General features: G+C 39.6%; 2 protein-coding genes across 6 annotated transcripts; one reads left to right on the top strand and one right to left on the bottom strand.

Moving 5' to 3' along the window:
* The first annotated feature begins 14,584 nt into the window (after window positions 1–14,584).
* Window positions 14,585–56,675, top strand: ptn (pleiotrophin). Of its 3 annotated transcripts, none has more exons than XM_067581638.1 (5): window positions 14,585–14,720; window positions 43,467–43,561; window positions 44,711–44,884; window positions 48,505–48,666; window positions 55,985–56,675. In XM_067581638.1, exons 2-5 carry the CDS (start codon window positions 43,468–43,470, stop codon window positions 56,038–56,040), a joined length of 486 nt encoding a protein of 161 aa, XP_067437739.1. In that variant the 5' UTR covers window positions 14,585–14,720; window position 43,467; the 3' UTR covers window positions 56,041–56,675. The 3 variants fall into 3 exon arrangements, with proteins under 3 accessions (XP_067437739.1, XP_067437741.1, XP_067437740.1); XM_067581640.1 differs by lacking the exon at window positions 14,585–14,720 and adding an exon at window positions 39,425–39,443; XM_067581639.1 differs by lacking the exon at window positions 14,585–14,720 and adding an exon at window positions 41,060–41,172.
* A 232-nt stretch (window positions 56,676–56,907) lies between these two features.
* chrm2a (cholinergic receptor, muscarinic 2a) lies at window positions 56,908–135,410 on the bottom strand. 3 transcript variants are annotated; one of them, XM_067581634.1, is made up of 3 exons: window positions 135,258–135,410; window positions 104,579–104,729; window positions 56,908–65,992 (listed from the first exon to the last, which is right to left on the bottom strand). In XM_067581634.1, exon 3 carries the CDS (start codon window positions 65,949–65,951, stop codon window positions 64,443–64,445), a length of 1,509 nt encoding a protein of 502 aa, XP_067437735.1. In that variant the 5' UTR covers window positions 65,952–65,992; window positions 104,579–104,729; window positions 135,258–135,410; the 3' UTR covers window positions 56,908–64,442. The 3 variants fall into 3 exon arrangements, with proteins under 3 accessions (XP_067437735.1, XP_067437737.1, XP_067437738.1); XM_067581636.1 differs by lacking the exon at window positions 135,258–135,410 and adding an exon at window positions 133,477–133,600; XM_067581637.1 differs by lacking the exons at window positions 104,579–104,729; window positions 135,258–135,410 and adding an exon at window positions 75,296–75,395.
* Window positions 135,411–240,042: the final 104,632 nt, after the last annotated feature.

Genomic DNA, 240,042 nt, shown 5'->3' with positions numbered 1-240,042 from the left:
GGGGACGTATCAGCATCTCTCCAGGTCTATACTTATATTCTGGGGCTCCACTGGAATATCTTTGTATGATTTTTATCTTATGTTATACCGGTTCTTTATGCAGCCCCTCAGTTCAGCCTCTGTCTGTTTTAGCTCCTGTCTCTTTAAGGCCCCCCTCCCAATGAGCCTGCTCTGTTCTGATTGGTTAGCTCCTGGAAGCTGCCACTCGGTGGTTCTGGCAGCTACAACAGTAGCGAACAATAGTTGTTAGATTTCATTTCTTTTTCTCGTTCATTACTCGAAATGGAAGCTTCTCAAATATATTATCTGTGCATGTTCAAGCCAGAGTCTGATCCAAAATATGCGAGTGGACAACGTGAACAACCCATAGAACAACCTCAGCAACATCCTTAGCAACAAAGACTATGCAACGGACAGCTGTTTGTGGGCATGTGAGAACAATCTGATGTCATGATGAGGAGGAAATAGAGGTAACATTGCAAATGAAGAGGAGGCTGAAGCCCTGGCTTTTGACTTGCAGGGGACGTTTTTTCATACATTCATACATACGTTTTAGAACTTTGACCATGTTTAACATAGATATCTGACATCATAACAGTATATAAATAACAGAAAATCACAAAAAGCATGATATGTGCCCTTTAATTTTTGTTTTGCCTTTTTTATACATTTGTAAAAAAAAAAAAAAAAGAAAATGGACTTTTGGTCTTGTTTGTATTTTGTATCTGTCACTGTATCAATCTATATGGTGGATTTGAAATAGGAAAAGTAAACCACACCACATGATGTGATAGTTCAAAGAAGTAATTAATTAATGTTTAAAGGTTTAAAAGACCAATAAACATCCAGGATAAATGGGCAGCATAATTAAATCATGGAATACGTTACAATATTATGCTTTATCATAGCTGCGTTAATACTGTTACTAGCGTGACCTATTTAAATGACCTGAGTTTCATAAGTGTTCTAAATCTTTCAACATCAACACCTTGTTTGCAAAAGCTGCTGGCCAGAAATGAACACGCGTATCTGCCAGTAACCAGGCTGCTCTCTCTCCTACTCCCTAGGTTAGCAGGAACAATTTAACATTAGAGGGTTGGAAAGAGACACAGAGATGTTGCCGGGATACCAGAGGGCTGAATACACTGATTGCATCTTATGCTTTAAGTTGTACACTGAATTGGATTACGGTGGCTGTTTGTACCTTATTAGTCTGACATTTCTACAAGAGGAGCACGGTGTCCTCAAATGACTCAGAGAATTGGCTGCATTTAAATGTCAGACTACAAGGGCTAATGATTTTTATGTCTTGACATGTTTTAATATGCTTATGGAAGTGGAATAAAAGCCAGTCTAGAAAATGGGAGATTGTGGAACGAGCGGAGAAACTGATAAGAGACCTTCTTTTTATCTCTCCGGTTCCTTTCAAGAAGAGGAGACACAGCAAACTCTTCAAGTGAAGCCCTGACTGGGTGCATTTGATGATAGCAATTGCATAATGAGACTATCCTGAAGCTTGGCTGAGTTCTCGACTTGACAAATCACAGGTTTAGCGCGGGCGAGACAGAACAACGCCATGTTTGAAGTCTTTGTTGTGGTCCTTCTTTTTTTATATTAAAATATTAATAACTGCAATGGCCTAAATCTAATGAATGTCACATCCGGTTGAATGAGGCTCATCATCTCTGAGCTCTGTGCGCTTCCTCAAAGTACCAGCGCTCACAACAGAAAAAAAAAAACAACTTTATCAGCCCAAGTTAATGAAACAGTAACATTTCTTTTACGCCTTTTAAATACGCTCACATGGAGAAGAGAGACAATGACACAAACTTAAATCTCCCTGCATTAATTTAATGGCTGTAATGTGGCCTGTAATATGGCAACTATCTTTATTGACTCATGCTGCTGTAAGACTGTACTTGGCTTGAGATGAGAGGTGCTTTAACCACAGCAGGAGCTATAATCAGCCATCGATCGACGGACAGAGAAGTTCTCGGGATCTGTATTCAGTCAAGCCTTTTCGATTTTGATAAAACAATGATGTATGGTGGGTTGCCAGTAGGGGAAATGAGCTGAGATAATTGTTTTGTTGGTGTTCCCTCCCTGACCACAACGTGCCCTCGGTGAAGGTCGTGCCTTATTGAGTGTTTGGCAGTACTTGTGACCATATAACCATGCAGTTACGTGGAAAAGTGTTATCGATCACAACTCTTTGTGGCTTTCGAATAGTATATTGTACAACATTCAGAAGCGAGTCATAAACATAAAGAGAAAAAGAATCTTTTAAGAGCTTGAGGTGGCATAAAAAGTAATCTATCAGCTATGGGGAATGATTTTTTTTTATGTTTTCTAGTGCTCATTCAGGAGGTCTGTTGTAAATATGGCAAGTAAAATGTCTCATTGTCATGCTGCTGGCGGACAGGATGCTGGGGATTCGATCGAGAAGTGGTAATTGTAAGAGAGACACAACGACCATATATATGGAGGTAGATAGATAAGTTTGGTGATGGCAAACATGTCTGCACATTAAATCTTTTTCATATCAGCTGACATTGATATATATCATTCAGTGTTTATTTTGATCCTCAAGAGCTTAAAAAATAACCCATCCTTCCTCTTATAAATGAAAAGTTGAATTCATAAGCAATAAAACACACGGTTGCTCAGTTTACATAATACATAACCTCTGGTGTAACTCGGTCTGGTATGACAAGTAGCTTATGGTGGCTAATGATAGCTAATGTTAACTAATTTTACATTGATATTCCTGCAAAACTGACTTATTACTAAGTCATTTCATTGTCTTCTACTTGTGCCACTTTTACTCTACCATTTACGTAACATTATCCTCTCAATGCCTCTTGTGGCCAAAGCAGCGGCTGTTGAGCAAAGTTACATGGGCTCGCTTTTAAACTTTAAACTTTTCTTTGATTCGAAACTAGAAGGAAGATTTCATGCTTGCTATTAAACGGTGACAGTGGAGAGATGACACCAGTTGGAGGACGTTACGGTTCACGGTCAGCGCTTAATCCCTTAGACCACTGGGCACTACCCAAATCTGCTAAATCACACGTTGGGTCAAATGCCCTAATAAGCATGAATTCCTCATTTTTGACTCTGTGTTGGCACCATGTCTTTTGCATTTAAAATATAAATATATATATTCTTTTTCCTAACTCACTTTTTAATCATACATCTCTAATCTGTTTAGTGCCGGGTTTTAAACCTGCATTAACTGATTTTTTTGTCCACATTGTCATTTGATATATTGTGATTATAAAAAAAATCAATTATAGTATAAAAGTAATGAAAGTACCACCATATCCCTGTCAATATATATATATTTTTAATTGAAATAATTATATATATATATTGTTTCTATCTATCTAGACAGATAAATAGCTATATAGATTGATGGTGAGATAGATAGAGATTAACTCAAAATTGACTTCTTTCGAACGTCCTCACTGCCATACTGACAGATTCAAGCCTCTTCACATTGAGTGATATGCATGATTTGGTCAGCGCCTCGGTCAGTTGTTTGCAATCTGTCCGGCTCTTGTGACTGATGGTTATGGGGTGTTAAAGGTCAACACAGTCTGGCCTTACCTGCTCAGACTGGGGCTATTCTCAACCTCATTAAATGGAAATCACAGAGCTCCTCTCAGACCAGACGTATTCTCATCTGTATGCCAGGAGACACTAATACAGACATCAATGTGGCTGGCGCTCTGCTTCGTCTGCTGGGCTAAAACTGACCCAAATAAAACACAAATGAGACGCGTATCATGGGAGCTGCTTTGTCTGGGTGATTTTCCACATGGTGTCAGTCATAAAATATAACGTTTGAGTGCAAATAGCTTCAAATGGTACATTTTTAATGCCGCAATCAATATTCGTATGCCTGATGCAAGCCTGAGTTAAGCTGAGGGCTTATCTTTAAAAATACATTCATAGAAGTTTTGGGGGAAATTAAAAGTACATAAAAGATTTTGTTGTAAAAGATTTTGCAGTTAAACTTACAAACCCACTCATCCAATTACAATAATGGAGACCTTCGGGGAAGCTGCGTTGCAATGCATCACATTTAATACTTACTAATGAGAATACAGTTTTAGTATACCTTGGTGATAGATGAAAACTCATCAGCAAGCATTAAACATGGGGCACTGCAATGCAGTGGCTAATTCCTACACTTTATCTCTGCAAGAATGTCCATTTCCATCAATGACACATTGTTCACTACTAAAGCACATTTCCTCTGAGGCTGCTGCAAGTGGCTTCATTAAAAATGGATGTTAATCAAAATGAGTTGAGACTATTGTGATCAAAGTTAAGTCCCAATTTAAACAGAGTTCACTTTGTCTTGTCTATAATTTGAGCTGGACATCCATGTTTCTTCGTTACAGCCGCCGTAGCTTCCTCTCAGCATCACGATCAAGGTCTATAACTTGATAAATGTGCCTCTTATTTACAAACAAGTGAGTCACGTTTAATCGAGATTGATTCAATTTTCTCAACCAAAGGGAATAAATTGGCTTTTGCTAACTCTGCGAATCAAATTCTGCAGGTAGTCTGGAACAAATCCTCAAGTTTTAATTAAAGCCTGATAGCTTGCTACAAGTCCCTGCTGTTTTTGTTTTCAATAATGTACTTCATTTGATGAGTATGAGTGCTGTAGTGTGAGTAACCAAAGCCGAACATAAATCCTGATTGCAGATGGTCCGAGCTGTGTTGTCAGATGGATTTTTATTTACTTTACCACCTCCTGGATTGACAGTGAGCACCTGCAAAGGGCAGGACCAGCGCCCGCTAAGCTGATGTGTGTTTACACGCTTGGCTGACTCAGAGAGAAGCCCGCAACTGGAGAAATGAGGCCGAGGGGCCCGGTGCCAATCACAGACACTTTAGCTGTCTTGCTAAATCCCTTGAAGAAGAGAGAGTCAAAAATGGAGACAAATCCATCACTTTTGCATACGGTCCCTATCACCCAGGTGCTATCTCATTACTGCAAGTATTTCTCAATCTTCTTTTAGAAGGGGAAGAGGAAGGGGGGGGGGACTGTGGTTGAATTGCAGTTGTGGCTCAACCTCTCTCCTCAGCCCTCTGGCGAGGTTGCCAGTGGTAATTTATTTTCTCATCGATTGGGACTGCAAACCCTCCCAAACACTGACAACTAGTGATCAGCCGGATTGAGACAGAGGTGTTTTATTATGAGGATATTGACTTCTATCTAAATTCACTTAAGTACCACAGGTAGGTCATCTTTACAAAGCGCGCAGAGAGGCAAAGCGACGGTCGGAGCAAGTCGTATCACACGGTATCAGACGCTCGCATCTGCGCGGCGTCGACACAAAGAACTCCCGTCATCCACACAGACGTCAGGAGGCATCAGGTATGTGGGTCAATGCCACTTTCCTTCGGCGCTCCCTCGCAGGAGGTGGAGGAGGAGGGTTCAGCGTTTGGTCACAGAGCTATTTCCCCTCCTTCTTTCTCTCAATCGGGAGGGGGGGGATAAAAGGGCTACGCCGTGCCAAGCAAACAGCCCCCAGCCCACTGGCTACAGACTAGATGACAGAGAACAAATCAAACAGAAAGACGAGTGCTCCCTTGGGGGTTCAGGCTCCATCAGTGATAGCAGTGATCCCAGGCAGTTTTTATCATCCCCTTCCTCTGCCTTTTCTGTTACCCAGCTTGGCACTAATCCTATTGTTAAAGGTGACTGCCGGGAACACTGAGGCGCTCCGAGCTGAAGCATCAGAGCTCTGTGTTTTTTGGATGATGACACAAATTTACTTTTACATAACAGGGCAGATGATATGTCATTGGAGTTTTTCTCACTCCTCTCACTCTGGTCCTCATTCTGTCTCTGTGTTGTTGTTGTTTTTTTTTCATAGCAATTCCCTCACTCATTGGCCTCAAAGCTATTGTGCACCAGGCGGAAGAGATACACTCAAGTGTTCTTTCTTTTTGAGGCTTTGGGTTTTTTTTAGCAAGAGAAAGTTCAAATTGTTGACTCGTCTTTGAGATCCCGGAAATCAGGAGAAATGTATTTTTCTTCTCAGAAAAGGAGTGGAATAAAAAATGAAAGGCTGTTTATTTTACCACAGCGCAAATACCCAAAGGGGAAAGAGAGAGAATATATAATCCCAACAACAGTTAAGAACAAAACAGCAGCGAGCAGCAAGTTTTTTAAAGGCAGACTGGACGATGGACGATGCTTTTTTTTTGGCGTTTCCATCACTCGTTCATCAAATATGAAACGTTAATGTCTTTTCGTGACATGAGTCGAAGAGATTCACCATCACGTAGATATGACAAAACTTTTTTTTTTTCCTTCTAGTCGCGGATATTTATACAGTTTGACATTACCGCATTGAAAAGTCCCTTGCCCTCTATAAATTAGTCCATCCTGTGTCTTTCAGTGTCTTTCACAAGTTCTTCATTTTTGTTTGAACTATGACTTGCTCGAAGCTTTTATACATTTTCATTTTCTGTCATCATCCCTCCTTCCTAGATCTCATAGTTGATTATCCGCAGCATTCAACATCAAATAACTACAAGAAGGATCACGTACGCTTTCTATTTCCAATCTAATCCTTTTTTCTTTTTTTTTTTTTTAAACAGAAAAAAGACATTTTATAATCTTGCTTCTGCTCTACGTATAGGATGAGATTGAAAAGCCATTAATGAGAACATACACGGGCCATACTGGGAACACAGAATTAAGCCATTAGAGATTAATGAGTTTTTTGGGGGAAGCGTATGGTGGCAGATAAAAGCCGGGCGACAGGGCCAGACTGTCGGCTGGGAGACGAATCGGGCGAGAGCTGTTTTCGCCAACGCTGTCACGCTCCACCGGCCACGTTGGAGTGTTTTGGCTGCTTCAGATTAATTGTCAGTCATAAATTAAGTTCTGCAGTATTGAAACAGGACGGCCGGGATGGGGGCTTTCACTGACATGCTTATACATGAGTATAGGAGAGGACATGTTTGATTTATCTAGCTTGAGTCGCACCCAAGAGTAACTGAAAACTTGACATCCTCTGTGATCCCCGGAGAGAAACGCATTATCATACAGAAGTAGCAGGCCAATAAATCAGCATTCATTCATTTTCAGTCTGATTATCTGGCTAATCAATAGATTTTCAGCATTATACTGCTGATGCTAAAAGTGTATTATGACTAATTAGCATCAAATGGATTTTAAATGGAGATTAAATACTGCATTACGGCCTGAATAACAAATGCAGCTGCAGAAGTTGGAAGCATTAGAGGTATACCTTTGTGTCTTACATTTTTTTCACATTTTCACTGTAAATAAAACAAAGTCTTGCCTCGAGTCGCAGGCTGCTCAACAACAGAAAAAGAAAACATGACAATCATATTCCACAGGGAATGCCGGGGACGGTCTTTGGAAAGTAAAAATCTCTTTACTTTTATTAGCTAGGGCACAGGCATATAAATATTAATATTCAACCATGAGCTTATGCTTTATTAATGAAACTGAGCTTCTTGTGAAATTAAATGGACATAATGGGATACCGTTCATTACCTCATGCTGAATAGATGAAAGCCATAAACTTCATCGGGAGATAAAGGTTGCGCTTTCATAAAGATCGTGACAGGAATCGATTTTACTGAGGTGTTTGTGTTTTGACTGTATTTAGTCGGAGTTAGTGTACGAGAGTGATCAGGTCCGCTGAAAAATGATCAGAATCAAAGGACTTGCAATTTCTTAAAGCTGCACTAATCAATATTTTACATTAACTATAGATCAAGTGACTGTGTGTCATGTGATATGGGTCGTTTGTAGTGAGGAAGCCTCAGAGAATTATCGACTTTACAGTTCCCCTCAGCTCTACAGAGTGTTTTTAGCATCTTTCAGTTCATTGTTTTGGTTTGACTCTTTTGGTTTGGTCTCACCGCTCTCATCAACTATCTCCCCAGCTGCGGCAGATAAACACACTATACGCTACCTGTCTAACACCAAACATCAAACACATAAAGCTAGCGACTAGCGGGTGAACCTAACAGAGCCTTTATCACGGTAAAGAGCCTGATTTATTCATCAGGAGTCTGTGGTGACAAAGAAATGATTGATTGAAATTATTTATTGACAATATAAAAGATATACAACATAGATAAATAAATAAATAATGCATGCACAGCCTCAACCGGGAGGCATCATATCTTTGTACGGTAATTGGCAAAAAGATAAAACACTATAAAGCTCAAGAGCTTATTTCCATTGTGGTCCTTTGGGTGCAGGTGTGTGTTTGAAAGTCAGTGTTTTAAGTGAGTATATGAGCACATATAGCAAGTATAAGTTAATGTGTGTTTGTGTGTGTGTGTGTGTGTGTGTGTGTGTGTTGTTCTCCTAACCCAGACACAATTACTCTAGCAATGCATGAACAAAACAAACAAAATGGGTATTTAGGAACTACTGCAGCTCAACTTAATTAGTAATAATATAATAAAAATAGTAATATTTAGGACCTTTAAGGAGGACTTAAAGTTTCCAATAGAGCTAATAGACTTAAGGCTTGCAGGTAACCCATTCCACGTAACAGCTGCTGAATATAAAAAGGAGTCCTTTCCCATACAGCTTTTAAATCTGCATGACAAAAGTCAGTGGAGCTGCCTCAAGTGGGATAACTGTGAATGTCGCTGACCCAAGAAAAATAATTACAATAACAGTGCTAAAAGGAGAGCAAATATTGGACTCAGGTTCGTCAGACGGACAGAAACATGACATGAATTCAACTGTTTGTTGCTTGTTGCGCTGCACCCATGTGGCCAATATTTTAACATATGTAATTCAGGTGAATGCTGACTGCAAACATCTCATTTTTGGTGCAGACAATATTCCAGCAGTGCAGGATTACAAACAACTGGATAGAGCAACACTATTTGATAGCTTCTTCCATTGTCTTCATTCCCTCAAAGGTGATGCTGAGGACGGTTTACATATGATCAACACCGGAAATTTGCTTATCATAGTTAACCAGAGTTAACCAGAGTTTAACTCTATGTGAAAGCCAAGAGTGAATCCAATGGTTTCAATGGTTTTGCCTATTGAAATAAATAGATTTCACCCAATTTATTCTTTTCCCTGCAATTCTATATATCAGCCAGACCTTTAAAGCGGACATATCATGCTTTTTGTGATTTTCTGTTATTTGTATACTGTTATAATGTCAGATGTCTATGTTAAACATGATCAAAGATCCAAAACTTGAGGTGAACATATGTAAAAATTCTCTTGCAAGACAAAAGCCAGGACTTCAGGCTGCTCTGAACGCTTCGTTTGCTATGTTACCTCTACTTCCTCCTTGCGGTGACATCAGAATGTGCGCGCGTGCAAACAAACGGCCATCCGATCAATAGCCTTTGTTGCTAAGATTGTTCCATGTGTTGTATGCATTGTCCACTAGGATCAAACATGTACGGATGTATGTGAGAAGTTTCCATTTTGAGTAAAAAAGGAGGTTTTTGCAAGTTATTGGTTGTATACTATATTTCTATTTCTCTACATTATAAATCTACCAATGTTATTTCTGTATATGCAGTACAAGGGGTACCTATATATATGCATCACCTATATCCTGAGATATCTCTCTCCCCTTGCAATGATATAGTTTTGTGTTTGGTAAGTGTTTCCTTATCCAAATCAAGGGTGTAAGGACAGATTGTAAAGACTTTTGAGACAAAGTTGTGATTAAGGTTGCTATAAATAAACTCGGCTTGACTTGTTTCATTGGGTGCACTGTTGACAGCTGGATACAGTAGTTAGCTGGATACAGATTTAAATGGCGGTCATGGCCCCACAGATGTTCAATGTGTGTATGTGAGTGTCTGTGTGTGTGTGTGTGTTTGTGTGCGCTTTGTCCTATGTCTGATATGACTTGCAGCCTAGCAGGGTACATTCTGTGAATCACGCTGTCGAGACATTTTGTTCTTGCACTTTGTCCTCGTGCACTATCTCTGTGATGAATGAAATGCATGGACAGTGAAGAAAGTACATATCTGCCCTTGACTCTGGCATATGTTATTATGGGAGGGTTCCTATATGTTGTGTATGATTATCTCATATCTAAACAGTTTTTTTGAGTGATTTCAGAGGATGTTTTGAGACACAGCTATTTTCTCTCTCCTTCTCTTACAGCCATAAATTCAATCTCCATCTCCTCCCAGACATGTTGCAGAAATTGAATACTTGCTTTTAAGAAAAAAAAAAAAAGGTGCGGAAAAATGATTTTTCTGCCATTTCTTGCTTCTCTCATCTGTGCGGATACTTTGTGGTTTTCGTGTCAGAGAACGATATGATGGAGAGGCAGAGCCAATGGAGCTGTGGTTAACCAAAAAAAAAAAAGAAAAAGAAAAAAAGAAGAAGAAGAAATAAAGAAAGAAATGCTGAGGCTTACTTCGACAGCCTGATTTCATTTAGTTTCATCAGACTCTCACTGCAGACAGGCCCAGTCACTGCCGCCTTCTTATTGGGCTGCCGGTGGACATGTACTCAACGAACAGGGTTAGTGGGGCTTAACAGCGACTTCATCCCTGGCTCTGCAGGCTCACAATGACAGCAGCCAGTTTAAATTGAGTAAAAAAAAAAAAAAAGGAAGCTGTTGGATGTAATATAAAGATCATATTTTACTCCTGTATATCTGGCTAAACTGTTTCCTGGAGCTCCCTTTGTGCTTTCAACACAACAGAAAATCAACACCTGGAACAGGCCATCGAGTGTCGCTACGATCTTTTTTTCATCATTTTTTCATGGTTTGTCATATCTCATTTAATCAAATGAGGGAAATGATATCATTGGAGAAGCTCCTTGCGGACGGCGCTAGAGCATATCTCACACTTAGAGGAGGGCTGAGGGGGGTGCAAATGGATGAAATGTATTATTAATGAGTGGAATATGAGACAGCAGCAGTGGAATGGTATATTGTTATCAGCGGGGGGTATGAGTCATACTAATTACTGGCCATCACTGGGGCTGATGGTGAAATCCCCAACAGTGCAACATGATGCTAAACATGTGGAAATGCAGTGATAGCTGAGCTCTGTCACACAGGGAGCTCTATCACAGCATTTCAAGGGTTGGGCAGCATGAAAGAACAATGAGCTTAAGTGCTGGGTAATTATTAAAACAATAAGACAGTTATGCATTCAGTGGTTGGAAAAACTGAATCAGGGAAGACTTCCATCCCCTTTTTTGAAGAAGTTCTGAATGCCTATTTTATTTTTTGATGCCGTTTAGCCATGTGTGCACTGAAACGATCCTTCTAAAAATGCCTTCACTTTGTTCATCTGCTTGTTCTCATCCCGAAATCAATTCCTTAATTTTTTAGTGCCTGCCTTAATTTAGAGTTTCGATGAGGACATATCTTTCCGAGGCAGATGCACCAAACAGCCTAAAGGCACCTTACTTACTAACTAATCTATTATTTTGCTGCCGGCCTATGTGCTGAGTAAAAGGTGTAATTACTCTCCAATTTCAACATTTTTTTCCAACTTAGCACCTCTTTGATGACTTGTTCAAGGTGCACGGCTCATCCTCCATTTTTGAATTTGAAGTTTTAATGTGTGTGATTGAGGGGTTGGTTTCTTGAAACTCTAACATCAATTCTCATTCATCCCTCTGGCGTTTTTTTCTTTCAGAAGTTGTACTGTGTGTGTTACCGAAAAAGCAGATTTTTTTAGACTGGAGACTTGGACTCGGAGTCAGCCTTGCATCAGAAAAATTAAATATTGAGACTTGAGAGAGAACTTCACTGCTGTTGGTCTTCCTGAGGCGTTGACCCAAAAGCAAAAAAACAATGCCGGTACAATCTCCAAACAATAAAAATGCAACAGGCAGCCCTTGCATAGCCACAATTCTTGAATATTTAATCATTAGGTGTGTGCATTGAGAGTACTTAGTCTCAATAGTATATGAAAAAATCAATTTTAATCTAGCTGAGACAAACCCCATCTTCTGATGAACAGCATGTGATGTGATTGAAAGCTCCTTGTGGTGAGATTGTTTTCTCACCTGCTGTTTCCAGGGTCAAGAATGAACTTTTAACTTTTTTTTTTTAGCCGATATGGAGGAGAAATCCTTAAAATGCTGAGACAAAATGAAAAATCTTAACAATTTCATGACCACCGGACAGACTCAATCTGCTGGTGACACTTGTGTGATATGATGGAAAGCTCCAGAAGAAGCTACTAAAGTGACCTTGTGGTGAGATTGATTTCTTAACTTTTAATCCAGTTTTGAGAGTGAAATGTTCAAACATCATTTTAAAAGCTATCAGTTACTTTGAATGTGTCTTAATATGAAATATAAAATGTCTTAGTTTTCCCAACAAAGTTTACCACCGATGACTGATGCTATTTTTGTCCCTCTCTTTGAATTAATAATGTTCCATCGCACTAATAGTTCTTGAATGTGCTTCCACCTATAAATGACTATTAAATTACTGAAATGGGGCTTTATAATCACTTTGTAAATGGCTCTGAATAGCACCTGAACAGCAGTTTCTGGCTCTAAAATGGCTTACAATTATGAGATAAAGAGCTGCTTTTTGGCACTATGAGACTTTTTTTTTTTTCCAGTGCAGAATGAATCTGTGCCAGGCACTCAATCAATAACCCAAGCAAGGAAAGACAGCCTTATAAGGTGAAATATAAGGCCATTTCTCAGTGTGTGGACTGCAGAGAGTTTACAGAGGCGGTATGACATCAGTATTGTGCGCAGGGCTTTGTGGACAGAACTAATGGTACTCTTTATTGATTGTGTGTGCTGTAATCTGTCAATCCAGGCTTGTCCAGCTGCGGCAGAGGACCGGGGCTGCTCTACTGGGTCATCTCCAGCCATCTGCCGTTCAAAAACACCCTGAGTGTATCCGCAGCGTATTACTACACTCCCTCTGAAAGGATATCTGGCCACAAATGAGCTATAATGGAGCGAACCAGAAACATGAGAGGAAGAGAGACACATAGGTACAAACAATTCTGAGGTTTATTAAAAAAAAAAATCAAGTTTGATTATTTAAACTGGCTTCATTTTAACTTTACAACTTGATAAATGAGCCACTTAGATCTGTAATCAAATAGGACTGTGTGTGTTTGTTTAGTGCTGAATTTCAATCAATTAGTCAAAGAGAAAATCACTGGCCAACAAAACTTTGGCATTTTTGTCTAATGAATTGATAATCAAACACTTGCTGATGACAGTCTCTCAGATGGAAGTATTTGCTGCTTCGTTTCATGTTACTGTGGGTTTAACATCTTCGGGGCTGTTGCTCAGACAAAGCAAACGATTTGAAGACGTCACTTTGGTCTGTGATGGGCATTTGACACCATTTCCTTAAATTTTATGGAACTAAATGATTTACCAAATAAGCAAAAAACAGATTAATCAATAGTAAAAATAATAAGTAGTCTGCGCCCTAATAATATTGTAAACTGGGTTTGATATGCGGTGGTTGGATGACTCTTTATGAGAAGAAAGAGCAAGATGGAGACTTTCTTCAGCAGCGCTTCACTGTTCCCTGCACTTCACAACAACAACATCTCCTGTTTCCACCTACCATGTGACCGAACTAACCAATCAGAAGCGCGGAGGAGTTAGACTAAATGCGAGAAAACTAAAGAGTCTGATTCAACAAAATACTGTGACAGTTCTAAAGTGGCTGATAAAATATTTAAATGAGGAAATACATCAATAATTTACTGTGTAAACATAAATCTGTGAATAGTTTACTGTGTAAACACTGTAAATATGGTTTAAGTAATAAAGAAACAAATAAAAAAATCGAATATATGAATTAGCTTCACTTTTAAACAATTCAATCTTACCGACTAACGTCTGTATTTCATTTTAACAAGAAACATTTACAGTCACACAACCAGAACACCAAAAAACAACACTGATTTAAAAATAATAAAACATCCAGATAATCATGATCAGATGTCATTCACATCATTATTATTATTAATTTTTTTTTTTTTTTTTTTTTTGCAGTGCTCGCCCATGTAAAAAACTGAAAAACAAATCCAGAGCCCAGCTGGTGTTTGTCAATACTCTATTGATTGCTGTGGTTGGACTCACTTTTCCATGGATCAACAAGATATTTTATATAACTCCATGTGGTTTGAATGGGCTGCAGCTGCCAGCTTGTTCACTCTGTGTGCTCATCCAAAGCACATACAGCCACATTTTGTTTTTATTTTGGCATTTGGATCACTGTCTCCCATCTCTTTCTGTTTATTTGTATCTTCCCGTCTCTTCTCTCTCTCTCTATATATCTCTCTCTCAGCTCTTTCTCCTTGTCCCCACGGATGTCCCAGGCACTTTGGCTCTTAACTGCTCGCTCTCTTTCTTTTTTCTCTCATCCTCCATCTCACATCTTCTCTCTGGTGTCTCGGTGAGTGCCAGGCAGGGTTTCCCTGGAGTGACCTTGAGAGTAATGAGCTCCTGATCACGAGTCAGGAAACCCGGCATTCAACACCCACCCAACCAGCCCACCTCCTCCACCCCCTCATCCCATGCAACACACACACACACACACACACACACTAAAAAAAAAACTACACAGCTATCGTATGCTCAGCCCACAAAGAGAAATAGTATTGGAGAGGCAGGGCAGCGGGGCAGAGGTGCAGATGAAAAGAGCCTAGAGAAACTACTTCTTCAAGCTCTGATATACAACTACCAGACCTCCAAAGTAAGTGGATTTTTTTTTCTTTTCTGGGTGCACACTTACTGATGCATGGGCTTCCGTGGGATAGGTGTGATGTGATGGTGAGGTGAGCAGCCAGGAAAGCAGAAAAGTTTGGAGCCTGAAGTTGGGTAGTATTCTGGGGCGGAAAGACTCGGTAGTACAGATGGTGTGAAGGCCATTTTTGGTGTGTGTTTTTCTCAGTGTGTACTGTATCTGAGTGTATATTAGAGGGGTGGGATTTATGTGATTTCCAGAACTGGCGACATCAACCCCTGTTGAGTTCACATTGCTTTTAAATCTCACAGCATGAAAACTTTGGGTAAAGTTGCTCAAGAAACTCAGTTAAAGTTTCTCTGGTGATTAAAACAATGTTTTACATTTGTGTATTTTTCCTGATATTTCGCCTTATTGTAAAATATGAAACAGTAAAACTAAAATGCTTCTGTAGACATGGTCCTAATCACTTCTTTGTTGCTCTTCCCATTTTAAGCAGATTTGTCCCTGAGGCTGTTGATAATAAACATATGAAAACATAAGACTATTAAGCTTAAAATGCTGAGAATTATAGCCACAGATGGGAGAGTGGCTTGTAGACATACTGGGTAAACAATCGAAAAGTCCCAATAATCCAGCACCCATAGGCTATGGACTGTGGTGTTAAATCATGAACAGAACCGTTTCCTCAGTGATTAGACTTGAAACATCCATATGTTTTGTTTATTATCGCTATCAGCTAAATATATGCAAGCTCAATTAAGTATGTCTCTGCATGCGTGCTGGTTTAAGTGGGACAGTTTTTCCCAGGATGTTGTAATTTGGGTCAGGCCTGACTGGAATGACAAACCCAGAGTTGCCGTATTGTATCAGCGCTATGTGGTCCTGCAGACCTTCTGCTTGCGTTGCCATGGCTTTCTTCAGCCCTGGTATAGCAACCCGAGTCAGACCAAACAGTGTTCCTCTCTGTCTTATGGGCATTCCTGCTGCAGACAAAAGCTTTCCCCGGCTCATTCTTGCTCGAAATGAGGTGTCCGCTTCATTTCTTTAGAATCAACACATGGTGTGGTCCTAATGAAAGGGCTGGGGGAGATTAAACATGAGGTGGAGATGAGCTTGAGAAACCAGCTTTGGTCCGTAGGAAGTCAGAACACAATGTGGATTAAGCTGGATGACAGCCAGCAGGGCCACACTCATAAAACTGCTTCATTTCTAAATAGGTTCTGGCATTTTCCTTCCAAGATGGCCACTTGGAGGCCTTTAAGAGACATTTTACACATTCTGCCCTTTTCTCTTGTTAAACGCTTGCCCCACAGACTTCACCACGTGATCTTGCCTATATGTCAAGACTAAGCACAAAGCCAGTTCATTTCCTTCTGTGTCCTCACAAATGCTTTGACGAGACTGTTCTCCATGGAGGAGCCGGAGCAATAAGGCATAGAATTGCGCTGTTAGGGCCCTGAGAAGTCCGCTCCAGGGGGAAGGGAAGCGCGGTGAATGGAGCCAATTCTGGTCTATAGGGCACAAGTAAGTGAGAGAGAGGGAGACAGAGAGGGTAGGGGGATGAGGACATACACAAAGATCCTCACATTGAGTGGCTGGTTTATTCTTGTGGGGTACGCACTGACCCCTCACATGTGGGATGAACAGAATGAGCCTTGATGGGGTCCAGAGGGCCTCCAAAGAAAGGGAGGACAGGATAAAGAGAGGAATAGAAGAAAAGAGGAGGGGAAGGATGCCAGTAGAGAGGCCTGTCAAGGAACGATCCTTCATTGCATCTAGTTCTAGATGTCATAGTGCAGACGTAGCAGGAAAGTAGAGCTGGAAAACCTAATTATATTTTTCACAACAAGGGACTTATTTTCATCGTGTTCATCCATCTTTCTTATTGTTACTGGCAATGTTGTACTCACAGTGATATCATTAAGATTACGAAACATGAGGTTTCCCCAGGTTAAGGTTGGGGCATGCTTGGAATAAAGTTTGTACCAAGTTTTGTCCCACTATGTCTAATGGCAAAAGTGTTCTGCATGGTCACACTCATAGACGAGTGAAAAGTGATGGAACTGGGAAGGAAAACTGTAAAATACTTTCCCAAACTGTCCATAAAAATCCAGCACAGTTTGTTAACCAACTTCATGATTGAACTTTGACCAACTGCATTTGATGTGCGCACGGTTTTCCAGTCCAGTGAGGGATTATTACTTCATCATTTTGGATGCCCTCAATCTCTGAAAAGAGTGGTTTATCTAATCTGACTAAACTGTTGATTCAGTATAACATAAAAATAATGCCCCGAACTTCCAAAATGGTTGTGAGAAAGTGGAATTATCCTTTAACCACAATCCTTCAGGAGATGCAGAGGTGTTCACAATCATATTGCCTGAGCTTGCCGCTGAAATTTGGCAATGAGCAGGGGTCTGCAAGGGGCCCAGCTCCTGAGGCTGTTGGGTTAATAGTCATGTGTGGAGCAGACGTTCTCATGGAGACGTCAAGCTAAGCAGCTATCTCATTACAGGCAAGGCCGAAACAATCAAAAGCTGTCCGGAAAACCTCTAAGCCGGAGATGTAACAATGTTCCTCTTGTGTGGTGTTCGTCCCCATTGTCTGAGGGAGCCCATTGACGGTGCTACTAATGCCTTTTGTGGTGGAAAATACATGAGTCAGTGTATGTGTTGGTGTGTAAGTGTTGTGGCATGTTGCAAATCTCTTAATTTGTTTTTGATCAGTGAGACTTCTACTGTGTAGCTTTGCATTAAAAAAAAGGTGTATATTTTTTACAGCAATTCTACTTTTCCAGTGGAAAAACAAATATCTAATTGTGACCTGCAACTCACCGCCCTGCTGTCGGCTTGATCTGGTGATTGAACTTCAGAGAGCTAATGATAACCCGAGGCTTTGCACTGTAATCACTCAGCTCATTAGTGTCCCACTCTGTCACACAGCCACCTACACACACAAACTGTCCCCAGGCCTGATGGTATATGAAAGAGAAGAGGGTAAAGGTCACAGTTTGGTACTGTACCTACTGAGAAGGTAAACAGATGTAATGTTAGACTATGATTAATTGGATGTGTTTGATTGTATTTCAGTGCTGGTCTGTGGGATATTAAGATTTAAATGATCTTAGCAGAGGTTTTGCAAGTTTTAGCCCATTTAGTACAAATCACCCTATTACAACTGATCATTTGGCAAACCATATTAATGTGTTTTGGACATTTTGAATTATTTTGTCTACTGTTTCAAGCATCCATTTAGAGATATGGAAATCTTTATGTGTTTTCTTTAAACTTGTGTGCTCCATCACAGTGAACTTTAGATCTACATTATTTGTTTGCACAAATTACATTGTTGTTGTGGGGAATTTTTTTGCACTCAATCAATTAACTCATTTAATGACAATGATAATGTAGTGCACAACAAGTCTCAAGAGTGTGCTAATCCATTTTCATACCGCACAGAAATGATTGGAAATCAGTGGCTGTCTGGAATAGCAGTAAACATACAATGACAAATCAAACATTTTATTGCATTGATTGAATAATGGTCAGCAAAAATGTTAACCTGCAGTCATAGATTTTTTTTTGGCCACCTAGGGGCTGCACAGAAAGCTATAAAACACAATATTGACATATAATCACCTTGTAAAGTTTCCGGCTAAAATGTTAGCAAACAGTTAGCTATTTGCACATTGAGCAGACAGAAAGTAACATTAACATTCATTTGGAGTCTTGTTTGTGTCCACCAGACAAAGTCCATTATTCAATCTCTTTGTTCTCCTTTAGTACAATATTCACCAGTTAGTTGATAACTTTTTCTGTTAGGTAGGTAGTGTAAGGTGGGTTTTTTAAAAACTTTTTCACCGAAAACAGCTGTGGCTAAAAACAACACTGATGAGAGTGGTGAGAGTGAACCAAACAGTGATGTTGCGAGGTGTAAAACCAAAACAATGAGTATAAACATGCTAAAAAGCTCCATATATATGAAGGGAATTGCAAAGTCTCCGTGGGTTAGTCATTATAGCTAATCTTTTTTGCTAATATAAAAATACAGAATAGAGCAGCTTTACATTATTTGTAAATAAGGAGATAAAACTTGCATATTTGCTTTAATGCTATTTAGTTATCACACAAGCAGCTTAAACAGTTCCTGCAGTGTATGAGAGAGAAGCTTCGGATAGAGAATTGTTGTAGTTGTGTATCTTTAGCAATGTCATACAGGGAATACAAGTCCTCAGGGTGCTCCCCTACACCTAGTTTGTGTGTGTACAGCTTTCAGAGTGTGAAGCACAGGGGAGTGTGTAGTGTTTGTATTCCTCTAATGAACTGAGGGACGAGCTTGTCTCTCTCACGTACCATGTCATCGGAGAAAAGCTCAAACCTCAGGCGGACGAAGAAGAGAGCTGGACAAATAATGCCACTGAGTTTTATTTACCGTTTAAAAAAAAAAAGAGAGCATATCGGAAACATCTGGATATTTGCATTATATGACGGCAGCGGTAGTTATTTATAGAAATTGTCATGATAATGAGCATCTGGTCATTCTTCTTCAGTGAATGCTCCTCTTGATGATGATAACAACAAGTGCAGCAGAAATAAAAGTAAGCCATGTCCTATCAACTTGGAAAACTTTCTTCCCAATGCAGAACCTTATTAAATGGCTCAGAGGTAAACCCTGAGGGGACTATTAAATAACATACAGCCAATACGCTGCTAAAGCTCCACCTAAATGCTGTAATCTATTGGCTCAATCAATGCAATCTCATTTTATTTAGAGCTACTCTTTGGGTGCTTTGTAGCCAGGAGGAGTGGATTCGACCTGACCAATGGAGTTATTAACGATATTATAATCATTTCTACAGACAGAATTTGACTCTCGCAAGGCATTAACAGTGTTATAAAAGAAAAGAGGGGGGGAGAAAGCATTCAGAGACACGTGGTAGCAGGTCGCTCTTATTCACAGCGATGCAAGGATTTGTTGTGATGTAGCCACTGATGTTGAATGGAAAGTTAAATTGATCGTGAGCATCACTGTGGAACACGGTCAGCCACTTAGTGTCTCTATTCCAATCCCACTGCTAATTGGATTGCTAATGGTTATGTTGCACAGGGGTGACAAACTCCTCTGATTAGAAGGGTTTGCACAGTTTATCACGAAATTCAATCAAGTGCACGAAAAAAGCTCCAATTTCTTTAACATTACTCTCTTCAACTTGCTGCTCTTTTTTTTTATCAGGCCGAACAGTGGTTACTAGGCTGCTTAAAGGGCCGCATCTTCAATACTTAATACCAAAATAATTTTAAACAGTTTATACAGCCTCCTAATGCCAAAGGGGGTGTCTAATCCTTGGTTAAATCTCAGCAGGTTTTAATCTGGCTCAGTGGAGAGTTTCTGCAGCTCTGGGATGTCTTCATGTTCCTCCCTCAAGGCACTGCATTCTGGAGAAAGTATGATTTGGAAAGTTAAACACCTAAGATGGTTGGGGAGAATTAGATAGGCCCACTCTATGGTTGCAAACACCAAGGATTGTTTTATGCCCACCCACCAATAAGTGATTAAAAACCCGCATCAGTAAAGGTGGGGGTGCTTTCAACAAAGCCAAAGGGGAAAAAATGTTCTGTCAGTCTCTTGCAACTTGCCCTAAATACTCTAAAACATGTGTGCATGTCACAGCTGTCCCTTTAGTTGTAACTGAATTATGCATTTTGAATCTCTCACTTGAGAGTTAAAAGTTTCATCCTCATGGAGGCAAAAGGAGAGGGAGGAGTGAAAGAGGAGAGTTGAGTGGGAGAAAGGCGAGAGAGAATCATTAGTCATATCCATTAGTATTCCATCCACAGATTGTGCTGTGAGACAGCCGGTCTGTCCAAACAAACAACCAGCAGAGGGGGGATGCCTCATTATAACTTCCTCTCTTTTTTCTCACTTGGAGTTCACATTCCATCTGACCATAAACACCAGGCCAGGGCTTTGGCCTTGCCCTCTGTCTCAGCTGGAGTTTAGAGATGTTAGCGGGGCTAGTAAAGCAACAGTTCACATGCTGTTCAGTACATGAAGGGGACAGCACAGTACAAGGCGGCGTCCTGGGAGAGGAAGACAAAAACACAATGTGAATTCATGTTTAGTCCTGTGGGCATTTCAGATTGACGCCCTCTACAGCTTGATGCATTGTCTGATCAAAGAAGTGTCTTTCCACCTTGAGACGTCCACTCTACAGACCTCTGCCACCTTCCAGCCCCAACAGTTTAACAATGAAAGATTCAAGTGATCCCAGAAGGAGGTAATTGCATTCAGCTGGCGCACAAAGCTGAACTGTTATCCGCCAAGAAGTGCGAAAACTGTCTCTGAATTATTGACACATAAGCCATGTTTTTATTACAGCGGTGACCAAGTTTAAGAAATTAATGGAAAATAAAATGTTTATTCTTCCATTAAAAAATGTTTGGATAGGAGCGTTTCCTGGACTCAAATTGAGTTTTATTTGAGGTGCTCTTTGGATAGGGATACATGTAGATATAAACATACAAGAAAATTCCAAGGAAAACAATGAAAATGCCTTTGGCATGGCATGGTCATATTAGACCTTTAAACAAGCTCCGATGTGTTTTGGCATCGAGCCTTCCGAAGGGAGACAAACATCCCATGGAACATCTGGCCATTGTTAGGTTGCTCTTCAATTCAGCTTTGATAAATATTGTGGGCCAAAACAACGCCATCTGCTGGAGTATGTATGTCTATACCCTCTCTAGGCCACAAAACCATGTCCAAGTGGAAGATTCCTATTGGTGGAACACCACTAGACAAGGGCCAGATGTTCCATGATATCTGTTTGACTCCCTGATGAAGGCTTGATACCAAAATGTGTCAGAGTTTGTTTAAAGGTCAAATATGACCAGGCCATGACAATAAAAGCATTTTAATTGTTTTAAAATAGAGTGCCTTGGAGTTTGTCAGTGCATGTTTGCATCAACTATGTGAAAATATTCATGAGGACACGACATGATTATATAATTAAGGAAGCACGAGTGACTCTGATACGTTAAGGCATTTCACCACTGCTTCCCACCTAAGATGGCATTTGTGTTTTTTAATGAATTAAATGTTCTCTTCTGATATGGTGTTTTGCACCTATGGTGGACCCCTGTTTGGAATTGAACTGGCATATGTAATTAGATACACCCCAGACTACCCTTACTGTTTGCTTTATAGTGGAGTGAATGTATGTAACATGTTCTCTTTTTTGATATCCACTCAGGTTTTTTAAGGCACAAACTGAAAATTGGCATAAAAATAGGGAGATGAAAACTTATCAGGAGATGTCCCTGGATGCCAGATGACCACCTCTGTGCTTTCAGTAAAAGGGTAGAGCAATATCTTAAAGCTTGTCCCAGGGGCAGCAGCCTAACACGTACATTCAAGTACTCTTTTCTGGCAAGTCAGATTTTGAACACCTGCCCAGGTGACCTTTAAACATAATCATTTGGGGATACTTAGAAAATCTAATTTGTATGGCCAATTCGTCCTCCATTGAAGCCTTTAATCATTAGCATCTTGCACTCTTGAGAATCAGAAGAGCATGACAGTGCCGCAATAATGATACAATCCCTCACTGGCTTCCCACCCATTCAGTGTTCCATGAGGTCAAGTTGAAAGCAGTGGAGAACAAATGTTTTGTTTTTTTCCCCTGGACCACCAAGTGCCCCATTCTGTGCCCTGCCTGAACTGACTTTAATAACATGACATTTAATAACCCTTTTACCTTTACTTCAGACTACATGGGCACAGATTTGTAGACCAAAAGTATCAGAAACTGCTCTGTACTTTTTATGGTAGATCAAAAGGTACAAAAGGCAGATCAAGAGGGCCCATTAATTCAAAATCTAGAATGCGGCATGGATTTTTTTGTCATTCAAAGGAAAAGAGGATCAAAATTGATATGAGTGTCTGTCTTTGCTGTGCATTTGTAATGTTTCTCCACTCATTTATTCAGGTGTTCCTTTAAACTGTCATCCAACTTCATGTATGCATGATGTATTAACTGTCAAAAACAAACCAATTATGTGCCAGGAGAAGTATATTTTTATCTGCCAGGAGAAGTACATTTTTCCCACACTAAAAAATACTCGATATGTCTTTTGACTGTGCATGCTCTGCAGAGACAGCCAGCTCTGCACTTAATATAAAGAGTCAACTGTATGTCAGTTTTGCATATTTGCTTTCTCTTCTCACACAGGGAGAAAACTACCTTGACTGCAGCGGCTTGTGTGACACAAATTAAAGTAAAAGAGGGTGTCAGCGGAGGCAGAAGCCCCGCCGCACTCTGCAGTGTTGGTACATAAGGACTCGATGTCTCCTCTGACTCTTCTAATGCTCAGTGGCAAGTTGAAAGGTCATGTTCAATGCCCTGGGCCGTAACTGCGGGCAAGAGCCACTTCCCCCCACCGTTCACACTCCTCCTGCCTCCTCCACCCTTTAACCCTGCACCCAGCCCACAGCTGAGCACAGCCAGTGTCATAGAAGGGCTTGTGGCATTCGCACAGCAGCTCTCTGAGTTGTTTTTTTTTTCATTATTTTGAATGGGAGTGACTGAATCTTTCCACAGAGCAAAATAGGCTTCCTTATTTATTTGTAAATTGTGCAACATATAGTATGCCCACATTCATGGTGTGGTGTATAAAGCTGGGGCAAATAGTGTTTTGTGCAGATAAATGTAGACAATGACAGCAGCGGGCACATAGAAAATGTGGTGGGCTGCGTTCCTGATGGATAGAAATAGCTTACTGCAGAGGCTGGGTGATGGTGAATAGGATAAATATGTGAGGTGGACTTTAGTAAATACTGCATTGTGTGTCTGAGCAATAAGACTAAATGAGTTTGGTTGGGGCTATATTTTGAAAGAAGGGAAAATCTGGGACATTTTTGTTCCTGATTATCATATTGTGCCTACCTTGAAAACACTCTTTAGCATATTTGTCAGTGTCCTATATTTTAACACCACTGCAGCAGATAACGCAGTAAATTAACTAGCCGTACTGTGTTTCAAATTCATTGTAGCTTATAAAGGGTATTTTGTCAGACTGCACTTGTTTTAGCAGCTAAACAAATAAGCTAGAAAAGACTCCAAGAGTTTCTCCTCTGTGGCTGAAGAATCTGCGGTGAAGTTCGGTGACGTTCATCGGCCTGAGCCATCAATGCAAGTGCAGACAAACAAGCAGCAGCCAATTTTATTGTGGAATAAATTAGGCGGTGTGGATGCTGTGTATTGAATTCCCATCAGCCTCTCCAGCTGACGTCAAAGGACCTCAGGCGGTGAATCTCTGCGGCGCTGCACGTGCCCTCCTCGGTGACTGCTCTCCACTTAAAACTCCAACTCTCTCTCAAACACACACACACACACACATGCACACAAACAGACACACATACACACACCTCCCGGGACCTGGATGCCAATTACATGCCAATTACTATCATTTATTTTTTTTCTCTTTTTCTCTTTTCAAGTCAAGGACATCACATATAAAACGTTATTTATATGTTTATTAAGTTTGGTGTTAAGGCAAGATTTCTGAGGACTCTTTGGGAAAACAGGTGTTCAATTAACTTCCAGCCAGCTGGTATCAGCGATGTTTTAAAGCTGATCGCTTATCATCCATGCTGGTTGGTCTAATGAATTTTTGCCCCAGATCAGCAGTTTGCTCTGGAAAGCGAGGCTAGACTCTATGAGGAATCGATTGAGTGTTTCCAGACTCTACAGGTTATAGACTGGACTTTGTCTCTGTCCAGGAAACTTTGCAGTGGACGACAGTGCTAGATGAAGGCAAGGCGCCATGTTAGCCTCCAAATTCAATCTCCTCATGCCAAATGGCTCCAAAGACAATGCAATAAAAGTGAAGGATTTGCTTCGGCCAAAAGTCATGTCCTTGACAGATCAGGGATGTCCAATCTTCCTCTGTCCACCATTCTCAGTAAATAACTTTCCCCCTGCTTCCTCGATGGCTGGAAATAAGACTGTCACTGGGTCCAGGAATATAGTGCATCTAGTCTGTCGCAAGCTATGTTTGATTCATTGAGGGTCGCACAGAGCCCGGCAGAGTAGGAACTGAGTGACACTATCATTGCAAACTGGAGTAAACAAGTTAAAAATAGCAGTCTTTCTCTGTCGTGGAAAGGTGTCTCCAAGAAATGGCTGTTTCTCCTCACATTTTGCAAATAGATAGAAACAAACAAAATAGATTATATACTTACCACATAATGCACAACATTTTAGGACACCTTTCTGATCCTAATTATATCTAATTCTGATGTAAAGGAAAACATAAATAAAAGAAAATAAATGTCATCTTATATATCTTAGCTTATATAAATGATTGCAAATGCAATGTGCAAAACGTAAAAAAACTCAATATCAGAAAGTTAAATTTAAACTTTTTTGGCCTCTTGGTGGCAGCAGAACAAGCTGTAAAGACAACATTGACATGTCATGAGCTTATAAAATTGTAATGGCAAATATGTTAGAAAACATTTGCCTATTTACTAACTTAACTTAACTTAAGCATTAATTTGAATCATGTGTCTGGCCACTTGAAGAATGTAAGACCAATATTCACTCTCCTTTTAGCTCTGTTTTTAGTCTCCACCAGCTCCTGGCTCTTTAGCGGCTAAATGCTCCACTATTTTCAACAGCTTGTCGCTAACTTTTTCTGTATGCAATATGGTGCTGGGCTGGTGGCGTACGGCGGGTTTGTTGGAGCTTTAACTTAAACAGTAAAGTTGCGGGCTAAAAAACCCAAAACAATGGGCTTAGAAACGGTAACTGTAAAGCTAAAGGGCGACTGCAGAGTCAGGTGATAATTCATCACTGCAAGCGATATTTTTCATTTGACTTATTGCTAATATATTGATATTGATTAGTGCACCTTTAACTTTAGTTAAAGTTAAAGTTTAACAGTAGGTAGTAAGTAATCTCTCCTACAGTAAATGTTTGGTTTCCTTTCTACACAAAAATAAATCAGTTAAATAACTAAAATAACTAAATGTTTGTGAAATATTCACAGATAAAAGCATGGCTTTACAGAGACTGCAGTTAGTGATTTATGTTTGAGGAAGACAAAGAGCAAGTGAATTAATGTCTCATGTAGTATCTCCTTCTTCTGACGCCATGTTTTCTGAGAGACAGAAGTAGAGTTTTGACATGTTTGAGAGCTGCTTGCAGTCGGTGGATATTTCACGCCTGTTTCACTGAATGAATTTTGATGGGCTGCTGTGGTCCAGTCGTCTTTAACAGTCCCGACAAGCCTTTGTTCTTTCCCTGTTTTCATGTCTGATCCCCAACAGCCCGCAGGGGAAGCTCTGTCGGCCGCGCGCTCCGAAAGCCTTTCTGTTTGATCAACTTCTAACATATTTGAACAATTTAGGCAGGGATGAGTGCAGGTAATTCAAAGCCTGCCAAAAGAGTGTTTTGGGGAGATGAGAGGACATGCAGGTTCACAAGAAGTAGCGGAGAAACTCGGCTTTCTCATTACCGCGCTGCAGCATACTCCAAAACTACCCATCAACACGGATGATATTTTCAAATGAACCCTTAATGCTGCTGACATCTTCCATCTATGGACAGGTATTTGAAGTGATCCTATCTCCCCTCAAAACCATCTCTACCCTTTCTCTGCTTCCCTTTCCTCAGGCAATAACTTATTTCACCCAGTAGAGGCCAGTGTGTAGTTGATGAGGTCATCCACTCGATGTGACAGCTACACTGCAAAAAAGGGCTTTTGAACACCTTCACATGGAGATCACATTGAAGAGGTGGGGGGGCATGGGTATCATTTAGTTCAGTCTAAGCAGGACAATCACTGTGAGGAAATCAATGGGACATCGAGCAGAAGGAAACAAAGACGCTCATAGAGTTTACCAGTGAGGCGAAGTAAACGTTAAGGCCATCTCTGCCATTGTTTGAGGTAGAAAAACACACAGAAGAGAAAAGTCTTGTTCAATACTTCCATGAAAGGACATTGATGGTGAGTGTCATTAAGTACAGTCACTGCAGTAGAGTACAGATAAGAGGTCAGGGCCATTATGGATACAAGATCATGAGAGCCCTTTTCTGACACTTAAATCAAAAGAAACCGATATAATCATCAAAACAAAGTCTCCCCTGCTTCCAATATCTGCTGCACATTAAGAAGAAACACAGACTTTGCTGAATAACTGTGATTATTCTCTGAGTCATCAGGAATATGCTGCTTTTTTTCACCCCTCATGAGGAGAATTGAAGTGGGACTGGGAAATTCTAATCATCATTTGGCACTAAAATCTTATTTCAAACACCCACCTGCTGTTGTAAAAGAAATGAAGTTATGATTTAGTGAGCTGAGGGGAGGTGTGGAAGACATAAAGTTAACAGTGTGAATATGCTGAAATTGTTAACAGTGAGGAGTGACCAGTGAATTATATTCAGTTTTGATCCTTTATCGTTAAAGCTGTGAAATTTACTTTTTAGAGGTGTGAACCTGCAGAAAGCTCTTGAAATGTGAACAGATTTTGCCGCTAGGATTAAGTAGTATGAGGTTTTTTCTTCATTGTGTCAAAACAAGACAGTAAAACTATAAATAAGTTAGTCTGCATTGGAATCAATTGAGCTTTTTAAGAAAAATGAGGTTCAGACATTTAAAATAATGATTTAAACTTATTCAGTGTCTTGTCTTGCATAATATCACATCCCAGGCAATTTTCCAGCAGAGCAAGTGTCAATATGCATAATATTATTTCATAAGAAATATAGAATAATGCATCAGACATGAACCTTATTCAGCCGTAAACTTTGAGAAGTTTGCAAGGACATAAACAACAACACCACAACCCAGACCCCCGGTTCACCTCGACTCTTTCCGGCTATCTTTCAGTTTCAGACGGGATGCCGAGGGTATTTGAGGTGGAGAAACTGCAGGGAGGAACAAATCCCCGACCAAAGCGGCAGAGAAACACCGCTATTGAACGCTGCACCTAAAACTCCCGTCTCTCTGCGGGTTGTCCACCTGGGAGCGTAGGAGTGTGAGTGAATATTAATCAACCGAACGTTTCAAACTGGAGATGGGAATCGAACAGAGGGGTTTGGACGTGCGCGCACTAATTAAAAGCGATTCCACACCTGCCTCCAGAATATTGGACACATGTGGTGCAAACTGAAGGGTCACCGAGTGGTGTCCTTGTGAGAAAATAGTTGAAAATGACCACTGATGATTGCCTCCTACCAAATCATACAGGTTAGTGATTAAAAGGCGTAAACTCGCCCGGTTGCAGTCATCCCTGAAATTGGACGGATATCGAGGTAATGCTGCGACTCTGGGCTGTAGAGACCAACTATTATTGTCATTTTAAAATCAATAGGCTTTTTTTTTTCCCAGGCATGGCTTGTGGGGGGCTTGACTGGTTGAGGGTGTGTCACGTGCGTCTTGCGGATGCTGAACTGTATTTCTCTCCAATTGCTGCCGTGTGATCTGAGGTAAGCCTCAGCCTGGAGGGAAATTTACTACTGTTTGCCTTTGTGAGGCTTTCGTAATCTGCAGTCGAGCTTTGTTCCACTGCCACACAGGCTACAAGGGAACCGACGGGGCTCTGGTACTTCAGTAAAACAAAGAAGCCATCTTTGTTAGTCAACATCAGACACCTTGTAGACCTGTGCCCTCAACACCTATTTCAAGAAAGTACAAAGTAACAAACATAAAAGCACATCTGATTCACAGTGTGTGTGGGCTCAGGAGAGCATCAGTGTAAATGTGATAGGTAAATATATATAGCACATACTGTATTATATATATATTCTACAGTAGCCACGCCAGCTGTGTGACACTAATACTGTAAACACGGCGTTACATCTCCTCAAAATGGCGGGAAGAGCTGTCAAAACTGTCCACAACAATTTGTTTTGCTAAAGTGAATAAACACGACCCCGCCTACACTTTTTTTTTGTTTCAGTTGTTGTCTCGTGTCGATGTCAAGACAGTCAAAACTTCTCATCTCGTGCGTGTCTCGGTGACAGCACAGTTTAGCGTGCCGAGCGAGCTAATGTTGCCACCGCTGTCACCGCGGCATCCCTCAAGATGCCTGAGATCTGCAGGCTGAATGTGAGGAGGAGGAGGCGGGAGAAGAACACTAATGAATCCTTTGACAGTTTCACTCACATCTTCTCTCTCGACTCGAGCGAGCGGCACAATGCAATACTCCAGACGGGGAAAAACAGGAATGCCAAATGAAATCAAATGTATAAAAGTACATTGTTCTGTCTTTGACTCCGCTACAAACAACAACAAAGGCAGTGATAACAGAAAATAACCCCCTGCTGCTTCACATTATAGACACATCCAATACTATTTTCTTCAAAACCTGATGCATAAACCTGTTTCATCTGTCTGTCTAGTAGAATCTAGCACTGTAATGTGTTTTGGATGAAAATATCAACCACATGAGGTTATGTTATACTCTGACTGTAGAGAGCAGCACACACTGTATCCTGCATCCACAGCTCCTTGGCACTTGTAAATTTCCAACCACTGACCTTGACGCTCCATTGTGCTCTATTAAGTGAAGAGTGGTGGCTGGCTTTAATTGACATGGATCTCCAGACACGTGGGCTCACTCTGCTGAACACCTTTTGCCTTTGCCTACAGACACCACACTGACAGAAATGCCTGCTTTGTGAGGCTACTTTTTCTCTGTATGAACTGAAAATATTGAGTTATGTTCTGAATGGCATCTATATTATACTTGGAGTTTGATTTCATACTCGGCTTGTGTGCCATACAGTACAAAGGCTGTACATACTTACCTGTTCAGGGTTTTAGGGTGGTTTTGTGGGCTGGGTCACACCCTCATACAGTATGGAATTTTATATTTTCCTCGTGAACTTGGAGGTAAAGTATTAACTGCTGTCATTTTGCACCGCACCAAAATATATTTGCACGACGATGAAATAAACAAAACTCCTCGCAGAGTTTTTACAAAGTATTAATCTGTGAATTTCGCTTTTATCCCCGACTGATGAAAGCTTACATTTGCTGCTCTAAACACCAGCTTTCTCTTACAATAGGTGTTCCAAACAGGATTTCTGGTTTGTTTAAAATGAACGAAAGATGGTCTGAGCAGAAATGCGTCACACGCAGAAAGTCAAACTTCAGGAGAAAAACGAGAAAGAAATCCTCAGCACCTATGATAACGAAACAATCAAATTAATAGTCTTATTCCACTGCACGTGGCTCCTACAATACATGCTCTCAGTCTGGCGTTAATCCTGGTGCTATACTCTGCTCTCAAACATGTTGCTGCGACCATAATGCAGCGTGTGTGAGAAGCTGCGCGGGATTACAGGTAACCGGAGGCTTTATCTCTCCACCGGCAGCTGTAGTCGTGCTTCCTCTCAGCCTCGCAGTGTGACGCCCGGTTTGGGGGGGGAAGTGGGTGTGAAACGTCTGTAGGGAAATGTTGGCGTGTGTGTAGGTGATAGATGTAGGTTATCTGAAACTAGAATCACAGTTGAATCCGGAGGATGAGCAATATCTCCTCTCTAGTGTGTGGTATACAATATGTAGTACTGATTGTGAGGTCTTATATTGTAGTGGTGCAACAAGCCTTCAGCCTGCTGTCTTAAACGAGCACCAGAACCAGCCCAAATAAGCAAACTACATTTCTGCTTAGCAGCCCCTGGGCTCCCAAATCAGATTATCCCTCAGTTTATTTTGCCATAACTTAAATATTTAAAAGTACACTCCCTGATTTGTGCTCCATAAATGTCCCAGAATTCCTCTTTCTCAGCTTATTTGAAGCTGAGACAGAGAACATTTGGGAATTTGGGATTTGGTAGCACCTTGATAAATTTTAGAGCAAATTTTTGGGTTTCTTTGACAAAATTTGAGACCCAAATTTTGGGTTTAAAGGCACCATAACAAATTTTTCAGGTTGTAAAAAAACTGAGGGGAGCCTCACCATGAATTTTGAGATGACAGGAAATCATCTGAAAGGTAGTGCCGTATAATTTAATGCATTTTTATATTTGCACTTTCCACAAGAGTGAAATGTGTATGAACAGAGGTATCCTTTTTTTATGCAAAAACATTCTTTGTGCACAAAAAGTAAAAAACCTGGTTTTCCCTCCATGAAAGCATTGATGTGGCTCAGCGATCACATACAAACATTGAAGTCACACAGCTGTGCAGGTTGGGTGTGCAGAGGCAGAGGAAAGCACAGCACACAGAGCTAAAATTGTATTGATTCGGGTGGAAGTGCTTGCATTTTGATGGGACCACATCAGAGTCAAACTTCACTTCTCTGTCCTACTCTGACAGTATATATCCTCTCGTGTGTGAGGCTGTATGAGAGTGTGTGAGAAACCTTCATTTAGCCGAGACCTGAGTTCAATGCTAACTTCGTTTAAAAAAAATTTCTTCTGAAAGTTTCAGTGAGTTTTTCTTATTTCATCATGACCAAAAGTGAGACTAATCTCTAAGGTGTAAGTTTCTTATTTGCAAATTTAACAAAAGTTCTTTCACCTGCTAGAATGTAAAAGTAAAAGCACAAACTTGTCAGTAGATAATATTAAAAAAATTCTCCATAGTCTAAATATCTGATATGAAGAAGGTAATCTGCACACTATTCGTGTCAGTGATGCAGAATGGTTGGGACTGTGCTCATTCCAGTAAGTATTTGATTGCGTAGTGGTCCCTACCTTAAGTCTGTTTATTACACATAATGTCATAATATATAGAAACCAGATAGCTATGTTTTTTAGGCTATTGTGAATTGGTCTTTTATGGAATATGGTGGTCATCTTGAAATGGGAGAAAGAAGCAGTTTAACATATGCCTTTCTGCAAGTTTTAGAAAGTTGGGATTGAGTAAAGTATTTAACAGTATTTTGGCAAAACCAAAAGTTTTGAAGGACACTGAGCATATGGATGGACAGCAGGAAAGTGGGTTATGCCACAAGAGTTGTTTGAAAACTTTCCATGGACGCTATGATTCTCGTTCAAGCCATAAAAAAAACTTGTCACTATTGGAATCCATTGCAACTGCGGATCCAAACAGACCTCAGCTTCCTTTCCTCTGGTGCAGGGGTGTTTGCTTGTGGAACTGCTTTCCTAACCATCTGAGGGCAGCACAGACCCTAGTCTCTTTTTTAAAAAAGGCCTAAAACCTTTCTATTCAGGAGAGCTTTTTCATATTAACTCATTTCTTTATGTTGTGTGTTCTATGTTATTAACACTGCAACACTTTGAGTTTCACTGTGAATGAAAAGATGGGTATGTATTTATTTTATGAAGGGACAAATCTTAAGCACCGAATCCTTGAGCTGAACTGAGCACACTGAACCATGTGTCAACTGAAAGTGTCGTTGTCAGGGCAACTGTGATATAATGTAAGTAACCTCCTGGGTAAAAGCTTACTGACAGACCAGGAAATCCACAGAAACAATCATGATGTAATAACTGTCAATAGTAAAGTTAACCTTATATAATGTGTTTATATTAGGCCTAGCTTTGTTCTGAACTGAATGAAATAGTTGGAACCAGACACAGTTTCAGTCTTGGATTCGAACTATAAGATGCTACACTTTGACATCACTCACGGCATTATGAATAGTCATGCAATTGCTTAACTTAATACATAAAACTAATATGTGACAACAAATGTTTGCAATGAACTGAACAACATGATTTGAATCAGGAAAGTGGGAAATACAAATAAACTTCTTACAGCCATGTTCGAACCCACCGGAGATGAATGTTTGATATTCAGATGACAAATTTTGGTTTGAGTATCATTTCAGCATCCAGAGAGCAAGTGATGCATGAATTAATGTATGTCCACTGACTTAATTATGTGTGTTGATGAGATGAAATCAATGAAATATATGCAGTTGCAACAAACCTGTAGATTATGTTGATCTTCCAAAAATCAAACTGTTATTCATATTTAACATTTCACTGTGTTATTCATGATTGTGTCGTGACTGGCGGGAGTATCTGCTGCGGCATTATTTTTGCCTTAATCCACTGAACATTAAGTGCATTCTCACTTTCAAGAAGACTGTGATTTCTGGGCTCTTTAATAAGCTGTCACTGTGACTGCCTTTCCACTCTGAAATGTGAAATTCCACAGTCTGTTTACAAGCAAAATTAAATGAACAGAGATACGCTCAAGTAGACAGAAATACAAATTCTCTGTACAATTTCTCTGCTAAAAAGATTAAGGAGTGGAGAAAAGAACAGATAGATGGAGGGAGGCAGACAGGATGGGGAGAAAAAAAAAAAAAGAAAAGAGGAAGGATGGCTTAATCAAAAGGCGGACAAAACTACCCACGCATGTGTGCAAAGGCTTTCTCATCCAGCATACTTTAATGAACAAGTGACTCAAGGTGCTTTCAGTGGGTGCCTGAGAGGACCACACACACACACACACACACATAAAGATAAATGTTGCCTATTCAATTAGACAGACACCTCTAAATTGGCGCTTTTAGAGAGTAGGCGAGAGTAGAAGTGAGTGTCTGAGAGAGGAGAGAGAGAGAGAGAGAGAGGGAGGTGGTGACTGTTGATGCAAACAGTGTGGGGCTTGAGGGATGGAGTTCTGCTTCTGGGCTGTCAGCGGCTGCCGGGAGGGATCAGACTGCACAGGTTCAGTAGCCAGACAGCCGGGATCTGAAGGGAACAAACACAGCTATTTCTAGCAATCAAAAGGCACCCAAACAGAAAGAAAAGAGGACGAGGAGGTGGCGATAAGACATCCCCCCCCCCCGAAGCCACAGCCTGTACACAGCTAATCCAGCTGTATAACGTTCTTCACGGAGAGGAATGGAGATTAATGGTCAGGATGAAAACTTTATGGATGGAGCACACCCGTATCAGCACGATCAAACCCCGCTGACTCAAAATATTCACATTGCGTAGCCTTGTTCAGCATATTCTCTCAATGTGCGACATCTATCAGCGTTTGGCCGTTTTAGCTTTGACACTCAGTAAATGGAGAAATCTTATACTTTTGAATATTGTTGCAGCAAGAGTCATAATGTCAGCTTTTTGTGAGTACAAGACAGTCACTTCATGAATTTGTTATCTTGTGACTGCAAAAATGTGACCAAACCCTGGAATATTTTTGTAATCTTACAATTTTTCCTCCCTAAAACATGATCGAACTAGCAGAATGTTTGCCAATTTTATATAAACGATCAAGTTCAGATTCAAATTCTGTGAACAATTATGTTTTTTTAGAGATTACTTGCCATCTGTAAGTCGTACCAAAAGTCATTGCAAAATAACACAAAGGTTGTCACACTAAAAGCAGCTACAAATGAAATCATGCTGTGCTGCAATAATCACAAAAACGACCTACTTCATTTTGATAAAGCATAATAGAAATATAACGGATTAACCGGCTACATGCAGGGGCCAGAAATTAGAGTCACGTATAAGTGTCATGTGGCATTAATATCAACTGACATATTAAAAGGTATTAAAACTAGATTTGACATAAGGCCCTATAAGACAAGTTTTTAATTGTCCTTTAGTGGTGCATATTAGCAAAAAAAACATGCAACTAATCATATTAACCATGAAGTAATTGCCATTTACACAACTTGGGACCTTCGGGGCCCCTGAGGATCTTTTTTTTCTTCTTCAGATCTTTAAAATGTCAACTTTCCAGGAATCAAGAAAAGCAGCCTCATTTTTTTACACGTTATTCTTGATAGACATCTGTTTTTTTGTGTTTATCTATGTGAATCAAGTTTAAACATACATTTTAACATACAGTGGCGATGTGATGCATGCATGCAGCACACTGCAGTACGGAACTGAAAGCAGGTCTACTCATTAAAAGTGAAAGAAAACTTTAACAGTGGCAATCTTTCAAAGCTTCCTAAATTTAAACATTCTCTAGTATTTGTTTTAAATGTTTACCCCCTGAGCTATAACTAAAAAACACGTTGTTTTTTCCGTATTTCACCAACCTGTCTACACTAAAAAGAAGTCCTTATTGAAAGTTTAATGCACTTGTGCCCCCCCCGGCTCTCTTTGAAGAGCCTTTTTAACGTGTGAAAACATGGCTAAAATATTAGTGAGCTGTAGAGAAAAGAGAAAAAAAAAATCAAACGGAGTCAAATACAGTGTGTCGTTTGGGGAATTGCAGCTTCATAATCCTAAAAGAGGCTAATAGATAAGTGCTGGAGTTGTACTAGTGATAGTATGGGTGCTAATATGTGTGCTAATAATAAAGAAAAAGGGGGCAAAGAGATGAGTGGGAGGATAAGTGACTGAGTGGGTGTTTGGAGGCTTAGATATAATATGATCAGCGTAATGGAGGCGTTCACGCATAAACCGAGGTCTTCAATTTCAGCTGTTTCAGCTCTGATGCTCTCACTGAGCCATTGTTTGTCATCCTTATTATTGTGTTTTTATCATTAAACAAGGCCGTCATTCTGCACCGCTGTTCAAACTGAGCTCTGTTTTCAAGACTTGGCCTCGAACACGGCTCACACATACAGACACAAAAAGGCACACACACACATACACCCACACACACACACACACACACACACACACTTTGGAGTGCCACACATGCTGTTTTTGTTCCCGGAGCATGGCTCCCTGGGGGCTCCTCCAGGGCTGTTCTGAGAGATAGCGGGGACCCTCTGCATACACTCTCTCCCCCACTGTCTGACCTTTACAAAACACAAGTCAGAAAATGCGTGGCATTTTCCTCTAATCATCCGCACCTAAACACACAAGAAACGGCGGTGTGCGTCTCAATTAAGGCGTCCTCCGGTACGGCCCCATGAGAAACGATTCACCTCTCTTCAATGGCAGTTGTTATCAAACCCAGAGGTATTAATGCTCTGAGCAGCATTTTCCGTAGCTGTGTCTTATATGATTACCATATATTTATCTATTTTCTTCTCATAACGCTAAACACGCAACTTTAAGCCTTTTAGTCTCTAATTCTGCTGTTTCCTGTGAATGCATTTGATGAGCTATATGCTTGACTTAACCATGTTTGTTTGTCTTTTCCTGTGTCCTTTAGTCAATACGCTTCTCGTTTCATCTGTGCTGGAATCTCTCAAAAGCTCAGCTCAAGGAGCACACAGACCGAGAAGCTCCTAAATAAATCCTTTCAATATGTCCTGTGTCTTAGGTGAGGCGTTCTCTACTCTTCACAACTACTGAGATGGCAAAGCCACTCAGAAGTGGATTTTTCTGTCTGACTTTTTCCCAAGGACATAATGCTTTATTCTCTGTCTGCAACTAAAGATAAACAAACACTGAACCATACAAAAATCTGTCAATAAGTCTTCTGCTTTTGTTTTTCCTAAACATCCAAAACAAGTTAGTCGAAACAGACCATGATCTGTCTATGTGGGATGTTTTTAAATTAAGTTATTTTATTAATATTTACCTTTATTTATCCAGGTTAGGGGCAGGTTAAAACCAAGAAAGCATCATCAACATTAATACAACGAAAGGAGCGGACAAAAAACAACTGTCCATACCAAAAATAGTTAAAATACATCAAGATCAAACAAGAAAAATACATTCAAAATGAATTTAAGAGTGACTTAGACTGAAAAGTTGCACTTGTAACCACACCCAACAGTGATGTCATAGTGTACTGACACACCCCTGAGTACACATCTACATCACTATAGTGTGGTGATAACTTCAACCACTAGAGGTCAGCAAAAACAAGACTTTTAGCTACGTTAGGTCTCAAACATTAAAGTGAAATTGTTTGTGTGAGAGCTCAATCCAGGCAACCTTATTCTTAGAATTCCTTTTCCGTATTAAATCCTTTCATTCTGAGTAGATTTAAGGCGCTTTACCTGATTCAGTTTTGATGTCAGGGTCCGACAGCAAACAGTTTATATTGATCCAGGATGGAAGAAAAGTTTCCTTGTTTATGCTCCAAGCGTGCGCTGGCATGTGATGTGGAACATACAGGTACAGTGAGATGAACACAGGCTTATTTGATAAACTCCTGTCTAAGCACAGATTCACATACATTCCTATCACACTGCGAGCCTTTGTGTTTTTTGGCTCTACCTCGGCTTTGTGTGTGATTGTGTGCTCCTCCGGGTCTGTGCTTAGCACGAGGACGCAGACCTGTGACTGGAATGCTTAACTTCTGCAAAGAGAAAAGGTGAAGATGGTCATTTCTTTCTTTTCCAGGTTTTTTTTTTTTTTTTTGCACTTGAAACTGACCAGACCAGAGCGACTGTTTCATCTCCCCCTTCCGATTGCACACTCATGTGAAACGCACCTCCAAAACTGAAAGTGATTATGAAAAAAAACGGAAAGGCTAGGGGGGAGAATCGGGAAAAACAGCTTATTGCACAAGACAAAACATGCTTATTGCAGCATGTTTTGTCTTTTGCCATCCACAAGCTTCTGCTTATCAGGAGGTATACATGGGGAGTTGTTCTCGCTGGCTTGTTGTTCAGTGTTACAGTCGATCCTCCTTACGTCATGGAACATGGTTGGCTGCCGTCCCTGTTTTTACTTTGCAGATGAGATAGGTGGAGTGTGGCGGCTTGTTCCTGTCCGACCTGCTATCAGGCTTCCTCCCCTGTCACAGGCTGCATGAATTAGAACTGTAATGTGTTGTAAGTCTGGCTCAGTGCAGGACCCCTGCGGGTTTACTTGCCATTTCACAAATCACTAAAGATGTGTCAGATGAATAGGCTCATATTGATACTTAAACATAAGTGCCTAAAACTACAGAACCCCTTCAGGGGGCTCCATCTATAGTAAAAATAGAGTTAAAATGTGGCTACTGTTATCCCCAGATTTTACAGATCCCCTCCAGACATGTTTTAAGATGTATTTAAAAGACTCTACTTTGAATAATAATTTCTCTGATAGGTTTTCTTTTATTTTTGATGAGCACAGAGAAACTTTCCCCACTTCAGCAGATGAATGTGAAAACAGCCTTTTAGGTTCAAACTCTGCACATACATGATTCTGCACAGTGAAGCTCAAACATTAAACTGAAGTAACAAGAAGAAAAACACGTTTTTAATGGGGACTTTAAAATGAGCCCTGCTTTATTGGCCAGTATGAAAGTATGGGAGTTTCACAGTGCTTATCTACAGGAATTCTTTTAAAAATAATTTAAGAGATGGTTATAAATGACAACAAGTCAACCAAATTAAACCACATACCAGTAGGTCATTTGTACCATGCACTCCACAACAGTCCATAGGAGCGTTTTCTGATATGCCGCCTCTATCGGCAGTAAGCAGCAGGACAACAAAATTTATCTGTGCTTTCCAAAATCATTACAAATCACAGTTAAAAATAATGATGTTTTATGATGTGACAACTCTGTGGTTAAGGTCCGGTTAGGTTTAGATACAAAAATCACTTGATTAGGGTCAGGCAAAGATCATGGGTTAGGGTTAGGGTTCCTTAAAGCTAGGCAACCTTTGTCGTCATGGCAACTGTAAAGACCATGACAATCATAGTTACGGTTTTAAAAACTGTCCAAAATTCGCAGTTGGAAATGTGACGCTCGCGATTGGAAACGGGAAGTGAACATCGGTCTCCTGCAGCTAAATCCACTGAGTCCACTTTTTGCAAGTTAGGATCTATTCATCCACCCAACTCGCCACCTCCAAATATGTAAATTTGTCACCTTATATAGACATCATCTGAACTGCAACACTTCTCTGGGTCATAACTATTACAGCTGCTAGATGGTGTCTGTCACTCAAATAGTAAATATATGTCATTTTTGGTGACTGAATTGACAACTTTAGTGTCGTTTTTCTTGGGAGGACAGGCTCATAAGTGAATTTCTATGTTTTTATTTATTTCCTCTTTCATTTTTTATATTTCTTAAAGTTTGCTTTAATGCACTGCAGAACTAATGTGAAAGGCGCACTTCGAAGTTGAGAGAGCTGGAGGAAGATTTGCCTTTGCAAACTACATTCTTTGATTTGTTACCTCCAGGGGTAAAGACTTATTAAAAAATACATGTATAATTCATACGCAGCTAAGTGATATTAAAAGCATACATGTGTTCTATAATAATGTTTGTTTTCATCATAAACACAACAAAGAGGGGCTGTTGCTTAATTACAAGCTCCTCACTTGTATTTAGATAAGTTCTCTGATTAATGAATGGATTTTGAGAGGTTAATGGTTTAAATTAAAGAAATCAAAATCCATTCTTCACAGAATAATGATGGTGGAAATCTTTTTCGCTCAGCCAGTGCAGCTAATAACCAGAGTGGTTCCCCTTTTCTTTGGCCTTATAATTGACTCATTAAACCTGTCCTGTCCTTTATTCCTTCACTGTCGACTCCATCACCACCTGCCATCATATCAGACAAAGCAAAGGATCTGATAGTATAAATAGATTCTCCTTTATGTACTCAGCGGGGATTACGTCAGTCCTAATGAGAGAAAGCAGAAAGATGGAGAGCGTTTTGCATCTGGTGTTTGTCTTCACTCCAGAAAGCTGGAACGTCATGTGTGTGTATTTGCTGGAGCACACAAAGAGACACTGAAGGTGCATCGATTTGTGGCCAGTATTGGCTTTCCTCCTCCACTCTCCTTCACCGCGAACCCACCGCTGCGTCTGGATCAATGGGGCAAATGGAGGGTTTGATAGGACTAATTCTCACTGGCTCATGAGCCACACTGACCACTGGATGTTTCTGATGTTCCAGTTAAAGCAACCCCCACGGTGGAAGGTTTGCAAACATACTATTCTCCTCTTATTGCCTCACAGCTCAAGGGGGATCTTAACTAGATTTTAGGATTATCTCTTAATTCTAGACTTTACTTTACTGAATTTAATTGCAAGCAGTTGATAAATGTGATATTTAGCTTGCACTGTAATATATGTAGAGTATTTCTCTCTTCTGAAGACTTCAGGTATTTTTTTTGTCCGTCCTGTGTCTTTTGGAGGGGTTTGCCTTTGGCTCTATGGTTGTATTAATCATTTTCTGAACTTGTGTAATGTCTCTCTGGAAATTTACATAAAAAGAATGTTATTTTCTCACAGGAGAGCAACCACGCATTGCACCAAGCCACTTAGAGCTCTGTAACTAGAAAGGTGAAGAAAGGTGTTTTATGTAAGTGTGTGTGAGGAGGTTGCCAACGGAGAGCCGGCACAATGATAAGGAATCTGAACATGGGTGTTTAACTTATGTGTAATAAGAAAATAAATTGCTCAGCACACTGCTTTGCTTCGAGAAGCTTAGCTGATAATTGTTCTTCTTTGCAGTGATGGCACTAGCCAATCATTGTCCATAATGGCCTGACATACAATCTCTTTTTAAAATTCAGGTGAAATTTGGTGATAACTGAATGCTTTGAATAACAGTTTACAGTGCAATTCAACCACAAATGTCTGCACATATGGGATCATTTGTTGCAGTCAAAGCTGCTTAAGAGCACAAAGGCCCCAAAATAATTTCTGTTGTAGTGGCTTGAAAATTGGACCTAGTGGGTTAAATTGTGACTATACTGTATAAAAGAGCAGTTTTCAAATGTGAGGTACACTCAGAAATTTCTCATCCATTTAATATTTCTATGTATGTCAAAAAAAAAAAAAAGTCTAGTCTATCAAGTTTAACAATGAAAGAGCAGCTTACTTTTCTCCCTGAGAGATGAGAGATCCTGACCTCTCATCTTTATTTAACACTGACCACTGTCTCTTATGTCCCTACACTATCTGAGGCATTAAATGACTTTCATTCATCTGAAGAGTTTCACTTCACTAAATCTTGAGGTAATATGGCAGTATCAAACTTCCAATCTGGAGACAAATGACTGACGAAACTTCTCTTCTGACTCTTCTCTTCTGACTTTTCTCTTATATCCAGCTACTTGGGTATCAACTACAGCAGGACATTGAAATAATTTTGCAAAATGAATCAGTATCTCCCCTAAAAGAAACATGAAATACCACCCTCTTTGTTGGCTACAAGGAAGAATGATGTGATTCGACAGGTGGTGGTGAATTGAGCTGATAAACCCCCCGCTGGTTAGTCAAATTATGGGGGTCTGAGTCACGCCAATAAGTGACCGAGTAGTGGTCAGGTTGCCAGGGGCTGAGATTTGGATGAAAAAAAAAAATGCTCCCCTTCTAGCTGTCAGGAAATGTAGTGCTGTAGGTGTGTCTGACTGTCTGTGTATTGAAGAAAGAGAGGGGGAGAGTCTTTATGGAAAAAGCACAAGTGGACGTCCTTTAAGTTGGCAATCCCCAACGCTTCTTATCAAAGCATTACACAGGCAGCACACATGCCTGCCGAACGATAGCCAAATGCTCCGATCAACCCGGTCATCCATTATAGGTGCTGTCATGCTCTGGAAATAGGAGCTACATGGCCGGGGAGAGACTTCTGTTTAATTTATTGACCTCTGGAGGAGGAGAAACCTGTCGTCTCTCAGGATTCTCCGTCTACAGAGGAAACGGTGAAATAAGTTTAATTCTAAGACTTATTTCTTTCTTTAACCTTACTGTATAGAGTGCTCATTCAAAGCCATCAACCCTGTACCCTTTCTGCACCGCACCAAGAGCCCATCGCTCTATGTGTGACTAACTGAGGAAAAGGCTTTCTTATCTCATGAAAGGCCACAATGCCTTTTTCTTGGAAAATGATCTTTATCTGGGAGCTTTCACTGGGGTTTCTCTCTGAATCTCTTAGAACTTATTGTACATACTTCTTACTGTAGGGATTTGATGTTTTTCTTCCTTTTCGGGGTTATGGAGATGAATAGTTGAAATCTTTTAAAAAAGAGTCAACATAAAAAAATAAAAAAAAAAACTGGGAGATGGTATCTGAAGTATTTAATCAAAACAGGGTTTGTCTGTGAGCTGACACAGTCAGAAAAGTATAAAATGAACCATCTGAAGGATCCAGACGACGTTTCCTGGCAGGCTAGGCAGTCTACATTTGCAGCCATAACGCTTATTATAAGTTTCAAAAAAGTGCTGGAAGACATTCAATCCGAGATAAAAATGCATTACAATAACATTTAATAATTAAACGTAAGGTTACCTGATTTAAATATCAAAGGCTTTCGCTGTCCTCTAAACAGACTGAGACTTAACTTATGTGGAGTCTTAAGTAAGTAAAATGAAAAGTTGGGAATGTAAGTCCATTACACAATGGGATGAAGGCCTCAGAGCCGGCTCATGATTAATTAAAAACGACAAATGGATATTATTTTCCTGCCAGGCTCTACCTTTCTAGAGGAATTTGAACACAGGGGAGAGTTTTTGGCGTCAGACACTTGGTAATTGCTTCAGTTTCATGCTGTCTCAGAGTGCACCGTCCGCTGGAGGATTTCACTCAAAAAAAAAAGAAGAAGAGGGCAGGAAAGCTGAAGAGAATGGGTTTTCTGTAATAATTTCATTGCGGTGCATTAGGCTGATGATAGTGACAGTAATGGCTTTCTGCTGATCCAGTATCAGCTGCTGGATCCAATAATGAAATTCTGATTTTGATCAACAGTACTAGTTTGATTTGTTAAACTTAAAGCCACATTTGTTATCTGTAAAATCAGCAGCTCCGTGCAAATAATGGACTACACTGTAGAGACAGATGATCAACAATATTTTTCCCATGACAGTTTATATTGCGCAGTGGCAATATACTAGAGGCCGTCTTGTTTGTTTCTTGCTTTACTGCAGCAGGTGTAATTCTTTTCTTGAGAAACTATTGAAGAGTTCAGTAAGCCTTTTGGCACCTTCTGGCAGCAAAAAGTGAAGAATGACACCGGAGCAGCCATCATTTATTTTCTGAAATGCGACTTCAACATCAGTTGTGTCTATACTATCTTGTTCTTAAAAGCAAAATTCACAATAAAACACTTCTAATGCTCTACAAACATTTCTATTTCTTACGCCTATTAAATAAACCAAACAACTATTGAAGCTTTTATGGCACACAATAGCAGAAAACCTTTCTCCGTGACCCTTAAATCAATTCTAAGCCAACCATAGCACCGATAATTAACACGAGTCTGGGTGTCAGTCCCTTACAAATCAAAGAGTAAATGCTTCTTTGAAGACTAGGCATTTTGCCCTATTGTTCCACAAAAAGACATCCGTCAGGGAGGAGACAGAAGGACCAATTCCTTCGTTGATAGTACCCTTGATAAACAATGCAGCCTCAATGTCATGTTGTTTTGTGAGCAACTTTGCATGACTTCAACAGAAATACAAGGAAACTGTTTAACCTCTACTCCTGCAAAATAAAGAGAGAAGAGAAAACACAAGTTTTGATAAATCAAACTTGCATAGCGACTTTATCTACCCGTGTCATGATTTCACAGAGACTGGCAGCATATATATATATATATATATACCCATCTATGAGGGTGTAGTGGCACTGCTTACAATCAAAATGTTGATATTGCGATCCAGTGCAGTGGAAAAGACAAAAGATGAGATATGTAAATTCCCCAGGCTATTCCTCTCGTCTCATGAGACTTAGGACAACTATTGCTCTTCTCCTTCTGTTCCACCAAACAGCTAGTTCAGACACATTTTTTCGGCAAGTTCTCAAAACTCAAGAGTTCTCGAAATGAAGTGTTTTGTAACATAGGAAATCATTAATCGACACAGAGGTCGACAAGGCAGGCTGAGAAACACTTCACGTCTCTAAATAACTCCTTAATTGCAGAGAACGGTGCAGACTGACATTTAAACTGTGTAAAGTGAGAAGGACTCTCCTCTAACAACTGTCTGGTCTCTCTTTCAGAATGCATGGACAGAAGCAGTGGACACGGGTGGCCGTGATGGCGCTCCTGGTGCTAACAGTGATGGCAGCTGAAGGAGGCAAAGTAGAGAAACAAGGTGAGTTTTATAAACATCAGTATAGATTCTTCTACCATAGATGAGTCCATAGAAAATGAATGTATCTCTGCAGGTTTAGATTCCCACGTGGTATATTAACATTAAACAGGAGCAACATGATGTTCATTATTAAATCAAATCCATATGAATTGATTAAGTTTCTTGATTTTATCTAAAATATTCAGACGCAGCCAGAACACCTCAACTTACTGCTGCTCTTTTACTTGTAAAATACTTATATATATATGAAGAAAATGACTCTGCAGTTTCACAACAAACTCATTTCACCTCATAAACATAAAACTGACTTTTCCTAAATGGAGTAATATACAGAGCTATCACTCCTGTTAAAATGTTCCTCTTAACTAATCATTTAGTCGGACAGAACTCTTAAAAATATATGAAAATGAAAAAAAATGAAGCCTTTGGGTTTGAAGTAATTGTGTCTCCTGTGAGGATTTACCAGAAACAAATAGCAATATCTTGCAAAACAGCAAAATAAGTCAGATAAATCCCACTTGGGTAAAGACAATAACATTCTGCCTAATTTAAATTAAATAAAAACAGTTCATTTGCATTGGACCAATGGTCTTTTAAATTATTTTTTATGTTTTTATTTATTTATTTCTATTCTTTTATTACTTTAGTTTACTTCTTAATTATCTTTTTTTTTTATTTTCATTTCTATATAAATTTGAAATCGTGTTGTTTTAACATCACTTTAAATCTACCTCTGTGTATGAAACATGCTCTTTTAAATAAAACTGCCCTGACATGGAAATGAGCAAATGCACTTAAAACTTATTAAATTTACCTTGAATTAACATACAAAGTCGAGAGGGAGTGAATGCTTTTATAAACACTGCTAATAGCAGTTTTCATTTGTTTTAATAAAGCTAAAGATTTTAACACTTTTGAATTTATCTACATGACTTGCAGAAATAAGAGACTGAGACTTGAAACATGACTTAAGACAAAAATGTAGACTTTAGATGTGACTTGATTGTTGTGTAACTTGATTTACTTGAATTTTGACTCCTTACAAACCTGACTTGACTTGAAAAAAAGTTTTGACTTGCTTCTAACTATATAGGTAAGATGTTAGCTGGTTTCAACACTGGTCTTAAAGTGCCTGTTTGGTCCATACAGGAAAGAAGGAGCGCAAGTCAGACTGTGGGGATTGGCAGTGGAGTGTGTGTGTCGCCAATGAGGGGGACTGCGGACTCGGCACCAGGGAGGGAACACGCACCGGCACCGACTGCAAGCAGACCATCAAGACCCAACGCTGCAAGATCCCCTGCAACTGGAAGAAGAAGTTTGGAGGTGAGGTAGAAGTGCTAAGATTCAGATTTTGCTGTGTAGCAATACAGAAACTATAAGTTAAGAAAATTACCACATAATTTAGAATCTTTTCTTCTTCTATACAAGTGCAAGGCCCCCATTCCTCTCCCCTTCATTCACACAAACAATTGTCCCATTTTCACAATAGGTATGGGTAAGCCAGCTAATTAGAGTTACAACAGAAATGTCTGGTGAGGATGTGATACACCGCCAAGGAAAACACAGGAATCTTGCTTTTTCATTTGCTTTTTGGGCTTGAGAGTATTCAGCCTTCAGAGCTGAAATGTGACAAACCTTGGGGACTTTTGTTCCCCCAGTAAGGCCTGTCAGGCAGGAGCCTGCTACACCGCAATGAGCCTGTCACAAGTGATGAACACACCACAGGAAATAATGGTCCTGCTAAATGGCTATATAGATTATAGCAGAAAAAAGTTTGGTAGCTGTGGTAATAAGTTACATGCCTCTGGCCTTTAAATTGTGGAAACTTAGTTAAGGGGACAAAAAAAAAAAAGAAATGAAAAGAAAGTAAATGAAAACCCTCTTGTGTTATTAAAATCAAGGCCAGTGATATTTCTGCAAAGATAAGTACTGTAACATTAGGTGCACATGCCCCAGAAAATGCATCGAAATTGGTGTGAAAAGACCCCGCAATGTCACCCTGGCAGCTAAATGTGGATTCAGATATGGTGCTGCTCAGTAGAAATGTCTCTCTGCCTTGAATTTTAAAGCCTATTTTGTTAGTAAAATAGCAAGATAAGCACTGGCAGGTATCACTAAGCAACAACATTTTACTGTGCTCAGGTGCTATTATCAGACAAATCATAAACTTGGAATTATGAGTTTTTATCTGGGTACACTGGAAGATTTGACAACCCAATTGTAAAAACTATTACATCTGTCTAAAAAAGAAAATCAAACCCCCAAAGATCCTTAAAAAAAAACAAACACATGAGAACTACTGTAGGTTTACAGTAGTTTTGAGCCTGAAAGTACAACACAACAATACAGAGTGAGACAAGGAATATAAATGTTGTGCTTAAAAATAGGAAGTGCAAAATGCTGTAGAGCGAGGGTTTCCAGAGGCATGACCCAAAAACAGGAAAACTCTTCTCTGTGGGGCAGGTGATGTGGGTAACCAACACTAGAGCTAATGGGTTTCTATTCAATAGACCATAAAAATACTCACACAGTGCTGGTACAAAAAGCTGCACAAACATAAAACCTGAAACAGAAAAAGCAATGATGAGAAAGAAAGTGAGAATGAATAACTTGAATCTGCGAGGAAATACTCTTTTTCATGGCACTGAAGGACCACTTTTATACATCAAAGTCAGTTTACTTGTCATATGACTTGTCGTCTGTAGCGCTTGAAGGAGATTTCTAGTCTTATATTTATTACTAAAAGCTGTTACAAACTGGAGGTGTTGAGTTTAAACGCTGTCCACATTTACCAGGCACAGAGACACTGACAAAATATGCTACCAAACTGCATTATGGGGAATGTAGGATCCAGCAATTCTGGAGATTGATTCACACTAGTGACTAAAAGTCAGGATATCTCGGTCTCTGCTGTGTTCATTTTGACCATTCGTTTTAAATCTGTCTCCAAGTCTTAACACATCCAGTAAGTCTTTCAACTTTATGGAATTAGTAAAATATAACTAAATTGTAAGAGTAGCTCTTTAAATGTTAGCTGCTAAACCTCAAACTGCGGCCAAACATGTGTTGACCCATGACAATTTGCCCACCAAACATGAATAAAATGCATAAAATAAGAGCATATCACAGCATTCAAGAATTCATGAATATGTGGATAACTTAGTTTTTAAGAGTTATAGATTCTTTTTTTAGAATTTTCTTTTTATTTGGATATAATATGACAATATTAAGATTAGTCATTAAAACAAAATATGAATCCTATGATTATCCAAGCTATATTTGCATTAACAGAGACATTATTATTGTCATTATTGTCATTATTCTGAAAATGGAAGGGCATAATTTATGAACAATATACCATGATGATATTTAATTAATGAAAAATTCAATAACTCAAAAAATTATAGACATAAGTAAATTATACCTTACCGATCTTTCCCATCTCTTGCAGTCATGTACAGAAAGTTTTTCATTACATCCTCCAACATTTCATAAAGGCAGGGAAGGAACTCTGTCATTTTAAAGGAACAGATCTTTTTCAGCCAATAAGTAAGATATATAGAACTCTGTTTAGATATAGGATTGCTGGTTTGTGGGTGTGTGCACACAATTTTTTTTCGCCTACTTGTATGTGACATCTTAAAGAGGACATGACTGCCAGCTAAATTCCCAGGAGCAGGAAGGAATCTCTCTCAGAGACAAATTATACAGTAGGTATGGAGGCGCGGGGTTTTAAGTTGGATGCTCAGGAAGTCCCTGTGGGATTCTTGCAACAATGGCCCCGTCACCCCCTCTCCCTGCTCTCCGTCCCTCCTCTCCTCACCCCTTATCTCCCCTCTCCCCTCGTCTGATGAGCACCCTGGGATCTCAGAGGCAGTGACAAGGGGGCCCGACGCTTTCATGTGAGAGGAAGCTGACGAATGAGTGTCACAGCCTCAAGGGAACCCGGCTAGAGTGGCAACAAAATAATGGAGGGAGATATGAGAGACATGGACATACAGTACACAAACACACTTGCACACACACACACACGTTGTGCTATGTCACTTTTGGGGACATTACATAGATTTACCTTCATTTCCTGGTGATTTACCCTTATCCTAACCATCACCACTACTTGCCTAACCATAACCCTAACCCTAACCCTAACCCTAACCACTGACCCAAAAATCAGTTTTTTCCCAATTGGGGCTTTTGTCCTTCGTTGGACAAGCTGTTCCCAATCAACTGGTCTTAAGACTGAAATTTGTCCCTGAAAGTAGCCTATGACAGACCACACACACACATTTCTATGACATACTCTATAACCACTGCTGCCATTTTCTGGAGTAAGCTTGCATCCTCTGGGGCCGAGTTTAAGGTGGGTTACATTTAATATCAAATGAAAGCACATATGTGAAATTTATTTAAAGTGCTGTTGAAAGTACTTCCAATACTCGGCTGCCAAGATTACATCTGTCCATTATTTCCAGGCTGAGCAGCAGCCAGTTTTTTGATTGCATTCATCTGTTAGCGGGTGTCATCATATACAGTTGGAAATATAAGATCAAAACCGTGAAGCACCATCTGTTCCTGTAAGCAAAAAAGCTATAAGCATCTTTTATGCTGTTGTTAATAACCGCGTCTGGTGATGAGGTGTTAGCAGAACTCTCTCTGTGGATCTTGGACAGTTTCTATTGATAAGAAGGAGATAATAACCAAGTAGATTAAGACTGCTCATTAAACAACCATTCACAGTGTATGACTCACAACTCCTCTCAGACTCAATGGGCTTGTTTCATTGACTGATTGCAATTGGTTGCTTTTTTTAAAACAAAAATAGAGGCTGCAGTGTATCATCTTACTGTGTTTTCTGCTTGATCGCTTCTATACGATGCCTCCTCAGAGCTACTCTACCGAACAAAAGCGTCTAATTAAGTATCTGATTTCTCTCTTTGTCGTAGGGGAATGCAAGTACGACTTCCAGGCTTGGGGGGAGTGCGATCTGGCGACGGGAAAGAAGAACAGGACAGGTGTGCTGAAGCGAGCGCTCATGGATGCGACTTGCGCAACCACCGTCACAGCCACCAAGCCCTGTGGGAAAATCCCCAAGACCAAGCTGCAAGGTAAGCTGTGAGGAATAAATCATCACTAGATGAAATGTAACTCTCGCCGGACACACCGAGCCTGTCAGCAACGGCGGGACATGCCGAAGTCCGGTTGATGAATCACTGTGTCTTCAAAAAAATGTGGTTCGCTGCAGTCAAAGGATATGATGTTTTGCTGAAATAAAACTTGAGTGAATTTCATACAGGTGCTGGCACTTCAATCATAGAGGGCTTTCTTCAGACTGCTAAATAAGTTCTCAGTTCTTCTTTGGAAACATCACATTGATCTCATAATAAAGAAACTGAAACTAAGAAAGGACTGCCACTTGATTGGTGGGGCAACACATTTCGGAGAACTGTCTGCTTCCTTTGTGCTCTTTGGAAAAGGGCCTCCCAAACACACATTGGCACAATAAAATGCACTGATGAAATTGAGGTACAATCCCAAATAAAACCTGAATGAAATCAAAGTCACACAAGAAAAAAGCCAAGTATTTTATCACCAAGTGTTTACCCCGTCTGTCCACACTGGAACAGGGTTCAGACTTATGCAAACTGGACAGATTTGTTGAACTACCTATACTCTAGATACAATATAATAGGATTTTTGGATTAGTTTGAAAGCTTGAAATGTTTGTATATACATTCCAAAAATAAAAATCTAATTATGTTAGAGCAATTTGGATCAAAAGAAAGACAGTAACACACTCATGACTTGGAATAAGAATCTTTCCAGGATGTTATTACGCTGTCAAAACATTGTAAACAGTTGGTTTGTTTAGCTAATTATAGCTGAAGGAGTGTTTACAACTTTGCGTCTTTGTTTCTTTAGCTGAACTGCTGATCTTCCTTCAGACAAGCTTGTATATTTTGTGCCAATCATTGATTGCATGCAGGTTAAAATTAGAAATAAAAGAATTCAATTAGGATAAATTAGTATAAGCACATGTAACAAGGTGTATAAGAGAGCGAACTTCTTCTATCCTCTTTTTGATAATTACTGTGTTAGTTCAGTAGATATTTATCTTGTCCCCTGGTAGAACTCAGACTGATTGCATCCCTGCTAAATCCAGCAAAACCTTTCAAATTATTTCATGTCAGCCACTGTAAGCTGTGATTCACATTTATATTCAATTCACCATCGGCATGATGGAAATGGAAATCCACCTACTTAAGTGCTGAGCTGAAGCGATGCGTGGCAGTGTTAAAGCAAAGGTGAATAGGTTAACTCGCTGTTCAATTACATGCTTTTAGCTTTCTTCAGTCATGTCAAAAACACTGAAGTCAGAGAGCTTTTTTGCTCCTACTTCCCACATTTTCTGTAAAAGGGGCAGTTATCAGAAAACTTGAGTTGACACAAGATTAAAACTTATACGGGGGAATATTAGATAACCTTGTGGACGCATATTACTGTTTGGAGAGATTGGCATGAAACTAATGATAAGAAAGTCCTCGACTCATTCCAAGTAAGTCAATGCCCTTTGTTGATTTTGTAAACAAGGATGTAATTGACCTACTGCGAATGTCCCATTGTCCAAACAGGATTATAATGAATGCAGAATTGCTGCCAAATGTCATAAACTGCGCCCTTATCACGCTCAGCAGATGACAAGTAAGCACACAAGGTTTGCACATAGAGTTTGCTTAACCTTACTGTCACTTGATCAAACAACCACTGTTGGGTGAAGCCCTAATTTACAATGATAAGACAATGTGAGCACTTCCGAGGTAGTCTTTTAGTGCAGGATGTCTGGCTGCCCACTGTCTGTCTGCTCCACTATTTGCCTTAAGATTTTATGTCAAACTCTATTTGAATTTCAAACGAGGAATCTGCTAAATTTCTTTACTTGGTAGCACATCATTAATGTTTTGTGACAGGAGGTTAAAGGAGTTGTAATGTGCTCGCCGTCTGTGACTCTCCCATGTTTTTCAGCTGATATGAATTAAAGGTGCAGTGTGCAGAACTTAATGGCATCTAGCAGAACTGACACGGCACAAATGGAATATAATATTTAAAAGTATGTTTCAATTAGTGTTTAATCACCTGAAAATAAGAATCGTTGTGATTTTTTTAAACCTTAGAATGAGCCCTTTATATATAGATCTATATACATAGTCCATTGCAAAATTAATACAGATACATTTCTAACAATATGAAATTGCTGCAGATCAAAGCTGATTTGATATTTTTACTTTATAATAATGAAAGTATGGCTGAAATAATTCATTTAAAATAGTAAATTAGAAATATCTCAGATAATTATGTCCTCTGCAACACCAACAGTAGTAAACATGGGCAGTGATATGTTGAATAACTTTTTAGTCAGTGCCTTCATCAAACCTTTTCACTGAAATGTTGCTAGTTGGATATTGTTTCACAGTTCCTGGGTCAGTGCCATCCAGTAACACAGTGTGGTTGCATGTCCCTGTTAATAAAACACCTCATGGTCTTCAGTGAGAGTTAGAGTTAGAGTTTAAACTGAGAGAAGCAAGAAAGTAGCATTAGCTGCTAATGCTAGCGTTACTGGCCCTTTGTTGAGGGCTCCTTTAACTTTAATGTCAGTGCAAATGCCGCGTCCTTCAATTAGTAGCCAGGTGTGGTACAGTCTGCATATTTTTTTTTTAGCACTAATAGTGTATTATTTTAATACTTTAATACTTTTCTGCTAATGCAATGTAAATGTCAGGCACGATAGTTTCTTGGGGAAAGTTGTGGATGGCTGTGAAGAATTTGACCTTCTTGTTGCCACTGTATGGCATAATAATTGAAGAAAATTTTGCAAGGATGGTCAAATATAAGAAAAAAAAATCCCAATTAAAGTCCCTTTGAGTATGTATGACAGCAACCACATACACATTTTTTAATTCAAACTTCATTCCTCATCTTTTATTATGCAAGTGCATGTGCACAATATCGATGCAGATCATGAACTTTTCATGTTAATAAATGTAAATGAAAATTTATATATTCATGTAGGGTAGGTGTATGTGCATGCGGGTGAAAATGTGTTTGGTCATGTGTTTGGTTAGCAGTCATGTGTGCAGAGCTGCGTATACCTGTGCACATCAATTCTAATGAAGGCCAGATGTGTGGATTCAGAGTGACAGCCTAAGAGGTGTGAGAGCTGAGGGCAAAAGAGAAGCAGAGCGAGGATGACAGTGGCCGAGATGAAGGTAGGCAGTTGGGAAGAGAGACCCGCTATCTGAGCGAGGTGTGATTTCCCATATCTGCCAGTTGGAAGATAAGCCCTGGAAAGCAGAGGGGTTACTGGGAGAAAGAAAGAGGGGGTGCTGTGCACAATGAGGTGTGTACAGGAAGGGGAATTGTGTGTGCTTTTCTGTTTGTGTCAGGGGATGGCAGAGATACAGTGCACAGCAGCGGGATCAGAGGGCTTACGAAAAAAAAAACAGAAATGTTTGGCTATGGAGTGACTGAGGTGGAGAGAGGAGAGACTATCTAACCCCCCGGCGGGGGAGCAGAGATCTGTCCTGTCCGGCCAAATCTGCAATTCTGAACAGCCACCGTGGGTTTGGAAGATAGGTTTCCCATGACTGCAGCAGGTTGCTGTGATGGAGGTAGCATCTGTCATTTGCAGATTCTGTAGGAGACAATGCTAGGAGGCGCCCTGGGAGTGATCTGCGATTCAGAGTTGCGTGTCTTGGCTGTTTGGCCCAGGTGAAACACAGACCCTGCGGAGCGAAAGCGAGAACAAAGAGTGACAGAAATGAAACATCATGAATGCCTGTAGAAACCTCAAGGTCCCCGCCTTCTCTTTCAGCTGAACAGGAGTGAGTAACGCACGAGGGAATGTTTCGGATGCCAGACTTGATCTAAGTTTAAACAAAAGGCTTTGAAAAAAAAATAAATCTGGCATCTCTGAATTTGTTTGGGGCAAATTTGTGTGTGTGATTTTCACTGGACAGACATGTGGTGTTGTGATGCTTAAATCAAAGATATGCATTCAGACTCACACTTGGTATTATTATTATTATTATTAAATTCAATATTTCTGCCCCACAACGGCTGAGAGCAGTAATTACAGAAAGTGTGAAAATAAGAAAAGAAGGTTTTAAGTTTTGTGGCTGATAAGACAAACTGTGAAGCAGATAGTTAAGTTGTAATAGCTTCATTTTATGCCTTTTTGAGCAGGCAATATATAAATGACAGACCATCAGTCACCATGTGATGATGACCTCCTTTAACCAAAGGCACATAACGCACTCTGTCTTTGGATTATCTTAAATGAATGCACAAGAAAAATGTAGGGTTGTATCTACAAAGAAAATGTGTTGTTTGAGGTCCCTTGACCATTTTAATTTATTCATTAGCATCATAAATATTCTATGATTTAAATTAACTGTCTTTCTTTTCTCTATATAAAAAGAGGCTTGTGTCTTCCTGTGACAGAGAGTGTAATGAATGGGATGGTGCGTCCTATAGCTCAGAGACAAAGTGCAATAACTGCAGCCGGAGCAACAACACAATCTGAATTGATGGTCTTGAGATAGAGTGTTGGGATGTAAAGCCTTCTGAGATAAATTTTAGGCCTATATGAATAAAATGGACGTGACAATATAGAGATAAAAATGCATTAAAATGTCAGTATCTGTGCAGCTAGAGCACAGTAGTGCAGCTTGCTGACAATGTTATATGTTTTCTAGAAAATTAAGTGTTTTTAGGGAATATATTTTTATGTGGTAAAAAAAAGTGGTGCTGGAGGAAGTATTTCAATAGTAGTAGTAGTAGTAGTAGTAGTAGTAGTAGTAATACCACAATATAAAATAATTAAACACAGGTTAAAGTCCTGCATTCAAAATATTACTTACATAAAATTTTTTATCTGAAAAATGTACTTTATGTATCTAAAGGTAAAAAAAGTAAAAATGCTCAATATGCAGGCATAAATCAGGATCAGACATAAACGTTGATGTTGTTTCTATTGTAGATGGAGCTTATTTAATTTACTTTATATACTGTTTGGTAGTTTAATCTATAACAAATATAATCTGATCTTCATGTTTTGTAGGTAAAACCTAAAGCTGCAAAGTATAATAGGACAATTATGCTGTGTTAAAAACTACAATATTTGGCTATTTGGCTCAGAAATGTAGTGATGTATGAGTATAAAGTAGAATTAAATTCAAAATACAACAAGTACTGAAGTGAATGTACTTACAAATGTCAAAAAGTCTGATTCTGCTCTCAACCCAGTTTTGAGCAAATATGTAGTTACTGCGTTTTGGCTTTGGGCAGATTTGAGCTGGAGAAGGCAGCAGCGGCCTGATTATGAGTCTGTGTCAAAGTCAAAGAGGAGAGTGAGCAGTGCCATGTAATGTGCAAATGCAGCAGAAAGTACTCCAGCCTGGTATGAGTGTCCCCATCTCATATATATATATATATATATATATATATAGAGCAGATAGAACAAGAGCGAGAGCGAATCCTTTTTCACCATCTCGCTCCCCGGGGAACGGGATATGTTGTCAAAAACAACAAGGGAAGAAGAAGAAGAAGAAGAAAAAAGGAGAATACATTCAAACAAATACAAGCAAACAAATGGGATGGAAGAGCAATTTCCATATTTGCATGGGTGACGGCGATACACGTCAAAATGTTAATGCCTGTGGAAGTTTGCAAGTGAGGAGACAAGAAGAGATTTTTAAGAAGATTCCTTCATCCTGCACATTCAGAATGTTAAGAGGTTGAAACTCAATTGATCTCATTGACGAGGCATAACTTGTCGCTGTTCAGAGCTGCTTGCCAGCATGTCATTAGAGGATTTGTGAGTTGTGGAGGTGTCCTTTTCAAGATAATCCATTCATACAAAAAATTAATTCAGGATTTAAGTATTGACAGTCTTCTTATATATTATCTGTTTTAAAATACAGCAAGATGGGTTTTTCCATATATTACTGTCCTCTTATCGGATTTTTCAGACAATTTAATCAAGCCTTCACATTTTATTTGACTTCTATGACAAGTTCTAGCTCTGAATAAGCAACACACTGATTAACATTTTGACTCGTCTTCAAACTCGTGGGAGCATCTGAAATTAGAAGGTGTAAGTGCAGTAGGAACATGCTTCGGATTAGGTATGCGGTCTAAACAAACAGGGTGTGGATTAGCCAGGCTTACATCTCTGTCTGTGTTTAACATGTTGAAAACTGAAAAGCTTGCTAGAAAACACCACTCACAGTTAGAGATTAGGAGATGTACTATACATTTTTTCTGAAAAAAGATGATCAAATACACAGAGAAGTATAGAATTAGTGAGCACAAAATACATCTTTTTATTCACAAATTTTCTTAATAGGCCTTTTTCACAGCAGACATTTTGACTTGTCGTAGAAAACACAGGTGTTACAAACATTATTCAGCTATGACAGTGTGACAGACAGTTTGTTTCATTTCCAGTTTTGTCTCTTAACTTCCGGTTTCTGTTGCTGGCTTTAGCAAAAACAAGTCAAAAGTCTCGGCACTGATTGAGAAATGTAAAGCAGGCTGTGTGAACCAAAGTTGGAAACACATGTCTGCACTTTTGAGGAGGTCTTAAGGGCTCTGACACCACATCCTCTGCAGATATCTTATCAAAACGAATGCCCATATCTATACCTAGCTTAAAACTAGCTCAATTTACTTGCTTGTTGCTGAAACACACAGCTTCAAATAGCATAGTCTGTGCTTTTCCTACTGTGACATGTCATGAAAAAGGCCTATTTGGCAAGGTATTATCTAATTTCACCAAAAAACATTTAAAAAAAAAGTTAATTTAGGTGTGTAACCCATATCTGCACATACAGTTTTATGTATGTTCAGAGATTGCAAAAGCCAAAAAGACAAAGAGACTGAGACACAGACACAGTGGCATACACAAACAGCTCGGCAGATTGACAGTCCAGCAAACAGCTAGCCAGAAGCTAGCTAGCCAAACTGCTGCAGGTTGTGCTCTCTTCCTGTTCATCAGAGCGGAGAGACCGCAAAGCGGAAAGGGAAGCCATTGACTGTGGCTTCTGTCATGGCTGCCAGGTACCAGTGCACTGTTGCGGGAAGATCATAAAGTGGTTTTTCATGGGGCATACAGCAGGCCACTAAATCAATCCTCAGGAGACAGCGGAGGAGGGAACGCTCGCAGTGTCACAGCACTCAACCTGCGCTCTGGCAAAAAACAAAAAAAAACTAATTAAAACTCAAACGGTTGCTTATTACAAGTTGAAGCAGAGCATGGGTGCTCTTCATGCAGACAATGGGATTTTGTTTATTTCCAAACACACCACCTCTGGCAGAGAATTTGTCGAAGTAAACACTGTGGGTTGTCACTCTTTTCTGTCCTTGCAGATGCAAAGAAGCAAAAGAAAGACGGCAAGAAGCGAGAGCGCACCCAAATGGACTGATGCAGTTGTTTGTCCTAGGGAGGAAGAAGAGGGTGGAAAGACGTCCACTGCCCTATTTCAACATGGTTCCTCTGTGTATGTCCTGTAGGTTGACAGTAGGAGCCTAGAGCTTTGACAAAACCAGTGGAAATATGACTTATAGTGACGTGTTTTACTTTTTCTTCTTTCTAGCACCTGATAAGAAACTTGTATGTTGCGATAGGAGATAAAATACTCAGCGGCACGAATAGCTAATGACTATTTGTTTACTAGTGTTTTCACATAATGATGTTATTTCTAGGATTATTTTCTGAAAAACAAATTGGATAGGATTTGTCTTACAATTGCATAGCCTAACTCTAATTTGGAAAACTCTTTGGTCCATGCCCTGACTTAATGAAGCAGTTCGCTAAAAGTGAAGCTCTAAACATCTTTGCTTAATTAACTTGAGCAAAAAAAGTCATGCATTTGCAAATTTTGAAGTGGCTCAAGTTAATTGTAACTCTTTCCTCTGATCATTTTGTGGTTTATGATATTTTTTCTTTTATTTCCAATAACAATAAACATAAGTTAGTTCTGTCTGGAGGCTGCATGAAATAGCTACTGTACATGTGTGCAAAATGTAACTGTTAGTTTGTTTTCCTCCTGCTGCTCTTTTGTACCTCAATTTATACCCTCTGGTTTTTACTCTCCATGCAGCTCCTGGCTGTAAAAATATATAAAGTCCTCACTATTTAGTCCTCAGTTGGAGTTAACATTTTCCTATGTATCCTGTTACATTTGCAAAATCAAAAAAAAGAATAAAATTTTAAAAAACGAAAAAGGTAGAAAGCATTTCTCTTTCACCCTTGTGCATCCTCACAGTCAAAAAACTCCAAAAATGTCAAACACATTTCATATAGTTTTATTTGAATTTCATTCTGAAAGAATATGGCACAATGTAACCACTTAATGCAGTTCATCTTACAGAGTCATAGTTGGCCAGTGATATTAACACTCATTGTCCAGAACAAATAATCAATCAAGAATGCATCAAAAAGGAAATCAATACCATTGTTACTGTACAGGAAGTATCATAGTGGGGTAAAGGGGGAGGAGAATAGATGGGGGATTCTTGGGGGAGGAAACATTCAGATAGTAGCTATTAAACACGTGTATGTACATTTCAAATGTACCGCATCCGAATTACATATAATGTATATCATATAGATATATACAATGCAAACAATAGACTGTTAAATTCATTTTTCCTATTGCGAAGAGAAGCCACAAGCCACAGTGAGTGAATACACAATGAACATCTACATACATAAGCAAATGAAAAATGAACACTGTATGTACATTTAACACTTGCAGCAGGCTACTGATTTTTCTTTTTTTCATTTTTGTTTGCCATTTTTGTTTTAAATTGTTTATCGTGACCCCTTGAAGTTCAGATTGGGTCAAAGAATTCAACCCTCAACACTTTGGTTGCTCCACTAAAATAAAAACACCTCTTTTTTTTCCCCCCTAGGCTGTTAAAATTGCAAAAGTTATAAAGTGTCCAGTGATATAACAGGCAACCAGCTTCTTCCCAAGGTGAGTGTGAAGCCCGGTAAATTTACAGGTGAAATCCAAATGAAGCCCTTGCCTCTGGGCCTTCGGCTCACACTGAAACTCATTTTAGCTTTTGTCCTCCTCTGAGTTTCCAGGTTTGCACTTTTTTTTTATTTTTTTATTTTTTTTTTTTTAAACTTTCTGGGTGCAAAAAGTCACTCTTCAAATCCTCCAGAACTCTGCTCCAAGTTTGAATCCGGTCGCTCCTTTTTCAAGGCGAGAATCCATTTCTAAGCAAATCATGCCTCAAGAAATGCACATATATTTATACCTTATACTTTTATAACCATATTCTCTTTGAAATACTTCCATAACCTATTATACTTATATCTCTATAGATCTTAAATAAACATTTGTTTTATTTCAGAAAAAAAAAATTGTCTGTACACTTATCATATTCTAATTTGTAATACTACATTTGTACAATGATAAAAGAAACAGAGGTTTATAAAATGTGATAGAAAATGTACAATATAATGTATTTATATGTATTCCAGTGTCACACAAAGCTGTGTCTGAGTCTTTGGAAGCCTGTTGCTATTGAAAGACTGTTTAAAGAGGAAGGAGTGATGACAGAGAGATAGACAATCACACTGTGCGCATCTTCCCTGATGTGTGCCATGATATTTTGTCCAATCTGATGTCTTCATGCTGAGGATGCCATTTAGGGAAAAAAAAGAAAAAAGAAAAAGAAATAAATAAAACACCACAGCAAGCTGCATGCACACACACTCACACAAATGACAACACTGATCTCGATATTATGACAGACACACAGAGTTTGCAGGGGGAAGCATAATTTCCCTTATGACAAATGTGAATACACGCACATACACACACCAGATACACACACACACACATGTTGGATGGAAAATCAACCAAAACAGCCCGCTGTGCCTCCAGGATAGTATTGAAATATGTCACTGCTGTGACTGTATACTGTACAGTTTCTGATAAATTACTTCAAAGACATTGAGATGATGATTTTAGATTGTTCAGTCACCAAACTTGCATTGCCTCGATAATCTGGCAGCGGCTGTTAAAATGGAAATTTCAGTAATGGGAGCTCAGAGCTGAAAAACACAGTATCTTTAACAAAAAAAAAAAAAAAAGAAAAGATAATTTAGGAAGGCTGAATAACATGCTCTTTAACGCGCATCACACTGCGGCATTATCTACAACTTTCAGCACAGACACACTGAAGATACAACAGGGATTTTAGGATAAAAGAGCAATTTGTTTGTCACTCTGGGTAAGGCACTTCAAATTGCTCTGTACAATCTGGCGATATATATATTCCGTCTCGGATAATATTCTCACAGCACGTACAAGCTGCTGCGTTTTCACTTTCTGCGTGACTTCTGCAACTTCAAAGATTGTTCAGGTTATTCACGGCCTCCAGAGTGAAGCCAGAGAAACCTTCGAATTCGAAGTCGTCTCTGATAAACGTTACATGTCATATGTACTCCCGTAAAAGGAGATTAGCCCTTTGACATAAGCCGTATGAAGAGGAGCCCAGCTAGCTCTGACGGCACATTATGATCTGGTGATTACAGTAGTGACAATGTTTATTCTAGTCATTAGACAGATGAACATTATAATGTATGTCCTGCACATGAGGATATATGCATTAAATGCTTGTAAAATGCAAAGGTTATGATCATGATAACCATAAAGCAAGAAGCGGTGGATTCTGTTTGCACAAAATGAGGTTGAGAGCCATAAAAGCTCAGGAGGGACGGTAAACAGCGCCATATTACTTATTGTTTACACCAGGCAGCCAGTTTTGTCTGAGACGCTCAAATTCCTGCAGCAAAACCCTTGGCTGACCTGCCCAGAATGACTGCGACTTCTCCAAACATGGTCCACATGCAGTGTGATCCTCTAGCTTTGGATTTTGTCAGTGACAAACCATACCACCCCACCCCCCCTCCTCTGCTTCATTCCCCTTTCTCCCCCTCTCACAACCCCCCACGTAACCATGACTACAAAGCCAAGCTTATCTGTTACATACGTACAAAGTGTACACCTTGAGGCTATCAGCTGGCTCTCTCCCTCGCGTGCATGACAGCCGTTGTCTCTCACTGTCACCGAACGGCGCTCTCTCGTTCTATCATATAAGCCCCCGTTCTCTCACATCACCCACTTCCCCCCCACGTTTCACTTTCCAATGCAAAAGACAACGCCTTGTTCTCATCCGTTCGACAACTTGGCAACAGGAGCTGAAGGGGTTGAAACAGTTAGTAAGAACTTTTGCTCCTGATGTTGAAAGTGCACGGAGCAGAGATGATTGCAGTGAGAGCACTTGTTTTTTTTTTTTTTTAAAGTCCATCTCACCCCTTTTTTTCCCGCTCCAGGAGGTTATAAACTGCCATCACCTTCCATCAAACACCCAAGCAGCTGCTCAAACTGGGACCCTGGACCACCTGTGACTGTGAGCCACTTACTCTCCTGCTGGTATCACTCAAACGACAGCTTAGCAAAGATTAATCAGATATTCTGGAAAGCTCTTTACCCACTACCGAGATGTGTGACAGATGTCAGACAGACATGGCTCCACTTATCACCGTGACAGATAGTTGGATGTTGAACTCGGATGGATGCCTGAGCTCCTGCTGAAACTGCTGGGATTGATAAACATGGACCCCCCATGTATGTGCAACAGTGACGGGACAGAATCAAATACATTTTCCACAGTACATACACAAGTCTGAGGTTCCTCGATTTAAGGGTTTTCCATTTCATGCTACTTTTTAACTTTTACTCTGCTACATTTCAGAGGAAAATACTGTTTGTTTAATATAAAACATATAAGACATATGATCACCCTGTGAAAAGATGCAATATTATCTAGGCAAGATTAATGCTGCTTATGTATCAGTGAAACTAATCCAGTAATGTAACACTCTGAAATGGGCAATGGGCAAGTACACTTAACAAATAATACTTATGTATGTACATATTTTTACTTTAAAGAGTACTCTATGATCTATTATTGGGATTCAAAAAAGTTTGAGGACTTGTAGGAGACTCAGAAACTTCCCATGATACAACTCAATAGCTTTATTTCATTAGACCCTCCCTGCTTGGTAAACATTAACATTTTTCAAACTCCACATTGGACATGTGAAAAAAGTGAAGTGCACCTTTAAGAAAAAATTTGAAGGTATAACTTAGATTATTTTTACATTGTGGTATTGTGACTTATTCTTCAAGCTGCTGTGATTATACAATTAGTCAATCAAAAGAAAGTATATTGGAAACTGTTTTAATGATCAATTAATCATTTAAGTCAATTTGCAAGTTAAAGTGACAAACGTTTGATGGTTCCAAAATGTGAGAATTTGCGGTTTTTCATGGTCTTACATCTTAGTGATCGAATATTTTTCAGTTTTGAACTGTTGGTTAGACAAAACAAGACGTTTAACGACGTCACCTTGTGCTCTAATATATTGTGATGGTCATTTTTCACTGTTTTCTGATGATTTATAGACCTAACGATTAATCGAGAAAATGGCAGATTAATTGATAATGGCAATAATTGTAAGATGCAGCCCTTCTTATTCTCAAGTATAGGATCTGAATACATCTTCAACTATATGTATGTGTATAGCTAACATGCAAGAAATGTGTTTGCCATTTTGCTACAGATTGACAGCAAAAATAGCCGAAATGCAAATATTGACATACTGGCTTAATGTGAAATTGTGATTAATTCTGTCATTACTATTACAAAATTTAAATGCAAGTGCAAGGATGTTTATCCTGCACTAGCTCTGCACATAGGGGAGTACAGTATAATACAGCAGGAAGGAAGGCAATAATGGGTGCAGGAGAAAGAGAGAAAATGAGAATGAATAATAGAGGACGCTAATGAATCTACATGTGATATTTAGATTACATTCATGACTTCATATATGAGGTAGAGACTATAACAGGATCAGGACTGAGAGGAGCACTAAGTGGGGCATGGGCGCGAAGCATGCAAGCACAAGCTGAGCGTGTAATGGGCAATCTTTAATCTCAAATGTAGGTGTTCCACATCGTCCCATAATATGATCAGCCTCATGGTGAGTTTTCATTATAGGATCTGTCCCAGATCTCTCTTTAAGGAGACAGCCTTGAGGAGCTATTCAGTGCAGGCGTTTTTTTTTTTTTTGCAAAGCCCCCCTACCAACTACTCTGGCAACCTCCTGATGGCAAATGCTCCCGCATATTTATCACTCCAACTGGTGAGCATACATTAATGTAATAGAGAATTGTCGACTAGGTTGAGATGATGGATGACACGCATGGAGACACAGAACATGTCTTACAGTAAATTGATATTTTCTCATTTTTTCATTATCATTATAATAAGCACAGCTATTTATTACTTTTAATCTAAGAAAAGGATGATTTTTTTTTCATAGAATTAATTAACTCGCATGTTCATTTTCAAAGTGGAAAGGAGATGAGTTACAGAACAAATAAAGACGCGGAAATAGCCCTTATTTAAATCACAAGCTCGTGACCTGTGATCAGAAGTAAACTCCATTCTTGGAGCGCGCAAACACACATCAGCATGTATACCCACACATATACACACACACTTCACACAAGAGCACCCCCACATATACACACACACACACACACAGGTTTTCACAATCATCATCATCAGTACAGTGCAGTACAGCACACACTGTGACATCAATCCACTAATCAGCAGGATAAAATGACATCTCCCACACATCCACATACAAAAAACAAAAAAAAAACAATGACTTCCCGCAGATAATACGCCACAGCTCTGAGCTCCGATCACCTGTTTCACTCACTGTGTAGGAGGGTTCCTAGCAGTGGTGAAAAACTTGACAGCAAACATAAATATCTTAATAGCCGCTGTAAAATAAATATCAGAAATCCTGTCAGCAGTTGTGGAAGCTGAAGAGATGTGGTAAAAACGTCTGGTAAATCAGAAAAGTTTGACTGAACAATCTCATGCCAGATTTTTTTCCTATTTACTCATAACTTGTTGTTTGTTTGTTTGTTGTTCTTGCGGGTTTTTGTGTATTCTCTATAATATTTGGGAGGATGCATACAGTGAGTTTTCCTTTATAAAATTTAATCTGCTCTATATCAAAAATTTAAAAATGACAAGTTATGGTTTTTCATGGGATTATGTGTAGGACGTGTGATAACACTTAAGAAAGTTACTGACATAAAGCCCCCCATTAAAGCACAACATGTCATTTCAACACTTCTTTTTTTTATAGATTACACAAACAATATATAATATGTTAATCAGTCATTTTTAGAAGTGTTGTTGGACAGATTTTTACCTTCAGAGAGAACCAGGCTAAGCGTTTCCCCCTTGTGTCTAGTCTTCATGCTAAGCTAAGCTAACAGCCTCCCGGCTATTGCTTCATATTTAACAGATAGATATGAGAGTGGTATCAATATCTCATCTAACTCTTGATTAGCAAGGTCACAGATTAATCTGATTGGTCCAAATTAAGTTTTGCAGTTGAGTACATCTCCATCATTTGTATGAGCATGTTTCCATTTTATGAAACAATATGGGTCAACATCCTGTATGTACTTTGAATTCACATTTAAAGGGTAGGTCAGCTAAAATTACAAAAAGTATTTGATCACTAACTGACAGTTGTATTCATTTTATTGTAGTATTTTATTGTAGTATTTCTTTGTTAGAAAGTAGTTCCAATGAAGTTAACTGTGGTCTGTGTAACCAGGGCATTGTTTCTGGAAAGACATGTTTGCTACTGAATTTTTTAAAAGTTGTTTTCCACTGCTGTGAGCACAAACAAAAGTCCACTCATGAAAACTGTTTTTGTGTGGAGGCTTACATTTCAGACACAGATATAAAAACCTGTTCATATAAAATCATCCTAACCGTCCCGCATGGATAAACACCACCAGTAGAAATAAGTGAGAAATATGTTTCTTGGTAATTTGGATGAACCAAACTTTTAAGTTCAAAACTATTTCTGGCTACCATTTGGGCCCGTTGACATGCAAAGTTGACAAGTGTAGCTTTAATATATTTACATGTCTATTATATATTGATGACAACATATTCCGACAGGGGCTCGTTCATGGATGAGATAGCTTCAAGCCCTGATGTGACCATGTCACAGGCAATCTACACAGGCTGCCCCACTTTATTCTACATGTAGCTAGTTGAAAGTGCCGTAATAAGGATCACAGACACAAGGAAAGAAGGCAGGCGGAGGGGCACACATGGGTGTACACACATACTCCAACCCCACACACACACCCATATGTGTGCTCACACAAATACTGAGTATACACTGATATGTACAGTTATCTACAGGTATCTTCACTGAACTTCAAACTTCTGAGGTTTGTAAATTCAGTCAGCCCTATTTTCCCATTTTGAAGTTTTTCTTGTGTTTTCACACAGCGCAGATCTTCCTCCTCTCTTCTTTTTTCATTTTTTATCAGCCCAGTGTCACTCCCAAGTGCTCCCTGCTTTACACACCCTTGTTCTTTTTTTTTTTTCTTTGAGTTTACAACTCTGAATAACTCTGAATTTTTCACAACCTTCCTTTTCTGCACTGCTTCTGCATGACACATCTCAACGCAACTGGCATCAGTTGGATTTGTGTAAAATGCTACAACCGGTTATTGAGAGAGAAACTGGAAAACTAATGATGAAATGGTGGAAAGTAATTTCAAATGTACTCTTGCAGTATTTATCATGCTCACAAACCTCTTTCACAGACACACACCCACACACACACGGATGGCACACACATACAGTCAACTCATACTTAAAACTCTTCCTCCCAAGTGGCCCAAATTTATCTGGCTGACCTAATATTTTTATACTGGCAGAGGAGAAGATGTTTGAATGTCTTTTTGAATGTGACATTGCACAGAGCATAGCAGGCCGGATTGATGGTACTGTTGATGTAACACAGCCAGTAGCCAATAGTCCACACTGTGTTGGGGATGCAGCTGGAGCAGAAGGTGTTAATAAGCACCATCACATTATAAGGAGTCCAGGTGGCTACAAAAGCTACCAGGATGGCCATTATGGTGCGGGTCACTTTTTTCTCCCGTGATGATGCCGCTTTCTTCTTCTTGTTGGGTGGTTGCTTAGTCATCTTCACAATCTTCCGAGCCACGTGGTTCTGCCGCTCAGAAGCTGGGACGATCTCGACGGTGGTGTTGGATGGCGTGTAGCAGTCACCCTTGGGCGATTTAGTCTTGATCTTGATACAGGTCAGTTTGGAGCCCCCTGCTTTGGCTCGTTGACGCGGGAGCGGTTGGGTTGTCTCGGCGCTGGAATTGGCCGTGGAGGGTGCCGCTTCCTCTTCCTTCTGGTTGGATGCGGCCACACTACCAGATGTTGAGTCATTGGAGCTCTCTTTCTCTTCTCCAGGGGAGCAGTTCTCCCTCGCCAAATCGTCACCTTCGGTTTCCCCGTCAGCAGTGGCTGAGGAAGGTCCTTTACCATTCTGCAATTTTCCATCATGCTGGACAGCCCCATCATCAGCATGCTGGCTTTGAGAAGGCCCCGTATCTTCCCCTGGCACATTGTTATTGTTGGGTTTTGGTGTGTTATTCCTCCTCTGGACAGGGGAGATGGGCTCTGGGTTGGCTCCTGATGGCTTGCAGTTATCCTTCTTCACACGGCTCTTGCTCGCTCTGGAGATCTGCCAGTAGAGTTGAATCATGATAATGACAGGCAGGTAAAAGGCGGCGATGGCGGTGCCAAACGTGACAGCGGCATTAGAGAAGAACTGAATGTAGCACTCTTTCTCAGGCACTGTCCGCCCACCAACAATGAACTGCCAGAAGAGAATGGCTGGTGCCCAGAGGATAAAAGATAGGACCCAGGCTGCAGCAATCATCATTCCTGCCATCTTGGTGGTCCTTTTGACAGGGTAGCTGAGGGGCTTAGTGACACAGAAATATCTGTCAAAGCTTATGATGAGAAGATTCATGACAGACGCATTGCTGACAACATAGTCCAACGCTAACCACAAGTCACACACCACTGGCCCCAGGGGCCAGTACCCCATTACTATGTAGACTGTGTACAAGTTCATAGAGCAGAGGCCAATAATTAGGTCAGCACATGCAAGGCTGAATAAAAAATAGTTGTTGACAGTCTGTAAGTTTCTATTAACTTTGATGGAAAGCATGACCAGGATATTTCCAATGACTGTAACCAAACTGAGGGAACCGGCCACCAACACGATGAACACCACCTCCACAGTCTTGTAGGCGCTTTCGCTCTCTTCCACAACTTGTGTGTCGTTGCCTTCAGAGGCATTCCAGTAGGTGAAATTGAATACATCCATGGCATTTGGTCTTTTGTTGCCACCTCCTACTCAGATGGAACCTATAAAAAAAAGAGAGGACAATATTTGTAATGATGTGCAAAAAGACGATTGTCAGTTTCAGCTTTTTAGTCATTCTTTTGAATGGCAGTTGTAATAAGGTCTGGGGTAAAGTACAGTTATAATATATTATACTATTATGTTGAACTCATGAAGAGTACTTCACCTCTTTTCTCAGTGAGAAAGAAATATCAACCATTTACCTTCAACTTTCAGAGTATTTAGACAAATACATTTAAGAGAATGAATCTTTCAAAAATCTATAAAACAAACAAAAAAAAGGATATCAGCAGCAGTTTGAGTCATATTCAGTAAAACATATTCAATATGCTACAATAGGATACAATTTCCATCTTTCAACATGTTGAATAGTGATGATCCAGAGGTAGATTATAAAATATAAATATGTGCTGTATATCTCACTAAGCCATCAGTATGAGCAGTGTGACCTTTTCTGTGTTACTATCAGTTTTTAGCCCATCTGAAAGCAATTCATCAAACAACAGTGACAATTCTGGCTGTACACCAATTAGATTGGTAATTAGAAGCACAGATATCTGGCACAGATATTTTTCATAATCAATGCATAAATAAACATCTCCCCATTAGACACCTGCTACATTATAGAGAAATCACACACACACACACACACACACACACACACACACACACACACACACACACTAAAAAGGCACTGCGCAATCAAAATGCACATGAATGGTTGATGAAAAGTGAGATGGGTGGAAATGAGGCAACAAGTCAAATGAGGATATCCCAATGACAGCCTCAGCGTGATGGCACTAAGCTAATCTGTGGAAGAGAGAACAGTTTACTCTGGACAACTGTCTTTATTTAATGTCTAAGTTTGAATAAAAGTGTTTCCAAATACTGAATTTGAACCATATTAAACCAACAAATGCCCGACCTGCATATGACAAAATAAAACAGGCATTAGCGACAGATTTCTCTATGTAGAAATCCATGTGATGTATGAATAAATGCCTTTGCTATCTTTTCAAAGCCTAGGTTTCTGCTCTGTTATCAGCTTGATAATCATTTTTTCATGCAGAGTGCTCAAAGCCATTCTCTTTTTCTAGGCTTTTGTCTGCCCATCCACTTTGATGGATACATTTTCTGACCACATAATGCCTAATCACTAGCTTCTGGCTTGAAAAAACTGTCATTTCATTTCTTCTGTCTTCTGAATGTATTTCCAAACCCTTATATTTGCAGCTGATGGGCATTTTAAGATCAATCTTCCGTCTACCTTTTTAAACTATGCAATGCTAGCACGTACATTCTTAAAAAAGAGAGCGGGGTAGTGTAATTACATGCCACACACAGTCCATATTACCAAGGAATCCATATTAAAAAAGGAATTATTGACAAAATTGGAGCTGACATTTTATCTTCAAAAGGTTCATTTCCAACTCGCACTTAAAAATTCTCTTCATACAGCACTGTAAAATTCTTTTGATCCCCAAGTGACCCACTAGTTCTTGCTTTTAACCTTAAACATTCGCCTGTGTTGTAGACCTTGCTTTGATTTATACACCACTCACTTCTTCGCTTCATAGGCCTTTGATATTAGGAGTAATGTGATTTGTCTGCTCTCCGTCTTGAGCTGGGTCACAACTCTTGGAGCAGAATCAGGTGCTGTAGGTTAAATTTTATGTTCACCTCGGTGGCTTATCACTTCTCAGTTTGACATAAATATCATCAGAGTGGAGTACTACTTCAGCTTTTTCCTCAAGCCCTATTTTGTAAAATAACTAATCAAACTTCAATTAAGCCGTTTTATTCAGTCCAATACGTTTCCTAAATGCTAAATTTGTAGATGTAATATTAAAAAAAAATCTAGCATTGCAGGAATATTCTGCTTTTTCCTCTTTCTTCCCCCCTTTTCTGCTTTTTTTTCATTCTTGTAAACACAGATTACATTTAGACCATCTTTATCAACATCATCTGTGTAGTCACTCACTTGAACTTAATTGTGACATTAGATTGTTGACTTCATCAGATGGTCAATGACCAATGTGAAACTCGTGTACCGCTGTGTAGCCAAAGTTAATGAAGTGTTATGGGTGACACACAACTGCAGCTGGAGTGCTGCCTTGTCCAAGACTTTGCCATTTCGGCTTAAGGTCTTTAACAGTTGAGCACAGTTGCTGAGTAACTAGTGAACATTCACTTATCTGCTGTGCCAGAAATCCCTAATCATTGCATTAGGCATGGAGCTAAGCTGGCCTAATCCCCATAAAATGTTTAAGTCCACAGATTTATATTCAAAAACACCAACAATACAAATGGGACACACTTGTGGCTCGCTTGAGACAAGTGGATTAGAGAAATAAAGTGGATCAGTATAGATGGTCATAGCACAGTGGAGGCAGTTAACTCCCCTTGCTGCTCTTTGTCCACCTCCAGCTGCCATAAGCCTCATCCCACACCTGAAATCTTTGCCACAACACAGCGAGAGCTATGCCCTGGCTAGAGTCAACTAAAGATGCACAAATCCTTTTCAGCTGGATGTGGACAGCCATGGTTTTCTAAAAAGGTCTCAAGGGATCCAAGACTTGGTTTTAAAGCTTCCATCCACACACTGTGAGTCATCCTAGCATCAACCTACTTCATAAAATGACACTTCTGCTCCCAAGGGAAGCATATTTTTTTGCTTAATTTCACCCATAAGGCTGTAGTTTTACATTTTTCTTGTAGGAGTCCTGCTTAAATATAATATAAAGATACAGTAAGTCATAGTAGGGAAGTTGTGCTAAACAGAAGAAAGACGTCTGTACTTCTGTGTTGACTGCAAACACTGGCATCCCAGACCGCTGAGCATGAGTGCAGCTGCTATCACCTGGAGAGAACAGCAGCGGCACTCTTAGCATAGCTATCAATCACAGAGCTTACCTGCAAGTCTCAGCACTACTGCAGTCAGTGCCAGTGCATCTGTCAGAGCCTAATCAGAACCATGAATGACACCGTCATTATAATCATCCCAGGAGAGATGAATATTGAGATTTCCCATAATACTTTACTCACTAGAGGTAAAACATAAGTTAGACTTGTCATCATGGTTTATCTGAACCATCCTTTAAATTCTGCTGTGCAATACATTAAGTTCAACACATGTCATTGTATTCCTAAACTTGCTCTTTTTGTTTAGTGTAGTCTAAAAAAAATTTTTAAAAAATGAGACAAGTCAGTTGCTGCCATGGGAGGATGTGAATAAATGAGCTTGAATATTGTTCTGTGTTCAGATTTAGGTATTCCTGGGGCTGGCTCACTAGAGCTGAAAATTGCTTATGCCCTCTGGGAAGCAGAAAGGACCAACCTCACCCTTTCTCCACAACTTCTGCCCTCACTTTGTCTTTTGTACTTGAGGCTAGTCAGATGACCAATGAGTAAACTCGAATAACAGTTCTGAGGTAATAAACAATTGTTGCATTTTTGCTTAAATGGCAATGCATGCTTTGCCTTTTATTTGAATCTATATAACCACCTATACAGGTCAGGGACAGACAACAGGTGTTGGCTTTATGTTGATATAGCTTCAACCGTAAATACAAGAAACACTATTTATAAAAATGTGGCAGCTGTGTAGCTGCACTTAAACCGATACATTTGGCTGCCTCCCTGGTGTCCAGATTCCCATTCCCCATCTCTGAGCACTGATCCAAGGTAAAGCCCAGGGCACTTGCCCCTTGCTTTTGATGATTACATGCATTTTCATTGCTGGCCCTCTCCATGGGACCGTGCAGGGTTAGGCCTTTGTTTACTTGCTGTTTGCAGAGAAGCATGACCAGAATGCAAAACCTATCATTGCTGCAGTACAGCTGGTCCACAGGGGGTACAGATCCATTCAGCGGTCCTCTCATTGGTACTACAGTTCATGGGTATAAGCAAGTTTAAAAAAAGAAAGTCATTACTTCATTTGTTCATTCTAAGCATAAGGCTTTCTTATTATAGACAAAAATGAACAGATGTCGGCTTTTTGACAAATGTTAAAGAGGTGGTGTAACTGCAACTTTTTCAGTTTAATATGATAATGTGGGAAGGTTTCAACTGATTCATATCAATGACAGTTGGTAATTATTTCTTCACTGAGACAACCTTTTACATCTTCTTGGACTCTATTGTGAGGTTAAGTTCCTGCTTTGGTAAATATTGGCTCATTTTATCCAAATTGTGTGTTAAGTACTCTCCTGTGGGGCTGTCAGAAAGGGACACTGACAAGACACACAGACACACAACTGCATACAAATATTTGAAGAAATGTTTAGCAGGAAATGAAAAAGGTTCTGATAACCATCAAACAAACACTCCAGCTCAGCGTTCTGATGAAATAGGGCTACAAAATGATCCAAATCTTGAGCTGGTGAGGTACAGTATAATTACAGATTTGCATTCATTTCCTAGAGCCCTTTCCACTTTCTCAAGGGTATCAGACTGTGAGGGATAGATCTTGACAGATGCCTGTAGAGATTCAGTGTAAATATTTATACAGAAAATGATCAAAGCCATTTATCCATCCATTTTCAGCTACAGAAGGATGTCTGGGCAAAGGCGACCAGACATCTGTCTTCCCTATCCACAACCTACAGCTCTACCTGGTTTGATTCCTGTCCAGAAAGGATATGTATTCCCTCCAGCAAATTCTGTAAAAATATGATCTAGGATCTCAATCTCAACCCCCATAGGGAATTTCCCCACTGGGATGCATTCAGGTCAGAACAAGTGGCTCCTTTGAACTTAAAAGGCAGACATTTTTATTAAAGCTCCTTCTGGATGACTGAGTTTCTCACCCTGTCCCCGTTCCACCCTGGATGCCAGTTGTGGCTGTGTATCACCACTATTTCATTCTTTTGGTCACTACCCTAATGTTGTAACCATAGCTAAAGGTTGGAATGTAGATCAACAAGTTAGTTGAGAGCAAAACTGCCTATTAACCACAACAGTCCAGCACAATGCCTGCATCTTCCTGTCAATCTCATGCTCTGTCTTACCCTCAACTCATGAAGGAGATCTCCAACATACTTGAACTTCTTCACTTGGATCCCAAGTGACTCCTTCACTTGGATCACCCTCATCCAAAGTGCTTCATACTTGGCCACAATCCAGCCAAGTGTATGCTGAAGGTCATGAGCAGACAAAATCTGGAGACCTACGTCATCAGCAAAAGGTCACCGAACCAGACACTCTCCACTCCTCAGGAGTGCTTCTGTCCATGAAAATCAAACAATTGCAACAAGAGAGAGTCTAGGCAGAGAAAATTCTGGTTTAATAGCTAAGAATGTGTGCCTGTGTCTACTATGAGGGTCATAGCACCAGCCCACACATCATATTCTAAACAGTCACAATTAGCAACCAACACAGTGGAGTTCAGTCGTCTCCTCGTGACCATCACCACACTTGCTTTGTACTTTCCATGACTGGCAACTCCAAAAAGTCCAGTCCCTATCCAGGTATTGTTTCCAGAGCATGTGTTGTGTGTTAAGGTAGGCCCTACTGTTTCTACAGTACCAGTCAAAAGTTTGGATACACTTTCCCATTAATGAGAAAGTGTGTCCAAACTTTTGACTGTCTCCATGAGGGGTTTCCCAGTTTCACTATGTTATGCAAGGTCACTCTTCTTTTCTACTGAAGATGATTCAAAAGGGGTCTCGAAATTGCTCCAAATGTTGCCCCTCACCTGAGACCTGTTTGTCTTGGGAGACCCTACCATGAGCTATTGCCCCTGTCAACACATCTCGGGGACTCACCTCCAACTTGATGATTGTGAATCATGGAGGGAGAGAGAGTATCAAATCCCTTATGGAATAACTTGACAGCGGCCTCTCATTAAGAGTTAGACAGTAGCATTCTGCATGAGAGGATGTAATTACAGGGAGAGACTCTCCTTTGCAGGTGTGACCTCTCAGATCTAGACCTCGCTGGCAGTGCTTGTGTTAAGTGGACATGGAGCAAGAGATGTTAATGGAGAGTTAACGAGCAGGAAATAGCATTCAAGCGGGTGGAAAAACAAGCTGTGATAATCTGCAAAGAGTACCCAGAGATTCTCTAGAGAACCTGTAGGTGGCCATATGTCACTGAGCGCCAAGTGTGGGGAATGAGATCGAAATGTACATAAGAGAATTTGCATGTCTTTGTGTGTTCACAAATTTTGATAGAGTGAGTGAGTGTAAGAATAAACATCTTGGCCAGACTCTTCTCCATTTTCCATTTCAGTCATTAATGCGGTCAACCAAATCAAAACCAAGTGAATGATTCACTTCCTCTTTATTTCTGTTGATGAATAGTCTCGAGTCTTGACAGCAAGAGGCTCACAATTCTTTCACGGTGACCTTTAGATGCCACTTCATAGAAATTATATTCATCCTGATTTACCACAAATTATCCTGAGCATTGCAGGAATGTCATTTTAAGGTGCCCTCTACTCAGCTACTCCCCCCCTTTCCTCACCTCTTCAGTGAATGCTCAGAGATCAGCCTATTGATATTCCAGCTACTTGCTATTGCAGCCTCTACACCATCTGTGAAAAATGACAGTGTCACATACGACCTCTGCTGTTTTGCCAGGCAGCCCAGCCAACGACACTGATTCACTGTAAGCTGCCACATTCAGCCCAAAAATCTGTTAGATACACACATTTTGAAGATAACGTTACTGGAAGCATGTTTTAGCCTTCTGCTGAGCACAGATTAAAATAGCTGACGAGAGCCAAGTCAACTTATTTTGAACAGATGCAGGTCAATGGAAAGATCTTATACAGTTTTAACCGTAGTTGACAGTTCAGAAGCCACACTGTCTGGGAAATATCACTCGCCTTCTGGGATGCAAAAAACACTGGAGCTCAGCCAGTAATGAATGAACAAAGTCCCCAAGCAAGCTGGGAAGGTAAGGGAGATGAATCAATTTTCTCCCGTCATACGGAAAGACCCCACAGCAGCTATGACTTGACAAACACACTACCTACTCAAATGATTGCCATCTTGCCTCTCACTTCACATTAAACAATTCATTTCATACAAATAATTTACCCACGACTGAAAAACCCTGCACCATATACCCTCGGTTGATTTGGCTTTAATTAACAGATTTCCATATTTCTAATCATAATTGCTTCTCAAGAGTAGAAGCAGTGGTTTGAGCTGCTACCCCACCTTGTACAATTTCATTAGTCTCATTCATGAGTCTCAGTGGAGAGTTTTAGTGTCTTATTATACTTTAAGTAAGATCAGCTATCAGCAGAAATATTAGCTATTATCAGCAACCTTGATCTAGGAATACTATTAACAGTATCTGCCCTAAAAAAAAAAGTCTATGTTGGTTAAACCCTAATGCAGATCAGTAAACACATCACAGCTTGTAAGACATTGCCTGTTTTGCCTTTTCCTCATGGAAATGGTCTCAGGTGTTTCTGTTAGCTGATACATGACAAACATTTTTTACTGGGCATCAAGGACATTTGCATCAGCTCTGAAACAAGCTATAATCAACAGACAGACGTATTAACCAACATCTGGCAGGCGAGTCATTTCTCTAGTGAAATGCTGCAGGACTCTGCCAGCACTCAACAGACACTGTGTCATGTGTCTGTTGTGAGCATGCTTCAATTCTATTTATGTGCTGTTTTTTTGTTGTGTTTCTGCATGTGCATGTTTTATGGTTTGAATATGTGAATATGTGGGAAAGTGTGTTATGTGCAGGTGTTTTTATGACGGAATAAAACCAACTAACGTTCATGTTTTTGCACCACTACTGCCATAATGTAAGAGAAGAAATAATGTAAAGATGTATTGTCATAGCTCAGCTCATCAAGCCACGACAAATGAGGGGAGGCGGAAAACAAACGCGGGAGAAACAACAAAATTTTATTAAGGAATATAAAAAAGCAAAGAAAACATTGCGGGATGTGAAAAAGTCAGTATAGCCAGTGGTATAGGTGGTGCATGTGTGGTGGTGTGGTGTGCCTGTTGCAAGATGGTGTAGGGGATAAACCAAACATAATGCCAACCCAAACCCAAATGCTCAGATGGGGAGGATAAACTGGGAAACAGCCTGTTCCAAAGCCTGGGAGCGCTGGGCCGAGGTGCTCCCAGTTGGCACTCATGATCCCCTGCCCTGCCCACCAAGACAGATTGGCAGGGAAGGGGTCATCAGCCCCCCTCCCCCATAGAAAAAGGGGTCCCAAAAGGGATCCCACAAAACAACAATTCACACAATATATACAACAAAATTAATAGTCAACAACAGTTAACTACGCCCAGCACATGGAAATCTCCACATTGGTACTGTCCCACCACCCTTCTCACACCTCAGCCACTGGATCCTGGAAACAAATTAATAGCGAGAGAGAGAGAGCAAAACAGAAACAGGCATTGATGGAAACCCCAAAATTAGCATAGAAAATTAACCCAGGGGGCATGGGACAAAGCATCTGCCACAATATTAGCTTTGCCCCTCAAAACCTAAAATCAGAGCCAAAGCCTCCTTCTCAATCACTGAAAAGTTAAGCTGATAGGAGTTACCTTTCCTTGTGAAGTAGCAAACAGGTCTTTCAATGTCATCCTTGCCTTCCTGCAACAAAACCGCACCAGCACCCACATTACTGGTATCCACCTGGAGCTTGAAAGGATCATCCAGACGTGGTTCAGCCAGAACAGGAGCCAAACTCAACAAGTTTGACATTCCCAAATGCACTTTGACACTTGGGGGATCACACAGATTTTGTCACTTTTTGTCAGGTAACGGTGCAACCACGGTGGAAAAATTCTTACAAAAGCTACAGTAGTAGCCAACAAGGCCAAGAGAGGGGCATGCTTCTCCGCTGCCTGCACCTTTTCATGCACAGGACGCACACCTGACCCTGCCCAACCACTCTGCCAAGATATGTCACTATCGCCTTGGCAATCTCACACTTGGCCAGATTGACAGTGAGACGGCCCTCGGCCAGGCGATCAAACAGAGCTCTAATCCGCCGAACATGCACATCCCTCCAACCTCAAGATAACCAAATTATTCATCAGACGTTGGAATGTTGCCGGCGCATACCTGAGTCCGAAGCTCATGTATATTCGTACAGTCCAGAGTAATGAAAGCCAAGATTGCACGTGCACGCGCAGAGAGTGGAACCTGCCAATATCCCTTCAACTGACAAACTTAGCCAGACCCACGTGATGTATGCAGTCCTCCATGTGCAGCAGAAAAGGCTTAGTTATGTTGTTTACTTTGTCGTAGTCATTGCAAAAACATGGAGTTTTATCAGATTTTTCATAAAAACAGACTGGGAGATGCCCTACTAGAGGACGAAGGCACAGCAATGTACTGGGTAGCTGGGCCCAGGACTGGGCTCAGGTGCTCCCAGTTGGCACTGATGATCGATCCCCTACCCTACCCACCAGGTATCTAAAACACAGGTAAACAAAAGACAGAGGGAAGGACAGGGGTCATCAAACACTGTTCGGGAAGAAATCCTTTGAACTTGAATAAGCATATTGACATTTCCATTTCTTCTCCCATTAAAAATATGCTCACTTTTGATTATCTAATCTGTGTCTCATATGGGCAAAAATAGAATATCGATGATTGTTCTTGGCTTGTGTACAGGAGACCTGCTGTATTTTGTGCTCCGATTCCGGTAACTAGAAGGAAATGGAGCCACTGCTAAGCTTTGCTTAACCAGAAACACTATCATGTCCCACATTATATGTGGCAATCTGGTGTCTTATCCTACTGTTGTTATCAGCTAAGAGCATCTCTCAAGTAATGTACCCCCCATGAGAGTGACAATATACCCCGTTTCCTTTTCTATATTGCCTCTGGGACTCCCCTGCTGTCCCTGCTTCTTTATACTATGCATGGCAATGAGCTGGCCTGCTAGTCTCTCCTGGCACTTGCTGGCTCATTACTGATTTCACATAGAGCACAGACATGGACGCACTCTCCAATCGAGCCTCGGCATTTATGTAGCGGCTCAGTAATCGCCTCACGCTGGTGAGGCAGGGCCCTGATGGTGCTGCTCTGGGGTTTCCACTCCCAGGTTTTGTTCAATTAAACTCTGCTCTTAGCTGCCACATCTGAAATTTAAAGGAAAGGAATTGATAGGCTTTATAGAAATATAGATACTTCAACTTTGATCTAAGTCCGCACGACTAAAAGCAGTAAAATCAAATAAGAGGCAGCATCTGCTGCAAACAAATGGAAAGGTCACCTTCTGTTAATGTGCTGCAACATTGCCTTTGAATAATGAGATCATATTATGCAAGTGAGCTCTCAGACTTTGTACAGTGAGTATTTCTGATTACGCCACGGGCTCACAGTGTAGCCTGACTTTATGACCAGACATTTTAACTCAGACCGATGAGCAATTATAACTACCCCTTTCACTAGAGTGTGCTTAGCAGGGAGAACATAAGCCTGTTAATGTCATTCTCAATGTGACACTCTCAAAGATTTAACTGCTTCTCAAAAAGGTGTCAAGCACATGGTATTCAGTGGCTGAGGATGTGATATTACACAAATCCAGGCTGTAGGACTTGAGTCTCATTACAGTCCAGATTCCACCACTGGAAGCTGACTTCACTTTATCTTCCCTAGTTAATAACGTCAAAAATGGGTAGTTTTACTACTTAAAACAATGGAAGAATTTTCATCTGTAGAAACCCATCTAAAGCTATTATATGCAGATTTTTTATATGGTTGTATTTTTTTCCCAGTTAAAGTTTTTGCAGTCCATCTGTTGCTTTCAGCCCATTTATCTTTGTTTCCCTGGGTTGGATCTGGTGGGGGAAAGGAGGATGGCAGCATACATTTCTGTCTGTCACAGTGTCTCTTTTGGTACTGCCACTGGAGGTTGCCAAAATAGGAAAATTTCTAAAATTCTACACATTGTGCTTTTAAAAATGTATTCATTACCTTTAATGCACTGATTACAGGCAGATTTTAAACACTAATCATTATTTGTGCATTTAAAAAGACTATTTAGCTCTCAATGTTCAATACAACTGAATTTGTTCTGGTATTTGTGTTAACTTTAGCTGTCCCACTTTCAACCTCAACATTGACTACATGACTACAGTTCTGCATCTGCTCCACAAAAAAACACATTCTCAGTCTTATGCAATTTGAAGTCCTCCTAACATTTTCATCTTGAAGAGAGTATGACAGCCTCTGCCATTTCCCTGAGCATGATGGTGCTTTTTTTGCTCACACTCTGTGAATCAGCATGCCTCTCTAAGCACTCTTAATCGCTCTGCCAGCAACACTGTCACCCTGCTACTGTCCTGTCCTCGTTCCCCTGTATGTGTCCTGCCTGTGATGTATCACACTGGCACCATCCCTCGATAGAAAGCCGTGGTGCTCATTAAGATAGAGAAAGATAGCAAAAATGGAAAAAAGGTGGGGAAGGCGAAGGGAACGAGATAAAGCGGGTGCCTGTTGGATTTGTTCCACTTTATTGTTTGTGTTTCACCGCCCATCCCCCTACTCTTGTCTTTCTCCTGTGATTCAGAGTTTAGTGATAAAAAGAAAGCTATGTTGCCCTTGGACAGGTTGTTCTATTTACAGTACCTGTTCTACTTTTCTCATGTTACAGTAGGCCAGAAAATGATTTACATTACAATAAACATTAATCTAGAGCAGCATTCAGTGAGGATAATGTTAGGCTTGATGAAGTACTGTATATTCTTTAAAGTTTGCCCCAAACTCTAGTTCCCCATGTTCATTAAATGCAACAGTCGAACCAAAAAGCCAGGAGACTATAACAAACTGTCTGTTTCAGTGGAGCGTTATGGGACTTGCGGTCCAAGAATCACTGATGTATGAAGGCTCTCCGTGGTTGTTCACTTGCAGAGGGATCTGTCTCACACTTGTAAAGAGGCAACTTTAGCTATGTCAGATAAGACAAGAACGCAATGTGCCACAGTCAGTCACAAGTGGCCATCAGCATCTTTGGCAGTAATCTGCTCTCTGAAGCCTAGTGGTGTCGCTGAATATAAAGCTGACAGATGCTAATCCATGGAAGTCAACCTTGATCCAAATAACATATGCGCCATGACCAAAAACTCAAAGCATTAAAACCTGATGTCCTGTCAAGCCATGTTGTCACAGAGACAGGCGATTTCGACAGGACCCACTTATGTGGCTTTCCCGATTTGATTACCTCGTCACTGCCTCTCATTTATCCGCTGATGAAAAGAGATTAGTAGCGGAGTAATGTAATACCAGACTGGCAATTTTTCATCTATTATTTCACCTCACTACCCTTTCTTGAGGGGATCTACACTGTTTCTGACAGTTTTCACATAACTTCTAATCATGTTATTTCAAAGCCATAATTTGCACAATTTCTTAAAGAAACATTGTTGGAGGCCACTTTGCAGCTTCTTTCAAGATAAAAATTATAATAAGCTTCCACCCTCTGAATCTACACTATATTTCACAGCCGTTGTCATCAATTATACATGTTGTATATTAAATACTCTAGCTTCACTATCTGCCCTCCTCTTATTTGCATTGCCTCGAGAAGCTGTCCCACATGGAATAACCATCTATAATGGCGACTGCTTAGTTAAATTATGTTTGTTAAGTTTTAAAAGATAAATAATGATCATGGGGTATAATTTTTTTTTGAAAACAGGACCACACAGCAAGAGCTGCCACCATGCTATGAGAGGCATTTTGATTCTGCTGCTCGAGAATGCATAAAGCATTTTGAAAGACAAGAGGCATGCTCCTGCATCATATTTGATTTATTTAAGCCATCTGTCTTTCTAGTAGGTCTTGACACACAGGATTGATAGCATTGACAAGCAATGTTCTGTGTATAATATTGCAGTAGGAATAACACAGACTGCCAACATTGTGTTTTGCTCACTACATATGCCCAGTCTTTTCTGAATGTTTAATAAAAGCAATATCTTAAAAATAATGGGCATAAACACATATTAACACAGTGAAGCAAACCCAAACAAAGCCTCCATTTTGAAATTACCTTGGGAACTTGAAAAAAATGCTTTGCAAAAGGATGTTTGAAGGCAAGAAGTGTCAGCTATGTAATTAGCCCCACTTAGTCTGTCCTCCCCCAGCTTTCATTATCTCATTCCCTTGTGCTCTGACTGACAGTTTTATATTTCGGGAGAAGCAAACCACTGGACTTTTGTGCTCAAAAACCACTCTCTCTCCACTGTTAAAACACGACTAATTGATGTTTCAAATTTGCTGGAGCAACAATAGTGCACCTAACCGAACATCTCGTCAAAACACAGTGCCTAAAGCCAATCAAATCCTTCCCACTAAACATTCATTTGCAGACCTGACACTGATGACGGCTATTTTGTTGACATTAGAGCGTGCAAAAGGAAATCAGCCCAAGGAAATTTGCTGTCATTTCAATTCTGTTAATTGGTGAATTTTGACATCATGTCGCCTGTAGCCAAAATCCAATGAAAAGGCCAATCTTTGACCCATTTTCACCCATGAGAATGTCCTTCATTGACTGTTGTATTTCCTTTCTATAACAAATTTACAAGACTGAATATATATTAAAATTACAGTTAAGGTTGATGCACTATTTGGTCAAACATCATTTTGTATTCAGCCTTTTCTTTTACTGTGTATTGTAGTTAGTGTTCATTCAATGGTTTAATGTCATTTGCATTTTCCATTGAGGCATCCTCTCTGTAAAAACATAATTTTTTGTAATGTGACAGAACAAAAACTACAGTGTTAAAACCTTTCACCATAAGCTGTATATGTGATGGTAGAAATGATGGTAAGAGAACAGTGTTAGTCAACACAAGTTTCTCACACAAATAATACATTAAGAGTGGTGTACCTCAAGGGGCATGTGTCGGCCCTGGATTATTCTCATTATATTATTATATATTGATCTATTATAAGGCCTCAGTAATGTTTGCATGTGCGTTGATGGTTGTAATTTATACATGTCAAGATGTTTGGTCACTTGTCTCACTCACACACAGATCAGTGAATTATAAAAGTTAGTCAATTTGCAAAAATATATATTGGAACTCAACATACAAAAACAAAAAGTTTGGTGTCTTTCCTTTTTTCTTTTGTCTCAGTACATTTTATGAAGCAGATTCATAAAGCCCTGGAATAAGCTCAATTTTCAAATTGTGCAGATATGTCTTTGCATCAAGTCATGCCACCTTTGATTGTCTTCAGCAGCCGTACCAAGATGTACCCTGTTTCTGCTGAATGGATGAAGCTAAGGTGTGGGCTTCGTTAGTACTTGGATGGGAGACCTCCTGGGAAAAACGAAGTTGCTGCTGGAAGTGGAGTTGGTGGGCCAGCAGGAGGCAGTCTTCCCTCTAGTCCTAATAAATCCCAATGCCCAGTGATGGGGACACCGCTGCAGGAGATGCCGTCCTACGGATGAGACATTAATCCGAGGCCCTGGCATCCCATTGCACTTATTGCAAAGAGTAGGGGGTTCCCCGGTGTCCTGGCAAAATTCCCAACTTGGCTCTCTCCATCTGGCCACCTAATCATCCCCCTGTGTAATTGGCTCAATGATTCCCTCCCTGTGCACCTCAAGCTGATATGTGGTAAGTGTTCTGGTGCAAAATGGCTGCTGTGCATCATCCAGGTAGGTGCTACACATTGGTGATGGTTGAGGTGAGTTTCCCCTCTTCACTGTGAAGCGCTTTGGGTATGAAGATAAAGCACTATATAAATGCAATCCATTATTATTTGATGAATTCACATTTGTGTGTCTGCCCTTGCAAAAAAAAAATGAATGACGCCCGTTTCCACAGACTTATGTTGAATGAGGTCAAATGCAGTAAACAAGGACATAATAAACCTCAATGTAACCAAAATATACCAACTTGCCTTGCAGTACTCTTACAGGACAAACTACACTAGTACACTTCTTTTTTGCCTTTTGTGTTGGATTTGGTCAAACTTCAGGATTAGTTGCCACATGAATGCCCACGAAATGGGCAATGAATTATAAACCAGTGAAGACATGCATGTTAACACAGTGGTGCACGCACACACACTCGAAAATTATGCCCATATTCACCCAATTATGTTAATAGGCCAAGTTAATGTGTCAGTCACTGAGTATTTCAGTGAGGTTGAGCTCTCAGTGCCCATCAGCTCTCACTGAATTAATTTTTTGGCAGTTCTACTGCAAACAAGATTATGGCACATTACCAGACATGATATACTGTTAATACACACTGACAACTCAACAACATGCAGCACAAGTAGCTACACCAGGACTCCAGCAGGCCCGTGTGGTCGTTGCTCCTTTTCTGCAACACACAGCAGCCATCCTTTATTAAACCTCAACCCTGCAACAACCCCCAACGTCTATAACTCACCAGTGTGCGGAGCTTCAACATGATTATCGGCCAAGTTTCAAACTTTGAAACTTTCTGAGTGACTGTATGATATTACAGCCACAGTATGCGACTTTCCACCTCAACAAAAGAGAATTTGCTAGCCCAGCCCACTTTCCTCTTTATTGGGCAACTTCCTGCCCTGGCACCATCGATCATCTTGATAAACTGTCTTCCTTGAACACAGTGTCCACATGGTAATCAGCCTGTGTATGCGGTAACATCATCTGCGCCACAGGCAGTGAAGAAGCATACTGAGAATTCAGCCAGTCTGGAATAAAAATATATAATGGTGATGTTCAGAGTCTCTGCTGTCACATTTAGTTTTACTGCTCTTTAGATTTCACCATTGCTGTTACGGACATTGGGAAATTTAGCTATGTACACACAGTCACAGACAGTATAATAATACTGGATTCTTCTTTATTACTTGCAAAAGTAAGCAAACATATAATGGCATATTCCTGCATTCATTTAGACTCTAGACTGACATTTTCATTGATGCCAAAGCTGCCCATAGCCATAAAAATGCAATGGGTATACGATAACTTAACACACAGATAACTGGATTGCAAGAACATTGGCTTTGTTTGCAGTGTTCCTATGTTTGTTTATATTGTTTTGTTCCCTCAGTGTAATTCCCCTTATCTTGATTGGAAATGTGGAAGTTAATGAAGCTAGCGAGGATATATTGAGAGATTATTTGCAGGGAAATAAACATTGCTGTAATCAGCCAACAGGTAACAATCATTAAGTGATACAGAGCAAGACAGCGCAAGTAAATAGATAGACAATGACCGCACACACATACACAGTAAATGAGGCTTTGCAATAGATCAGCAAGGACACTTAGTTGTGCATGCCACAGTGGCTAGCAGCTGATCCATGACACACCAATCACAATCACGCACGCACTACAGATTTAATTTGATGTTGGTCCACCTCCATTGTTCTAATTTTGATTGTACTGATCAAGGTGCTCTTGATGCCGAATATCAATTTATTACCATTTACTATCATGAATTATTTAAGAGATAGGACAAATTGTTCCTTACTAAACCAGCGAACATTTCTTTGTAGCTTCAATGGAAAACATTTTAATCAAAGAAATTAAGGTAAAGCCTTGTGGACCCAGAAGAATGGCTGCATCGCAAATGGGAAACAGAAAAATCTGCATCAATTATAAATGTTAAAAAGGTGTTTAGTTTTAAGTGATGCTTTTTAGAAAGGGGATAAACCTTTTTTTTTTCCTATTCCCAGTTTAATGGTGTAAAATCTGACCTCGAAAATCTAAAAGCGAGCCTCTTCAAACTTTGCTTCTAGCAGACACTGAGCACAGCTTTTGAGTGTTTGAGTGCCTATGCAAGTGTGACAGTGACGATGATAAATTCCGATTAATTCCAATGAATTCATCCCACATTTCTGCTGAAACTTTGTCATAGTCTATAATTTACAAGAAAAAGAGTGATTTTGATCCCTTTTGTCGTAGGTTGATTCAGATGACTACCGGTTATACAAAAAAGGATAATTGACCGGAGTGAAAAGGCAAGAACCCCATTGTCTCTGGAGAATTGGAGATTCGAGTCTCAGCTCATCATTATGCAGCAATCATGGTGTCAGTCAAACAAAGAAGGTGAAAGTAGAAGAGCAGAGCAAAAGTCCTTGCTGAAAGTTGCTGTATAACAGTCTGTCATAAAAAACGGAACAAGTGATACATTGAGAAAGACACACTGAGAAATCTTGTTTCCTAAACTTGTTTACAAGAGTGTCGCATTTCCTGTAGCTGATCAAAAATGAATATATCTCCCATTTCAGTATGACTCGCTTTTAATCTGGTTTCATTTTCATTTACTGCATATTCACCCATACATTGTGTCAATAAATTGCATAATCTGATGGGACCCTGCAATGTAATTGTGTCAGTGTTGCAGGCTGTTTCATTCTAAAGGCTATTAGCATTTCTTTGTTTGGTTTAAAAAGAAAAAGGTTGTTTGCAGCAAAAGAAATGATGAAATTCTGGGAAAGTAGGATTGCACTGTGTTGAGTTTGGTGAAAATAGTTTGGCAACATTTGACCCCATTATAGCTTTCATAGCAATGGATTTTAATTATTTTAGCCTTGTTTTGCATGGAGTCATTTATTAATAGTAATGTTACTGTTCATACTTTAATGTTTTATGATCAGATGTTATGGTCAAGTGTAATGAAATGAAGTCTAAACAAATAAAATTTGACTTAACGTCATTTCGAGTCACGTTAGCCTCCGGTGCAATAGAGCCTGTTGATTTCATGAGTTCTATTATCTGCTTCCTACACCTAATTCTCAATTTCTATACACCATCCAGAGGGTTGAGGGATTTTCTTTTCTATTTTTAGACTGTAACCTTCACAATTTCTATAGCCATGTTCTATCCATTCAGTTGAAATGTCAACCTGGAACACTGTATCTACTACGCACCCAGAGAGATTCCCGATTGCGCCTCACAATGCACAGGCCTACGTCAACCTATGAGTTTCAGAGGAGCTTACGATAGGTGATTACGGCTCTTGTTCTGTTCTGTACACACAACATTTATTGCATGTCTGTCTGTACTGGGAGTGGGATCCCTTTTCTGTTGCTCTTCTTTAGGTTTCTTCCTTTATTTCCCCCCGTTGGAAGGTTTGTTGTTTTGTTTTTTTAGGGAGTTTTTCCTTATTCAAATTGAGGGTCTAACTGTGATTTGTGATATTGGGCTATACAAACAAATTGACTTGACTTCTCTAAGCAGGGGCAATGGCTCAATCTACATAGAGGAATCACAGGGATAAAAGGAACAACACCAAGTTAAAAAAACCAAAACAACCCTGTATTTCCTGTCGAGCACTTCCAACGGTCAGAAACACTGCATAAATGGTGTGCATTTCCTTAAACTATTTGGCATGCTTTCAAGACTTCAGTGTACAAAATATATCAACTCTGACCCCACCCACCATCTCACAGCTGCAGACACTCAGTCATTAGGTGATCCAATTAGATGAGCAAAGCTACAGAGATCAGAAAAGTAAAAATGTACTTCTAAATTATGGAGTTACTCAGACAAAGAAATACAAATTGTATCGCTTTTGCCAAGTAAAAGTATATTGGATCTTATTTAGTGATTATCGTTTTATAATTTTAGAAAGTAGTTTATTGTATTCAGAACACAAAAAATATTCCTCAATTAAATTTACTATAGAAAATAAAAAGTTTAGAATATGTAATAATAATAGTATTTTTTCTAAATCTGCTTTAACCAAAATTGATGGTTTAATACTAAAAGTACCAGTCCATCTACAGCCAGCTGTCATCCAACACACTTAAAATGTCAGTTGCGATGCTGTATAAAACCTGAATCACTTTTGCACAGATTTAGAAGTTGATGTTTTCCTAATTAGCTAATTTAAAAGGTCAGATCTAATGGCAGAAAAATATTTTTAGTTTTGAATAATTACAGGGAAAAACAGTTCTCTATAAATTACTAAGTGACCTTTGATCAGAGTATCAAAATCTTACATTCCATTACTTGAAAGCACTTGCATCCCACATCAGATAAATCTCTAAAAGCTATTACTCCTACTTAATATTTTGCTTACAGAATGATAGTTTAATTGACTGTTTAGGAGGGTAATCGCTCTAGTAAAGCCTAAAATGAAACATCAAAGGGGCACTTTAGCAATATAGTATTCCATAAATATAAAGTTGGTGGATTTGGAGGAAACAGTTTTAAAAATTCATAAAAATCAAGAGCAGAGGCTGAGTTAGCTAGCATTAGCATGTGTCAAGCTAAAAAAAAATGGTGGTTCCTAAAGGTGTCAGTATGCTTTAAGCCACCTCCTCTTACACCATTTGACGTTGGGATTGGGGGGAGGGGAGCTGCGTCTGACACTTTTTGCATGTACAACTGAGTGCAACACTAAATGCCTTTGAGCAAAGATTATCAAAAAGTGTGCACTGTTATCCCCATGTGAATGATTATCACATTCCATGACACGGGCTTTTCACCCTGCCTTTGGGACGGCTATTAACTACTAGAACTAGTTCATATCAAACATACTGATACCTTAACAGACTAATAGGCCTGTGGGATGTCGTAAAAGATGATTGTAAAACTTGCAAAAAGGCTGTTCCCTCTGTAGACAGCATAAAACTAAAATGATACTTTAATTTCCTGTGAAAATCAAATGTTTGCAAACTGCACAGTGTTAACTCATGCATAAGTTGCTTAAAAAAATGTTGATATTGGTGAAGCAGCACACCTCTTGAAACTTCCAACATCAATCCAGTATTTAAAAACTGAAATTATGACAAACTCAATCTCCACAGCAACGTATGGCAATGCCTGTATAACTTTCATATTTGTTGTATTTGGGCTTTTGCAATATTATCTCTTTGCTTTCTGCAAATTAATTCAACTGTCATGTGACTACTGTACTGGTAGAACTTGTAGATTTCCTTCTTCGAGCTCTATAGGTAGCTTGTATCTAATTCAGTCATCTAACGACTGAGTGCCTGCAGCTGTGAGATGGTGGGTGAGGTCATATAAATACAGACTGCAAGAGTTCAGACATAGTACACACACATTGAGACATATTTGCACACTGGAGGAAGCCTACAGTGGAAACATTTGTGCTCTTTCAATTCGTATTTGCCGGTAAAAATGTCACAAGCATTTAGAGGCTTAAAATAGATGAAGTCTTATTTTGGGGAAACTACAACGACACATTTAATCCAATCAGTATAAATATATGAGATGAGTTGTGGTGAGATAAAAATAAGACTATAGTTAATATCCAATTCGTCTGTTTTAAGCCACAGCTATCGGCAGTTAGTTTGTTTATTCTCTCCTACAACCTGTGCTTACCATGTTCATGCTCCCTAAAGAATTAAAGGAGTCTATCAAAGAGGACATTTAATTTGAGGTGGATAATGGAGGTTTAACGGTCCCTAAAAAAAGCCTCCTATGTTGTGTTTGCTTGATTTAATGCTTTTGATTTGTTTGTTTATTCTCTCTCTGTGTCTCTGTGTGATTTCCTTTTGCTCCCCTGTGGAGCAGTGCTAAATGAAGTGGAGTGTATACACACACACACACACACACACACACACACACACACACACACACCCAAAGTGGCAGTCTTTTTTTGCAGTGAGCTTGGGGGTGGTATCCATCACTGCAGGTTCCATCCCAGAGGAAATGATTGATTTTTGAGTTGTCTGGGATCACATAATAAATTTCACAGCTGAGGTGCATTATTTTTTTTCTTTTGGATTTTAAAGAGACAGAAAACATGACATCTTTTTGAAAAGTGTATCAACCCATTATCTATACAGCAAAATACAGAACTTTAACTCAAAGGGGAAATATTATGCACATTTTCAGGTCTATATATTCACTCTGGGGCTCTACTGGAATATCTTTGCATGATTTACAGTTCAAATAACCAACTTATTTAACTTATACTGGCCCTTCTATGCAGCCCCTCACTTCAGCCTCTGTCTGAAACAGGCTGTTTAAGCTCCTGTCTCTTTAAAGCTTCCCTCCTGTTCTGATTGGCCAGCTTCCGGCTCCAGAGGCTAATGTAAACAAACAGTAGTAGGATTTCACTTATTTTTCTTGTTGTTCTTTACTCAAAATGGCCACTTCTCAAACACATTAGTGTATATATCAAGCCTGAATCAGATCCAGAATATGAGAAGAGCATTTTCACATATGTTCACGTGTTATGTTCAAGTTTTGGAACTTTAACTATGTTTAACATTGACATCTGACATCATAATAGTATATAAATGACAGAAAATCACAAAGCATAATATGTTCCTTTAAAGTATTGTAGGCTCTCAAACCTGGGCATTAATGGGTTTGAACAATGTGCTATGTTTTTCAGTGCTCATCTCAGCTAAATTAAACAGGCTTGATTGTAAGCTGTTGCCAGATTTAGTGTGCTGTAGATAGCAAAATATTCTGTCTTGTCAATTTGTTGACTCTGATCTGAAAAATGAGCTAATGTGGACCGATACATAGCAGCTATTCTGTGTCTGCCAATTAACCTGATGGACAGATCCCCTAGCAAAGCCAAATAAAATGCTAAAGGTGTACTCCTGTGAATTTTTTAGTATTGCATAAAGTCGGGAGAATTGTAAGAGACAGAACCAACATGCTGTTTAGTCTCTACTGTGGCTAAAACTCCCAAAATGCTGTGTCATACAATTCCCATAATACAACTTGATAACATATTTGACATTACACTCATTGTAAATGCTTAAGACTTTGAAAGTCTGCAAGCTTTCTGTTGAAGTTTATCATCTCCAAACTCAGGTGGAGATAACCCTGATGACATCACTATATCACTATTCTCTTAGTCTCGACAAAGCTCCCTGTAGGGCTACATAACACTTTACAACTTTCACCTGCTGAATCATACTCCTCATGACTAGTAAACTGATTTTGATGTGTAAAATTTTCAAGAACAGAGCACTTGTCCGGTTTGTTTTGGTTTAGTTGTTCTACAGTATGTGTATGCACACAGGCTCCTGTCCGATGGACCTCAGAGAAGCTCTATAATGCAACTACAGACACGCTATAGGATTGCAGGCCTCTGGGCATCTGTGAACTACAGCCAGCACTTGTAGTACCCCTATCAGTTCCAGACAGCAGCCTGTCTGTGTCAGCAATGCACTCTGAAATGGCTTAATTTTCAACAACACTTCACATAACTGTAAACCTCTTATGGATGACATTTTCGCATAGATCAACATGAGGGGACTGCCAGTTTTTTGCAATTTGGCCTTTAGATTCATGAACACAAATCCCATCTCTATTAGTCTGCTCTCTCTCTCTCTCTCTCACTGTCTGTTCTTTCCCTCTTCTGCTCAGCTGTGTCCATCTCTTAATCAGATTAGGACATTATATTTGAGGTCGTTGGCCTAATCAGTGTAATAAAGGGTCTCTGAGAGCATTGCTGCCCATTAGCATCATTAGGCTGCAGCTGAAAGGAGAGCTTTGTAGAATCTGCTTGATCACCGCTGCTCGGACAAGATGAGCATCCATCTCTCAGGTGAGCCTATTGATCTGTTTACTCCCATATGAGCCGGCAGGACTTGTAGGAGTTAGCCACCACACAGGAGCTAAAAGGGCTGCTGTTCTGTTGCATAACAACTTCATCTCTGCTGCTTGCCTCTGGTTTACGAAAGTAATCCTGTGCTGGTGTGAAAATGCTGTTAACAATGATCCGTTGGTACATTTTAATGCAAAGAAAACACATGGTGAAGATATGGCTGTGGTTAACAATTGTGTGTGTGTGTGTGTCTTACAGTGATGTAAATGCATGCAAAGAAGTGAGCGGATCTCTGCTTTAGTATGTCATGAGTGGACGAGTGTCCTTGTTGAAACTGGGCATGCAAGATCAAACCACTGGGACCAAACTCAGCAAATTTTGATGAGCCACCAGTGTTTGGGGAGCGAATATTTGTCTTTCTGGTTCTCTTTTTTTTCCAGCAGAAGCAAATGGAATGGAAATGATAATTCCATCTGGCTGTGACCCAGAGCTATGACTTTTGTCAAATCTATTGTTATGGAGTGTTTTGCGTTTCTTCTTGCAACGACGGAGCGCTGAGTGGTTTTAATCTGCAGGCCTCACGCTGTCATGCTTTCATGGCACAGTGGGTTTGATAAACCACTGCTAAGCGCTGTGTGCCTGCGATGGCAGGAAGTGAGCAGAAGCACTGCCAGGCGTCAGTCCAGCTGGACAGACGCAGCTAGACTCCAGGGTCTGGCATCTGTATGCTACACTGAGCTATACGCCGCCTTCATGTGGCTGAGGCTGAGAAGGAGTGGCTTTGCCAATTTGATTTATAGCCCCAGATTAGCAGCTGCATCGTAGGCTGGAGGTTGTCATCTTCTTGTGCATAGAGATGCTCTTAGGGAATGAGGAAGGTTTTGAGCAAACGTAAATTTAAAGTAAGAGCCTGTGTGTGTGTGTGGAAACTCCATTATGCACATCAAATCTCTCCTCTTTGCGTGTCAATATATGCACGGAAATGAACAACCACAGATCTCAGAAACAGTCATGAAAGGACCATTATCAATGACCCCTGTAGTAATAAAGGTGCTGTCTTTGGGAGACTGGAGAGGCTATACCGAGCAGCCAGAGAGGCCAGACTTCAGTAACGGGTCACTGCACACTCTTAGCAGAAAGATCCTCAGAGACTTTTCCTCTGCCAGCTTCTGTCATCCGAGGATGGTTTTTCTCACTACAGATTTCACTAATGTAATTGCCAGAAGCTCAGAAGTGCATATTTTGTAAGTTACTGAGTATAGAGGCAAATTGGTATAGTTGAGTGGTATTTGATCATTCTGCTGGTGGTTTGAAATAGAGATTTGGGAAAGCGAAATTCTTGAAACTGTTAAATTTCTTATATAGTCAAATGTTAGGTTATTCTTAAAAGATGAATGCTGTTCATCTTAAAAACTTGTCAGATGATTTACATGTGGAGCCCTGGAGGGATGTGTAGGAAGGGACTTGGGATGGGAGGAGAAAGTGCTGTAAATTGAAAATCAGTGTTTAAAAACCTGAATGGACATTAGATCAAACTTGATAGGGAACTTAGAAACAGTGTTGCCTGTACTATTAAATGTAACATGTAAACCTGCGAATGGATTCTAGCAGTATACAGTACAGAGTATACTTGGTCAAGCCTTAGTTATATACTTGGACTCCAACTTTGCGGTGCATGTATTGCAAAACCAGTAGCAATACAGTACATGCAGAAAGACGATGAGCATCCATATTGAGCATTTGCCAATTTAGTTCCAGACTGCTGACTTTTCTTCCTGTTTTACCACAAATATCAACAGATCAGTGATTCAGAAACATGTCAACATGCTTAATAAACTCTGATTTTTCTTGTAATTCTAGTTTTTGTACTGAGGTGATTTGCAGAATCTTTAGCCAGGCCCTGTTGAAAGTTTCTATTTAAAACTTCTTTGCACCTCTACAGAGAATATTCCATTTCAACTACTATGTCAAAATATAAAAAATATTTAGTTAAAATGATGTATTACTTCTAATAATACTTTACTCCCTTTGGCACCGTTTTATCACAGACAGAAGGCAATTTTACAGTCCCATTCAGGACTATAATTTGTAATTATGCAGTGGTTATGATGTTATGATTCTGTCTGGGGCCTCTGATTCTCGTTTGACAGCCAAAGAATGATTAAAGTCACCCATCAGCCTGTCATTTGAATTATTCAACAGCAGACAGCTATAGTACGTCCAATGAGGGGAAAAAAGGGGGAAGATTTAAAGTTTTACCTCTGTGTTCAAACAGTCCAGGTGGTTGACAGTGAAATATAGAGTCCTGAACTATTGGTGACGAAAACGGATGAAAAACATGCTGTACTCTTGGCCTCCTGACAGGAGTACAACCAATCTATTAGACTGTATTTATAGTGGGTGTTATAAACTTAGCTGAAGTGAAGGCTTTAGGCGTAATGAGAGGAAGCAACATATTCTGGTTCACATCTGAAATCTCACAAAATATCACTCCCGAAGAAATCCACCAATGTTAAATTATTTAAATTCCTGAATAATTCATTCTAAAGCAAACAATAATTGATAGAGTGGTGGTCATGTGTAATTATCCCGAAAAACAACAGAACAAAACAGTGCAGGGGAAAATGAATGTTTCTAAACTGTATATTTGACTATACTTTATGTCCCTCTTGGAATATTGATTAGATAGAAGATTTTCCTGTCTGTTGGCCCTTGGATTGGCTGAGATGAATGGGACTGTGGGGTAATGGCTAGTGAAACAAGAGTGATTTTCCATTATACCAGAGTCGAAGTGAAGGGAGGAGGGCGTCTGAGAAATGACCAAAATGGGCAATGCTGATCACTTCCAATTAATTCAACTCGCTCTGCTCCTTCAGTCTGCATTGAACAAACCCAACTTCTTCTGCAGCGATATAATCATCCAGGACATGACGGCACCAAGTAATTCAACAACTCAACATAACTCAACAGCCCAAGAAATTCACCATTTGATACTTAGCCTTTCTTAATTTGTGATGTTGTTGCAGTGTGTGACGTCCAGAAGTTATACTGGAATAAAATGTTAAGACTAACTTTTTGGTGTACCCAGTTTAGCTCAGCATTCATCCATTTCCACATCAGGGGTTTCTAAATATAGTCTCAGGATCCAAATTTCCTTTACATTACATTCCACAGGCTACCTTGGCTACCTTGACATTTATTTGGTATTATTTCCATCCGACTCCCTTGACAAATTCTTATATTATATCCAGCCAAACATCCCTCTGCCCGCATTTATTGAACCAATTGGTTGATGCAGCAGTAACTACTATTGCGGAATCTCCACCTCCCCCATCGCCATGAACATCCTCTGATATTTTCCCAGGAGATTCAAGTGAGATTCCCACCAACACCAGCATATACAGTCTCAGGGGATCCTGTCCCCTCTCCTATCTCCATGGGCCTGCATATAGTAAAGACACTTCACATTGATGGTTTCAAGCCTTTCTCTGAGGCACTTTTAATAAATATAAATTGCCAATTACTCTTAACATCCAAATGCAACATGTGCCATTATTTCATTCTGTTGCATTAAATGTCTCTCCCCCTTCTCGGATTTTTGCTGTTGCTGCTATCAAGCTCCACTGAAAATAAGTTGTCATGATATAAGCCATTTAGCAAATTATTTGCAGGATTATGAATAATAGACTATCAAACTAGAGATGCACCAATCGATCGGGCCACCAATCGAAAACAGCTGGTTTTCAGCTGATTGGCCGTGACCAGCCGATCAATCTCATATATACGATTTTTTGCCGGTCAAATTTTCCTTACATAGCCGCACTATGATTCACGTCACGCACACAGTGGCAGCTGCTGCACAGACAGTGTAGCCACACACACACACACACAAACAAGCACATTGTGCACACAGCGGCAGCTGTAGCACAGAGAGTACAGCCACTCACACATCATATCATTGGTGTGGCAGTTCTTCAGCATGAGTGAAGAAGACACAAAGATCGCGATTTGTAATACCTTTTAAGTCCAAAATAAGCTGTGGAGGCACCTTGAAAACATTCAGAACAACGAACTTAATCAGACACTTAAAAAACCATCGTCCTGGTGAACATGCCCAATTTCAAGAAGAAAAATGTAAGTTATTTAAATAGTTAATAAACATACAATGTAATTTCAATATTCCATTGAAGAAAAGTTACAAAAATGTTTGTGTATGCTGTTAATTATAGTTAGATAGAAAGAAAATCAGAATCGACAGGTCAGACTTTTAAAAAATAGGAAATCGGAATCGGCAAGAAAACAAAAATATGCCCAGAAGTGCAGTGCAACAGCTATGATAATATTATGTGGACTTTCCCTTTTTTTACTACTCTGCACTAAGCTCATAAAGACGCTACAAGAGACCAGATCAAGGTGAACTGACATTCAGTAGCAAGAGAGAAAATTAGAGCAGTGGAATAAGTTCATGTCTGGCACGCCGCCAGCTTAAGCATCTTAGAAAAAGTTCTCGAACAATGTCCTGTTGCTACCATTCAGTAGTAGGATTACTTAATGCGATTACCAGGGCCGCCTAATCAACCATGGTGAATGTAGCCCATAATTACAGTGAGAAGATGAGGAAGGTGTATGACAGAGATTAGAAAAGGTGAACTCCAGTGAGCCTTACACAATATGCCCCCTCCCAGCTCAAAGCACACTCACAGGGTTCACAACTGGAGTACTGCTTAATGATTGTGTTCTTTAGTAACAGCAGGTTCTTGTTTTAAAGGGTCAGTTCATGCAAATTAGTTTTCATTAGGAGTATTCTAAATGTAAAAGATATCTAAAAGATACTAAAACGTGCCTCAGCTGAATGGGACTTCTTTCTGGGTTTGTCACTACGAGCGACACATGTTGCCATTTGATCCATTGTCAATATACAAATATGAACTACAAAACATTTATTATAATTTAGGTCTAGTCTCAAGATTTTACTTGAATGAGTGAAGCCCTGTCTCACTACACATGATAGTCAACTAAGCTGGACTCTCACTTTCTTCTCTTTCTTCTGTCTTTTCCCATGTGGGATACCATTCATTTTCATCACATGTGACATAGACGTTGACATTTCATTTGCTTGACTCCACTGGGAATTACCTCAAATCAATTGCAGGCACCTGGAAGCTATGGTAAATCTTCCTAACAGGCATACCCTTAGGGTAAATGGAAGTGAATGTTGTGTCCTCTTGAGATAAATTTGTAGTGACTATAATATGTACAGTGGGAACATGGAAATGAGGTCCATGTATTTTAATAGTAGGAACAGAGAATTCTCTAATGAAAACATGAAAATTCTCCCTGGTGCCGTGCGAGATTGCAAAGCCAGTGAAATAGGATGCGAGAGGTAATTTAGGACGTGTCTGTTTTCTGCGCACACATAATGGATCACCTGTCCATTTGCTCAAGCTGTCCTAATCATCATCCATCTGAAGTATTGATTAGGTTATATGCATACGATACAATCGACAGCTGATGATTTAGGTGAGATGTATGTCCAAGCTGTCAGTCTGGAGAAACTAGTTCTTCAGGGTAAAAATGTTTTACTAGTTTGTTAAATGCATTTTTTAAAACTTTGGGATCTTTATTGGTTCAGACTCTAGAATCAAGACACTACTGCTGCAACATCTTAACATCTAAATGTTAAGGGAGCAATGTTTTTATGTGACACAAAAAAAATGGATTAATCTTTAATGTGCCCATATGGCACTTTGAGGCCTCACTGCAGACTAGGTTGCCACTTAGATGAGCTATCACCTGTGCTGCAGTATCTGGCATTTTATCATTTGGCTTATTTGCAACGACTGCAATCTGTGTCTTGAACGCTGCACATGCCTGTCCCTCAACCAATGTCTAAACCATTTCATGAGAGAGCACACAAAGTCAAGGCCATTGTTGCAATGGACCAACAGCTGATACGATCCCCAATGTGATACACACAAGGTCTTTAATGTCAAAATAGAAATCTCTAGTTTCTGTATTGCCTATGTGCCAAGGAGAGAAATGAGCCTTATCTCAGAGGAAGGTGGCCATCCATCAGCAATTTCTCTCAGTTTATCAGCCTGCCCAAGTCGAATCGCACAATGATGTCAGGCATTAATCAAATACTGACACCTCACATTCAGGACTGAGACATGTACCCTTTTCTCCCTGCCCAAATCTGGGTACTGTCCTGCTGAGACACTCGCTGGCTGCAGATTTAAACCCTTTTGGTGCTGTGTGCCAATATTATACAGCTAGAGGATTGTACAGGAGCTATGTTGAAAGGAAAGACATATGGAAAGTGCATAAATCACACACTGAAAATTCAAAAAGCACCATGTTAAAAGTCTTGTACCGCGGCCACTTCATTACAGTTTTATTCACATGAATGTGTTTCAGAAGTTCACTTAGAGCCTGCCCCCTTGCAGAGAGCAAAGACGAAGAGACTGTTACATTTACTGTGTGTCACTGTGCCGGGAATAATCCTGTCACTAAAAATGCAGCACGACAAGGACAGAGAGCTTCTTGTGGCTGAGTCGGTCGTCTCTTCTTCTATACTCCCCACTGACCACTCATTCATTCTATTTAGAAATTACTGAGCGCTATTGATGTGCTGAATCGAAACCCTCACAGGAGTGAGAGATGTCATAAATTGAACATCTTGGACATGGTTGAAACTCACCATGGGGCTATATTCATGTCACAACATTGATCTAACTTGGGCAGCTGATGATTTGTCTATATAGAGCAAGAAAATGTTGTAAAAATTGCTTTATTCAACCTCAGAGAGTGTTCTAACTCCTGTGGTTGATCATAAAACCCTTTGGAGGATGTGAATTTTTCACATGGATGAATATCTGGATACAAAATTGAAGGGAGCCAGATGTGACCCTGGAACACATCTTTCCATTCCCTCTCTTACTGAGAGCGGATGTTTTGTTTCTTTTGGTTGAACTCGATTCCTCCCTGCATTATTTTGAGGAAGGAGCCATTGTGGGACATTTAAACTGGCATGACCTCTGAAACAGGGTATCTGAAATTTTAAGCGACATTAGTAATTCACTTGACAAGCCTGAAATTTCGAAATGACAAAGTTCAGTCATATTCTCCACGGAGAACAGAGCTCCCACCGACAGAAAAGAAAATGGAAATTCATAAAAATCCACTTCCACAACACAATCCAAATCTCATGTTTGGATGATAAGTATGTCCAAACATGCTGCAAGTAACTTACTTAAAATCCTCCTGATAAATAACTGAGAATGACATTATTTTGCCACCATTAAAACAGTTCTCCAGTTATCCTGATTATCTCTGAGGCTGCCCCCATTTTGAAGCCACATGCTTTTTTTTTTTACTATTGATGTGAGTACATTGTCCAGCACTCCAGGTTTCGGAATGACTGATAGAAAAAGTTTATGGCAAAGTATTTCTTTTACTGAGGTTAGACCCTGCTCAATAACAAACTTTAAACCTTTTGCACCAGCAGTAAAAAATCATAAAAAATGTCAGCAGCAATGCAATTCCAGGTGGCATGCTCGCTCCCTCTCTCTTGCTCTTGCACAGCTGCCATCTTGAAGAGTGGGAAGTCACCCAGAAAATTGCATTTTTCATGTTACCCACACACTGACTGGCTCTAACATGTATGCAAATTCTGGCACCTGAGTAACTTTCAGTCAAGGACTTGGTGGGAAGGAAAAAAGGCTTGTAATAGAAGATTATGTACAGTATATAATGTGTGTGTACTGAGAGGTAATGTGTGGCTTTTGTGAGAGTATCTATTCTACGTAATGATATTAGTCGTGATGAATGGTAATGAACTAAGAGAGCTGCCTTATCGTGCTCTCACTGCTAATGCTCAGACACGATCAGCCACCCATTACGAGTGCCCTTTACCCCCCCTGCAGACAAACAGCGTACACAGATAATTCAATACCTTTTTGTCATTACAGTACAACAAGAGTGCTGTTTAGACTGACACACTACTAATGTCCTTCTCTGGTTGCTTTAACATCAACCCCCCCACACACACACCCTCCAAAGACAATCAGCTGTAGTGTCTCTTTGTGCTGTTAAATTAGCATCTCTCAGGCGAGCCATGTTAGAGTCTCCTGCTGTGAATACAGGAAACTTCACTTAACAACTTAAGACAACTTGTAACTGGTAGCGTGCTTCAGTGTTACCAATGCGCTCTTGGGAAAATAATATAGCAAACAAGAACATATACTATATGCCCTTCAAATTTACCATTTACTTATATGATCATTTTTGGGTTTGGCACATCTATGGTTAAAGGGTGGTTATGTTCAGGCACTTGAAACTACTTTTTTTTTTGTCAAAGAAAAATATCCAACACCCTATTTCAGAAGTCACATGCTTTGTACACCAAATGATCCACCCTGACCTCCTCCAAAAGGTTTGCTGACACAAAAAGTGAATTTCAGAGCCGATGCAATGGCATCCAAAGTCAATGGAAAGAAATATGGTTATTGACAAAGACGTTTTTGTGAGAGTTGAAAATGATCTAGTGATTTAGTGAAAGTTTAATGCTTATCCCAAGGCTGTATGATTCAGTATTATGAACATACAGAGACAGGGGAATGGAGAAGGGTCTGAGTGAAAATTTCTCCTTCACAGGTGAAATCTTGAGGCTGTACAGCCCAGTATCTTAGGAGTTTCATCCATTTTGGATGATTTCGCACCTTACTATTTTATTTCTACTGCCAGCATTCAGTGCCAATAAGAGAAGTAGGCTAAAGGCTGTTTAGCGAGGTGGAAAGTAAGGCTGTGGAGGTTAAGGAGGCTGACATCTCCGTCACATACCTTCATTTATCTGGCTTTATTTTTATTAAACGTAGCCTGATCTTTCCCTGACATTAGGCTTTTTAGTTGCCTAACCTCAATCAGATCTTAACTATGGTTTATTTTTTATAACTACAAACCTTCCCTAGCCATTACCACACCATAGGGGCCATGTGCACATATACTGTACGTGCATATGTCATTGACGTTTCAGAAACATTGATATTGGATTTAACAAAAGGTTGTTATAATCTAGGTTTTTGCAGAATATTGATGCTTGTGTCTGGCAAATGGGTTAGGCTGTATTACTCAATTTCATGAACATACAGTACAGAGATGAAAAAAAAGGAGAGGGGTCTGAAGGAAAATGCGAGGAGAAAATTTGCTTTATATTTAATCTGAATGCACCAAGACATGAGTCTTTTTGTAGCTGTGTAACATCTTGCTTCTTCCACCTACAGTGTGCTATTGAGAGTCATTTGCATGACCCAGGAGGTTGCTGTCGAAAAGAATAACCACAGGTTATTCTAAGCAGTCTAACAAACCTCCAATTGAGGACAGTCTCATAGAACAAATAAACACTCAAAAGAACAAATTTCCTGTCTGTGCTGTTGACCCATATTGTTAACCCACTGTGATTGACCTCTCGCTCTTGGATTAGGGTTAAATTATGTCCCAGTTTGGAATAAATTCCACTAATCAGCTATTCTCAAGTCCACGCTGATCTCTCCATATAATGTGATGGCAGCTTGCATGCTCATGTCTTTCCCCACATCTTTATATAGAGGACAAATCTATATGACATGCATAATTCACACTGCCGATATGGGCACCATGAATAGATTTATCATCACACACTAAATAAATGGTGGAGTGTGAATATATGCTTAGTGGCGAGGAGTCATCATCAATCTCCATGCCTCAATACAACTGGATGTGGCAACATGTGTGCAGTTGAAAGCGGTATGAATAATACTTTACGCAAATTCAGCAAGGTAAATGGATTTTATTGCAAGCCACGAGGTCACATGTCGCTATCAAGCACATATTTGGAGATGTTCCCCTGCCTAGAAATTCCCATAGGGCCAGTCAGAGACAGAACTGTAATCAATGGCCTGGTTCCAGTAATTACTGTTTACTTTAGCTCATTATTCTCACAGCTTTGATTAAGCAATAGCCCTCATGTGAAGGATATGTGGCCTTAATTGGTGGTTGCCAGGACGCACATCTCCCGCTTCTGTTGTGATGCATGATGGGAGGAATGGAGGTCAGGAAGTGAGAGACGCCTCAGGCAGCTATTCTTGGCCCTGCCTTTGAGTCATTCACATTCTCTAATTGTCCGACGAGCCAACATGTGACAAAAGATGAACAGCAGCCCCTCGTCCGGCGAAGCAAACAGCAAACACTGCACACATGCTTCAGACAGCGGAAGAGAATGGTTCATATGTTGACATTTACAACCTAATTAAAACCAAGGAGGGAAATGATCCATGCAGGGTCAGATGCTCATTACACACAGGTGGTTACACACAAAACATACACAAGTGTACAAGCATTTGCACAGGATCCGTTTAGCTACTCTACACACATTTAGCAGAGCAGCGCTAATCCCACCAGGCTGCAAAACCTGCTCATTTGAATCACTGAAATCCTTAGATGATTAAAATATATTAGCATGTCAGAGAAATTCATACTCATAATATTAAAGATGTATATATGCACATAAATTCCCCAATGCCTCCTGCGTTTTGATTAGGAAGAGAAAAATGTAGGTAACAAATAAAATGTATCAAATACAGAATTTTAAACACTACAAAGTTATTAGAATATATTTGCACATCATTGCATTGTTCATTCGCTACAGTATTACATTTTTACAAGCACATACACACTTAGCTACCCAAGGCTGAGCAGAGTCGGCTGTCACATCTAACTCATCAAATAAGAACATGCCTCTCAGCCACGTCTTTCAATCTCACTGCAACAGTAAGCATTGAATACATTGTAGCATCCACTTGTTTGATGTTTTTTTTCTTTCGTTATACATCAAATTAGCTGGAAACCAAAATGATAAAAATCTGTACAAAGCTTGAAATAATTGTAATTAACCAAAGTGAGACAGTTGTTGCCATATTCACCAATAATTCAGAGTCTGCATCAGAAGCACAGCATTTCCCCCCTTCCGCTATGACAGCCTATCCCGCTGCATTCCCCAAGCTCCATTCATTAAAACGTCCTTTGAGTCCTTCCTTGGAAAGAACAATACCATCTAGACCTCACAATTCAGTTAATCCCCCTACTACCACATGCACGTACACACTTGCTATGATGTATTTGCTTGCACAGAGCCTCCTGTTATGACACTCACTGTATGTTAACTAAAGAAAAACAAAGCGTCCAATAAATTATTGTTGTTCTCATATTTTGTCGCTTAAGAAAATATTAGGTGAAAAAATAATGACATAACGCAGCTCTAATCCAACTCTAATACAGCTATAGCACTAAGCTCCATCATAGAAATCCTTTACTAAATATTGAGCTACATTTGCTTTTCTGTATGCATCCATGTTTCTGCATCTGAATCCAGAAGGTGCTTGTTGTTTGGTGTGTGTTAATCACTTGCAACTGGCCTTCCTCTCTTATTTTCATGGGTAATTGGCTATGCAGCACATGGAACCAGAGACCTTCAGGCGACATACAAGAAGGGAAACACTAGGTTGGAAGAAACTGAGATCACTGAAGCATGTCAAATTTTTTTCCTCTTCCCTCAATCAATTACTGTATCTTGTTGTTTACTTATTCATTTCGTACTTTCCCTTTCCTCAAAAACACCACGCTCTGGGCATTTGTCTCTATTCTTATATGTGCCAGATTTCAAAATATTCATCTTGAGCCGTGCAGGTCTTTCCTCCATCTGTCTTGCCTCTCCTTAATTTTCCTCCCCTTTCAAACTCCTACTCAGTCTGTGAGTGTGCCCATATCTCGATTAGACCTCTGGAAATGCCTCTGCAATTTCCTGGAAGATTATATTGATGGATTTACACAATATCAATCAGAGCAAATGCAGAGCTTGAAATAGCCCTTCACTATCGGTGCGAGATGTTTCTGAACAGTGGTCAAAGAGCCCACCAGAAATAAAGGTGATGAGGTAGACCTTCAATCTTGTACTCATGTGCTTTTGAACCTTTCCCTGAGCTCCCCTTCTCCAAGATTTCCCTTTTAAGAACATCATGCTCCAAATTATATATATTTAATTATATGAAACATGCACCTACAATGATTAAAAAACAGACAGCAATACTGACTGTAGCCACCTCAGATGAAGATGAGCCATTCCCTGGTGACTCTTCGTAACACGACCAGTATTTCACTTGCTCCTTTCAACAAGCCGCTCTGAATGAGGTCACATTCTTCTGACCTCGGGGCATTATTACCCTGTAATCATGTGTTGCTCTACATGGCTACATTTGTTATTTCTCGTTGACAGCCTAATGTTAGAAGAAAGCAATTTTACCTGATGGATGATCATAAAAGGGGGAGAGGCTATATCAGCTTCATGGCTTGCCAGTGAATTATGCACAACAAAATCCCATAGATGCCTGAACCGGCGGCCCGCAATACCTGCCTTCTCAAATATACTACCAGTCTACGTGCTTTACACGCTGGATTATTATTTCCAGAGCTGTGAGGACTTCTCAGCTTGTCACAATGTGCATGAGGCCTATTAATTACCATAGTATTTACTTGTCCTCTTCAATCAAATAGGCTGCCAGTCCTTACATTACCGCGGCGTTATGAAAAATTGTTGACTTATATTCAAGCAGCATAGCTTGGACGACTGATTCATAGGTCTCAGGCCATTCATGATCACAGAAATCAATCCGCACTCCTCCTCTGGCCCGCACTTTGTCTGTTGGCGGCAATAGGGATAACGTGTCAAAGTGGGCCTCCTCAATCTTGTCACTTTAAGTGCAATCAATAGTGCTTCCCCACCAACCGAACGCCTCTGAATACCAGCCCCCCTCTCCTCACACTAGGCTGAACATTTCAATCAATATCTGACTGGAGGCTAAAAACATCTGCAGAAGCAACAACAAAAACCGAGGCAGAATTAAATGCTTTACAATATACTGAAGACGACGACACGCTCTGCAAGAGCATTTCTGCAGGAACAGCAATGCAATGAAAACAGTTGGGCGTATGAAGAAAAAATTAGATTCTTTATGACAGTTAAGTCTACAAATACCATGTTTGTGTGGTGTGAAAGAGAAATGGTTCAAGTCACAACAGAAAGTTATCTCTCTGAAAACAGCAACACACTTGCAGGACTGAATGTGTATTATTATTGTGTTGATTGTCACCATCAAACAATTAACCCTCTACTTAACGAATCAAACATCACATCACTGTTCCATTAGAGCTGCAATACAATTAGCAGAGGAGAAAGCTTTCTATCTTTAAACACAGCCTTTCCAGAAGGGTTTTCCGTCTTGAATATGTTGTCCCCACAGCCTCATATATCACTGTGGACAATTCTCAATGTATGGCCTGCCGTCGGCTTCCAGACGGCTCCAATCCATAAAACCGAGCCTCTGGACAACGTACCTGTAAATTAGTCTACCTAAAAAATTCAACAAGCCCAGAGAAAGGTTTGATACGTGCATCTAGGTGCTTGGCCCTGGAAACGATTGTATTAATTGCCTCGAGGATTATGAGACACAGACCTCCACTCCCTCATGCATATTTGACACTTCCAGCAGTGCGCTCAGACCCCTGTTGCAGCTAATGGATGATGTTTGGTGCTGTGTTGCATATGTATTAGCTACCAAGTTGAATGGGTATGTGGCAATTGCATCCCCGTGTGTGCCTATCTGTCTGAGCATGTGTGTCAGCTCTGTTGTCTTGAGCCAGCCAGAGTGAGTGTAGAGCTGGGTGGTCAGGTTGCTAGTCCCTAATTGATGCAACTGCTCCCACTACTCTTGCCCTCAAAGGAATGGAGCTGCCCTCTACTGTTAATCTGTGCCAGGGATTTGGCTTGCTTGACACGAAACTGACCTAATAGTCCTTTGGGGGTGGTGTGTGCCCAAACACACGCTCAAAAAACAGTATGACAGATAAGAATACAGTCACTTGGACAGGGGAACACAAAGAGACAAACTCTCATGCAAAGGAGAGAAACAGATATGCACACAAACAAACATACATCTACACACAATCTCAGTTCAAAGAGCTGCAACTCCATTTGAAAAATGGTTCTGGACAGCATCGCTATGATGAAGAGGGAGAGCTCTTGACAGTGTGTTTGGTGGAACAGCATCAAACAGTGGCGTGTGTACGTGCAGATTCCATGTCTGCTGATAATGTCTGCACACACTCCCAGAGAGAGAAGTGGGGTTGTTGATATCAAGTGCTCGCACATTGCTATACATGATGTTCTTTTTGTCTCTAGAGATCGTCTGCCATGACAGAGTGACACCTGCTCTGATGGCCTTTGAAACTTCTGAACATGATCCACAGCTTCAGACATATACTCCTGTCTGATCAAATATGTTTAATTGAGAGGCTGATAGGGAGGATTTCCCACCAAATCACTGAATATTCAAGCAGAGTGTATCAAAACCCACCAAATCAGAGGCTTTTTGCATTGGCTCTCCAGTCTTTGGTGACTGAAAGCGCCATAGTCAGCTCAGCCTCGATATAAGGTTAAAAGACCGCTGAATCCGCAGAATTCATCATGATGTGATAACTCTGTTGCAGGTCAAACTGAACAAAGCATGTGAACCAACAATAGAGTTAACTAACTAATAGAGCAAACTAACTTATGATCCAAGTCTGAACTGAAGACAGTCAGAAGCAGCCCCTTTACATTGTAGCATTAAGATCAGAGATGCAATTGCTTATTCATGTGCACACGGATGCACATTTGAACGGCGATGCAATCACTTAGCTTAAAGTTGCATTCATAATTTTTTTTTGGCCACTTGGGGGCAGCAGAACCAGCTATGCATCCAACACTGATATACCGTATCACTGTACAAAGTTGTTACATGTTAACAAACAGTTACCTGTCTGTCTGCTGTTTACCAGAGATTTTTCGCTAAAAACAACTACCTGCCGGAAACGAGGCTGATGAGAACAGTGAGACTGAACCAAAACAGTGAAGTTGTGAGCCGTAAAACCAAAATGGCTGGAAGACACTAAAATGCTCCGTAGAGCTGAGGTGGACTGCAGAGGCTATAATTCTCAGTAGGTTTATACTGCAGGTGACTCCCTTCACTTGGCACATGGTGGTTATTTGATCCATTCTTAATATAAAATATTGATAAGTAAGTAAGTGCAGCTTTAAAATATTGAATCTTTGAACTGAACTGAATGAACTGATTAAAATCAGAAGTGATTCATAATTTCCATCTCTGAAAAGGACTACACTGTAACAGCAGCGCTATCATAGGACCACACTCTTCCCTCAGTTTGGTATGTGTTACTATGAATGACCACTTACCTGAAATTATCAGAATTTTCCTCATGCAATTAGCCTCACCCACCTTAGTACTCGAAAACCGTATGACTCAGAGTGAGTGCTATACTATCTCTACGTTCAAGGTCTCAGTGTGACTTCAGCATAATACATGTATGAGGGTTCACAAGTCTTTACGTCATAGTCCAGATTTGAGTCTACTGATGTACGACAAGCTCTTGTAACTCCAGTGGCAATTTAAAAAAATGTGTCATACTGTAAAAATGCTGCAAGAATAAAACCATTAGCATTAAGTCATCTTAGGACTTCAGTACACAAAATGCTAGGTGTACTGTACCTTCAAAAAATACCAGAAATTACTGTATGTGACTTTACTAAGCATTGGACATTTTACCTGTATGCATAATGAAGACATTATCTCCCATGTATGCTGAATACATTTATAATAATTAATATTACCTGCCAGGCCTGGTGAGGTGATTCTGCTTCAGAGGAGTTATGCATTATGTAAAGATGTCGTTTGTGTGTGCATAAATTTCAATCTGCCATTGGTAAATTAAAATTTATTGAGAGCGTCGACCCAGAGTAGAGCGAATTATATGTCAAGACAGACATAACACTTTTCAAATAGAATTAAAGAAATGTAATTGCATATTCCATACAGAGAGCAGCTGCTATAACTCACTACAATATTCATGCAAAGGGGCCAAAATTTGGAAATGACTCATTCATAAATCAGAGCTGAGGATGAGTTTATCTCTTTTGGGGGTTTGACTTGGTGTGAGTGTCCTGAGTAAACACTGAGAAGCTATCACTGCAGAGTCAGAGTGTGTTAGTACTTACAGCGGGTGTTAAGCAGTCCGTTGGGCTTTCTCACACTTGGATGGCATATTTGGAGAGTCTGTGTTCAATGTAGCACCAGAGAGGCTTTTTTTTGACAGAGGGAAGCGGCGGGTGTGTCTTGCTCCAGCTTCATGGTTAATAGCCATGGCCACTGTACAAGAGGAAAAAAATGGGATTAGCACTGGTCACAAGTGATATAGTGCATGTCATCCCAGCTCTTATCACCAGACAGAACCTTGATTTTGGACAACTTTGCAAAACCCTTTAATATGTAGAGTGACCATGCTACTGAACATTCAACGGCAAAGTTTTAAAATCATTTCTACAATATCTGCACATTGCAGCTGCTGTATGGTAAGAGGAATAGTTCAACATTTTGGAAAATACTTACTCGCATTCTGCCAGCATCTTTAAAGCTCATTAACACATTATATCTCTAACGTTTATCTGTACAACAACAATTACTTAGTTGGAGTAAATTGGTGTTTGTTTTAAAGAAAAGGAAAAAAAGGGCCAACATTTCTTGCAAGAATGTGACGGAGTATGAACTCGGCAATGAAAGTGGGATGCGCTCTCTAATGCGCGTCTAATCTACATCTTGTATTGCTGACATTTGACATAAATCGTGTGCAGTTGAATCATCGAATACGAATGTAATTCCTTGTGATACTGGGCTGGTTATCTATGGTCAGGAGTCAGTGACGCAGTTTCAGTGGTACAGCAGCAACATGGAGATTGCCTTTAAGTTTCAGTCTTCACTATATAAATTATACAGTCCTCAATCCCTATGGACCTGTAACACCCAATATGCATAATGTACACATCCCGCACGACAATCAAAGAAAATGATGGTGGCTCTGACCGCCTCCGATGTAAATTACTGTGGCCTAAGTTCACTATATGAGTGCACCCGGTATGGAAGCCACAAACCTCGGAGACCATTAACCCAGAGTGCTGCAGCACTCTCACTCATATTTCCAGATGAGCCACTAACAGGCACACCTCATGTTTAAATGCAAATTTCAGCAAGAAAACCTTGCAGGAACCAAAGCAGTTTAAAAATCTCTTTAACCAATCCATGCATTCTTATTATGCACAACTCTTAACAAGCCGCTGTTTATGTCTTTAGCATGTGAAGAGCAAGAGTAAAACAATGTCCCACCTGCTTTTGAACTGCAGGCAGAGAAATAACTTGAGCTGAGAAAGTTGAGGGAGAGACGGGAGAGGCTGATAAAAGGTATAAGCCCTGTGGCAACAGTGTTTAGTACACTAAGTCAGTCTGCGCCAGTGAAGAGATGTAGTGTCATGATAACAACTTGTGTTTATGGCATGTCACTGCACGGACACATTAACCATTACTGTCTGCAGCATGCCATCCACTGTTATGACTAATCACAGAGCCCGTGGACGCCAGAGAAATCATAGAGCCTCCACTTTTGAAACGAAACAGCTGCCTTGAAGAAATGAAGGTCGTTTCACCAGAATGCAAACAGCATCAGGGTTTTAGTGAATGAAGGATTTGGGAAAAGCTGGCAGTGAAACATGTCAAGGCTGTGTGACACATTGCTGTGTTGTCTCATGTTGTTAGACAATACATTGTCCAAATGATTTCCCCATGGTAAAAATCTGCCTAATGATCTTTGTTTCTGGTGCTCTAATTCATTTATTATGCTAATAGGAAAAGCTGTTAGTCTGATCAGACATTGCATAAACATAAGTGTACTTCAGTGTTCCCTAATCATGTAGGAAGAGGATTTGAAGGCTCCTAGCAATTCTGCTGCATTATAAGATGATGAAAATTATTCATAAAATTGTCAGATGATGATAAGGGTTTAAAATATCTAATAGGCAGCTTTGGACATGGATTGCAATCTTCTTTGCCGACAGGCAGTTAATTCCCCGTGAGGAAATCTGAAAAATCTGAATAAATGTGCTGTAAGGCTTAGCATATACAGATGAGATATACTGCACAGTGATTGGCTGTAGGGTTGCATGACCTAAGATAAGTTTCTCTGCTCCTCCAAGCAGTGGACCTACTGTGTGTGACAGTGAAAATGTCCATCAAGGTTATAAAGAACAGTGTATGTTCTCCCTGGGCACAGCCTGACCCAGGCGGCTGTCTTTATCCACACTCTATCACCTTAATCTCCCTGGAATTACCTCAGCGTCTTGGGAGGGGGAACTTTTATTAAATAAAGTGACCGACCCATACAGCAGACTGTCATCACTGTGGAGCACTGAACGTTTGGTAGAGAACATGCTTGCTGAACTGCTTGGCCATGGCGTGGACCATATAATCCTAAAATGTGTCTAAGCCCTGTAAAGATAAAGATATGAGCTTTATCACTTGCTGGAGGATGATTGTCAGTTGGTTAGTTTGCCAGGTTTAGCTCGAACAGCTTGGACTATAATTTCTGTGCAATTTTGGCTATTCAAAAACCTGCACAAATATCACAGATTTTACATCTTGTGCCTGGGTTAGCTGTATTCAGCTAATTTATCTCAATTATTGTATGGACAATCTGATTTAGTTCTTTATTCTTCTGTTTTCACACCCACAATCCGGTACCTTGAAGATACATATTAAATTAGATGCCTTAGAGCTGGCTTGGCTGCCAACTAAATCACATTTACATCTGATTACACTACTAAAAACACATTTTGTAGATATGTGTTGGTACACACCAGAATGGCCTGCCTAATCTTGAAACCTATCTCCCAGATTTATGCACCATGGAGCTCAAATAGAAAACCTCTGTTGTTATTTTATGTCTCACTGACAATAATTCTCAAATATTTTTTTTTTCATAACATATTTGTTGACTGCTGATGGTCAGTCTCAGTTTACGTTCAGAAGACTGGCAACAGGTTGGAGATAAAAGGTGTAAGAGATCTCTAAAGTGATTGTTCATCAGCATAAGTAAGTAATATTTGATATCCAGTGATGTCAGAAAAATATAAATAGACTTAGCATGTCTTAGCACCCCTATACTATACTTCTAATGGGAAGTTTTAGAGAGACACCTGTCATTTAGGACAAACACACTGCAAAACATGCTTCTCTTTAAACCTTGATATCTTCCTAATGCAACAATTTTAAAAACACCACCAATTGACACAAAACTTCCTGAGGAAAAAAATGATTATTATTATTAATTTTTTTTTTATTACTTTGTATTTCTCAAGAGAATGTGGAGGTGTACAGAGCAATCTGAGTGAGTCAACATTTATATGTGGTTTCTGATTGAAGATATTACTTAGTCAGCTTGTTATTTGCCTTTGATTAATTTTCTCTTCTGTATTTTTATTTTGTTTGTGTGTATTAGTGAATTATTATAGAACTGTAACTGCACTTAATCATTTTTGTCACATTTTATTCTATGCCACTTTAAAATATTGGCTTCTATTCATGTTTTAAATATTCTTACATATTTTCCTTTTGTTGTAAGATTAGTTGAGTAATTCATTTGACAGAAAATGAATCATCCACTAATGTGATAATCGATTAATTGTTTGGTTTTTTTTTTAGCAAAAATGCAGAAAAGTCTGTAGTTCCAGCATCCCAGTTGTGAGAATTTGCTGCTTTTCTTTGTCTCATGTGATAGTAACTGAATATCTTTGGGTTTTGCACTGTCAGTCAGAAAACAACAAGACATTTTAAGACATCACCTTGGGCTTCAGGAATTTTTGATGTAATTTTTCAATATTCTGACATTTTACAGATCAAATGATCGGTTAATTATTCAAGAAAATAATTAGTGAGATGATAACGAGGGCGGCCCTAAAACAAATGAATATGTCACGTCATGTCACAGAGGATCATCAACAGTAATCCCATGTTGAACTTGACACTGAGACCAGACTCAGTGCCTAAAGCTTCCACCATTTTACGATTCCTCAGATGGCTTTTAATATGAATATGGTTCACGGTGGGCCACCTTCGCATAGCAGTATAGTAAAATTCCATTAAGTAGAGAACTGTACTCCGAAGAAAGATGTGGCATGCAGGTTATGGAAAATGAGAAAAGGTGCATGCCAAGCTAGATTTGATATCCATATAGATTAAACCATTCATATCACATTTTCAATTATCACAACTTCACCTCAGAATACCTCTCTGTGAAATTGCTGTTTTATGTTTGATGACTCCTGCATCTCCACCACATTCCCCTAGGAGTGCAGTTTTAACTGTCTTATAACAAAAACATGTTCACACTGCTATGAACTGTCGGAAGCGCTTTGAAAAGACCTCATCGAAAGCATAAGCAATAAAACAAGCCTTCCAGTGTTTCCATTTTTAAATACTCTGAAGGGAACGTCTGTAATGCAGTTTCCTCATACTTGGTGTCCCCTGACTGTAACTGCCAGGCCCTGCAAGTGTGGGCTTCTGCTTTATTGCAACATTAGCATTATGATGGGGAGGAGAGAGGGGTTGCTCTCTTCTAGTCTGAACCTGGTCATAGATCTCAGTGGACATCTACACTGACTCTTCATTGTCTGCTATTACCCAACATCCCAGCAGGGGTGCATGTGTCTGGATGAAAAAGGCTTGATTATGTAACTGTCTGAGAGGCTTGCTGTCAACCTATTTAAAAGGCCAGTGCATCAATCTTCCACTGACTCTGCATCTCTTTAGAATATCTGGGACTTATGCTTTCAATATACATGATGGATCTATATGCATGGTCTGCTGGTGAATGTTTTCCGCTAAACTGCCTGTTTTGATCGATCAAGAAATCCTAATTACAAGGCACTGAACATGCAAAGACAAGTGTCGCCATTTATTAAATCTGCATCTAGACTAACATGAACATTGCTCCTATTTTCAGTGGTTGGATGTTTCTGCACCCACATGTTTAGCCACATTTTCAGTTTGAGAGATACAGAAACAGCAGAGCAGCGAAGGCACAGACGTCCATCTCTCTCGGTGCTGCCTGGATGAATGCAAAACCGAAACCAAACAAAGAGAGTGATTAGTGGATCTGTTTAACCTCAGGGCAGAGGGATCCCGTTATTAGACCAGAGAGTTTACTTAGCTATCTGCTTTGCCGTCTGCCTTCCTCCCGTCCTCTCCCACTGCAGTACATCCCAACACAGCAGCACTCAGAGCTAACAGCGCTAATTAGGGAAACCGCCAAAGGATTTTTGCAAGGTTATTTTGATAAAGTGCACAAGGGGTTTTGCAATCACAATGTCTGTCATTGCTCTCTTTTTTTTTCTCAAGCTGTGAAGGTTCATGTTGGTTCAAAGACAAGTCATCTGTGCCAATCACCGTTTCTTCATCTTAATCTCACATCTTAAGCATTGGTCCCAAAGTTCCATTCAAAATTACACATTATTCGAGCAGCTACTGTCTCAGAAATACAACAGAAAATTTGATGTCCTCTTTATCATTTATTATTGCTGTAGCTATACTTATACCAGAAATACCTGTGTTGGCTGTTCTGCTCTTCCAAATTATGTCATTATGTGACATATGCGCATGCGCACAAATTAAGTGCCATGTGCACATGCACTGGCTATTTTACTCCAAATTTTGATCCGTATATATGCATGCTTTGTTTCCTGTGAATCCCTTGGGCGTCTGCATGCTATTTGAATTCAGTGCGAGAAAGGCAGACTGCGCCGCTGATAATGCAAACTACAAAACAAAAAGCTAACTAATGAGTTTACATATCAGCCATAAACAGTATCAAAGATTGGGTCTGATATTCAAGAAAAGTGCAATTTTGATGTATTTGCACTTGAGTATTTCAATTAACTTTTCTACTCCACTACTGGCAAATTAAGATTGCATATTCAAAAGATAAGATCATCTTGTAAACTTCCCAATAGTATATAACCAACCAACTGCAACATTAAAATACTGTTAACGCTGATACTATTAATCAAACTATAATTTGGAATAATTTGTTGTCCAACATGTGGTTGGAGGTCCTTCAGATGTCCCATGTGAATATGAATCAGCTGTTCTGTATGGCTTCACATTCAATATAGTACCTATGATTATCATATTTGGGCTATTTTCATTGTGTTAGCATCATCGCCACATCTTTGTTAACCTCTCTAGATATTAATTGCCAGTGGACGGGGAGTCCAGCAGCAGTTCCGCTTCAGGTGCCATATTTCCACATCCAACAGCTGTTTATAGCGGTCAGCGGACGATCTCCTTCTGTACCTTTTTAGAGTACCTCCTTTGTACTTTCTTTCCTGTACTTTCTTTTCTTTCCTGTTGTTCCAGCCCTTTTCTTCAATTCTTGGAGTAGAGACATATCTTTTTACATACAATCTTTTTGACTATGTCTACATCTCACTGCTCAGAATTCAGATCTTCCATTTTTACGGCTATGACATGTCATCTCCATCGCCTAGTCTCTTATGTTACTCTTCGCCAGTGCTTAGTATGAACTGAGCTCTCTGTTGAAAGACTAAACCATCAGTACTGTCACATTCTGACACATTATAACACTGAGTGGTATCATTGGACATAACATACTTGTCACTTAAGCTGATGTTAAGCTGTATGATGACTCCAAGGGGTCTTTGAGGGTGTTCCAGGGGGTCCCCAGCAAAAAGGGGAATAATTTATTTTCACTATAATTTCATCCATAAGTAACACAATGGCAGCATGCATGACTATTTTGATCATGGATTTCATACATTTTAACATCTAAAAGTAAAAGATGAGTGACCTTGGTGATAAAAAATCTTATCAAATGGGAGTCTGTGGTCTAATTTATGTCAGTTTAGGGGTCTTTGATGTGAAAAAGTTTGAGAACCACTGAGACAAACTGTATTTGTACATTCACATATCAGAATTTTTACATTGTAGTAGTGTTACTTTAATTAACAAATGTATTCTTCCATCACTCGTAGTCATAATATTTCCTAATGCAGCATTTTTTCATGACTTATGCAATCGCACTGCTTGATACCATCGCCATGTTTATTAATTTATTTGAATGGCACAGCGTGATCTCTGCACAGATATCATCATAATACAATGATGTTATGGTAATGAGATTGAAGCTTCAGTGCACTTGAAGCTGTTGATGTTTTTTTACCAGGCTGTAACCAGACATTTCCTCTAACAGGAGAATCACTGAGAAGTCTCTTTGATGTTGCCGCCAAAAACATGAGAATAAGAGATTGGATTTTTTTTTTTTTTTCCAATCGTTGCACCTCCTTTTTTGAGTTGCACAAATGTTCATTGCGTTAGGCTGTTACTGAGGGAAAATCAACTTAAAATATATAGCAACTAACATGTAAGTGTTTGTTTCTGATTGCTGATATGAGATCAAAATCAAATCAACCATCAGAACAGCAATGCAAAATGTGATACATAAGTCATTGTAGTGTTTGTGTTGACCTTTCCAGGGACTGCAGCTGGAAAGTCTTTGCTTGAGATTAATGTTTTGTGTACATGGTCTCTGACAAATAGGTTTAACATTAAAAAAAACATTAAAGTACAGTGTCACAGACTTGAAACGGACCAGAAAAACGTTTAAACTTCAGACCTCTATCTGTTCATTAAACTTTCACGAAGCATAAATGATAAGCAGTCCAATTTAGTCTTCGCCCCTTGACAAACCCCTCAACTGCATATTTATAGAAAGTCATTCTATCAGATTATCAAATCCATGCTATTGAAAATGTGCTTTTTACACTGTTCATCCTCTCTTCAGTGGAAATCATTTTCTTGCTCGAGCTCAGAATTTCACAAAAGGATGAAAAAGATTTGGGCTAAAAGTTCAGCACGAAAGCTTCAGAGAGAATGAAGCAAAGGTTATGCAGCAACAGAGAAGATAAGATTTGAATAAACACTTGGTGAGGATCATACAAAGGGTAGCTTTGCACATTACAGCCAATCAGAAGCTCCAAAGAATCCTCCACAAGGATATTAGATAAAATTCCACTGTGCTTTGATTTAACAACAATCTTGATAGCAACTAGCTGGACCTTTTCTTATAATGCCATTTGGGTTTTTAATCATACATGTCTGGGGCAGTATCTGAAAGCTCCAGTCAAGAGATGTAGTTCAAAGCATCACATGGCAGCTTTGTTAGAGATGTTCCTTTTCGCTGTACTATAAAAGATAGAAGTGAATGGGAATGATATTCTCTGTTAGTTCATAGTAGAAGATTTTTTGGGTGAACTTAAATTACTTTTACGAGAAGTCAAAGAGCAGGAGATATTTCTCAAAGAATATCACAAAAAAATACAGGTTAAGCAGACATTAGTGTTAGTTATTTGCTCTCTGTCTAAAAATTCTGTTAGTGGCTCATGGAGAAGCAGGGATTTAATACGTCATTTCTTTTGCAAATCTGACATCCCTCTTATACATTCTGGCATTAATTTGTGGGACATCCCATGGGTTTTACGACAGGTGAAAAGTACATTATTACTCTTGATCGTCATAATCCCATTTTAGGATTACAAGTAACATTTTAAAACAAGTTGTACGAATTGGACTTTTCAAATCAAGCCAATAAATGTGTTATGAGATGTTGTGTTTTTCTTGTCTTTTCAAAATTTGCATGTAATGATAATTTGTATAAAGTCTAACCATTTTTTTTTTGAGGGAATTAGGACTCCACTGCATATGCAATGAAGCAAAGGGAGTCCCCGCAGACCCCATGCCCTGTAGTTTACTCTCCACAATTTACTACATTCCCCCATGGGGTAAAACAAGTGTGTGGTGTGTACAGTATGCCAAATTTAGACTACACAACATCAGCCTGATAATGGTCTGACCTGACAGAGCAGGGCGTCAGGATTGAAAATTTGGTGTGTCAAATCTGCACTAAAGATAGAGAGCAGTAATTACAGAAGCAGTTAAGTTGAGAAAATTAAGTAAAGTATTCAAGTATTTAAACCCAAAGAAATAATTGCCACAGAACCTATATAAAATGCAGATACTGCACTAATTTTGAAGGAATTAATACCTCTGTTTTCCTAGGTTTCGTCTGCTCGTTTTCTATTAGTATTTACAATATTTAATGGAATATAATAAAATCATCTACAATGTAATACATTTGTGGATTAAAGGTAGCTAAATCACACCAAACCACATAATTCCACAAGAGTCAAAAGCTTAAAAGCCAGTTACTGATATAAGCTAACGTTACTGTAGCTAAATGTAGCTCCATCATTTTCGGATTTAGCTATACTGCCTTATTTAGTTGTGTGCAGTAACAAATTAACTACCAAGATGTCATTTTGTCAAAATGTGTGTTTTTCAATTAACAAATATCTGGAGAAAAATCAAACAGCCTAGTAAAAGTAGCTTTAATTAAGGTTAGCAGTGGCTCACAAGCTAGCTTTCACTTGATAGCTCTCTTGCTTTAGCTGTGTATTTGTCTGTTTCTCTGTGACAGAAAGTGTTTGAAAGTGTTGACTGTTTATATATATATATATATATATATATATATATATATATATATATATATATAGGTAAAACAGATGTCAAAAAGTCAGATTCAGTCTTCATTCAGTTTTTACCAAGTGTATATAGACTTTTGGCTTTGTAGAGCATATTGCTCACTTTATGCCGTGGTGTGTCATAGGACGCAGCATCTGGGACACTTCATGGCGTCCCAAGAAGACGATTATGTCAGAATTCTCTAACTGAGTTTGACAATTTCTGTGATGTGTTTGTTATGTTGACCCACATAGGAGCACAAAGCGCATAACTGTCATAGCAAACTGAAAGAGTAATTGTCTCATTTCATTTCAGTGAACCTGTAACCATGACTATCACCCCCTCGCGGCTCAGGAGCATTATACCGAATTAAACACGCCACACAGTGATCATCTCAAAAGACAAAAATATGGTGTTGTCTGACTTTGGGTTTACAGTCTCTTTAAATTAGTCAAAATTTTCTAAACTGTCTGCCAAAACAAAATTGCATCCACAAATTGCAATAGCACAGTGATATTGACTGAGGTAGAGAGTAATTTCTCTCTATTTTACTTTATAATTATGAATGAAGCCTCAAGGTTGCACATATTCATTGTACAAATTTAACAAGGAATTAAAAACATGACAAAGTATTTGTATTTTAGAAAATATTGGTATATAACTTTTTCACAGGTTGCGAATCATCTCCTAAATCCCTTTGCAAATCATCTTGCAATCCTCTGGGAGGTACCATCCTTGCAGTCTGCTCTAGATTAATACTAAGGCATTTCTTTGGAATTGATTATTTAACTTTTTTTTAGTGTTATGTTTTATCTCAGCCCAGCAGAATGGCTCCTGCACTGTCATAGAGGGCTTTGCCAGTGAATTGAAATCCTTCAGTGCAGGTGTGGAAAGGAGAGTGGTGAAGAGGCTCCGTCACTTCTGCACTCCACTGATAACTTTAACATTTGACCATGTATTGTGCTCAGGCTGCTGGTCTTATGAAAGCATGCGGTGATGCTTTCCTCCAAACAGATTCACATTCTTGTTCTCACATGACTTTGAGTTTTAAAAAGGAACGTAAACTCTTGAAAGGAAAATAGATGCCGTGCGGATTCAATTGCTGCACAGACTTGATTAATGAGCATTTCTTATCAGCAATCTGCTTATTTTGTAGCGAAGTTGGGGGAGCCTCAGAAAAAATGAACATCTCATGCTAAGTGGGTAGTGGGTTGAGTGAATTCCTAACAAAATGCATTTTTGCATTTACCTCCACTGCGGTCAAGTTGGAAATTATCATTTCAAATATTCAGCAGTTTTTCTTTCTCATATTCCGGTTATAACAACAGAGAGTTCTGGCACTCAAATGGCTTTATAATGAATTAGTCAAGCTTGGAAATGAAAAACTTCTGCTGTCAGTTGGATGGCAGTCAGACCTGTTCTCACTGCTGCTACGAGAAGAAAAAGATGAAGTGCTTGCATGCTGATTTTGTAACTAGGTTATTGGTCACTCTTTCTCCCCTTCTGGCTCTTATGCTTTCTATTTTCTCTCTTCTCTGCCATAAGTCTTTTAGTCTTTGCTGGATGTTTATGAAGTGCTTCAAAATTTAAAATAAAACAAAACAAACTTGGATATGATAAGAATTTTCTTCATGGGAAAAACAAAGAAAAATGATATTTAAGTCTATCTCTAAGCTCTGACCCTGCTGTTGCTCTTAATGGTTACATACATAACCAATGGACCATTTCTATGCAACCAACTGTTCCCCCTCCACCCTCAAAAACCCCCCATCACCAATTCCTGTCTTCACACTGCAGCCATTTTCCGGAGCGATTTCAGAGGATAATGGCACTCACAAATCATCTGCTGGGCAGTGGAGCCCATGAAATTGATGTGCCTTCATTTCAAAACAATAGAGGTACCTTATGAGAGGCCTCATGATGTCATAATTTTAGTAGCTGACAGGCCAGGCAGGTGTGTTTTGGCCCCAGAATGGGCACCGGGCCAATGAAAACCCAGTAGAGACAGCTTAATCAATCGGCGTATTGAGGGAGATGGCAAGACTATGGTGTAAGCAGCCATCAGACGTGCTCAATCACATTTTCTGTACTGAACAAAGTGACAACTTTTACTTGGAAAAACAGGCCTCCTTATCTCCCTAGAGTTAAGTAATGCTTCACTGTCTATCTGAGGCTATCCCTCTTCCATTTCCAGTTCAACAAAACAGTCCAAACACATAAAAGGTAAACAACTCATAGACAATAAAAAGACAAAAAATGCCTGCAAAACCAGACACAAAAGTTAAATATACTAAGAAAGGTTTTTGGTTTTATGACTCTGACTCTCTATACAACAGAGGCTGATACTAGTAAGACTTGCTTGGGTTTTGTTAAAGAGATTGAGTAATAAATTATTAATGTGGGCAAGTGAAAGGACGCTATAAATCTCCTGAGTTTTTGAACTGTAAATGAGTGGTTTGGGTGTCAGTGGCACTGCCATCCTGATTTGAACGCACTGATTAAATTAAAATGAATTATCTATATTTTTTGCAGGGAAAATTTCAAATTATCCATCAGACACATTGCTTCTTTTAATTAATTCCTCCCGCACTCGTTGACATTTTTCATAGAGGGTGCATGGGTTAAGCACACCTCCTGTATGAAAAGATTAAAAAGCCACTTACATGCTAAAAAGAATTATGGATGACTGAGGAGCGTGGCTTAATTGGAAATTGATTGACTTGGCCGCGTTACACCTGGTCTCATAACATTTCACATCCCTCATGCATGAGGAGTTTGATGCATTTTTCAATAAGCAGCTCCACAGCAGCAACAGAACCTTTTCATACTGGTGTCTCTTGGTGGAGAAAATTGTGTGGATGAAGCCATGTTGCCTCACCAGATCCAAGCCATCACTTCAAAGAGGCAGGGTGGGGATGATCTTTGCATGACGGATGGAGCTTTCCTTGCTGTGAGTGCCGGGAAACGAGTCGCACCACATATCTGGGTGTCATGTGCCATTGCCCTGCAACTGCTACAAACAAAAACCACACTGATGTAAAAAAAACAAAAGCAACAAAAAAAAAAAAAAACAGAGCAAAATCAGCTCCTCCTTTTCCAAGATGGATGCCTGGTGTCAATTTGTGGAGACTTGTGTCTGCTGAACGCAGTACTGTGCAAGCTTGGTGATTTTCAAATTTTCACATTTCACATTTCATAGCACAAATGCACCAGCTTGGTCACCAGAATAAAACATTGGCATTGTACGTTTCTGCAAACCTACATACATTGAATATCTACTTTTCAATATGTGTAACACGTAGCATATTTCATTTCCAGAATACCTATCATATCAACATTTCTAAAGTCACATAATTCACATGACATCTATATGAGCTGACTTTTGTATTGGGAGGAGGAGGGGTCGGTGGATGGCTAGGAAGTTTGTTGACGGAAAGTTGGAAATCAGCAGAGAGTTTGGTTCAAGACCACCTCGAAACTAATGCCTGCTTCCCGTTTCAACTGACAAAACTGAGTGTTTTTTAGCAAGACCTTGGGACATTTGTAGCCATTTTTATTTTATTTTAGTTTTTTATTTTAATCCAAACTGTGATCTTTCCCTAACCCTTACCAAGTGGTTTTTGTTGTCACATCATAAAACGTCATTATTCAACTGATAATGGCTAAGATTGAAAGACATTCAACGTATCTGTGGTTTGCAGAAACGTACAATGGCAGCGTTTTATTCTGGCGATTGGGTTGAATGCACTTATCTCCAAAACTTCAATGTCATGTTCTGAACCCATGCATTAAAGAGAAACTTCAGTATTTTTCAACCTGAACCCTATTTTCCCATCTTTTTTATCTAAGTTACTAATGGAGACAACAGTTTTTGAAATTGGTGCAGTATTGTTGCAAGACATGAAATGGGCTGAAATGTCATCCAACGGGGCAATAGCACCCCGTCAATGTACATTCACTAAAAGTGCTTCTTTTTCCACTGACAGGCTCAGATTGTTATTATAAGTGTCCATTCTGGAAAGGGCCATACAGAGAAATAAAACAGCTTTCTTTACCTTTCACTTGATTGGTTTGTTTGTTATTGTGTCTAACCAAGTCTCGCTCAAGGAGAAGTCTCATTCTGAAATCTAGCAAGAGTTGAGTGGTCATCAAAATCAGCTAAATATTCAGCCATGACTTTGAAAATGTACTGTACTCTAACACAACACACTCCTCCCTGCACTCCTCTCTCAAACTCTGTCATGGCCCTGTACAACTCAAATTTATCAGCGAGCGACAATCATTTTGTGAAACATGACAGTGCCACCATTTGCTTGTTGAAAATCAGGTGATACAGGACGCATGAACCCAAACGACCTCTGTGGTTTTTTGCAGCCAATGAAAGGATCTAATTCTGGTGAAAACAGATTTGGAATTCAACTTTGGGTATAAACACTGTTTTGTCCGAAGTGGGAAATGTATTTTGAATTACTAGTGGAAATGGGATGCTTGTGTTAGTACATTTAGGCAGACAAGTTTATTTTTACATAAACATCATGGTGTAGGGTTTGCCTCAGGAGAAACATTTCAAACAGACCTAATATAGTTTGCAGGTGCTTAAATGCACATCAAGCTACAGGAGCATGAGTGAGCATAGCAGACAAAGACCATCTCTGTGATGGAGGGAAGGCATGCATGGCTGCTCTACAGGCTCCAGACAGGCCGAGAATGACAGGGAAACGTGGCAACAGCAGAGAGAGGAAACTCCTCGCGCCTGCCTATGTACGTCAGTCAGGGTCACTGCCACAGCAGTCCTCAGATGTAAATGCAGCTAAGCACAATGGAAGACAGACAGATGCACACACCTCTCCATGAACAGAGCACATCTCTGGCTGTCAAACCAGGCCGAGGAGGTTAAGGGAGGTCAGGGTGCCTGAGCAGGAGCAGGCAGACAGCTCGTCAATGCTGTTGACAACCAGATGGATGATCCAATACTTCAGTAAGCAACAGTTCTACTTTCCTGTTTATTAACAGATAGTACTACTGCACTTGGACATCCCCCAGCAGGCTTACTGGTTAGTTCTTTAGCACTATGAGCACATGTTAACAACTGAACATTGCCTCGTGAGCAACTTTGAATTTCTGTTTTCTCATATCCATAATCTGTCTGCAAGGTATCTCAGCTTCCAGTTCTCAGTTAAAGCATGGAAAGGGTCTTAAATCATACCCTTACCCAAAGATGAAAAAGCAGGTTTTACTGGCTCCAACTGTGGACCTATTAGTATACTCCCTGTGCTGAGTAAGATACTTGAGAAGATTTAATCAACTGTTAAATTATTTTAGTAGAAATGGATTACTTACAAAAGCAGAGCATGCTTATAGACATGGACACTTTACTCGTACTATATTAGTACATATGACTGATCAAAGGTTAACATATATGGATGACAGGAAAATAGTGGGGGCTGTGCTCTTGAGTTTTATTGCAGCTTTTGATGTCATTGGTCACAGTGTTCTTATTGCAAAGACCAAATGTAAGGGTTTTTCACCCTTAGCTTTTGCTTGAATGAAGAGTTACCTCTCGGGCAGAAAACAGCAAGTATTTTTCAATGGCAGTTTTTTCTAACAGCGAAAAAATATCTTGCGGTGTTCCACAAGATAGCTGCTTGGGTCCATTTTTATTTTCAATTTTCATAAATGATATGACATTTTCATAAATGACATGTTTCTAAAAATGCCAATGTAGTTATGTATGCTGATGACTCAACTTTGTTCTGCATGTCACCAACTTCAGTGGAGCTGAGAGAGAATCTACGTACATGATGAATTACACAGCATTACCGAATGGGTGAGAATGAACAAATTAGTACTAAACATTAACAAAACTAAATGTATTGCATTTGGTAGCAGGTATGTTCTAGTCAACACCACTGCACTTAATCTCTTTATAGATAGGATATCAGTTGAGCAGGTCACTAACACTGAATTACTGGGTGTCAGAGTAGATTATTTATCGTCTTGGTCTTATCAGATTGATCACGTTGTTTCCATGATGGGACAGGGCATTGCAATTCCAAGGAAATGTCCTGCATAAAGTATGTTCCATCCTCTGTGATGATTGATGTTGTTTAGTCACTTGTTCTGTCTCACCGGGAGTACTGCCCAGTTATTTGGTCAAGTGCTGCTATCAAACATCTAAAAAAAGCTTCAAATTACAGAGAACAGAGCAGCCAGATTAACTCTTCATTGCTCTTTCCATGGTAATGTGTGTGAGACGTATAAATGATTATTATGGCTGACTGTGAAGGCTAAATTAAAATCATGTCTCTGTTATCCATGCAAAATGTTATTTGGAATAATACATTGCAGTTTTTTTGTGAAAAACTAGTATATACTGGTTTTTGTCAGGGGTATAATATACGTCGAGTGAGCACTGGTCATCTGGTGGTGCCAAGTCCACAATCAAATTGTACGATAAAAATTGTTCTTTATAGAGCTTCTTCTGCTTGGAATATGTTCCCCATCAACTTCAGACAGATCAAAAGTAGATTTTCTTTTAAAAAGTTACTAAAACAAAAACTGATGAATCTCATATAGATGTTGTTGTGGTTTTTGCTGTTTTGAAACCTTTGTTTGTTTTTATTTTCTTTTTGTTTTTGTGTATTTGTGACAATTTTGTTTTTGTTTTCATTGTAGGTTACTATTGTTTATTGTGTCATACGTAAAGTTATTTAACTTATTTGGCTTATTTTGCCTTTTTATTTTATTGATACAGTGTTATTTTAATTATTGTTTGTCTTTATTGTTGTTGTTTTTGTGTAGATCCCAAAAAGACTAGCGACCACTTTGTGGAAGCTAATGGTGATCCAAATAAAGAATAAAGCCATGGATCTATATGTGCTGTTTATTGGGCTCTGATGGCTCAAGCTGGCACATTCATTTGTCATTGCTGTGTGTCTTGGAGCAGAATCTGATCCCAGAGTCAACATTAACATGGCTTTTCTAGGGCAGCAGCTTCATTATTGAGCCCCGGCATGGTGAACCAGACCATTACTGCTCTGGAGAGAGACTGAAAACGGAGAGAGGGGGGGGAGATGGAAAGATGAGAGAAACGAGGATATAGGATAAGCAGAATGATGAAGTGGGGAGAGGGAATGAGGGAGTGTGAATGAAGGATGCTAGCACGAGGACAGAAGGAGAAAAGAAGTGACCAAATAAATCACCAGCCAACAGATAATTGGACGAGCTGTACTCAAGGGACTGTTGCAGCACCATGAAAAGTGACACCGTGATTTGCAATTAACTCCAAGAGGACAAATGGGGATTTAGTTCCCTTTGGATTAATTCTAGGAATGTGATACCTGACAAGATGGTTGCCATAATGAATCTACTGGGCTGCAGGAATCATTATTATCATTTAACTTGTATGATGGCATCTCTCTCCAGGGAACAAATGTCCCAATCTGAGAAGCAGAAAACATATCAAATTAGACCTGGAGGTAGACCTGGATACCTAATGTACCAAAGCAATTAACATGTACAGCCATGACAGGACTGTATTTCACAGCTTGAGTAATTTTAATGTTTGTCTGGTAAGCTGTTTTCATACTTTACAGAGCTTGAAGTGTGGTTTTATCTTTCATTTTTATGAGTTAAGCTGCATGCTCACAGGCCAAGAGTGGATCTTGTCCTGTAGTATTAGAGAAAGTGGAGTGACCTCAAGGACAAGACGATTCAGCCAGGCTTAGTTTCAACATTCACAATCAACATCCAGTCACTTCTGAACAGAGATCTTTTTGACGAGGCCATAATTAAACCAAACACACACTTACTCGCTCACCCTTAAAGAAGTGTAATTTAAAGATAAGATCATGCTGATACAAGGTTTGTTTTAGTATATCTACAAAAAAAATAAATGTATTTCCTAATAAGGTTTGTCTGAAAGCGCAAAACTTTCTTGTTTCACTCAGTAGAGATACAAAGAAGAACTGATGAGAGGCTTTAAGTGCTTGAGTACTGCTCTGGAACAAAATGTCAAGGTCATATCACTTATCTAGTATATTATTCTTTTTTTCTTTCTTTAATTCATGGCATTTCCAGCTTGTAATGAGGAAGCTGACAATGGGGGAGGACAGGAAGTCTGGAGAGGGTGACATGCTATAAGAGACCTTGGTTGGATTCAAATGCAGAATGACATTGTGCCATAGAGTGCTGGGCCACCAAGGCACTCCATATGTTTAACTTTTTGATACGTAAATTTTCAAGTAAATCTCCAGCAATGAAACTGTAAAGTCAATGTAAATATTCTAAAATTGTAACTTTTAGTTGACCTCTGTTTGTATTTAATTGAAAATTACCTGGATCTAATTGAGAATGGACTACACCATAATGACTCTGATTAGGGACCTGTAGCAAACATGCTGTATTTTTCCTACAATGGATGTTATCCCAGTCTGTGTTTTAGCAAACTGGTTGACCTTTCCAGAGCACCTGACTTTAAGAAGGCACTAATTATTGTCTCGTTAGGTTCTGAGAGCTTGCCAATAAACAGGTCTTTAAATACAAAGTAGGACACTCACCGGTGATCACTCACAACATGAAAAGTTAACTTATTATTACTCTGAAGAGTAGAAAAAGAAGATTGTCTTGCAGAGAAATTTCTTTAAGTACCTCTTTTATTTACCTCTGAACACAGTGATTCATGTTGTGGAAAAAGTACAGAACATGTATTTGACTCATCAGGACACACTGACATTGGATCAAGGTGGGTAAACTGAATTGAACTGAACATTGAGTTGTACAAGTGCTCAGACAGACACGTGGACAGTGGACGTGTTTTCCGAGGAAGAGCTATGCGACGTGTCTATCTGTTGAGTAGTGCGAGTTGTCATAGCCAATCAGAATGTTGCTGAGTGTATAAAATCTTATCGCTGAAAGTAAAATCTTGCTCATCGCCGAAGACAGCTCCTCTAACTGTAGAAGGTTTTTGTGCCTACTTGCAAGGGTGAGAATAAAACTCAGAAAGACTCTTGTGAGTCTTTATTACAAAAGTGCTACCACAGCTCACACTATGCGGAGTCATCTGCAAACTGAGAACATTTCTGATCGAATAAGGTCTGTCAGAAGTAAAGTGTGAAAACTCAAAGAAAATGCTAGCAGTACAGAAAGTTATCTGCTACCGGTGCCTTGTTACAATAGATTGAGACCTAAGTCATCTCAACTTAGATTGTCATCATTTCCAATAAAATGAAAACTTATACATTTCTTGGTTCCTTTATACACACCTGGACCTTCTATGTTTAAGATTTGTACAGTGCAATGATTTTACTTTTAAATTACTTGAGATTTTGTTAAATATATTGTATATAATGCTCAAAAACACTGGACTAATAGTATCTTTGGCCTAATGTGAAATTAAATGTACATTTTTCATCCCTTAAGAGGAACTTTAGAGTAAATTTAATTCATGCATCTTGGCAAAGGCAACACAGTTACACTGCACTGAGCCTAGAGGCACCAAAGGCTTTAGTTTCTATGATTTTTTGGCCAAAGTTAAAAAATCTGTGACTAACTTAATTGGAGATAATAATGAACTTCAATTAACTTTTTTAACTTCAAACATCCAACACATGAGCGTTAGCTTTTAGCATAAAAGTGGTTTCATTACACAAAAAGCAAGAAGCTGAGCCACTTGGCACTCCTGTCCTGTCCTCTATGCTAACAGCTTCCAATTATCTGGTGACTGGGGAATGAGACCTCTCTGATTCAGCCATGTTGTGCAGTATTGATTGGACTGGAAAACTGTGTAAAATTGGAGAGGAGTGGGATGACCCTGTCTCTTGTACTCCTTTCCCGTTTGACAAACAAAGTAGAGACAGCTGTGGAAATGCACCTGCATAGCAATGCTCTCTGTTTGAGCTTTCAGATTGTCCACTTGAAAAGTGTGGTTTAAAACCACAGTGAGATGGTGGTTCAGTCTCTTCCATGTGATGTATTTCTGAGTGAAACAGAATACCCAGACAGGGTATAATTTTGAGGGGAATTTCATCAAATCCTTCAGGGATTTGATTTGGTCGCTCAAAAGCGAGCACGACTTTACAAACATGATGTTGATTTGAAGCTGTAGTGTAGGGAACTGTTAGCTTCCACCTGTATCTCCTGAACCTGGGTTGTTAGATTACAAGGAAAAGGAAGAGGGAGAAGTTAATAAATTAGCCCACAACTATGCTCTTTTGGGAACGTATACAAAGGTTTTGCCACACTATGACCTGTGCAGTTTTATATAATGGGAGTTAGCTTTTTGCAATAAATCATATTTGATTGGATTAATGTATGGGTGGATTTAATTTTGTCACAGGGACACATGGAAAGTAGGATGTATTTTTTACTGTGCCTTTAAGTTTTTGGTTGGACTGCAACAGCGGGGCCAGCCCTACACAACTCTGTCTGTCCGTGACTGACTGAATGAGTGATGAAGTTTCCCCATTGGCCGTCGCTCTTTCAAAATGAATCGGTGCAGACAGTTTTCTATTATGTCATCAGGGGGTGTTTAATAGCGCTTCCACTCATAGCCCTATTCACACGGGACTGGTATTACCTGGGGACCTCATGTGATTTAGAAATTATCTCCTCTACCCCCCACGTCTGTGTTTTGTGTGGCATGGGATAAGCAAAGTCTGTATTTTACTCAAATTTACTGACATTACTCCCCTGGATATGTGTGACAACATGACAGGCTGCAAACGTTTACAGTCTTGTCTCTAAATTATCTAAATACATAAAAAAAACTGTGATGGAAACAGAGGACAGAGCGACACAGAGCGCTTCCTGCTCTCAGCTCTGATGTTAAATGCAGGGAAGTTGGCTAAACTCCTGTTTAAACAGACATGTACCAGCGTCTCTGCCGTCTCCTCCACTACCGCCCAGCAGCTGGCAGGAGAGATGCTTTGCAGTGTGTTTGGCTTTCATAACTGAACTAAATACCAGGACGCAAACTTTTTATTTCTTTTGACATTTTCACATCACAAATGATGAACAACAGCATTGAGTCTTGCAGTAAAACATGAGACTCATGTAGGCTGTTGTATCAGTTTAGTGTAAGTGTGCTTGCTTTAACTGCAGTAACTGGGCAGATATGAGCTTCTTGAATTTGTAATGTAACAAATTGGCCACAATTTTGCACACCCATACGCAATCCAGCCATATACTAGGTTTTGACCTAGTCTGGTTTCATATTATCAGACATATCTTCTCTCCACTATGACTGCTTTGTTTGTGAGAGGGCTGTCAGAAAGGGCCATCAGAGAGTGTGAACATAGGGGCGGGGGGAGAGAGGGGGGCTCACACACAGTGAAGCTATCCCACAGTCTGTTTGTGCTCCACTGACACAGTGTAGTCTCTGGACTCTGTCGGCAGTCCTGTTCCTGTCAAGTCAAATAACAGCATTTCAGACGGGCTCTTTGCTCTGACACGGCAAGTGAGCTCAACAGGAGGGTAGAGAGGTTCAAAAAGTGTTTGGGATCTCTGAGAAATGGACAGAACTTGACCATGTCCCTGCTGCAGAATGCAAAGAAGAAGCCCAACAAGTTCCACAACACACATACACATACGAGCTTGGATAACTTAGAAGTGCCCACTTTCCCTCTTTTTGGCATTTCTTCCAAATGTCAAATCATTCACCTGGAACAAGTTACACAGACCTTGAGGGATCTTATTTGAGAATGTCAAACCAAACCATGAATCTGTACAAAGCTTTGGATAAAGTACAATGTCCACTGACTTCTCATAGTAAAGCCTGAGGGAAGGAAATGAGACATCCAGGTCTCAGACGACTCGGTCACGCTGCACTTATCAAGTGTACATGTAATCTCGGGCTATGTTTTGACTCTTAAATAACCCGGTCATGTTTATCCTGTGGAAGTATCTCATGACTGTGTTTCCTGTGCAACTTGGAATAATACTGTATGTCTGCACACTCCAGTGATTTCCTCTGCCGTCCCCTAAGGCACTGCAAAAACAGGACACTTGTCTCTTTTCTGAGGGGAAAAAAAAGACAGATATCCACCAAATGCCATCAAACCAGACAGTGGTATTTACTACCAATATCTGGACTTTGTCTCACGTTTACTTTTAAAAATGACAGCGTAGACAGAGTCAATAAATTAAACTGGCTGACCACATAAAAGGAAACTACAGTTTACAATGTCTCGGGATATTAAAAGAAACACAGGATGAACCCGGTTTTACCTGAGGCTATAAACAGGTCTTTACTTGTAAAAGCGTAGGAATAAACCCGAGAGCTGTCAATGAATCCAATAACAATAGCAGACAATGATTGTCACTGGACCTAATAATATCGGCTCAGGATGGGATGCACGACAGCCACCGGCCTTCCACCGGCTTTCTATTTCAGCTGGTCCTGCAGTGTCTCTTCAGGCATGGAATGAAGATTGTTTACCTTTTGATTTGATCCACAATATCTAGGGTCAGGACCCGTGTTTATCTGCTGAGTCTGTACACAGTATTGAGCTCCGTGTCAAGTCGTCCATCTGTGTGGCAGCTTTAATTGAGCTTTGATTTCACACATGATGTTTTTCTCGCTGGGAATGTGAAGAGGATAATTGTTTCATACAGTTCTGGACAATTCGTAGACTACCTGTACATATTTTCCTGTAATTGTCACTCGTGTGTAAAAAAGAAATCTGAACCTTAGAAAAACCTCTTCAGCTATTTCAGATTTTTTTTTCCTGAATTACTGATAATCAGAACTGTGGCAAAGTAGAAAGTCAGAGTTCTTGTGATTTTAAATGGACTTCTTTTTATTGGGGTGGAATGTAATTTGTTAATCCTGTCAATGCCCCCGTGGAGAGAAATCTGTCATTGTGACATAAACGGAGGGTGAATCTGGCCTTTCATTTTTTTGTTGGTCACAGAGGAGCAAATGTCTCAAATTCTTATGAAAGCCTGGGGACACATTTTGCTAACAAAGAATAATGATTAAGATTGTACATAAAGCAATGAAGCAAAGTTTCATCTTCTTTATGAGCACCTCTGACCTGATAGATGAATGGGATTCAGAATACACAGAAACTTTTCAGGTACATTTGCAAAATGTGAGTCGATGATAATCAAGTGCAGCCTTGAACTGAGAGAATGTATTTCTAAAAGGGATATTATACAACTGATTTTCTTTTGCAGCAACGATTATATCTACGGTCTTCAGGTCGTGGAATGCAGATGTTAATGTTGAATGATGTGATCTCCAATCTAATTCCAATTTGATATAAACAACCTCTACAACAAGGTTTCAAGTAAGCCTCTTTATATGGAAGATTACACAATAAAAATGACTTCATCACTGAAAAAGATCAAGGGTTTACAGCCTTGCTAGCGGCTCTGTGAGGGTGCTTTGAGCAAAATGATAACTTGCTGGTGTTTAGCAAGTATAATGCCATCTCAGTTTAGCATGCTAGCATGCAACATTTACTAAGTAGCACTAAACATGAAGTACGGCTGAGTTACCCAAGTATTTAAGCAAAGTGTTGGACAAATTAAAATTTTGACTTGATGACGTCTACAGAAAAAGTGAAGGGATCATCAAAGTTATAACCGTTCATCTTAAGAGGGACATTAAGGTCTGTACTAAATTTAATGGCAATCCATCCTACACTTGTCGAGACATGTTACTAAAAACCAAGAAAGTCAACCTAATGGTGGCGTTAGAGGTAAAGTCAGCGGATCACCAATGTCATTATGATTCATCCTCTGGAGAACATGAATGTCTGCACAAAATTTCATGACAATCTATCTAATAGGTGTTGAGATATTTCAGTTTATACCACAGTGGTGAACTGAATGACCGTCATAAACTGCATCCAGGCACAACAACAGAATGACAATGATAAGAGGGCAGTGATTCATTACATGTCAAGTACATGGTGTCACCAATTGACAATCATTCCTTCTTTATCAGCTTCAGGCAGGTCTGTAATTAGGACAGCAATAACTTCAGGAGTACAGTTGGACTTTTTGCTAGCAGCTCGTTGATTTGCAATTAAAAGCGGATGGATTAAGGCTCAGCTACTTCTGATGCATCACACATACTGTAGTGTAATCTGTTGTAAATCTACACAGCTCTCAATGGGTTATTCAAGGTCATGCATGTTAGGACATTTTCTGCTTTCTTTTTAAACATGTTCAGCTCTCCCTCGCGGTCCTGTATGTCTGTCTAAATGATTTTATCCGCTTTTGTGTTTGCAGTGGCTTTTTGCTTCCCGAACAAGCAAAACCTCCTTCCTGTCAAAAACCTCCAGAAAAAGAAAAAGGAAGTCTTGGACTCTGAAAGCTTGGATTTCGTCCCCTGAAATAAAAAGCGCTCTTCCTGTTGGCTAATTGCTTGTTAGGGCTCCTGGCCCATGAGAAGAAAAAGTCACACAGGGCTACTTCAAAAACACCCACACAAGCAGCATCTGCAGCGGCACAGTGTGATATTAAGGTGCCCTGTCATGTTGGTGCCGTACACAAGAACTTGTGACACTAGCCCAAACTGTCCCCCTGCTGCTCAAGTTGCAGCACAAAAATTAGAGAGCAAAAGTTTTCATCCTATGAATTCACACCACCAAACTCTGGTGATGAAATGTTTGCTTTTCTTTGGATTCACACACACGTCTGTGTGTGAATGTGTACGCTAGAGGTTAGAGCTCAACTCTGCCTTTTTTTAGGTCTCGTGTCTTACAATCTCCCATCGTAAAGGAATTAGGCCTGCCGGCAATTATAATAACCCCTTCCTGCCAAGGTCCAATGAGAGCAGACAGGCGCACTGAATGTTTTATGGAGCCAATGATAACGGCAGAGCCAGAGCTTGAAGTAGCGGGCTGAAATTATCTAGTATTGAGGCTTAGAGTAATTAAGAGCAGGGAATGGAGGCCGACATTATTGCTGGATGAGCGGCAAGACTGAAGAACACCTGAGGCTTTTTGGAAGCAGAGCACATTCAAAAGGATCTCCTGAGATTTTTCAGGTTGTACTACAATTTCTGCTGCCGCAACTGAACTGCTGTTCAGATTCTCACCATGACTGATGTGTTGATCTGTTGTATGCTGGCATGAAATGACAGACAAACAACGCTGAGGTGAAAGAAGTATCCTGCATTGTGAAGTTGCGCTACCAAGGACAATTTGCAACCAGGCTGATTGAAAAGAAAATGTTCTGTAACATGAATAATAAAGTGGATGAAGGAATAGAAGTGACTTTTTACATCCTGAATTTGTGTTCTTTGCTAATCAGCTCCTCTAAAATGTGAACAACTCTTAATTTCCTTATTCTGATTGCAATTCAGTATCACCATGGTGCCCTGTTTTGATTAAGGCCACTTTGACATGTATGCTGCTGTGAGTCATGTCTAGGTCTACAGTTTGCTGTTTAGTAAATAGTTAAGAGTATATTCAGTTAATTCTTTTACAAGACCAATCTATAATTAATTCATGTGCAATAAAGCAATTATAGATTGGTCTAAACATGTATGGTAAATACAAGGTATGCAACTATCATGGCCCAACATACTGTAAATATACATAAATGCACACAAAAATATGACAATACTGCATCTTGGAGCTAAAAAACAGACTGCAGTTTTAACTAAATGTGATCAGTTACGTCCCAAATGGTACTAATTGTTTTCATACTTAAGTAACAGAGACTGACTGCCATGTATTAACACGTGTTAACAAGCTTAGTATTTAAAAAAAATGTACTACATACCTACTCCAGAAATCTAATCTGTTTGTGTGAAGATGTTGTTTAAAACCAACTGAGGTGGAACATTTAGCAGCTACAGAGCCAGATATTTCCCTCGGGAGCTGATGGAGACCAAACCAGAGCAAAAAAGAGAGTGAATATCAGGCTTTTGTTCATCAGTTGGACACAAACATGACTCCAAGTGAATGCTAATGTTGCTCCGCATTTGCCAGATGTGTAAATAAGCATCTGTTTGCCAACAAGTTTAACATATAGACTTAAAAGGTGATAATGGGTCATTGCCGTGTTTACAGCTTGTTTCCACTGCCCCCAAGTGGCAGCAAAAATCAATTAACGCAGGTTTAAAATAACGTGAGTGTATTGAACCGTGAGCCCTGTAGGTGCTGAACCACGAGTGAGTGTATCATCACATTGCTACTACCGCCTTAGTTGGACTGAAAATATGTTCTTCCCACTCTGTGTTACTTGAGCTTTTGATCCTGAGAGTGTCAGTAAATCATAACTGAACACTGGAGCTGTAATGTCTGCAAACACCGGAATGAAACACATTTCTTTCATGTCTCATACATGTCAAAATCTTCAAACGTGCATTGTGCATATCAGCATTCAGGTTGATATGTGCTTCCACACAGACTACATACTTCAGGGAGCTGATTTCATAGAATGGATTTTATGAGCAATTACAGGGTCACTGAATCCATTTGTATGTTGATGAAATATGCTGACACAATGCTGTAAGTAGTGCTTAGTCCATTGATTCTGAGTCTTTTGTTACAAATGCAATTACACTGGTTTGTTTCGTCTAACTCTCTCTGTCTGCTAGATAATGACCTTAAGGAGGAATCTCCCTCCTCCCATCCTTTCCAATCAATGCCACTCCGTGTGGTGGTTTAGTGGCACTTCATATTGTAAAGCTCTGTAATCACTCAGCATCTGATAAGGAGCACAGCCACAGGGTACACCAGCCATTTGTCCCACTAGCTGAGGATACAGCATGAGCATGTGGAAATCTGCATGCAGATACAATATACTACATAGACAGTTACGCTTTTAAAACCAAAGTCAAATATATCCATTTCCAGTCTTTTCATTGACACAGCCGTCATCCACACACACTAATACACTGCATGCTCGCTGTTATGTAAAACCCCTTCATAGAATCTCTTTTCATCACGTCCACAAAATTTCCACACATTAGCGGAGCCATTCTTCTGTTTTTTTTTGCTAAATTAGACCTTTCTCCAGCACCCAGCCGACGTTGCATGGACTACACGGCTCATCCGCACAGAGCAAAAATAACATTTTAATTGCGTAAAAATAAAATAAATAAGTGTGTAATGATAGAAAAAGAAAGCGATTAGAGCAGGAGCTCAGTGCAAATAGAGGAGCCTACTGCGGTTGAAAGCGTGATAATTAGACATTCCTTTCTGTCTGTGCCAGCTACACAGATTCACTAATGTGCACTGTGCAGCCGCTCTACAACCAAGAAGCTTATGTCCATGGAATGAGACACCCCACTGGCTAAATTTAACTTTTTACAAAAGCAACCTCGCCTCTAACACTGTTTCCACTGCTGCCAACAACAGATTTAGCAATATGTGTGCAATGTGCATTCATGGCAGGTAGGAGCTTTGGCATGAGTCTCCTCCTTCAGTCTCTCTTTCCGTCTATGTGAGTGTGACCAAAAAGGAGTAATTTATCTTGTTTTGTGTGTGTGTGCATATATATTAAGTTATTATAAAGCACAGTTATGTTGTACATTCTCAAAAAGAAAGAAAACAGAAAACACTCAATGAGAATCATACCTGTCCATGTCTTGTTTAACCACAGGGGGCAATAAACATCACTCTGCATTAACCAACATGCCAATAGGCAATATTCATGCATAATGACTGGCTATTGGCCAAGCATGATGTAGGAATCAATGCATGTCATCATTTGCTATCATAATCAAGCACATTGACACATCTGGTGAAAATTATGCACACTCTATATAATATATGCATCTCTAATGTAATATCAATAGAGACGGGGAAGGACATTTAAAAAAGACGGAGCCGTCTGACCTTGGTAAACCCCAGCGGGCCGGCAGAAAATTAAAGAACCCATCAAGTAACTGTTCAGTCATGGTGCATCCAAACCTCATCCATCAACATCATGATGCCAAACAGGATGAACAGTGGAAATGGACAGCAACAAGTCTGAGAAACTTCTGCGAGCTTTGAAAAGAGCGGTGACACAACACATCAGTAGGACGGGTGGATCATCAAATTGTAATAGAAAATGTAGTGATTTGGTGAAGAGCCTAATAGTATCCAGCGTTATTCGTTTAAAATCTTAAATATTTTCAGTGGAAGTTAAAAGTTGTTAAAGTGCGTTCACAACTGTGCCACAGTTCTTATAACACTAATAAAAGTAAGTACGGGTATCAGTGCAGAGATATGTTTTGGCAGTTATAACATGATTATATTAAAAGAAATTGTATAAATTGTGCATGATAATCACATTTTACAATTAAAATATAATTATAATGTTTGCATGTAGATACTTGCCAAATGGTCTGCTGACCATTATTTATATTGTTGCTGGCTATTTGAAGGTAATATTTAATAGTTCTGCTATTGCTATAACTATTGCTGTGAGGTTTAAGAGGTTTTGTGATTTATGTAACCTAAAAGGTTTTTGTTTTTTTTTCTCGCCTTGCAAAATGTGTTTTCAATGGAAACATAATAAGCTGTCAAATATCTAGATCTTTATCTGCAGGTAAACAAATAGCCCCTCTGTAATGCCTTTGTTCAAGTCTTCTAGCAGATGACATTCAGTCATGATAAAAATTCACAAAAACAATTTCAGAAAAGCACAGAAATATTATATATTCTTTCTTTCTTGTTATTTCTCAGTTGTCAAGTACAGACGCTGTAATTGGTTTCATGTGGTTACCTTTTGATACCAAGTTTTGATCAAAAATTTTCGCCAGATGGATGAACACCACTCTGCTAAAAAATCTGGACTTGTAAGTATTCACTTGTTCCTCCTGCAGTGCTATTTCAAACACAACAATGTCAGGATGAAGTGATGGAAACTCTATAATGGATTCCAAACTGTAGCAAAATGCAAATCCTCTCTTCTTTTTGGCAAGACACCAAATGAAATTCCTAATTGGAGATCTGCACAAAATGTGCAAGAACAAAAACCGAGCATCGACCTACACACGCGGGAGCAGACCACGACAATAACCGATACTAAGGCGACATCTGTCCCTTTTGTTTACCTGCCATCTCTTCAAACAAAACCAATTACAGCCTGCGACTTAATCAAGGTCAAGCCACAGCACTCATTCACACACTGCATGAGACAATGTCAAATGACTATAAGTCCCTGCACAGAGGTTAGTGCTACAGGTGAACTGTATCTGCAGCATTATTTTACTACTCTGCTCCAAATTTCCACTTAGCAGTACTAGTCCAGCATCTATTTATCACAAACCAAATTCACTCTGTCTTATCTTTAAAGTCCTCAAATTCTTCTCTTTGTTTTAGAGCAAAAATAACCGTAATAACCTTTTTTTCAGTTGTAAAGCAGCTCCCGTGCCTCGGAGAAACGCGAGTAATCTGATTTCCCTCTCAGGTGACAAGTGATGAAACACTTTTTCAGCAGTTTTACCATCTCGAAGCCCTTATGCGGACTCTCACTCTCGTATTAATGTCAGAGTGAAGTTGAATGATCAAAAACTAGAACATACCTCCGTCCGTCCTAAGTAGACCTCGTCCCACTGCACTGATTTATCCAGCCAAATGACAAGAAGAGTATCTGCGTTACTTGGCTTCCCTGCTCATTCATACGCACAGGAAGCGACTCAACTGTCTCTGAAGGGGAGAATAAGCAGCCATAATGCAATAAATCACAGCTTTACCTTTTGATTATCGAGCACCGAGTCTTCCAGTGGATTTATAGGCAACGTGCTCATTGCACGTCACACAAAGCATGATTTGGTTTTGCTCTGCGTGTGAGATTCACTCTGTGCGTAAGACATTTCAGCTTTAAGACCCACAATCACACAATCCGACACAAACCTGCCCTCTCAAGTCTGTTCTCTTTCTTGCACTGCGCTTTTACGCACATAAGACTTGTGGCTACGAAGCCAAATCGCCTCTCATTCTTTGAGAGATTAGTAGATCTCAGCGCATATGTAATCTTATCACTTTATATTGCATTGTTTCTTTTAGCCACTTGAAAACACAGGGATCACGTTGGTGCCATATAAACATGCATTTCAGCATTATTTTTGTGACGATCAAGCACACTGAAATCAAGAATGGCTGATCGAATTGAGGAGACAAGAGAGTAAAGTGCTTCTGGGCAAACAGACTCGCACTAATCTGCATCTCTGCTACGTGTGCACGATTAGACAACAGGGGTTTAAGTGTAAAGAAAATGTCTAAAGAGAAAATTTGATTATGTAGCGATTTGTTTGGTTGTACTTATGATATAGACGTAGAGAAATCAAAACCAGCTGCCATATGACGCTTTTATCCAAAGCGCAGAAGAGTGCCAACGGCACACGAGCTACGGTTGATCCGTTTGTCAGTGATTTTGAAAAATAATCACAAATAAACCACAGTCGCTTAAAGGGGAAAAAAACAGAGAAAATCCTGAGAAGGAAAGGTTGTTTATTGCAGCGGATATTTGATGAGACAGCGCGCAATATGCGGAGTGGTTGGATGTACTCGGTTGATAAAAAAAATAAAGCTGGTGATGTCATTAAACGATACTACGTGATTATTTGATGAGACTATTTCAGATTTGGAGTATCATACTGTTATTTGAAATAAACGTACAGAACCACTCGTTAAGTTCTGCTCTGTTCGCTCAGTCTACGATGCGCCATTTGGCACAGGTAGCTGTGGACCAAGCGTAAAACATTTCATTCTCCTTCTGCTCATCATGCAAATCTCCCACAGCGGTAGATATTGGCTGGCCCGCTTGTGTGCGATATTTCAGCAGCGTACATGAGATCAAATCTTTTATACCAACCAACCTTTTTTTCTGTTGAGTTAAATCTCCCTGAAGATAAAGTTACACACTTTTTCTCTCACTGGTTGACGAAAAACTACTTATAAATGTTTGAAATTCTAAAGAAACCTCACTCAGAATAGTGCAGTCATAACTGATTTTTCCATATGTTTGCTTTTTACGCGCTGCAGGATTATGATTACAGGTCTCGACGTGGTTGTGCGAGCAACTCCGTGGATATAGAGAAGACAGTCCCGCATCTTAGAGGTCTCAGGTTCGATCCCTGACAACAACCAGTATCTCCTCTCGAAGTCCTCTTACGCAAGACAGCTTAATGAACCCTGCTGCCCGTTTTCTCAGTCACTGTGTGGACAAGTGCTCTTTCTTTTGATAAGAGAGCATCAGGTAAACCTGCTGAGAAATGTCGACTCCTTTGGTTTATCAAAGAAAGCACAGCCTGCAGTTCATAAAGCAAAAAAAAAAAAAAAGAGTATTCAGGTATCAGCTTACCTGCTTTCATGCTGTCATGCTGGTGGCGTCTTTTGGTCCGCTTCATCGCACCGTGGCTGCATGTCTGAGGACATGCTTCTGGAGACAGGCATTGGAGACGAAAAGCGCCTCGGCTGCACAGGAGAAAGTGGGGAGGTGGGGGGGGGGGGGGGAGTGTATGTGTGTGTGTGTGTGTGTGTGTGTGTGTGTGTGTGTGTGTGTGTGTGTAAGAGAGGAAGAGGAAGAGAGAGAGAGGAGCTATAAGAAGTAGGCTGGCATTTCCTTTGACAATAATGACAGTCGTTATTTGCCTTTTTAGATTCGGGAAAACCAGCCTGAGCGTTTACAAGTGCAGCAACACTTGATTTAAAATACAAAACCGCCCAAAGTCTGAAATTCCTTTATTCGTCAATACACCAATTAAACCTCACGAAGCAGAACCAGACATATAATTTATTTCCAAAGGAAACCATCGCTTATTAGGAGAGGTCTCAAGGCAGTGCATTTTTTTCATGCTACTCAATACCGATTTTATTTTATTTTTTTAACTTGCTGGAAGAAGAACAATAATTTGCATGTGGATCCGGATGAATCGGGGTGATAATACAGCTTCCATTCAGAAAAAAAATGCAGGAATCACCGGAGCTTTACGCACACTTTCTGGTTTCAGCACCGAGGAGAGCGCACATTTTAAGAGGGGGTGAGGGGGGAGCTTAGGGGACGCACAACGTACGCCCGTTGTTTGAGCATTTTACCTCCTGCAAGATCGGATTTAATGGCCAACATATCAGTGTGCATTTTAAAGAAAACATCACTCTCAGTGTAGCGCGATCCTCTCCTGTTATCCAAAAGTACACTGCAAAAACAACAAAATGTCATTTCCTGTAAGATTCACTCTCAAAATCCGGAAAAAAAGTCAGAATAAATCACCAAGCAGTTACACATAATTCAATACATTCTAAATAAAAACGCTTAAAAGTAGACAACAGACGATCTTTGCGTATCTTCTTACATTATCTATGCTTTGTTACTATTGTACGTGTCTCCACAGGGAGCCTGTTGAATATCTGAACACATGGCCAAGACCTGCTCTTCGTCACGTTGTGTACATTGTATGGCCCGAACACGCTCTCCCTCTCCTCTCTCTGAAGACAGCTCCTAAAGCCGAATGAGTCGTTTTATCATAACTGACTGGCCCTTATTGAGATTTACCCGCTTAACACTTGTTTGAAAGGAGAATTCCTGTCTGATTTATTACAACATTGCATTTGAAAATCGGGCTGCTGGTATTAAAGGCTTAGTGGGATTTGACATTATTTAGTATTCCTTTTTTTTTTTTTTTTTTTTTTTTTTTTTAAAACCTGCCACACAGCCAAGATTGTTAGGGGAAATAAATAGAAGATGGGAATGTTTTACTGACATCTACTGGGGGAAGTAGTCTCAAAAGTCTCTCTCTCTCTCTCTCTCTGTATGTGTGTGTGTGTGTGTGTGTGTGTGTTTGAGAGAGAGAGAGAGAGAGAGAGCCTCTTAACAGGTCAGCTGTCTGGAGGCAAAGTTGAAGCCAGTTTCATACGCCTAAAACAATCAGCCCTCTTCCTCCAGGTCTACTCAGCATACTGATGGACAGGTAACACCAACTTTATTTTAATGAATATGCTCATTTGCTCCCATAAGAAGGGGGGAAAAAAATCATTGCAGTTTCTCTTTCCTCGACTTCAAAATGCTATCACTCCAGATTTCATCACCGTTAGACTTTTATGTCTTTTCAAAATTCGTGAAGAAACCATTAAGCACAGTTTGAATAGTGCCACCCTGAACCTTGGCTGTCAATTAAAATGTATCAAGTGGCAGTGTTTTGGGTTTAGGGGACACATAAATACTCTACTTGAATTATTTAACAATGTGGCTCATGAAGGAACTGAAAAGTATAAATTGGAGTGCTGAAATGCAGAGAGGCTGCATATGAGAAAGAAAATAAGATACAGAAGAGTGACGGATGTTAGTTTTACATATCTAAACTTTGAGAGAATACATCAACGGCTCATGTAAATGCTCCAGGTAGGGCGATATGTTATTAGCACCAAAATAAGACTTGTCTGTTCTCATTACTAAATCCGTTCTGATGGCCAACGCCAACAAAGATGTTGGGTGACAGTCAAAACACCCACCGCATGCTATAGTTATTCCTATTCACAATACATCTGAAATACATGACTCACTGTATATGCTGCTCATTACTCATATGAATGTGTGTGTGTGTGTGTGTGTGTGTGTGTGTGTGTGTGTGTGTGTGTTCGCACTATAAACAGGCACCTAAATGGCCATGGGCGGATCATGTGTTGCATATGCACCTGTGTCATGCTGATGAACAGGAGAGCCTCAAAGACAGGCTTGAGTGCACTGCAATTAGTTGTGGAAAATACCAGTTTTTAATGGACTCACTGTTACTAAAGTAAGAGAGACACGGTGAACAAAGCGTCGTCTAATGCACCATCCTGTAAATGGCAAATACATCAAAGTGCATATATAAAATCGAGCGTTAATGTAGGTATCTGTCCTTTTAAAGCAGCGAAAAGCTGTCGAGGCTGTGGTCTGTTCCTGTTTCACCTGTCACCAACTGTAATGTTTTATGTTTTTAGTTGCTGTCCTCATCTCAGGATACTTGTCTTATCTGTCAGTGTATATGAGTTAATCTCTCATCATCCAGGATCCTGAGCCTCTATAGACCTGCTTGTTAAAGTATTTGTATATCCTTTTGCTGTCTGGAGTCTGGTATCTAATGTACATGTGGCTCCAATCCAGGCAATTACACAAGCTTTACATGACAAAAGCAAGTACATGTCAAACACAGAGGCAGATTTAAGTGCTTTACATATTTCCTTGAAATGCTTTAGAACAACTTTTAAAAACACAGTGAATTTGGATTATTCATTTTTATTAGATACATTTAAACTTTTTAAATATGTTATATATTTCCTCAGATACAGGTGTGTTGCTTTCTGATGTAGTCTAGAAAATGATCAAAAATATCATTCTTGTAATGTTTATGATGAGGATATTATATTAAATTTTGGTTTGTCCTCATGTTTCAGCATTTTGGTTGACCAGCTTTTTATTTTGTTTTTTTTTTATGTGTCCAAAAATGATCAAATTTGGCAGCTTAAGAAGTGGTTGTATCTAATATTGTTGTACTATTATACAAAATACAGTTCTGATGTTGAAGAAGAGAATCTGATATTTGTTGTCCAGCATTATTCTATTTAATAGGGAAAATGGTAAAATATCAAGCAATTACTCAATCTTAAAATGTTATTTATATGTTTATTTTTTCCTTTTTTGTGTTGGGTGAGTGGGCTGTGTTAGTTATGTATATAGCATAAAAATTGACAAAATGATAAACAAAGAATGCAGTTTCGGTGCAGTTATAATGCAGTAATAATAAACCCAAAATGTTATAAAAGAAATAAAAGTGTAACAATAAAAGTGGTGAGCCAGGTTGGTCCTCACTAAGTTACAGTTAAAATCCTGATTAACATCAATGTATTACCATTCAGTCTTTATGTACTTTAAGTGCTCTTCAACCTGCTGGAGTTTACAGACAGCTTATTGATCACGGGGCTGTCGATCAATGTGAACAGCTGCTGAGAGCCTTTAAGTCGCTGTTAAAAAAAAAAAAAAATCTGAAGTGCCACTTTTATTAAACAGAAGGGTGAAATGATCCCTTTAAAGCAACTCTCTGCGGATGCCTTTGTTAAGTCCTCCGCAACTCTCCAAGCTGGAGAGGATTGAACAGATGAAGGAAGGTTGATCCTTTGATCACTTCATAAAAAATAAGAAATAAGTAGGTGAAGGTGGCATTAAGGAGTTAGACAAATTTCATGGTGTTGTATTTGAATTGAAAAGAGTATAAAAAGTAATCGGATCCAAATTTAAAAAGTCTTGTTTAAACTTTAAATGTATTGTAGTAACAGTGAGTAAATTAACTTTCAAATTATTTTAAATTAGACTTCAGAGACGTTCAGCTTGGTTCTGATATTTCCAACTGATCGACTGAAGTACACCAGAGCTGCCATGCCATTTGACTGTAAGGGATCAAATTTATTGCAGAAAGTAACATGTCAGTTACTCTTCATTATCCCATCACATCAAGACACAGAACGAGTGAACCATTCTGTTATGTGCTATGTGGTGACTGCGTGACCCAAAATCTATAGGATCTGTCGTGATATGAAGTAAATGAGCCGAAGTATAGGACAAGTTTGTCTTTATCAGGTTTGGCAAGACACTGACAAGCTGGGCCTGCAACCCTCTCAGGGCCACTAGAACAAAAGAAAGGAGGAGAAGCCAGCAGAAGAAATACAATACGCACAAATCAATAGAGAGGAGGGGGAAGGCGATTCACCTGCAATCCAGGGAATAGACCAAACAACTGTCACAACAATTTGATGTGCAGGCTAATTAATCGCACACAAATCAGATTGAAAACATAATGTCTTCATTTTTTGTGTCATTAGTGTTAGTTTTCAGAAAGCAGATGTTGTTGCTGAGTCTCAGTCCTTTCCTCCCGTATGCTAATTTTCCTTGTACGCCTGTTTACAGTTTGTCACAGTAACGACTGAAGGGACTGTTCTGTATGCATCAGCGTTTTGAAGTATGTTTCACAAGAGTCTGGTGACCTGCCTGCTGCTCCCTACTATGTTTTGCTGAGCTATTAGTCTTTGTATTTGGCAGTGCCATTAGCATGGCAAATTCTCCGCTTCAGCATTATCCAGCCCGCTGATGGTCACACCCAGGAAACCCTGAGACATTTGCTTCTACATTCATCTGTCTTTTGTGTTTTTCTGTTCTTCACAGTGACATTTTACATTGTCTAACTTTTGACTACTTTAAAGCCTAAATAATGATATTTTAAAAATTGATCTACAAAACTTTTTGGCCTCATTTAGCTCATTGTTTGAGTTTTCTGGTCAGTAGAATCAATTTCGAGCCACATAAGGCAGCTGTTTTCAGAAAAAAAAAAACTCTGCCTAGCAACAAATGGCAAAGTTAGTGTTTAGCATGTCAAGAAAATCAAACAGCAAGCAGCTAAAAAGACAGATTTTTTCACCAAGAGATGGTGGAGACCAAAACAGAGCTAAAAAGAGATTGAACATTTCACTTACATTCATTAGGTGGAAAAAAACATGACATGAACTGAATTTTAATGTTGCTTTGTGTTCACTGAATGTAAATAGCAACTCTTTGCTAACACGCTAGCAAGAACAAGAACTTTATCATGCAATAATATGTTAGTCTGTGTAGTTTTTCATCCCCCAAAGTGACCAAAAATCCTGTAAAAACTCAAAAATAGGCAACTTTTTTGCTAACATGTTATATCTTCACGCAATATATCTTAAAATTAAACTGATACCATATCAATGTTTTGTTTACAGTCTCTTTTCACTATCTCTGTGCACAAAAAAATCAGTTATTATATGTACTTGAGCTCCACCTCGAGTCACATTATGTTTGATGTTGGTATACGGTTTAGCTTAGATTTGTGGCTATGCACACCGCTCTCAGTACGAGAGGTACAGTAAAATATCATATCATTGGAAAGTAATGGGCAATAGAATCTGTGGATGTAGTGAAGAGAATAAGGCAGGTTTTATTTGTTAGTGGACATATTTTCTGTGTGATACCTCTCAACGAAGCTATAGCAACAGGTGAAAGCATAAGCATTCTGAATCAACAAGGCTGTGCACCTATTCATGGTTAGTGGAGTAGATATTAATCCGCAAATATTGATTGAGCTCTCTAGTATTTTAGGGTGGATTTCCACTTTAAGCTCACATTTTCCCTCCGTATAAAGACAGGGTATAAGAGAGTGAAGTGGCTTATCTATCATGCCTGGGGATAATTGCCCTCAATCCAGGATCTCCTTTTGAATGTTTCCACGTCTCCAAATTAGTTCATTAGCAATTCTTTGCAATTCTTTTATAGTGTCTTAATTGAGGGTAATTAAGTGAAGTGATGGCATTAGTGGGTTGGTGGACAAAGCATCAAAACCTCTGCTAGGGGTGTAGCATACATGAATATGTCATTAATGGTGACACTCAAGAATAAACCCCACAACCTCTTTTTGTGCTAAAGCTTTAGATGAGCAATGTGTTCATTTGCCTGAAACGTTTTTTTGTTATTTAGATAAGTGGGATAATTGGAATAGAGATGAATGCTGCACCAGAGTGCAGATGTGCAATAGAGCTTTGTCAAAAACGTGTGGACCAGCAAAATTTTGCCCTCTGTGTCAGGCCTAAGGGACCCAGACCTCCCACAAGCGAATTGTCTCAATTCGCCAAGGAGTTCTACATCCATCTGCGGTCAGTGGTGGAGAGCAACGAAGTACATTTACTCAAGTATTGTACTTAAGTACAATTTTGAGGTACTTGGACTTTACCTGAGTATTTCCATTTGATGCTACTTTATACTTTTCAGATGAAGATTTGACAAAAAAATAACATACTAATAAGCTTATAAATCACACTGCATTATTAAAGGTTAAACCAGTGGTTCCAAAAGTTTTTGGCTTGTGGTCCTTTATGAAGAATCAATGTGTATTTGTGTCTCTTTGTCATGTTTCAGATGTCTCTGACTTGTTTGCAATTCCACCAAAGAGACATTCCCCCTCACATAACTATTATAATAACTGTTCGAGGCCAAAAGTTTTTAAAAAATGCAGAGACCAAAGAAAAGAGAACAATAACTAATCCAAATTGATGTAGCTGAACTTTGGTTTTTCTTCTTTCCTTCACCTATCATCTCAACACCCCTCACATTTATCTGGTGACCTTCACTGGTTCAAACTAGCTCCACATCTCATCAGTATTCATAATGTACTTTGTTTAATATATGTTAAATATTGCAGCTCGATTTTCTGCAAAACCAGTACTATACTTGAAGTATTAAAGTAATTAAGTAATTAAGTACATTTTGCTGCTAATACTTATGTGCTTTTACTTGTAATGGAGTATTTTTACATTGTGGTATTGCTACTTTTACTTAAGTATAAGATCTGAATACTTCTTCCACCACTGTCTGTGGTAAAATTTTTTAAAAAAAAAGGGTTGATTCACACAAATATTGTTTATTACCTTCACTGGTATCTAGCCATTTTGGTTAACACATAAACAAAACAAAGGAAAGGGCTCCATGTCTTTATATTAAAGGGGTGGTATCATGCACATTTCCAGGTCTATATTTATATTCTGGGGCTCTACTGGAATATCTTTGCATGGTTTACAGTTCAGAAAACTCCTTATTTATCTTATACTGGCCCTTTATGCAGCCCATCAGCTCAGCCTCTGTCTGAAACAGGCCATTTCAGTACCTGTCTCTTTAAACCTGACAGCCCACTCTGAGTCCACTTTTTTCTGATTGGTTAGCTTTGGGAAGCTGCCTCTCGGCAGACTTCCAGCAGCTCCGGAGGCTATATAAACTAATAGTAGTAGCAGGATTTCACTTCTTTTCCTTGTTCTTTACTTGAAATGGAAACTTCTCAAATACATCAGTACGCTTGAGCCTGAATCTGATCCGAAATACCAGCAAAAGTCATGCACTGAGGAGGGCAGAGCCTGAGATGTTAGTGTGTGTAGTGGACTGTTGCTAGTGATTTAACTGAAAAATAAAATATAAGAATACAATTTGTGAGTGCTTACCTTATACGTGTAGGTATGTGGATTATCTATAGTTACAGGCTATTCTTGGAAAAGGCGTTATTTGTTTTTTTTGCAAATTGGTTGAATCCTCCCTGTTACTGCTGAAATTAGAACCAAAACATGCATTCAAATATTATATCCACATGCACACATTGTCAATGCACAGAAAGAATAACTTCCACTATATCATTAACACTGTTTTGGTTGATTGGAAACTAGAGTTTTCTTAAAGAAAAACAACCAAAAACAGGGGCATTAATCATCAAAGTATGCATTACTATAACCTTTAAGCTCCTAACGCCCCACCATACCAATGGATGTGGTCATTCATCCTTCTCCTGGATGTCGTCCAACCCTCACCTTGTTATTTTCAATAAAGGGAAAAAGCTAACAATACTTGTCTTAGCCACACAGGCTGTTATTTTGGCTTTGCTCCGGGTCTGCCCTGTTGAAGATACTCAAGTCCTTTTTAAATGGTGCTTCCACCTGTGACTGCTCCGAGGGGAAAATGACGGGACTCAGGTTTTGTGTTTGTGCAGAGGTTAATGTAGCCTCTAAATAACTCACCTACAGCAAAAGCTCTGTGCCGCAGTGACTCACAGAGACAGTTGTTTTGATATAAAAATGCACCGTAAGAGACAACTTGGCCTTCTGCTACTGTGAGCTGAGAGACAAATACGATTACATGTTTAAAATCTGTCTGACTCTGGCAGGTGGTGTGCCTTTGCATGCAGACGGGGGGATATTTAAAAGTTAAATCGCTTTGTGTTTCCTCTGAGTTTTATTCTACCCCTATCCTCTTCTGTCTTTAACTTTTAAATTGTCCTCTACTCTGATAAGGCTGTTCTATTTCCTACGGAGACAACTGAAAATTACAACAACTACCCCCAAGAAGTGTAATTTGAAGAAAAAAGCAGGGCCCACTAGGAGCTGGGTATGAGATGTACTCATGGTGACAAGAACATTGTCTAATTATCAGTTAGAGATGATTAGAGCAAAAGCAAACTCTCTGTGACAGTTCTGTAAAGCCATTTGAATGCAAAATTACTCGAAAACTTTACGCACAGAGTTTGTGTCCATGCAAAATGTGTGCAAGTAGCAGCTGGGAAAAAAAAGTTTCTGTCAGTTCTGTCATAATGGAATAAAGATCTTGAGGACTTTTTTGAAAGAAAAAAAAACAAAAATGGATGTATTTCTGTCTGAGCAGTTGGGATAAACACTTGTATTTGCTCTTGGTGTGTCATTAAGTTACAAAGCCAAACTCAGAGTGATTTCATGGGAAATGACAGACAGATAGCGTGAGTCATAAAAATGCATTTTTATGGGATTTTTTTTTGTCTTGGTTTGCTTCTACACACTGCAGTCTCATATTGTGTGGACCACAACAAGCTGGAAATTGGAACTGCACAGAATATTGTCAAATAGCCGGTATATCTAGCTCCGCTCAGAAAACCACATTTCACTTGGCACAAATCTTCTCATTCTTGTAATCAAATCTGACCCGCGTTGAGCTCCATCAGCTGAGGTAAGAGCACAAAATGAAGAGAGTGAGAAAGGTTAGAGGAGGATGAGAAGACGGTTTACTTTATTGGTGCAAATTATCAAGGACTCTGGAGTAAACTGGTGTTAGATCAAAGATTCTCAGTCAAGCGTGGCTCTCTTTGTCTCTAAATAAAAAGAAATTGAAATTGATTATGCCAAGTGAAGCAAGACAGTGCAAAGAATATTGGAAATTATTGCTGGTGAATGTAGGAAAAACTCAGTTGAAAAGGAGGGATGTCTTGCTGAGATGACCTCACATCCAAATAATACAGATGCAGCATTAAAAGACCTGGTCTGACATATGTTATCTACAGTGCTAAAATGGTTAGTGGACTATCCAGTAGTCCAGAGGTTCCCAATCTTTTTTACTTGTGACCTTTTGAAATGAAGTGATATCTGTATGGTCTTAAGGCAGATATGAGTTGAAAGCCAAAGAGAGATTTGTTTGTTTTATTGTTTTATCAGGTGAAGTTAAAAGTGTCAATATTTCACAAGACAAAAGAGAAAATTGGAGAAAAGTAAAAAATAAACTTGATAAACACATTCACCTTTTCTTCTTTTCTTTCTTATCCTTTTATTCACCTTGTGATCCCTCAGATTTATCTTGGGAGATCTTGTTCCCCATGCTGGGAAGCATTGAACTGACAAGAAAATTTATCACCAACAACTTTGATAACTTAATAGTTGTTTCAGTCATTTATCAAGCAAAAATGCAAAACTTTCAATGTTCCCAGCTTATCAGATTTAGACATATGCTGCTTTTCTCTAGTAAATTGAGTCTATTTGGACTTTTTGGATATAGTTGGTGGGTTTACTGTGGCTTTCAGCCCTGTAAATGGACACATATCTACCTTACTGCCAGATGAGAACAGTGATATTGGACGATTCTGATAAACCCAGGAAGTCTTGCTTTTTACAATAGCTGTGCATGGCAACATTATGGCTTAGATAAGGAACCTCAAACACGTGATCGCTGTTAGGGAAAGATCATGGTTGTGGTTAATAAAACGAATGGTTCAATATGGATGTAATTACCAGGGATATTGAGCTGCACAAACCCATTCTTGCACTTGTGCATTACTAGTGCATGCATGATCAAAACTCAAATTTGATCCTTTTCAGTTCACTTTCAAGTACAATTTGGCAAAGGCTCATTTTCCACAAAATATTACCTAAGCCTTTTTCCATTTACAGGGAAGTTAGGAATTACTTTACATTCAAGGCATGTTCGGCTGCAGCCTTGTTTTGCAAGATGTACACAGGCTAATTTTAGGAGGTATACGGTAAATCCCCCTGCCCAGAGCGGGATATATTGTACTGCGTATACACACCACTGCACCTCCGGCCTGGGCAAATGCCCATAGACGAAATAATTCACCAAATAATTGAAAAAATAATTTACAGTGTAACCAATGCTGAAAATATCTGCAACCACATGGCTAGCAATCTAAAAACTGAAATAACTACCTTTCACTCTAGTAATTGTAGCAGTGGCTGAACCTTTTTCAGGTGGTGCTGGAAAAAAACAATGCATTAATCTGCGCAAATGTGTATCCTCATTATGTTTTGCTTCCAGTGTCAAGAACACTGTGGGTTTTATGGCCAGGGTGAAGTTTAGCAATATGGACAGTGGCATTGTAATTGAAAAATGGCTGCTGTGAAGTGCTGGTGCTTGGCATTGCGTTTAAATCACTTGCTGTGATGAGGGTAATAAGAAACCAACGGAGGAAGAATGAGAGATGAGAACACCTTTTATTTTACACTAATTACACTGTAAATTTGAGTGGTAACATGAAGTATCACTGACCAAATCAAAAGGGAAATTATGTAGCACAATTAATTAGCAATCAGGGAGATGGTCAAGCTTTCTATTTTATATTTATGGGTAGATTTTAATACTATTGGATTTACCACCAGAAGGGTTTAATAGTCCATTGGGTCAGCAGGCCAATATTCTCTTCTGCATCACTAACTCGATTACTAAGTGGGTTTATACAGTAGAATTAGTAATGAGGAGAACCTCACAGGATATATATATATATTCAATACTGTATATCTCTTACAGTGAGAGGACTAATTTGAGTAACTAACATGTTACAGCATGTATTGCTCTAAACAGCGACTACTAATCTTTAATGTTCCCCAGAATGTAGGGGAATTAAGAGGTTGAAAGTTTAACTCACACGGATGACTTCTGATTTCTCACTAGGCCACAGAAACCTGATCTTACGTGTTATGCCTATGAATAGATTTGAAAAAAAAAAAAAAGGGTACTGCCCATGATTACAATCTCCCTGAGATACGGAAGGTGCACTGTAGGAGTCCATCAATGCTCTCTCACAGCTCATCAGAAGTCCCTGGGAGAGGGGAAAAAAAGGAGAGGCAGAAGTGTGGAGTGCTGACTGGCAAACAGCCAAATACTGACTGTGGCTAGGAAAAAAAAAAACAACAACTTTTTGGCAGACAAGATGGATGTAGCAGTTGGATGACACTGTCAATGTCTGAAAGCTGGTAAAAGTGCTGTACATATTAAAGAGTAATGATGTTTAAATGTTAATTAGTAAGTGAGAAAGACAAAAATGCTTTACTAATTTCCCACTGGGAGTTTAGAGGTTTAGGGGTTTATTGGGTTTTATTAGGGTTTAAAAATATTTTAAATTACTTTGTTTATTTTCAAATGTTAAAATATTTTTTGAAGCCTTTGTGAAAATCATAAGAAACCCCCTTTATTGCTCTCTTCTGGCTCGATCCAGACGCTTCAAAACTCCACTTATCGCAATATACATAAGCAAAAGTAAATCACATCTTCGTAAACAAACCTCTTTAGCAGTTTAAAATGTGACGCTTTAGGCATCTGTTTTGTTAGACCAAAATTATGCATGCAGCTGTTTTTCCTAGTGGATTGGGGGAAAGGATTGGTGGAAACCAACAGCCCTGATGGGTTTTCTGTGGCAAAAAGAGTGGAGGGATGTTTTTTTTATGAGTGAACTCTGTGTGTCCTATGTGTTCCCAGGATGTTATTATCTCAAACGCTTCTAACATTTATCACTCTATAAATTTGGAAGGTAGAATACCAAGATGTAACCAAGTATCCACAGTGGATCTGGTGTGAGTAATCACACTTTGACAATGCACAATGTCACTTAAATTAGAAACTGCTAATGGAAAAGATACCTGTCATCTTCACAGGGAGTTGTTGTTGTTGATTTTGGAGAGGTCTATGTGGGTTTGTCTCAGACAGTTAAAGTGAGGATAATATCATGAAATGTGCAGAATTTGCAGTTTGATGTGTCGATGTGTGGCTTGCACACGCAGGCAGAAGGTTTGCGAACGTGGTGAACCTTGACAACGAAGCTGCAATTCCCTGCTGGATTGGCGATGACACTTCCCCTCCTGTGGCTCTCCAACCAGTGTGGCACATGGTGTTATGAAATGTGACACCCAGAGGATCAAGTGAAGGAACCTCCACGCCACACACTGGGTTTGGTTTTATTTTTGTTTTCTCTATATTTGAAAATGCATGCTTTTTTTATTCTTGATTAGGAGACCAGTCATGTGTGCACAAACCACACCCATGGGAGATGTGGGATTGGAGATCACCCTTCCTGCCCAGCTGCCAGCTGGGCTCAGTTATTGAAATTATCTCATTGGTGTGTTGCTTGATGTCCTTCTTTATAAAGGCAGCCCAGAACAACAGGTGAAAGAAAAACAAAACAAAAAAACAAGTGTCAACATGAAGTAGAGAGGAGCAATGGACCATCACTGAGGGAGCTGGCCTAGATCAAGAGCACCACATGTACAAAGGAAAGTAAGCCCTGGTGGTTGACAGTTGTAGCCTAGCCTAGCATGTTTTTTTTAAGTAATTTGACTTTTAATGGAAGTATTACTTTCTTTTAGCAAAAACTGAAAGGAATTAACCTGTGGATGAATAGACTGGGAATGTGCAACAGACTATTTATCTCTGATGAACAGACATTGTAGGAGGAAGACCAAAGAAGGAAGTCCAACTGCTTCAAGTCAGGAGGTGGCGAACCTGGCTGGAGCAGTCAGCAGCATGCACTATCAGAAGCTAGAGTGGAGGTTCTTCCACCATAACCCTAATACTAACCCTAACCCCTTACCCCTAACCCTATTCCAAGGCCTGTCGAGATGGATGGAAATTATTTTCAGAAATACAGACCATGACTGGACAAAAATGAACTTTGGGCCTGTTCTTTTGATTAACCCACCCCTCTGTGTCTAGAGCCAGTCCAATCCAGCCTGCAGTGTCCATGGGCCCTTGAGCACAAGCCTGAACTTCAACCCTCATTCTCTGTCGATAATTGTGTCCCCAAAAGAAAATAAACTGTTGTTCAGACCTGCCTTCAGAGTTGGTGAAGTGGTTTCTAACCTGGTCACTATTAGCACTCCTTTTTTTACACTGCACAGCAGCTATTTTTTGTAAAAATGGCAGGTCACCAAAATACCAAACAGGTGCAGGTGAGAAAAAAAGAACAGCACTCAATGGTAAACAGACACAGCTAGCAAATACATAGCTGGTGACTGTAGTGGAGAAGCAGTTAAAGAGCCAGATATTTTCCTCAGGAGTTGGTACAGAGAGAGCAAATATTGGACTTACATTCACCAAGAGTCCAGACACCTACTGCAAATGAATAATGTTCTCTGTAACTAATGGACATGTAAATAAGAAACTAGTCCCTTACTAGTTTGCCATATCAACTTAAAAGGTGGTAACATGTCAATGTTGTATTCACAACTTGTTTCTGCTGTTGCCAAGAGAACCTTATTTTTGTTTTTTGTTTTCCAAGATCTTTCTGAAGCTGTTTCACACCACCCACAATTTATTTAAAGATCCCCTCCAGACAGGGATGTATAAAAATACTCTGCAAAAACACATTTTTGAGTAGAGGAGGACTTTACATTTTTATCAGCTGAACAGCTCCTCCATTTCATTTGTGCATTGCATCTTGGAAGAACAGTGTCCATCGACAGCACGCTCAAGCCATATTTAGTAAGCATGATTTCTGGTTTGAGTATAATTTGTTTTGTCACTTTTCCAGTGGGAACAGATACTGAAAATCTGTTTATGATTAGTATGCAAGTGATATATATCAAAAATACTGAGAATACAGATGGACAGAGAAATGAACAGGCAGCGGGAGTGGTTTGAAATGTCTTGTGTATATTTGATGTTTTTTTTGTTCCCCACCACTGAAAACCTTTCAAGTGCATCATATCTGATAAGAATTCAAGCTGACTACAGCTGCTGTTTTGTATGAAGGAGTTAAACAACCACCTTTCAAGCCTACTGCAGATAAAAATTGGGTGGATTATTGCTGTAAGATCGCTGATACCCAATTTACTTCTGGAGACAAGCCAGGTGCTGAGAGTTATCTACCGGATTGATGTTGAAAGATAGAAAACAGCTGCACATCCTGCCTGCCGTTTTGAGGAAGTTACTGTTGATTGCGAAGAAGTCATGAATATTTAAGCAATTATAATGAGCGGCTTACTTTTGTGGGGCACTTACTGGCCTCTAAGTTATAGACGAGCAGTCGAAAGGTTGAAGCCAATGTGAGAGCTCAAGAGAAAGTCGTAACTCTTGCAGCAAGTTAATTGGTGGCGCCTGTTGTCTCTTGATATGTTTCCAGCACTTATGCTTCCATTGCTCCTTTTCTCCTTTCTGTCATCAATGTCTTCTTTTTCCTCATTTTACTTCACTGTTCCTCTCCCTCCCCCTTCTTGTGCATCTTTCTTGGCCTTTTCCTGTTTTCTTCTTCTTCTCTTTCATGCTCACCCATAACGCGCAAGCTGGGAAACAGTAACAACCTCTGCCGTCATAAAAACAGGAACATTGGCTCTTAATGAGCTTGTGTAGTGACTCTTAAAGCGGCAAGAGGAGGCTTCCCATATATCAATGTTTAAAATGGTTGTAAACTTATACAAGAGTTTTGTTTGCTCTGGAACCAGCGGGGGAGATAACAAGACACACACTGACATTGTGCTTACTCAGCAAACTGCTCACAGGAAAAAAAATCAAGTCAGTCAATACTTGTGACACTTGGAAGAGGTAACACAGATCGATGAAGTTCACACTTGTATTGGCACCACAAAACAGTAGACATCCCTGAAAGCATGCTTAGACGCCTTTTCTGAGCCAAACAAGCCTATATTATTCCTTGAATACATGTTTTCTGCAATGCCGGTCAGCATACATTATTCATTATATTTAAAGAAATAAACGTTTGAAGCTGTTTGCTAAGGTGCCGTCGCATTTTATCATTCATTATTTCCCATGTTTGTTTTGTTTTGTTTTGTTTTGTTTTGTATTGAATTCAGAAATGATTAAAAAAAAAAAGAATCCAACCTTTTACAGTCGAGCTGTCAAGAAATCTACAGCATCTGTATCCAACCAGGACACCAGCTCTCCTAATTAAATGCTACGTATTTACAGCTCAGTGTGTTGTGGTTTGTTGTCATAATATCATGTTTCCACCAACTCCTGAGGGAAGTATCTGGCTCTTTTGCTGCTAAATGTTCACCAGCTACTTGGGAGCGAGGTTGATAAGAGCAGTGAGACTAAACCAAAGAAGGCAAGCCATTAAACAAAAACACTGAGCAGCTGAAAGACGCTAAAATGCTCCATACAGCCGTGGGAAACTGCAACGTGGGATGATTTGTCATACTTTTTTGATATTATACACCAGCTGTTTTGTCCTCCCTTCAACACAGAACACACACATCATTAGATCATTAGATACAAAATGTGCCAATTTCCTTATCTACAGCTGATGATGTTTCTATGTATTACACAGATAATTGTGACATTTAGACGGTCCCAGTTGGCAGTTGATATTTGCAGAACATCTGCAGTGAGTTAGAGTAGCAGAACTATTAGCAGAACACACACACACTCTTTTAAGAAAGTCCTAAATGGAAGATTTACGAGGGGCTCCCCGGCAGGATGTTGCTTAATCATTTTCCAGATTCAAATATTGGTCTTTTTGTATTTGTGTGTGTATTGGAGTGTGGGAGAATGAAACTCTATAAAGCTCTTTAATTAAGTGAAGTAAGTAATGCAATTTTGGTCTGCGGTCAAGATGGTAAAACTAGGAAAATAAGACCCACAATAACTGGACATATTTGGTAAATTACTAAAATCATCTTAAGCATAATTGTCTGAAGCTTTATTTGCTCCCCAGTGTTGTGAAACAGTTTTACAGTAAATTGCTTTTATTTGTGACCTTCTGTCCTACTATTCACCAGAGTATTTTTGTAACCGTGTCAAAAAGAGGTAACGGGGTCATCGGTGTGTTTGTTTGCATGCTGGTTCTGTTTGCATGCTGTGTTGCTCTAAGTGTATGTGTTGTGTGTGCCCATGTTTGTTTACTGTAGATTGTCCAATTTCAAATTAGCCATTCAGTTTCTCAACACTTGATAACAAGCCAACTTAACTGGGGTTTTAAAAAATAGCCTTTCTTTTGTCAGAGATAATAAAATTAAATATGCAGCTGTTACCGCCATAAACCATCCACACTCGGTGATTTATTTAGTTTATGTGCAGCATGTCAATGCACAGACCCTCCACCCTCCATATTTTACCCTCCAGCTGACTCAGTGAGCAGCATGTTACCTCACACAATGTGTTATATTACACTGCTTTCATTTGAATTCAGTCCAGGGAGACTGTTAGCCTGCAGTGTTTCCACCTGAGAGTTATTAAAGGACCAGTTTGCTAATTTTCAACCTTATCTCTGTCTATCCAAATGAGGGATATAGTATGAAAAACAACAACCATTTCTTTTAATGTTCTCTGTGTCTCTGGGGCACAGCTGCAAAATCTGTTGTTCTTCATGCACCAGCACCATCATTTGACGTTTGTAACGTAGCTGGGTGTAAGGAAGAACTACAGCAGTGCTGCTTTCTATAGTGGTGCGTCAAGGATGGTCAAAGGTGTGTCTCCCAAAATTCTCCGCCTACCATGTTATGCTAGTGAATGAGAAAAGCAGACACTAAAATATCATACTACTAAATACTTTAAAATATCAATATATTTGGAAGTTTCATGATGCAAGGCTGAGACCAAAATTGCATTATGTAATTCAATTAACTAAAGAATGAATTTGTTTTCTGACAGAATACTATATTGGACTTTAACTCTGAACAACAGCAACTGTGTTACCTGTAATGCAGCTGCATAAAGCTTTGACCACAATCCAGTCCAGCTCCTCATCAGCCAAAATGATAAAAGAAACAGCATTTGGTTGCAGTTTTTCACCCCTTCACCCACAATTGTTTTCCAAAAAAAGCTGAGATTGAGACGGCAGACTCTGAGGCTGTCCGCTAACAGTTCTGGCAGCATTCAGGCTTGCGTAACGTTCAAGCTCTTGGTAAGTTTGCATTGGTTAACATAACTTACTCCAGCGTGCCGTTTGTTTTATGATCCTTGCACACTGGTATGATATATATCCAGACTGATGAGGAAATACGTTTTGTAAATGAAAGTAAGCCTCAGTAAAGAGATATAACTGCTCGCTAACTTTGTCTTTGCTAATGGCCGCTCTGCTGGCCTTTAACACATCATCAGTAGAGTCAGTCAGTCTGATTGGACTGGAAGCGTGTAATGCATTCTGTTTGTTGTAGGATTCTCCCTCAAGAGCAGTATGGGGAACCTACAGCCTTTATCTCAGTTTCCTCTAGTTATACGGCACCAATTTAAAAAATAATTGCACATTTCTACTGCATAGGTTACCTAGTCAGTCAGCTCGAAAAGGGGAAACCCTTCTCTTGTTCAATAACTAATATGCCTGATAACTGTCTTTCTCTCTCTCTCTCATATGAGACTAAATTTGTGTCATAATAATTGAACAAAAGCTCCCAAAAATCACACAAACAAAAAAAGATTGGGATATCTCTTTTGCGGTCACTGCTGAATTTTTCATTTTCTGTTCTGACACAAGCAAACAACAAATGTAACGTTATTGCATCACATTCTTTAAATTCATATATATTCATATACCTAAGAAAAGACTCTTACCTTCTATTACCAGTTGTGAGAAACAGAACAAGTTGGCTGGGGAAATAATTTAAGTCATACCACTTTACGCACCTGAACCATTGACCTGTCCCTCCAAGAGTACTTGACCAATGAGGACGCAGCCCTGTAACACCCACCCACATGAGAGCTTTGTGTCAGAACTGTACCTGAAGAATAAAGAACTGAAACTGAAAAATTCAGCGGCGAAACAGAAAAAAATGGTTGCAAAGCCCTATCAGTGAAAGAAAGTGATAATATTGTAATCAAATGTATTACTTTTGTATAGTTTTATTGTGAGTTTTTCCTTTGGGGTCAATTTTTTGTTTTCAATTTATTTTTATTCACTCTCAATGTATGTTTTTTGTTGGATTCTTGGGAGATTTTGTCCAGTTAGACACAAATTTAATGACATACTCTTGGTTGACACACAAAGCATTTCTGTACATCCCATTGTATAATTCTAATTGTTCTTCATCTCCCATGCTGCCTCTAGATCATGAAAAAGACGCGTATTATCATTAATATTACTATTTTACCACCACATAAAAAGACTGTGAGATAATTCAACACATTTTATCTGACTTGTGGATTGCTTCTGTACATTTCCCCTGTGAGATACAGTAAAACCCTGAAAGCTCATCTTGCTCATGGTTTCTTCAATAAATACTGATTTCCAGTAACAGGCTTCCAAATGCCAATTTTCTACTTCTCACACTTTGCTACTTTGGTGTTTTGATTTTTTTTTTTTCTGCCAAGCCATGAAAGCTGCAGAGAAGCAGTCAACAGCCAGTCTTATCTAATTTCAATGTGCAGAACTCTCACTTTCTTCTGCACACCCACTCATCATACCTCACAGGTCTCGTTTAACAAGTTTTAAAGGAAAATTGTTGTGATCCACAGAGACTATTAGCTTCTCAACAAAGCCTTCGGCAGTACGGTGGTCCCATCTGCAATCATGCATCTCTATACTTAGACATATCTTGCTTTCCAGAGCCAAGTCCTACACAGTAATTAAAAAATGTACAGTAGACTCATTTAAACATATCCATCAAAGGCATTTCCGGGAACACTGTACCTACACCTGCTGAAGTCGATCCTCTTACAAGAAACAACACCAGTTTACATTTAGAGTCTGTGACATTGGTCCAAATCCAGGTATGATTTGCATTAACCCAAAACCTCTTACTTATCATTGAGGAACTAAACCAACAGTTCTGGGTTGATGAGGACAGGTTGACACCATTGGTGACAGACCTGCTGTACTGTGATTGTAGAGGACAACATTTAAGCTCCACAACCACATACTTTTTACATTTTTTATTGAAAAGTTGAGGCAAGAGGCTTTCAACTGTTGAAGATAAAACTCTGACAGCCAACACTGTCATTCAGTATTCACATTTTGATAGTGGCACCAAATTATAATTTTGCAAAGAATGCAAAGCCTATGTCCTTTGTTTTCACAGATGTGCATCAACGCCCCGACCACTGACCAATGAGATCACTGGAAAAAAGGAGTAATCATTCCTACGGGATCCCGACAAGGACAAAAGTCCTGAATTTACAATAAAGTGACAAGTAAAAAAGAGCAATATATATTTTTATAGGTCAGTGGAAACATTTTATTGTTCCAGGCTTTCTATTTCCACTCTGGTTCGATCGTTGACGTCACTAAACACAAAACATGATGATGATTTTAGCGGCATTTTAATTGTGCAAAGTTGATTTTATCCCCAGAGTGATAGATGACAGTGTGGATCAATTTACTCTCTGATTCCATCACTGCAGCTCAGAATAACATGAGACAACTGTGTGATGATAACTGGAAATAAAAATGAAAGATTGTCTTTTATTAGAAAAATAATCCACACACTGTTAATTGGCTCCCATGATTATAAATGCAACATTTGGGTCAGATAGACCTCATCAGTCATTAACTATTGTTCCACTCTTTGCTTCAGTAGAAGAAACAGTCTGGTATTACTTTTAAGTTCTTTTATGTGACTTTATTCATGGTTCTGATGATGTTGCTCGTAATTAACAACCCCGCCTCTTCCATGTGAACACGCTCATAGCTGGATAGCAAAACACAGAGTTGACTGAGCTAGATGATAGCCAGCTTTGTAGTACTGGTTATCTTGGCGGCCAAAGTTACTCTCAGTGAAGCCAGCTAATGAAAAGATATCCCGGGTATGTTGAACTTTCTTTGTAGTACAGACCCCAGATGACACCCAAACATATCATAATTCAATTGTGAAGCCAAACCAATAATAAACAACAACAAAAAAAATAGCTTCATGCAAATCAGGTTGAAATTTCCCCTAAAGCTCTGTGATGATTTGATTGAATAAGACAAAGAAACAAGGATGCAGTGGAAGGCCAGGAGGCTTGGATTTCATCGAGTGTAGACACAAGTCTGTGGAGGAGAACATTATTACTGCAGTTCCTGAAATATGTATTTTGTATGGTCCATTGCCTCCAAGAAAACTAATACTAGCATATTTTTAGTAAACCAGCTTAACTTTTTCTAGATGAAAGATCCCAAGTTATGTGAGGAAAAGTCGACTGTAGTGCTGCTACAACTGACGGAGGGGATTGAGACTTGAGCCTGCTGAATCCGTTCCTCTTCCCCCACCTTGTTCTTTCCCTCCCTTATTCTCTCTTGTAGTTTGTATAGCAATAAGAATGCACAGAGTAATTATGAGCAAGATTCAGAGTTTTTACATCAATAGCGCTGCTGGGATGTATAAAAAGGTAAACAGCAGCATGTTTGCCTGATTAAAATTCCTTTGGTCTCCACTTTCCAGACTTCTAATGCATCAGTTCCAGAGGTTGTTGTTTCATATGAAAAAAAAAACAAGGCAACCACCCAAAGTCATTCCAGTAAAAAATGTCATTCTTGTAGTGAATGGCATGTAAACTGTGGGGAAATTAAATATTCAGTTTTGTTATTTGTGGTATCGAAGGAAAGTGTTCACAATTAGTTGTTAGGCAAACTGTTATAGTTTGCAATTCAGATTAACATAACTTCATCAAAGGTTAGTATGTTGTATTTAATTTTGGTGGCAGTTTTAGCTGTCATACTTTTAGTATACTACTAGTCATACTTTTTTTTTCTAACCAAGGAACATCAGTGATGAAATATCAAGAAAAATACAGGAGAGATGATCAAACACAAACCAAACTCCACATACAGAATCCGATCAAACATCCATGTCTTCAAAACAAAAAGAAGATAGAAGATAAAGAACATTAAATAGTTTTATCACACTGGGAGCCAATGAGCATTTGAATCTGTCTGAAATAATGAAACAGTGCCTGTGTTGGATCTTACAGTTGGGATTAAGGTGGTCTCAAATCTCAGTTTTTGTGATTACACCCAAAATTTCAGTATCCTTAAGGTTTTTTCCCAGTTTAGCATCCCCCGGTTTTGGTTTGGCTTCCTATTAAGTAAATAAAATCATAACTGAGAATCTTCTATCAGGACTGCATTGTTTCTGCATGTATCATGTTTGCTGCTATCCTGTCAAAAACAATATATATTGTTGGGAAACACATTACTGAACTGATCCGTTTTATTTTCATGTACAATACACACATACTGTAATGCACGTACACAAACACATGACATTTAGTAATTGCTGTTTAACCACTCGTACTGGCCTGGGACCATCACATTTCCAGCAAATCTCACCTCCTCTAACAGTAGCATCCTATGGGTCACCAGCCTTCTCATACCCAATGCTCTAAATGCATTAACATTGTTCCAAACCATTAAACGAATTTTCACACAGCACAGTACAGAAGCAGAGTACACAATGTAAGACATGATTCAATTACTTGGAGACATTCCGCGTGGGGCAATATTTTCATATCAGGCCAGAGTTTCCCTGTGGCTCACCGTCTGTCACGAGGGTGGATAATATCACATTAATGCATTTCAACATTTACCATGATGGCCTCATTGTGCTGCAGCTACTCAGCGTGAAGGACAATAAAAAATAAAAAAAAAAGCGAGGGAACACACATGTGCATATCAAGCAGCTGTGATTGAATCCCCAACAGCTGAAGCTCACTGGCGTCTGCGGCAGGGAATAAAAAAAAAAAAAAAGAGTAGAGGAGTCGATTTAAGTGCTTTAACTCTCACTTATTCTCCCTGAGCTCGGGGAAAAAACTGATCCCAGTCAATGTTTATAATTTATATTTCCACCTACCAGTGATTCTCTCAAAGGCCTGCAGTGAAACCCAGCCTCAGCACATCTAAATGAATTTTCATAAAAGACTAAATGAGGATCTGTTATTAAATTAAATGCTGTAAGAGTTGTTCTCCCTCGTGTTCGACACTAGTTTGGGTACATTTTTACATCGTATTTTAGCAGTTTTAGCACAACAAGCATCATTATACTTACTTTAGGAGTTTCCGTATCACACTGGGTAATTGCGAACGCAACTTTTGTCTATATCTTCCTTAAATGAAGTTCGGGATGGTGATGGTTGTTCTTCTCCTCTTCTCAGCAGCAGGGATGTACAAAGAGGGCTGATGGGAATCCACTCATGCATATTGTCCTGTTGTGACAGCTGCTATCACAGGCGCAGGCGAACAGCAGAAGCAGTGATTAAGGCACAAGGTTTGAGGTGATGATTAATAGTGTGTACTTTTTGTTCTGTGCATGAAAAATACAAATACATAGTTTTATTATTATTAAAGAATAATGAAAACAAAAGATAAAAAGTATTTCTTATTTCTAATAAAAGCAGACACAAGAAACTAATTTGTCTTTTTTTTTTATTAATTGGATTTTACTGGTTGTGTCTTAAAGCAGAAAAATGTGCCACCAAGCGTAGTACAGAACAGGTGTAGAAAGTACTGACACATGTTATTAATAAAAATTAGATTTCAGATGCTATTAGAGCAGACAAGTGTAAAGTAGTTCAGGTTTCTGATATATCACAAATATCTGTGGAATCAATTAGTCAGCTCATTTAAAACTAGTGATTAGTCTGAACATTGTTAACACGTTGTGACTTTGCACAATGATAAAGAGGTGATTTCCTCTAAAAACAAAATGCAGAAGGTAAAGAGAAGCACACTGGTTCGCTTAACAGATACCGCCCAAAAGAGCTTTATTATCGTTCCATATCTCTCTACTTTCTTTCTTTTCTATTCTACCCAAATTACCCAGTTCTGGATGATTTATGTGTCCTGTCAACTAAAATGTAACCAACAGTTAGCTTTATTTTGTTCTCTGTATAAACTTTCTTCTTCCACCTCATACCATAGCTGCAGTTCAAAGATTTTAGGCATCTCACCTTATATTTATAAGACTAGTGTCTGAAACAAAGAACTGGAAAGCAATGAAAGAATGAGCTTTAAGGTTTTATTGATTAGAGTGCTAAATCTCTGACAACCTGTGGCCCTCATCTTGTTGTGGCTCCTGAAATGCCACAGCGAATTTCTTTACAATGTGCCATAAATGAATTGCTCATGAGTGAATACAGGCTGCTGGCAGTTGAGATTATGTGTGTATGAGGGTGAGACAGGTTTAATGTATTTATTGTTTTTAATAAATTGAGTTGATTTGAAAGGGCAATCTATAATGCTGTAGATGTTCCCTTTTATATTATTTGTATGTCAATACATACCAACCATGTAGAGTTCCATTTAAAAGACTGATGTTACTGTGAAGCGTACATGTGGGGAATGTAAGGACCCTCGTGTACACATGTCCATACCAGACTGCCCTGTGCAAAGAATCGATATTGAGTTTCACTCAGCTAGACGTGAAAACGTGATAATGTTTTGGATCACTTCTCTTGATCACTTGGTTGGCAAATTATGAGGCCACAAGAATCGGAAGCAGCTTACATTGATCTGTGAAGTCTTGCCCCGGGGTTACTTGTAATCTCTCTGCCAGGAGCACCTAGGTCCGCTCAATAGGGCTTGCAGGCTCAGCAATCAAATTATACAGATGCTGCCTCAGTGGGATAAATACTGTAGCACAGTGGAGATGTGTGATACATGGAGTAGGTACTGTGTTAAAAGGGGAACATTCCCATCTGAAATAGAATTGTCATGATATCCATAACATGGGTTAATCTGTACCTACAAAGGCAAATAGTATCTAATCTTCACCAAGCAGCAAATTCAGTGTCTCTTCTATAGTAAATGGATTGACCTTGTGCACTAATAAAGTGTTTGTTTGAGCTTTTAAATCAAAATGACCTTCATTTTCATTATATGGGAACAGTTACGAATCATAAACTGCAACCATATCCTATAAAAAAGGTAGAGTCGGTGTGTCTGCAGTCACTGTCCTTTGCACAGTAAATGCTCAATGCATTTGTGTCTTTATTACATCTTTAGGAAATTCCCAGCTCTCTTGTACACAACATATGGAAAGACCAATCACGACCATCAGTGATCTTTGCAGACAAAATATTTCTTACAATCTTCAAACTGTAAGACTTAAATGTCCTTGTTGTGGTTCCAAAGTGCCAGGCTTAATATAAGCAAAGAATGATCTATAATGATGCAAGCACTGGGTACAGTGACATTTCAGACTACGCTTTTTGAGTTAAATTTAGAAATGTATTCATTCTGAAGGCAATCTCAGAACCCATCAGCTAATCATGCATGATTAGTCTCTGGGGGGAATGGGCAATGCAATGGGACTGCAGTGCAATGATGAAGAGTAATCACTTTTTACACCCACACATACAGTAAAAAAAACCAAATGAAGGGTAGAAACACATGTATAACTACATATTTGGTGTATCAGCTGCACATACTCTTGTGGGTTTGTTTGCTGAGAAATGAAAATCTGAATTTCTGAACATAAAAACGACATGAGTCTCCCATACTGTCACCAGACATTCTAATGTCACAGGCCATGAATTCTGCACACTGTGTTTTATGGTTATTGAGGTAGTTACACCACTGAGGAAGGGAGGAGACATGGATAAAAAGACTTGTGCAAAGAGATGCTCACTGGACACATCATTTACAAACTGAATATCCCAAGGGTTTGATAGAAGAGTATGCATTGCCATGCTTTACTGGTAATGTCTTTAATTTAAACATTGTGTTTTTAAGGATTGTATTTGTGTAAATAAATGTGTTTATTGTAGTTTTTGTTGCGCATACTTTAACATAGAACCTGGCTGACCTACACTGATGTGATTGTTCTGGAAGTCCAAGGACTGTTATGCATGTCAAGAATATATACTATGTCATTATAGAACTGAGCATTGCGCATGTTCATAATATAGCAACAGTCGAATTGTGATAACAGATTAAAGGTAAATGCAAGGTTAAAAGGGTGAGTTCATAGCAGGTGCATAAAACAACCTATTAATGACGCTGTCAGCAGATATAGACGGACACTTTTCCAGAGTCCAGAGACAAAAAACTGCAGAAGGCAGCTTAACCACAGATCTTTGTCACAACATAGTGAGGCTCAAGTCCCTGAATAGACTTATTGACATGTAAGACTAACTGTAATCCAGTGCAAAGACTTTGGAACAAGGCCAGTATGAGCTCTTTTCTTTGCTCCAGTTAAAACTCAGGGGCAGCATTATCTATGAGCTGTAACTGATTTAGCCAAATTTTTGGAGAGACCTGAGAGAGAGGCATTGTAGTAGTCGAACCATCTTACATAAAGGTATACACAAGCTTATTTTTGGGAGAAAGAAAGGATGCTGAATACTGCTCTTGATGTGTTCCTTATGTGAGGGGGGACCCAAAAATTCCTGGAAGTCATTGATAGCAAGGGAGAAGGGTGTGGATGTGCCGCTAGGTATTGTATGCCTCCAGCTTGGTGAAACTAAAACTATGACTGACAGGGAGAAGATCTGCCACCGTGGGAAAGGAAATCCAGGAAGAATTGAAGAAGAATTTGGATGCTGTGACAAAAGATGACTACAGGAAATGTTTCCAAGAATGGTAGAAGCACTGGGACAAGTGTATTGCATCTCAGAGAGAGTACTTTGAAGGGGATTGGAAAGGTACTACTGAAAGATTTATTATGACAGGTTTTTTTAATGTTTTTTTTTTACAATTCTGGGAATTTCTGGGTCCCCTTTCGTATAAAACTAGAATGTTAGATACGCCTTGGTTTAATGATAGTGTAGTAAATTGTAGTACAGTTTCTGTGGTAGATTATTAGAAGCAGTTTCTGCCTTGAAAGATATGTTCATTGTCCTAAAATGGGGATAAGATCATCAGGAGAGACAGCTCTATACAATTAGGTGTCGTCTGCATAACAATGAAAGTTAATATTGTAACATGTGAAGTTGAAAAATAGTGAAACTAGAATTGAGCATTGTGGCAGTCCATTGGGAATGTTCATCCTGTTGGTGAGAAGTTTTAGTTTGAGACAGAAATGTTATGATAAGTGATGTCATTGATTGAAATCTAAGGCTGCACGTCAGCCCAGAAGTACAAGAAAGGGGTTTACATGTATGTATAGTCTATGATCATTCACAACATTTACCAGAACAGTTTTGGTGCTGCATTGTTCTGAAACCACACTTTTTTTTAAAAAAGTTTTTTGTTTAAAGTAGTCTGTCAACGGTGAAGTTTGTAGCTTTTTTCACTGCATTTCATGTCCTCTCTTTGAAAAATAAGAGAGAAGAGAGAAGAGTTTCAATGCACACAAACAGATTCTGTTCCTGTCGTCAGGACTGTACACTCCATGGGAAATGTGTGAGCTACTATGTTGTTTCAGTTGTCAGCCACCAGCCTCACTCTACGTTAATGTAATTGATTTATTACAGCAGACACAGTCACACAGGATGCTGGGGACCCACATGAGTGTTAAACACCTTAGCTTTTCTCTCAACCAGCTGTTTCAAATTACTTGGATCTCCCTGTGTTCTTTAATGGAACAGCAATAAAATATTCATGAAAGTTAATAAAGCTTGCTCTGATTAAGTCATAATTAAATTCGCTGGCTTGTTTGTGTAAACTTGAGTGACTGCAAACTTAAAGGATACATTTATGACTTACAACTGATGTTTGGATTATTCATAGGTATGAGTTCAGTCAGAAAAGGCACTTGGGACTAGAAGTGACAGGAACAAGAAAATGTATTTAACAAGCATAAAAGGAAGCTGGCTGATAGAGGTTTAGTACTGGCCCCGTCTCCTGGATACCACAACAAATGAGGGCCTTTATGCTGGTGGTGTGGTGTAGGAGGGTCAAACAAGGACAAACTGCAACAGAAGTATATAATAGTGGCAATTACCGCAGCTTGACGTGGAAACCAATGTGGAAGTTCCTTAAAGGGTAATGCAACCGACGGCCGCTACATGCTGGCTCTAATTGATTCATATTCAAAAAGCATCAATTTCTCGCTAGAAAAACTAAGTCAATAATGATCTCAATTGCTAAATTCAGGCCCTCTGATATGTGTGCCAGTGGTCATTTTGGAAATTATTGCTCCATTAATAAAATTTTGAGACTTATATTAGCTTTGAGGTCTGCCGTGCTGGCGTTGATTGACAGCTGTGATTGACAGTTTGCTCACCTGCTTCTGTCCCTGTCACCAGGATTTGCAGTCAGACTATTGTCGTAATATTTCTGTAAGTTTAATGTTACTTGACTATAATACCTGTCCTTTAAGCACAATTTAGCTAGAGTAGCTAACATTAGCTACTGTAAGCTAGTGTTCCCTGTAAGCTAGCGTTCGCTTCGGTCCGAGGTAGCAAGGCGTGTTTCCAGAGCATGAAAGGCAACGCCGCGCACTCCTCATTTGGAAGGTCCTGGCCTCAAACAGAAAAGATGACATCGACCACAGGCTGAAACTCAGTGCTTCAAACCAGCTCCAATATAAACCGATAGTTGACGTCACACCTCACTATGTCCATCTTGGCTGATTGGCTAAGAGCGGGCCCACCGAGTTATACTAACATAATCACAAGACAGAGATATATGAGGAGAGTGTGCTGGTAGAGGCAGGTGAGGGAAGTATCTTCCTGCTTGAATTTATGTTAAGAGCTTAATTTATCCATGATTCCGGGCTGACTTGCTTGCACATCACAAATATACGACAATAGATTCATTAAGAAAGCTGTCTAGAGTAAAGATGACAAATAACATAATCTAAAATGACAAAGACAATGGAATTGAAGCAGAAAGACGTAGTCTGAAAGATGTTGCCACTCGCAGTTGACAAATGAATGCAATGCGAGAGAAATGTCAGAAATGATGACAAACAAAGCACAAGGCGCACAAGGCGCTTAGGGAAATTATGGCAACGGCAAAGAAAGGGAAAACAGTTCGGGTGTAATGGAATTGTCACAGGCTCACATCATTGATTTAATGCATGCAGTTTCATTCGTCTCATTCAAAGCTAATAAGCAATGAATAAAAGGCCCAGTCATGACTAAATATCAAGAGGGCAAAGAGGTGACGGGAATGAAGATGCGCTGGCCCACTGGTTGGAGGTGAAGGGGTGGAGAAGGGTCCGCCTTCTCACAAAGCAGTATTGTGTGTGTACTATTGTATACCTATCATATAATCTACTTTCCTTGCTTCACTCTCTTCTCTCCTTTTATGTCTTCATTTCAGAGTATATTTTAAAAGCATGCAAACACATTAGGCGATACGCTGGATTGGGTTTAATTTGTGTCCCATCTGTTCCTCTTTTGAATTCGAATATTTTTTGTCTTTGATTGAATATGCCGTTTTATCCCCAGTCTCTTACATTTTAATTATCCCCACCCTCTACTTTTTCCTCAGCACTATACCGGAATGTATCCTGTAAAGCTGCACTCGTTGAGGCCTTGAAAGTTCTTTAGTACTGTATTGGCTGTTGAAACAACTGCAGCCCAAAGGGAGCAGGCACTATCATTAGGCCATAAAACAGATTTTACACATCAACTGCTTCTGCCCTCTCAGAGTTAACTCTTGATTCTTCACATCAGTATTCTAGCAACGATTAGATTCTGCAGACTTCACTGAACAATATGGCTGTGTTTTTGCAGTAATCAGTCAGTCCCCTGTCACCTGAACTACAATGGCTGCAGCCACATTCCTTCTGAAGGCATCCAAGGAATGAAGTTCCAGTCGCTAATACTTCAGCCAGAGCACCATGCGTCCCTGAGATCAATGGCTTCTGAGTTATGACTTAAGAGCAGTGACAAACCGAGGAGCTGGATTTTTTTCTCCATGCTTGCCAGTCTCATCTACACTCCCTGCCAATACAGAAGTTCTTCTCTACAATGCCCTGGGCTCTGTTTTGTTTTCTTTTAAAACTGTGTGTGTGTGCAGGCAGAGAGGTTCAAGGGGGCGTTTGAGGATGCAATACAATTCTCTAAGCATACATCCACAGTTTTCTGTCTGCTCCTCTATTGTGCAAAAATGCTGGGAGGTTTTAGACTAAAAGCATGGTCGTTTTCTTGTTTTTGTCTTATTAGGGGACACAAGGTTAGATCACCCTCTCTCACTATTTTTTCAGCTGCTGACATTCCATTATTTTTGTAGGAGAATGGTGTGGCATTTCAGGGACTAAAATACTGTTACTGATCAGATCACTTCGTTTTAATGTCTTGAAAAAGCCCATTTTTTTTTATCTTGAAACGTTTTATCATCCAGTCCTGTGGCTATTTGTGGAAAACAAATGGCCATCTCTGCAAGCTGAGATGGCAGCAATCCATGTCTTCATTTCTGCAGTAGTCTTAGACTAATATTGCGTTAGCTGGATTGTGGCGATTAATCCAGGCTGAACTAAAAACTGAGTCACAACCTGCTCTTTCAGACCTTTGCTCTGAGTCATTGACTGCAGTACAAGATGAAGTAGAAGTCACCACTTGATTTAAATTCAAAACTTAAACAAATGCACATTTCTTTGCAATTAAAAATAGTAGTATAGACTTTTTAATTTCCAGTGAATCAAGAGAATACTGTATGTCTCTGCTTCTACATCTGGTGGTGTTATGTTTGGAAAAAATGCTGATTGGCCTGATTGATATGCTAATTTTAATTTTAAAGCACCCTTGCTGCAATGTTGATTTTGATGTACCTTGGAGGCATGATGCATCTTGTCTCTGATTTATCAAAGTGGTACATACTATTTATGCATTATTCGTGGAGGATGATATATGTTTCATGTTAACTTGTGTTTTGTCTTTGCACTGCCCTCATTTTTGCTTGTGTGACAATGTTTCTTTGTCTTTTTTATTTGTCCCAGTTGTCAAGATCTGAATACTCTTAAGACAACTGCCATGCAAATAAATCCATGCAAATAAAGTGGTTATGTATATAGCAGGGAATTCAAATTGCATTGCGAGAATGTAAGTGCTGGTGCTCTCTCCTCTGCAGCCATTGGAGTCCTCTCAGTCTAGTTATTTCTCACTGCTAAATGTGTTTCCGCTGATATGCACCCATTGCCTTATCTTGGTTTCTCAGCCAAAATGTCTATCATTGCTTTCCCTCTGCTGAATCTCCCGCTACATCTCCCCTACATCTTTTTGTATGCTTTTTAACTTCAGTGCCAGCCTTGGCATCCATCATTCAGTGTCACTAGCACTGAATAGCTCTCCACTGCATGCAGGCACCCCTGGTGTCTTCTGTGGACCAATTAGAAATGCATCTATATGTTCATCTCCAAACACAGTATGTACTTCCCTTTGTAAATACTGATAAAGCACCTCCCGTCCTTCCTCTTATCGCCTGCTGTACTGTAGCTTCAATATCGCCCTTCTGATGTAAGGAATGAGAAAGCTACTTGCTTTATCTAGAATGCTCTCTCAAATCCCCCAGTACAGTTTATCTGAAAGGGAAGTTAAGTAGATATATGATGCATTCTCAACGATCTTTTGGAGTGTCTTGCAGGTCTGAAAAATACCGGATATCTGCAATAAGAAAATAAGCTTTGCTGAGTGTCTCATAGGCAATGACATCACTAGAGAGAGGAGAGTAGAGGAGCTTTCATTTGCCATGAAATGAAATGAATGAATGATCTCATGGGATCATATGATTTGGTTTTAAAACTGTGTGATATTTAATAGATATTAAATAATGCACAAAGTGTCACAAGTGACATTAAATGAAAATGATGGGTTATTCTTACAAAAACTGTGATTAAAATTCCCGGGACAGGATATTAACAGAGGACTTTCTCTTTTTTTGCCGCTAGCATTCCTTCAGTTGTTACTGAGATCTTTATAACATATTTTGCTGAAATTATCACAATTTCTCATCTACTATTATTACTTTATTTGACACCGATAAGATGAGAGATCCTTACAAAATTAATAAGATAGAGCTTTAAGATGTTGGTTGATAAAAAGGGACTCATCAAAACATTTTTAGGTTTTCATTGAACAACAGTATCTGAGTCATAAATCAGCAGAGCCCATCTTAAAAGACATCAGACAGGCAGGTGGTATGATGTCCCACTAGCTGCTATGTTAATTAAAGGCTAAATAAAGCCACGCTATGATATTAAATTACATTTTGTTCATGAGCATGAGCAATTACTGGTTAATCAAATAAGTTACTTGGTGGTATACCCGATTGACTGGCTGATGAAGCTTGATATTGTCTGCCAAGGACAGCAGGTTACAGGTAGTCCCTCAGGGTTAACTTGTGTAGCTACATCACTAAAATGGCACTTTTGGGTTCTAACTTTATGATGCATTAAAGAAAGAAGTGGAGAGTAAGTCCAACTCAAAAATGTCTGCTTTTAAATTTTTAGCAAGATATGGCTGTTACGAATTTATGACATAAATTCGTAACAGCCAAATGTGGTAAGTACAGTATTGTCACCTCCAAGCAAGAAGGACTCATATTCCCAGCCCTCATTCTTTATGTGCTGAATTGACACGTTCTCCTCTTGTTCATGTGGGTTTACTCCCTTTCATGTTTTTTTTTTTTTTTTTTTTCCTGCTAGCAGCAGCGTCTAAGGATAGTGAGTCTGTCAGTTGTTCTGTCCATCACCTCTGGTCCAAAACTTGACAACTACTGGCCACATTTCAGACTTTCACAATCTACAGAGGAGGATTACTAATTCATAATTCCCAATAATGACCAGGTATCTGGATTTTCATCAGTAATTTTGTGGATACACTGAAGTTTTCAAATGTAATGTTACACTGAATGGAGTGATGAAATATTACTATCTTGTCAGAACCGCCATTAAATTTACAGAACATATTCCTGCTTCCCAGAGGATTAATCCTTTTCCATTTTTCACACTAAACCCTCAGGCCACAATGTCAAACTTTACTCACAACAGTGAGCACATTCAGATTGCCAAGGACATTTCTCTTGTGCTGCACTCAAGACAAAGTATATTTTTAACTCCACAACTGGTAACTCTAAGCATAAGAAAATCATCAGTATGTAATTTGTTCCAGCACTTTCAGATTGTGGTTTTCTATAAGTGAAATTATCTTCTTTCATGATTGTTATACCTTTTGATGTTCCTAAGCTAGAGGCCAGGGCTGCTTTACTTAAAGTGGACCTATTATGCTCATTTCCAGCTCTATATTTTTATTCTGGCATTCCACTAGGGTAGCTTTGCATGATTCACAATTCAAAAAACTCCTTATTTATCTTATACTGGCCCTTTATGCAGCCCCTCAGTTCAGCCTCTGTTAACAGGCAGTTTTAGCTCCTGTCTCTTTAAGGCCCCCCCTCCCAATGAGCCCACTCTGTTATGATTGGCCAGCTTCAGGAAGCCTGACAAGGGGCAGCCATATCAGAGTCATGTTAAGTTACTGTTGATGAAAACCCAACATTTCCTGCTTTTGCTGCCTCATATTAAACACTTTTAAATGACTAAATTACAGGAGATTTTTATTGTGAAGAATTTACAGGAGATAAAACATGTTCCTCACCGAATTAGGCAAGCTTTGTTAGCTGCACTAAAAACCAGTCAACACAACAACATATGGAGATATTTGGAGCTATTTGTTCAGCAGATCAGTTTGAAATAATGCAGGGAGGAAGAGAACAAGCAGAAACAGCCACAGTGATGATGATGTTTTATGAAGAGCTGCAGATGAACAGCACAACTCTAGCAGGTAAACAACTTATTTTACTTTGCTGTGCTGTGTAATGGAAAAACACTCACAGGGATTACGTCTACATATGTTTATCTCATTATTTGACACTTTGGCCATGTTTAATATGAACATCTGACATTGTAACATTATACATATACATATATATATATATATATAGGTATATAGGTATATATATATGAAAATAAGGAAAAGCATAATAGGCTCCCTTAAAATATACAATTTTTTATTGTTAAGCAAGTACACAGTGCTTAGGAATGCTTGTTATAGATGCCATATAGCCATGTTCACCTTTCAATAGGATCACCAGTGTCCCCAGGTGGAAGAAGATTATAATCAGGAAGGCACAATCTACTTCTGAAGAGTACAGTCAGACAGACAGGACTACACAAACATAGATAAACACAACTGGACTGTCCTACTGTGTTTCAGTGTGAGTCAAGAATGATTTTTAATGGATTTCTTTTTTTCATAGAAATTTGCTTTTAGTTTGTGGTTATTGCTGCATAATGATATTGCAACTGTTTAGATAAACATGCTTCTTTAATAAAGATTAGATTTTTAAAATATGCATGTGCATGACTGCACTCAGTGAGAAGGAAAATAATAGTTGACAGATACTTTCAGTGAGGCGAAATCCAATAATTGATTAATTGAATAAATAATTTTAGTGGGTTTCATAATGCAAAACAGCTAATATACTCAGTGTTCTTCAATATTGCTTATTGTGAATTCTGTGCACACTTATTTATTATTCACACTACCACTGGCATATGTAATACTTTTACTCAAGTGCAATTTAATGGCCTTGACTTTACTGTTACTTACTACTGTATAATGCCTCTCTAGTTATCATATTAGGCTATTAATAAATAATGATGTTTATCCTCCATAAGCTTATTCTGTTGTCTGCAGAGACAAGGCTCCCTGCCTCCTCATCTCAACAAGCTCCATCAGGCACCCTCCCCCACTTCTTACACCAGCCTTGATACTGTCCCACACTCCTGCACTGTAAACTGCCATACTGATACTTTGCACAGTTGCATGCACACTGAAAAATATTCCCACTGTTTTCTTATTATTGATTCTCTCATGTTTTGTCAAGTATATATGTGCAGAACCTAAAAGATTCATTGTACAATCGCTAAAATAATATAATATAATATATAACAGTATCTTGATAAATATCCAAAACTCTAAATGGAATTAATAGTGTTTTGATTATCTTTGTGAAACTTTCAAGGTCCCAAAGTGCTTTTCAGAGGCATATCAACATTAAACAAGGGATAAAACATGTTAAAGATAAAAAGACATTAAGGTTTACTCATAACATTTCATTTTAGGTCAGTTTTTGGATTCAAGGCATTGCAAACCACTAAATCAATCCCTCTAAATCACTTGACTTTGATGCTTGATGCATGCAAACATGCTATTCTACTTACAGTATGTGGAGGAAAAGCTTTTGGCTGTTCCATGGTCAATAAAGCATAACTTTGTTTGTGCCTTCACTGTTTTGGCCTCTAGATTTTAAAATAACCTTCCTTCTAACATTGGTGCCACCAAAACTGACACATTTTGTCACATCCAGCCTGGACTTTGTTTTTTCTGGACTTTTTGTGTTCTTTAGGGTTTTCCTGTGTTTCACTTCTGTTGTCAGTCCTTCTGGTCATATGGTTTAGCTTGTTATGATTTGGAGTTTATGTAATTATGTAATTCTGGGATGGTTTGATTTATGCTGGGTTGTGATTTAGAGTATTGTATTTTCTGGGTTTTGGTTTTCTGTTACTCTGTGTTTCCCATGTGTGTCCCTGCCCCGCATTTGGACTCGTTAGCCCAGCCCTGCTCTGTTTTCCCCACACCTGCCCTTTGTTAGCCTCATCAGCTCTTCCCTGCTCCCTGTGTGTCCCCAGCCAATCGGCACCCTGTCTGTTCGCTCCCCTCTCCTGAGTTCTTCACCCATCTCCCCACCTGCACCTCATCTCCTCGTTCATTCAGTTACTTTTTAAGTCCTGGTTTTCTGTTCAATCTTTGTTGGATCATTTGCTTTTCTTTGCTTGTTCTGTTCGGTTCTGTTTGCCCTGTTCTGTCCTGACCACCGCAAGATTAAAGATTTTCTGTCAACTGGGTCCATTCCTGCTGCTCCATGTTACACATTTAAATTTAGTCTTGAAACTCCTTTCTACCTTTACACTTTTGGGTCTTCACACAGAAATTAGCTTTTATTTTCCAGCATACTATATGATTGTGCTACATATGGTTTGCCAGATGTTTTGTGTGTTATATTTTACAAGCCTTCTTTGAAAATTCTGTACAGCACTTTCTAAATATATTGGATTAAAAGTGCTTTATATATAAAGTGACATAACTATATTAGTATGGTCACACCCCTTGTGCAACACAACAGGCCACCAATACGTATGCAACCTCTGTGAAGCTTATCATGTTCAGTTCATGACAAACCTGTGAACAGATGATGTCAGTTCAACTGAAGTGTAAATTGTGAGGTTGTAGTTGCATTAGACTGCATTTGTGAGCACTCCCTTTAGTTTACTTTTTAATGACACCAAAGACAAGTCAGACACTACTTATTCCATACATGTCATGTTTACACTATGTCTTTTTTCATTCTAATGGCTAAACCTGCTCTGTGAAAAGGATGTTGCACATCATCTTGCACAAGCACTGATGTGTGTCTCAAAGTTGTTGTCGCCAGTTGGAGGAGAGGAAGGCTGTTAGACTGAACAGTGTTTGGCAGATAGTTGAGAGTGAAGGAACAGTGGCATCCCTGACATTTCCACTTAATTAGCAGCCATATTCTCCAGCTGCCTAGATACCTGGTGCTGTTAAACTTTTCCTCTTCCTTTTTCACCATGCCCATTGACCATGCCCAAGATGCTCATGTAATGTTAAAATTTCAGGGTTGTTTTTTTTTTTTCTTTTTTTCTCTGCTGTGATTTGTTTTGAATTAGTGAGGTAGAAGAAGGGTTTTTTTTTTTTTTTTTTTTTAGCTAAGTCTGAGGTGAGCAGGCAGAGTTACTCTCTCAGATGGATGTGGCACAGCTTCTCAGCTCACAAGGGCGGCTGTGGCTCAGAAGTAGAGCGGGTCATCCACTAATCAGAAGATTGGCGGTTCGGTACTGAACCGATTTTGAAATTGCTCCCAAAGGCTGTGCCATCAGTGTGTGTGTGTGAATGAGCATTAGAAACTCCTCCTGATGAGCAGGTTGGCATCTTTTATGGCAGCATCTGCCAGCAGTGTATGAATGTGTGTAAATGGGTGAATGTTAGCATGTAGTGTAAAGCGCTTTGAGTGACTAAACTAGAAATGCAGTCCAACCCCTTACAAAATACATTTGTAACCAAAGAAGAGTAATTTGCACACTGCTGTGATTCTGTATAAAGTATCATTCAACAACTTCACACATTATTCATCACAGGATTTCATGTGATAAGTGTAAATAGTAAAATTTTCCAACATGATATCATTAACCAACTTGGCTGGTGAAGGGTGTGAAGTCATAGCCTACTTTAGGGTATTTGAGGATGTCAGTGATGACATGTTATTGACTATGCACATCCTTTTTTTAAGAGAGACAAATAGCCTTTATATTTTATGGTGGTGTATGTATTATGCTCTTAACAGACAGTATATATTGATGTGTTTGATGCTTTATGGCTTTATTTACATCAGGGCTATTCATGTTATGCTGTTGTGCTCGCTCTTTTCTTTTGTTTCCTGTTTTCAGGGTTACGAGAGCGCAAAAAATGTAATGTGTTGTTTGAGAGGAATTTCTACACCTGACACTAAAACTTAGTATAGGCAAATGGAGTGAAACTAAGGAGTATGGAAAGCTCAAGTCTGTTGTAGCTTCATTTTTAGCCATGTCTGACAATGTTCATATGTGCAGAGATAACACTGCCAGGAAAGCTTCTTCAGAGAGCTTCTTATTATGGTTGACTATAATAAGAAACCTTTTCTCTGAACTGTACTATCATAAGGCTGAAATATGCTTGGAACGTCTGTTATTGATGCATTAAAATCATTCTGTAACCGGAGAATATTTACTGCTGGTTAGTGACTTTCTCCTTGTTGCCTTCTAAGGCTCAAAGAGTCTGTCAGGTCTTTGTTTTGTTTTAGACCAACAGCTAAATCACTCCTGCAGAAAATCTTGTCATGTTTTTGTTTGGTTATGATATATAGAGCACCAAAGATAAGTGTGTTTCTTCTGTTTTCTCCCAGAATGTGAACCAGTCACTGTGTGACAAATGAGATGAGCGCTGCTGGAGAAAACCGTACACTTGCTGGTCGGCTGATGTTTAGACAGACGCTGAGGCTGCTTTTTAACAAACTTATTGTCTTGAATGTTTACAGTTTAGAGCAATGGTTCTCAAACTTTTTGATGTCAAGGACCCCTAAACTGACAAATTAGACCACAGACCCCCATTGATAAGATTTTGTCCAGAAAGTGTATGAAACCCATGACCAAAATAGTCATACATTCTGTCATGGTGTTACTTATAGATGAAATTATAGTGAAAACAAATTATTCCCCTTTTTGCTGGGGATCCCCTCAAGGACCCCTGGGGGTACCTGGACCCCACTTTGAGAACCACTGGTTTAGAGATCCTACTAATCTCAGATCCTAATAATCTCATTATTCCATTAATCTCTGTGTGTTTTTTAATTAAAAACCCAGAAAAATCTATCAATCTAATAAACAAACAACCAAGGAATCCCATCTCAGATAAATGATGTTTTTGTTAAAAGACAAACTGGCCAAGTTTTCTCATAGACAGTAAGTTATCTTCACCCAAGTATATCGGAGAAAAAAGATAGGGTAGAAACTCATTAAATGATTATGTGTGAGTTGTTTGGCAACACTGAATAATTCATGCTTATTTGATTGCCGTGTATGAAGGATTTATTGGGAGGTGGTGCATCAAGGGAGGAGATGCTTGTCTGGGTTGTTGAAGTTCAAATTCCAAAGGTAGAGTCCTATTTATGTGAAGCACAAAGGCACATTAAACAGCCACTGAGGTATTTGAATCTGCTTATTCTCCTCCTTATTTGTACTATTTTGCTTTAATACATTTTTTCCATCGCCGTGTCCCACATACTTTCCTTCCATCCAACAAATCTTTCTGTCGCTCCGTCACACTGCTGGTGATACTGGTGTGAAGTCAGTGCCAGAACTCATCACTTACTTCGCCTGCTTCCTATCTGTGGACCAGGACTGGTGTCTCCTAGCAACAGCATTTGATACCGTTTCAATTGCATCCCTCCAAAGAACAAAAGGAGAATTAGCTTTGAAACACTTGAATTAAGCTCCTCCTGTTTGAATGATTCATTTTCCGTTTTGAGGAACACATCCTCCACACACACAAACATTTATTCCTCACAGCGGGGCAGTGGGATTCTCCTCACTGCTGTTGATAGCCTTGCTAGCATTGTCACTGTAGTGAGACATCAAAAAAGGCACACAGTCTGCGTATAAATAGGAACCACCTCCTCTTAAAAAAAGTGCAATCCCTATTTTGGTCTCTGGAAGGGTTGAAGGCAAATGATCTGCAGTGGCGGTCTTAAGCATCTGGGGGCCCGTTTTAAGAGATAATTCCCCCCCACACAAAGAAAGAGGAAAAAAAAGGCAAGGATTCAAGTTGGTTTGTATCAATAATGGTATATTTTCGGACTTCAGCTTAAATGCATTATGTGCCCTTTCAGCATCATGGACAGCTCAACATAGGGATAATAAAAAATATTCCCTTAATTAAAAACTGAAACAATGATTTTTGCTTTGGAATGAGGAGAAGGAGGAGGAGAAGTAGCCCTTCTCAGCAACTACTAGTCTGCACTGAATAGTACTATGTCTTATGTATCAGCTGACATAAAACAGCATAAACAATTCCGTCAAACTAAATTAAAACCAAAAGCAATGATAATATTTTGCTTGGGACTGAAAAGTGCCTGAAACTACTGGTAGTTTACAATGAATTGTGCTTTGCACTCTTTCAGCTCCATGCACAGCTCACTTTTAGCTTGGAGAGCCAAAAGGAGAGCAAGACACAGTGGGGGAGCAGGCAGGAGAGAGAAATTACAATTGGTGGAAAAAGAATAAGTGGGTTTCCGGCTTTACACATTGAGTTATATAAGGTAAAGTGATGTCCAGTGTGTCATCTTTGAATGAAGTAACCACAACTTGCCACTATATATCTATATCTATATATCTATATATATATAGATATATAGATATATATTTAAAAAGTCAGTGAATTATTTGATTCTTGCATGTCAGTCAGGGGCCCTTCGGGAGGATGGGTTCCGTTTCAATTGAAACAGGTGAAACATAGCTAAGGCTGCCAATGATTATCTGTTACAAAAAACAAACACTGCAGCTCAGAAAACTGATTGATGCCACTCAGTGATGCAACAGGACTATGTAAAGCACAGCTCATCCTCTCCTGAGAAGCAGCTGAGGAGGGGAAGCGGAGTACACCTGTTGGTGGGGTGGTGGGGGTGAGGGGGGGGTCATTGGACATCTGGCAATTACGGCAAGTGGTGAGGAGATAATGGCCATTATCTTTATTTCACCAACCTGCTGGCTTAGTCCACCATGCAGCTCCTTTCGAGACAGCCCATCAGCTCCAGCAGAAAGACACAACGTCTCATCCATTAGTTTGTCAGCAGGCAGTTACAAACATAAACCTGAGATAAAATGTAGAAGTCAGACAGTAGCTCAGTTCAAAGACAATGGATGCCATTAGGTAAGAAGCTTTCCCATGGAGGTATATGCAATAAAAAAAAACAGCAACATGAAATCCAAGGGATACTGGAGCAGCAGGAATACATGCAGACATGTAAGGTAAATGTTTAGTAAGTGTGAAAAGGTAGATTTTCTAGATAATTGCTATTTCTTATGGAAGGAATCAACAAAGGCATACAAAGATCATTGGAACACGTCCAATATTGTCAACTTATTTAGAGCTGATGCTTTGAAAGATGTAGCGCCACTCCAAAGCTGTCGGCCCTCAAACTTGTTTATGACGTGCATAAAATCTTGTGGCAGTTGTTTGAGAGGCATCTTCCTAATTCAGATGGTTAAGTCATAACCTGCCTACTGCTCAACAAAAGTCACATCAGAAACCAGCTGCACTAGCTTTCTTCCAGTCAGCTGCGAGTAATTTTGAAATAAATCTTTCACAAAAAATGGAAATATGGCCGTTTCATCTCCCTGAGGCTTCTGCTTTGACTCACATTTGCTTAGTTTGGTAAAGGGATATGCAAATTGGTGAAGTGCAGTGACAGCTAAAAATTTGAATCTGCGCCCAAAAGATCTCAAAACAGTTTATATTAAGGAAATAAGTTACAGAGAATGGCCTTTAGACCCCATTAAAAAGAGAGCTCTACTTTCACACCTTCACAAGCCTGGAAAAATAAAGCTCCACTAAACCTTTAAACGCTCTTTTCCCCCCTTCTCTTTTCTGCAAAGCTTTCTGGTGCTTATCTTTTTATCCGGCCTTAAACTCTGATTCTTTGATGCAAGCTGTGGCTCACCTCTGTGGGTGCCTTGCATGCTGCTGTTATAGCTGTGTCAGCAAGTGTCACCTTAACTAGGAACAATACAAGACTGCAGCAGGAACACACTCTTCCTAGAAAAAGCTGCACCAGAGATAGAGAGACAGGGGATGTGCAGCATAAATATAACCCAGAGGTGTAGCTAAAATTCATATAACATTCATTTTTCTGACCTTGCAATTCAGGGCACAAGAGGGAGGAAAATATTTTGGAAAATTCGAATAATAACCCTAAATTTTCAACGTTCATCTACGCCTATATATATGCCTGCAATATGAATATGTGGGGAAACATGAATTACTGTAACTTGTTATTTCGAACTATGTGCCCACTGTTGGACTTACAAAAAAGCACAGTTGGGCAGTAACACAGTATTGAGAATATTTTGTAAGGATTACAATTTCTAATATTTAAATAATTACATTACAGTTACTAATGCCAGTAATGCCAGTGGTCCAGAGTATGTTAGCTTAGCGCAGGAACTGGGAGTGGGGGAAGGAAGCTAGCTTTCACAAAAAAGCTAGCTTCTTTCCCTCCACCTCCCCCAAGTCAGTAGTTTGCATGTTTCGTGCTCTTAGCTGGCTTGCTAACGTACATCCAGGAATCACCTTGTTCAGAGCTGGAGAGTGTGTGAACCCCACGTGGGCAAAGCTACCTGTTGACAGTCAGTAAATGCATCCAAACTACAGTGTGCCTGCTTGTTAAAGCACAATGTCTCATGTCATTCCTTAATATTGGTCGCACTGTTTCTTCTTGCGCTGCAGCTGCCAAATACTACACAAGTTTTGCAGAGAGATGACAGCATACAGATTTCATGTCTCAAAAGAGGATCAAAACAAGGGTTTTAGTTTTGAATTACCATGTCTGTCTCCCGGCACAGCCTTGAGCCAGATGCTTATTTGTCCTCCTTTTTAAATTCATCCCTATTTATACTTTATCTAATGGTATATAATAAATGATATAAATAAATGAATACTAATAAATACTTCATCACAAAGAGCAGAGAGGACAACTTCCATGCTTTTTGCACGTTGTGTCGTTGCGATGTGGATGTAAGCAGCAAAGAGAAAGGCTCCATCGACAGACATGCTAGCACAGACAAACACAAAAGGGACAATCAAGGCGCAGGTGCCTCTTCACTGTCATTGTTTATCCGTGAAGCTTCATCGCCTTAAGATGACAAAATCTCTGCTGTAGAACTTTGTAAAGTTTATCATGCAGTCAAACATCACCAGTCACACAAGAGTGTAGACTGTGAAATAAAAGTTGATCAACAACAACTTGTCAATAGCAAAACCTGTGGAAAAATAAGAGCCAAAGCTTTGTGTGAAAATGTCCTGGCACCCTATTCTGTCCAGATGCATGTGGATTATATAAAAGAAAATTAACTTATTCAGTGGCAACTGTCATCAAACAAAGGTATCAAGTGTTTCCCCATCGTACTGAGATATTTTCACTTTGAGGAGGGCATGCAACACGCACTGTTGGATTTTTACAGCGATAGCAATGAAACATTGGAAACTATAACAAATCAGCTGCTGATAAACTGGAGATGTCTTGGTCTAGATGTGAAAAAAATGTCAGCATATGCAACAGACAACACCAGTGTTAACTATGGAAAACACAACAGTGTTTATCAGAAACTAAAACGTGCTCAAAAAGACGTGCTTGCTGCGACCTGTTTAGCCCATATTCTGCACAATGCAACAAGATATGCAGCTGTCAGCTTTCGATTTTCACATTGACAATGTTTTGCTGAAGGTTTGCAGCCATTTTAGCATCTCAACTAGCAGAACAGCACAGTTGAAGGAATTCTGTGAGTTTTGTGGAAGTGGAGGAAAGCAATCTGCTGCGGCACATTGGCAGGAGGTGGCTGTTTCTGCTGCCATCCATTGACAGAATCCTGAGGTACTGGAAACCCCTGACCAGCTACTTTTGGAGTCTAGGTGAGGAGGAATGCTCCAAGATTTTATGGAAATGCTTTGGAGAGGATGGCATTGAAGTATCTGAGATGTATTTTCTCTTCCTCAATCACATTCTAAATGTGTTCTCAGACTGCATTGAAGCACTTGAGGCCAAATCATTAAGCATGACCTCTGTGGTTAAGGTAATGACTGATCTGAAAGGGAAACTTGAGAAAAGGCTAAAGGATATATATATATATATATATTGGCTTTGCTGTGAACAACAAACTCAAGCAGCTAACCATTGATCTGGCTAAGAAATGTGAGGCTGATTCTATTGTTTTCTATGAAAGAGCCAAGAAATTCATGAGTGAAATGTATGAATTTTCTTAGAACAACTTTCATAGCAAAGGATCAAATTTTGACCTCACAACTGTTGTGTCTTATGAAGAATACAGTGATACAGTCCAGTCCAGCAGGCAGAAAGACAGTGATATGGATGAACTCTGTGAGGAATACAGCATGGTGGAAGCTATTCTCAGCTCTTCGGAAATATAAGGTTTCCACAGTGAGAAGCAGTATCTGAAACTGTTTTCGATGTACAAGAACGTGTCTGTTTAATCATGACCTCGGCATGGAGAAATGAGAGAAATCATCTGACTGTAGACAGTGTCAAGGTAGAGCTGCAAATCTGTGTCAGTCTCTCATTTGAGTGTACAGACATGTACTGGAAAGTCCTTGCAAACAAATAACTCTTGGAAGCAGCCAAGAAAGGGCAAAAGTATCGCAAATAGACATTCAACTATGTGGTGAGTACACTAAAGTTTTATTATACGTCATAGGTTTGGGAATATTTTTCAGTTTTTATCCTGGTTTCACTGAATCCTGGAAAGTGTTCTCCTTTTTGGTGTTATGGAAATGGCCGACCTTGTCAAAACATTGGAAAAAGACTGGCAAGTGTCTATGACACCACAGCAGAAAATACATGTCTTGCACAATAACACTTGCTCGCCCATGTCTAAAGTATAACATAGTGTTCCTCTCACTGTTCTCTCTTGTCCAGCAGGGACACCAAATGCTCTTAATCAGGCTGGCAGCAGAAACAGCAGTATCCATACTGACGAGCACTCTATAGCCCAAAGGCTCAAATGGAGGGAGGCCAAGTGGTCAGTGAGCCTCCATGCAGAGATGCTCTACTGAGATGTCTCTATATCCTGCATTCATAGCATCTCTTGCATATTCAGGCGCAGGTTAATATAGTGAGAATTGACAGATTAATCTCCATGCCTGGGTGCTGTGGGGGATTACATTATCTGGAAGAAGCAAGGGACCTCTCATAACTCAGACTGGATATGCAAGCGGTATATAGTCCATTCACAGTGATAAAGGGGAAACATTACAAATGAGTCAATTGTGTGTTTTCAGGCAATAATAAGAAAAGTAATTCAGACATTATGTCCAAGGAGCTTGGACATAATGTCTTGGACAGAATGAAGCAAATACTGCATGTCTCAAAGGAAGTGGAAATTGTAAACATTTTAATGACAGTAAAAAATTGGCTGGAGGGAGTCATCATTCCTCCCCTAGGTTGTTTGCAAGAACTGCAGTCTCAGAAATCTAAGTCAGTGTGAGCTGTTGAATCATTTATGACTGAGGGTGATCACATAGTTTTCTCCTTTTTCCTGGGGTTCAGGGACAGTGGGGAGGGTTCTGAAAGTGAGACAAACCCTGATCCCATCCTTGCTTGGAAGCATGAAATTGCTGGCCTTTTAACTGGCAGCCAACAGTTCCTTAGTGTCTTACAGCTCAAAATAAAGTTTGTGTATATCTTGGGTGTCCTTGATGTTGCTGTGACAGGCAGTGTTGTCATGGAGATGGATATTTTAATGGATGTCTTTTTTTTTTCAAGGGTTTTTCATGCATGACTGATGGTTTCACAGTTGTTGGACATGGGGACAGTATATGCTCTTTCAAAAGCTTGTTTTTTTATTATAGTAGTTTCCAGTGCACGTTCGCAGCAAACAGACACAGGTAAGTGCAATACACAATAACATTTTTATAAAATAAATAACAAACGCATAATCTAAAAGCTATGTCCACACTAAAGCAGAGAAATCTGAAAATGCTTGCACATGAAAAATATAACAATGGATCCTTGTCAGCATTTTTCAAGTCAAAAAAGAAAACGTTTGCCAATAATGCCAAAATTATTTTAAAACATGTCTTAATCTCTTATTCCTCAACAATTCCACAACAAAATTATGCATTACAGCCATCATCTGATAGTCAGGTTACTTAAGTCTGGCACCTAGCACTTTCAAAACTCTGTGCCTTCCTTTTTTTAAAAAAAAAAACTTTTTTGGAATATTTATTTCCCTATGCTACGCAATTCTTGTCACGGCTTTTGGGAAATTCAGAGTATTCCCACAGATCCCATCACCTGCCCCATTGCCCTGCAGACCCCTTAACCAAACCAGTAGGACATGCTAGTACAACAATTAGGACATAATCCCTCACTGGCTTCTCACCACAAATACTGACACACTTAGAATGTGTTTCAATACATCCCAACATAATTTTAATTGTTCTCGCTAACATATTTTTCAACGATTTGATCATGGCTAATAAAAGGTAGCTGTTATATTACTCAAGGAGAACATAATTCCTGCATTGCTGCACTTAGACAGTTAATGCTCACAAAGCCATCCCACAACATAATGACATTAGCTGTATAGTTTGTGTATAGCTCTGTTATATTAGCATATGAAATATGTAAAAATAGTACTAGAGTATGAAAAGTACCCCTTCTGTGCTAATAGTACCTAACCATGACATTTGCATACATCATTGTTTTATTTCACTTCATTTCTTATCCAAGTTTGTATTTGGAAATACTAATACCAGTCTGATAGAAAGAGGACAGTTGTGTCTATGATCAATGGTAAGGATAACAAAGATGGAATTCATTTGGATGTGTAAATAAAATACACTGCATAAATGAGCAGTATGTGATACAAAGGTGAAGTAAATTTCAGATCTTTTGATGTTTTGTTTTAGTCTCAAGTGGGAAAAAAGTTCCTATACAAACAATTTTAATGGCCAAAGTTCCTGATTTGAGAAAGTTCAGATTTTGGCCAAACTGACATTATTAATGGGTCTCAGCAGGGCTGGGACACTTTATTCCTCCAAACGCAAACAACTTTTGCATTGGATGATTAGACATTTTGTAGCTTTAACAATGCTTTACTCATTAATTCATGCCCTGTAACACTAGAAATGACCAGCCACCCACTATATGCATTGTTTAGAAGAATCTTTTGTCAGCTACTGGGATATGAGTGAGCCCACTGGGATCCATTAGCAGTGACATTACAGAAAAACCTGCACACCGCAAGCTCTCAAAACTTGAGTTTGAGCAAAATTCATTTCTGCCCAATGGAGGCAAAGTCTGATGTCAGAGAATGAAAATACCATGACATGCTTTGCTTATTAGTATGTTGTATTGGATGATTGGTCGTGGTTGCTTATGTCTTTTCTTAACTGAGAGAAATTAACAATTGAAGTCTAAAATCTCAAACTCTGAAACAGCATTGTTGTTTTGACAGAAACATTAACTTGAATATCCTGGAAAAGATTCACTCCATCACTTTTGTTTGAAATTAATACATTTGAGGTTATAATAAATAAAGCTGATAAGATTGTAACAAAAACATAAAATACCACTAAAATCCACACAATTCATCCACCTACACATTTAGATATAATGACAAGTGGAAGTGCAGTAAATGTGTGTCTTGGAGTCCAGTTTTTGCTCTTTTAATCACTGTGTCACTGTGTTGTTAGTTATGAGTTGGTAAGTTTCTTAATTTTTTGAAACTTCCTCACTAAGTCACTGTGTCCCACTGCCAATGCAAAACTCTTAATAATAGCTAATGTCATTTCAAGTGAATAATGAGGTAAATTGGTATAACATGAAAAGGAGACAAGGGATAGGTGTAATTATTTTTCTTAGGAGCTCCAAAGTCAACTTTCATTTTCACCCTGTTATTTCATTTCAGTTTGCATTGTCTTGCTCTCTCTGCGCTGTAATACACTTATATTTTCCCTCCAGTTTTCACAGCAGAAGAGCAAGTCTGATTTTTTTTTTTTTTTACCTCTGTAAGAAGAATTTTTGGCTCAGTAGTATCAGCAAATAGAGTAGAAAAGGAGAAACTTTAACTTTTATTAGTGCTAACATTTATCTAATTTGGAGACTGTTAGGCTATATTTCTCTGTGGGGACAGTCTCATAAAATCTTTGTCCAGGCAGCTGGCCAATAATGTCATGTCTATTAAATCAAAGTTTGTAGAAACACTTCCTAGATTCTGTGTAAAATGGGTGTTATACTGAACCATATGGTGCTTTTGAGACATAAAGAGATGGCCTGGCTCCACTGTTAACACCAACAGATGCTTGCTTTATGACAACAGAGAAGGTGTGACAAATTTATGGTGTTATTTGCCATATTCCTTGGGAAATTAACAGGTAGAAGTTAATTTAGATTAATGGTACCAGTATGTATTCAGTATGGAAAAGAACTGCTCCACTGCACCTAAGTCCATGCTAGCTGCGTGGCTAAAATTTAGATGATGAACATGGTTAACATTATTGCTAACCATCAGTATAACATTGTCACTTTGAAAATGTTAGCATGTTGATGTTAGCATTTGGCTCAAAGCAATGGCTAAGTATAGCTTTGCATAGCCGCTAGCATAGCTATAGGCTCTTGTTGAGAGCATCCAAAGTTAAATTTAAAAAAATATTATTGGACAGTTGTTTCACAGTGAACTGTAAGAACAAGAAGTTTAATCAAATGCTCTATAGGCATTATAGTAAACTACTTATAATGATGCATAACATCATCATTAGCTTGTTCGTGGCTAAATTATTGTTTTTGTCTAAACAAATTTGCAGCACTGAAATGTGTCATTTATCCTTAAATAATCAACCAGCTAACGTTACCCCCAAGATTAAAGCCTTTTCGCTTCAATTTTCTTGTTTAATATTGTTATTAAAGGTGTTAATAAGTGTTAATAAGTGTCATTCAAGTTCTTGATAGTTACTGATAAACATAGAAGCCAAAGCAGATAATTACTGGTAAGAACTTGGTTTGGTGTGAACATTAACACATGCATTGTGAAACTGTGCCTCGTCAAAAAATGTAACTGCATGACGCCCCTGATGCTAAATGTGACTTTACACAATATCACTCTGTCAGACCACACACAACAGACCCAACTGCTGAGCATACTTTAAATCTGTAGTGAAAAGACTTGCACTCAGCCTGCTGGCAACCATGTATAATTGATGAAGGTATTTTAGAGGACTGGGCCAAATCTATGACAGATTATGCTTTATTAAATGAATATTATATGCACTCTTTTTTTGGAAAGTTGGACAACCCCAAGGTAGTTGGCTAAGAGAGGTAATTCCAAAATGTACAATATTTGATTGAGCACCATGTCCCTGAAAAGTGATGTTAATAAGCATCAAGTCAAAGAGAGGGTTGATCATTCAGACGTCTGTGACGTGAACTTTGATAAATGCATTGCCCTCTAGAACCCAAAATAGCCCAGCCTTGTCAGAGAATGAAATGAGTTGATAACAATGCAGAAATGCCGTGTCTGTCACGGTTTAGAGCACAAAAATCTGTGTGTGCATGTAAACATGCTGAGAAGAACCGTAGAATAAACAACCCTCCACTTTATCCAGAACACCCAAACTCCCACCAACAGCTCTCTGAATGTTAATTTTGACAAAGCACTTGACTTCAAACACAGTGTGACTTGCTTAGACCCATTGTGTCTCCTCATAGTATTTAATTGTTCTCTAATTATCTATTATGCAGAGAGCACCCATTCTCTAGCTGTAGCTGTGCGACAGGTGTTATTCTTTAATAATGCATTCTGAGATCTGGTGACCCTCCTCAGGAATTTTTGGTCACACACACTCGTACACACACACAGTCCTGCATGCAATAACACCATCTGCTCCTCCTTTTCCATCTCCTTTCCTTATCCTCATCTTTCTCCAAGCTGCTTAACATACAGCGCATGGCATTTATCGACATCGCCGGTTGAAACAAATATTATAGTACAATTAATCAAAGCCAAGTGTCATGTTATGATCGCTCTGTGAAAGCAAATTGCTGTCATGTTGTGTGTTAAGTGTTTATATGTGCTGCAAAAAGGATTCATGGCCTCTGAGGTTTATATACAAGTATCTCTCTCCCAGTCTATGCTGATCTGTCTCCAACAAGCAGTCTGATTCCCAATCTAACTGTTCTCAGCAGGGAGAGCCTCAGGCTCTGCTGCCTCACAAACTCACAAATGCACACACACAGTCTGCCTGAGTTAAAGAAAGTACTGGCTTCTGCTCAATATATTCTGGCCATATCTCAACCATACTTCAATTTTGCTCTCCAGTCTTACTAGCCACTTTTTTCCCCTCCATCTATCCTTTCTCAGTCTCCTCTCAGCATCGCTGTCAGCATTTCTTCATTCGTACCCCCTCTGTCCAGCCTCTTCACCTCTTTCCCCTTCCCCGTTTCTGTCTCTTTGCAATATCCAGATTCACAGCAAAAGCAACTGCCTCGTCCCAGCCCTCCAGCCCAGTCTCTGCTTCACAGAATCAGATACTTGCCTCAAATTTTCATTCTGCAACCTCCCTTTTATGCTCCACATAAACCAGAGATTTATACCTGAATTACACTTCTGGTGGAGTGTTCACTCAATGTTCACACACTGCTTATCTATCCATTATTGCTCACACACCAGTGAGTGCTGAACCTTGAGTTTTTGGCCAGAGGCCAAGATGTTCACAGAAACTTGATTATTCTGTATGGATTGTCTCGCGGACATAGCAAGGCTTTTATTGCACAAGTAAAGGGAAGGGCTCAGGACTCAAGATATCTAATTTCAGTAATATGCATGTCTATGGTTTTCTTTCCTTCCAGCAAGTGTTTCATCAGAGTAGACACAGTTTACATATAATATTACATTACATAATAAAACTCGTTAAATGTTGTAATGCATCTAAAAACTTAATGGTACCAAGATTATGTTCGCTGGCAATGTTTATTAAGTTTCAAAGCAGGAGGTGGTGTAACATCTTTATTACAGTGTCATGAATAAGATCATTAAATAAGATATTCTGTGAAGTATGTCATAGGGGAAGACTGATGCGGCATCTGGGACAACTCATGACAGGTGTGTCAGAAATCTTTTGGAGGGGGTGAGGACGGGTAACTTTGACAGAAGACGAAGGGGATTGTTTCCCATATCAAGCCTCAAGTGAGCGCTGACTTTTTAAAAGTATTTGACCAAGTTGTAGTTTCCCCAAAATAAACATATAACTTGTTCAGACCAAAAAAATTGGTGGGGACGTGCTTGTACATCTACCAGAGAGAAAATGAGAGAGAAAATGAGGAGAAGGGAGTGCAGTTTGAAAAACCGAAGGCATAAAACACTGCACAGTGAAAGTTATTTTGCCAGCAATCATCTCCTGACAACTGTGAGGTAAACAGCAGAATTTCACCATTCCTGTTACAAGATAGTCTTGAACTCAGGTATTCCAGATATTGCACTTTCACATATTTGATTGGCAAATGCAGTGTGTTGGAAGATGACTTTGCATTGCGTTGTGCCAAATCTTGAACCAAGTTGAACTCCTGCTGTGCCATCCCATTGGTCTCAATGAAATAAATGAGAATGCTTTCTTCTTTGACATGGTCAAAATGTGGTTTTAGTCATGCTTCTGTTGCTAGGAATGGATAGTGAAGAAAAAAACTAAATTAAAATATTTGCAATGTACATCCAGCAGATATGCACAATATAAACATTTTGTTATAATGTTGAAAAAAAGTAATCTGGTCGTTATATTTGCTATCAAATGTATTTCCAACGCAAATTAGATGTATGTACATGAATGTATAGGAAAGGTGGTTGTCCTGTCAGCACTGTATGGCCATTTATTTACCTCCTATAAGGGTCATGTACAACAAACATGTTTTGATGTGTTTGAAGCAGACGCCAGCCAGCACACAGCTGATGGAGATGCTGCTTATAACCAGGAGGCATATTGAGTCCGCAGGGCACACGGGCTGAACATACCTGACTCACCTTGTGGCCGACCAGATGCTGTTTTGAGTGTACGTGTGTGTTTGCATGTCTGCATGTGATGGTGTCTGTATGCGTGCATGTACGTGTGTATTTGGGGGGTTGCTGTCAGTAACTGACCTGTGACCCCTCTGGCTCTGTTAAGTCCAGCGGTATTCTGCAAGAGGACTGGAGGATTAATGACAATGGTGAGACCACCTCACAGTCTCCGCCGCAGGGACCAGCCACTGCTAATTAGATATATGAGAAAAGAGGAAAGTGCCCTTGTCTGAGCTGCTAGATATCAAAGGAGGCTGCAACAAGCTCTGGAAGATTATGTAATTTTTCACAAAGTGCGCTTTTTAAATGTGTCTCACTTTTGTGAACACACCATATCCCTCATAGAGTAGCGAGGTGTGCAGAGCCGTGTGTTCCACAAGTATTTTTCACAGCTGTAAATTAGGGTTTGAAGGGTTTATTTTAATAATAATGTTGGTGTTCCTTATAGTGGCATGGGAATCTCTCGGATAATTTAACACCAGTATAGGGCTATGTTCTGGCCATTGAATATTTCTACTTTTTTTCCCATCAAGCCGGTATGGCAAATTACTCCATATACTACTGTAGCCAAGAGCTTCATTTTTTTAAGATGCTGCAGAGTGCATAAACACAGTACAGAGGTAGAGACATAAAGTGAAAAAATATGACAAGAACTACAGTACTGTGCAAAAGTTTTAGGCACCCTAGATGTTTAGATTCTTATCCATTATGCAATACCATCAGGGAGGTGTCTGATCGGTCCCGAATTTATTCATGACATGACAATGACCCCAAGCATACAGCTAGAGTCATAAAGAACTATTTTCAACAACAAGAAGAATGATGAGTCCTGCAACAGATGGTATAGTATGGCCCCCATGGAGCCCTGATCTCAACATCATGGAGTCAATCTGGGATTACATGAAGAAGCACCTGAGATGGCCTAAATAATAAATCCACAGAGGAGCATTCTTTCTCCAGGATGGTTACAACAACCTACCTGCAAGTTACCATGAAAAACTGTGTTAAAGTGAACCGAGGTGAACTGCTGCTGTTTTAAAGGCAAAGCTGCTCACACCAAATATTGATTTCATTTAGGTTTCTGCTGTTTACTCAACTTTGTAAGAAGTTAATTGATAAATTAAAACAACTTATAGCAATATTTTTGTAAGCATTCTCACTTTACTTTTAGTGCCTAAAACTTTTACACAGTACTGTAGACAATACCCAACAAAAACCAAAACACACAAACAAAAGCAAAACATTTAATAATAGTACAAAAATCACCATACTAATAGCAAAAAAATATATATATTATAATAATGCCAGCTAGTTCCTGCTGCTAGGGTCGGTTGTTCAGGGCACATGTGCGTGCGCATGTGTGCATGAGTGTGTTAGTGCATCTACCAAGAAAAAAAACAGGAAGAAGATTAAGGAATGAAGTTATTAAATAGAAAATCAATTAAGAAAGGGGAATAAGAGGTGAAAATAAGTCGTTGCTATTGCAAAAATCAGAACTGTAGTGAATTCATAGTGCTCTTTTGTAGCAATTTGCAACAAAAAAGCCACATTGAAGTTGCTAAATTTATACAAAATGCACCTAAAATCTAAAAGTAAATGAATGTAAACTGCTCCATAAAGTGTAATCAGCTTCAGCTCACTGCAGCCAACTTTAAAGCTCTGTGATTGGATGCTTGGATAGTTAACTTCTATCATGTTTTGATGTATACAGGCTTCTTCTATCTTTTGGCTCTTTTATCAAAGATCTAGATATTTTCTAAAGCATTTGATCATCTTTTGTACCGATGAGACTTTTACCTTCAGAACCATGAATGTCTCCCATTTTACTAAGCTGCACTGTACTACTGTCTACATCCCTTGGATAGCACTGCATGTTGTGGAGGTTTAAGAGGAGGAACAGGTATAGCTCACCATCTGTGTTCCCTGTTACTGAAAATAAAAGCAGTGGTTTCAGACAACATGAACATAGGAAACTGCCTTTGATGTCAGCATGACAGGTGAGAGAATACAGTCTGCTGATTTCACTTGTGGGTGGGGAGTTTTGTCAGGTCTGCGAAGGCCCCATGCACACACCTTCAGGGCAGGCAGTTTTTTTTGTGTAGGATACTGGTATGCACGTCTTCTTTAATCCATATCTAACCTAATGCAGTGTAACGCTGCATCGCTTTCATGTTGGAATCGGTTTCTTAGGAAGACTGACTCAATTTCTGTTTCCTTTTTTGTCTATCTGTCCTTTCTGTCTTCTTCATCTTTCCAGCTGTTTCGTTTCAACTTCGGTTGAAAGGTGGCAGCGTATTTCAGTACCAATCTGTGTTCAGTGTCAGGGATATCACTTGTCCTCAAATCTCACACTACATTTTTAGGTCTCCCCTTCTCTAAGCTTGTCCGTTGAATGCCTGTGCTTGTGTGCTTGTGTGAGTGTGTGTGTGTGTGTGTGCATCCTTGCCTTTTCTGTTCCAGCTTGTGTGTGTGTGTGAGAGAGACAGAAAGAGAGATAGAGAGAGAGAGAAAAGACTGGCTAGCTGCTTGGTGGTGAGCTGTGAATGTAAGACAGTAGTCTCCATTCCATCCAGCTGTTGTACCAGTCTCCCCTGGGTTTCTCCGACACACTCTGTCAGCCAACACCTCACACACTCGCGCGCACACGCACACACACATACACACACTGAGCTGCATTCACTATAGCTCTCCGTCATGGTTTGTACATCCTGTCCCTGCATGTATGTTTTTTTTTCTGTTTATTTCTCCGTATCTGTCTTTGACAAGCTCCTTTAAACAGACTAGATTCTTCATTTCAGGCCTTCTGTGTCTTTTTTTTTTTTTTTTGCCTCACTAGAGAACACCTCTGTCCAATGTATGACGGCTGACACTTTGCAGAAAAAATGCCCAAGTGACAGACAACACACTCAACCCTCCATCAATGCTGCCTGGGTACAATAAACCTTCACATCCATCTATAGAGAGTTCAGGTGGTGTGCAATTTATTTATTATTACTGTTTTATTGATGCATTTTGAGTGAACAGCGTGGCAGGTACAGTAGATATGAGAGAACAAACAGGCTTCCTGATATCACACAAGCCTAAAACAATGTTTAGAGATTTGTAGAGTAGGTGGGTTTGTGGCAAGCGCACTCCTCCCATGATCACATTCACGCTTGAGTTGCGGTACAGGTTGAATTTCTGAATTCAGACACCGTTTTGTTTCATTCTCGCTCTTCTTCCCGTGTGCTGTCGTTACCTTACTCACATCGGTTTGACTGGTTGTACAGTTCATTGAGCTGTTGGAGCAGCATGCTGATGTTAGAGAAGGGTTAAAGGGTTCACTTAAATTACAAGCAAACAGGTTTTCTCACTCATCTCTACTGGTATTTAAGTAGACAGTCTATGTTCTATTATATAGAGACTATTATGTCTCTAAGTTAGATGTGTGGTTGTAGTGCTTAGTTACTTATTTTTGCAGTAATGCATTGTTCCAACCAAATGCAGCTATAGAATAGTTGTCATAGATGGTTTCGCCCCCTCCAGATCTGTAGACTCTTGTTTTCATAGCTTTGTCCATCTTTTTTTGGTGGTTTTAAAAACGTATTAAACTCCATTAGCTGAGATCTGAGAACACAACATCACTAAAACACAAGGAAGGATTAGAGTCAGACCGTCAGACAGGTTGTAAACAAATGAAAAAAACTACCTATCTAGCAATCTGCTTGTTGTACACACCTGTTAGATTTTGCGGAGTGACTTCCCAGCATAACTTTTCCCTCTTTTACCTACTATTCATACACCGTAGTTGTGACAGTGAACAGCTGAACTAATTTGCGAAAACATTAATTGTTGAACTTAACACCTAGGAATAATGGCTATTGTTACAAAAAAGAACCAGATTGTTAATAAAGAGTTTTCCTGCTATTTTTTCCAAGTTATTCTTCACAAGAGGATATCTTTATTGTTCTAACACCATGACACAGTTTTCAAGTGAACAACAGTTTAGCTACTTCTCACCAGCCCACCAATGTTTTCAGTTTGTTTCTCCCTCTTTCACACCTTCTTTTTCACTATGTGTGTTATTATTTATCCTAGTAGAAGTCCCTGTGCAGTCCTAAGATTGATCAATCACCTGCTCATACAAGTCCCCCCGTTCCCAGCATCCACCTGTCCCCTTCACACTGGCAGCCTTGTGGGCAAAAAGCTTTGCATGGATGACTCACTGAATTTTCTGTCTTATGCATGCGTTTCCATCTGTCTGTGTGTAGGTGTGTGTTTTAGCTTGTGTTTCTTTGTAATGTACACACACACACACACACACAAATATCCGTCAGAGCAGGAGAGGAGAGTCAAGCGGGAGATTGACTTTAGCAAAAGGGAGCAGGCAGTCGTCGCCTGCTGAACGCTTGAGATGTTTCCTTCATAGCACTCAGCTTTCACAGCAGATTACGGACTCTTGCTGGCTGGTCTTCAGTTTAGTGGATGAGGACTTATCCAGAATACTGATGACCACCAGCGTGGAGCTCTGTGACTTGGTCTACAGAGAGGGGTCTGTCTGCAGGTCTCCTCTGTGGGGACGCTTCCAGTTGCAGGCTCCACTCTGAGGGCAGCTCCATTATCAGGAAAGGAACTGACATGTGGGTTTTTTTGTTTGCCCTGCATTAGAAACCCTAGAAGAAGACACAAGAAATGCCCACGGTTGACTTCAAGAGCCATATATGACGGTGACAATGGTGCCTGTGACTTTTTTTAGTTTAAAGTAGTACAGCAATTCATGTTTAGTTGTTTTAATAGTAGCTATATCAAAAAAAAAAAGTTAAAAAACATAATGTAATGTATTGTTGTTTTGAGTTGCACTCCATGCGACTTATGTGTCCATAGTTGGCCTTTGTGTATTCCTCCATGGTTACTGCATCCATGTTAGCAGAGTTAGCTGTATGCTAAGTGCCAAGAAAACATCATGACTCAGCGTTAATTCTGACTCTGTCTTCTCTCGCACACTCGTTATCTTACACGTAGTATTTACAGAAAATGTGAGAATTTATGGGAAACCTGGCAATGGTTTGTATTCAATATTACTATGGGCAAGATCCTGAAAATACATTGTTTTGAGTTACATACAGAGATACAGGAAGTAACCCACCCTGTTCTTTGTTGCAGCTTTAGTGATGATATTTGCGTGCAAGGTTCAAAGTTTGTTGTTTACTTTCTTTTCTGTAAAACTGCAGCATATTAGCGAGTGAAATGTTCAGTTTGAACGACACCTGTGCTCATCATTATTTGAAGCTTCCTCTACACAACTGTGACAGGCAAATTTGTAAAACATCAAATAGTCTGCATGTTTTGCGCCGCACTAGTTGTACTGTTAAAATAACTTACGTTATGTTCAGTTTGAGTAAATACACCATAAATACCGAATGTTATCTAGTCAGGATATCTATTACACCGACAGTGGCGTTAGCTCATTAAGTCAATTTCACATACACAAGCAAACTTTTCCATATATGCTTCATTATTATAAAGCTCATTTTGGTAGATATCTTATATATCAACAGATAGAGGCTTTAAAGTTGTAAATACAATGTGATCAAATAGGCTATTGATTATTAGTTTTTCATAATAAATTCACCTGCTTACAGTTGAATAGTCTGTCTGTCTGCAAAGAGAAATTATGACATTGCGAGGAAAAAGAGAACAGTGCATGTGTTTCTGTCTGTGAGAGATAAAGAGAGGCTTCAAGCAATAAGCAGTGTTTGTTGAATCACTGAGGCTATATTTGTTTATGAATCAATCAATAAATATCGCTATAATGACAGAGTTCATCACTACGTGCTACGTTGACAGAATAAATCAATAGATTCAAGATTTAAATAATACTGCTACGTTGATAACCTATAATATCTGAATCAATATGTATCTTTATATTGGCAGAGTCAATCACTTTACATGATATGTGGACAGATATACTGTTAATCGCTACATTTAAAGAATTAATAGGAGACTATAACATTACTGCGTTGGCAGATTGTATATCATTGACAAAATCATGTTAAACAACATGTGACAGTCGATAGTTCTGTGGGGTTTTTCCTGACAGCGGAGGTCTTGTGTTTGTGTGTATATCGTCTTGTACTCAAGGTAGACTGTCTTGAGTACTTTAGATCCCATTTTTCCCATTGGGACAAAGAAGATCTGGATCTCCTATTTACAGTCAAACCTGCTTAGATGACAAGTATCAATCTAGGTCTGTGGTTGGACTAATGTATCAGTTTCTCAGTATTATAACAGCATTGCATTTTCACTACTAATGTCATCCATTGTCAATATAAAAGAGTTTCCTTTTTCCTCCTTTACAGCTATTTAAAAATATATAACAGCTGTCATTAAATTTTATTTATTTCGTGTATTGTAGTCAGAATTATTTTCCTCATAAAAAACCTAATGTATCCCAGAGCTTATCTTACAGTTGAATGTAAGATGAGTCACCCTGACTTGCAGAGCTGTTAACCTCTGCATTTAAATTGAGAGTTATAAATAAAAGCCTTTCTGATGTGCTGCTACATTATGAACCATCCAGACCTCTCAGGTTGTCTGGGACAGTTCTGCTTTCTTTCCCCAGAGTCAAAACTAAACATGGAGAGGCAGTATTCAGTTTTTATGCTACACATATCTAGAACAAACTCCCAGAAAACTGCAGGTCTGCTGCAACTCTCAGTTCTTTTAAATCAAGGCTGAAGATTTGTCTGTTTGCTGCTGCCTTTTATTAAGTAAAATAATTATTCATTTCTTATACTGCACCGTAACTTTTATTTTTACTCTATTTTAGCTTGTTTTTGTTTTCTATTCTCTTGGCTTTTTAATGACTGTTTTCAAATGTAAGTGTCCTTTTTGGTTTCTTTTGCACTTCGTCTCGATGCTTCAATTTTCAATGTCTATTCAATGTTTTATGTAAAGCACCTTGAATTGCCTTGTTGCTGAAATGTGCTATATAAATAAACTTGCCTCACCTTGTCTTGCTCTAGAAATGGCAGACAAATCACCCATCTCTGGCCACAGATAGAAAATACATTTTCTCTTTTGAATTTGAATTGATATTAAGTTGTACTTTTATTCAAATGGGTGACAGTTAGAGCTGCAGCAAAACACATATTTTCATCATTCCTCAATCTGTCAATCCTCACATTTGAGAAGATGGAAACAGCTTGTTGTTGGCAATTTTCTGCAATAAACGGAATTCATTCTCAACACATCATTTCAGCATTTGTGATAATATAGAGTTTTAGTGTCTTATGATGGTCTTAACTGTCTTTTCAAGTCTTTCCCACCCTGCAGAACATAATTCACTGGTGTACACATTGAATATTGGAATTTATGCTAATTTATTTCATGTCAGTGATAAAACTTTGTTGCACAAGTCATCACCAACTGCTTTTCTGATACATCTGAGCACCTGGCAAACTGACAAAACATATTTCCCCCAATTTCTCAGGTGACTTGAGAACAGAAATAACAGCCCAAATTCAACATGTCATGGTATCGCTGTAAGGTGAGTGTTTGGACAAACTACAAATCCAGAGTGGATCCATACCGTTGAGGCATGGCAGAGTCTTTAGAGGATTTTCTTCTCTGGAAAACAAACCCTTTGGAGCTCAGTGCCTCTCCTCCCCGCTTCCTTCTCTGCTTGGCCCTGCAGAGTGCAGCTCACTGATAAGGGTTTCTGTCCTTGTCACCAAGGACTGATGTCTTTCTGTCAACTCCCAGGCAGCCCTGTTCCTCATTCTGCGCTATTGTTTTGCTTCTCTTCTATACCTGACAGATTCCCTATCTCCCTCCCTTCTCTCCCTCACCCCTCCCCTGTCCTCATACCATCCACTCTCTTTCCCAAAGAGGCATCCATTCCTACCATGGTGCCAGTACCAGCAGCTTACAAGTTATTGTCTCAATCAGCGTTCCTTCTCTTAAGTCACAACACCTCCGTCTCATAAAGCTCTGGGTGATTCCCATATTCTTTCTGTCTGAAGCTCATACATGCATTAGAGCAATACAAAAAGAACATTACATCGCCCATTGTTGTGACATCCAATCAGAGGAGATGTGCTATTTCTGCATATACTCGCTCTCTTTTCAAACACACACATGCACACACACTCACCAACCAAGCATTTAGCTATTTCACCACCCACCTCCACAATATAGCTGTGACTGCATCTCCTGTGGCTTAACACCTCTTGTGTTCATTAGCACTGTGCAGCGGCGTGTCAACAGCTCTTATTTACTAATTAGCGTCTGATGACAATAGCTGAGACACACAATGGAGACGACAATGGTGATCCTCATCTCTGACGCTCACTGTCCTTTGACAACATGAAGTATTAGTCATTCAACTGTGTAATAAGCTCCTCCGCTCTCATTGAAATGAGCTAATGCACAGCGGATCACCGTTTTGTCTTGGTATCGCAAAAACAGATTGCAAAGTTGTTGTGATTTTAGATAGAAAAAGTTTAGTTGGGGAGAATTCTTCCTCCAAGGTCGAGGCATTGCTCTGACTGTGCCTGGCCGGTGGGAATGGAGATAAAAATGTCAAAGCCGCCATAAATAAGAATATAAATAATAAAGTCCCCCACCGCGCTTGGTTAAATTGAACAGCAAAGGGGTCGTTTTCTCGCCGTCCTTCTGAGATTTTAATCTCTCCTGCTAAATCTTTTCCACCCTTTCTTCCTTTGTCTTACGGTTGCTCCCCAGAGAGACAGTGCTCATTGCTGCTGTGTGATGTAACGCTGAAAGAATGGGCCCCAAAAAGCTGGCAAACTTGTGAGGCAGTAAGGAAGGATCATGCATTTCATCAGTTTATACGATGACTTCTAAAAACAGCCAGGAGCCATTATATTTTTCCTGAAGTGCAAGCAGGAAATAAGAACAAGTCCTCATACTGAGATGACAAATAGGTCATTTGTCATTCCTTAGGAGTGTTTTGGAGACTTGATGCCCCCGTTGGTAGGGTGAAGACAGAAGACAAACCAGCAATGCTCTTTTCAAGTTTATGTAGGCACATAAAACTATTTGGTCAGGAAAGGGTTGTATTAGCATCCGGTGTTGACTCTTGGTGGGAGACAGAGCCTGGTCTATCAAAGTCAGGTGTATCATTATTCATATGACCCATGGCTGTGTTAAGAAAACTGGGTAGCGTGTTCCATGTAGAGTTCAGAACATGTATGAACAGATCTTTTAACACTGAATCATCATTGTCACTGACCAAATCAGTAGCTTTTAGCAGCAGAGCGCCATTGTCAGCACAAACATGATACATAGGTTCTTACTTCCTCATTAAAAGCTTATTAAAAGACTGCAGACGCAACAGAAACAGCTTTGTTTTACATCAGACTAGCTTAATGAACTTACTATTGAACTAAAGTCAATAGTCATACAGTCAAATCAGCACTGTACAGAATGTCATGGTGGCGTTATCGTTGATGCAATCTGTACTACATACTGAAGTGCATTTGAACAAGGTTGCAAAAGGTTAGCATAGGAACAAACAACATAGTTAGTGACTACAAATATTTGAAGTGAACTGAACCAAATAAATCCAACAGGCAAAGCAATTTGCAACGTCTGATGCCATGATAGTTCCACATACACTCCAAAGAAAGCTGTTTGTTGGTGTTTTTAGCACATTAGCATTAGTCTCCCTCCTTGGCTGAGTCGGTTGAGTCCCCACTTTTTGAGACTTTTTTATTTTTATTAGACCAGATGGCTGAAACGATGACATAGAAATTGTGATATTTCATTGTTTTACAGGTGTTTCTTTTGTAATGACATGGAAATAGACCTTATTGGTCCAAGCAAATCATGTAACCTGCGATTTTGCATTACTTTTACCAAACGTAGATAACTGTAAGGACTTGGTAAGGTTAGGAAAAGATTGTCTTTATGGCTAAAATAAACTTACATTGACTGTTGGCAGGAAATGCAATGCAAACCCTGTTCTTTGGTTTGAATTTGTAAAGTAAATCTTTTTTTAGAGGACAGTCATTTTTTGTACAAATGCTCAGACTGGCTGAGTCACTGCACAAATTAATGAATATGAAAGTGATATACTGATCCACCTCTTTGAGAATTTTTTATATTTATTGAACTTATGAATGGGTCAAACTGTGACATTGAAATTGGAATATTTCATTAGTCTATAGTGGTTTATTTTGTAATAATTGTGAATGGGGAAAAAGTCTTTCTGGGCCCAAGAAAATCTTGTGATCCTGCAGTTTCAAACTGTGGGTATTATGTAAAAATTGTTGCACAAAGGAAGTGCGGTGGCCACACTTCACTCACGAGTAAAATGAAGACATACCATCAGGACCAAAGATAAAACTGATTTGTCAAGGTTAGGAAAGATATTGATTGGATAACGATGTGTAAATGAAGTTGACTGTTGGAAACAGGCCATAAATCCCAATGTCTGCTGTTGGGGTCAGACACTTTCTCGAGATGACAGCCTTTTTTGCATAAATGTGAGACTCCCTTATCAGGGAAAAAAAAAACAAATTATTTCACACTGGTTGAGCTCATTACTGCACTTTTTCTGATAAGGAGAGTCTCAAAAATAAAACATCAAGCAGCCAGAATATCTATTTATTTTCACCGTTTTATAAAGTATGCTATAACCGTGTCAAACGTTTCATGACAGAGGCCTGAGTGAAACAGAAAGAACCCCAATCATGTCAAGACTGAAATAATATATAGCAGTACAAGAGAGAGAGGTGGGGGGATATGAAGCAAGCTGAGTGAACAGCTGGATCCCTGGTGACAATTTACGACATGCATGCGTTCTCATAAACAAAATATGAGCTACCTGCCCTGCCAGATGCCCTAGAGCTCATCAGCGATGCAAATGAATGCACACCTTAAGTTTTCTCTTGACATACGACTACTGATAACTTAAAGTGAAGCCCCTGTCATTCATTTGTTATTGGATTATGCAAGATTATGGGAATCGGTATGCAAATGTATGCATATGATTGCAGGTGAGGCGGGTGTCGTGATGTCCCGCGGCGGATTGTGGTGGTAGGCTGGAGCTCTCTGTGGGAGAGGTTAAAGGTTTTGGCTGTTGGCTGCCAGACTTCACCCACTTAACTTGTGTGTTTGACAAATATTCACCTGCATCATTCTCATCCAAAAAAAAACAAACAAAGATGAGCTAAAAATAAACAGACACATTGCATTCTTTGGTGCGATGCTCAGTTCTTGTATCGTCGCACATTTTTTGATATTCTTTCCTCATCGGGCCCTCATTCTTTTTCCAAATCCTTCTCTGACCTCCTCATGTGTCTCGAGCCCTGGTGCGTGGGCACGGGCTGCTCTGATCCTCCCAACACTCAACCACGCCTGACCCTGATGCATCACTCGCTAACGGGCATGGAGGAGAGAAACACAGTGGGAGAAAATAGAAGAGAAGGGTGCTATCCATCTCCTGCAGCAGTGTACTGTACAGTAGATCAGTGGTCTTCTCCCACTTTCATCTCCCAACTCCAGCAATCTGCCACCTGGCCTCCACACAAAAACTGTTCATCTGAGCCTTAGAGCTTTCTTTCTTTCTCTCTCTCTCTTTTTCTCCTTCTCTGCATCTGTCCAGTCCGGATCTCAAAACAAGACAGAAATGCAAGCGAGAAAAAAACACACATTCAGCCATGTGCGTGCACACAAATGCGCTCCCAAGCATTCTCGTAACACTCCTTATGAAACAGACCCATGTAATCCTTTGTGTTTTATTTCTGATGTGAGCTGGATTTCCGCCCTGGGTGGAATCCGCCTGTTCAAAGTCCTGTATAGCTTCTTCTCCATTTTCATTACAGTTTCCCTTGATCCACGTTTTGGTTGTTAACGGAGAGATCGCTCAGTTGTGCATGTTAGAATGGAAATTTCCAGGCCACTGTTGGCAAGTGAGTCAGATAGCTGGGGTATCCACGTATGATTTCCCTGGGCATTCATAAAGCAGCGGACCAAAACGTGGGAGCCCAGTCCCTTGTGGTTGCGACAACCTCTTCCGCGATCATGAATGAATGGTCATGAATCCAAAGCCTTCAGGATGTAATCGCCTTTCCTTGACCCATGGGGATTTAAATCCTCCATTTTCTCCCCATTTATCACTGGAACTCCATCGCTGAAAGTCCTTACTTTAGCTGCATTAACCTGTTTTCAGCTGCCAGCACTTAAGGTTAATGACTTTAGGATATTCCATGCAGTCTTTAGTCAGCGTGCAACCTTCCCAGACAATGATACAGGAGGCTGAGCAGACAGAAAAGCAGAGGCAGTACTCCCTGTTGGCAGTAAAATACCTCTCATTTCAACATTTTTTCAATGGTTGACCCTCTAAGTTAGTTATGAAAATGTTTTAAGAGCAAGTCATGCTCTGGACTTTAACTATTCTCAGGGGTGAGACAAAAGGAGTTAAAGGACTGGGAATGATTTAATGTTATCTGTCTTAAACCTCACCTCACTGCACTTCACTACCTCTGTCAACTGTCTTTTTTTCCTCATTCCCCCTTTTAACCTCTGTTACAACTCTATTAGTGTCCACTGCCTTTCCTCCGGGCTGCAGCCATAGGTTGTCTTTCCCCACAGAACTTTGTAACCCACATTCACACAAAAGTGCTTTGTACTGTGCTTTCTGCTCTCACTTCAACATATTTTCTCCAGAAGAGTAATCCATCCATGCTTCTGAGAGGCAGCTCTCTAAGTACTCTCTCCTTTCCATTAACTATGAAAAGATACACTGTGGTTGCATTGGTTTGGGTCTTTAAATGATGCAATTACTGTATAGACTCTGGTTTCAGTTCATTATGACCCAGGGTTTATTCAAGGGAGGCAATGCCATTTATCTAACAGGACAAGTTTGGGCTAAATGATAAAAAAAAAAACAGTTAACAGTTTGGCCATGATTTCTGCTACTCATCTGTCAGCCTTAACTAAACACCTGTTAAACTTCTGCTGCTACAACACCTGAAGTGTCTGTTAGCTCTGTCTGTCCTCTGATTTTGTTTTTTTATTGAAATGGCAGAGAAAATGTGTTCTGAGGACGTTTGGAAATACAGTTTGTCAACCTGCTAACATGGCAAGCCCCACTTATTATTCAGCTGTCATACATTTTAAGGACAGTCACTTGCCTCAGTGTTTGCGTCTTCCTGGACTCTAGAGGTTGTAGTTATTTGTGTGACTGACAACAAACTTGTGCAGGATGTTATTACAGTGAAGGAGATGGGAATCAGAGTTTGAATCCAGCAGACCTTAATGTTGCCCTCTTATTGTTGTTATTGTTGTTTCTCCACGATATTCCTGTTATCACATTGTTCTTAACCAAACCTTAACATCAAGCAGGTGTATGATATTGTATGTCTTCCATGAAGAGGGAGATCTACTAATTGTTTACTACTAAGTCAGTTTAGTAATCATTGGGAGTACTATTCAGTCTCTTAAAACTGTTTTATAGCACATTTTATGGCTCTGAAAGGAGTTTTGTCTAGGGTGAGAATTTAACCCCAGTGATGTCACAAGAGTAGTAGAGTAGTAATAGTAGAGTAATCTGGCTTCGGCCTGGAGAGAACAAATTTGCAACAAAAACAGTTCAAAACTGGAGGCTTGCATTGTGAACATTTAGTGCGGGTCTAACAAAAAGGTGCCCCCGATTAGCAAAATAGGAATTGTGGGATCCAGCATTGTACAAGGAACAAAAGGTTAGCATATGTTGTCCTCTGCTGCACCACAATACTAAATTGATGGATTTAAAATCTACATCTTGGGGTTGTTACTTTTATATAGATTTTTTCCTTTCCCACTTCCAACTCTTTATGAGTACTGTTGTTGTTTACCTAGTTATTATGGTTGTCATGTATAGGAGCATTGTGCCTATGGACATGTCACTTAACATAGCTCACTGCCATTATGGTTCAGAAAATAATACTGAACAGATGCTATGTTTCAAGACCCTGGTGAAAGCAGCACACACACATACACACACACACACACATATACACACACAAGTCCTTTGTAGCTGGAAGCAGTTGTGGCAGAGTTTCTGTCTTATTTGGGTTTTTGTGTCATTCGTGACTTTGGGCTATTATGTCAACTTCCTCTGCAGACTTGCAGGGCTGAGGTGGCTCCTGCAGGACGGTGCTGAGCTGGCTGAGCATATGGTGAGAGGAAGCTGCCTACGGAACCCTTCTTCAAACTAAGGAGGAACACGCCGCTAACTATTTGTATTTCTCCCCCATTGCACTGAGGAGCCACTGCAGCATGATAATATCACTTTACAATTTGAAATTGCATCAACTCAGAGCTCACTAATCTAACAGTGACAGTTATTGCAGTTTTGGATCTGGGACTCAACTCTGCCTTAGGAAACATGCATATAATTGCAGGAGAGGTGGCGTTTTATTTTTATTTTGCACCGGGAAGGACATTGTTAGGCTTTAGAGGCACCAGGAAGAGCACAGTGAACGATTGATTTTCTGGTCCATTTATTAGGATCACATTTAACACTGTTAATTCTCCATTAGTTAGTCACTTAGCATTGTTTACCTAAATTGCAGAGAGAGCCTTTATTTGAAACATGCCTATGGGTGAAACATGACTTTCTTCCATGATCTCCTGTTTTACAAGCATATTTTATTATATTTTAGATGAATAGATGTATAGAATAGATGCATCCCTCTTTTCTGATCTGGTCCATAGATTATGAAGATGGATGTAGTGAGGTGTGACATCACCAGCACCATCTTTTCCATTTGAAGCCAGAACCTTTCAAATAAGTAGTGCAGGGTGTTGCTTTTCACGCTCTGGAAATATGGACTTGTAGCTACTTCCGCATTGCCTTCAGCCTCAAGTCTTGGTAGATGCTACTTGATCTGCTCCTGTCTGTTTGCTATTTATGTTGTTTACTGTTACTGTCAACACTTCCTCCAAGTTTAACTTGTAGCCTTCATAAATTAATAGAATAATGCCATTTTCATCATACTCTCTCGCTTTCCACTGTTAAAAAAAACAGCACAGTTCCCCCAATATTTTTACTGGCACTTTATTAGCAACCAGCTTTTATTTATTTCTGCCAGCCATGCTTCAAGCTGTTATTTGAATACCAGCTTTAAAGGACCAGTGTGTAGGATTTAGTGGCATCTAGTGGTGAGGTTGCAGATTGCAACCAACTGGATACACCTCCCTCCCCACCCCCCACCCCTTCCAAGCATGTAGGAGATCCTACGGTGGCAGCGAAACTCATGAAAAATACAAAAGGCCCTCTCTAGAGCCAGTATTTGGTTTGTCCTTTCTGGGCTACTTCAGAAACATGGCAGTGCAACATGGCGGGGTCTGTGGAAGAGGACCCGCTCCCTATGTAGATATAAAGGACTCATTCTAAGGTAACAAAAAGACAACAATTCTTATTTTCATGGGATTATACACTAATTAAAGCATACTTATAAATATTATATTCCATTTCTGCAACGTCTGTTCCACTCGATACCACTAAATCTTACACTCTTATCCTTTAATTTGAGAATATACCGGATTTCAAAAGTTTTGTTTAAAGCCACAGTGGACAGTATCAAAAAAAGATACAGTGGCAGCCAGCATCTCATGCGTATACACCACTCCGTCCATGTATGCAACTCAGGGACACTGGAATGAATGGGCTCAAAGGAACACATTTAATTTAAACAAAAACTTGTATGCATTAAGAAAACTTGTTAAGATCACGTCATCACATAAAAAACCCTTGTGTAATGGCTTTAATGTTACCGGTATACTATCTAGTGTTCAATGTGAAAATTGTATAGTGTAAGCAGTCTGAAAAGCTTACCTTCTGAAATAAATAGAGGGACAAGTGAAAATATTTGTAACAATGGAAATGGTGTGACTTTTCGAAACATGAAATGTCAGGTTCACTTATTCATGAGCCCCTTTATTGTACTAAGCTTCACTCGTTCTGTGAAGCTAACAGTTGGCACAGAGAGATCACTGCTTATCGGGAATTTGCATTGTTAGGACAACCGTTAATGATTTAATATACAATCTCTCACTGCAGGAGGGTAGGACAAAAAGAAAAAGACAAAATTTGAGAAACAAACCACCGAATGAAATGTAAAGTGGGTCTGAATACAGCATTATAAGGATTGTTGGGACACGTCGAGAGGCTCCCTGCAGTGATCCCAGCAGGAGAGCCAGAATGTGGGTAAGTCAGAGTCCTACCCCTCATTAGTGATCAGTGTCTTGGCCACAAGTCTGCCTTCATCACTTGGCTTTGTGAGCTATTAAAAGTGGAATCAGCCAAGTGAGAACAGACAGGAGGGGGAAAGTGTGTGAAACAGATTCAGGAAGAGTACTTCAATCTCTGGCGAAGAGTGGTTTCCTGTCTGGAGACATACTGTAGGGGAATCTGTGTTGCAGTCCTGCCAAGTATCTGACATCTGCCCAGTCAGAAAGGTAGAGATGTTCCACTGTGGTGCGGAGGAACTGGGCATCTGACCAGCCACCTGTCCACCTCGGTATGTAGGTGCTGGTAAATTGGCGAGGCCAAGACTGTTGCCAGCCAGTCAGAGGTGAGTATTAGCCTGAGACACACACGGAGGAAGATATTCTTGGTAGTTAATGGACAATGTGTCAGCAAGGAGTCAAGATTTCCTGTAGACGTGAGTTCTAAATCAGTATATGTAGTTTTTGTTCTTAGTGTGAGGATGCACAATCCACACACACCTCTGCACATACACTCACATCCCAGAGTATCAGGATTTGCCATGAGACATTGCCAAAGTAGTGCCTAGCAAATTGCACTGGTTAAATTATAAAACATTGACTGTATATAAATGGATGAGGTGTCTCCATTTCCTGCCGTTATACAAGAGTGAAGCTATCTCCTTTCCAGGAGCTGCCATCTTGCTTGTGTGACGTCATATGTAGTCAGAGTCTGCGCAGTAGAGTCAGGTGGCGGGATGACAGCCCACAGGACATGCCACCTCAGCCATCCCGCCACCTGATGCAGGGTTGAGAGCGTCTGTCACAGCTGTCAATCATGATGTCACATTCCCTTTTTATATCGTCAAATATCAATTTAAAAACAAACTTGCACTTGAACAAGCATCAGCGTGGTAAGGGCTACCTAAAATGACAGAAACCATCTTTGGGAAAAATTTATTTGACATGTACTTTGATTTTTTAGTTTGGCCCGTGTCCCATCCACCAAAATGGAGGGGGCGGGACTTAAGACCTCTACTGCAGCCACCAGGGGGCAATCAAGATATATTGGCATCACTTTTGGGGAGCTGTCATGACATCCATGTTTATATACAGTCAGTAGTGTGAAATATGAAATATGCCTCACAGCATGTCCATCTGGTTACCATAGCATCCTGGCTACACCTCTATGGTGTCTGAGAAGATACCTTGACATGTCTCCCTTCCCGCTTTTGCCTTTTGCAGCCTCCCCCTTGTCTTTTCCCTCCAGCTGGCTCCTCTCTTCGTGCATCTGTAAGCCCCGGCACTTACACTGGGAGGTGTCAGTATTTGCTTTCAAGGTGTTTAGCTAATGCTATCGTGCCCCAGGGTGATGAGGGAAAAAACAATCCGCAAATGCTTCCCACGTATGGGTGTATAACTAGGCGCTTGGCATGGCTGAAGCCTATTACTCCCAGCTTGCTCAGTCATGGCCAGTACTTCTATTGTTCTTATTGTCAATGGGCTTATCTGCTAATGGATCAGAAGAAAGATAAAATGGAAGCTGTTTTAATATGCTTCAGTGCCTTTGTGTTACTCTTAGAGCCATGGGAAGCTGCGTTATGAAAGAGTCTATAGTCACATTTCTGACACACTTTCTCTCTTGTGATTGAATTCCCATGATCATGTGAGTGATCGTATCTAACAGTACAAAGCTTCTGGAAACCGTTTGAAGTTCTCTGTAGGTAACTAGCTGATTCCTGAGGGGTTTGCTGGAACTTTTCACAGATACGACTTTAACTGCACTGAAATTCAGTGTATATGTAACCAAACAGATGCAGCTGTTACCCATCCAATTGTGTGCATAGCTAACATCTTCGTGATTGTAATTTTCTTTTTCATTCCACCCCCTGCAGGAAAGCAAACAAATGGTTGTTTCACTGCATAAAGCTGTGCTCTGAGTGCCAAGACATACTCTGGCACCAAACTGGATTTTTTAAATGAAGGAACACTGTTAGACTTCCCCCTTTATTGTATCCCATTTTACAGTGTGCCACCAACACAACAAACTGCAAACTGACCTGCTTTGGTGTTGAAAATATCATACAGCTTCCAGAAAGCCAGGTAGACTGTTCTCCCAAGAAAGACAACAGGATCCATTGTTTTAGCATGTGAAAAAGCCCTCTGGCAGCCATAGTAATTATGATGGGAGCAAAGAAGGAAATCAGGTAACGTTATTATAGAATGACAAAGTCCACATAGGGAAGAGGTCAAGATGTACGAGTGGATCAACATAACATCAGACTGTAACACAGGAGACCGACGTTTGTTTCTCATTTCTGAAGACGAGTCTATATTGTTTTTTTAAAACATGACCATCATGATTGTTCCCTAACCTTAACCATGTGGTTGTTATCGTAACCATGGTGACAAAGTTTGCCTAACCTTACGAGATGCGTAATTTTAAACCAAACCACAATGTTTCCATAAACCTAACCAAGTCATTTTTTTGCCTAAACTTAACCAAACCTTAACCATAGTCACATCATAAAACGTCATATTATGTCATCCTTCCGATTTGGGGCATCGAACTAGAAAACATTTCTATGTGTCATTCTGGATCGCATAGACCAACAACATCATTTTTTTGGGTAAAGTTACTACTGCTGCTGATTGTACAAGTTAGTACAGCTCTATAGCTATACCACTATAACCACCGATACTGAAGCTGAATCCAGCATTTTATTACCGAGAGCTGGGATACAGCTAGCAAGTAACAAAATCAATTGCATACTTACAGCAGAAACAAAGCAATATGGGTGTCCAGTTGGAATAATCTTTGTTCATTGACCACCGTCTATATATCCAGTATTCATAGGTGTTGTACCTTTCTAGTTTTAGTTTTCTGAGAAAAACATGTAGGTCTCTCTGGCTTGCTAGATGTTAGTAGAGTCTCTTCTCCAACCACTTATTTACTTGATTTTTCTGCCATTTCTTGCTGCACAGGCAACATACACTTGGCTTGTGCAAGCTTGTTTGACAGGAATAACAGCTCAAAGCACTGGGCTTGCAATATTAACAAATTAAATTATGTGAGTGATTTTGTTAAATTGCAATATAAAAAATAAATGAAAATGAAACATTGGGGAAAATAATGAAAATGGTAGGTGAGACAAACAAGGAGGTACAAGCCTTCATCAGGCATTGGGGTGAGGAAAGTATTCAGCAAAGATTGAATCAGCTGTGACAAATATGACACAGCCTTGCGCACTTTGAGAAAACTATGTTTTATTAAGCAAGACTGTAGATGAATTAAATTATTAAATATAAAAGCAAAACCTTTTTATATGACACATTACCTAACCTTACAGCTTCTTACAAGCTCCAGATATGCAGAGCTCCAGTTGAACATTTGCAGTCAGAAAGGTCTGTTGCACGCTCTGCATGTTTGATAAGCAACCTGGCACATCACACAACATCTGCAAACCATAAATACCTGCAGCTTTTCACTTTATATGTCACTCAAGAGGGTTTATCAACAGCAACATCTGGCTGAAAATAATTTGGCATGTTTATATTGTGCCATCTCTTTGTCTGATCAGCCACCTGAACTGTAAACCCACCTTTTCTTCAGGCAGTTGCAATGCTCTATTTTTGTTAATGAAGTGTTAAAGCAGATTTATCCACCCACATACACCTAAACTGATACACACCCGACCTGAAATCCTGTATAGCGTGCATCAAGCTGAGGAACGGGCTGAGTGACACCTTTAACATCATTTATGCACATGTTGACTGTTGAGCCATAAATGGAATGCATTAATGTAACATGATTTTATGCAGTCCACCTATAGAAGACAGAGAAGTGCTGCTATATCTGCTTCCTCGGGAGTCCCTGCTCCCATGACTTTCAGTCAGAGCATTTATTGCCACATTAGTGATATCATACATACTGTATGCTAAGCCCTGCCTGTGGCTTAGCCTGTCCTTCCTTTGGAGAGGTGGAGAAGCCACCCGAGGGAGTGAAGTGAACAATTAAATGGCTCTAAAAGGACATTTCAATCATTTTGCATGGTGTACTTTTATTTGTTGGAAGCACCCGTGCATGTCTGTGTATATGTGTGGATCCATACGTAGACGTACTGTAAGCATGTTTATTTGTTATTTTTATCGACGGACGAATCCAGCTGCAGATGCTTTGATTCTGTATTGCTGTGCAGTATTGCAGGAGATCATTTGCCCTGCCTGGAACTGGTTGTCGCATCAAGAATGCGTAGGGTTGTCTCTCTACTAACTTACAGTGTTTACACCTACACATCTTAATGGCTCTGGCCAAGCTGTCGGACTGCCTGTTGATCAATACCTGTGCTCAAGTGTCCTCAGAGGAGAGGACAGATAGGGCCAGAAAAAGACATCAACACATAATACACAGTATTTATTTTATCCCCAGCGTGTGTGCCCTTTCCTTTATTCACACCGCAAGCGCTGTGTTGTTGATGGCACCAGCGACAAAATGAGATGTCAACTCATATTCTCTGCCTTTACTTATCACGCCGGCTCTTTTGTCTTTGTCTATGGCTGCCGCAAGCGCACGACGAGGGCCACTTGAGAGTTGAGCTTCTTCACTGGCCTGATAAATCCTGAATAGAACAGAGTGTCAAGAGAGCTGCAGAGGTGGCGTCAGCATTGGACGAGAGAGCAAGAATGGAAAATGGAAATTGAGCACTGGCACTTCAAAAGAGGAAGGCTGGGATTCAATCAAAGCTGCCTCCACTGGTCAATTGGAATCAAATGAAAGGATGGTATGAAGTTCAAAAAAAAAAAAAAAAAAAAAAGTTAGATGATTTTTGCATAGTCCTGCATTAAATAAGGTACTTGATGAAGAGGTCGGACTACAAGGGTGGAGAAAAAATGTTTTGTACAAGAAAGAAAAACTAATTAGAAAGACAGAGTAATGTGTTGCTGATCCTTGATTTATTTTTAATGTGTACTGCTCAGAATGTGAAATATTTTCAGCTTTACCCGTGTTACAGTAATGACTTGTTAGCTCTGGGCCATGGCTGCAAAGGCCAGAGGGTATTCTCATAATTTACTCCTTGCCACTCTGTATTTCTGTATTTTCACTGACCTTGATTCAAGGAAAGCTCTCTATAATATCAGGGCTTACGCCTCCTAATGCGGTACGCTTTGACCTTGCTCTGTAGGTCTGTGCAGCTACTGACTGGTAATGGTTATTGTTTTAAAGTCACGACCCTCGATTTAGCGCGGCCGTTCTCACCCAGGCATGAGAGTGAAGTTGACATACAGCCACACCTGCAAGCGATTTTCTATTCTGACCTTTAACCTTCCTGTATATTGTATATTGGACTTAATGTATAGGACTCAGTGTTCATCAGATTCCGGTGCAGAAAGGTAAAGGCTACACTGCATCTTTTGCATCTAAATCTTTTTTTTATTCTCCAAATCAATTTTTTTTTTCTTTTTTTTCTTTCGTAATGCATAAAATTATGCAGTAGCCCTTCGCTTTTGGCTCCTTTCAGGGGGAATCTGAAAGAATACAATGAAATCATGAATGGTGACTTCCTGTGTGTGTCTTTCCACGGATATATTAAATGTATATCACACCAGTTTTCATTCTGAATGGCCTCACTGTTGGGTAAAATATCAGATTGTGCGACACAAAGTGATTTGAGCACTGAATTAATGTAATATTAATGAATTTGCAGGCAGACTAACTGAAGCTGATGAGAGAATTACAGTATTGAGGCCACCACTCTGTCATACTGTGACCCATAACAGACTCTTTAGAACTCCTTTTTAGGGTTTATTTATGCATTATTTAAGGCAGCAGTGTGTGATACAGTGACCCACTATAGAATAGACTATTTTTAACACCAATTACCGCTCCACCACTTCCCGGGAGAGAGACAGAGAGAGATAGCATGAGAGAGAGAGATATTTCATTTGAGGCAGAAAGGACCTTTTTATTGTGTGCTGCTGTAGCGGCTGCAAACCTGCTATCTCTCAACCCGCACCCCCCCCCCCCCAACCCTGACACCCCCTCTGCTGATCAGCAGACACTATCTCAGATGTATTTGAGTGTAGGAGGTGGCATCTCTTGTCCCTTTCTCCTCTTTCTCTTTTTTTTTTTTTTTTTTTTTTTTTTGGTTCAATTAGAGAAGTCTGTCAGGCTCTAATGTGCTTCACATCACCACACTCACACTCACACATACAGTACACACACTCACAGGCCTCCACCTACACACCTACACACACAAACAAGATAACACAGCAATTTCTGTCCCAATATAGCCACTCTCCAGCTACAGGTTCCCCGGCCAACCACGTTAAGAGCTTCACACACCTCAGTCTTGAATTAGGAACAAGTGCGCCCAAGTGGTCATCATTACTCCTTCCTAATATGGTGAGGAAGGTGCATCTTAAGGGACCAGCGCGCACAAAGGAAACCGCAGGCGTATTCCTATTTTAAGAGTCTTCATTCATCTTCGTCACTCCACCTCCTGCTGCTCTTCCCTTCGATCACAAAACGCAACCAGCTGCCGTGAAACAATCAGGTGGGCACAGAACGATAAGGATTAAGAGACGATAACGTCTCCGGGGGGGGACTCTTATCAGTCAAATTAGTGCATTAATGGCTTCAAGGTCAGGTCCTGATGCTTTTAGAAGACGACTCACGCTTTTAACAGCGTCACAAGCTCTCTGTCTGTGTAAGAGGATCTTAAGCTTAAAGGTGTCACCCCATCTGCAAAGAGATTGTCCAGGAGAATGAGGGCCAGTTGGGGCAGTAGTGCCTTACTCACTGACATGATCCAGTAATAATGGTAGTTATCAATCAGAAAAGTGACTTACACATATCCTATATCCTTTCCCCCTCTTCTAATTAGTTTTAATAATAAAAAGCCTATTTCCTTTTATTATGCTGACTAAGATGAGAAAGAGTTAATAAGTGTTAGATTTGTGCCAAGGTTGTTGTTGGTTGTTGGTGGGGCTTTTTTTTTTACATCTTTTTTTCATTTTAGCTTCAGTTTTCATTCACCATAAAAATCTTCCTCCTTGATTTTATCAGGCTAAGATATAAAAGGTTGAGCTCCATTTACACAGAGGTCATTCACAAAAAAAAAATGTTGAAGCAAAAAATGTAGTCAGAGGTTTAAAAGGGATTTTAGAAATACCTGTTATCAGGCAGTAAAAATTTCACCATGACATAAGAAGAAGACAGTACATAAAAGAATAACAATAAATGAAAATTAACTGCGCAATGCATTCATTTTCAGTGGTAAGCGTAACTGTGACAAGGGCAAACTTTTGGACTCGTTCACCTTTAAAGCCTTTGTGTTTCTATGCAGAGAGAATGTAGAATAAATTATTGAATGTGTTTTAAGAATTTTTGATTGTTGTTTTGTTGTCAGGGTGGTTTCAGATGTTGAAGCATTAGGAGAGATTGTTTAAAGGGGAACTCCTCTCCCCGGGAACTGAAATTAAACCTTTGTTTACAGTGATTGCTAATTGTGATTTATGAAATGGAGTTAAACACCGTCTGTGCCGACGGCCAGATTGATCTGTTTGAGGGACTTACTGTACAGCAAATGTTTGCTGTTGTTGTTGGCCACTGTTGTCTGTTGTTTTGTGCTGGGCCAAACAGTAGGTTTATTAGACCTTTTTCATAAACAGAAAACAGCTGCCTACTGCTCTCTGAAAGCAAGCTCGTGAGAGTGAAACAAAACAGTGAAGTTGCAGGCCGGGAAACCAAAACAATGAGCTGAAAGATGCTAAAAAGTTACATAAAGCTGAGGGGAACTGCAGAGTCAGGTGATAATTTTCAATGAGCAGCCCCTTTTTACATTACCTGTAGTCATTTATTCCATTGGTAATGTAAAAATATTGATTAGTGCAACTTTAACACCTGTTTTATAATGTCGAATTGACAGGAATTTCCCTTTAGCAGCTCTATAGTTTCAGCCTGCCATGTATAATCAATCAGGAACTCCAAATCTGTGTGAGAGTAAAATATTCTCTGTGACTTTACTAACAATTGTTCATTTCCTCCATTTATGACTCCCTCCTCATCACCAACAGGGTCAGCAGTATGACCTATAGTGGTGATGCATATATTTGTCAACTGTTGCTTTATTAGGATAGAGTGACTGTATCCTGGAGTAGAAATGGATCCATCACACATGCAGAAACACATCAATATATGTATTCCTACGGTCACGTGTGGTGCAATAGTCCACATTCATACAGCTGCACATGTATTGTACATGGTTTCACAATATGGATTCTGAATTTGCTCAGGTTGCTCTGCAAAAACAGCACATTGAAAAGTCTTAAATAAAGTTTTTATGTAGGAAAAACATGTATTTTGTCTTTTGTAGTCTATTGATGATGATTCTGTTGTTGATCCTTAACATGTCTGACAACTCATAAAAGAAAGTGTGTAAAAATTTGCATTCTTAAAGCATGGGAACAATACTGAATAAACTGCTGGGGCTTGGCAGCTGTGGTGAATTTCCACTAATGGCTTCATTCTGCCAGCAATTTTGCAAACAATGGACGCGTCTTGCTTTTAGTTCCAAATAACTTGGTTTAGAGAGTCAATTTAAAGTTGGCGTTTGTTTACAACATGTCCGATTGCTTGTGCTGCCTCCCCAACTGTGTGCAACATGTGCCACTGCATACACAAATAAACTGAAAAGTAAAAATTAGAACTGATAGGAGAAGATAAGACGTGGATTGTATTAGAGAAGGGGGGGGAATTTACTCCAGGGGATATTTTTAGAGATAGAATCAAGTTAATATCTAAAGCTGCTTGAGTTTTAGAAGAACAATTATTCCTTTTGCAACCTGCAGGAAATTACGTGACTAAGATGTGAATGTATAATAAAAAGATGACCCATAGTAATATAAAAACATCATGTGTCAGTGTACTATCATGACAGGTACCAGCCTTGTTGCATAAAGTAGGGATCATTATATTATTACATAAAGTAGGTCTCATGTGAGTAAGACCCAACCAGAGAGAGTGATGACAAAGTGGTCACAAAATGCCAAACAGAGACTTGCAGTGACAGACCATCTCTCTATTTCGTCTCTCCCCTCCACACACGGCGAATAAATCCATAAGCACCATGTTGGAGCGCGCTGCCATTTTGTGCTGTCACCATCATTTTATTCCCCCGTTAATATTTTGCCACCCCCCCCTCTCTGTCTTTCTCTCCCGCAGGCCTTGGTTGCCACATTTGCTCTACAAGCATAATATCCACCTGCTCCTGTCATACTGCCCGACATTTCATCCCCAACACGGGGCAGACAGGCAGGTACGGGCCGCAATTGAAATTCTGAACAATAAAACTGTGTGCATATATGTGCATAAACATATAATACATACAGTGCAAGCGCTTATGTGCATGTATAAAACATGTAGCTGTACGAATATGGACTATAGCACCGCACATGTGACCATAGGAATACATATATTGATGTGTTTCTGCGTGTGTGATGGATCCATTTCCACTCCAGGATACAGTCATTCTATCCAAATAAAACAACAGTTGACAAATATATATGTATCATCACTGTGGGTCATACTGCTGACCCTGTTGGTAATGAGTAGAGAGAGTAATATGGGATGAGACAAGGAGAGGACAGAAGTTAGGCTGTTTTTTTCTAAGAAAAGAACTCAGATATTCCCCAAGATGTCACTGTCGGAAATCTTTAGTCCAGTTGAATATGTGTGTGTTTGTGTGTGTGTGTGTGTGTTCAGCAAAAAGGGAAGTCATAAATGGAGGAAATGTGCAATTGTTAGTAAAGTCACAGACAATATTTCCCTCTCACACAGAGTTCCTGATTGATTATATATAGCAAGCTGAAACTATAGAGCTGTTAAAGGGAAATTCCTGTTAATTCTGCAATATAAAGCACTTTAAAGATGCACTAATAATCAATATTTTTACTCAATTTACTCAATATTTTTACATTTCTAATGGATTAATGCCTACAGGTAATGTAAAAAAGAGCTGCTCATTGAAAATTATCACCTGACTCTGCAGTTCCCCTCAACTTTATGTAGCTTTTTAGCGTCTTTCAGCTCATTGTTTTGGTTTCCTGGCCTGCAACTTCACTGTTTTGTTTCACTCTCACATTCTTGCTTTCAGTAGACAACTGTTTTCAATGAAAAAGGTCTGATAAACCCACTATTTGGCTCAGCACAAAACAACAGACAACAGTAGCCAACAACAACAGCAAACATTTGCTATACAGTAAGTCCCTCAAACAGATCAATCTGGCCGTCGGCACAGACGGTGTTTAACTCCATTTCATAAATCACAATTAGCAATCACTGTAAACAAAGGTTTAATTTCAGTTCCCGGGGAGAGGAGTTCCCCTTTAAACAATCTCTCCTAATGCTTCAACATCTGAAACCGCCCTGACAACAAAACAACAATCAAAAACTCTTAAAACACATTCAATAATTTATTCTTCATCCTCCTGGCATAGAAACACAAAGGCTTTAAAGGTGAACAAGTCCCAAAGTTTGCCTTTGTCACAGTTACACTTGCTACTGAAAATGAATGCATTGCGCAGTTAATTTTCATTTATACTCATTTATTTATATACAGTATCTCCAAAACATCAAGTTTTTATGAGTAAAGAAAACCATTTTCAGCCCGTGCAGAAACATTTAAGCCTTCAGTTTATCTGTAAAATAAATAAAGTAACAATATGAAGAATTCTTATGTGCAGCATTATTTTTGATGGAATAAGTTTGTGTATGTCGGAAAATTAAAATTCTAGTCAAAATTGGTGCAGTTTATTTGTTGGTTCCAGCCAATTCATTTCAGTGTTCTTGGATGGGATCCATGTCTTCTTTGACCATACTGTACAGTAACTATCCTCCACCTGTAATACTATGGTTTTGTCCAATGTCCAGTGTTGTAGCTGGATGGAATTGAGTCATATTTAAATGATTTATGTAATGTATGTAATACTTTGTAAACTCATCATCTGATGATCTTAATTCTGTATTATTTCCCTCCCAAATGTATTGGATTAGAAGTAAAAAAAAGTAAAGTAAAAGTAGGTTATACTTCAGTGCAGTATTTGAGAAAATGTACTTAGTAACATTTCACCACTGAAACTGTCTGACTCAGTTACTGCTCAGTCCGTTTGAATCCATGATAACTCCTCTTTCAAGTCAGTGTGAACTCGAAATGGAACAAATGAACCAGATTACAGGTGTGACAGTCTCCCTGTATCTTCCTGTATTTATTATAGAGAATGATACACGAATGATAAAATTAAAGTAAATAGAGGCCAAAACAACAACAACCCAAAACTGAACTTTTCTCTAAATTTTGCAAGTTCAAGAAAGGTCACCCATTGATTTTTGATTCATAGGTGACTTGAATACTGCATCTCTGATGATCTTAAAACACCTACAAAGATATGTTTTTCTCTGTCACCTCCACTTCTCCTTGATACTGTGCGCACGATACCATGTGCAATGGGGAGTTTGGGACGATCTGATAATAGAATTAGATGCTTAGCTCTTTTCCCTTCAGTTATCTGGTTGCTCTTCCATGTTAAGACTCCTGCTGCCTCTCAGTCTCCCTTTCTTCCCAACATCGTTGAGGGGGGGGGGGGGGGGGGGGGGGTACGTTGAAATGCTGTATTGATTTCTGCCATTTCTCACAGTGTTGCTTTCAGTGGTTGGCTGGTTTTGGTTGTGTTACTTTAATTCTTTTTCGGGTTCTCCTCTCCCTCTCTCTCTCTCTCTGAAGCAAAGCTTCACTGTACCTTGACAGATAAAACAGGCAAGGTCTATAAAATATCTAGGTGTTGAGTGTCACTATACCAACAGCTTATTAAAAAAAGTCTGGTTAGTGAGCAAAGATGAATGAATAAGTGAAAAACACACACAAAAAGACATCAAAGACCTTTGTACCTTCTAAACCCAACGTGAAATTTTTTATCTTCTCTTTTCTCTCTTCTCTTTGTTCGCTTATATTTTCCATTTTTCATCTCCACTCTCCTGAACAAGAAGGCAACTACTGAGAAATGATTGTGAAACCTTTTCCTACCATGCATGCAGATGCAAAAACATGAAATCCCACAGGTTGCCTTCTAAATGATGTCAAACTGTTTTTTTATACATTGTAGGAGGGGAGAGGTGTGCACATTATTTGATCTTAATCCTATCATTCTCTCACTGTCCTGTGTTCAAACAATCTCTGCCTCATTTTCCTGGTCCCCCCTTGAACCCCTTTCAAGAAGCCTTGGGGATTCTCCAACCCCACATGTCATTAAAGTACATATACTAAGGAAGAAATAGGGAACAGCAGGGGGGGTCTGCTTCAATCCGATAGCCCTTCCCCTCCTTATGTCACCACTGATTTCTCCCTCCAGGTGCACAAATGAAGAACAGACTCACTACATTGCTCACCGGCTTTGTTTTAAGTGCAGAACTTGAAAGGCTTCAGACTCTCCCCCTGTTAATTAGGCAATTGAGAGATCTAAGGCACAGGGGTAATTTGGGTTAAAAAAGCAACGTGTGTCAAGCATTTATCCGAATGGCATTTGCCATCCACAACAAAGGTAGGGGGCAGCTGTGATCTGAATGCAAGCTCTTTCAATATTTCCTCCGATTACACATGCACCAGTGTTTATTAGTGGGTGATGAGCGGATTGGCTGACTTGCTTGGGTACATACTGTTCCCTCCGCTCAATATGCCCAAATAATGAATTGGATCTGAATGAAGGCTGCAGTTAGATTAGTTGATTTACTTTCTCTCAGCCTCGGAGATTTGTCTTACATCTCCCACACTAAAGTTTGGTTTGCAAGAGAAAAACAGGAGGGGAAAAAAAAGAGGGAAAAATGATTGATTTTAATGGATTTTGCTGGAGGAAAAATGAACTGAGTTCATTAAATAACAATGAGAGAGCATCACAATGTAACTTCAAACGATCCCTTTATGAGTAGGCTGTTTTTTTTGTTTTTTTTGTGGCACAGGCACAGCAGCCATTTAATAACTTGTCTGTTATTCATGAAAGACGCAAACGTAACCTTGAACAAACCTTGTTTTCAAAGAAATTAATTTATAGCTCAAAACAAAGGAAGAAGAAACTCATATAGAATATTGCCCTTAGCTCCGGTATATCTTCTCTTATGTGGTGGCATCTGTATAGGGTGTGTGTTGTATCGTTCATTTCTTTACACTTCATTATAGCTGCATTTCTATATGGTGATAAATCATAGAGGTCGAAAAGGTGTGCTCAGCAAAAAATGCAGGTTATAATAAAACACCTTTGCTATACTTGTTTATTAGCTTTTGTCTGGATTTAGTCCTTAAAAAACTTTTCATAGTCTTTTACTCAACACAACTGAGCTTAAAAAGTCATGCTTTGATTCAGAAATAGAATATAATCCTACATTTTGTAATTGTAGTCTATCTTGTCAAATTAGATTGCCTTATCTAATTGTTAGCTTCTCCAAATCAATCAAACTTCGTATTTGTTTAGTGAAAAATATGTGTCATCTTAATAGCACATTTCCTTCTATGAGGTTGTTTCACAACCAACTCTTGTGACTATGGTCAAGGTTAAAGGAGTACTTAAGTGTTTTAGTATTGCGCTTTAGTTCGGAGACTAGCAATAGACATATTTAAAAAATAAATGAAGCAGTCAAAATTAATGCAGCAGCGGACGAGATATCCTGAATTTTTGTTAGCTCCAAAAATGCTGTATCCTACATAATGCAACTCGATAACCTTGTCAGACCCACCTTCACTGGTAAACATCCACATTTTTCAAACTCCTTGTCCGCAATTTGTAATCCAGGCTTTCCATTAAAAATCTGTAGGCTCCAAACCCAAGCTGAGAAAACCCTGATGGCATCATTATGGGTATCTTCTAAAAGTTTAAAGTTCAGACTTAAAGCTCCCCCCATGAGCCACAGAAGACATTATACAACTGTTTTCACAGGTTGAGTATTAGTTGAGAAAGGTATTCCCTCATTTGGTGTTTAGATGATGGTCAGACAAAATCTCCAATAGGTTTTATTTGGATTGAGATCTAGTGACTGCAAGAGCCACTCTATATGATTTACATCATTTTTATACTGCTCACACTATGGAAGCATCTTCATTTATTATGTCTTTCCATTTGTTTATTAGGGTTTATCATCCATCTGTATATATGAAGAAGATTATCCGAAGATCAGGTTTTTTCCATGATGATACTTAACACAGCTTGTGGGTTATCAGTGGGAGATGTTCACTCAGATTCTTTTATTCGGGAACATCTGGGAGCATTTGGAGAGCATTTGGAGCCCTGGGCAGTGACCTACAGGGCAACAGTTCTGCTTCTCCTTGTAGTCCTCAGCCCGCGGCCTCAACATGACCGTTCACCTCTCGCCATTTACAGAAAAACAATCATATCTGTTTTACTGTTTCTTACACTCTGATAAACATGATGACAATGAGGTTAGTTACAATAAATGGACCTGAGGATTATGTGATTTTTTTTTTATCATTCCATTTTATTATTCAGTACCAATTATATCAATGGACTGTAATGCACTAGCAGCCTGCACAGCACGCTGGAGCCCTCTGGGCTTCTTTAATATTAGCTGCATGTGTCGACAGTAAGGCTATTGTGTGTCAACTGCTCTGCGATGTGTGGATGGTGCTTACCCTCTATAATATTGGTTTACATCCACTATCAACATAGGGCATAACACACATTTCCCACTTGGATGATAGCCCGCACACATCACGTACCCAGCCTTTCATCCAAGGTAGCCTAAGGCTAAAGGAAAAGATGGTCTGAAATTTTTATGCGGAGCTAAACCAGTAAACTGTTAAAGCTGACTCTTCCTCTCAAAACATCCGAAAATCCCAGACGAGTCCCCACTCTGGTTTGAGATTGCGCTTGGGCAAATGATGCTTCATTACGCCGATCTCGAGGCATGACCATGGGCTAGAGGTTAATGTGTTAATGTGCTGACCTTGAGGTTTTTCACTGTCGGTCAGCAGACCTGTTCCAAATAGCTTCCGTGCACGCTAACACACCGGCAGTTTGGCAAGACATCTAGTCTCTCAACTTATGCAGTCACAGGGGGGATGTCAGAGTGCACAGACAAATTACCCTGATCACAGGAAGCCGAGGCCCGGGCGCTCCAGCTTAGAGTCAACATGAATAGGATGTCCTTTCTCTAATTAGGTAGGAACCCATCACATGTACTTCTAGCACACTGAAACACCTTGGCTGAAGAGGCAAAGCCACCCTTAGAGCGCCAGTTAAAGAGTCTAATCTACAAAACCCAGTCATGTGAGAAGTTTGGGTTGAGAATGACTCTAAAAAGGGAGCCTCAAAAGAGCTATTGTACATCATGAAAGTCTGGGGCACTTTCCAGCTCACTCTCTTTTGAAAAACTCACCTTATTATCTAAGTAGACCCCTTGTCTCTGTGAAAGCCACCCGTTTATTTTCACACTATTGGCTCATGATGCGCAAAGTCACTCATCTTTAGACACCTACGCTCCAGACAAGCAGTTGCCATTAATGATTACCTGCCATGCCTCGGCTGGGAGATGAGCCTAATTAATTATACATGTAAACCAGGTCTTATTTTAAACTGAATTTTCCACTGAATGATACAGGTGTCACTCAAAGCTAGGGAGTCGCAGCCAAGTCGGTGAGCATGAGTCGCTGTCATACTTTTGGCTGCGGAGGAAGGCGGAGGCAAGTGCGTGGAAAGTATAACGCACATTTGTCATCTCTGAAATTGCGATTGGATGAGGGACGAGTCATATTAGTCCTCATTCGAGAGGAGAGGAGGAAGGAGTCTTGAAAAATGGGGACTCCCCTTCTTATAATACAGTCAGCATAGTTGCACCAAAATTGCATTTCTCTTCTTGACAGTTACAAAAGTGTAGGAATTTTCTCATTCTGTACATCAAGCCTCATTTTTCTTTAAAGAAAAAAAACTTACTTTTCTCCTTAACAAAGAATAATACTTTGCTTTTTAATATCTTCTCCTATAAAAATACTATTACTATATTTTTCATATAGTCACCATTTCTCATGAGAAAAAGACAAATTTACAAGTAGTGCTGAAATGATACATCAATTTGTTGACTGATAGACAACATTTTGGTATTAACGGTTTAAGTAATCACTATTTTATGACATTCTATAGACCTAAAAATACTTTGAAGTTATTGTAAGTTGATTAATTGAAAAATAATCATCAGATTTCATCATTCATTGCAGCCCAGTACAATAAGATTTTCAGTGGTATTGCAGCTACTTACCGCATGATGACATCTTTTTCACCCTCCCACACACAGCCATGGAAGTTGCACAGCTGACAGTGAATACAGATGTAATCTTTCAACTCTGACATACTAGTTGCTTGATACTATGCTGGTGACAGACTGCGGCGGTATTGCCCGTGTCCCTCCCATATTCACAAACCAGTCTTACTCTCACCCCGTGTCATTCCCTCCATCCCTCATATCTGTCTCTCTAACAATACCATGGCCTCTCTCTAGATACTTCATTATGATGACAGACACCAGGCCAACAGGCACAGTCAGTGTTTGTGTGTGTTTGTCCAGCAGAAGGGAGGCCAGAAATGTCCCAGCAACCCACTTTCCTCCTTTTATTCATTGACCTCCCTTTCACCTGGCATTAAAATGCATCATTGAAATCAGAAGAAGCAAAAAAAAAAAAAAGAGAGAGAGCAATGTGTTGGTGTAGAAGCACCCAAGAGGCGCTGAAGATTTGATGAGCCAAACCTCTCTGGAGGTTCTCCCAAACATATTTGGTCATATTAACAACAAAGTGTAAATGTACTCCGTCAGGGGAGACAGAATGCGGTCAGAGGAGAGTGGCGCACAAAATCAGATGCTTATTAAAATATATAAGGCAAGAGCTTCGGTGTTGATCCCATTGCAGGAATAATTTATAGGGAGTAAAACCCTATAAATTAATCAACTTAAGATGATACCCCCATGGGGAGCAATAGACAGGGTCTTAACACTGTTGATGGTGAAGTGTTAGAGGATTGTAGCAGCACACGAGCTAAAATGACAGCATGGATATGTATCACTTTGACAAATTAAAATACAATCTGACAGGCAAAATTGTTCCAGACTAGATGACAGATATGTTCTCTCGCTGACAAAATCAGAGACGGGGATGATCTTCTTGATTTAACTTAAAGTCAGAGCTTCATTTTCTTTATTGAATTCTTTTAAGATTCAATCAGGAGGCGCAGCAAATCAAGCATGCAGCAGTCAGACATGTTGTTAAAAATAACTGTCAGTGAGTTTAATGTAATTTTTCATGTGAGTGCGAAAAGAAGTTATATGCATTGGTAATTAGACAAGGTATAAAGAAATCTGGTAAAAAAAAAAATAGAAGAAACATGGTGTTTATAGCTCAGTTTGACTTATTGGTGGTATCAAATAAGAGTGAACTGGCTGGTGCACTAAAGCAAATCTAAAACCATCCATCGTCATCCAAATTCCTCTGGATAGAGCTTCACTGTTCACTGCTGTTCAGGAGACAGTTTGTATTAAATGTTCAGGTTTTGGGGCATTTTATGGTACATCGGCTCGAGAAGGCTCAGCGGTTACCACTGCGCTTCACAGCAGGAAAGACCTGGGTTCAAACCCCACTGGGGCCTTTCTGAGTAGGTTTGCGTGTTCTTCCTATGCTTATGTGGATTTCCTCTGGCTGCTCCAGTTTCCTCCCACATCAAAAGATATGTTCTGAAAATACACTTCACTATGGCGCTGGTCTTAGATCAGGAGTTATTCACTGAGAATGTTGATTAATCTAAATGTAGAGGACTAATTCCAGATATGAGTGAAATGTTTTTGTCTAAAATTTGATTAGATTTAGGCTGAGAAGACAACATGAAAATCTGTGCTGTAAAACCTGGTGTAATCTGACACGATCAAATGTTCAAATGTCGACACAGTCCTGAAAATAGACATGAATTAGTTGCAGGTGTAAAAGAGGCCAGTTTTCATTAGGCTAGATCACACTGCAAACACTTGATTTATTCTTGGGGAGTGAAGTAAATCCGCAGGAACCTTTCGCTTGAAGTTTAACTTCGGTGAACTTTGACCGCCGAGTTTGTGGTGTTGATCAGTTTACAGCACTGACCTTTGAGTGAATGGAGAGGGAAAAGGGGGGAAGCTATCATAATTTACTAGCTGTACAGCACCAAACACTGTACAGTGTATAGTATAGTTGATGGTACAATCACGTATTTTGAATAAACTTTGGGAACTTATTGTCTGCAAACCAAAAGTTATCAACTTCGCCAGCTTGTTCTCTGAGGGTTTTTTTTTCCATCTTCTATAAAACTCTTTGATGTGAATGTTGTACAATCCTGAGAATAAAATGCTAGGAGGAGCACACAACGCAGTAAAGTGACAGTAAAAAAAAAGAAGCTTGGAGAGCTTTTGTGACTGAATAGCGCCATCCTGTTCCCGCTTGACTAGTGTGTAAGTGGTTAGCTCTCCACTCTACCGACTAGTCCTGTGAGTAGTCACTACATCATTAAGCTTAATAGAACCAAATATGTGTGAAGATGTGCTGATGAATTTCATTTCACATTAAAGAATATGTATACATTCAAAACATCATAAAAACATCAGTATTTATGCTTTAACATATCCAAACATTCACTGAGAGTGAAAAGAGATTTTTCAAAAAGGTCTTTTTCTTCAAAATATGCAAAATGGTACACTTCAAAAATGTATGGCAACTCACTGAATACAAATTTTTCTGTGACTATTTGTAACTGGTTATCTCCGCAGTTGCAATTCTATGCCAAACACATCCCTAACTGCTGCTATTTATCTGAAAAAAAAAAACACTAAACTGCTCTTATGTGAACAGCAATGTCATCCTCAGTGTTTTGGAGGCAGAGACAGACTCCCCCAGAGAAGGTCAGTGGCTACGCTGTCCACCATCAGGGGGTCTCTTTGTTCTCTGATAGCTCCCGTGTTCTTGGCGTTAATCGCTTAATTAACTGCACTTTCTGCAATTCAATTAAAGGGAGCCGTAATGGTGTACAAAGTGTGGAACAGCGTTGACCCTTGAGGCAATCCACAGTCCCTTGACAATTATCTGGCCTTCTACTAGAACTGTCTGAGGGGGCAAAGGATTATTATGGGAGCTCTTTATGGAACCGTGTAGTAGGCAATACAGCTGCACGGAAATAATGTTCATGTGGATTGAGTTACTTGTGACTGTGATTAAATCAGTTAGATGGATTCTCAGCTTCATGAATAATTCTCTTTTGACTGAGTTGTATAAATTATGTGTCAAAACTTGTCTGTTACGTCCATTTTTAATTTCACATCCTGTTCCCTGACTGACAGGTGGACAGCTGAAAGGTGCCATTATTTCTATAACTACTGTACTGTGAAACTGTTGCAGTTTTTATGTGTCTGAACAGTTTGAACTATAACCTGGAGTCTTGGCTAGCTCATATGATATTCATTGAAAGTGCTCAGCAGTTTTCAGCCGGAAAATAATAAAAAAAAATCGTGGATTGGGTTCATTTGAGGTAAACTCTTTTGAGTGCCTCTTTGCATTATCCTTGATAGTTTGTAATTACATGCAAGCAAACTAATCTTAAATGCTACTGAACTGTGGGTGTAAAATGAGAAATTAAAGGGCAATATCATCAACCTCTTTGCACATTGTTTACGTGCAAGCTAATCTGAGAGAAAATGATTGGACTGTCTGATGGAGATGGGGCCAAGACAAGTAGACATGTTTTTGTGTGTCTCCCCATGTCAGTCTGACCCTTTTTTGGCTCTCATCATTAAACTGCATATGCAGCAAAGTTCCCCTCCCATAATGTACCTCTTCTGGAGTTAATTAATGGCCTAATTATGTGAACTCATTAGTGATGAACTGTAAGTCTCTGATTTCATCTACTCATTAGCCGACAATATTCATAATTAGTGGCATTAGGACGATTATGGCAAAGGCAGGTTGGCCAGCATCAGCTCTCATTCAGTGCTGTGGGCATCCTGCTGTGCAGGCAGTGAGGTCTGTTATTGACTTCATAAATCAGACTGATGGGTATTAAAGCTTTTAAAAAATGAGAATGTGTGAGGAAAAAGGTGTGTTGTTCCCACCGCCAAGGTCAGTGTAGGTCAGATCACTTACCATGAAAAAGATCACATCATCAATAAAAATGCAGCATGCAAGAAGGCCAGCGTCTCAGTGTTGCTGGTTGTCTCAGCACACACTAAACAACATTCTCCAGGGAACTGGTATCATAGTCATTAGCAGGCAAGCAATTGTTCAGATGTCAACACCGCTCAACTCTGTTTTCCTGTGCCGTGCTTTTTCCTCATGGCTTTCAATTCCTCACAAAAATACAATGTCCATATTCATAATCAGAGAGGCTTTTTAATTTGAGGCATTTTTCATTCTACTTATTATCTTGTATTACAAACTGGGCACGCAGAGAGAAAAGAATGCAACTGAACAACAATGAGGACGAGTTTATTTATTTAAATCACCATTAATCATGCAGAGCTAAATAATAAGGCTGCGTGGTAATTAATCACAAATCTGTGTTGAAACATCCTTTCAAATGTTTATTATGCTGAACGTTGTTTCAGTGATTGTAATTTGAGTGCGCTCCAGTCAGAAACTGAGTATGTCTACACAAGAGGAATGGTGCGTGTGAAAACAGCAATGAGTGTGTTAATTACCACACCGGACCGGCCTGACAGCTGCTCGCCATGGCACATGTTTTGATTTATGACGGCAGCTAAGGGAAGACACAAAACTGTTTTACTTCTGTTTTCCATCATCTAGAAAGGAATAGGAGGTGAGTGGATGGTTCATCGCTTGATTAATTTTTCCTGCATTCGTTACATGCATGGATATAAAACTGCAATAGGATATGCTCCAGCAAGTGTGTTTGCTAATGAAGAAACTGTTTAAGAAAGTTACACAGTGCAACCGAAAAAGAGTAGAGTTCAATGTGAATAGGTTTACTGTGCATAATGACATACAGAGCAAACCGAGGCCTTAAAGAAAAACCTGATGCAAAATCATGAAACCTCATATATACTTTTCATAACAACTCCTATTGTGGAGCTTATTTTCTAGACTCCACCTCATTTTTTAATGATATTCAACCATCTGGTCATTAGTTCATAAGTGACCTCGACGCTTTGGTGATAATACAAGTGTGACTTATCTTAGAAATTACTGCCTCAGCATCTTCCACCTTTTTCTGGAAATGGACCTGGCAGCCTTTAATCATTTCACACAGAAAACCAAATTGCTATACCGCAGGTTAGCCTTCTTGCTAACTCCCTGGGAACTGTCTCTTATTGGCATAATGCTATCTTTGCACTCTCACTGGGACATTCGTTTGATCATGGAAAGGCAGTTTTCCACCACATGGTTTTCATATCACCTTCTTTGTGTACCCTCAGTTTGCTGTCATTGAACTGAAACACGTATCCTACTTTCTTATTTTCTTTCTTTTTATGAAGTAAATGACATGAAATGACATGTGCACTTCCTGTGTTTGTAGCCAGGCATATATAACATCACACTATTACTAGGAAAGAGCCAGTGCTAAGTCAGCCTGTGTAGGAGTTAGCAAATTTATGAATTTGCCATCAAAAAGATTGAATTTTCAATATCTTAAACTAGATACATAAATAATAGGACAACATTTAATTGAAAAGAACACAATAATTATAACTTAGATACTTTAATGCAGTATTTATTGATTTTTTTGTCCATTTGGGGGCAGCGAAACAACTTATATACACATTATTGACATATTATCATCGGTATAAAGTTGTTCTGGCAAATGTTTTAGCAAACAGCAGACACAGAGCAACATAAGCATTCATTTGGTGTTGTGTGTCTGGCCACCCAGTGAATTTAATTCCACCATTCACTTGCATTTCACCTCCAATTTGACCTTGAACAAGTCTTGAGTTGCTTAATGCTCCACTATGTTTACAGCTAGTCTCTAACTTTATCTTTTCAGTGCTTGGCAAGTAATGTACACTGGGTTTATTAGAGCTTCTTTGCTAAAAGCTGCCTATTGCAACTGGAAACGAGCTTGATGAGAGCAGTGAGACTGAACCAAAACAGTTAAGTTGTGGGCAGTAAAACTGAAACAATGAGCTGAACGATGCTAAAATGCAGTGTCAAGAGGCAATTCTCTTGATTCACTGTTAATATAATAATATTGATGAATGCAACTTTAAGATTTTGCAACAAAGTCCATTGCAGTCTGTTCCTTAAAACAATTAGCTGTCATAAATGTACTTTTTTAGACCACATAAAAGTGCCAAAATCACAGGAATTTCAAGAGGTATTTAATTCTGTATTTTACCTCACAAAAATAAGCATCAAATGTCTTGAACATGGATCTTTTATAAACTAAGTTTTATAACTAATCCATATCTCTCACTTTTGAATTTTATGACTAAAGACAGGCCTGCTTCATTGACAAAGGTCAGCAAGAATAACAGGAACAGCTAATGTCAGACAGGTTCACCCGCTCCTCCGCTCTCCTCTGACATGTCTTTGAGCAGACAGTCTTACTTTGCACTTGAGGTCTTTTTAGGTTAGAGCGACTGAAAGGTCCAGCACTACACTCCTGTCACCACCCTGGTCTTAATCAGTGTGCCTCCTGTGGCTGTACTAAAAAATCAGGCTGTCTAGGCTGGCGATGATTGGATGTCGCCATTGTGAGTTCCTGCAGTGTTCTCAGAAAGACCTCAGGCATAGACGGCTTCTCACAATCTCGGGGGGCAATGTGAGGAAGGCGAGCTGTAAATAAGCTGGTGTTGACAAGCAGCTAAATCTTAACCAAGTTCAGCTGTTTTAAAGAACTCATAATCACAAAATATTGTTCCTGGCATGCAGCAGTGAAATGAAATAGAATGGAAATAGATATGTTCATCCATGTGAATGACAGAGAGAAAGCTATTGAGATGCCAAAGAAGTCCCAATAAGAAATCAGTCTCTGTATTGTGTCCCAAGCTGATTTTAGAAGTCTGCAGCTGCCCCCACAGGCCATGAAATGAAAATGTGGACTCAACCAGTCAAAGCCTGTCTTCTTTATTCCCAGTTATTTCTCTCTTCATTGACTCTCTATAGCTTTCATAGCCAGAAGTGCCTCCTTTTTGGATAGTTATTCATAGGACCAGGACCTCTTCGATTATTCTCCAAGAAAATGCGAGCACGGCCGTTAATCCGGCCCCGGACCAAGATTAACTCTACTGCTGCCTCTAACTCTCCCTTTTGTTTGTTTGTCTATTTCACACATGCCCCCTTTGCTTATCTCCTGGAATGGTAAATGCCATTTGTTTTGTTCAAAGTAATTCAGGGTGTATTGGAGTGTGATTGTGTTGCTGAGAAGGGCTGCCAGGGCACAGATAAGCATGTCGGTAGTACATCCTCTCAGCTAAGGCTAGAGTCCAAGACCCTTATAGACCCCTATATTATGTATACGATGACAGATACGGCTGTCATATAAATGCATCAACCACACAGTAAAGCTGTCAGTTATGATTGGGTATTTGGATATTGGACATCTGCGTCCTTCTCCCAAGGGTGTCTTCAGTCTGCATACAAAGTTTTATAAGCTTACAGCAGGAGAATTAACTTTTCTTCTACTATTTATTCTTTGTTTAGAGGGAAGACAGGGTTCCTTTCCTTTCCCTTGTTTTCATTTGACTTTTTGAAATTTTACTAGACTTAGTTAAGAAAAGCCATGTTAACTTTTTTGCAATTACATAAAGTACTTCTTGTCTAAAATAGATTTCCAATTCGATCAGAACTTTGCTCATTCACTATCCATTAAAGACCATCACTACCAATTACTTGATAATATCTTAAGAATTTTATATGTGGGATGTGATGGGTGATCTGATCACGATATTTCTTTCATTATCAAACTGTGGGAGATATTTTTTTTGCAAAATATAATATAATCTATTAAGTCTAAAAAGAGACGTAAAGTGTCACTGGTCACTTTGTCTCTGTAAACCAGTCACACATGTCCATATAATCAATCAAATACGGCATCTAAACGTGTCGAAAGTAGTAGTTGTGATAACAAGCCCACATCATGTAGCACATCCTAACACAGGCCGGAGGTTCGCTCTCATTCAGGTGAAAAATGACTTCATCTGCGAGCTGCCTTATCTTCCTCACTTGTGACCTGCACTCACTCCCCAAACTAATTTACAGAAACATCCCATCATCTGCCCTCTGCACTGGAGAGACAGAGAGAGTGAAGAGAAGATACTTGTTATAAAAGGCACAGTTATAGTTCAGTGGACCTTTATTGGCCCGTTGAAGGTTTCCAATTCATTTTCAACATAGAGTGACTTGTCTAAGTAGATACATCATGATACCAATTGCTCCCTTTCATTGTGGTGCTACCTACAATACAAAGCCTGGCTAATAGTGCACATCCAATACAATTAGATGAGAATAAATGAACAATCACTCTACATACATCTATTTAACAGTAAAGCCTAGAGGCTTGGTTTTTATATCCATAAATAGTTTCTTCTTGTAGTATGTTCAGCCAGTACTGATCAATGAAAAAACTGATAAGGGCTGTTTCAAGGTTTCCAAAGAATTCCTTGGAGGCCCTGGGTTGACCTTTTGAGATGAACTTGTGATCATCCAAGTCTTCAGTTGGTTGACCAGCAGAGGTAGACCTGAAGGGTTTGATCTTTCAATCAATATGTCAATTCTGCACAATGGCAATCAAAAAGTGGTTCGATATACTAATACACCATGTTTCACCATGTTTCTTTCTTAGCTTAGCTACAATTTCTGTTTATGTTTATGTGTTTTTAGGGGGGAGCCAAGGAGATTGGCACATGCATTGGCATTATCATTTGACAGCAGAATTTAGCATTTTGTTATTGTGTATGTGTATGTTTTCCTTCATTTGTTAGTGTTTGCAGACCTTTTTGTCACCCACCTGGTTTTATCTTCCCTGAATGAACTTACCTTATGTTTGTTAGACATTTTTTGTCCATGCTAGGCTGTAATACAACATTTCCATTCCATTTCCATGTTTGGCTATCTTCTGCAGGCTGTCTACCCATTAGACTATCTTAACAACCCATGAACATGTGCATCCATAGAGAGGAAGAAGATAAAACTGAAAGAGGAATGTAAAAAACTGTACCTCAATATGGGGAAAAAAATCTGAAAAGTCTGAAATTGCAGAAATTGTACTCAGGTTTTGACATGCACTCACTGGCACAACAACAAGATGGAGGAAACATGGCAGCATACAGACTGAAATAATATAGATAAAGTAGAGTTTTAATGGAGACTGGTCGTCACAATGTACTGCTCAGGTCAGAATGTCATTGTAGTATATGCAGTGTATAACACATATGAATTGCATCCCTCCCATTGGTGAAAATAAGTTGTAATGGATTGAGCCATGTGAGTCACACTATATTTTGAGGGGGAAGTGAAAATGTTAACATAATGCAAATTTCGGTTCAGTTGGCACAAGTTGTTAAAAAGTTCTAGGAATTGACCCAAGGTGTCTCGGAAGACGAAGAAGCCTTGGATTCTCAGAACAATCAGATAAGTTTGATTGCGCCAAAGCTTTTTCCCATTTCTTATACATTAAGATACTTGATTTACATTTCATTTGCATTAAACTGTATTACAGCAGCTTTCACCTCGTTTAAAAACGTATTCATTCTGGTCATGAGAGACAAGCTTCTGATTTTTCCATCCACTTGGCACAGAGTTGTTTTTTTCCTTACCCAGCGTCCCTCCAGGTTATCAGAGGCTTCATACTTCATAAGAACATTACTGTGAGTCAGCTGACATTGCAACTGAAACCGTGTGAGGGAATCAAAGGAAGGAGGCTGATGTGCTTCCAGGAGAGAGGGTGGGGGCGGGGGGGGGGGGGGGGGGGGGCAGCCAACCTGAGCTCCAGATAACAAGGCTGATATGAGAGCTAAAGACCATTTTCAGGTTGACTGGTGTGGTTTTGTTGCGTTTCTGAGGGTTGAGGTAACTGTCACCCTCTTCTAGTGCCGAAAGCGACACAAGTCATCCCAGACAGCAGTGTTTTGCATGAATAGGCAAGCCGGGTTGCATCAGATGCAACACACCAGCTGGACAACGACCTCAACAGGACACACTCATGCCTCGTGATCTGCATCTCGGCATCGTCTGAGCCCGAGGGATCTGAAGCACTGCATTCATTGACTCAGGGCCACGGTTGTATTAATGCTGAATTTCCCCTTTTCCTCTGTTTGCTGCTTCAAAAACTTTCCCTTCAGGCTTGTTTAACATTATGTTGATCAAACTGCACCAAGCTCAATGGCACTGAATAATGTTTTGGCGAAAAGCGCCAGCACTTTTTGATGACTCAGTATGTGCTTTACTCCAAATATACTGAGTCAGCTGACTGTCAAAAATTAACCTTTGACTGTGCCCTGATGTCATTAGACCTTAATTTCACCGGTGAATACTTGATCTGCTGTGTTGCACCGGGTTGCATAAATGTCTCTGTAGGTGAAATCACATAGCTGTAAACACAGACCACTGCAACAGCACAAACCAAATTAGTTAGAGATGCAGCAGTGGAGAGGATTGGGGCTTGGGGGGGCGGCGGCTGTTTTGAGTTTAATCAATCATCCCCATTGAAATCTGAGTTTGGAGGAGGGGAGGAGAGTAGCGGTAGAAGGTGGAGATGTGGGTTGTTTTGCGAAGCAAAGGAATCCCATTTTTTTCTCTTAAGGGGCTGTGTTGAGCCAGCTCATTTTTCACTTGGGTGCGGCTCATTCGTTCATTAGGCAGAGAGATAGGGGTGTATATGGCGGATCTGCGGAGCTGCTTCATTACTCTCTGAAGCCTGGCGAGATCGGACAACGATGTAGAATATTTAACCCCCTCCTTCCTCCCCCGCCCCACCATTGCCGGCGAATGATGTGTGTTCAACAGGACTTGAGTTCCTGCTCATTATAGAGGCATGATCATAACTCAACGAAGGGTGCTCGCTACATGCTGAGAGAGCAGCACTTGCAAAGGCAAAGAGATGCTGATCCAGTGAAGGCACTGCTGCCCTGGAGATGGAAAATGAGAGATGTGGCTTTGACTGATATGTTGATAGCTGAGGAAGATAGAGCACCTTTCTATAACAGCACATCTCCACTGAAATGTTCTTTTCTACCCTCCTACCCTTTTCAACACATATGTTAAGGTTGGATTTGATCCCAGAGTATTATAAAAATGGGTGACTATACTTTCCAATGTATTCAGTCAGTATTGATTAGTGCACCAAGACAGCTTTATTACTTATGCATTCGATGGTCAAAGGTCTCTGGATTAGCCTCCGGTGTATTAGAGCCATGAACATGGCTGAGAGGTGTCTATTAGACATACCTCATCATCCATTAACAGAGGGTAATATGGTTGCAGTTATTGCCTCCTCTATTGACATATGGTCAGATTTCATACCGCAGTGTAATTTCCAAATGTTTACAGAAAAAAATTAATGCCACTTTACTTTGAAAAAGGAAAAAGAACATTATGACTAAATGTGATGAATAATAGATTTAACACACTGAAAGATGTAAATTGGGAAGGATAATTCTCATTTATAACAATTTAGGAATTATTTTTATAGCTCATTTCTAGCAATTACAGCAGTGGATTTCCTAAATGATTTGCCAAGATTTGGAAACATAGTCTGTTTGGGGTAATAAATATATGAGCTGCCAATCAGATGGGTTTGAAACACCACAGTTTAGATTACTTAATATTTATTTTGAAGTAAAATCAAAGTGAAGCCATTGGAAATGTTTTAATTCCCCATTTCACAGGAAAACACACAGTTTAGATACAAATTTATACAAATTTGTTCGCCTTTGTTTTCTCTTCCAAAGAAGTTTGGCTAACCTGGGGGTTTGTTCAAAACCTGTCTGATCTTCTGCCAGATTTTCAGCCATGCTGCTGTTCCCAGATCTCAAAGAATCCAATGAAGAATCCGATGATAAATAGGAATGATGACCAAAACTAAGACTGAAGTAAACCAGATTTATACCCCAAATGGATATCCTTGGCAGCTTGTTCAGCACTATATCTTCTCCGACACTGACTGTGAGGACTTATGCTGATATGTATGTAGATGGCCGGTCTGAGTAGCTCAGCAACGCCTGCATATGAGCAGGGTGTCGGGGAGAAGCAGACATACGGCAGGACTGGTTGGCAACGTGTTGACATCTGTCATATTTGTTTGTTTATCTGGAACAAGGCAGCACCACGGGAGAGAGAGAGGGACACTCTCCAGAGAGTGACTGAGCGGAAGCCTACTCTCTATCTCAAGGGGGGAAGAGGGTCTGTTGTTGTATTATACAGACCTCATACCTGCACATATTGTATAGGCTGCATTGTAGAACGAATAAATACACACACACACACATACACACACACACCAAGAAATAAACACGTACTCCAAATCCACAACGGTGAGGCCAGGTTCACTTATTTCACAATAGGCTCTTTATCTCCTATTATCAGGTGATTTCTGGGAATTTTATCTCAAACCAAAGCGCTGCAATGATTTATCTCTATAGAGTGCCATGATAAATGATCCTCTGGTGTAAAAATACTATTTGTGTAATTGGATCATTCTTTGGCCTGCACTCTATAACTCCTCCGTCTGCTGCTGGTAGAGTTATGTGCCCTGGTGGCAGGTAATGTTTTTCATTATATGCCAGGCCAGTTTTATATATAGAAAATGGGTGGGAAGGGACTGCGTCTAGCCTGGAGCCATTTGCTTGGTTAGTCCCTGTAGGTGCATCCAATATTGATTGCTTGGGAGTAGAGTGCTCTATCCCCACAGAAAAGCAGCATATGTACTGTATGTGAGAAGTGGAGATACTGGGTGTTCTCGTCCAGCTAAATTTAGCAGGCGAAGCAACACCCATGATGACAACCTCCTAGCGGAGGTGCCATGAAATACTTTCATACCCTGTGGAGCTATGGAGACACATAAACATACACAGCTACAACAAAAGCATCTGAGCGCACAACCAAAAACAAAGACTTGGGGCTTGCTTTCATCACATATTTAAAGTCTAATTGGTTTCAGTTGCTGAAAAAGCAATGCCCTCTACAGATACTTCAGAGCGTTTGGTGACAAGGTTGGTAAGGTGAATAAATTAAAGCGGGGAAACAGCACCTCCCAGGAAATGTTTGAAGCTGTTATGTAAAAGCTTCTGGTTGAGTTCAGGCATTTGATAGCAGCGCACTTCCCCAGATAAGACTTTTTCTGAGCCTCAAGAGAAAAATGTACCTGCATATTTATCTGTCCATTAGTCTCTGTCTCTCCCTCTCATCATCTCATCCTCTCCCATCTCCGGGTATCGGTTACACCGCAGAGCATAGTAAATATTTGAGATCTCTCCCTGCCAATGAATCAAGTCTCATTTCCAGAGTGGGTGGGCAAATTCTGGAGAAAAAAAAAAAAAAATGACAGTGTTTATCTCCATTTTCAGAGCACCACTGAATGATGAGCACCCTCGCTCTGTAGTGCTCTAACAGATTAATTCACGTCAAAAGTTCCTGATTTGCATTCCAGAGGTTAACTCCGGACTCATCCGATTTTCATTTTGAGCTATGATGAATCTGCTGAATAGTTTTTTTTTTTTTCACCGCCTGTAAAGGTTGGATTAAATGAAAGAGCTGTGATTTTTTGAAGCACTTGATAGTTTTTGGTAGTCAAAGTATGCTACATGGTTATTTCCGCACACAGCAAGTGATTTTTCTTATCAACACATTTCGCATGAAAATGATATTAATCATTCTCTTTTATATGCACTTATTCATCGGGAGAAAAGGCACAAATGAGACAAGTTTGTTAAGCCTGGTTGGCTCATCAGTGTTACAGAGCTTGAATAAGCAATATAAGGTTTTGAAAGTTAAGCATTGGACTCAACACACAATTTACTACTAGTTTTTTTGTCTTTGGGTGATAAAATTCCAGAAAGGTATCGGAATTTGAAGTGATTGTTTGTGACTATGATTTATCCTCTGGGAAATATTTTGCTCATTAGCCACCATGGCTGGAAGTGGATAAGCCCTGGCGTGAGATCAGTTTGGTACATACCAGTAATAAGGATGTTCAGTGGAAACTGACAGCAGAGCAGACTGTGGAAAAACCAGGAGTAATGCATCAAGTCAGAAAAAGTGTTTGGTCAGCAGGAATAAAACATCACCAATTTTCTCTCCTCATTTTCTCCTCAAAAACCAGTTCAGGCAGCAAAATGTGTCATTAAGGAAAGCAGGGACTCTAAAGTTGTAAATCGCCCAGATTGTGCAAGGTGTTTAGACTGGGCAATTTAAGTGATTCAAAGTGGAACGAGGAAGACAGGAGGAAAACGGGCTCATCTGATAGTTACCTGGGGCATCAGCCAGGCTTCTGCCCACACAGGTAATTATAATTATGCAAATGAGGCACATAGTCAGGCCCTGGAACAAAAGCAATGCTACGTATGCAAACTGAAATCCTCCAACTGGTTCACCTGTACATTTAAATACATGCAGAAAAGCAGGTACACAGGCATTATCATGCTAATGCACCCAATAAAATAGGTTAATCACCATTTCATTGCAATAAACAATATGGACAGCCGGTACAAACGGATGTATGGGGGGGAAATCATGAGTCTTTCCCAGGAATCACTCACTGAATGGCCAGCAATCTCCTAGCTCTTGTTCCCACGTCAGACTACTAGATTGCTCTAGCAGGAGCTTGAGGGGTGGAAGCGAAGATTAGGAGGAAAAAAGAGAAAGCTAGGAAGAGGTGATGAGTTTTGGATCTGAAGCTTGTGAGGCTCAGGTGATGAAAAAATGGTGTTCTCTCTAATTCATTAGCGAGCCAAGCAAGCTGCAATGAGGTGTGCTGCAGTGGCACAGTGGAGCACAATGGAGAAAGGAGTTTGAAGAGTGAACGCGCTGAACACAACATTCAGTCACAGTGCGAGTCTTTTATGAATTATAGTGTTATAGAATATAGTGCTGAAGCAGGCCAATCACAGCCTAGCAGCTGAACTCGTTATCTCAAATAGTAATGTGCAATGTACCTATATAACCACCTTTTCACCACAGACATAACACAAAAAGCTTTCCATAGAGAGAGAATTAAATTAAATAACAATCATAAAATAATTAAATTAAATAGTAATTTGTGGAACACAATATTTAAAATGATTGAGAACAGATATAGTCCCTGATGTCAGCAGTGTAATTACAATTCCATTTTAATCTACACTGCATATGGTGTTCCCATGCTGTTTTATTTCATTTAAGTGATATGTGTGAATTATGACAGCATTGATAACAGTGTGTCTATTTAATGGGTCACGTTTTGTGGTATTCTTGACGGTTGAAGTTGGACCAAATCAAGCACATGTAGTTTCACATGCTGTCACTTTTTTTTTTTTAAAATTGAAAACTATCACAAAATACCTCCCAGTTAATTCAAACTCAACCCACATAGGCTTATCCTAAAGTATATTGCATAACAGACTTTCTTCCATTCATTCACAGTGCCTCTGCTGCCTCACAGGACAAGACAAGCTTACATTTCTGTAGGACAGTTGCATTCAAACAGCCCTACCTTTAACCTTTAATGGTTTTGAATCTAAAATGCTTCCTTACATTATTTCTCACTCAGTTTGGTGTCAAGATTAACTGTAAAACACGACTAGCTAGTTAGCAGAGAGAACAACATGGTGCTTCTGTTACCTCACTTGAGTGACAAACTAACGCTACTGTAAGACAGTTGCATTCAAACAGCCTTACCTTTATCCACTATGGTTTCAAATCCAAAATGCTTCCTTACATTACTTCTCACACAATTTGGTGTTAAGATTAACTGTTAAACATGACTAGCTAGTTAGCAAAGAGAATAACAATAGAACCAATCACAATGTTTGTTTACAATAACTCGGGTAGAAAACCTCTGCATACAATTTATGGTGCCAGGTAACAATAAAGAATGGAAGGGTTTGGGTTTTTCAGATTTCCATCTGCGAAGAGTAAACATGCTCAAAAACAGCTCTGGATTCAGTGTCTGAAAAGGGAGGACATCCAGGACAGGCCAACTGACTTTGTCAGTCATAAACATGGGGGCCTTACAGTATCATGACTTGGAAAAACCCGGCAGCCTGGTCTTTATGACCAAAACTGTGGGAAGCACTCTCTGACAAGTAAGCTTTATGTCTCATTTCATTTTCAGTATCAAAGAAACAACTTATTTGAGATTGTTGGCATTGCGTTAGCTACTAACTATTAACATTACTTTCTGTCGAGCATTGAGTCTGGCGAGCCAACACTTTGGTTTTAAATTAACGTTTGTTGAAACAGAGACACTATGATTTTATAATCAGTGTCTGTGGTTTAAAAGTATTACAGCAGGTTAGCAAGTTAGTTTAGTTGATGTTGGTAATGCTAAATTCTGTGTACCATCTGCAGTAAGTTCAGGCTATTTTTCATAGTTTCAGCATCATAACAGCTCTCAAATAAATTACACACACACATTCTACATTAATTAAACCCAAAAATCTTGTCTTTCTGAACGTCTGTTTAAATTGAAATATTGTTATATTAATATTGTGTTCTTTTTTCTTTATCGGATCAATTAAGAGAGGTCAAATGCTGATCTAAACCACCCAGACTATCACTTTACTTGGGCCTAGAGGTAAACAGTACCAGTCCAGCAACATATAGAAAGAGAATTGCTATAAAACTGCAGTGGTATGACTGGGCCTGTAAAAGAACAAGCCTGGATGTCCTGCTGAACCTGAAACTAAGAACATGAGCTCCAGAATCCTCCCGAATCAGAGAGTCCAGAGGTATGGTATCTGTGGAGGGAGAATGAAGAGCTTAGAGCCCGGTGTGAAACCTACAGACAGAGGTAGACAGTTTAAGGGCTGAGAGGGATTATTATAAGGACAAGGTATCAAGTTCCTTATTGAAACAGAGAGAACAGATCAAGAATGGAAGAAAAAACAAGACATTTTCCTTTTACTTAGGATTGCCAAGTATTGCTGTTTTCATGTGGATTTTTACCCTATTTTCCCCACTCATGACAACGAGAAGGGTGATTTCAAAGACCAACCAGCTGTTTTTTAACTCTGCATAAAATAAGACATGGATTAAGCAACATAGATTTGGGGTTTCTGTTTTGGAGTGTCAGCTGCTTGTGTTTTAAGCTGTTTTCAATGAGATAGCGCCTGTGCTTGCTGAGCGCCTACGTTTTCTGATCTCGTGGTCAACTCCACACATACTGCATAGCCTGTGGTATTTAAGACAAGATTCAAGAACTGTATTGTGATTATTGACCGCACAGAGTTATTTACTGAGAGACCTTTTAACCTTAGGGCAAGAGCACAAACATGGTCTAACTATAAACATCACACGAGAATCCATCTTGTCAGGCTTCAAGTTCGATGAGGATTTTCGCGTGATCTCGCGAATCCAGCTGCCTCGCGAGGTAAGACGGTGATAGACAGATGGTTCATCCAATCACCTGCCAAGTATTTTTGAAAGTGCCTGCCCTTTTCCAAATAGTTTCCAAGGACGATTTCTCAAATGGCTCTGTGTAACAAACCATCTGGTTCGTCAGATTACATCACAACACCCTCAAGGCTCTGATTGGTATTACACCCTATGGGTCCATCTCCTATGTCTCTAAAAAGTTGAAGGGGGGTGGGAGGGGGGATATCTGATAATAAGATCACAGCACAATCTGGTTTTTATAATTACATCAAACAAGATGACTAGGTAATGGCTGACAGAGGTTTCTTTATAAGTGAAAGGCAGAGAGCATCTCCCAGGACTTGCGGTTGAGAGGGCTCGTCAGTTGTCTGCCTTGCGCATACATGTTGAGAGAGCAATAGAGCGAATCAAAATATTTGCCATTCTGAAAAACACCTGTCAGTGCTGCCGTGACCAATTTGAGGCCAAAGCTTATTAAATAATTTAGGAACTTCAAGAAATTGTAATTGGCGTTAAAAACTGAGCTTTATCATGTACTTTTGATTTTATGTTATAGGTTTTAAACTGTATATCATTGCTATGGCACCACAACTATTCAACGAATTCTTCAGTTAATTTCTTTTAATGAGCTTCTTGTGCAATCACAATCTCATATCAGCCTTTGACCTTTTAGACCCAAAAGTTAACCGTCTCTTTATCTCATCCCAGAATACCATTTAGTCTCAGACAATTCATCGTGAGAGACATTCAAGACCAAAATCCCTTGCTTGGTCCAGACAACAAAATGGCATTCATGTGTTGGAATACATAAAGCATGGTTCATGTTCAGTGGTATATCTTAGTATCAGTACTATGCTGTATATCATGATGCTGGGGTCAGGTGTAATGAGATGCTTACCTTTTCTCATATTACATCATATTAATCTTTGATTTCTGACTGATTTAGGGGAGACTTTAGATTGTTTCTGGCTGTGACTAACATATATCATCTGTGCTCCTGTGACCAGCATTTGTCTGCACTTGAGCATCGTACTGGTGGGTCTTTTTCAGCCATTGAGTGTCCATAAAAAATCCTGGGTCTCTAACTTGAAGGATCTCTGCTAGAGACAATTCCCTGTACTTATAGGGACACTTAATCTCTACCACAGCATCTCCATGGCAATCACAGGTTGAGATCCCATCAGGTGAGGCTGCCAAGAATATATATTGTTGGTAGACCACAAGGCCTACAGTTTTTAAAACAAATTTAGACTGCAGATGCTTATAAAATTCCTTGCAGTATCTTCATGCTCTATAACCCACTTTATAGATGGCGCATGAGAAATGTTGTATGAGTCATACTCTAGGATGACCTTAACAGCAGTAGCATCCTTACCACTTAACACTTTGTGAATGTGACTTGTTGTCACCCGTCCTTTCCTGTGCTTATTCCATAGTGTGGAGCTTGACTGGCCAACAGTTGCTTGGGAAAGGTTGGTCACCTGCTGGCTGTTGGGGACTGCATCTTGAACAATATCCTGTACAATATCCTGTCCATAATAACTGCCTGCATTCCCTACCCTTACTAGTCTGTGGGGTGGCAGTGGGTAAAGGTCCTCTTGTCTCAGATGCTGCGTCACTGTCATCCCTTATTAAAGCTGCTACTGAAGGAAGAATGTGTTTAAGTTCGGCAAGAGCTTTCTTCTTTTCTTCATCTGATAGCCATGGACATTTTTTTCAATGGTGGGTAACAGATGTACCATGTTTTGTATGTGATGAGTCTAAGTGTTCTGCAGGGCAACTAGGAGTACATCCATCATACACCTTCCACGCACATTTCAAATCTATGCAAGAGATTTCCTTGTATGCTCCATATGTGCCTTCAACAGGCAAACAGAAGAGCGGCAATGTGGCTACAGGCCTCTCCTAAGCCAGCCACACATGTGCAATGACTAGCTATAACATAACCATGTTTACTGTCTAAACACAGCCAAGGATGGTAAGGTGGCATCAAGTGTGAATGTAGTTGTGCTGTCTGTTGAGATGTTATGCTGCTTCATATTGTTCACATGGCCAGAAAGATAATTGTATGCATCCAGTGACTTGTAGGCATGCAATGCCTCTCCACTTAAGGGACCTTGAGAGTTTATAAGGTAGTTATAAATGTCATGAAGTAGACAGGGAGGCAGCTTAACAAGGTCAGTGTACCACCCATCACTTAGATTGTAAGGGTCAGGAAGATTAACATTATTATCACCCAAATGGAGCTTCAATTTTTGTAACTATTGGTCATTATCTGTTACTTAGAATGACAGCATAATTGGACAACTGACATGCCTGTCCACTCATATTGCCAATCAAACACCCCTCCCTTTAACTATGGTCCTCTCCTCTGGTTTGTCTACCAGCCTGTCACATCCTACACCATCATGTTCTTTCTTCTTCTTTCCTGTTTTGTCTTTGTCCATCTTGTCACTCCGCCTTTGGATCCTGTCCCCTTTTTCTCTTTCTCTTCTGGGTTGAATCTGTTTCACTTTACCTTACAGCCTTTCATGCACTGTTGAATGAAATGACACTGATTTATAATAGATAAAATTAATTCAACATCTGGCAGCAGCATGTTGAATTTTTTTTTCATGATGTTATTTCAAAGTGTATACATCTCATTCATCTAAAATGCATGTCTGTTGCTTTCATATGTCATTGATAACAACACTTTCACTAATGTTAGTTTTGATACCTTATTTACTTGTTGGGCCACAGACTAAAGAAAATGACAGCTTGAGTTTACCCAGAACTAGCAGTTAGTCCAACTGGCGGTGAGATGTCGCCATTGGGTAAATTTGGTTTATCAAAGACACTAGCACAGCAGAAACATCAGATAGGTCGGACCACCATGTTTTACTATATATCTTTAAATGTTACAGTTATGGCTGAAAATGACAACAGAAATAAACAAGTTTACCGATTTCACTTCAATTCAAATCAGTCGCTAGTTGTCTAACAGGAAGTTACTGTTGTTGTCAGCGCAACGTCAAGGTCTATAGCATTGTTTATTGATGGGTAGCAGGGCGTGTCATGTTTCAGACAAACAGTGGAGTACAAAACAGGGTAAAAAACACTGAAATTTTTTAATTCAAACAGATCGTGTAATAACAATGATATTTTTTCCTATATTCTAACTATAGTTCCAATTTTAAATAAATAGTGACTGCCCTATTGCCTACTTACATCCCCTTGCCCCCAAAAGAACGACAATAGTCATTTTTCAGAGAAGACATTTTGACATTGCACAGTAGAAAGCACAGGTGTAAATAATGAAAATCATGATGTCTGGATACTGTTTAGCGTCTTAAGCGTCAGGGTCCTGATACTGAGCACGTTGGCACACTGTCACACTGTCATGACTTACTGGGACACTTAAATAGAACAAAGCCATTGTAAATATTATTGCTACCACCTGTGCTTTTTCTACTATGACAAGTCTCACTATGATAACTGTGTGTATTTCTTTAAACCCTGCAAGTAAGCGGCAAGCCTCTAATTAATAGTACAGTATTTTTTGCATTATTGAATGAATTCAATAAATGGAGCAACTCCAAATGATCTGCATTATTTTGTATATTTTCAAAAATATGGCCCAATATTTTTTTCATTCATAATAAATATAAATCTATTTCACTGTATTCCCAAGAGGTTTGTGTTAGATGGTTTTTACCATACAGCCTTGAGCTTACAGTACAATCTACACGATCTGCCCGCAGTTGACAAAACTGCTCTCCCACTGCCTTGCCTGTATTGCCTATAGCATATACATGCTGGCAGCCTGCCTGAGTAACCAGCCGAGTGCTAATGAGCCCATCTACTGTTAATTTAATTTAGAGCGTGGGCTCTTCCGTGGAGCTGCATCTCTGCTGCCTGGCTTAGCCACTGCTCCCAGCTGCAGGGTGTTTAACCTGTGCACAGCTCCACCGTATACCGTAGTGGTGCCCCACCTTAGCTGCAAGCACTCTACACATACACACACACACACTGTCTCTCCAGTCTCACACTTTACACCCTTGTATTTCC

The sequence above is a fragment of the Thunnus thynnus genome, chromosome 23 (assembly GCF_963924715.1).
Source record: "Thunnus thynnus chromosome 23, fThuThy2.1, whole genome shotgun sequence".
In the NCBI taxonomy this organism is placed as follows: Eukaryota; Metazoa; Chordata; class Actinopteri; order Scombriformes; family Scombridae; genus Thunnus; species Thunnus thynnus.
The sequence above is the reverse complement of the archived record's forward strand: the minus strand, read 5'-3'. Positions and strand labels throughout refer to the sequence as shown.

Excerpts from the sequence above, each read along its gene's own strand:
- ptn (XM_067581638.1), top strand. The coding sequence starts at position 43,468 with ATGCATGGACAGAAGCAGTGGACACGGGTGGCCGTGATGGCGCTCCTG. Across the intron at positions 43,562-44,710 it reads AGGCAAAGTAGAGAAACAAG|GAAAGAAGGAGCGCAAGTCA; the intron begins GTGAGTTTTATA and ends TGGTCCATACAG. Across the intron at positions 48,667-55,984 it reads CCCCAAGACCAAGCTGCAAG|ATGCAAAGAAGCAAAAGAAA; the intron begins GTAAGCTGTGAG and ends CTGTCCTTGCAG.
- chrm2a (XM_067581634.1), bottom strand. The coding sequence starts at position 65,951 with ATGGATGTATTCAATTTCACCTACTGGAATGCCTCTGAAGGCAACGAC.